The 278,438-nt window shown below is 34.3% G+C and overlaps 1 protein-coding gene across 3 annotated transcripts; it reads right to left on the reverse strand.

Annotated features, from left to right (window-relative positions):
- Positions 1-6,850: 6,850 nt before the first annotated feature.
- ADAM23 (ADAM metallopeptidase domain 23) lies at positions 6,851-220,873 on the reverse strand. Of its 3 annotated transcripts, none has more exons than XM_031958212.1 (26): positions 220,166-220,873; positions 218,705-218,928; positions 184,628-184,704; positions 125,911-125,974; positions 108,917-108,999; positions 108,151-108,214; positions 101,799-101,871; positions 95,892-95,968; positions 88,579-88,644; positions 77,043-77,111; positions 73,530-73,693; positions 64,499-64,583; positions 63,086-63,176; positions 60,811-60,859; positions 56,243-56,342; positions 52,750-52,821; positions 51,789-51,878; positions 50,659-50,739; positions 45,018-45,068; positions 43,849-43,912; positions 42,041-42,146; positions 40,108-40,227; positions 38,108-38,276; positions 33,666-33,777; positions 20,977-21,067; positions 6,851-7,645 (listed from the first exon to the last, which is right to left on the reverse strand). In XM_031958212.1, exons 1-26 carry the CDS (start codon positions 220,389-220,391, stop codon positions 7,597-7,599), a joined length of 2,517 nt encoding a protein of 838 aa, XP_031814072.1. In that variant the 5' UTR covers positions 220,392-220,873; the 3' UTR covers positions 6,851-7,596. The 3 variants fall into 3 exon arrangements, with proteins under 3 accessions (XP_031814072.1, XP_031814071.1, XP_031814073.1); XM_031958211.1 differs by lacking the exon at positions 20,977-21,067 and adding an exon at positions 16,358-16,448 and having other exon boundaries at positions 6,852-7,645; positions 220,166-220,871; XM_031958213.1 differs by lacking the exon at positions 20,977-21,067 and having other exon boundaries at positions 6,852-7,645; positions 220,166-220,872.
- Between the last annotated feature and the right edge of the window lie 57,565 nt (positions 220,874-278,438).

Consider the following 278,438-nt stretch of genomic DNA (forward strand, 5'->3'; position numbering starts at 1 on the left):
AAAGGTTTGCAGCCATTTCTGACATGACATAGGATTTTTTTCCCCTTCTTCTTTAACTTCTAGAGATATATCCAGTGGTTAAGATAAAGATCGAGACTTGTGGGTGAGATTTTAAAAACAGCAGGCAGATGTCATTTTGACTAGATAGGATACCCTGCTGCCTTCTACAAGGCATAGTAGTTAAAAAGGCAAACTCTCATTCTTTCTGGCGGGAAGCATTGAAATTATTCTGACCTCTTGTTTAATTGAACAACATACAAAATAGTGGTGATAGAGCTATTATGACTTCCCCTCCCATGCTCTCTAACTAGATCCAGGTTGTCATGAGCCTTTTGCCAAGAGAAATCTCCAAGTTTCCAGATCAAAATGTTTCATTTATTGTTGCTGACAATGTAGCAGAATGCAAACAGTGCTAGTTTTGTTATCGGAGAACCTCAATTTGATTCCCAGCTTTTTTCCTTTATTTTCTGTGTGACCTTGGACACATCATTTCATTTCATTTCATTGGGAGTCAACTTCTTCACCTAGAGAATGAAGAGGTTGGACTAGATCAAAGCTTCTTAAACTATGGGTTGCAAGCCCATACAGGGTCACATAACTGAATGTGAAGTCATGAAATTTTGATTTGTTATCAGTAAATGTTTGATTTGTATATCTATCTTATATGCCTCATATACCTGGGGTTGCATAAAATTTGTCAGGTGAAATGAGGAAAGTTTAAGAAGTGTGGGACTAGATGCCTCTTTTTCTTTCCTCTTGAGGCAACTGGGGTTAAGTGACTTGCCCAGGGTCACATAGCTAGGAAGTGCTAAGTGTCTGAGGTCGGATTTGAACTCAGGTCCTCCTGACTTCAGGGCTGGTGCTCTATCAACTGTACTAGCTGCCCTGGAGAACATGTTTTTATAAAATCATTTTAAAACTAGAAGTGACCTTAGAGATTATATAATCTACTCCTTCATTTTATCATAAAGAAAGCTGAAACCTGGGGAAGTCAAATGGGTTTCCCAAAGTCACACAGGTAGAGACAGAGGGCTGACAGAGTCACTGACTCTTCAGTTATTCAGTTTCAAGATGTTCTCTGCATCCCACTAGTTTGATTAAGGACTTACAATGGCCCAAATCTTCTAAATTTTATCAGTGTGATTGGAGAAGCTTCTCAATTTGATCAAGAACTTCCAAAATGCCCATCCCTAATCACTTTCCTTATATCTGTAAAGTTCTTTGCAAATATTAAAGCACAATGAAAATGTTCATTTTTATTATGATATATCTGGCTATTCTTCAACTTCATTGTCATACATTTCTACTTTGATCTAGCGCCTTACAAGGGCTATCTCTAGTCGTCCTCATCTATATCTTGGCACTGGCCCCAGATGGCTCTGGAGCTGAATGTAAGGCTGGTGACCTTGCACAGCCCTTTCTCATTTCAATCCAACTTACTTGCACGTCATGGTCCTCTTCAAGAATGAAGGACAAATTACAACAAGGATTTACACTTTCTTGAGCTATTCATAAAGGGGTTTTAAAGTAAAGTAAATTAAGTCTACTCATTAGGGACTTAGTTCTGGAGGGATTGTTCCTGATTCCTTCTCTTCCCAACATTTTCCAAAGTGTAATAAAGAGGAAAGTAGGATCTCTTTCCACAATCTGAAGCAGTAATAGAGACATTGCAGAGGCATGTGATAAAAGGGGTAAGTGTTCTCCCACAAGTGTTCACATAGGATCATTCAAAGACATTCTTTCTAAACATAAGACTCATGTATGGAATGGGAAAGGTTTGAATTCCCTTGGCAGGATGATCTCAAAATCTGGCCTCTATCATAGGAGAAAGATGCCCTGGGCAGCATCAGAATCAGCTTTAAGAGTTGTTTGGGCAATGGACTTTTTAGGAATAATATTTTCTGATGCCTTCTCTGTCTTTGATAAGGAGGAATACAATGGAGCACATAGTCAGACATGACTGAACAACCAAAAAAAATTTAAATCTAAATTTAGGTCATCCCTGGATATAGGCCACATTCCTAAAAGGAGATCTAATGATATAGAGATGAGCTAAAAATAATTTTGTAAAATTTTCCTATAAATTTTAATTTACTGAGGTTTTTAAAAATTTTCTTCAAGTCAAAGTCATTGTCTTAAAAATCATGACTGGTGATCAATTGTGATGGACTTGACCCTTTTCAACAATGAGGTGACTCAAGGCAATTCCAATAGACTTGTGATGGAAAATGGTATTTACATCCAGAGAAAGAACTATGAAGACTGAATATGGATCAAAGTATAGTATTTTCACTTTTTGTTGTTGCTGTTGTTGTTTGCTGTTGTTTTGTTTGTTGTTGTTGTTTCTTTCTCTTTTGATCTGATTTTTCTTCTACAACATGACAAAAATGGAAATATGTTTGAAGAATTGCATGTTTAATCTATATCAGGTTGCTTGCTGTCTTGGGGAGGAGGGAAGTAAGGGAAAGAGGGAGAAAAATTTAAAACACAAAGTTTTACAAAATCGAATACTGAAAACTATATTTCCATGTAAATAGTATTAAAAAATAAAAACATCACTAATCTCTAAATTTATAACTTTTACTGTACCTTTCTTCTTTACTTCACATGGCATAATTTACATTCAGGTTTTTTTTCATAAGCTACACTAGAGGTTAAGAAAAATATGTGAACTCTATTTGGACTAATAAGCTATTAACTGATTTGATCATAGTATTATAAAAAATACACATGGAAGGGACCCCAGATACTATCTTAACCACCTCATTTCACAGATCAGGAAATTAAGATCAAGGAGAAGTTAAGTATTTGTACAAGATCTCAGAGATAGCAAGCATTAAAGGGAGTGTAGGGGCAGATAGGTGGCTCAAGTTGATAGAATGCTAGGCCTGGAATCAGGAAGACTCAGTCTTCTTGAGTTCAAATCTGGCCTCAGACATTTCCTAGCTGTGCCCCCTTGGACAAGTCATTTCACCCTGTTTAACTCAATTTCCTCAATTGTAAAATGAGTTGGAGGAGAAAATGGCAAACCCCTGCAGTATTTTTGCCAAGAAAACCTCAAATGGGATCAGATGCAATAGAAAATGGTTGTATAACAACAAAAGGTAGGGTTTAAAACCAGTTCTTCTGATCCAAAGTCAATTCTTTTCCTCCTATACAAGTTTCTACTTTAGATATAGTTCAGAAGACATATGCTTGGAGCAAAAATATAAAATTTAGAATCTTTTTTTCCATCAGTTCACTATGAATCTTCCTAGTTAAAAAGATAAATTGTTTACTCGTTTTGAAATTAATGGTGTCGTAATCTCAAATCTAATATCACTGACCTTCCCATTTCCATATGTAATTTTAAAAAGTGTAGACTCCCTTGTCTCTTTATTGATTTTAAAGAAACCAAAGTCTTCTCATGCAAGGAAGCCCAAATCTCGATGAGGGAAGATATTCATCTTTAATCAAAACATTTATTTTATTTGGCACATCTGGATCCGATGCAGAAATTTCAACTAGTTTTTCATTAAAAGACTGTTTCTAGCACACAGTTGAGATTCTGAGCAAACATTTAATAAACAACAGAGGAGAATACAGAAAAGGGTAGCAAGAAAATGAGTAAAACATAAAGCGACAACATTCTATGTTCATGAAAGTTTTAATACTCAATAGACTAAAAGATGCAGAATAATGACTATTGAATCTCCATTCATCAGCAGCCAACAAGATATGAATGAATTATTAAGTTCAAATCAAAATGGATTTGAAATATCCAACTGTGCACTGAAAAAATAATCATAAATCATCTTTAAAGAAAGAGTCATGGAGAAAGCGAGATTGATTAGAAAATGTGATGGGATGCTTTTAAACAAAATAAATTCAAGTATTGTTTTGTAAAATTCCTCAGCTACTAGTCTTTGAATTTTGTTTGTGCAATACCCATCTTTGCATAGTAAAGAAAACTTGGTAAAACTCCAGAGTTCTATGTGGTTCTTGGTTCTTAACATGCACCTATATGTTCTGTTCATTTGTCTAGTAGGGTTAGCTCTAATTCAGTGGAATCATGCAGCATACCAGAATGAGCAACATCTTTAGCACACATCTTCTCATTCCAACGTCATTAATTAGTGCAGCAGCAAAAGTAGAGCAGATGAAATGGGAACTTGTCAGCACTTAACACTTATCCTTGTTGAATAATAATGAAATGTGATGGGCTTGTGTTACAGGTCCACATTAATAGAAGATACACCCCCACAACGTCGAGCAACAGAACGGCATGTACAAAGTCAAACAATATGCTCTGAAAGGGTGGAAATTCTACAGCCCAACACCAATGGAGAGGTGATTCTTATCATCGATTTTAATTTTTTTTTCTTTTCTGTTTTAACCATTTGGGCTGTTAGGTTACCTTTGTTACTAATGTAGACACAGCATAAAGCTTGTGTAGTTTACACATACGTGTGAGTAATTGAACATTGGAGCATTAGGTTCCTATCACCTACAAAACTGCCAGTGTAACAAAAAGTTACACGGACACTGGCCATATGTACATAATATTGGGGACCACTGTGGTCTGATTTAAATATAACATCGCACATACACAATGTTGTTTGAGAATTGCTCAAAAGTTGAAACGGGATAGACTGAATATGTTTATGAATAGCAAATGGTGTTTCTCTAGAGTCACCATATTACCTCTGGAACAGAAGCAAAATATGTATCAGTTACATAGCAAGAGCTTAGTATCTGCTAGTAGGTGGGTACCACCCAATAACAGAGAAGCACTAAGCAATGCAGCAGCAGCAAAAATTCCAAGTCCTCTGAGTTTTCCCCAACCTGAAAGAGCCCATTTCTACAATATATGGATAAAAACTTGTGTCTTATGAAGGCCAATAAATCCCTTTTTGTAGCCCTGTTATTACAACGAAAATCTATATCTTATTTCTAGAGAAAGACTGCACATGAATGTAGCACCTATTACTCATAAATAACAGTATCAAGATGTTATAATATGGTCTGTCTTAACATTTAAAAAATAAAGGTTGCTGCTAGATGAGCCAGTCGAACAGAATCTCCTTTTGGGCAAAGACTCTTTTTTTGTTTCCTCAGACATAGTTGGCTGTCTATTCATTAGATTGTGAGCTCCTGGAAGGCAGGCACCATTTTTAATCTTTTGTTGCATACCCAATGCCCAGGACACCATTGAAATTAAATAATGCTTATTTTCTGAACTTGACTCTATATCCCTAATACCTAGCCAAGAGTCTTGCACATAGTAGGTGCTAAATAAATGCTTGTTGCATTGGATGAGATACCACTATGATTAAATATACCCTGTAAAGTTATTTTTTTTCAAACTAAAAGTAATAGCAACAAAAAAAAGGTCTCACAAATGGCGTTTTCCAAAGCCAAAGGAAAACAGGTCACAATTATTGTCATTGCACTTATTTTCTTTCAAGAAAAAGACTTCAAGTAAAACTTAAAAACCAGTCCCATAGCAAAAGCAAGTTGTATGGCACATTTTTCCTCCAAAGGAGTGGATATTGTTGGTTCTTTTTGAACCTTTTTAAAAGATGGCTTTTACCTGTGACCCTCTCCTGCAGAGATCTTTGTTTAGTATATTTAGCTGTCTATCAAAACGCCCATTTAAAATGGTTCCTCCAGAAAAAAAATTTGTTCACAACTTAGCAGTGATAGTTAATACTTAAACTGAAGCTGTCCTGAGAAGGAATGGGACAGTCTGTGATGTTAAAGGAAACTCAGAGTGACTTGCATGCACAGATTATCTCTGAAATTCTGCCTAGAGGAAAGAGTATGGTGTGAATTGAGATACAGTAAAATCCTATTATAATTGCACAGTATTACATGGATGGGGTTTACTGCGAGTCAAGTTGTATTCCCCCAAACACAACCACATACAGTAAAAGCCTGATAGAATGATGTTAACAAAGGAGGCAAGTGTTGGTCTTGTTCTCCCAGTGATGGTTCTAGAAGAGATTCCACTATATAGCCAATGAGGGAGAGACAAAATGAACATGAATGGAAATTGACAAGAATATTTATATATGTATATATGTATGTATACTACTAAAAAGGAAAGCTTAACTTTCCACAAGTTTTGGGCATTTGTGATTATAATTTAAGGCTTCATTTAAGCTTGTTCTCCTTTCACATGAGAAAGAGGGAAAGAAAATTGTTAAAACCAAATATTAAAATCATGAACTTGGCACTTTTGTGATTAATTTGAGAAGGTGTCTACTTTCTTACATTATATATACACAAATTTTGCATGACATCAAAAGTTCTAGAGAGACTTGTAGTTATTACATACATTTGCATTTACATATTTAGTTTAATGTGGATATTTTGTTATTGTAGTTTTTTGGTTTTGAGCATACAAACTTTAAACCGCATCTGTTCTGTGCCCAAACTCCTTGCATCTGCAAGCTATCACCATCATTTTTTCAGCAAGCCCAACACCCACCATACAACATGCTACCAAAAAAAAAGGTGGGGAGCAAAAAAAAAACAAGAAATCAATTTACAGAGAGCCTTTACAAGGAATCTTTCAATAGAGACTAGTGAAAATGAGGTCAAAAACTTATTTCCATTATTTACATTTTTAAAAGAAACATACATCATCATCATTGTCCAGACAATAGCTCCCATATCCAAAGGGCCTTTGGTCCAGGTCAGAAAACAATGGTGATTCAACAAAAGGAGGAAGTTACAGAACTGAGAGAAACAGACAGGCAGAAACAGAGAGAGATAGAGAAAGATGAAGAAATAAGAAAAGAGGGAAGAGAGAGAGAGAGAGAGAGAGAGAGAGAGAGAGAGAGAGAGAGAGAGAGAGAAAGAGAGAGGAGAAGGGGAGAGAGGGAAGGAGACAGAGAGAGGGAGGGAGGGGGGATGGAGGGAAAGAAGAAGAAAGAGAAAGAAAGAAGAAGAGCACACAAGAGCACTGTTTATATAGTTAATGGAGGAGGTCCCTATATGAAATGAGCCCCAAATCAGCTTCTCTAAGTTCACATGTTCTCTTCACTTTATGAATTCAGTTGCAGGTTTTGCTGAGGATTGGCTTGTGAACTTGTTGTATATACGCCATGCAGTTTATACCCTTTCAAAATTAGTTCTTCATGCCGCTGGAGTTGTCATCAATATGAAAAGAAAACAAAAAGTCATGCCGCTCGTTTCAAGGATTCTGAGTGTCAGCAGGCTGAGAGGAAAAAATCATCTGCTGTTTGATTTTTGTGAAATGGTCCTTTTATTGCACTTGATTTGGTTTTGCCCCTTCTTCCTTCCATTTAGAAAAACAAAAACAAAAACAAAACAAAACCACAAACATATCTGAAAGGTTTTTTTCCCCTTCTAATGCCTGAATTGTCTTTTCCCCCTCCTTTGATGACAGGTGTAGGGAAGGGATCAGTATTTGAACTTATCTCCAAAACGGACAGTTTTCTTATCCCTTGTCCCTTCACCCCACCTTTAGTTTTCTGGTCATCACCCAGGGTTCTTCTTTATCGACTTAGCAGTTCCTGCATTTCGACTGCAAGGATTTCATACCCAGAATTCCAAAGTACAAGGGGGAGCTGATCCAGTGCAGTGGCTTCAGATGGGGCCTTGCTGACTTGGATCAAACCTTCTCTTTTTGACATTTCTTCCAGAGTGTGTCAAAAGAAGACGGAAGCAGGGAAAAAAAACACACAATATTAATCAGACCACAGTGGAATAACAGTAGTAATAATGACAATGATAATAACAGATGTTAGGTCCAGAGTAAAGTAATCAACTCACATTGAGGCAGAGAATCCAAAGTCACTTTGACTTGAGATAGAAAATAGTCAATATTCATAAATTTAAAGAATGCCAGCCAATATGAATTCTGGGTAGCCAAATCCTCCCCCTCAAGTTTCTCAGGCTAAATCAAAGGAAGTTTCCATGAAGTATTCTGTCATGCAGAACAACATAGTTAATATGGGAGCCCAATAACAGAAAGTCTCACAGAACTAGGCATCCCTATGAACATTTTGCTTATTTCAACAATGGGACATTTGAGGCTACAAGTGCTAGATGGAATGTAGAGGATCTTGTAGAAATATCCTTATTGTTACTTTACTCAAATGCCCATATGAATGACACAAGTGGTTTCTTGCCCAGTTCAGTCACTTCTGTGCCTCAGTGTTATGAGTGCTTACTATCCCATGGAACCAAATGCTTTAATTCTTTAATAAGGAAATAGAATGTATAGTAAGACTGTGCACTCAAAGGAGAATGGACACAGACTCAGGTTAGTCAAGCAAATGCAGAAGTTTAGCATGTTTCAGAGTTAGCAAGTAAAAAGCCTTGATTACAGTGTCCAATCTCCTAGAAAGTGATCCCTAAGCCAATAAAACAGCAAGACACTACAAGGCAACAACAAAAGGATGGGTGCAACCTCCCCATAATCTGGCTTTATGTGGGGCATCAAGCAAGGGGTTCATGCATTCAATCAGAATACTGGGTATGTATGTCACTCCCACCAACAAGTTATCATGCAACCAGAGACTATTTCTTCCTAGACACAGGATTTATTTTTCCTTACAGACAAAAAAAATTACTTTTTGTTTTTATCTAGTCCTACACTAATTAACATTTCTTGAACTGTTGGATTCCAAAAGAAACCGTACTTAAATTAAACCAGGAACACAGAGAGAATGCCAAAAGTCTAGACTCTAAGTTGTCTTTCAATACAATGGTCTGTCTGCATTAGGTGGTGGCAGCCACATGCCACCTGCAAAAGTGCAATTCTAAATTGCAGTTCTATCATGTTAGTATTTTAAGTAAAAATAAAGGTGATGGAATAACCAAAACCTATGATATAAACTGTCTATCCAAAAGCGAAAAAGTAACTCAAAACAGAGAAAAACAAAATATCAGTTGTCATTCAGAAAGAATATGAGAGAAAAAGAAATCATCTTACTGACAAATATTGCTAATCTTATATGTGTAAATGACTGCACTCAACTCAAATATCCTAAAAATTTCCCAATCTACTAAACATAAGAATCACAAATATGTCCAAGATCCTAAATACTATGAATTTCCCCAATTTATGCCTATAAGAATCATAGCTACCTTCAAGAGTATAGAGATATTCCTCTTCACTTTTAAAGGGAGAGAAGGTAAAAATTCATTCCTGGCTATACTAAAAAAAAGGTATGACTTCATCATATTTGGCAAATACCACTTAGTACCTTTGGGCCTGATCAAATAATAGAGTTGGACTAGATAGCTAAAGTCCTTTTCAATTCTGCATCCTGTGCTCCTATAACTGAATTGCATTAGAAAAAGTTCATTTTCTAAATCAGATGTTTGTTCCCATGGGAAAATGCATGAGGAATTTCAGGATTGCCTGGAGGAGGTCATTAGGCTAGCCTATAAAAGATTGTTTCGTTCACAATATACCTGATCTCGCAATGTATCAAAGGCAGCACAGAACAGTACCACATTCAACAATGTTTCTGTGGGAAAATATATGCATAATTCCAAATTGAAAAGAATTTAGAACTGGAAAGCTCTTGGAGTCCATCTGGTTTCAACCTCCATGTTTTGTAGATGAGGAGTAGACATGAAATGACTCGTCTAAACTCACACAGATAGTAAGTAGCAGATCTGAGATTTGAATTCTAGGTCTTGACTCTAACTGCATCAGTCTCTCCACTAAATCACACATGGGGACTTCTAGGTCAAGGTTACTTTGTAACTATATTTTCCTCATGATATTATTTGGTAAAGCTGAATGTGAGACTGTAAACACTGGAGGTTCCACTTAGTTTCTTTCACAATTCTCAGTATCATCCATCTGCTGTGACTGTTCCTTTGACTTCCAACAAGGATCTCTGCTCCTTACTAACCCTGGAATATTGGACATAAACTTTAGGGGTAGTGGATATGAACGATATCAGATATGCCTGTAACTCATTCATTGCCCAGGCTTCCTAAAATACCAGCCTAGGATGTGAGTTATAAAATTATCTTTCCCCATTTTTTCCACTAACTCCTATGAACAAAGGCAGCTGGCATGGTGGAGATGAATATTAGGTTTGGAACAAGAAGACCTGGGTTTGATTGTACCTCTCTGACCTTAAGTTTCCTTATCTATAAAAGGGGGAAAATAACACTTAAACTATCTTCCATACAGGACTTGAGTGGTCAAAACTATTTGTAAATCTTCAAGTACCACATTAATGTGAGCTATTATTTCTGTTTACACAAAATAAAACATATCCCTACACCCCCACCCATTGCCAATAACAGCCATTCCTAGAACTACAAAACAACAAGCATTGGGTCCTAATCTCAGGTACATATTAGTCTACATTTCTTGGTCAATGACCTATTTGGGAGATAAATATGATTCTTGACAAAAGCATCTATAAATGGGGAAGCAAAAAAAAAAAAAAAAAAACTTTAATGCTAAACTCAAAATTCTAGGAAACTATTCAGGTTCTTGCAGAAGAAATTTATTTAATATAAGCTTTTCAGTTAGTCCTACATCACTTTTGAAGATTTGCCGGCTACTAAGTCTCATAGGATATCAGATGGTCAATTGCATATTTCCCTGGGGATTTATGAATACTTATCCCTTTTCTCCTATAGTCAGAGAATTAGAGACAAAGAAGCAGACTGCTGGATATCCAATGCAGAATAACTTCTCTAAAGTTGTTAGTTTATACTAGAAAAGGATATCATGATTGGAGGCTGGGGTTTTTTCACAGTCCAGCTTCTCAAAAGTTTTTGTTTATGAGAGACACCATTCATCCCATCCTCCTTGTCCTATGCCTTCCATTCCAAGATTCTCTAAAAGTGAGTTGAAACCCCAGAAGAGGTCCTAGAATTGTTTCTATCCCCAAGAAATCCTGACTACCTCAGAGATTGGTCTGGATCAAAACCAGAACCAGCTCTCATCTTCTGACCTTTATTTCGAATGTAATGGCTTCCTGTGTCCAGTGTAGATCAAGGCCATCATTCCAAGTGTTTCCTAATGTATTGTTAAACCTCAACTGTGGAGATAACATTAAATCTTCCAGACCAGTGTCATTCTATAGGACTAGTGCCATGGTGATTAGAAAACCTTCCAATACTGCTAAATATCACCAGAGAAGCAGCAGTGGGAAGAAGTCTAACTCATTAGCTATCACTGGGATGTAGAAATGAAAATTAAAGAGGATGCAGGGACTGGTGATGATTTCCCTCATTCACTCAAAATAATGAAGGGTACCATCACCCAAGATTCAAAAGGAAAAATATATTTAATCTCCTGAGAAAATTCAATTAGCAATACGTTTTTACATATTTTTAACAGCTGATCTGTTTTCTGTTATTATCTAATACGGTATATAAAACACTTAATTAATTCCCTTAGTAGTATTCCATAGATACAAATTCTAAAATTCATGTTTTAGCTGAGTCCATAAACAATTTGCCTCTTAGTTCCATGAAATAAAACATGAGCCATAGAGAGCCCACACACATAGCCAGATTATACTGACAAGTTTCCTCACCTGGCCTGTACCACTGAATCATATACTATCAGGAAGCTAAAATCACAAATGTTCATGTAAGTACAATTACTCAAGTAAATTCAGGAATAGAAACAAAAAAGACCTTTGGCAATTGATTCTGAAAGTATAGGAATAACCTTTTGCCACCAAATGTGAATGGAGCATAAGACAGTTAAGAATGACATCCTGAATGATATGGATCCACCATTACAGTGTCCAGAAGAACATGATGAAATACCATGATTCACTTATGATTCTGGTTTTGCCAATGAGCTAGTTAACTATTGTATTCTTTCCTTCTCAACTCCCAACTAATTTTTCTATTCCTTTCTACAAGTACTACTAGTCTACCCACCAATCCATTTCCATCTGTTTATTTTATTCCTTAAAAAATAAATGAATGAGACTATAGCTAAGTCTCTTTAATCCATTTATCCTGTCTCCTCAGGGCTGAAGGGACCACAGTTTGCTCAATATCTATTTCCAAGAAGAGTAGGAAGGCTCAACTTAATATGTATTTTTTAAATATGTATTTTTCAAATTATTGGGTAATGTAACTCTACCTTAGTGTCATGATATAATTAATGATAAGGAGGAGATCATGATGTTGAACCACGGCATCTTAAACATTTTAATTTTACCCTCAATTCATTTAACTGTCTAACCTCCTCATGCTCTATCAAATGCTTCTTTTTCTTCTTGGGGTAACACTTATATTTGAGGTAAGTGTCTCAAGGTCCATAGACCAAAAACTAGGTCACTAAAGTCTGGGATTCTTTCTAAACTCTTGTTATTTTTTTTTTTAATGGGAATATAGAAGAGAGGAGGAGAAGAGGTAAGGTGAGCAAAGATGAAGGTAGTGATATGAGAGGATAGATCAGTCACCAGCAGGTATTATCTACAACTAATAATATCTTTTTCTTCTAAATTCCAAGAGCCTTTGGTGATTAAGGAATGTTGATATTCTGGGAAGCTGAAAAACTTTGGACTAAATCAGGCCTGTTATCCTCTAAAGTTTAGCTTTAAGTAAAAGTTACTGTAACTATGGTAAATCTGTCATACAACTCTGCCTCAGATGAAATGGGGAGAACTTCTTTCACCACCAAATCAAGCTGAATTTCTCTTTCTAAGACTTCTACCTTAAAACATGCAAGAGGACACCATAATGAAATGTACAACTTTCTAATCATAATGATTTTAGTATTTCTAGAATTCTTTCTTTCTCTGTCTCTGTCTCCTTGTCTCTCTCTCTCTCACACACACACATACACATACAAACACACACATACACACACACACATCACATACACCTTTCTTATTTGGGAGTAAAAGAGTTTAAGAAAACATTTTAAGAAATGGGATCAAAGGCAGACCTAAGGGCTCAGATAATATGCTTCTAGATTTAAACAATCATAAGGATTTAGATGGAAGGCCAATGCTTCTTTAACATTTCAATAATTTGAAACTTTACACCTTTTAGATTATATAATACGACATACAATTTTAAAAGAAAATAATTATTGTCTCTCCATACAACATATTTTCCATGAGTATGTACCCTAAAAACTCAATTCTTCAATTCATCATTGTTTCCCTGACACAAGTAAAGCTTTTATTTCATGTTCAGTTAGCATGTTTACCCCCAAAAATAGTTTGTTTGTTTTTTTAAAAAAAACTTCTATTCTCTATTCTTAAAGAAGACTCCCTCAATTTTGCACTGGATCCAATGCAAGGCTAAAAGTCTTTAATCCAATCAGAAAATTCACCACTTGAAAAGTTCTTTAGTTAACTTCATCACTGTTATCAAAAGCACACACACACACACACACACAAACACACACACACACGAAGATAGGCTATAATTGTGTTAATGTTTAAAATTCAAATCATCTTCATATTTAAAAATCATGTAGGATCTGGTTGTTCTCAAATTCTGCCAGTCAAACGTCATAGCAAGTTACACTATTAAGAATCCATATGGAAGCAACAATGGACAGCATAAAGCAGTGACTTTCCCAAATCCCCTAAAAGTCAAAGTCAAAGGGTTCCAGATATATTATCAAAACCTTTTCTTTTTAATTTGATATTGCACATAAATAGCTTTTTCATTTTTTGTTTGTCACTTGAAAAAGAGCCTTTCTGTCCTGTTTTTTTCTCTACATGAATATAAAAATACTCATACTCTTTCGATGAGCTGCTAGTTAATCCTAAACTCGCCTAGAAGTCCGACTGGTTAGTTGCTTAACATAGACAAGTCCGATTTTTTTTGGACTGCATACCTTCAGAGTGATCTCCAAATCAAGAGGTGCCCCATTTCTCTTTTTATAGAACATCTATCCCCTTCTTTCACCATCTTGAAGATTGTATGCATATCCCAGTTTTGGAAAAGCAAAGAGAATTTGGCCCTCAGTCTGAAAATGATGTGTTCTGGGCCTCATTGACTTAACACACAGGTGAAAAAGAAGGCTTTTCCATCATCCCCCAAAGAAACATGCACTTCAAGCTGTGAGCTAGGCCAGGCCAGTGTTCTGAGGTTCTGCTACAGAATAATGTTCTCATCTTGTATACTTTGAAATGGCAAACTCATTCAGGTGTTCATTAGGAAAACCTTGGAAGAAACCATAATTTCTGGTGAAGGTGAAGGCCTTGGACAAAGTATCATTAATAAATGGTGAATGATTTGAAGTGAACTGGATAGTAAAGGTAACTTATGAAATGTATATTTAAATGTGTATGTGTGTACAAGGCTACGGGCTTCAAGTTTTAAGATGATTGGACCTCAGATCTATCTTTTATAATGTCTTGAAAGGAAAAAAATCTAGGTATTAATCTATTTGTTTGACTTTAGAAATCTTTATGGAAAAAGATTTCAAGGGAATGCTATTGGTCCAAAGAATAAGAAAGTGTCAAGTTTACTAAAACTTACTAAAAAAGGTCTTTTATCTCACAGAGATCTTCATCTGAATTAGGAATGTACTTTATTAAATAGAATTTGACTCTTCTATCTAGATGTCAAATGAGAGATTTAAAGCTGGCAGGAGATTGATGTCAATTTTATGATAAATACACCTCAAATGTAAGTTCCATAATTTGTATCTTGTACATATCAAATCAGTTCTGAATTATGTTCTACCTTGTACCATGGCATTTTCCAGCTACCTATTTTGTTGAAAGGTTGTTTGCCTGGGTAAATATATGATGTATAAATATGTGTGGAAGAAACCATCTGAAAAATGAGTTTGTAAATTTAGGTTATAATAGTCAAGCACTTGGACTTTATCAAGAAAATCCCAGTATATATTCCCTAGCTTAGCAAAACTTCAGGGTGCAGAAAACCACTGAATCTTTTTTTCTGATATTTTTCTGATTCATCCTAAAGCGAGATATTTCATATGGTTTCTTATTTTGTGCCCCTTTCCTCTTATAATAACTACGTTCATTTTAATTAGATTAAAAAGGTCAAAGTTGGGTTGTGTACACAAAAGAAAGTTTAAAAAAATAAAGCAACTATGCAAATAATTTCATTTTGAAAAACCTATGCTTATAGATCCTGTGAACCAATAAGATATTTCTATAGAATTATTCTATGGAATGTGGAAGTAGAGGACCTTGTTAAAATTCCTATTTTAATGTTTGCTAGCTATGTAATCTTAGGCACTTTATTTCCTATCTCTGGATCTTCACTTGTAAAATGAAGGTGTTGGACTAGGTAACTTCTAATATCCCTTCTATCCCTAAAAATTATGAATTCACTTCAACTAAATGTTGATGTGGATTGTAAAAATCATAAGTTAGTTGGATAAACTTATCCCATTTTATAATGTTAATACATCTAGTGCAAGTAAACTTCTTTTTTACAGGAGAACTATTTGGCACATGAATATCTTAGCAATCCCTACTGATTGTATCCAAAAATAAAAACAAAAACATAATTCATAGGCCAGATCTCCACAATGCATAATAATAATGGTGGGAAAATGATTATTGGTAAGTGAATTGGAGATTTATGAAGAATCTGGATAACTCCAGGTTCAAATGATGGTTATGAAGAGAGGCAAATTCATGATTGAGATTTCAAAGTCCTTAATTATATGTTTTACCTATTCAAATCTACGCAATTTGCTAATTAATGTTCAATGTCCCCACAAAAAAAGAATTGTTTTCAAAGGCATGCAAAAATCAAATTAGTATCAGCACTTGGAAATTCTTAATTTCCCATAGAGAAGTTTAAAGTAATATTCCAGTGATTAAAAGAAATAAACTACCTTTAAATCTTATACATCTGAATGTTTGTTCTTCTTTAAAACGAAGTGACTTCACAACCAGAATTATATGTGAGATAAACATGGATGCTTATGTATATTATAAAATATGCACTATGATGTATATCTTTCTGGTTTGGTTTATTAAGTCCATGTTCCCTAAAATAGAAGCACATAATTTAACACTGGCCTCTTTTCAATTGCATGGCTTGTTTGAAAAGTTATAAAGTACCAGAGTACAAATGATCTTAAAATACTTGCATGTTTCTCAGTGCAGAGTGGAGATCTTTCTGGAAGACCTTCTATACTGTTTCCCCTCAATTAGTGAGTGTCATTTCCTTCTATGATCAGTTCAATTTGTACCCAGATGATATTTGATGTTTTGAAGGCATTCTTCCCTGTCACTACCCCTATTCCCAATCATCTTGAGAATAACAACATTTATTTTTAATATTTTTACTTTTAAAACCTAGAGATCTTGTAGCAGGAACTCAAAACTTGGTTATGTAAGCAGAGAAGAGAATTGCCATAGCCACTGAAGAGAAGACATGCTGCATTGCTTACTTAAAGCCCCATCCTGTCCCCCCAAGGACAATAGCTGCTACCAGGATGGCACCAGCGATGGAACCTATTATAAGATTGGTGGCACTAGGACCTGTGACAAAGGATTATGGGAAGAAATATGTAAGAACCAACCACTTAGTTTACATCAGGAAGGGAAAGGCAGTTACGTGATTTCAAAGATCTCAACATTTTAATACTTTTTTTTTTCTATTATCTGTAAGGTCAAGGGACTATAGTGCCTATTACTTGAATTCAGATTCTTTTCTTAACTAAAATTTTACCCATTTCACTGTATAATAATTAAATTTCATAAGATTTCTCTTTAGATAATTTTAAATAAGGGAAAGATAAGTGTTGACCACAATAAATGTCGTGTTTCCATCAATGACCCTTATTACATGCTGGCCTTGCTTTTGGCTCCCCAATTCTCCTTCCTTTCCCACAAAACCCCAAATACCAACATTGATAATATCATTAAGACATATGACATTAGGATCATTTCTCATACATATACACAAGTAGTGAAGATAAAGAAAGAAAAAGACTTGCTGACAGTGCCAACATATAGTAGGTGCTTAATAAATGCTTATTGACCTGACTCGGTACCTAGAATTACTTAAATTTTACTGTATCAATTGTAGGCAACCAGAATGGGGAGGTCTCAGGGAAAGGTTATGTGTGATCAATTTAAAATAAAGATCTGCAATTGAAACACACAATTCATCTCTCCAGAGAAATGTTTTCCACATCAAAGTATCTCTTGAGATTATCTTTAAGGAGAGAAAGATTAAAGTGGGGTGGGAAAGGGAAGACAGTGAGGGTGCAGAAAAATCATTCTTCCAAACAGGAAGAAAGCTCTTCACACTCAATTGATTGAGGATGCTTTCCAAATGCCCTGTTATTAACAAGATTGAGTCAGGGCACTGAGGGGCTTAAGAAGGAGATGCGTTGGAATATACATGAGATGAACTCTATAAAGTAGATCTGTCAGTCACAATGATTTGATAAGATAAATTAGATTGCATATTATATGGAAACTCTCTTTTGCTTACAAAACTCTTCTAGCTTGACATTTTTTTCACGTAAAACTACTTTTTTCTGGTTCAAGGAAAGGTTGAATCCAGGTCAAGATTACCCATCATATTCACTAATATGCAGAAATTCTGCTAAAGTTTCAGGGCAATGCTTCCCCACTATTATACATTTTTTAAATTTAAGCAGCATGATCCAGGTAGCCCTTGACAAGATCAAGTGTTTTCCTAGACTCCTAAAATCCTTTTAAGTTGGCAAACAGATACACGGGTATAAAACATCCTTCCCGCTCATATCAAAGTTCAACTGGGTACAAAAAATGGGCCTGATTTTAAATAGGTCCTATATTTGGAGGCATGAATGTCAGGATTAAACTAGCTAATCTATGTGTTTTAATGTGTTGAAGAATTATGTATTAGTGGACAAGACACTGAGGGTGAAGATATGCATCAATGGAAATAATAAATTGTCTGTTAGATTTAGTATTCTTAACTATACCTCCACACGTAGTGCCACAGTAGTGTGTGTATGTGTGTGTGTGTGTGTGTGTGTATATGTGTGTATATATATATATATATATATACATACTGTATGTATGTATCACATATATGTAACATGTATATTTTTTCCCTTGGGGGGAAAAGCACTGCATAACAATTCTTTATTTCACTATGAAATTTCCCTCACTTTGACAACAGAGTTGTTGTATTTTTGGAGTTCTTAAGCGGGAAAAGGAAACATGGATTTAGACTTGTCATTTCATCACCATAGGAACTTCTCAATGTGAAAACTTCCACTAATCAGCAGCTTAGTTATAATGTAGTATCCTAGAGCCATCTGAGGACTTATTCATTGTCACACAGATAGTATTTTTTAGAATCAGAAGACTTCCTGACCTCCAAAATAGCATCCTATTATCTCATAGTGCCTCTCTCAAAAACAAGTTAATGTAATATTTTTTTAAAAAGGAAAAACAAATATATCACACTGTACATAAAGCAGGTCCTATTTATTCTTAGCTGATTTTTGCTTTTCTAGGAAAAAAAAATCCTGATTTAAGAAGTTGAATGCCTATATATATATATATATATTTCCTACTATAGATAACCCTTGATTTTGTTATTTAGACCTAATGAGCTGAACCCAAAGAAAATTTTATTCCTGGGTACTTAGTCACTAAATATACATTGGATTATTAATTAAGACAAGTTTGTTCTAAACAGTTTTTTTTCCTTTATTTTTTTAAACTAAAAATCAGTCTACATAATAATGATGTTCTTAGTAGTTATGGAAGTAATGTGATTTTAACAAAAAACAATAGGAACCTTCAGACTCAAACAAGGTATCAAAACAGCACAAATTTTCTATTTTTAAAAAACACTTTCTAAACTTACCTGGAAAAATATGAATTAACTACAAACCAAGAAAACTTAAAAATGATGGGTAATATAGGCTGGGAAATTTTTCCCCCTCATAAATTAAGGCATTGTTTTCTTGCTTAGTTATAAGACTTACATGTCAGACTATTGAAATTTAACTTTTCAGTAATAATTTCTACATTTTAAATTGGTGAAAAAAAAAATACACCAGATGAATTTGGGTCTATTGCTGCTGAATCTTCCAATTTCAGTAGGAAATTCTCATAGAGAAGATTAGGAATTGAACACCAATATACAAATGAATGTCACCTCTTAATACTGATATCTAAGCATCAGAAAAAATTATTTATAGAAATATTTGAAAGGATGGCTCCTTGGTACATAAAAAATTTCTATGCAGAAAAATACTGATAATTTCCAAGTATTAGTTAAGCTTATAAGTATCACAAAAGTCTAAATATGCTTTTAAGGTGAATGAATTTAAAATAAATATAGATTATTTCAATAATTTTTTTAAACTTTCACTAAATATTTTACTAATATCTATACTTTGGATGCATTTTAACCAGATAAGGATGATGAAATATATATCAGTATCTATAATTACTTTCCAGATAGTTTTATCAAGTCCCACATGTAACCCCAGCCTGGCTAACGTTCTCCAGGTCTACAAACAGCTGAGCTATTTAGGTGATTTCTAGGGAAGTATAGGTATATATAATTTCTAATTTATTACTTCCCTGAAACAAAGTTGCTATCTACTAATACAGTGACCTCTTAGATTCATTATTTCAATTGCTTTAATGACTGAAATAATCATTATTTCATGATCCTTTCATGATCACAGAAAACAAATATTATATCCTTGTGCTCCGATAAGCCTGGAAGAAGATGGAGAGACAATAGTTGTTTATAAGATGATCACTGATTTAATCAAGCATTACTAGTTTCTGCTAAAGATAGAGTTAAGTTGTTTCTGAGGCACAATGAGGAGGAGTACTAAGTGTGAAGTCATCAGCTTGTGGAATAGACATTCAGCCTCATTGAGAGGTAGTTTTGCACTCTATTTGATACCAATACTGAGAGAGAGAGAGAGAGAGAGAGAGAGAGAGAGAGAGAGAGAGAGAGAGAGACTAAAATATTGATATTCTTCAGCCTACAATGTTGGTCATTCTCCCTAGAACAGCTCCATGCCCATCTAGCATCACATGGAGAGTTGACGCCTATTGTGTGAGGCTAAGTGATATACACTATAGGTGTCAAACATTTGTGCTTCAGGCTACATAAGGTCCACAACATTCCCAAATGCAGATGAATCAGATTAAAATATAATTTGAAAATATTCAACAAAATAAGTAAAACTATAATAAAATACAGATAATGTTAATATGTGGCTTTCTAAGTCAATGTGCATCCTGCAAGGATTCATATATATGGTTCTATTTGAGATTTGACACCATTGATGCACATAATCAACGCAAGAAAGAATCAGGAGTGAGATGAAGCAATCAGTTGCCCTCAAGAGAAGTAATTAATAAGGTAACTACTATTTGACTCTGTGTTTTGTAGACTTAACTAGAATAAGCCTAGAAACCTGCGAACATAGAACCAGTGCTAGAAATTCATATCTCTTTGATCCAATTATTTTACAAGAAGATGAAGAAAGTTATCATAGATTTCCCAGACATCTAACTTGGGTCAAGCTGAAATATGCTATGCATCACCCTAAGTCATTAAATAAAAGAAAATATTAATAGTCATTCTTTGGCTAAGTACTCTTTTCTGTATCCCATCAAAAGTGAAGATCGATTATAAAGGTGATCTCCCAGGATTTTAAAAAAAACTGAATCTAATATGAACATGGTTTACATGGATTTTTTGACAGCAAAAAGCTATCAGTCTTTCTAAATATGTACTTTTTATTTTTCTTACAATTTGAATAACAGGTGAGACATTTAGAAAATATAGATTGTGATACTGTCAAATCTTCACAAACTTACTCATTTATGCCCCACATTATCCCAGACAGGAGAGGGTCAACACTGCACAAGCAAACTCCATGACACAAAAACATTCAAATCACGCCACAAATACAACCACCACATGACATAAAGCCAGGACACAAGACACAGAAGGATCAGGGACCAACAGTTACCTCACACACTAGGCACCAAACATAAAAACTCTGAAACTCAGAAAGATGCTTACTCCATTCCCCACCCTGTGCCTCCAAAAATCACCCCCAGGGCCAGAATGGTCCCTGCCACTGCACCTATTAGCCTGCTTGTGGCCATGCTCCCTGTGCGGAGGGAAAAGGGAGATTCTCTTTAAGAAAGAAATGATGACAAGCTAACTTCGCTAAAGGAAAAAAAACTTATTAGGAAATATTGTTTTGCTTTAAATTTCAGTTATAAGGAAGTGATTCAGTTTTTCCTTTATCAATAATTAGATTATAAACAAAAAAAAAAAAAGAAATTTCTTAACTCCAACTGTTTCGCCAAAAAATAAACAAACAAATAAATGAATGAATTTTGGAAGGTGATAATTTTATTTACATCAAATCTCCAATTTTTCCTATTTTTCCCCAATATTATCTTTTCTTTGTGGATATCCCACCTGTGAGGATTTATAGGAGCACATGGACAAGAATATGTAAAGATGAGCTGTATACCACATCATTGCTAAAAAAAAAAAAAAATCTATGTTGATAAAACCATGAATCCATTGTATAAGTTGTTTTCTTAGTTCTGTTTACTCAATATCAATTTATAGAAGTTTTCCCTAGTTCATTCTAAATTTTACATTGTCTATGTTGGGTTTTAATTTATTTTGTTAAAATATTTCCCAATTACATTTTAATCTGGTTCTGGCAAACTACTGAGTGGCTAGGAATTTTGCACCTCTGATCTAAGCAACTCTCTAAGACTCCAAATTGCAAAGAAGGTGTCAGCCTGCCATGGTGAGATGCTTCCCCATCCAGGAATGTCCTGGATCAATAAGGTCCTCTCCCTATTAAACATATCTATTTCCTAAATCAACATTTTTCCCTCCTAACAAATTTTAACATTTGAGTAATAGCTTTGGAATGTTGAAAAAATACCAAAACATAGCAAATTTACATATTAAATAACCAATTACAAAAACAATGGTCAATTTTCAATGGGAAAAAAATCTTCTTAAAGTCATTTTCCCCTCAAATTTCATAATCACTTAAATATATATAAAGATGAAGGAAATTTTTTTTAGTTTTGCATTGACTTTTAAAATTAAACAAACACAAAATATGGTGTTGTGATACAGCATAGTTAACACCCTTGTTTTCAAGATCACTATCATGTCTAAATTTTTATTATATTCCATGGTATTTTGAATGTATATGATATGAGTGAGGAGTATGGTACAGGTTTATGTATGTATGTCTCTTGTGTCTCAATTATTAAGCTATATTCAAAACATCCTCAACTATATTCTGAGAAGTCAGATTAATTTTTTCAGGTCACTATTTCACAACTTAGTATGCTATGTTATGAAATTTCCAGAGTCCAGTTTCCATTGGATATAGTTTATGCTTCAGGAGAAAAACCTTTAAAAATTGAAACTTTTGGTGAGACTATGTGATATAGGAGAAAGATTCATGAATTTGGAGCAGGAGGAATTGAATTCAAACCCTTGCTACATTATTTTCTGGTCATTTCTCCTCTAGAGCCTCAGTTTCCTTAACTATAAAATGAAAAGTTTGGGAACGCAAAGTAGATGCCCATCAAATGAATAATGGTTGCATCAATTATGGTAGAAGAATGAAATGGACTGTTATTAACGCCTTAAGAAACAATGAAAATGAAAAATTTGGGATGAACTGGGAAAACTTCTATAAACTGATTCTGAGTAAACACAACCAAGAAAACAATTTATACAATGACTACAAAAGTGCAAAGGAAAACAATATTGCAAGACTTAAAAACTGTTACCGATTTTTAACAATTGTAACTTCAGAAGGTTGAAAGTAAAGCATGCTGCTCTCAATTTAGTAGGGAAGTGATGAATTATAGGTGTAGAAGAAGGGGTACTTTATAAAGGATGACTAATTTTTAAATGTATGCTTCTTTTTTTTATAAGGATGGCTTGGTGGGGAGCTGAGAAGTAAAAGTGTTTTTTTTTTAAAGCATCAATAAAATATTTCTTTAAAAACCCAAAATAAAATGTAGTTAAATTAGGTGACGTCTAAAGTTTTTTGCCGCCCTAATATTTCATGATTCTGTGGGCTAATGGCTCAGTTTTCAATAGAATCTGATTTATGAAGATACAGAGTGACTTTATGGAGATTACTCTTTATAAATGAGATTAGGTGAAGTGAGACAAAGAATGAAAGGCACTCTGAAAATCAGGATAACAAACTGTTAAAACTCTCAATTCCATGCTCATTAAAACTTTTTTATTTTTCATATTTACTTTTCAAAGTTTCTTGAATGGACCATTAAGCTTTCAAGAATGAGATAAGAGAATTGTAGAAGAGGATGGGAAGAATTAGAAATATGTTTTCTTAACTCTGATGAGCAATTGGCTAGTTCTTTTATCAGTCTAAATTTGGTTTATATGTTCAAAACTTCAATTGTGTGTAATATAACTGATGTGACAAGTGCAGATTGCAAATCCTTCCATGCCTTTGGAGATAATTTTCATGAGTTTCTTGAGTTGAAAAATTATCACATGATGGCTTTTGTAATAAGTCTCTCCATCTTTAGCCAGCCTGGACCTCAAGTCAAAAGATAAATGATCTACTATCATTTTGGTTCAGCTATGAAGCATCAAAATATTATTGAATAGAAAATTTTGATCTTAATGGAAATACTAAGGGAAAGTAAAAAGTCAACAGATGAAAGAGCTAAGCTTATGTTTTCAAATATGATAATGTAATGTAATTCAAAACTAATTAAAATGGAATCATATCTAACTTTTAAAATTGTAGCCACAAACCTCAGAAAGAATAAAGTAGGAATTCAGAATAGGCATCTAACTACTTTTCCTTCCTTTTAAAATCAAGATCTACTTAGTTTTATTAAAACACAAAACATGTTAAAAAGAAAACATGGCCATAATTGAAAAGATCACCAATTAAGTTAAAGCATTTTATGAAGAAAAAAATGAACCAGTCTTGTGTCTTCTACAAATTTTATGAATGAAAACAAATCCAATTGTAAGAACTGGGAGGAAAGTATGCAAAACTCAAGCCCAAGGCAAATTGCTTATTTTGAAATATGCAGGTAAGGCAGCATCGTGTTTTATAAATAATGGGTATACAAATTTTAATTTGTACAGGAACACCTGCAAGACTACAGAGACAAAAGGAGTAAGTAGGACAGCAGGCAGATTGCAGGAGGGCCTTAGAAGGTGTCTAGTACCTCTCTTAAGGGCTTGTTTTTAATTTTATCTTGCAGACATTTGCACTCCTCTGCCAGACTGTAAACTCTTTGAAGGCAAAGAAAATGGCTTATATTTATGTCTTCCCAACTAACACAGTGTTCCATCCACATTAAGCATTTAATAAAGGACTGAAGGATGAAATTATTGGAAAGGAATCAGAAGGCCAAAATATTTCTATGGATACCTTATTCTTATTTCATTTTTCTCAAAACCCAATAGTTCTTGGGAATAAAAAGAAATAGTCAATAATCTCTCTTAGCGCCGGAGAATGATCTCTATATCCTTACCTAAGATAAGGGTCCTTGACAATGAGACAGGATAAAAGCGCGCAAGGAAATCATATATTCCAAAAAGATTCTCCCCCAGCACTCCGCTTCCCTCTTATGAACCCCATCGGGGTAGAAGACTGAGAAGGACATAGGAACCTATCTGATCTGATTCTTTGTCATAGTGTTTGAGATACTTCAAGGGTTAGCTAAATGGCTTCAGAATATCTTTACTCTGTGAAAATGAATGACTCAGCCTCTCTTCCTCCTGACATGAACTAGATGAATGCAGGTGAATGGATCTTTCATCAGAGACCAGGCTAATCTTCAAAGATATACACAAAGTAGTTTCATGAGGCTCATTCTGGGGACCAAGAGGCCTGGATTTTGAAACTTATCCTAATTTATTTACTATGTGACTTTGGACATATCACTGAATGTGTACTGAACTTTTCTCCTTATTCCAACTCTGAATGTGGAAACCCACATTTTTTATCTTTCATTATCAAAATTTAGTTCTTCTGTTTCCTTTCAATTCCTCAAATGCACTTGGTAATTATTCTAAATTGGCTTTGGGAACTCAATTCAATTCCCATTTATTAAATGTCTGCCTTCTGCAGAAGACTGTGCTAGATACTGAGGAAGAGACAAAGTGGCGATAAAACAAATTTCTTCCTACAGACATAAACTTCCTCCACTCTGGAAGCTTAGTTTGCTGATGGATTCAGATTTCTTCATTGATAATTGTGATTTTCAATGATTCAGATTAAGTACTTTAGGGAGGAACAAAACCAAATGTTATGGGATGAGGATTGGCGGGGGATAGAGTTATTGGGGACTTGGGGAAGAAGGAGAAAGAGATCAAGAAAAGTTTCTCTGAAGATGTGACATTTTGGTTTTGTTTTAAAGAACAAAAAGGAGTTCCACTTCTAAAAAACAGATGAAAAGTGAAAGCAAAGGTACATACAGAGGCAGGAAGGTCCAAAATGTTTTAGGGAAGAGGGAAGAATCAATTTGACTAGAACATGTCATGTGTGGCAAGAAGTAACATGAAATAAGATTGAAAAGACAGTGTAGACCCTCTAGCCAGTCAAAGAAGCCTATACTTTACTCATTTAGCAATAAGGAGCCACTGAATATGTCTAAGCATTTGAAAGGTCATAACCAGATTCTGTTCATGAGCAAGACTGATATGCATGGGAGAAGAGAGAGGGAACAGGTAGGAAATTGTGAAAGGAAGATATCACAATGGTCCTGGTGGATAGTAAGGTGAAGAGTTTTAAAAAAAACTATTATGTTGAAAAATTATCCATTCATTGCTTTTAAAAATTAAAAAGCTTTAATAAAAATTAATGTTAAAAAATTTTAACTGAATGATTCTTCCAAATTCAAGCTTCTGTGATTTTATGATTTATGATTAATCTTGTATTTCAGCTTCCTCCTTTAATAAACCTTTTATTAGAGAAGTTTAAAAAAAACTAATCTGCATTCATTTATTATATGGGGAAAATTATAAGCTATGATATTTACTTTTTTAAAAAGGCATATGATAAATATGTTTTCCAGAATTTGTCTATGCTACAGTAAGTCACTGATTCTACAATTGTTGATTTCTTTGAATATCTTCTGAATTTTTTAAAAACAAAACTCTTACAATGGGAAGAACCTTAGGCATCTTCAAAGGATGCCCCCTTGCTACAAGGCCCTCCTCTTATTAGAGGCTATCAGAGGCATAAAGGTAAAACAGAACAATCAATTTCCAAATGAGAAAATTGGAGGAATCCCTTGTGATTTTTCCAAAGATCATACTGTTTATTAGTGGGATACTCTCCTCCCTCTTTCCATGTCTCCTTATTTTCAATTTTGACAATATACCACATGTGAAGGAGATGAAGAAGAAGAAGAAGAAGAAAGAAGAAGAAGAAGAAGAAGAAGAAGAAGAAGAAGAAGAAGAAGAAGAAGAAGAAGAAGAAGAAGAAGAAGAAGAAGAAGAAGAAAGGAGGGGAGGGAAGGAAAAGATGAGGAAGAAAGGGAGAGTAGAGAGAGTAAAAGGGGTGGGGAGGGTAAAGGAGGGAAGGAAGAGAAAAGGAGAGGGGAGGAGGAGGCTATGGAAGGGAAGGGGAGGACAGGGTAGAAGAGAGGAATGGAAGGAAAGGGAGGAGAGGGAAAAGAAGAGAAGAGGGGAAAGGAGGGGAAGGGAAGACATTTAAGTTCACAAGGCAATCAGCTGCATTTCAGATAGAGTACTGTGGATATATTCAAAAGTTGAAAAGATAACTTGTATTGTGGTGAAGATGAGAAAGAAACCACAAACAAATATTTTTTTATTAAGTTCATTCTGTATACTGCTAATGCATATTCATTATTTAGGAAATACTATTTCCAGAATTCTCATGTAACAAAATTCACTAAATGTTGGGTGTGGGACAGAATTATCTTGCTCTTGTCCAAAAAAAATTTACTTTTAAAAATAAAATGCAAAAGACTATCAGTAATGCTAAAACCGGGAATAAGCTAAGACTAGCATGCAATGCAAAAGATACCAGGAAGAGCCTTTTAAGTAATGTTTGGGGCAGCAGGAAGAAAAATGAGGAGGGGACAGGACAATTCTTTGGAACTGATGGAATCCTAATAAAGAGTAACTGAAAGAAGAGAGAACTATTCAAACTTTATTTTTCTTTAGTTTTCTCTAATGAATGATTTGCAGACTAGAAGGACAGAACAAAATGGTTAGTAGGAAAGAAAAATCCAAGATGAGCAAGGAAATGTAAAACATCCTTTAGTTGCCATCAAGGAGTTCATGCCATCAGCTTCCTTCAAACCATATCTCAGAGTATGGAATGAACCAACAGATATGATTGCTGAACTACTTTTATTGATCTCTAAGGGACTATGGAAAAATGGAAAGTACCACAGAAACAAGCATTCTGATTTTATTAAAGGGAAAAGAAGGCTAAAATGTCCTATGATGATAGAGAGGGAACAAGAAATAGTCTCAGAATCCATGTAAGCCAGCCCTTTCATTTAACAGATAAGAAAACTGAGGCCCAAGGAGATTTAATGACTTTCTAATGTCACCCAAGTAGAAAGTAGTAGAAGCAGAATTTGAATCCAGGTCCTCAGATTCTGAAAGCAATGTTCTTTCCACTGAACCTTAGTTCCTCTTCAGATTAAGATCTTGAAATAAATTATTGGCAAAATGTTAGAATGAAGTAATAAAGGCATATATAGCCAGGAATGTGCAAGTAAATGTTTAATAGCTGTCTCCAAAAACACATTTGTGGTATCAAAGGGCTTCAGCACACCCCTGGGTATAGTTCATAGGTACTTAAGAAATGATGTGCGATTACTATGAGCAGCATCAAGAATGACCACTCTACACTAACCTTTTGTGATACAGGATTCAGAAGACTACAGTAGACATCATGTACAAGGATTTCTAGAAGTCCCAGTTGACAAAGGCTTTCATTTATCTTTGATTAAAGAGATATAAATTGGACCATAAACCAGTAGTATGAATTCAAAAGTAGTTGAGTTTGGGGGGGCCAAAGGAGTAGTGATTAAAAGTTACTAATGGCATTCATTCTAGTTGTTGGGCTAGAACAGCAAACTGAATCTAATAAAACAAAAGTTACTCTGGATAAATGTAAAATTCTGTACATGGATTAAAAAAAGCAGCCACTATGATTGGATTAAAAAATTGCAACTATATTAAGTCAAAGATAGTGGAGCTGTGGCTAGACAGCTCAGCTTTGGCAAGAACCTTAGGGAGAGCAAACTCAGTGGTCATCAATAGTGTGAAGGGATTGCCTAAAGAGACCTTAAGCTACCTTGCTGGAAGAAGTGTTCAAAACGAAGATGACGGCTTTGATGCATTCTGCCCTAGTTAGACCATCTCTGAAGTATAGTTTTCAGTTTGGGAAATCACATTTCAGGAAGAGCATTAACAAGTCAAAACACATCTAGAGGAAGTTGACCAGGGCAATGAGGAGACTTGAAATCACATGACAATTAGTTAAAATGAATATGGACTGTTTTAACTTTGAGAGAGAGAGAGAGAGAGAGAGAGAGAGAAGACTAGAATAAAAGGTTGAGGGAATGTGTATGCATGTCAAGTTTGGGGAGAAGGAAGCAGCTGTGTTTAAAGTTTTTTAAACCTTTCCCAAAAAAACTTCTGAGATAGAACAAATATCTCTATCTGTCCCTGGAAGGCTGCTGTGTAGGAAAGAGGTTAAATTTGCTCTTCTTCAATCTAGAGAACAGAAACAGGAAGAATTGACTGAAATTGAAGAGATAAGATTTCAGTTTGCTACAAGGAAAAATTTTACTTTGCTTTGTCATTTTTTAGTTATGTTTAACTCTTTATGACCCCTTTTGAGGTTTTCTTGGAAGAGATACTGAAGTGGTTTGCCATTTCATTCTCTGGCTCATTTTATAGATGAGGAAACTGAGGGTTAAGTTAAGTGACTAGTAAGTGTCTGAGGACAGAGTTGAAATGAGGAAGAGAAATCCTTTCAACTCCCAGCCCAATACTCTTCCCATTGCACCACTTAGCTCTCTCATTATTTGTAATCAAAAAGAATCTGGATAACCACTTGCCAGAGATGTTGCAGAGGTCATTTCAATTGGACTAGATGGCTCTTGAGATTCCTTTCCAATTCTGTGATTTCATGATTTATATAGTTCATCATTTCAAACATATTATTTATTATAAGAAGAAGAAATATGTACTTTTCTTAACTCTAGTCTTAGTGTCTGATCATGAACATGCATCCTGGAACCTTAGTTTCTTTATCAGTAAAATAGAAACATTAATCCTTGCTCTATCTACCTCAGATGTTGTGAGAAATCTGATGTGTGTATGTTTGTGTGTGTTCTATTTTAAAGAATTGTATAGATTTGAGTTATCATTATTATTTGGGAAAGCATTATTAGAAGAATATAATGAGCCAAATCATTCTATGGTTAAAGTACTGTATCTGGCAAACACTCTGGAAGAAACACAAACAACCTCAGCTCATACAATCATAAATCTAGAGCTGAAAGAGACCTTAATGGTCATCTATTTCAACTCCCCTCATTTAACAGATGAGGAAACTGAGATATAGAGAGATTATGTGACTTGCCCATGGTTACACAGATGAGGGGTGGGGGCAGGATTTGAACCCCATTCTTCTTACTCCAAATACAATAACCTTCCGATGTTCCACAATAATTCTCATAATAATACCAAACCAATTTGGAAAGCAAAGTCAGAATTACAGAGAAAACAAGATAGTGTGTATTCCATTCTATAATAAGATAAAGATTTATAGTCAAAGTTTTTGCCTTAAGATGAAAATAAGATTTCTTCAGGTGCTACAATTGCTTTCATAAAGCATATGTAAAAGGTTTTTCCCCCTTATTGTTAGGGCACTAAATATAAAATGGCACTTAAATATTATATGTGTTAAATACAAATAAAACAAAAGGAATCTCATATAACAATTCTCCTATTAACCAGAAATATAAAAACCAAAATCACAAAGCATACATTATGTACCCTAATATATGAAGTGGCATCCCACAAAATTTTTTTTATTTTACAAGGATGTCAATTAAGCTTTCCAAAGCAATTGAAGAGCTATGACAAGCCCTGGGAAATTGTGTCATTGATTGGTACCAAACGGCATACTTTACTTTGACTGCTCAGGTAAATGAACCATTTATCTAATGTAGTAGCTGATGCTCATTCATATTAAGTCATAGCATCTTCTTTTTATTCAGCAACTTAAAGCTTCACTGGAATTGTTAATAATTTCAATATCAATGCAGTTAAAAGATTTATTCTGTTACCTTCAGAGGCAAAGGGAGAGCCAGTGGCATCTGTGAGCATCATTCTCTTCACAATGGGTCACTACTCCTAAAGCTTTCTTCGGAATTTAATTTAAATTCTAATTTAATCTTGGAGCTTCCTCCAAGAATGTAATTTAAATTATATAGGAACTGGCAATGGAAAGGAGTAAAGAGAGTATGTGGAGAAGAAAGTGCTGGGGGTGATCTTTCCCAGTCTATTACAGGTACCCAGGGAGTTCCTAAGAGAGAGGACAAAACACTGAGCCAGATGAAATAACTTCGCTCTATTCTCATCTATGACAATATTTCTATTCTGAGTTACCTCCAACTTTCTTAGAGGAACAATACATGAATAATCTTCCTCATCTTTTTAAATATAAGCATAAAAGTTCAAAATATTTTTTAAATCTCGACATATCAATGATTGATTGCTCTGTTAGAACAGTATTTTCATTAAATAGGTTCTGGAGGTCCATTTGGACTTCTTTTCAGGAAAAAAACTAGTGGAAAGTAAGCAGGGCATTGTTTCCCATTGGGGGGCAAGGAGAGAAGGGAGAAAAAAGACACACAGAAAGAAAGATAGAATAGGAACAAGAGAGACAGAGACAGAGCCAGAGAGAGAAAGACAAAGACAAAGGCACAGAGAAAAAGAGAAACAGAGACAGAGAGACAGAGACAGAGCGAGACAAAGGCAGAGGCAGAGAGAGAGAGAGAAAGAAACAGAGAGAGAGAGAGAGAGAGGGGAAGGAAGAAACAGACTGACAGAGAGTAAGAAAGACAAAGGCAGAGACAGAGAGAGAACTTGAAAGAAGTGTTATAATTCTCTAAAATCCTAATTTTATGATCATATTAAAATAAGAGAAGAATGGCAAAAGACAAGGGAAGCAGGGAGACCTGAGTTCAAACTCCACCTCAGACAAACAGTGGACATAGGTAAGTCTCTTTGATCTCTTTGGGTATTAGATAATTTTCCAAGACTAGAAGTTGCAGAGAAGACACTAATCTAATAATAATAATAACAAATATTAATAGCTAGTATTCATATAGTGTTTTAAGATTTGCTAAGAGTTTTATAAACATTCTTTCATTAGATTCTCACAATACCATGGGGAGTTAGGTGCTATTATTATCCCCATTTTACAAATGAAAGAATTAAGGCCATGAGAATTTAAGTGACTAGCTAGTGAAGGTCACACCACTAGTGAGGGGATCTGAGGCCATATTTGAACCCATCTCTTCCTGATTCCAAGTCCAATGATCTCTCCATGGAGTCTGTTGAGAGCACCTACTTTGGTCAAAAGAATTTCATCATCCAGGAATTCCCTAAACTGATGAAATCACAGCTCCCGACGCTTTCCCTCTTAATAAGGGAAATGTGCACTAAATATACCCATCCAAACTAACCCCTGAAAGCTATACACACTCTTCCCACCAGCTTCTCTTCCTTCCCTTGGCAATGCCAACACTTGTGGGCTATATTTATTTAGGACCATATTTTGACGTCTTGATAATATTACTGTTTACAAAATTAACACTTCTGGATCAAAAAAGAAGTCAGCTATGTGTTTTAGCAACAGATCTAAAAGCGTAAGTAAAAGGAGTAGCAGGTTTTTTGTGTGATTTTGTCCCACTTGCAGGAGACCATGAGATCCTAACAAATGCTTTTCCATAGTGTTTCATATCCTCTTTATGTAGTTGTGAGAGAGGGAAAATAGCAGGTAGTCAATTTGATGCTCAAGTCAATTAGAAGGGCTTTTAATAGATCATTCATTAACTGGGGGATGGGGGAGCACTAAGTCACTCTACTTTTTAGTTTACCTGGGCTGGGTCTCTTGCTTAAAACTAATCTTACAAAGTGTGTCAGGACTATGTACAACACAGCTGTGGTAGCATAAATGTGCACTGTCTGAATATATCTTAGAAGAAAAGGGTGCACAATTTAGAAGGATTTGGTTTGCAGTGCTCTCTGTCAGTGCAATTATAAAAATTACTTTCTTTAAAAATTCAAACAGTAGGAAAATAAAGTAGGTAATTTCCCAAATCCATAGAGCTAATTGAATTGTAGATTTAATTTAACTACTTACTGAAAATTGGCCAACCTCTCCATATGGTGTTCCAAACATAGTTATAATGTGAGAAAACCATTAATGAAAAAAAATCCAAGTAGGATTTATTTTAATCTTTAACATTTTGAAAACTTGAATATGAAAACTGAGATTTTTCGTTTGTCCCACCCCATTATTATTAGCAATGTTGTAAAGTTCCCATACACACAGTCTTGTTTTTATATGCAGTCATTAATTATTTGAAGAATGTTATGATTGTCATGAGCAAGAATCATAGTGTCACCCTAAATAACAATATTAATGCATTAAGAATGATTCTTCATTATTTAATAAACATGTCATCCCTTGGGTGTGTGTAGCAATTATTTAATGATTCCCGTACTCCTGCATTTGGCTAGATATTGAAAGAAACTTTTTGATGTTGAGTTTTCCTGGAAGAATGAGGATTGTACAATTTAATGTGTCCCCTATCTTTTCAGGATAATATTAGCATTTATCATGTTTAGACTTCAAATTCAGATTCTAAAATAAACTATCATCAAAAATGACTACATATATATGTGTAGATGTAAAAATACATCTTTATATATATACATACATATACACACACACATGTGTGCCTATATATGTACATGTGTAGATGTGCATGTATGACTTTAAATGTTATAATATCTCTCTAGATTTCAATTACTTTGTGAAATAAGGATAACAGAAAGGGAGGACAATAATGATTAAGCAATATAATGAAAAGATGGTGCCATGTAGGAATAAGAGTACCAGAGTGGAAATCAGAAGACCAGATCTTTAGACACCTCTTTACCACAACTAGTTTTGTGATACTGGGCAAGCCAATGAGACTCAGTTTCCTCATCTGTGAAGTGGAGATTTTTTTTAATAATTATACTAATTCCCAGGATTGCTGTGAAGACAGTACTTTGTAAACTATCTTATGATTTGTCCTTTAATTGGGAAATCTATGAAAAGTTGTAAATAATACATTCCCATGTTGATGAAAAAGAATGTGACTAAAGGAGAAAAAAAATAGTGAAAACCTAGAAAGGAGAAAAATTACTAAGCTCATTTTCCCTTAAATATGGCTTCTGGAATGATGAAACAAAGTATAGACAAAGACAGTTGTCAATACATGACATGTAGAACACTACAATTGTACTAATTATAGGACCTGGGTGAATTAAAAAAAAGAAAAACATTCTATATATCCTTCTAAAACTGTGATGTCACTCTAGTGGCGCCTTTTGGGAAAGGATTATCTAAATATATACAATAAAGAGGAACTCAAATCACAAACCCTTGGGTCCATCATCCTTTGAGGCTGGAGGTTTTTTGATAAGATCTCGGATGCTGCAGTCTGTCCCTGCCCAGGTGTTATTACAAATGCAGGTGACTTCATTACTACACACCTGTGAGAGAGAAAATATGAACAAAGAGTGTTTTCATTGTGATTTTCTGGTAGTCGTTTCTTTTATTGCTTCATTGTTCAGTTACTATGGAATAGCCATGGGAGAATTCTCTTGCAGGATGGTCTCCCCTCCATGAATTTTATAGTCTAAGGCTGACATTTAAATGTTACTAGTAATACAGAACAAGGAAACCTTCTTCCACCCTATTTCACTCCAAACATACACACACACACACACACACACACACACACACACACACACATACACACACACACACACACATACTCCCCAAGGTAGTGGGTACTCTTATTATGCTACTGATGCAATATAGGGGATATTAATCATTAATCATAAGATACTAGCTGTGTGATCCTAGGCATGTCTCTTAAGCCTGTTTTGCCTCAGTTTCCTCATCTGTAAAATGAGCTGGAGAAGAAAAACAAACTACTCCAGTACCCTTGCTAAGAAAATCTCAAATGGGGTCATGAAGATTTGGACACAGCTGAAAATAACTGAACAACAAAGTCTTTAAAGAATTGTTCTTGCTGTCACTAGTCTCGCATTTCCAACTGCTCAAAGGTTAAAAAACTACATTTTAAGCTCTTTTTTTACACTGCTTCTGTTGCTGTTACATAACTTTTAATCAAGTTGAAAAATAATTTCAAGCTTTTTCAAATTATTTAAAACTTCCTTAAAGTATTCCCTAAGATCTTGAACAATCATTACATGTAGCAAAAATAATGTCAACTACATGAACAAAAATATTTATAGCAGCTCTTTTCTCAGGGCAAAGAATTGGAACTTGATGGAATGTCCATCATTTGTTATATGCTTATGATGGAATACCATTGTTTTACAAGAAATGGTGAGCAGACTGCTTTCAAAAAATCCTGGAAAGTCCTCCATGAGCTCATGCAAAGTGAAATGTACTGTGTACAAAGTAATAGCAATGTCGTGGGATGTTCAGCTGTGAAGGACTTTGCTATTCCCGGGAATACAATGATCCAAGACTATTCTGAAGAAGTGATTGTGCTTGAATACAGAATGAAGCATGCTTTTTTTAACTTTATTTTTCTTGAGGTTTTTTTTGGGGGGGAGAAGCTATGATTTCTTTTGCAAAATGACTTTTATAGAAATGTTTTGCATAATTTCACATGTGCCTTCTCATTGGTGAGGGGGAAAGAAGGAAGGGAGGGGAAAGAATCTAGAACACAACATTTTTTAAAACAAATATAAAAAATGTAACTGGGAAAAATAAAATATTAAGATTAAAATAATGTGTCAAAAACAATTTTGTGGATTTTTTGTAGTTTGAAAAATGAAGATAACATTTCAATAAGTCTGTTATCACAGCATTGTGGAGAATCCTTCTGCTAGTACTGATCACAGTGTATGTATCCTCCTCATCCTGTCTAATGTGACTCTCGGCCCTCTAGAGGTGTATTCCCCACCTACAATGGGAAATTGCTGGTCACTGACAGAAAGCACACATTAGTAATTGTAGTGGATGCCATTCCACTAATTAAGGAGCAGGTAAGGGTAAGGGGGACTGTCATACAGGATTGAGAGTTGTTTTGTATTTTGATCTGTTTAATGGGTCACTATGGCCAGATACTCCATCCATACACGGGCTTCCTGATTCTCTGCTCTTAACTAGATTTTCCTTGGAGAACAGAAATGGATAAGTCACTTGTCATCTCTAAGTCTGTTTCCTTCCTATAAAATGACAATTTTTGTGCAACATCACAAATATGGAAATATGTTTAGAAGAATTGCACATGTTCAACCTATATAAGATTGCTTGCACAATGCACTGGTCTAGATAGGTAGATTTCCTAGTATTTGTTGACTGACTGGTAGTGAATATGTCACAGAGGTAAAAGATGCCTTCTGTGATCAGACTATTCAGTGTAGTTTGGCTGTTCTAATTTCTAAGTTTTTGACATTATACTTAAATGGGATGAAATTCAGAAGGAATAAAAAGGTCTCTGCAAGACTCTAAAGAACACTAATCATTGGTAGTAGGGATCAGTGTAATATTTCTTGAAGCCTTTATCACTCTTCATATGAATTGCATAGTAAGAAGGCTTACTAAAGAGGATATAAGCTTATTAACATAAATGGATTTCTTAATCTTAAAAGTTGTAACAAACTGATTAGGATTAATGCCAGGGGAGAGTAAATGGAAAAAAAGATATCATAAGCTACATCAAAATCTCTCTACCTTTCCTTTGTCCAAAGACTTAGACCAATAACATAAGCAAGAGGGAACATCCAATTCCTTGGAATTTGGAGCTCCTTTAATCCACCTGAGGTCTCCATTCAATATCCTTCACCCCAACATATTTACTTTGACATGATCTTTCTTTTTTCTCTTTGCCATCATTTTAGAGTCTTCAATTTTATCACATGGCTTTTGTTTTCCCTCCCTGAAGTCTGAATGCTTCACAAAACCTTCCTTTTCCCACATCAAACTAAGCAAGTGTTTACTTTTTCTTTTCTATATATGGCTTTGGTATAAGTGTCTGTGGATTTTCTAAGTACTTAGTCTTACATATAAAAGGTGACAGTTTAAATAATGTGAAAGAGCAATGAGCCCCCCCATGGAATTTAGAAGATCACTAAGTACTCGTGCAAATGTTATTATTTTCACTAACTTATGGGGAGAGGAAGTATTCTCATCTATAAAATAAGGGCATTGAATGAGTGACCTGTCAAGTCCCTTTCAACTTTAATTAGAAGTGGTAAAGTGGATTGAGTGCTAGGTCTAAAATCAGGAAGAACTGAGGTCAAATTCAGCCTCAGACACTTACCATCTGTCTTTTAGGGAAGTCATTTAACTTATGTTTTCCTTAGTTTGTTCAACCTTAAACAGGGATAATAACAGCACCCGTTTCCTAGGATTGTTGTGAGGATCAAATGAGATAATATCTGTAAAGCACTTAGCATAATGCTCCACACATAGTAAACTAAGGTGCTTAATAAAGTGCATGTTTCCTTCCTTCTTTTTGTTGATGGATTCTTACTCTTCAGCTTCTATTTCTTAAAGTACAAATACACAGGAAATGCCTATTTTAATACTAGCAATCTGTCTGGTACTTATTCTTAAAGCATCTTGAGTTTTTGTTGAATGAATACTGAAGGATGTGAGAGAAGTCACTTGACATGGTTTAAACTTTACTTTGAAAGAGCAAATAGCTTTAATTCAATTCAACAAATATTTCCCAAGAACTCACTTTGAGCAGAAGAGTGTGATGACTACACCAATATGGTGGGAAGTTCTTTTAGGGACCTTACTAACTTCCTCCCATCTCCTCATTTGCTCTGACTTTTTCCAATAGAAAATGAAAATTTTAGCAATATGACACATACTGTGGCAATGGAACTAGAGTTAGAATCATGAGACCTGAGGATCTCTTTCAAGTCAGTTATAATGTAATCATGGGCAAGTCACTTAACCTCTCAATCTTATCTGTAAAATGGAGGTGATAACAAATAAATAAATAAGAAATAACTCATAAACTACTAACATTTTTAGAACATTTAAGATTTACAGAACACGTTACACATATTTTATCATTTCATCCTCATGACAATCCTGTGAGATAAGTGATATTATGTTCACCCCCATTTTATAGACAAGGAAACTGAGGCTGAGACAAAGTGATTTGCTTAGTTAGGGTCACATAGTTATTAGATAGATGAAAAAGATTTTGAACTCTAATCTTACTAGTCTCTAAATGAAATACTTGTGGTACTAACCTGATTGTTGCTAAAAGAAAAGTGCTTTGCAAGCTTTAAAGCACTATGTAAATTCGAGTTGTGATGACTGAGCTTGCCAAAAGAAGAATGGGATGGGATTTGATGGGAATATATTTGACAGCAAATATTATTGTTAAGGCAGCTGGAGTGAGGTTCAAATACTAATGGTAACTTACAACTTGTGTGACCTTGGACAAGTTTTTTACTTGCTCAGTACCTAGTTTCTTCATATGTCCAATAAGGAGGTCAAATGTAGCCTTAAAGCGCCTTCCGCCTCTAATTCAAAATTCCTATGAGTCTACATCATAAAAGTAAATTAGCATGTATACATATGTATGGGTGCATGTGTACTAGTCAATCTTAGCCTATAAGCATCTGTTCTTTGTCAAACATTAATTTCTTGATATCAGTAAATAAATAGGTTAAACATAGTAGGCAACATAATTGCACAAAAAAATCACTAAATATGACATTTTAATATAGTAAAATTTTTCAATTATTAAATAAAAAAATACCTACAGTCAAAGAGGGTTTGGTTCAACCTCCTGTTACATCCTTACTTACTTACCCCATGATTTGAACAAACTTTGCCATTGGAATCAAGGGGGCAGCTGCTCATGTTTAAGGACTGAATCTGGAGGCACTTTCTATCAAGACACATCATGGATGGGCCACATGGAGTTCCGTCTTCCACATACCCTACATCAGTATCATCATCTAAAACAACATGGGCACCACTGGAGAAAGAAAACGTGTACAGCTGTTAGCTGTGTGACCCCGGACAAGTCACTTAATCCTATTTACCTCAGTTTCTTCATCTGTAAAATGAACTGAAGGAGTGACAAATACTAAGGTTTGCATCAAACCTAAAGGTTATAGACAAAAATGAGGAAGATGGAAGAACAATTCAATTCAAGCAAGCAAAGATTTATTAAATTCCTACTGTACAAAGTAGTTATGTAGCTAGTACATAACATTAAGTTATATACTTAAGTAAGTACTTAATAAATCTTGAGTATCTACTATGTACAGCTTAATGTCCTAGTCTCCAAGGTTATATCACTAAGATAAAAAGCAACAATTAGGTAGGACTTATAACATATATGTGCAAAAACTTTAACATATGTGATGTGTACAAAAGACATTAACCAGAGGAAAAAAAGAGAAATTGAAAGAGTATCAAGGATTGAAGAATTAGAAGTTGTGCTGAATGTTGAAGGATAAGAAGCAAATATATCCCTTTCCAAGCACTGGCTCACCCTGGACATGTGCAAAGAGATGGAATATATCAAGACAAGATTACAGAATAAGGAGAATTTAGCTGTGGCAAGAAGGATTGCCACTCTGTACTCTGAAACCAGAAGGAAAAAATAGTAGGGATATAGAATGGATTGAAGGAGTAGGGGAAGAGGATTGAAGAAGTTTATATCAGATGGCCTTCATCTCCAAAAAGTAATAAATTGAGTCATCTGTTTTTCAAAGGATGATAACTTGCCTCCATGACAGACATTCAAAAGAATATGTTAGAATTCCCAATGGCAAATTTTGAAGAGCTATTCAGACATGTTTTAAATAATGTAAATGTTATTATGGTTGCAGTGAGCATGTAGCCTCTGAAGATGACTATTAAGCAGTCTGTATGGCACATAGTAGGTACTTAATTGAGGCTTTTTGATTTAATGATTTAAAATAACATGCATTTGGGTTCATGAAGTCCAGTATAGTTGTTGCGTAATCTCATGATCCTTTGCTCAACTAAACTGGACTTTATACCTCTAACTCATAGATGATTAAATACATACACAAACAAAATAGTCATCACTAATAAATATTTTCCATAAGTAATTGTATTTATCCCATGTATATATCCCATGGCTGAAAGAACTTAAGAACAACAAAATCTCACATTGGTCTACTCACAGTTTAGAAAACAGTATGTGGCAAATTACTTTTGTCGAATTTTTAAACTCACCACTCAAATCATAACAAATTCTAATCAGAGGAATTTGGATCATGTGAGAAGAAAGTACCATGATGTTAAACATTTAATAGCATGATATCCTGAGCAAGCCTGACAACACAATAAATATTTGTAGCCTGAATGAATGCATGGTGATCTAGAAACAATTAGACACATTAATCTTTAATGGCTATCTAGGTGGCACAGTGGATAAAGCACCAAGCCTGAAGTTAAGAAGATTTTGAGTTCAAATAGAACTTCAGACACTTACTAGTTGTAAGACCCCAGACAAATCACTGAACTTTGTTTGTCTCAGTTTTTCACTTATGTAATAAGATAAAGAAATAAGTGGCAAACAACTCCAGTATCTTTACCAAGAAAACCCTAAATGGAGTCCAAAGAGTTGGGCATGATTAATCAACAAGAAAACAACAAATCTTTAAATATGTAATGTTAGGGATTTAAAAAAAAAGCAGTAACAAAATACGAATTGAACAAATTATTTCATGCTATCTTCCAATTTTTCTTGATATTTATTGTCTCTGATTTTGTCTCTTTTTACGTTTTACTTCCTGGATGATTGACATTCTCAAAATGTGATACATTACCTGCAGTCAATTACTCGACCTTGGTGATAAAAGGAAGTTGGAATGATTTCTCCCTGAAGTTGACCAATTCGTGGAACTCGAGTAAGATTGGTACAGAGCAAAAAGCCACAAAACACATCACTATAGGGATAAAAAAAAGGAAAAAATTACAATCATTCAAATCTCTAATATTTTTCTTTCTTTCTGAATAACAATTTCATTCATTCTTTTGACTCAGAAATGGCTTGAAAGAAATATGATGAAAAGTTGATAGTCCTAAGATCCATTAGTGTAACTGAGATGTACATTATCAAACTGCCAAGGATAGGAAGTCATTCTTAAGGTAGCTGCTCTAGTCAACTTTTTATATCCTACCTAGCTGTTTTCCTGGGGGTTTCTCCATCATGCCCCCAGGAACTTCATCATCCTGTAATATCACATCAGTACCTCATCAGCACCTTCTACTCTTGACGATCCTCCAGTTAGAGGCAGGAGAGAAGAGCTTCTCCCCAAACCTTCACTTTAAGAAAGGTGCTCCAGCCTCTCTCTTCATTTTCCATTTGGATGCACCATTTTGGACTGCTTTATCATCACTAGGTACTGTTTGGCACAATGCCTAACACAAAGTAAGTGCTTAATAAACATTTATTGACTGAACAAAAAGAATAAATGATCTATCTTTATACAGGTTATATTAGATGAAGAGATGGGATAATGACCTTGATAGGTAGAACAATATAAATTTCTTTACCATGAAACTTCAGGTAACTAAGTGGCTTAGTTCATAGAGTGCTAACCCTTTAGTTAGGAGGATCTGAGTTCAAACCTAACCTCAGACATATTCAGACATTTACTAGATGTATGAGCTTGGGCAAATCACTTAACCCTGTCTGCCTCAATTTCTTCATCTGCAAATTGAACTGAAGAAGAAAATGATAAATTATTCCAATATTTTTGCCAAGAAAACCCCAAATAGGTCATGAAGAACTGAACATCAGTAATCAACAAAATCCACTACAATATGAAACTTCTCTACACCAAAGAAAATTAATTACCTAAATATTAAGAATCAAGGTGGTGTAGCCTAACAGGAAGACTGAAGGTGTTAGAGTCAAGAAAATTATAAATGAATTCTGCCTCAAATGCTTAATAGTTGTGAGACTCCCGGTAAAATCATATTACAAAGAAAGTAATGTATAAATCTTAGGAAGTGCTATATAAATTTGAGTTTTTTAATTTAAAAATGAAAATTTATTTTATAATTTATTACCTGATCACCCAAATTTGCTAAGCAAACCCAGAAACTTGAATAAAATTCTCATTTTAAAATTCCCAACTTCCTTTAGTCTGGTAAAGGAAAATATACACAAATTTAAAAGAAAAAATTTTCTTTTCAATATTATCATTCAGTAGATTAATCTTAAACCCTAAAAACAGACAATGTTTTGTGCAAAGTAGGTATTTGAAATGTAGATTGCCTAACTTAAAATGGTTCCCCAAATATATACTGTTTCTATTTTGTATGCAAAACAATTTTTATATCATCCTATCCACAAATTATGTACTACTACAGCCCTATTAAGATTAAAAAGTTAAGACTATATTTACAAAGTTTTGTCTAAGTATTATGATTGCTAAATAAGCTGCCCCAGTGCAGACATTTCTCCGCTCGAAGCCATAACATTCATAGCATCATTATTGTTTTTGTAAATGTTAGGCTCTTGGCCATTTGGCATCAAAATACACTAAAATTACCAAGTTAAAAATATACACTGGAGAATATTTTTAAAATCATTGCACATTTGGAAAACTCATTAAAGCTAATCTTTGGTGCCCTCCAGCTTTACATTAAGAACTGATGAATGGCCTTGCTCATATGTGCGTTCACATGCACACACACACACACACACAAACACACACACACACATACTCCTGCTGAAGATTCAGCACTTACTGTTTGCTGCACTGAATCCATCGATCTCCATCTTTTCCACAGTTCCCTTTCTCAGTGCCTTCTGTGTTAAGTTTTTCGTAGCAGAATTTGTCAGACCCGGCAGCCTCTTTCAAAGGTAAGGGCAATAAAAAAAGGATGTTAGTTCCATTCATAATCCCAAATCTGGGCAAATTATTTCCTTCTCAAATGCAGGTAATAGATAACTATCACTAGCAGCAAAGTTAATAAATTCACCTACACAAAATTCATATAATTCTAGGGTTTATATTTTTAGGGTCATCAAGGATTTTTTGTTTTTCTTTTAATCTGTGCTTTGGTCCTTTGAATTTTATTTATTTATTTTGAAATCTATAATATTGGATAAAGAGCTGGATTTAAAATTTTCTGGACATTTACTAACTGCTCCTAGCCTCAGTTTACACATCTCTAAAATGGGTATAAAAATAGCTATTCCAAAGATAGGTGTGAAGACCTAATGATATAATGTATTTAAAGTGCTTTGCAAACCTTAATGTACTATACAAATACCAGTTATTATTGTTGTCTATTTTCCCTTTTTATATTCCTGTATTATCTAATTTCTTTAATGATAAGGATGATTTCATTTTTTCCTTCATTTCCCTGATATCCATGTTGGGAACTGGCACATAGGAGGAGTTTGAAAAGTGCTTGATAAATTAAAAAAATAACAAGGCATTTCACAAAGATATTTCATCAATGAATAATCCTGCAAAACTGATAACCCAAATGAATCTATTTATCCTAGGATCGTCTTCTTGGCTTTTGATTTTCTTTAGAACCTACAGTCCCAATCTACAGTGATAGAACCTGTTTAAGATGCCTGGTAATAAAAAAGTAGCAAAAAAGCAAGGGAGGATTTTCTTGCCATTTCTTTTTCTCCCTCTGTGAGTCTTTTAGTATTTTAACAGTTGAAGAGAACAATATTCTGCCTTCCAATTTGCCCCTTACAAACTAAAGAAAATTGAAAGAAGAATTCCTAGAAGAGTAAATGTGAATTAATAAAGAAAATTCTTTGGGAATATCCTTAAAAGAAGGAGAGAGGTAGGTGAGCTGTTTTGTACCTCTAATAGGTAAAACTTCCTTTATGACTGGTCTAACAAAAATATAATAAAGATTCCAATAAACAGGTCTAATCTTTGCTTAGGAATCTAGTGCCACCACTTTATAGTTGGTAATTAAGAGAAAGAAATGAAAAGTGAAATAATATACATATCTATAGAAATGTCCCTGAGCAAACTTTCAGAACTCCCAAAATCCATGGGACTCCAAGATCTTATACCCCCAATCCCAAATCCCAAGAGATGCTTTTGCCATAGTCGTAAACTACATTTTCTAATCAAGCACACAATTGGTCCCTGAAAGCTTGATTGGGAAAACTCCATATATAGTTATATAAATAAGTGCATATTCACATATATACATACATATATAGGCATGATCAGTACATAAAGTAAATCACAAAGACATTGGATCATCATGAATTTTACCACTGCAATTCAGTGTGATTTTGCTAAAATAGAAATCAATGTGCCTTTCAGAAAGGTAAGAAAATGAAAGAATCATCTCTCATTTTCTATTTACATGCATGAGACATTAATGCAAATTGATTTATTTTTTATGATTAACACACTATACATTTTCCACTTTCATATACATATTTTTGCTCATTTTTCTTACATCTTTTCAAGAAGCAAATGACATGTTGCCAAACAGTTAAAGAAGAATTTGTGGGAAAACACACATTTATTGTGTATTTATTATAGAAATTATAGGAAAATGAAACCTACTGCTTCCCCAGATGAACTGGCATTGATTATCCCTTGTCTTGCATTCCCCATTGTAGCAACGGCCCTATTAAAAAAAAAATCACGTCAGACAAAATATGTAAGTTGTGTCTCCCTTCAAAATATTGATTCCAAAATTACTTTGTTGTTGTTGTTAAACATCCCCCTTTTCCCCATTTCCAGCCCCAGCATGCATTCTACATTCCAACAAGTCATTAAGTCACTATCATCTTAAGAGAAAAACAGGGATATATATCCTTATCTTTGTGTGTGTGTTTAATGTGTATATAATCTATCTAGAAATTGAAAGAATCCACTGATCACCTCTTGAAAGAGATCCCAAACTGAAAACTCCCAGAAATATTATACCCAAATTCCAGACCTCCCAGATCAAGGAGGAAAAAAAAACAGCAAGCAGCCAAAAAAAAAAAAAAAAATGATGCTCTTTTATCGATCCTCATTCTTATTGACCTATAGACATATTTGACATTGCCCACACTGTCCTCGTGATAGTCTCTCGTCTCTAGATTTTTCTGAAACTGCTTTCTCCTGGTTTTTTTGTTACCTCACTGACTACTTCTCAGTCTTCTTTGCTTGCTCATCATCCATAGCATCTTCTCAACTGGAAATAATATTCCCAATGATCTTTATAGGGTTCTTATAGAGAGACTAGTGTCTAGTCTAGCTATTCTGTTTTTATTTTTATTCATTCATTCTTTCATTCATTTTGTCATTCTCTTTTAATACAAGAGGAAATAGGCTCAAGACTTAAGATTTCTTAATAATACATTCTGAAATACTGAGAAATTTTTTCTTTTCCAGAGATTAAAAAAATTATAAATTCTCTACTTACAGTGGGATAGAGAAGATATCTCAAGATTATTACTCTTCTAGTCCTTGCAGACTACTGCTTTGTGAACATATTTACTGAAATTACTTCAAAATATTCATACATCAATAACCCAATTTCTAGTCAGCTATTCTTTGTCCAATCTTAAAAGAATAATTTTCTACTACAATTAAAAGTAACAGTTAATATTTCTATATTCATTTTGATGGTTAATTGTTTGAGTTGTTTCCTACCTTCAAAAGACACAAGTAAAAAAATCATGCAAATGACATTGTGCATATTAGATGCAAAACTATATTAAAATTTATAAATCTTGGCATACCTGATTGGAATTGCAAGAATATCCATCTTGTTTATGAAGATTGGGTGGACACTGTAAAACACAACATTATTAGTAAATGTTGAGAAATTATTTAAATGGCAAATATTCTGTACATGAATTAAAGTATTTTACAGTGAATAAAATCCATCATAGATTTTAGAAAAATGGTTTTATGCATATTAAGCACAATATTGAAAAGTGAAGTAGACAAAAATGATGTTTTAACTAGAAATTAGAAAAATAATAGGTGTTATACATCAAACTTGTTTTTTAACTCATGTAAAATGGTTTTAAAATATGACAAATTAGGTTTGAAAAATATAAGTAGTTAGATACTGTTGTGTGGTAAGCAGTTTGAGGTTGGGCAATTATGATATTATTATTGTAGAAAGCTTCTAATAAGCAAATTCCTTCTATCGTTTGGGCTGTAACTATCCTGAAATGTAAAGTTTTTAAAAGTTGCTGATGAAATAGAGAGATTAAATTATTTGGCCAGGGTCACACAGGATGTATGCAGTAGAAGTGGGCCTTGAAACAAACTGTTCTGATTCAGAGAAGTCAAACTGCCTATCTGCTCACTATGATAAGAAATTAAATTTATTTAATTACAGCTTTAAAAGCATGATTGCTGAAAAATGACAGTTCAGAAAATAGGTCATATTATAATTCTAGAACACGTGTGAGCAGAGTTTATTTGAGAAAAATTGTAAAAAAAAAAAAAAAAAAAAAAAAAAGCCAATTTTGTATCCCACTCATGGGTCTAGTACTCTGTACCCTGTACACAGTAACTGGGTAGTAGCTCCATACCTATGTGTTGCTTTTTTTATAAAAAAAAAAAATTCCCTGCTTTCTACCTTCTATCAAAATGAGTGCTGTGCTATTATTGCCCTCATTTCCCTAAAGACTGAATCATTATTATAACAATTGTGCCTTAGGAGTTCAGTTATTGTCTTTAGCAGGACCATTTTATGAGGCATTTCTTTAAAAATATATTTCATTTTTTTCATCTGTTCACCCAGAATACTACTGAGTTGGGTGGGGCCGTGGAGACTTTTTTCTAAATTCTCATTTGCTTTACCATGTGCCCTAAAGCTGAGAATTTCCAAACTGAAGCCCTTCCATAGTCCTAAGAATCAATTAAAGAAAGCAAATATATGCATCTCTGCAATTAAATGAGCAAATGTGACAATTCATACTGACTTATCCAAATCATTTTCATTTCCCATATTTTAAGTAGAGTTATCAAACTGCAAAAATAATGCATATTGATCTTTCTGGCCATTTGTTTACAAAAATATTCAATTACTCATATGCCTTCTGGAATACTTCTCTTCCCTAATAAGTAATTTCCTTTAACAGATATTTACATTTGTGAATTCAGAGACAAGCCCTGGCTGACTGCTCCATGTCTATTAGAAATGGGGCAATTGTCAGTGAGTTTTTTTCACTGAAATCTATTCTTGGAATCCAGAATCAAGACTGCATTAATCAACCAAAATAAACTCTCCACTCATTCCAGAATTCAAGCAACCTGAATGAATGGAGAATGATAGAGTCAATTTGACAAGAGTAGAAAGTAGACCAACCCTGAAGCTTAGAAAAAATTTAAGATTTGCCCACAGCATATGTTTGGGAGCAGGTGGGTGGTACAGTGGATAAAGTGCTGGGTCTGCAGTCAGAAAGAGTCATCTTGCTGACTTCAAATAGCTGTGAGACCCTGGATCCTGGACAAGCCATTTAACCCTATTTGCCTCAGTTTGCTCATCTGTAAAAATAAGCTAGAGAAGGAAATGACAAGCAATTCCAGTATCTTTTCCAAAAAGGAAGAAAAAAGTCCAAATGAGGTCCCAAAGAGTGAGACATGACTAAACAATATGGCATATGTTGTCTCAGAAATCATGAACAAATTACAAACTTTCATTTCCCCCCAGGGAACACTCTAAGACAAATTGCAATTTTGCAGTGGAGGAAGGATAGTTTCCCATATGATAATATCAGGTAGATATCCTTTCTCCCCCAGGGGGGAAATAAAGAAACAACAAAAATTTCAGAAATATAGACAGGAGGGAAATGTGGGGGGAGGGCTGGGAAGAGAGGGAAATGTTTCAATCCAGAACAAACATATGTCCACAATTAATTTGCTAAATTTTAGTCCATTTCTGTGTGTTTAGAAAGCCAAGTGTGATTAATACATCATAGCAACAAATTCTCAAAGTCACCTGAGAGATAATTTATATTTAATTAATTGTCAGAGCATACTTATTAGTCATTAAATGGAGATTGTTAATCAATAGAATAATTTCATGAAGGCAACTAGATAATGCCTTCCTTGGAGCATTTTATGTTCTATGAGACAATCCCCTAAAAAAAATAAAAAAGGTTGTAATTAATTCAATAACGTTTACACATTCCTATTTTAAATGGGCTATGCTGCCTATTTAAGTAGCACATCTAAACATCTCCTCAAACAATATGCTTCAGAAAGTCTAACTGGAACTAACTGTAGGGGTAGCTCTGGACTAGGGGTCAAGAAGAACTGAGTTCAAATTCTGCCTCGTAATCACTCACAATGTCTCCCTGGGCAAATCAGATAGCTAACAAGCATTTTGTAACTGCCTAATATGTGCCAGACTGTGACAAATCTTGGAAAATCACTTTTTGTTTCTTGGCTTCAGTTGTCTTATCTATCCAAAAGAAGGATTAGACTTAATGGTACTTAAAATCCCTTCCGGTCCTAAATCTGTTAGAACTTGTCACACATATTTTTTGCATGAGTTGCCTTACTACTATTATGGTCTAAGTTTAAGTTTACTCCTCCTTTGGATGCTATGTGTATTTGTTGGAAGGAGTGAACCAGGTTTTTGGATGATTGCTTTGTATTAGTTCTTTTTACCATGTTATATGACAATAGCAGCAGCTGTCCTATGGGGACTCAATCTATCATTTTGTGCACAAGTTGATGAAGGCTACCATTATCATCATCATTTTTATTGTTTCTTATTTCTTCTTCATCTTTTTCTCCTTCTCCTCCTGCTCTTTTTTCTTCCTCCTCTTCCTCCTTCTCATTATCATCTTTTTTTCAAAAAGCTGGTACAATTTGCTTTTTGTCCTGTACAGTTTTCATTTTTGATGTCTTGAAATATAGCTCTGAAAAAACAGGCCTTTAAAAAAGTCCATTGTGTTTTAAATGGAGCTACTTGATTAAGCCTTTAAGCCCAAATCACTCTGGCTCTCACTGAATGGCCAAAGATAGTCCCAAGTAAAGTCTCAGTAACTCATTGTTTAGATTTTGAGGGCTTTGAATGAATGTAAAGAACAACTGTTTTTTGTTCCTCCAGAAACTATGAGAGTCTTCCCCTCTCGGGTTGATATCCTTATGACAATCAATTGAATGATTTTTTTGTCCTACCTCTTCGCCCTTTCTCACTGAAGGGGTGTTGCCTTAGACAAACTGTAACTGGGCAAAAACTTAATTTAGGAAGGAAAGGATAAGGTCCTCCACCACATCTTGGACTATTACTAGTCATCTTGATCTTTTTCTTGCCACTGTTCTTCAATGATTCTTGAGGAGAAAGTGGAGCTGAGGAAGGACTTTGCAAAGCTCTACTCTGCTCGTATTCAATTCACATACAAATCAAGATAAAGTCTTCATGATGTCATTGGTTCTCTACAAAGGACTAACTAAAACTCTATGATCACATCCACATAAGTTATTTCTCTTCATCACACATTTATTTTACTGAATCTTTCACAAGCTATGATGAGAAGAATTTCTATAAACTTCATGAATATGTCTAAATCAATCAAACTGGACAGACAGCATGGCTAATTTGCTGAATTGTCCATAGATACTTATTCTCTGACCCTTACTCCTATGATCAAGAATGATGTCTCGGTGACATAAGGTCACATGAACAATTTGCAATGGGTGCCTTAAAAAAGAAGGCTTTATTTTTATAACTTCTATATCACATATCTCTTGTTTAGTCCACTTAGGACACTCATGGATTGAGTGAGAAGGGACTTCAGGAGCCATCTATTATATCTCTTTCATTTCACAGATGAGGAACTGACCAAGATCTAACAGGGAACAAATAGCAAAGAAGAGATTCGAATCCAGGCTCTTTCATGCTAAATCAAGCAGCTTTCCACTGAATCACATTCCTTCCTGGTCACCTAATACATCATTAAGAAACCAACTTAAAGTTGCAGAGAAGTATTCAGCTTGGAATCACAGATTTAAAGCTAAACAGGACATAAGACATCAACTAATTAGTCTGGATATCTCATTTTAAAAATAAAACTAAAACCAATAAGATTGTGACTTGCTCAGGGTTGAGTAAATGCCCAAGTCTACTTTGAATTCAGAACTCCCTAACTCCAAGTCTGATGCTCTATCCACTATGCCATTTATAAATTTAGAATTGGAAAGGCCCTTAGATGTTATTTAATGTGGGTCCCTCATCTTACATTTCAAGAAACAGAGACCTAGAATGGTCACAATGATAGTAAAAGAAGGAATCAGTCCCTGGTTACAGATTTCAAAAACCAGTGTTTTTGTTTACTTGTTACACTTTTTTATTATGCCATACTAACTTTGCTTGCTCAATTGAGATTTGAAGAACCACTTTTGAATGAGGAAGCATTTATATAACAGGTTAATTCATATATCTTTGCCATTGAATGTGCATGTTAAAAGTATTTCTGAAAAAGATAATTTTAAGACATGAGTCATAAATTCCAAACAATTTAAGCATGTAGTTCCTATGGATTTTCAATAATAATTGTTACTTATATAATGCATTAAACTTACCAAAACATTATCTCAGGTACAACTCAGTGGGCTAAATACAGTTGACATTTTATTCTCCACTTTATAAATCAATAAACTGAGGCAGGGAAGTTAAATGACTTGCCCATAGTCACATTAGTGTCAGAAACAGGCTAAATCTAGGTCTTGATTCCAGCTCCAATAATCTATCCACTATGACATTTTTTTAAATGACATATAATACTCAATGTCTACAAAGTGACAACATATCAGAGGAACAATGCAAAGAATAAACCTACCAGCATACCTAAATGTACAAAATTGCAATGTCAAGTCACATTGAGAATAACCTGAATATGCCTATTTAAATTTCGTCAATGAATATATTTACTAGGGAACCTAATTTAACATCCCTGCATTTGACACTTGGTTCAATTGACCTGGTTCAAATCAAAATATTTCCACTTTCTATATGTGGGACCTGGAAATGTGGGAAAACTGGAAATGTTCTGCATATGGAAAATACTAAGAAAAGAGAGTCAGATTAATTAGCTAAAATCATACTCTCAATAAATTATATCCCAAATGAATGGGGAAATGAAGAATTAAATTATGACAGCACAATTAAGGGCCTTGTTCCTCAAGAGTATAATAGAAACTTTCTGTTACTAACTTTCCCTAGTTTTTATAAACAACAAAACTCATAATTTACTATTAAACTATATTATAATATGGTATTATATGTAAGGAAGAATAGACAAGAAAAGCAGAAACAAGTCCAGAGAAATATTCATTGCCGAATACTTTTTAAAGTAAATTCATAAGGTTATGCATCCAAACTGGGAAACAGATGATCACATTTCATTGTACCTGGCCAGAATCTCCAGTGCAAGTTTCAGTAATGTCACAGTCATTTACTCCTTCTCGACAGTTATACCCTCGTGGCTGAAACTAGAAATTGAGATTCATTAATTAAGCTTCAAAATCACTTATTTGGAAATTCCAATAGTCTTCTCATTTTTAAGTTGAAAATGTCCTTATTAACAGAACCTTTTAAGTCATGACTTCCACCAAACAACCAGCATGAGTCATGAGGTAGACATCAAATGGATATAAGCCAGCTGCCACCCACTTTGCTTGCCTATGAATCACCAGCAAAAAAGTAACATGTTCAGGTTTCAAAAACTAATTTGACATCATCATTCTAAATGAGCACCAACAGAGCATCTTATTCCATTGTTAAACAGTTCTAATTAGTAGTAAGTTCTTCCTTATGTTTTATCAAAAAGTAATTCCTTATAATTTATTTATATTATGTAGAATACACAAACATGCATGTATATGTATATATGTATATATACATATACATATATATTCCATCTTCATTAGGTTTATCTAATATTTTAATATAGTTCAATGAAGAAAGATATGTTTCCTCTTGTGGGTATACAAAATAAGATTTAATCTTGGGTTTATATCCATTTTTGCTTTATTACTATCTTGGCTTTAAAGAACATTTAATCCTTAATTCATCTGGGGCTATAGCCTGTTAGCACAGCCAAAGAAGGCAACTCAGCTGGAAAACAAAGGTATGAAGGGAACAGCAATATATATTAGCCATAGGAAGTACAAAACCTCCAGTCCATACTGGGGCAGCTTTCAGACAGCACTTTTAAACTAGTAGACTCATGCTGGAAAATTAATCTTCAAAATACTATGTTACCAGAGTCAAAAAGCTCTCAGAGAGACAAGAAAGGTAACAGGTAGGAGGATTTCTCTTTGTAAATATGGGGTTAGGTATTTCCAGGTATCTTTGACGCCTTCAATTATTTAAATTTTTTAAAATTCTTTTTAAGGCTGCTATATAATACAGTGACCACCAAAAATATCTATGATAAACTCTTGAACAAGTATTTATTTTTTTCTCACAGTTAAGTATTCTTTGGATTGCTTATCTACTTTAGAGGTTAAAAGGATGAATATGTGTTGAAGTAACTTACAAGGCAGGTTGTGCTGTTACAACAAGGTCCATCACTGCAGTGTGCTCCATTTGAAAGGGAGCATTTCTTGCAGCACACACCATAGCATTCCTAAGAGAAAATACTTCATATGAAGGATCAACTTAGATAAATGTTCTCTCTTTCCCTATCAATTTAGATAACTTTTCCCTTTAATATTTCAGTGATCCTCACCAAGAAAGAGGTTCCAAATAAGGAACCAAGAAAAGGTATCCAAGAAATGACAAACAAGTATTTGAAAAGAAAAGTTCTTTGGAAGCAAAAAATCTCAGAGAACTTTGAATCCCGAGTGCCTAGGCCAGTGCTAATAAATATCTGTTTGTTTGACTGAAAGAAAATGAACAACAATGCATAAATTGAGAACTAGACAGAACCTCATAGGCCATCTAATCCAGGGCATAGAATTGGAGTCAAGAGAACTCCAGAAGCAGAAGAAAGGTGGGAAAAAGAGAGAGTCAGAGGTGGGGGAGAGAGAGGGGAAAGAGGGAGGAGACAGAAGATAGAGGGATGAAACAGAGAGGAAAGGGAGAGGAGAGAGAGAGAGAGAGAGAGAGAGAGAGAGAGAGAGAGAGAGAGAGAAACTGAGACAGAGAGAGGCAGAGAGACAAAGAGAAATTGGGGGGAGAAAATTTAGGGGTGAGGGAAAAACAATATTCCATAATCTACATTCCTTTACATCATTACACTCCTTGGGCAAAGATGCCTAAGTAAACTTAAAAAGAAACAAGAAAATGGATCACAAAGAATCCATTCTATTTTTTTTTTCAAATAACTATTCACTCAACCATGGACTATAGCAAATAACTCTCTAAATTTTCTAAATATATTTGAGCGAGGTTAATCTTGGAAGGTATAATTTATGATGAGTAGTAGAACTTTCCCTTGCATTTGTTTTTTCAGTGTCTAGACTAGAAGGATATATTCAAAGGTCTCAAATGCTTACCACGTGGAAACCACAATCACATTCCTCTCCTGCTTCCACATAGCCATTTCCACATTCAGTGGCTTCGAACAACTAAAAGAGAATGGTGATAAAAGGAATTTAATATGTGATCACAAAAAATGAATATCAAAGAAAAGCAAACAAGTCAACAAAATCTGCTATTCAATTATCATATGACATTGCCCTAGGTGTCTTATGCTACTCCACTGGTGCTGAGTGTTGATAACATCATGGGGGAAATGTTCCAAGCAACATGACTTATTAGAGTAGGTCTGGCCCTAGAATTGTTCATAAAGAGATGATCTGTCAGAGGGAAAGAGAGAACAGATCACTCTTCTCTTCTAGCAGGAGCACTTAAAAACAGTACTAAAAGAAATCAGATGAGCCTCTGTTGGTTGACAATTCATGACAAAGAAAAAGAAAGATCAATGTGTTTCAGTCACTAGCATGTGCAGTAAGCATAATTAAATGAATCCAAACAAAGCTTGAAGAAGTCATGATAAAATACTCCCTTCCCTCTCCTAAAAAATATGCTAATTGAAATTACCTGAATTAAACATAAACAACTGAAATAGAAATGGATGAAATAGAACTCTAAGAACAGTGATCTCTCATTTATCTCTGCCAAAGGAAAGAAGCTATGATTTAGATGATCAAAATCCAGGAATAATTTAAAAAGCTAGAGGGGACTAATAAATAAATCTATTTTATATAAATCTAGATACAGGGCTGCACTAGCTAAATTAATGAATTCTTCCTAGGATTAGAGACTTAAAGTTCTAAAGGACCTCAGAGACCACCAAATCCAACTTCCTTGGTTTACAAAGCAGGAAACTAAGACCCAAAGAGGTTATATGACAGCTAATTAAGTGTCCAAGGAAGGATTTGAATTTAGGCCCAGTTCTCCTATGGCAGGGATTCTCATCGTATGCTAAAATAAATCCAACTAGATGATCTTGGAGAGCATAGAGCTCTCCAAGAGAGTGTTCCCTTCCAATAAGTTAACTCATTTCCACCCCTCTCACCATTTCCAGGAAGAGACAAATAGTGGTAGTACCAAAATACGGCTCTAGTTCGGAACCATAGTTGGTAACTACAGAAATCTATCTTAGTACTGCCATACTAGATTGGGATAATAGTTCCTCCTACCCTCCTTACCTTGTGATATCATAACAGCTGGGTGGAAGAAACCCCATCAGAGGAAAGTAGAGGGAAACTAACTACAGATGAATTATTCTGGGTTCAGTTCCTATGGCAACTTTCTCCAAGGTTAGATCAGGATGACTATATCAATCAACTAAGCATCATAGAAGTTCCCAGAACATTGATTATTTTGGTATTTCCAGCTAGACATATGTATGTTTGTTATATGCACCAGGTAGAAAAGAAAAGGGGACTTATCTTTAATGTAAATGAATATATATCATATAGTAATAAAACACCATTGCATTCTGTTCTACAGATTAAACAAATTACATGTTATATTTTCAAAGAGAACTACTTTATATTTATCATATTTAAAACTGGCCCACCAATCATTCTACAATTAAGGCATTAAATTATCTGATTTGTTTTCTTTTTTAATTCCAGACAACTTCAGAAATAAAATGGGAATTTAAAAACCATAACTTTTCTGAACTACAAATTTAGGGGATGGAAGAGCTCTGATGATTCTTAAGAGTTCTTCTTTCTAAATGATAGCTCTTTCCATTATTGAGAGAAGTGCAAAATTGGCAAATTATCCATTTATGTTATTTTATCCATTATGTACACTGGAATGAGAAAACATGGCTAGTTCATCTGTTATTCACTATTACTGATTTCACCCCATTCTAAACCATATAACTACTAGATTTCCATTCTAGATAGGTCTTTGCCAAGGTCTTCATCAAAGAAGACAGGCAACAGCTTTAATGATTCAAAATTATTTGAAAATTTCCCCCAATTTCATGGTGACTTTATGTTGATATCAAGAATCAAACTACCATCCTGGGTACAGTAAGGTTATTGAGTTACTGTGTGGGGATAAATTCAGCTCTCTACAGTAGTCACTTATTTTTTCAAATGATGAAATTATTTCATTGCTCAATCAATTTTAAGAAAATACTCTTGTGAATAACTATATCTCATATATGAGTTTCCGACATGGGACCATTTTAAAAGAAAATATGAGGTTTATGATGTAAGAACCAGCTCAGAGCTTGGACAAAACATCTGTGCACCTCAAGAAATATTTGGAAAAAATTTTCTTCTATGTGTTTTCTTCCAGAGACTTTAACCCTTTATTGCAGGAATTCTTAATCCCAGTGAGTCACTGGCTAAATTTCAGGGGGTTGGTAAACTTGAATGGAACAAAAAATTTTATATGTACATATATATGCATGTGTATATGTGTATAATATCTATATAACTAACCTCTAATTTAAAATTAGCATTTTCTTTCTGTATGAATGTGCTTAAATTTTTTTGTGAAGAAGTCTATATTTCTGCAGAATGCTGAAGATATCAATGATAAACAAATGCATTTAAGAACTAATGCTATAGAATGAAATATTATATCACAAAAAATACTTATGAACCATAAAAAGAATTTCCTATTAAAATTCTGCACAAGAGGCAGCTAGGTGGCATAGTGGATAAAGCACCAGCCCTGAAGTCAGGAGGACCTAAGTTCAAATATGGTCTCAGACACTTAATATTTCCTAGCTGTGTGATCCTGAACAAGTCATCTAATCCCAATTGCCTTGGGGAAAAAAAAAAATTCTGCACATTAGGGGTAGCTAGAAGGTGAAGTAGATAGACCCTGGAGTGAGGAGAACCTGAGTTCAAACATGACCCCAGACACTTACTAGCTGTGTGACCCTGGCCAAGTCATTTAACCTGATGACTTCTTCCTAAAATGCATATGTATAAAATGATATAGAAAATGGGATCTCTTTATGTCTCATTGTGTTTGTGACCTCTGTAGCTTCCTACTTTGCCTACCCTTCCTTGATCCCAGTTCTAACTTACAAATATTTCTGGATCCTTTGCCAAGAAGGGGCTGAATTTTCTAAATACCATACATTCAATGTCACTGAGCTGTCATGTCAATAAATCACATATTTTAGCAAAGAAATAATATAATATGGATGCATAACTAATTATAGCTAATAGATGTATGGCTAATAAAAATGATCTTCACATTTTTCTTTGGTCTATTAAACTATTTAACTATTCTAACCAACTGCCTAGTAAGGCAGGATAACCTTAAACCATTGAGAAAAATTCTTAACATACCTGAATTAGAAGCCTTTTGCACTTAGCACCAAAATGGAAAACAAAGGAATCAGAAACCCTAAGCTATTGTTATCATTATGGCATTCCACTGGTCTTCTATACAGAAAAGTCTCGTGAAAAGGAAAAATTATTCTATTGTGATTTGGAGATTGCCTTTCAACTGGTCTGTTGCTATTGTTCGATGGAAATAAGAGAAAGTCATGGAGAGACTGACCTTTGTTGGTCTGTTAAAAAGACAGAATCCTCCCCCTCTTTGTAAAAAGTCCTTATATTCCAAAATGCTGCATTTTGAGAACTTCCGAGAATGTGACACCCTAAAAGAATAAAGAATCAGGTAAATAATTCACCAAAAAAATGAAGAGACCAGAAACTCCAAGATAATTCAAAGATTCTCCTCTAATTAGATAAACTATACATGCAAAAACACTAGAAATTACTCTAAGATGAATGGAGAAAATGGAGAAATCCCAAGGATTCAATGGAAGGACTTGAGACATAAGCCATACTTAAGTTTTGTTTAAGAGATTTTCCTTAGTTCTACCATTAATTCAGGGAACAATGAAGCAGAGAAAAATCCTAGTGAATTGGGGGTGCCCACGATTCAGAGAAAAAGATTTATGTAGGAGGGGGGCATATTGGCTACAGGTCACATCCACTGTCTACTCAACAGTGAATCTAGGGCTTTCTAAGTAGCTGTCCAAAATGTGATCATTTTATTTTCTCAATTCTCTGCCTCAAGGGCAGACTGGATGATAAAAGCCAATATGCTCAGTGAAAAACAATATACTCAACGGAATACAGGAATTCGGCTCAGAGACAACATTCACATCCAGGTTTAATAGGAAGATGATGGATGACTAAAAGAGGGAGAGGAATGACAGAGTTTGAGAGAGTCAAGACCAAAATATTTTTAGACTGCTCTGCAACTTCTCTTTGATTCTCAGCTAAATTAACCATTTGACCACATATTCTCTTTAAATATATATATATATATGTGTGTGTGTGTGTGTGTGTGTGTGTGTGTGTGTGTATAAGAATATGAGTCACTCCTCAACTGATAAATGGTCAAAGAATATGAATAGGCAGTTTAAGGATAAAGAAACCAATGCTAAATATAATCATATAAAAATGTTCTAAATCATTCCTGATTAGAGAAATGCAAATTAAGATATTAAGATACATATCAGATTGGCTAAAATGATAGAAAGGGAAATGACAAAATTGGAGGGAATATGGAAAAATTGGGACACTAATACATTGTTGGTGAAACTGTTACTGTGAACTGTGATTAAGTCATTTTAGAGAGCAATCAGGAATTATGATTGAAGTTATTAAACTACTTGTCATTCTTCTAAGACTCTGTAGGTTGGATTATTTTAGTAAACAGATCTTATTTAGGAGTCTTTGCAAGTTCTGAGGCTTGAAGCTTTCAGTACATCATCTATAAATGGAAATAACTGGGGGACTTTGGCACCTGGAAAGGATTCCTCATTTATTTAGATCCTGATTTGGATATTTTCCATGAAAGCAGCAAACAATTCTAGCAAGCATATGACACCCAATTTTATCCTTCACTTTATATTAACAATCAGAGGATCATCAAACAAAGGTCCCTTTTAGCCTCTATTATTCATTCATGAAATTACTTGTTGTTTAGTTATACCAAGATATAGAAAGTTATTTGTAAATATAGACAAGTTAAAGTTGGATCATGAGTCTTAATGGCATGATCTGTATTCCTTTGGTATATCTGTAATAATAATAGAATTGGATTTGACAGGCATACATAAAATGGGATCTTGATGGGCTTTAATTGTATTTCTAAAGCAACAGCATATCATTACAATAAAATCATATTTTCTTTATTAAAGAAAAATCATTATTTAACTAAGTTTGGCAAATTTTGTTTTTTTAGAGTTTTTTTTAAAAAGAAAAGCAATATTTGATTTATATATGGGTTATATTTCTCAATTTTTCTTTAGAAGTTAGTTATTGAGAAATATATAGGTATTAATAATAAAATAAAATAAATAATACATAAAATATGTACTATAACATTATACTAATCATAATAATATATACTACATAAATAAAATAAATAATAAAATAGGTATCTATTTTATCATAGAAACAATGTCAGAAGAGGTTAAGTTCTCAAACTCATCCACAAAAAGCTTTTAAACCAATAATGCAATCATTTAGCAAGCATTTTTAAGCATTTACTATGAGCAAGGCACTGTTAGGTGCTGGAAAAAAAAGATAAAAATGAAACAGATAAATCTATTGAATGAAACAGATCTATTTTTTTCTATTTTATTTTTATGTATATAGATTAATACATATATTTGTATATACAAAGAGAGAGACAATACATCTTTAAGTTTAATTTGCATTCTTTTTCCCATCTTTTTTTAAGTTTAGAAAATTAACAAACTTGTAGATCAAACCCTGATCTGCAGATTTCCCAGGTACAAATACTCACATTGAAAATACAACAATTGGCTCTCATCAGCCAGTAAGAACTGGCTCCAGCATAACCCTGGACATATATGTGTGTGTATGTATATACGTGTGTGTGTGTGTGTGTGTGTGTGTAGACAGGAGGTGATGTGGGGTGGGGAAAGTTAGTAGCTGGTAGAAGAGAATTAAGAAAAGTTTAATGTATCAAGTCAACCTTTCGATAGATGTTTTAAGGAAACTAGCAATTCTAAGTAAGGAGGGATCACATTGTACACATGGAGAACAGTGGAGGCAAAAGTAATGAGGGGAAATGGAGTGTTTTGCATGAGGAACTGTAAAAAGACCAGTCTATCTAGACCACAAAGTGTATGGAGGTAGGTAAAAATGCTGGAAAGGTAGGATGGAACTAGATTGTGAAAGGCTTTAACCCAAAATAAACAGTATTTCTACTACTATATAAAATACTAGTGATATAACTTTACCCCTGATTTTATTGGAAAAGTCTCTTCTCTACATTATGTTGAGACTTGATTTTAGTTGACTACTACTTATCATGTTAAGTAATGGTACATTCATTCCTATATTTTCTAGTATTTTTATTTAAATACAGATGAGTAATTTATCTATCAACTAGGTGGTACAGTAGATAGAGCACCAAGTTTATAGCCAGGAAGATCTGAGTTTAAATCTGGCCTCAGATATTTACTAACTGTATGACCTGGACAAGTCATCTAAACTCTATTTATTTCAATTCTTCACACAGTGGAAAAGAAAACAATTCCAGTGGGAAAAAAAATTCTTTACCAAAAACTTCTCAAGAATAAAAGACCACTGGTTCACACAGAGTCAGAAATGACTAAATGACTAAAAACTACAACTAATCTATCAAAAACTTTTTTCTTCATCTATTGAAATAATATGATTTTTGTTGTTCTTGTTATTAATATGGTCTATTATGTGGATAGTTTTCCAATATTGAACCAACCCTACATTCCTGATATAAATTCAACCCAGTTCTCATGTGTTTGGATAACACACCATACATATACATTACATATATGCATACAGGTATTACATATTATATATAGATATGTATATCTATATATAATATTTAATCATAGAAGCAATAGGGAGACTAGAATGTACTGAGTAGGAAAATGACATGGTCAGCCTTAAACTTTAAGGAAATCAATTTGGCAGCTATGTAGACAGGAAATCAATTTGGACAGGGAAAGGATATGAAGCAGGAATAATACAGTTGAACAGAGTACTTGGCACATTGTAATTTCTTGAGAATTGCTTGTGGCTTATTGATTGATAGTACTTACAGAATATAATAGTGCATAATATTATATAAGGTCTATATAGAAATGCATTGTAATTTTCACCTTGGAGCTACATTTCCTGTTGCTCCTAGGTTTTCTTTATTCTCTTCCAAAGCAAATACATACCTCCTACAATAAAGGTTTCTCCCTTCTTCATATCTTCTAATGCCCACAGTAGTTGGAACTACTACTACTCAAAAAATTACTATGTGCCAGGTACTCTGTTCATCTGCATTAACTGTACAATACAACTGTATTGAGTAGTATAAGAGACACAGGCTCCTATGATAAACACTTCCACTAGGGAAAAATAAGGGAAATGGGTGTAAGTCCTGGCTGAGGAAAGAAGGCTTCTGGAATTGATGATCTCCTACAGATAGAGACCTGAGGGACAGCTTCCTCTGCATCATCACTAGCAGAAGATTCGAGGTGATCCAATTCCATATGGTAATAATGGAATCCAGGAGAGAAATCAGGGATTTATGATATGAAAGGAACTTAAGCTGAGTATTTTTAAGCAGATTGTCTCTATGTAGGAAAAAAGGAATCTTTCTTATTAAAAAAAAAACTTAATCCTTAATGATTGCAAAGGCTGAGCATCATTATAATTTTTATTACTCTACATGTAACTATTAAGCATCATTTAAAATAGGAGACAGTATTGATAGTCACTGAGAACTTAGCAAATAATAGAATCCATTTTAAGTATACAAAAATATTTTAACACTAAACTAACAGACAATTAATAGTCTCCTTTTTCCAGTCAATATGTAGAAAAGAATACCTACAATTCTGACCTTAAATGAACAATTAAAATAGAACCTTCAGAAGCCATTTTCAATTCTAGCCGATTGGATGATTATCTTAATTGTAGCAAAAACTCAATTTAGGTTAAAGTGACAACCAGCAACTCACTTTGTGTGGAGCATTTTAACCAGAAAGTGCACTGAGAATTCATTTACAATTAGGAAAACTTTAAGCAAAAGTGTTTATTTACCCTGTTTCCTCCATGATGCATCCACCCCAGGATTCGGTGCAGTCACATTCTTGTCAGATGAAAGAAAAATCACAAAAGAAAAACACAAAAGACAAGAGGCAAATCACATTTGCGTCATGAATTCTCACCCTTTGAAAAGGACTTTGTCCCTAGTTGCCTTCTAAGTAGGTTCAGAAGGCCATGTATCTCAGACCATATCCACCTTGCCCCCAGATTCAATATTTCTCTCTTATGAACATGGAAGGAGTTACTGAATTTTCTGACCTTCAGTCTCCATCTAGAAAATGAGGATAATAACAATACTTTCCCTCCAACATGCTTCACAGTATCATTGTGAGGCACAAAAGAGATATAATTAACAGAAGGACTTAGTTTGAAGCACTAGGTTGAATGGGAGCAGTGTTTTTCTTTTAAAGGCTTCATTCCAGGCAGATAAGAATTATGCTGAAATGTTGTGAAGATTTAGGTGATCAGATATAAAGAGGTTACTATACTGAAGGAAACTTGAAAAATATGGGGCTGGGTAGTTCCCTATCATACAAAAATCTGAAATAATTATAAACATGATTTGTAGACCATGGACTCACACATTTAATGGGTGGTCACAAAGAAAGTTGATCTTTTTCTCTCCCCATTACCGTTTTACATCTTTCTTTTCAATTTTTCCCCCTTCTGTTCTATAGGACAAGTAAAGACTGCTACAAGGTCAGAGATAACAGATAAAAACAATTTCCCTCTCACCAAAGATGAGCATGTCCTAGAAAACAGACTGCAAGATACTTCTATTAAAATATTTTCAAATACCACTATTTAAGGAAATTCAAAGTTCACAACCAAATTAAATTTCAGAGAAATCTCTAAGCATATAAGGCATCAATGAACAAAAAAGGAAAGTTATAAAATGAATTTTCTTTAAATCAAACCCAAAGTGCTGTCATTTATTACTCTAATCCAGCCATAAGCAAGTTGAGTCATTTCCTGAATCGATCTAAGTAACTGTTCAACTACAGGATCTTACAAAAACCAAGTATTTGGTGGCACATCTATCACTTCATGTTCTTTAGAAAGACAACTAAATAAATCAAAATGAATCCTAAGTATTCCCTCAATGTATGTAGCTGTGTCATTGTAGGAAAAATGGCTTAAATTCTCTGAATCTTAAGCTCCTCATCTGTATATAAAAAAAAAAAACAAAAAAAAACACTACCTTTGGTATCTACCAACTTCATAGGGTTGCTGTCACAATCATCACTGGGATAATGTACTTTGTAAATCTTAAAGCACTACATAAATGTCAGCTTTAATAATTATTATTTTCTTTAAGGCATTAGATATTTAACTGCAAGAGAGGTAATCTTAATTACTTTGGAGGTATTCATGCAAACCCTGGATAAAAAATAATTACTATAATTATTATTGTCATTACATGAAAATTTGTACATGTCTTGGGGAAAATAAACAGTAAGTCAAATGTAAATAAATAAAAAGAATTCACATGACTTAATGAAATCAGCATATTAAGTAGTACCACTTGCTTACAATGGCTGCATTGCCTCCTGAGGGGAGAGATGGAATCACAAAATCTCAGGGCTGAAAAGATCCAATCCCTACTTTAACAAGAATCCATTCTCCAATGTTGCTAACAAGTAGGCATCTTATATTTGCCTAAAGACTTCCAGTCTTCACAAGTCGGTTCATTATGTTTTTTACTAGTTCTAATCTTAATGTCTTGTCATAAGCATTGAACCCAAATCTTGTGTTTCTGACACTTCCACTCAGCACTCCAAGTCTCATTTTTTGAGATAACCCATACAAAGGCCAGGTCTTCTTCCACATGACAGCCCTTCAAATGCTTGAAAATTCAATGAATTGAAAAGTCACCGGAAACGTATTTCATTTCCTTTGTTCATGGAAAATTTGTAACCATTTTTATTTGGTTCTAACATGAGTGTAAATTGAAGAAAATGTTTGATCAACCCTACAGGGCATGAAAAAGATGACCAATATACTGAGAACCTAAAGATAAAAGAACACATCATCCTTAGGTATAAACATATATTTCTATGTTATATTTAGAAAATGTAATTAAGAAAAACAAATGTGTTGGGAGCTGAAATTGGAAACTGACCATTTTATGCCTATGCTATAATATTTCAGTTACATAATTATACATAATAGGAAGTAAAGGAATAATTTCCTGCCACACATTTGATGTAACCATTATCCAGGGAAATATATCGGGCACAAAAGTGAGAAAGATGGTCAATACACGTACTTGGCTTTCTGCTAGAAGGTTCCCACTGGATTCCAAGGTTTTGTGCCAGACTCTGGGATAATCCTTGTGCCACTGCCATTGGAAGACCATACTGTTTTCAGAGTTGAAAGTGTGTGGGAAACATTTGAGAGAGTGCACAAAGCTAGTTATTATTATTTCATAATTACCATATCATCACCTCAACGTGCTATGCTGTAGGTCACACCTTACATTGTTATTGAACTCCGTATGAACTTAAATTTTCCCCCTTGTATCATGGCCCTAGAACCAAATTGCTTCTCTAATTCACTGGTCATCTTTTTCCATCTTCCTATATGAAACTGTCAAGCACAGATATGTCAAGGCTATCTCATTCATATATTGAATCTATATCAACCCAACCTACAACCAAGTTAGTTATCAGATGATAAACATGCTGAGATAGGCTCCCAATCAAGAGGAGAGCTCATCGAATAACTTCTATTAATTCCACATCAACCCACCATGCTTTTGGTATCATTAAAGGGTAGAATTTGGGCTTTTAATTGTCAGTGGTGAGCTGGAGCCAGATGAAACCATCTCAAGAGAGCTGGTTGTTAAATTTTTCAGGGGAAGCATTTTACACCCTGACTATCAGCAAACACTTTAAATCGGGATTTGATTTATTCTTTTGTTGACCATCTAGACCTTAAGAAAACGATGGAGAAAATGTTTTAAAATGCAGATTAAACAAAAGTGTCTTGTGCATACAATTTTTTGAGAGCCAATTGTTAAACATTTACCAGCACTTCCCCTGATTATTAGTTCCTGTTTTCAGAAATTTTTACTGTGGAAAAAAAAAACTACTAGAAGTTAAAGCATTAAAACAGATAGCAAAAAGGAAGAGATGTTTGATTTGAAGAGAGAGAAGAAGAGAGAGACAGACAGACAAAAAGAGAGAGAAAGAGAAAGAGACAGAAAGAGAAAGAAACACAGAGAGACAGAAATAGAGAGAGAAAGATGAGGATAAATAGATGCTGTATTCAAAGACAGAAAGAAAAGTCACACCCACTGAATAAATTAAAATATAATGGATCAGTAGCAAACTATTATAATTTTGAGAAAAGACACATGGGGAGGATTGTTGTACATTATAAGCAAAATAATACTTTATCTTTGGAAATCCAAAAGAATCTAGTCCAGTCTTGGGCTTGATTCTGTCAAGCCCAAAGTGGAAATATATAAACTTTTATTTTGTGAAACCAGGAAACACATTGGGAGTGCTGAGGCTAATAAAGCCACAAGTCTACTTTCTTGATAATGCCACTTTCTTAGACAATATGTTAGCATATAATAACAAGTATGCAAAGTAGCACATGACTGTGAAGAGCAATATGGAGACTAAAGTTGAGAAGGAATTAGGTCACACATTTTAAAAACTTAACCAACTGTTACCTCATTTACTCCAACTCCCCTTGTCTTGGAACAAACACCTCCAAAGTAACTCAGACTACTTCTCTTAAAGTGAAATATCACACGCCTTAAGAAAAGAAAAAAATACTATTAGAACAAATGAAATCAATAAAGTAGCAGATAATCACTCTTAAACCAAGGGTAAAGCTAGTCCTTTTTCATATTTGACATTTACATGCAGAGAGATATGCATGGATTTAAAAAATGTAATTCAATCCATGGTATATATCTAGGTGATGTAGTAGCTTTGGAAACAAAAAACAAGAATTCAAATCTTTTGCTGGATGAACTTACACTTCTCAGATTTCAAACTTTCTCATTTGTAAATTAAGAATAAAACGACATCCTTATTTCACAGAATAGGTGAGAAATTTGGATGCTTTAATGTGTGTAAAATGACTTATCGCCATGAATTCTAAACCAAATATCAATTTATCATGATGCTCATTATAAAACATGTTGTAATTTAAAATAAGGAGTCATCCAAAACAAATACCATTGCATAATAATACATCCCATAAAAGCACCTTCACCGTGAACCTGAGTACAACCTGAGCATGTGTCCCACCTTCATCTAATCAGTTAACTATATCTTGCCAATCCTGCTTTTACAACATCTCTCATCTCACCTTCAGGTTTTTTCTCTGGTTGTCCTTCATACAAGGAATGTTCTCTCTTTCCTCACCTGATTTTCCTGACTTCCTTCAAACTCTAACTAAAATCCTACCTGCTACAAGAAGCCTTTCCCAATCCCTTTTAATTTGCATTAGTATCTACCCATTATTAATTTTTTGCCTATTTATCCAGTACCTAGCTTTCTTTTACATATTCATTTGCTTATCATATCCTCCATAAGACTGTCAGATTATTGAGGGTAAGGATTGCCTTTTGTCTTTCTTTGTATCCCCAGCACTTAGCATAGTGCTTGGTATACTGTTGGTGCTTAATGAGTGCTTACTGACTTTTACATCTGATCCTTCCCTCCTCACAGAACCACTATCCTACTTCAGACCCATATTACTTCTCACATATGAGATTGCAAGAGGTACCTAATAGATATCCCTGCATCAAGTCTCTTACTCCTCCAATTCAGCTGACTAACTGTTAATCTCCATTCAGCTGAAAAATGATATTACTAAGGCAGAGATCTGCCCACATCTCACCCCTGCTTAAGAGGTTTCATTGGCTACCTATTGCCAATATGATATACTATAAACTTCTCTGATTAGCATTTAGACTGCTTCATAGTCTGGCTTTAGCCTCCCTTTTCAGCCTCACTGAACATTACTTCTCTTCCTTTTCTCTACTATTCAGACAAACTGGACTTTTGATGGTTGTCTTCAATTTGTTCTGTATGTGACTTATTTGTACATATTTTTTGTTTGTAGTTTCCAACATTAGAGAGAGGAAAGAAGTCAGGGGAAAAAGGAAGGAGGAAGGAAGGAAGGAAGGAAGGAAGGAAGGAAGGAAGGAAGGAAGGAAGGAAGGAAGGAAGGAAGGAAGGAAGGAAGGAAGGAAGGAAGGAAGGGAGAAAGGAAGGAAGGAAGGAAAGAAAGAAGGAAGGAAGGAAAGGAGAAAAGGAAAAGAGAAAGGGAGAGAGGAAAAGAGAGAGAGGGATGGTGAAAAGGAAGGAGAAAAAGAGGAAGGAAGATAAGAGAAGGAAGGAGGAAGGAAGAGAGAGAGAAGAAAGGAAGTAAGAGAGGGAAGAAGGAGGGATGAGAGATAAGGAGGGAAAGAGAGAGGAAGAAATGGAAGAAGAACATGAAGAAGGGAGGGAAAGAAGGAAGAAGAGAGAAAGAGAGAGTAAAAGTAGGCAGGAGTGAAGAAGGAAGGGGAGGAGGGAAGAAGGAAGGGGAAGAGGGAGGGAAGGAGGAAAAGTGGCAGGAAAGAAAAGGAAAAAAAGAGGGAAGGAAAGAGAGAAAAAGAGGAAACATTTCTCCCCCAATAAAATATAAATTCCTTAAAAGTAGAATTTTTTTTCCTCTTTTGTTTTCCTGTCCCTGGTGCCTGGAACATAATAGACACTTTAAATTAAAGCTTTTGAGTGGATAAATACATATTATAACCACATACTGATGTACAAAAGGTCCTAGGTATCGGGTCAGATAAAAGGGTCATGTTCATTCTAAAAAAGGAAATATATTCTGCAGAGCCTCTAGAGTGTTGGGTTCTACTCCTCATGAATTATATGGTCATTTGGGAGGGAAAAAACTCATAACATCTCTAAAACTCAGTTTCCTTATCCACAAAAATCAAGATAAAATGTCTCACTTTGAAATGGCCATTGCCAGTCTTGACTCTGAGAAGAGCTATGAGAGAGCAGAGGTCATGGGACAATGAACATCACATCAGCCTTGGTTGATGTGCTTATCAGTTTTGCGGAATTGGTTTTCCTCCTCTCTTCTTCTTTGTTATAAAGGATTGTTATCTGAGAGGGGAAGCAGGATATATTAAGAAATATACATGTTTCACTTAACCTTTCAGGATTGTCATTGAAATACAGTGATATAGATGAAAGCATTCTGAAGAGTATATCAAGTGCTACAAAAAGTAATAATATAGCTTTAAAATAGGAGCTGATTAAAGTAAATGGTCTGTTGGGTAAGCACATTAATCTGCTGGGGGGAAAAGAACCATTTTACATGCAAAGTGTGGCCAAAATTTGTCTACTTCTATGAGATGTCTTGTCAGCACATGTGAAAAAGCTGCTGAAATCACTGGCTTTACTTGGAAACCATTACATTTCCATATTGGTTCCACCAGAAGATTTATTCCTTTATTTTTCTGCATAAATCTCCATATTTTAAAAATAGAACAATATAAATTATGTTTTATCTTTTTACAATGTAAGTACACATTCTCTATTGAAATCTATATGTCAGCATGTAAATTCAGCATCAGTTATTAGGATTTTAATTGTGGCAACAGTAATGATGGTCAGTTCTTGTTGCAATTATAACAAAATATGCAGGTTAGGTAAGTGATTGTGATTTAAAAAAAAAAGTTATGATACGGAAGACCATTATTTCTAGTTGTTTCTCCCTCCAAACCCAGCCTCCACACAGCAGCTAAAAGAATCTTCCTAAGCCCACGTTTGAATGTGAAACATCATCTCTGCACTTAAAAATCATCAGTGACCCAAGACCACCTTTAGGACAAAATATAAATCCCTCAGCTTGATATGATTGCCCTTCACAGCTTGAGCTTATAATAACTTTCCAGACTTTTTCCCATCACTCCCTTTCACATCTTCAATGCTTCATCCAAAAGGGTCTGGATCTGCTCATTGGTCTCTGTACTGCTCTAGTCTAGTTTCATTGTTTAGAATTTGTACTATTAACTCTTGTTATGGTGCACAGCACACAGCAGATACTTAACACAAATTTTTTAACTGGGATATCAAACACAGAGGATGAGAGAAAAGGAGTAAAGAAATTAGGGGTATTGTATCCTTTAATTTTTATTTTTGTGGCTTCTTGTTTCATTTAATTCTAAACAATGAAACTAGACTTGTCCATCTTGTTTGGTTTATATATTGGACCTAAGTTCATAAATAGTCGTTATTTTTCAGGAATTATTGTTTTTTATTCATAAATAATAATACAAATCCCTATTCTCATGCCTCACTATGGCATGGAAGTGTTCTTAGTTTCCTGAAAACTCTGCCAACTGAGGGAAAGTTCTCATCATTTTTACTAGGCTGGCAAGGTTCTAAATATGGGCCTAGTCATAGACAATGTCTGCTGTTTGGGATTTATTACCACAAGATTGGCCAATAAATAATTAATCCAGGGGATATATCTCCCAAACAAATAACTATTATTGTTCCCTTGATAACAACAATAATGATAGATGTATTAACAGTATTCATTTGTTTTTCTTTTGTTAATTTTTTTAATTGAATTTTAGGCTATGAAAGTAGATGGATTAGTTTGAATTTATTTTCTAGTCATTTTTCTACTTGACCTCAAGCCTACATGTTTTGAAGCAAGAAAAAATTTTAATGAAAGGAAATTGTCAATTAAATAATTTAAGTTCCTACAGAAAATTATACTGAGAAATTTTGTTTACCTTCCTTTCTTCCCACTCTCAACAAACTTAATTTTGATCTTAAACTGAATTGTCTTAGCTCCTTTAAACTGAGAGATATTTCCACTCTACATAATTTTAGTTATTTAAAAATAAAATCATTTTAGTGGAGTGGCATTACTCATAGTTAGCTGGCAAATGAGTTGTGAGTCATTCTGGATATTTCTAAGACCTGTTTTCTTCCATCAAAATAATTCAATATTTCTCCTCTAAACATGTCGCCTGCTTTAGAGATAAGGATTGTCATGTACAATGAGTTAAAACCTTAACATTTATCCATATTACTCCCATTACCATCAGTACTAGATAGTCAAAAAATGGCAAATGTAATGACCTTGAACAATCTCATTAGCTGATGAAGACTAGGCTCAAGTGAAATAGCTGATGCAGAAAATACTCAAAGAAAAAAAAAACTCTGAAAACAGTATTACTTTGATTTTTTACTTATTCTTCAACTATAGAACCTATTTTCTTTAGCCCTATTCCATTTCTATTACTTTGCTCATTTTCTTGAAAGAAAGACAATTTTGATAATTCAAAGACAATATGTATAAAATGAATAAAGTCATGGAAGAAGGCAAATCAATCTGTTGATTGGACTGCCTTAATAATAAAATTATATAAGCCTCAAAGAAATCAGCTTTCTAAAATCAGTATTTGGTTGGCTAACGTAGCAATGGTGTAGAGCTATGATGGAAATCAGGGCTTTCCAGTCATTATTTACATTCTTCCTTTGGGTGGGTAGACTACTCTTCCCCTTATATGCTTTTTTTCTGCCAAACAGTCCCTCAGCATTGGATGTGGTTGCTCTTTTTGAACTAAGTCTGGGGAAAAAAAAAAACGGCAGAGTCCCTGTTTTAGTTCTGATCCAACTAGTCAGGCTACCCCGACCACTGTTTCTTGCTCATTGCCTAAAGGGAACCAGAGTCTAATATTTTTTTCCCTCTTCTGAAAAGTTGGAAAAAATTAAAACAATAATTCTCTTTTTTTCAGTTCTAAGCCTCCAGCCAGAAATAGCATCTGGCCAAATACTGCAATCTCAATTTTACTCTCTCCTTCTCTTTCCCTCTAACTCTTCCTATCCCTCCCTCTCTTCTTCTCTCTCCTCCCCAGGTATTTCTCAATTAGTCCCTCTTCACTTCATTGAGCAATGATACACATGGATTAGCAATTCATCCCTTAGGAAGCCATTGGCCTTATAATTTCTCTGGAGAAAGTAGAAAATGAGGAGAGGAATGAAAAATCATGAAGTGGGTCTCAAGAGTCCTGACCAGTTTCAGCAATGCAGTGTCTGCCCTGTATTTCTTGTGCATGATTTGATCAGACCATTTCAGCCTCAGGAGTCTAGCACTGAGGAAGTTATAGATATGCAGCTCCCTTTCAGTTCAAGAACAAAGTCAAAGACAAAAATAAATTAGGCAAGAGGCAATGAAAATAATAAGAAATTATGTCACTTTTTTAAAAAAGTATTAATAATTGGTATTTCTTATCTCAACCTTTAAGTTCCATACAAATTTGAATAGGTTAAGAGGTTTTTTTAATGATGTTTCCAATAGAAACTTACGTTGGCATTCATCCATTTTTATAAATAACCACTTGGTACCATTATGCACAAAGTTGTAGGAACTACAGGATATGCAAGGATGAACAAAACATGATCTTGACCTCTAAAATTGTATAATAGAGAGTAGAGGAAAAGATACACACATGTACACATACACATATATGAATGTTTGAACATATATAGAAAATACCAAGCACAATATAGAGCTCTATATGAAAAAAGACAAAATACTACAGAATGTAGGAGAGGTCATATCTGATCTCTGAAGTCTAGCAGTATGGTACCATAGGAAGAATGATGGCTCTGAATTCAGAGGAACTGGATTCAAGTCTAGCCTGTAATGTTTACTACATGTTTGCCTCTTGGCAAGCCACTCAGCCTCCTTAGGACTCAGTTTCCTCAGCTATAAAAAAGATTTGGGCCAATTAGTCTCTAAAGACTTTTCAAATTTTTGATCTGTGATCCTATAGCTTCTAATTCAAAGTCCATCCTAAATTCTAGTTGAAAGCTTTTCAAGTACTTAATGGCAACAATTATGTCCCCTAGTCAGATCTTTTTCAACATCTTCCATACTTTCAACCTTTCCTCACATGGCTTGAATTTAACAAGTTTCACCATCTTGGTTGCTCTTCCCTGGATTCTCTCCAGATTATCAATATTCCTTCTAATATAAGAGAACATATGTGGTTGATGTGGCTGAAAGAGAGACATCATAGTGCAATGGGAAAATCACTTTCCTAGTCCTACACACTATGCTTTTATGAACCTATCCTAAGATTTGGTTTTTGACTTCCAATTTTACATTGTTGACTCATAATCAGTTTCAAATTTACTAAAAACACTAAAACAACCTACAATCTAGGTAAGCTTCCCCCTCAATCTTATTCTCACAAAATTAACTTCTTTTATTCCAAGTATAAGACTTTGCATACTTTCCCTATTAGATTTCTTCTTCTGAGAATCATTCTAGCATCCTAGCTTTTCTAGATTTTTTTCAAACCTAACTTCTATCAAATACATTAGCTGTTCTTCTACATCTCAGGCACCTTGGCACAAGATCTCAAACTTGAATTGTAAATCTGACTAAGACCTTTGCCCAGATTCTTTTTATATGTTTAAATTAGTGTTTCTCAAGTGGTATTCCAGAGAACTTGGTATTCCTTTTCTGTGAACAAAAATTCTGTGAAAATTTTCCCTGATAGCAATAAGGCTCATTTAAAAATGTGAAATGTGAAACTAGTCGCATTTAAAAAATACTTCTATAAGAAAAATTGAAGATATTCAATTAGCATTCATTTCCACTTGATTTTTAAATTTTCCTCCCTTTTCTTCATTTTAAAGGATGTCAACCTGCAGATGCCAAACTAGCATGGATGAGTTCTACTATTAGATATCAAGCTCTAAAGTGTTTCAAGGCTAAACTAGCTTGAGAAATGTTGGTCTAGACCATAAGAGAAAGTGTTAACGATGGATTAGTTTCTTTGCTTTGAGTATTTACTCCAATGAACTTCCTGATCATTGTCATTTTTCCCCCAAATTAGCTTTTATGGAATGTTTTTTATATTAGTCATGGTGTTTACAGTGACATTTTGGAGAGTCGGCTGCTCACTGCCCATACCTTCAAAGTAGATTCTTGATCCAAGAGGGCTGCTATATTTTCATAAATTGTGAAGGCATTTTCTCTCCAGGAATAGTAAATTGATTTATCCAGCTAGTTTGCATACCAATTTACGTTATGCTGATTGACTTTCTAATGAGAGTATGAAATGTACCAGTTTAACACACATAATGTTGTCTTAGCCTTCAACTTCCAATAAACTCAGATCAATTCAAATTTTCACAGAAAGATAATGTTTCGTTGCTTTTGTTCTTTTTATTTAGCCATACTTGGCTAGAAGCAAAAAACAAAGTCCTTAAGTACAGTATCTACGTGAGGTATTTATAATAAGATGCAGAATGACATAAGAAGATTCTAATCTTCAAATTTCTTTATGTATACAGTAGAAAAAAATTTAACCACTAAATGAATCAGTACTGCTTTTGATTCTGTAGCTTAAAATCTAAGCTATCAATAACCTGTGAAGTAGAAAAGAAAAAAAATGACTAAAACAAAGTAATATGGTTTGCCTAAGACTACATAGCAAATCACTGGAGGAACCACAAAGACCTAAGTCATGTGGAACCCAATTCAGTGTTCGATCTACTCAGCAGTTATATAGTTGAAAGTCACTATCCACATTCAAAGTTTATATTTATGAAAAGAAGATCTTACTAAAAGGTAGGCTAACTCTCCTGGATCCTTGAAGATGATAAATTGATGACACAAATGGCTAACCCTTAGTTCCAATTACTAGCAATAGTCTAAATATCAATTTTTGGAATTATAATACACTTATCTGATTTATTATGGTTCTTTTTACATATCATAATATAATTCCAAAGGAACTTCAACAAACTTTAAATGAACAAAATCAATATATAGTTAAACCCCTATCTAACCCTTATGATAATATGAAATCAATTTAATCATGAGTCAGATAACATACCTATATGTACACATTATACCACTAGTTACAGTCATCTTTTAAACACCTGCTTCTAGACCACTCACACAGACTACAGTATCATCCATTCATTCATTCAGTAGTTCTTTGAGTTCCCACTATATGCAAAGCACTACACTAAGTATTGAGGTATTTAAAAATGAATGATACATGGTCTCTGTTCTCAAATAACTAATTAATAGATTAGGTCATATATTAATGAGATATTATAATGTAATATAACAGGCACCACCCTATTGGTTCAAACTAAATCATAGGAATAGGTTTTGGAAAATCTGATTTTGAGCCCTAGATCTTACACTTACAAGGGGGAACCTTGAACAAGTCACTTCAATTGTGATTCTCCACAAGTTGGTTATGTACATGAAATAAGAAAATATGTTGAACTCTACAAGAAAAGATCAATTATTATTTTTATTATTAACAAGTTGGAAGAAGCACTCATTTCTGGTTTGGGGGAATAGAAGGGAACAAGTATTTATTAAGTACCTACTATGTGCTAGACATTATTATAAAAATAATTTGATCTTTACAACAACTCTAGGAGGTAGGTGCCATTATTACAGATGGGGAAACTGAGGAAGACTGAGCCCAGGGTCACAAAGTTAGCAAGAATCTGAGGCTGGATTTGAGTTCAGGACTTCCTGACTTCTGGCTCAGGGCTCTGTCCACTGTGCCACCTGAGAGTGAGAGTAAGAGTGCTTACTATAGGAAGTGGTTTCCTGTGTCCAAAGTAGAGTGAAACTGGTAAGGGAGACACCAGATGCCTATGGCAAAAGCATGAAATGGCACATACGAGATGAGGTGAACAGCATCCGCGTGCTGTTTTATTCGTTGACGGTATTTGGAGAATTCGTGGAGCATCTGGACGGGATCAGATCGAATGTCAATGTAGTCCTTCTCTGTCCATGTTTCCACAGCTACCAATACCACCCTGGTATTCAATTGTTCCTTGTAAATCTGGGAGTAAAGACAGGACAGGCACAGGAGTAGAACACTGGGTCAAACATGCACAATTAGCCAGTCAGAGTCAATGGAAAGACAAGACGGGTAAGGTGGGAAGGAAACATTGGGAAATCATTAGCTCAAAATATTGAGATACAATTCCCTATTTTACCATATTATGTCTTTTCTGGAAGAAAATTAATTTTTACATGACCCCATATTCATCATTTTAAGGTCTTTTGGTGGTATGTGACCATAGGTTCTGAAAGGTATTATAGCATAGCATAAACACTAGCAGATGGAAAAGCTTAGGGAATAGACCTGACAACTCACTGTAGATCTACTAGTTGTGGATTAGCCCAGCTAAGTTTAGAAAGGCTCAGCAAGAAAAATAGTGATTTGTTTGGCTACAAAAAGACTGCTGAGTGAGTCATGCAAAATTTGTGGTAGACATTAGTACCACAGATCTTGGAAGTATTCAAGTATAATTCAACATTACATTATTTACTTTCCCTATTATATAACTGGATCTGTGAATAGCAGAAACCATGCAGGAATTGACCATTGTACGTTCTAAGAAAGTTAATCCTTCAACTATTAATGAAAATAGAGAACTAGAAATGGGGGGAAGGGGAATTTACCATACCTTAATAATCAGCCTGAAGTGTCAATGATTCCTCTTAATATATTGCAACTATATTGCAACAATAATTATATTTTAAATTAGTATTATTTAGTTTCAAAATATTATTATATAATAACATAAGTAATTTTTAATGCAAACATTATTTTGTAAAATTAGAAAGTTTCTATTCCTTGGAATATTCCATTTGTAAATTCACTTGGAGAAATAAAAGGTCTAGAATCACAACAGAAATAATTTTAAAAGTAATATCAAAGAGGGAGTAACACTTCCAGACCTCAAATTATACGAAAAATTGGTAATCATCAAAAGTATTTGTTACTAGCAAAAAAAAAATTCAAATAGACAAATAGACTAGACTAGATAAAGAAGTATCAGAAAAAAATATACTCAATAACTTAATGTTTGGTAAATTTGAAAATATAAATTATTTGACAAAAAAACTGATATGGCAAGAATACTTTGGAAAATTGGAAAACAGTCTGGAAGAAGTTAGATCAGTATTTCATACCACTTATTATAATATGTTTTAAATGGTTATATGAATTCAATATTAAAAGTCATACCATAAGTAAATTAGAAGAAAATAAGATCAAATACCTTTTACAACTACAGTTAAAGGAAGAATTCTTAAATAAAGGAAGGCTTCTTAAACAAATGACAGCAGTGATCATAAAAGATCAAATAGGTAATGTTGATTATATGACATTCAAAAGCTTTTGCATAAAAAAATCAATGTAATTAGAAAAAAGAAGGAAAGCTCTAAACTGGGGGATATTTTATAGCAAATATCTTAGAAAAAGGTTTGATATACAACAGATATATAGTAGTATACGATATTATGGTCATGTAAGATCAAGAATCATTCTTCAGTAGCTAAGTGTTAAAAGGATATAAACAAATGATTCTCAAAATAATTGTATGATATTAAAAAACCATATGAAAGATTGCTCCAGGTCCCTAATAAGTATAATTCACAACAACTCTGAAGTCTTATCTCACACCCTACAAATTGAAAAAGATTACAAAAGATGGGAAAAGTCAGTGTTAGAGAGTCTGTGGAAAAACAGAAATTCTGGAAAGCAATTTAAAATAATGCTGAGGAGATGACTAAAATGTCTGTACCTTTTGTTGCAAAGGTCCCAGGTGCTAGATACATAACCCAAGGATATCAAAGATAGAAAGAAAATGCTAATATATACCAAAATATTTGTAGCAGCACTTTTGTTACAGCAAAGTAGAAACAAAATAAATATCCATCAACTGTGCAACAACTAAATTGTGACATATGAATGTAAGAATAGTTCCTTAATGTCTCCCCTGCCAAAAAAAATATGGATACAAAGAAGTACTGATGCAAAATGAAAAAGAATCACAAAAATGAAGGAGAATCACAATATACTCAATGACTAAAACAATATAAATAGAAAGAAACAATATGATTAGAGTGAAAAATTTCTAACCAAAAAAAAAGGGGGGGGAGGAGAGAGATAAGAAAATAAATCTCCTTCCTTTCTTAGCAGGAGTTGAGGAATTATGGGTATGAAATGGTGACTATATTGACAGACTTGATTAGTGTGTTAGTTAATTTTGCTCTATTGAATTGTTTTCCCTTTTTTTTATTTTCTGTTTCAGCAGTTGCTCTCTGAGTAGGAAAATAAAAGTGTTATAAAACCAAAAGAATACAATTTTTTAAAAGAGAAAAGTTTGGTTTTTCATTCCATACAATAAGCAAAGATAAGTTTGCAGAAACATTATTAAATATCCTTCCCCCCCGAAAAAGTATTTTTCCATCATAACTTCAACAATCAAAAAATGTTCATCCACTGTCTTACATAGTCAATTTCAACAATAAAAAAGTTAGTTTTTATCAGAAAAATTAATGGGGCAGCTAGGTGGCACATTGGATAGAATACTGGGCCTGGAGTCATGAAGACACATTCTCCTGAATTCCAGCCTTCAGACACTTACAACCTGTGTGATCCTGGGCAAGCCATTTAACTCTGTTTTTCTTATCTATAAAAATCAGCTAAAGAAGGAAATGGCAAACTACTCCAGTATCTTTACCAAAAAAAAAAAATTAAAAACGGAATAATGAAGAGTCAAAAAAAAGGAAAACTACAAAAAAATTTAAAATTAAATTAATTCACCAAGTCAGATGGCTTTTACCAAAACTCAGAGATTCAACTTCAACTTTACATCACATGTTTATACTCTTATACATAACTTAAAAATAGATTTTTTCAACTCTACTTTGTTTTCTATATATAAATTATTAGGGTTAGATACTCTGTCCTTTCATACTCAGAGTTAAATATGCTGCCATTTAATATGATTTATTAGAGTTTGATGCTCAAAGAGATTTGGGGATTGAAAAATCATTTTAAGATAAGGAAAAGGAAGATATCCCCTCTATTGTTAATAGTTATGTTTCTCTAATGCATTTCTTATGTTCTTAGGAAATTCTGCTTTTGGAATCTAATAATACCTGTAGGCTTTTTGAAATAATCTAGCTTGATTTAACCTAGCTATCAGGCAGGTTACTCCATAGACAATCAAATTGCTTCTTTACCTTCCAATTTTGAATATAATATATTGTGAAAAACCACTAAAGTGTGCTTATTATACCTAGTTCTCAGATAAAGCAATAGACAACAAAATTGTCATCAGGAATCCTTTCACTATCATAAGAATGGATTCAAGACAAACAGTGCTACTTACAGAATCCACAAGGTTGACCACAGACTTGGCAAAGTTGTTGGTATGTGCATGAGACCGGTATTTCTTATACTGAAATAAAAAATAAATACTAATTAAAATCTAAAGAGTTATTTAAATAATACTCTTCAATTTCCAAATTCTTTTTAATAAAATGGTCATCTATGTAAAACATTTTGCACACCTTAAAGATATAGATATATACACATAAATATATAATGTATATATGTGTGTATATGTTAGGTACCATCAACGTGTAGTACAAATCTCAAATTCCAACTGTCATTTGTGATGCTAGCAAACAGTTTGATGTTCTAGTTGTTGGAATATTCATTTTGTATTCTACTGTCACATGTCAATTTTTATATTATACTTCTCTTTGGACGAAGCCTATTTGAAAGTTAGAGTAAAAATGTTTAATTGAAGGCTCAATTTCTTTTTTTATTATTACTAAATACATATTGTTCTCTTGCTTTTACATCACCTAAACTTCCCTCTGTATATCAAATGGGTTTGTTCTTTTTACTTTCACCTAATGATTTTGACCACAGCAGCCTTCTGTTAAGTCTTACTGTACTTCTAAACCTTAAAACTGCAAAAAAAAAAAAAAAAAAAATTTGAGACATTTTGTATGTGTGTACATTGGAGAACATATAAATAATCTATATATTAGTATATAGATACATATTACATATAATTATAGGTTTATTATATGTTTTTAAAAACTGTTTCAAAGATATACTTAAAGGAAGAAAGGAAGGAATCAAGCAGATGCCTATTATGTGCCAGGCAATCTACAGATATTATCTCAGTTGATTGAAAAAATATGCTGAAATCAGTATTATTCCCTAAAGAAACTAAGGGGTGAAATGTCAATCACAACTTATTGAGAACTAAATAATAATGCTAAGAACAGGTAAATCCTAAAGATCTATCATTATTTTATAAATGGCTTTAACAAATATCTATAAAATGCAAGGCTCTTTTTATATATTCTTGATTACTAAGCTGTAAGAATTAGTATTAGCAAACTGCTCCTTCTCTACAGATGGGTTATGATTCTTCAAGTCTTTATACAAAAGAGGCAATGAGAATCCAAACTGCAAGTTTCCATTTATAAGACTGGTTTTACAATAAGTCAAATATTAGTTCTTAGAATCATTTTTTTTCAATGCTAAAAGGGTCCCTCAATCTTTAAAAGTTACTACATGTAGAACACTTAAAGAGATAAGATGTCTCAAAAAAATAAATGATCCCATCTTGTTACCTGAATACAAGATTAAACTTTTCTTCCAACTCTTTGGTCCAATCAGCAGCCTGAAAAGTTTTTGTTGCCAAAAACATATCTAGTCTTTTGGATATATAGTCCATATTCTTAAGATTTCTCTTAAAATCAAACCCTTTCCCTCTCCTTATATCTTGAATCCAATAGGAAAAAAAAATTGATAAAGTCATATTCTTTAAGAATTCCTAAGCTAAAATGTATTTTTCCACACCATTAGAGAAAGGAGGCAGGGAAAAGGAGACCAGTTATTAACTCTCACTCTCATGCATACAAAACTCAGATTATGATAAATCTGAGCATTCTCATAAACATGCATTACACATAGCTATATACCAAGGTATGAAGATTTATGGGGCTTGATTTATTTCTTCCATTTTGAATACAGACTAATAAAATCTGTCATCTTGGTCAACAAAATCAGAAATGATAGAAGTGCTTTCAAGCTTATAAACTTTAACTGGGAGGAAAGAATTACTTCCTGAAGATACACTTCTATGCCTTGATGAGATTCTTCCTGCAAAATACAAAACTCCAACCACCCTTCATTAATCCCCTCAAAAAATTTCTTTCAAGACAGCACAGAACATCACAAGGAATATGGCAAGTTTTCTATAATCCATTTCTAAATGTAATTTCTAATGGTAGATTTAGCTACAAATGGATTTTAATGATAAAGGCTCCTTAACACCGTATACCAAGATAAGATCAAAATGGGTCCATGATTTAGACATAAAGAACGAGATTATAAAAAAAATTGGAGGAACATAGGATAGTTTATCTCTCAGACCTGTGGAGGAGGAAGAAATTTGTGACCAAAGACGAACTAGAGACCATTCTTGATTACAAAATAGAAATTTTTGATTACATCAAATTAAAAAGTTTTTGTACAAACAAAACTAATGCAAACAAGATTAGAAGGGAAGCAACAGACTGGGAAAACATCTTCACAGTTAAAGGTTCTGATAAAGGCCTCATTTCCAAAATATATAGAGAACTGACTCTAATTTATAAGAAACCAAACCATTCTCCAATTGACAAATGGTCAAAGGATATGAACAGACAATTTTCAGATGACGAAATTGAAACTATCACCACTTATATGAAAGAGTGTTCCAAATCATTATTAATCAGAGAAATGCAAATTAAGACAACTCTGAGATTCCACTACACACCTGTCAGATTGGCTAAGATGACAGGAAAAAATAATGATGAATGTTGGAGGGGATGCGGGAAAACTGGGACACTGATACATTGTTGGTGGAGTTGTGAATGAATCCAACCATTCTGGAGAGCAATCTGGAACTATGCTCAAAAAGTTATCAAACTGTGCATACCCTTTGACCCAGCAGTGCTACTACTGGGCTTATACCCCAAAGAGATACTAAAGAAGGGAAAGGGACCTGTATGTGCCAAAATGTTTGTGGCAGCCCTGTTTGTAGTGGCTAGAAACTGGAAAATGAATGGATGCCCATCAATTGGAGAATGGTTGGGTAAATTGTGGTATACAAATGTTATGGAATATTATTGTTCTGTAAGAAATGACCAGCAGGATGAATACAGAGAGGCTTGGAGAGACTTACATGAACTGATGCTAAGTGAAATGAGCAGAACCAATAGATCATTATATATGTCAACAATGATACTGTATGAAGATGTATTCTGATGGAAGTGGATTTCTTTGACAAAGAAACCTAAATCAGTTTCAGTTGATCAATGATGGACAGAAGCAGCTACACCCAAAGAAAAAACACTGGGAAATGAATGTAAACTGTATTTTTGTTTTTCTTCCCGGGTTATTTTTACCTTCTGAATCCAATTCTCCCTGTGCAACAAGAAAACTGTTTGGTTCTGCACACATACATTGTATCTAGGATATACAACGATATATTCAACATATATAGGACTGCTTGCTATCTAGGGGAGAGGGTGGATGGAGGGAAGGGAAAAATCAGAACAGAAGTGAGTACAAGGGGTAATGTTGTAAAAAAAATTACCCTGGCATGGGTTCTGTCAATAAAAAGTTATTATAATAAAAAAATGATAAAGGCTCTGTTTTCATCTCTCAATAAATTTTGAAAGCCATTCAAAAATATGTTCAGAAATTCCTCACATCAATCAATCAATCAACAAGAAATTATTAAGTAGCTAGTTGTGCCAGGTACTGTGCCTGAGCATACAAAGACAATGAATCAGTCTTTGCTCTAAACGGGCTTGCATTCTATTAAGACAACATGTATACAGTCGAGAAGATACAAAACAGATAAATAAAAGGTGATTTTGTACAGAATACTGACAGCTGGTAGGATTAGAAAAGATGATATGTTCAGAAAAACAATAAAGTCGGAGAGAGCTCAGTTTATATCCTACCTCTGATACTGTGTAACAATGATTAAACACTTACTTGCTTTGAACCTCAGTTTTCTGTAAAATGGGAATAATAACAATACCTACAGTTCCTACTTCAGAGTCAGAGTGAACATCAAATAAAAAAATCAGGAAGATTTGAGTTCAAATTTCAAAAAATTGCCTGAGACATTTACCAGTTGTGTGACATTAGGCAAGACATTTAATCTCTCTCACCCTTATTTCTCTGATCTGCAAAATGGGAATAATAATACCACTTACCTCACAGGGATGTTGTTAGGATCAAATAAGATTATGTGACTAAAATGCTTTTTTAAACTGAAAACATGGTATAAATATTAGCTATTATTATCATCATCTGCTTTGAAAATAGTATTTGAGTATATATTCAGATATATAAAATACATTTGACAATAATTTTGGTGTATTTTTTCAAAGAATCATTTAACTTTTGAAAGCAAAAAATGACTACACTATATTGATAACATGACAGTAAAAATGATCATGATATAGAAAATTTTAAATGATATAGTAACCAGGGTGATTTAGCTAAAAATGGAGTGTTCCATTCTATTGGAAAAACTGAAATGATTAATAGAAAAGTAAGATTCTATATTGTGAGGTCTAAAAGTCAAGTAATTTAACTATTGTTAAAAGAGCTCAAATTCTAGGATTCCTTAAAAAATCGAATTTTTGTTACAGAAAGAATCTGCCCTCTACTGGTAGTTAAGAACTTTTTTCCTTTCTTTTTTCCCTTCTTTCTTTTTTCTTTCTTTCATCTTTCTCTTTTCTTCCTTGCTTCCTTCTTACTTGCTTTTTTCTCCTTTCTTTCATTTTTTCTCTTTCTTTTATTCTTTCCTTCCTTCTTTTTTTCTTCCCTCCCTCCTTCCCTTCTTTCCTTCCTTTCTACTTCCCTTCATTCCTTATTTCAGAAAGGAAACAAATAAAATGCACACTAAACAAGACCATTTATTTTGAAGTATAATCCTTTGACATTTTGATAGGCATGATTGTATGTGTATATATATGAGGTTTCTCTGATCAAGGATAATTAGTATGTATAAGTCAAAGAAGAAATAATTCACCTTTCTATCACATATTTACTTTCTACAATAAATGTAAATCATAAGCACTGGTTTCAAGAACAATTCTTGCTCTCTTCACAATCTCAAAACCTTTTCTTTTTTTCTCTTCCTTTCTTTTCTTTTCTTAATTTGGAATTTTTGTCACACATAGCACACCATCCCGTGTCCTGTACTTTAGTCCTGGCCAGTCCCCACACCTAGGGGCTTAGGCCTTTTAGTTCCCTGGCTTCCTGCAGGAGACATCCCATTTTCTCTAAGAAGTTAATACAACAAAACAGAAATACAAAATAAGTGTAGTTTTCAGATGGCTCTTGTTACAAGAATGCATGCAGCCTAAAAACTGGATCCCATTCCTTCTTATCTATTTATAGGACCTGACTCAATTAATTCTTTCCTATACAGGATCATAGACCTAGGCCTAAATGGGGCCTTAGAAGTCATCTAGTTCAACCCTATCGTTTTACAGATGAGGGTTTTACAGACCCAGAGAGGTAAAATGGTAAAGAAACATGAATGATAACAATTATCTTGATAAGATAAAGAATAAGGGTATAAGCCTTCATTTGTAGAACAATAGGAATTGAAACCAAGAACCCAAAACTCTTTGTGCTTCCTTTACACTGCTTCCAGTGGTACCACACTGCCTCTCACCTCTCCAATTCTATAAAAATTTCTAATCTACCATTGCTATGCCACAGTTCTCTTTTATTGTCCTGACTCATTTTCCTAATTATCCTGACTCAGTCCTGCCTCGGTTTCCCTGCTTCTGAGTTCTGCAAAACCTCCCCTCCCTCTTTACCAGAATACCTGAGAGAACATCAGAATGCCTCTCCCCATCCCAAGCTATTAGAATATCAGATACTGTCTTATCAAGATGCCTTTCCCCATGTCCGGAGTGCCTCCCTCTGATTATGTCATCCCCATCTCCAGTGGTTCACCCCACTGGGTCAGTCCCCTTCCCACTCTCAGTACCCTGACTCCGCCCCCTGCCTCAGTCTACCCTCTGCATCTGAGCCACTGTATATATGTCATTGAGAACTGTTTGTTTGCTGGATTCTTGGAGATGATAGTCTCATTCAGCCCTAGGACCAAATATGGATCCATTGGTCTCAGTATTACCTCTCCATTTAATAAATTATTAAATAGTCTCTAATCTCTGTCTTGCTCAGTTTCTCCGGCATTACACCACCTCCTCCTCTGTCTCCTCCCCTTCACAGTTTAGCTCCTTGGAAAAGCTCTCCATACCCAATGCTGCACAACCACTGCTTCCTCACTACCCATTCTTTCCTTAACCTCTTGAAATCAGTTTTCCACTCCTACTTTTCAAATGAAATTCAAAAACCACAAATGACATCCTAATCAAGAAATCCAATGGTTTTTTTGAATTCCTCATCTTAGATCTCCCTGATTTCCTTTCAGTTTTTGATGCTGTCTCAAAGTTTCTTTTAGATCTCTTTACTTCCTTTAACTCTAACATTTGTGCTTCCTGTTACAGGACAATATTTACTGAACATTTTACATTTATGATTTCAAATATTACCTCTCTTTTAGATACTTCCAAAGTCACCCTGACTCCTGGGGAAATGAAAAGCAGAAAAACATGCTCTCATGTTTCTTTCCAAAAACAGCCAATACTAACATCCTGAGCATACTTAAACTTTTTTTCTCATTCTCTTAAATAAGTGTCTTTTCTTGATAAATACATTCTATGTATATGTTTTAACACCAATACACTGCAGCTACAAAAAAGTAAACTATTTATTTTCATGAAACCAATGACAATAATATTCTGCCATAATATTGTAGCAATTGTTGGTTCTAGATATTACTTGTTAATATTATCAATGCTATATTGCTTTTTCTTGACACAAAAATGTGTTTTTATCTTTTGTTACAGTAGAGTTAAATAGAATGAAGAATTAATAAAGAATTAGATTTGTATTAAATATATTTACATATATATGTATGTATACACACACATATATATAGATATGTCCAATCATGAGACATTATTGAATTGCATGATAAATAAATTACCAATTATTTCCTGAGCAGTTTAGTCAGTTTATATTTAGTCGAGCACTCATTACTCGAGATATCTGGGCATTTTAGATTGCCTAGCAAAATTCTTTATATAAAATTCCTGCTAACATCTATCTCCCAAATTTTGTGCATGTATGAAAGTCTGAGAAACCAATAGAGCTTGCTTTTAATTTTGAGTACATTCCTAAAATTTGAGGTTTTAAAAAGAAAACATAAAGGAAAAATATCAAGCACCTCTGCTGGTATAACAGTGCTACATTTCCATTAAGACAGAATTGATTATGAATAGTAAAATGTTCCTAAATCTATTTTATAGGAGTCAATAAAGGCCCAACTTCATATTCCATCTCTGGTGCTATTTTGTGTTGCAAGTGTAAGAAATTCAGTTTCTTCATCATGAGAGGACTAACTAAGATGAAAATTAAGGTTTCTAAGATCCCTTCCATTTCTATATATATGGTCCTATGATGATTCCTTGAGGGAAAGGATATTTTTCCCCTTTCATTGTATTCCCAATGCTTAGCATGATGCTGCTATGCACAAAATAATGCTTTTTCGAAAAAGTTACCATCTATTTGTCTTTTTCATCCTCTTTAACAATTATAATCAATCTCTTATTCTATTGATATCAAATGACTGAAAAAAGCATGTATAATGAAATAATCTTACTCTTTTTAAAACTCATTGAAGGAGGATTTTATTACTCATATTTTCATTCACTAAATTATTTTTGAGCCTTTGAATAAAGCTTTTATTTGAAGTTGAGCAAATCTTGTTTGTCAAGCTACAAATAAGACACTTTCTGCAAATGGAAGTAAAAACTTATTAAGTCCACAGACTTTCCAAGTTGTCCATAGAGATTCCTCAGCAAAAATGATTCTCAAAGAGTCTGTTAGGAGGAGTTCTTAGACTGAGCTGTGTGAACTTGGTCAGAGACAGAGACAGAAACAGAGAGACAGTGAGATGTGTTTCATTATATTTGGATTCCTTTATAATCTCATGTATTTTGTTTTATGCCTTTAAAAACAAGAGGTCTGTAGGCTTCACCAGACTGACAAATGGATTCATGACACACAAAAAACTAACAAACTTGCTTTGAGCATTGTTAAAAATTCCGAAAGGTATAAATGTTTTTAAGAATAAAGAAAATGAAAGCAAATTTAAATTGAATCTTCTTGGAGTTTCTACCACAAATTTGCCAGTACTGTCTATAATTAAATAGATTGCAGGTATAACTTTGGGCTCTTTATTCACTTTAGAATGTTTCAACCAATTTCCTCTTAGACTAGGGATTCTAGGTATTTATTTTTAGCTAAAATGTTACATTAAAACCCTGGTGAACTACTTTCAAAGCCCAAATAGGTTTAGAATTAGTTTCTGTTGGCCAGGTACTAAGAAGCTTTCTTCAAAATTGGGCAATTTTTCTTCCTTAATTGAAACACAACAGGCAACTCTGATATTCATGAAGGCAAAATATCCACAATTGTGAGAAAATCAGTATTAGATTACTCTGCATTTAAAAAAAAGCAAGTTTAAATGCAAATATAGAAAAACCAGTTCCCTTTTTAGTGTGTAGGAGGTTTAAATTATGTATATGAGTAAAATGGTCATTTCTAACTTTAAGGGGGGGGGGGGAGTTTTCTTTCATAGCCTCTGATTACTTAAATATAATTTGCATTTAAAGCAGCATATTTGCCTTTGGTTTTTATTCTCGACTGAAACACCATCCTTTAGAAATATCTTCTGAAAAAAGTAAACTACTATTTGGCTTCAACTGGTGAAACACCAATGAAAGATGCTCTCAGCTATTTTGGGAGCTATTTAAGAGAATCTCAATCTCTACTAACATTCAATGATTCAATGAATGAAGGTTGATGCAAATATTAAAGATCCAACAAATTATCAGGTTCTATGAAGCCAAGAATTAATTACCCCACAAGCTTTGCTCCCTAATGTTTAAACTTCAAGACTACTCATGTCTACTGGTTACTTCATGGGACTGTAGAAAGAACTTTAGTTGTGAAGTCAGAAGATTTGGGTTGTATCCCACGTCTGATGCTTACTTTCTATGTGACCTTGGACAAGATCCTTAACTTCTGTAGCGTATCATTAACTTCATCTATAAAATGAAGGTTATACTAGATTGTCTCTGATGTCCCTTCCAGCTATAAACCTATGAGTTTCTGAGTTGAAGATGCAACCTCAGGGATATCTGAATATGTCATATGTATAGTAAATGTACATGTTGGATGTTTGTGTGTTTTCTATATGTCTTTAAAGAAAATGTTCATGTTGAATATAGAAAATATTCATACTGAACTAACATAGTCAATTTTGGCCCTCTAGCATCTAGAAGCTAGCCCATTTTAGAACAGAGATTGTAATTTTAGATCTAATGACCTATAAAAATTACAGTTGCTTATTGAATTATAGCAATCTTCTTAGACCTTTCTTTTTCTGTTTTAAGTCTTATTATCTAAAGAAATAGGCACACTGCCAACATTCATTTTCTGTCACAGTTTTACATCTCTCTCTCTCTCTCTCTCTCTCTCTCTCTCTCTAACTTTCTCTCTCTCAACACACTCTCTCTCTCTCTCTCTCTTTCTCTCTCTCTTTTCTCTCTCTCTTTCTCTCTCTCCCAAAATAAAAACAAAAAACCCAAGACATTTAAGTCAGCAAAAATATCAGTTTTATGCATCACTTTCAAAGATGGCCAGCAGATATAGATTTGATCAATAGATCTGCAAATAATTAAAATGACTCATAAAAATTTAATGATATAGGACTTCCAGATTTTGAGAGACTAAAATGATTCTTTACATAAACATCCAGAATAACTTCCAGAAAACTACAGTATATAAAAGACCTTTTAAAAGGGGGGAAAGGGGAAGAGAATGCTATATTTAAATCATTCAGAAAAAAATTATTTAATTCTTGTCTCCATATTCCAAGTCTTGGAAGTTAATAGGGCCAGTGATATTACATATGTTTTGAAATACTAAAGATATAGTTTAAATGATTTCAACAGAGCCACATTTGTGCAACAGAGCCACATTTGTGCAGCAGAGGAGAAAATATCTATAGTTATTTTTAATATATTGTCCTGTATCTAGGATATGTGGGCCAATACTGATAATTCATGTTTAAAAGATCATTTTGTGTTTTAGGTAAAAGGATTTGCCTTAAAAATGGACTTTTTCCTCTCCCTCAGCCAAAATGACATACTGTTACTTTGAAAAAAGCCAACTTTTCTCAATTTATTCTAAATTATACCTTCTTTTCTTTCAAACCTGCATTTTGGAAGGAATTCCACTTAAAACTAGAAAAATGCTCCACTACCCAAAGTAATTACAATAAGCTTTTAGAACAGAAAAAGAATCTAAGAAAAATATCATGAAATTTGCATCTTCAAAAAATTGGTAGCTCAGTTTTTACACCTCTGTGAGATTAGTGAAAGAATAATTCCACTAGTAGGCTGATTTAGATTCAAATTCAGAGATGCAAATCAACTCAGAATCACAAAAATCTCAGAACAAAAAGAGACTTCAGAGAAAGGAATTTCATCTAATCTAACATTTATCTTTTCTTGACCTAAATTTGGCTGTGCAACTTCCACCCATTCTCCTAATACTGTACTTTGAAATCAATCACTCTGCCATATTAAATCCTCTCAAATACTCAAAAGTAAATATGTTCTTCTTTACATTTCCTACATTCTCTTTTTTTCCAAATTAAACATCACCAGTTCCTTCAATGGATCCTTAGATGGTATTTTCTTAAACCCCAAATATCTTGGTCATCTTCCTTGGGATGTTATTCAACTTAAATATAACACATAAGAATTTACACAGCATCAGAAATGTGAATACCATTGAACTCTCAATTTTTTTACTCACAATCTTTAAAAATGATTAGGACATACATTATATGAGACACATATGTGTCTCAGATGAAATCATACGTACTTCAAAATTTCAGAAGATCCTTAAACTCACTTGTATTATTAATGACTTCAATGATACAGATCTCAACCTCTCCATAGCATAGTTGATGGTTTTATAAGTTGCTATGGTTAAAAATTAAAAAGTTATCATGCCAAAATTATCTCCAATAATCTATAATAATTTCTAGGGCCAGGCAGGGTTCTCAAATTTATTTTTATCATGGACCCTGCTATGGCAGTCTAAAGAAGCCTATGTACCTCTTCTCGACATAACATTTAGATGTATAAAATAAACAGGATTACAAAAGAAATAAATTATATTGAAATATAATTATCGAAATTTGTGTTTTTTAAAGCTAAGTTTACAGACTTTAGGGATTCAGAACCTCTGTTCTACAGGGTAGAGATGGAAGGAAGAGAGGTATATCAACCCAAGACTTGAATAAAAGCAAGAAATAAAGTCAAAAATAAAAGACAATCATTTAAAATAAACTGATGAGTATCAAAAGATTTCACTGAGTGAAACTGAAGAGCAATGAAATATTGCTCATTAAGAATAAAACTCATTCTTGATCATGATGGTACTATGCAGGAAAATGTGAAGTTGGATAGGTATTGTAAAAACTCCATTTCCAAATACCAGAAGGTATATTAAAAGTGAATAAATGGCTTTTGAAGTTCTTTAAAAAAAAAAAAAAAAAAAAGGAATAAAATATTTGAGAATCTTTCTTTTCAACAAGCAACACATAACAGCTGAAAAGTCAAAAAAATTATTTTTGCTAAATTAGGCACAAAGTGTAGCATCTTGCCACTGCTTACCATTTTATGATCATTGACAATCATAAGCTCCAAGTATTTCATTTCTTCAAACACTCCACGAGGTGCCTGTTAAGAATAAAAATGTAATCAGAAAGATAAGTGGATTAGAAAAATTGAGACAAAACTCTTCCAGCCTTGGCAGATTAGGGAACAGCTCTGAATCTTAGATTCTTTGTTTATATATTCCATCGAGAACCTGCATGTGACAAAAGGAAAAGAGGTCAAGAAGCAGAATGTACCATGTAATTTTGTTAAAACACTAAAAGTCCTAGTATAGCATATGAAATAAATCTAATAATATTATGAAGTTAATGTAGACAAAACAAGAAGTGGATTGTATTCTTCATCTGGTTATATCTTTCTTGAGAAAGGTGATGGACTAAATGCAGAATAAGATACATATTTTTGGACCTACCCAATATGGGAATGTATTGTGCTTGACTTTGCATATTTGTTACAATGGTGGGAGGCAGAGAAAACAAATTTTTGTTCCTTGAAAAAAGAAATAGACTAAACCTAGAAGAAAATAAGATTGATATGATAAATATTTCCTCTACTAAAATTTGATATTTTTCAAAATGACTATTTCATTAGGAGAAATATATATTAAATTAACATATGAGATGATAAGGAGAGAAACTGTGATTTCATTGGAATGGGGAATTCATTGGAATTGAGGAAATGTCATCTACCAGTACAGGTTGGCACCTTGTCTGCAACTTCTATTTTGAAAGAGTTGCTTAGGATACTGAGAGATTGAGTATTATACCAGAATCACACAGCCAGTATGCATCACACAAGGCTTGAATCCAGGTCTTCTTGGCTTTGAAGAAAGTCAGTTACTCATTCTAACATCATCTCTTCTGTTGTATAAGTTGTCTTCAATGCAGAGCAAAAGCTCATGATTCTTATGCCTCCAGTAAATTTGGTCTGGGGTAGGAGTGGGGAGGGGCAAAGTTAGGTAAGTACAGTTGTCCCTAGGTACAGCCAGGAAAGATAATGGTCTATGTTCCAGGGATTCCCATCTGTAGCCTTATGACACATTTGACAATATCTAATATTGTATGACCTGGGGGGATGTGGAGGAGGGAAAATGGTCATAGTATGCAGACATCACAGTGGTGGGACATTGGGGATTGTAGCCAGTCTGGGTAAGGGAGTGCTATTGGAGGACCACTAGGTATGAGGAAGATAGGGCTGCTGTGAGAGGAAGCATTTCCCCCTCCAGATTCAGTGTTATGCAACAGACCCTCCAGTCACCTAGATGTAGTTATGACTCGGCATTCATCTCCAGAATGTATTCCATTCTCACTTCCCCCTCTTAAAAGCCCCCATCTTCTTTAAAGGATTAACTCAGGTCCTATTACTTTTATAAAGCCTTTGCTGATTTCTCTCCTACCAGTGGCAAATGCTCCTTCCTTCCTGAAATTACTCTGTATGACTGAACATGTTGTGGTATGTGATTGATATAGAATATTATTTAAAAATGATGAACAAGGTGTTTTAAGAAAAACCTGAGAAGACTTACATGAACTGAAACAGAGTGAGATGAACAGAACCAGAGGTATATTGTACACATTGTACAACAATATTGCATGATGAACAACTGTGAATCACTTAGTTATTCTCAGTAATATAATGATCCAAGACAATCCCCAAAGACTCATAATGAAAAATACTATCTACCTCTGGGGAAAAAATTGATGTCATCTAAATATAGACCAAAGTTTATCAAGTTTCTTCTTCCTTCCTTCCTTCCTTCCTTCTTTCCTTTTTTCCTTCTTTCCTTTCCCTATTTCTTGTTTGTTTCTTTTTTTGCTTTGCTTGACTTTTTTTCTATGAAATGAATAATATGGAAATGTTTTACATAATTGCACATGTGTAACCTATATGAGATTTCTTACTATCAAGGGAAGAAGAGAGGTAAGGAGGGGCAAATTTTGGAATTTAAAACTTTTTTAAAAATCAATAAATGTTGAAAATTGTTTTTATGTATAATTGGGGGACAATAAAATCAGGAATTATTTTGTACATACTTGTTTGTGCTTGTTTTATTCTTCTCAGTAAAATTTAAGCACCATAAGGTTTTGTTTAGGTTTTGTCTTTGTATCCCCTTTAGTGAGCACAGTTTCCTGCAAATTGTAGACACTTAATAAAAGTTGCCTTCATTGAGTTGAATTGTCTTAGGTCTTATTAAATTCAACCAACAATAATGAGAAGGACTGGGGAGATCACAAAATTCTTAAATACAATAGAAATAAATTCCATTTAATGACAGTGACATCAGCTATAATGCCCCCTCAATTCTTGTGAAATCTTTTCCTTTAAGAATCAAGTAATGATGGAAAGTTTTCTTTTTCTACTCCATCGCCCTGACCAAAGATAAACCAAACTGCCTCAATATAACTTCTGAACAATAAACAATATAAGGCCTACTTTTTCACTTTGATCAGTATCATATGATTTTCTAAGAATATGCACAACTAAGCTTTTTTAGCCATAATTTATACTTTTATTTCTCTATAATATCTCAAGGAATCAATAATAATGGTTTTAGGGCCTCTAGATGTTTAGTAATCAATTGCAAAATGACTGATAGGGATGGCAGGCATGGAAGATCAATAGGCTATGTGAAATGAATTTTCATAAATACTGACTTTTGAAGCACATAATATATAGTGACATAATGGAATGATCATACTATCAAAACTTTAGGGCAGGCTCAGAAGAATAATTAGGAGTTAGTATGACTTAAGCCAGATGTATGTAGCAATCATTCAATGGCCTTGAATCATATCACAGTATGCTTGTGATATAGAACGGAATTACTGGTATAGAACAGAATTTCTCTAGCCTTCTTATCCTGATTAATTCTTATCCTATATATTTCCCTTTCCAGATTTCCTTCTTAGATGAACTTGCACCCATAGGCTGGCCCATTCGTGAAAGGGAACTCACTGCTCCCCACGGAATTCCATTCCATTCTAATATAGCTCTCATTCTTAGAAAGTTTTTCCTTTCATTAAACCCACTCCAGTGGAAATACTCTCCATTCCTATGTCATGGCTCCTTCCAGAACCTTTACTGAATGAGAGGTCAATCATGTCTCAACCCTCCCTAGGTTGCATTCTAAACTTTCTCTATTGTAAGCCAATACCTTTGTCTGATTCCCCCACCTCTTTTCAGTCTCCTTTTATATGTTGTTTTCCCTCATTAAACATAAACTCCTCGGAGGTGGGGACTATCTGGTTGTATTTGTATTCTCAGTCCTTAGCATAGAAACTGGTACACAATACTTAAGAAATGCTCATTGACTCCTCCATTCCTGAGTTATCTCTTTCAAGTCTTTCAAAGATTGATGAAAGTGCCTTCCCAATCAAACCTGCCAGATTTTTTAGTCTTCTAGGATTTATTTCATCATGGCCAGACAATAAATAGCAAATTTTCACAAATAATTCTGTAAAGCAGACATGTTAAGAATCTGAGAAATCCAAACTACAAGAAACCCAAAGGGGAATAAAGAGACTGTGTAGTCCATGGAATAAGGCAGCTAGTTACTCTGTTGCTACTTATAAAGTATCAACTCTCAAAATTAATCATTTTTGTTCTGTCCAAAGATTATTCTCTTTGATAAAGAAAAGAGAAGTGAAATAATAACTAAGTAATACTTTCTATCTTTTCTCTGTTGTCAATTATCAATGCCCATTGTACTCCAAGCTATGGTCCAATCCCTTCTCTGATCTTCTTTTCCCAAATATCACTAAAAATTGTGATATAAAGGAACATTTGGAGAATCTGATCACTGAAAGAGAATTCCTTTTCTATTTGAACTTTGCATACAACCACTTCCATTGCAATGATGGACACCCTAATTGAGCAACAAGCTCCTTATATAGTGCATCATTTGATATTGCTCCTCAGAAGATGGCTGCACAAAGCTTTATGTCTGGTCTCATCTGTCAAAGGACCTTATGTAATTTTAATATAGATGTGTGGGGCTTGAAGATTGCATTTTGTTCTCTTGATTAAATGCTATTAGCAAGTCAAACAATAAACACAAAGCCAATTACTTTATTTCAACATTAATGACCCCTATTATCTTCCTCCTGAATAGGAATCTATAGTTTATAAAGGACTTTTGCATTCATTATCACTTTCCTGATCTATAAAATAAAGGAGAAGTGGGAATACATTATCTCTAAATCTAGCATTTTGTTGTGTGATTTGATTCTAACATTAACCCTAAGAGATATGTATGGGAAATATTATCTCCATATCACACAAGAAAATTGGGGTTGAGGTTGAATTAAATTTCCAACACTAGTAACTAAAGTAAATAAATTCAGTTAAACAGTATCTAAAATTGGCAACTTTCACTGTAATTACTTGATAAGTTATCTAGTAAATTACCATGTAATCTATAAAATGGGGAATTAGTTCTTGGCAACATAGTATTCACTGTATAATTTACTAAATAGTCTCCTAATTATAGTTTTGGGTTACAGGACTACTAGAAGTAAGTTTCAGTTTTTTCAATAATTCACCAGTTCTGTGATCTCATTTATGTGTGCACCTAAATCTTCCTCCATCTGTGCAGAGTGCAACCCAGACATGTGAACAATGCATAAAGTATGGGTCTTAGAGGAAGGAAGACCTGAATGTGAATCCTGTCTCAGACACTATGTCTGTGGAATAGTTACCTAATCTCTTCAGTTTCTTCTGCTGTAAAGTATCATCTATTGCTGCTGCTATTTTCCTTCATCTCTCCTCTTCCTCTTTTTCCTTCTCTTCCTCCTTCTACTAGCACTATTATTACTCCTGTTACTACTGCTACCATCATATTTTTTCTGTTCATGTTCTTCCATATATCTCCAAATAGGGTCCATCCCCATGCACATTAAAAGCCTTTCTCTAGGTCTTTTTTTTTTTTTAATTTTTAATAGCTTTTCATTTACAAGTTATATGCATGGGTAATTTTACAGCATTGACAATTGCCAAATCTTTTGTTCCAATTTTTCCCCTCCTTCTCCCCACCCCTCCCCTAGATGGCAGGAAATACATGTTAACTATATTACAGTATAAATTAAATACAAAATAAGTATACATGTCCAAACCGTTATTTTGCTGTACAAAAAGAATCGGACTCTGAAATATTGAACAATTAGCCTGTGAAGGAAATCAAAAATGCAAGCAGTCAAAAATATAGAGATTGGGAATTCAATGTAATGCTTCTTAATCAACTCCCAGAGTTCTTTCTCTGGGTGTAGCTGCTTCAGTTCATTACTGCTCCACTGGAACTAATTTGGTTCATCTCATTGCTGAGGATGGCCATGTCCATCAGAATTGATCATCATAAAGTATCGTTGTTGAAGTATATAATGATCTCCTGGTCTCTAGGTTTTTTTATAGTATATGTGGACTTAAGGAATTCTTGACCTTCCTATTATTCTCTACCCCCTTTTCCAATTATATATAGTTTCCATGATATAATTCTTTTGCCACTTTTTGTACAGAGATTGTCACTGAAAAGACATTGAATTCTTCTTGGGCCTACCTAGGCCCAAGGGCCCTTGGGTCCTTAAGTCATTTAAATTTTTATTTAATTAAGTTAAATAGCAATAATCTGGTTAATATCTTTGCCTTTTTCTGTTTTCTGATTTCTTGCACAAAATGCTTATTTGAATAGAACAGTTCGAAGCTTTTGATATTGATGATAGTATCTGTTTCTCATCTATAAACTTTCTTTTGTTTTGATGTTTTGACCTATGTTCTAATTAACCAGTGCACAGATAACTGATTTCAACATAATTCTCACATCAGAAACCATTTATTTTCTATCTGCAAAGTTAACTTCATTTTTCATGATACTGTTCATTGCTCACCATGTCCAACAGCTTCCAACTCTTTTCTTGAAATAAAGTGTTAATTTTATAGGGACATAAGTTTTCTGAAAAAATGTATAAGACTTTGACCTCTTTCATTTATATTTTTCCATCCTCCCATTTACCCAATTTTATATTGAATATATTGACTTGGTTTGAAAAATATTCTCAAGAACTTTCTAGAATTTTCTCACATCTTCATTTTCTGCAATAGATGTTTATAAGCTGCAACTAGTTACCTTCACAGTGGTCTTTTTGTTTATGGGTACTACTAGAGAAGAAGACTGAAGGTCCCATGAAATTGGTCTTTGTTGCTTTTGAGCACAAAATAAAACCAATTCCATAATTCCTTTTTTAATCTCTGCCAGGAATATTTCTGAGCTATTTTTCCACTTACTTATAGCTTCCTTTTATTTTCTGCATTCATTTACCACAAAATATTACTATTGTTATAGTTCTAGTCTTCCAATAGTAGGACAAATGTTTTCGATCATTGGAAAGTTTTCTTGTTTAAAACTTATAGTTAATTAACATCCATGAATAATATAAAATGATGAGATTTTATCATCTTTGCCTCCTGTGCATCACTCAGCCAAAGTAACTATGGAAGTAAGGGGAAATTCCAATGAACTAAGGAGCATTTTTACTTTAATTTTTCCTTAGTGTCATAAGATGCTATGACTAAAGGATTCATCAATTAGTGGCCAACCTTAACTGATAAGGTGCATTTTTGTTCTTAGCTAAATTGGTTTTTTGAATAGCAAATTCAAATTTATTAATAAGATGATAGAAAAGGACTTTCCAGTGTAGTTTGAGTATATTAGTAGCATTGATAATATGTATCTGGAATGTGTATTGATTATTTATATAAATTTCAATTTACTACTACTATATTGTTAAATTTGGAAAAAATATGATTAAGCATTCAGAACTCGGTATGGTGGAGTTTTTTTTAGAAAGGGAAAAACCATAATTAGTATAATTTACCTATATCTTCAAATGTCATTATTTCTTATATGAATACTTAAAATAAAATGTGTATAAATTACATGGAAAATATGTATACACATATATATGTGGGTATTTATTTCTCCTCTATTTTTCAAGGAAAGATATTTATACTTTTATAGGAAAACTTTTTTGCAAATGCAAAATATAGCTACCATTTTTATAGAACAGCTAGGTTTTATATAAGATTCTGTCAACACTAATCAGCATGAATTATCAAAGGAGCAGAGAAAAAATGCTAAAATCTCTATGTAATACAGCTCAAAATCAATGTTATCTAATATATTTGAAAAATGAAGTTATTATGGTAGTGCAGAAAATCCACAAATTTATAGTATCAATGCACAAAGGAACTCTACCTCATAATAGCTACAACATTAAAATGCCAGAATGAAATAGTCAAGCTTTAACTCAAATACCCACAGCTCTCCTCTTTCGTCTCCTTTTCTTTAACCACTGTAATTCAGATAGAAAGGGCCACTGGTCATGCTCTTCCATGCCTGTAGAAAAATAAAAATAAATGCCAAAATATAAGTTTCAGTGGATTGATAAAGTACAGTTTAGCTATACTTCCACATCACAGGAGTTAGAGGTGTAACACCCCAATAATCTGGAAAATCTGCATAAAAAATTTTGGTTCTCCCTTCATAACAGAGAAGTAGACTGAATTTTTTTATTATTCTTTTTATAGAGTGTTTATGGTACCTTATTATAAAATTTGAGTTGATTATTATACAATACTACATATTTTATGCATTTCTGAGTTTCTAAACATGTTTTGTGTCATCTGCTAGCCACTGTATGTCACTGTGGCTACCATAAAACTCCCCAAAATTCCTTATTTGATTTCTTATGTCAACTGATGATCTACTGAAAACATGATGAAGTAAGTCACAATGTGGAAGGAAAAACTATATGACCTTTTAAACAAAATAAAGAATAATTTAAGTTTCTATGGTAGAGAGTGGGATGAGAAAATACAGTTCAGACCTGTAATTTTATGAGTACAGGAATTTCTTGTGAATGTTTATGTGTGTGTGTGTGTGTGTGTGTATGAGTATGGGTGTGGATAGAGGTGTATGTATATGTGTATTGTGTACATACACACATATATAAGATACAATCAAAATGGATAAAATACAACCTTAAAAGTTTTAGCAACTGAGGGCCCAAGGAAAGACCTCCTGGAGAAATAAGAATTTGAGATGAGGTTTAAAAGAAACCAGAGAAGCTAGGAATTAAAGTTGAGGAGGAAGAACATTTCAGCTGTTAGAGATAGCCACTATTAAGGCACGGAGAAGGAAGATTGAGTGTCATGTCTGAAGAACTTATTATAGTAGACAAATAGAGCTGGATCTTAACATGTGTGATAGTATAATATCTTAGAAAAAAATAAAGGAACCAGATTGTTGAGAACCTTAAATAATACCTGCAAAAGGTCTTTATATTTAATCTTAGAAGCAATAGGAACTCTGTTGGTGTTTATTGAGCAGGACAACCAAATAATCAAATACACACTCTAGGAAAATCCCTTTGGCATCAGTGAGGAAAACAGAATTGGAATAGAGATTCGAGAAGGGAAACAAATTAAAAGTCTGTTATAAAAACACAAGCAAGAAATGATATGGGTCTGGACCAGGGAAGTGTCTTTATAAATCCAGACAAGATGATGTACAGGAGAGATGAGGTGATGGGCTAGCTACATGGCGCAGTGTACCAGTCCTAGAGTCAGGAGGACCTGAGTTCAAATCTGGCCTCAGTCACTTAACACTTCCTAGCTGTGTGACTCCGGGCAAGTCACTTAACCCCAACTGCCTTGCAAAGAGCAAAACAACAAAAGAGAGATGGTGTGAAATTAGAAACAAAAAAAAAAATTGGAAAATTGATTGTCTGTATGGATGGAGTATGCAAGAGCAAGAAGTTGAGAATGACATCAAGACTTAAAGCTCAAATGATAGAAGTATCCTCAACAGCAAATGGGAAAAATCAGAAGAGAATTTGGGGCTTGAGGGAAAAGAGAGAAATGAAATGAATTTTGTTTTGAACATGTTGACCTTGAGATGCCTACCATACATTCACGGTGAGCTTAGTGACTCTGCAACATTCAATAGGTAGCTGTTGAGGCAGGACTGGAGTTCAAGAGACAATAAAGTAGTAGGATGGCGGTGCAGTAGATAGAGACTGGACCTGAAGTCAGGAGGACCTAAATTCAAATCCGACTCAGACATTTACTAGCTGTGTGACTCTAGGCAAAACATTTAATCTGGAGAGAGAGAGAGAGAGACAGAGAGAGAGAGAGAGAGAGAGAGAGAGAGAGAGAGAGAGAGAGAGAGAGAGAGAGAGAGAGAGAGAGAGAGAGAGAGAGAGAGAGAGACACAGAGACAGACAGAGACATACAGAGAGAGACAGAGATAGAGACACAGAGAGACAGAGACATACAGAGAGAGACACAGAGAAGGAGAGAGAAGAGGGAGGGAAAAGAAAAGGAGTGAAGGAGAGGGAGAAAGGGGAAGAAGGAAGGAGAGGAAGAAAGGAGAGAGAGGGAGGAAGGGAGGGAGATGAACTGATGGGATACGATGAGATCACCAAGTGAAATAATAAAGAGATAAGGGGGATCAGGACCAGGTCTTAGGGTACACCCAAAATTACTGGACATGATATTGATGACCCACCAAAAGAGTCAGAGAAGGGGTCAAACAGGAAGCAAGGGATAGCAGGGACCTGAAAATTTGAAAAAAGATACAAGATCACTATCTTGTGAGAATGAGAAGACATTCATTAATATCAGCTGGTGTAGAGAAGTAAATAAGGACAAAGACTTAAGAAAAAGCCACTGGGTTTAGCAAAGATTAAAAAGTGACTGGTAACTTGGAGAGCACAATTTCAGTTGAATGATGAGGTCAGAAGTTAATTAACAGAGGTTTAGAGGACAAAAAGTAGAATCACCAAATATATAAAAAGCTTTTTCAAGAAGTTTCTGAAAAGGGTAAGAGAGATATAGTATGGTAGCTAATGGGAACTAAATAGAAAATCAAATGTTTTTTTAAATGGGAAATAAGTATTTGTAGATAACAAGGAAAGACTCAGTAGATAGTCATCACAGCAATTATCTGTTGTCAGGGTTAGTTAGGTGGAGCTCCAACCTTGGAGTCAGAAAAATCTGAGTTCAAATCCAGCCTCAGATATTTACTAGTTGTGTGACCTTGGGCACATCACTTCACCCTATTTGCCTCAGTTCATCCATAAAATGAGCTGGAAATGAAAATGGAAAACCACTCCAGTATCTTTGTCCAAAAAAGTCCCAAATGGGGTCATGGAGAGTCAGATTTGAGTTGTTTCAGTGACAGTTCTGTTGTCAGATCACTTACTGATTAATAAAGGTAAAAATCAACTCCAAATTTAAAAAGAGAAAGATGTCAAATTAATGTATGAATTTACAACAGCTCCAATTCAATGAAAAGTTGTTAATTCTGAAAAATGGGAAATGGCTAAAGTAAAAATATTTACTTCTTATGACCATTTCTTAGAGAAACAATTTACAGAAAATAGTAATCACAGCAAAGATACCTAAGGATCCTTGAAATTGCTTCAAACTATAAATGCTTAATCTCCTTGCCAGCTTGAGATATAGCTAAGGATTTCAGAAAATCTGGCATAAAATTCATTGAAAGTCTTACCTAAATGAATGTTGAAAGCCATATGTAATTTGAAAAATAAAATGCTATTGAATAAAAAAATAAAAAATAAATTTTATTGAAGCTAGATAATTTCAAAACCAATTATAGTTGAAACTAGCACAGCAAATAGATGGACAACTGAACAGACATGCCAGAATTTCTCTACAGCAATCTATTATCATTGTTGAAAAATGAATCACCATATTTGGATTTTTCAAATCTTCAGGATCGGATGCAAAATTATCAATGATACTTAAGAAGATGAAGTGAGAAAGAATGGCTGATCTGAGAACATCAAATTGTACACACACACATCCATGTTGGAAGGCACACAGAGATCAGTTTTCAGAGTATCTCCAAAACATAAAGATTCCAAAATAGCTAACACAGTCATAGGTGAAACTTTTTCCAAAAAATAAAATAAAAAGGTTACCAAGAAATTATTAACAATTGCTAGCTTGATTTTTTATGGGAAAATGATCTGTTTATATACCTGAGGTACCTTCAGTGAAAATAAGAGAACAAATAGTTTTTTGCCTTTGATTTTCTTACAGCAGCTTAAATTTTCCCAGTAGCAGATACTGTGCAAAATATAGAATACAAAACCAAATTGCATAATGGTTATTGGTACTATATTCAGCAGAGCAAAATTCTCCCTTAAAAGCTTCTATTCATTCAGGTATCTCTTGTGCACATGAAAATCACATGAGGCACAGAGATAATTTGTTTAGTGACCCTCTTGTTATCAAACAACACATAAAATATCAACACAAATGATTATCGGTGGTTTTTGCCACTGCCATATATGTCCTACACAGTTGAAATGAATAAATATTCTCTGTAGAATGAATGGTTGCATCTATTTGTGGTTAACAATGAATTAATTTCATTAATCCCTAGAATACTATGCAGCAATCGAAGATCCTTTGACTATACATACATACATACACACATACCCTAAAAATCCACACACACACAAAAAAAGTGAATGTAGAATTCCCATAACCCAAATAACAGCATTCAGTTAGACCAGCTAAATGAGTGCATTCCCATATTTATCACAGACAGACAGTACAGAGGGAAAATAAGTAGACCCAGAGTTTATTGGGAAGTTAAGTAAGCAGGGTTGAATTGAAAGTGGAGAAGTAAATGCTTTCAATTACGCCAGGCTACAAATTACTCATTTGTGCTACAAAAGCACAAATATTTTCCAGTAACTGTGAAATATAACCACCATCATAATAATAGCTAACATTTATAAAGTACTTATTAAGTGCCAGGCACAAAGTGCTTTACAAATTTTACTGCATTTGGTTTTAACAACTACTCTAGGAGGTGGGAGTTATTATCATCCCCATTTTATAGACAAGGAAACTGAGGCAAACTGGAGTTAAGTGAATTAACAATACCTTTGTCAAAAACTTCTGCATGAAGCCTTTCATGCTTCCTCAGCTATTCCTTCTCTCCCTAATTACCTGGTATTTATTCTGAATATGGTTATATATGTACATATTGTCTCCCCCAATAAAATGAGCAACTGGGGCAGCTGAGTGATGCAGTGGATAGAGCACCAGTGCTGGAGTCAGGGAACCTCAGACACTTACTAGCTTTGTGATTCTGCAAGTCACTTAATCCTGATTGCCTAAAAAAAGAAAGAAAGAAAGAAAGAAAGAAAAAAGAAGAAGAAGAAGGAAGAAAAAGAAGAAGGAAGAAGAAGAAAGAAGAAAGAAGAAGAAAGAAGAAGGAAGAAGAAGAAAGAAAAAAGAATAAAAGAAAAAGAAGAAAGAAGAAAGAAGAAGAAGAAGAAGAAGAAGAAGAAGAAGAAGAAGAAGAAGAGGAAGAGGAAGAGGAAGAGGAAGAGGAAGAGGAAGAGGAAGAAGAAGAAGAAGAAGAAGAAGAAGAAGAAGAAGAAGAAGAAGAAGAAGAAGAAGAAGAAGAAGAAGAAGAAGAAGAAAAATGTAAACTTTTTGATGGTAGAGTTTGCTCTGTTCTGTGGCCTGGCACATTGGATGCATTTAACAAATGTCTGTTGATTGATTTAGGTTTGCTGATTGATTGATATAGTAGATGTACACTGTAACCTATCAACAATGAATACCTACAAGAGAGAATGATGAGATATGATGAGATAATATATAGACAAGAGAGCATTGCCTTGGTATCCAAAAATTTAATAAGAGCTAAGTGAAGGTCTCTAGCACAGTGAATAGATCCTTTTATAGGGGATTTCTGAAAGCACAAAGAAAAGATCTGTCCAGATTAAGAAGTCATGAAGGAGTTATGAGATAGAATGGTGGAAAGACTACCCACACTGATGAGATCATGTTTCCAAGAAACTGCTGAAGTAAAAAGAACTATAAAGGAGGAAAGATACTGAGAAAGGGTAACAAAGGGAGAGTTTGTTAAGGGCACTATGAAATAAAAAGGATAATGACGCTTCATAAAAAGGATAATGACGCTTCCTTCTGGCATAGTGAATTAGAAGGTTTATTGACAACTAAAGGCACTGTGGAAACAGGAGACAGAAAGGGACAGACATGGCCAATATCCTGCTGAGAAACAGACAGAGAGACAGAGAGAGAGAGACAGACTCAGAGACAGAGACAGAGACAGAGACAGAGACACAGTTGGAACGTACTCAATTGGAACTTACTCAAATTCTTCAGCTGCTTTGAAGTATGTCCCCCTAGTGTTCTCTGAATTATATGTGGTCGACCTGTGCTTTTCTGGAAAAAAAAACACACACACACACACATACAGAGTATTATTTTGACAGTTAAAAAGATGCAAATAAACTTTTGTGAAATATTAAATCTTTTCCTACACTCTTTCCACAAGGGGAAATTTCTGTTCTTTAAAACATACAAAATGAGCAGATTAATCTTCTTTGAACTTTTTTTAATCAGATGAAGGCATCATTTGACTAGATGTTCTCAAAAATGAATTTTCTTAACATATCATATATATACTATTACACTTCTCATTAGAAACATTCTCCTCCTCAAGATGACTTAACATTTAAAATATATTAAATTACATTGTGAACCCTGATATTCCAAAATCAAATTTAACAATAAACATAATAATGAGAACAGAGATATTTCTATAAAATAAATTCACAAAACAATCCAAAAACAATAGAGTAAGCAGCTCAAAACTTTAAATGTTAGCACAAAAAAACAATATTAAATTGACCTCCCAAAATGGCATAATGAAAAGGAAATTAGACATGTAAATAGGGTAAAATTGAATCCCAGCATTTTAAACTCATTAGTTACATAACACAGGCCAATTCACTTAACTTCTCCAAGATATATGTATATATACATATATATATATATATATGCTTAAATTGTATAATCATTTGTAACTAATTCCATTTATATTATGGAATTGTTATATAATTATACGTGTAGTATATTATTATGTAAAATATATACATGCTATTACTTAGTTGTTTTCAGTCATGTCTAACTCTTCATAACTCCACTGGAAGTTTTCCTGACAGATACTGAAGCAGTTTGCCATTTCCTTTTTCAGCTCATTTTACAAACTGAGGCCAACAGGATTAAGTGACTTGTCCAGGATCACATAGCTATTGAGTGTCTGAGACCAAATTTGAACTCAGAAAGAGGAAACTTCCTGACTCCAGGCCCAGCATCCTATTGAGCTATCTAGCTGCCCTATAATAGGTAATTAAGATTCAATAACATGGTTTCATATCAGGTAGAATAATAATTAAACTAACATGAATATATTGTTTTTAAAAGAGCTTCATAAATGTGGATTATTCTTTCTCCATTCTGACTTGTTGGAAGAAGTAAAATAATTTCTAAAAAATAATTTTAAAAGTAGACAGTGCATATTAAATTTAAAATTACATTAAATTAAAAGAGTTTATACAAATAAAACAAATATAGCCAAAATTAGAAAAAAAGAAAACTGGGGGGAAATTTTGTATATGGTTTCTCAGATAAAGATTTCATATTGCAACTATACAAAGAACTTTGTCAAATCTATAGGAACATGAGTCATTCCCCAATTGATAAATGGTCAAAGGATATGAACCAGAAATTTTCCAATGAAGAAAGCAAAAGAATTTACAGTCATAGGAAAAAAATGCTCTATATCATTTTTGATTAGAGAAATGCAAATTAAAACATATTATTTTACACCTATCAGATTGACTAAAATTATTGAAGAAGAAAGTGAAAAATGTTGGAGGGAATGAAGAAAAACTGGTATACTAATTCATTGTTTGTGGAATTTTGAATTGCTCTGACTATTTTGGAGAGCAATCTGGAATTATGCCCAAAGAGTTATTAAACTAAACTTTGATCCAACAATACCCACTACTAGATCTATTTCCAAAAGTGATTAGTGAAAAAGGAAAAGAACCTATATGTTCTAAAATGGAGATAGAAGTTCTCTTTGTAGTGGCAAAGAACTGGAAATTGCAGGAATTGTCCATCAATTAGGGAATGGCTAGACAAGTTGTGATATATGATTGGAATGGAATACTACTGTGCTATAAAAAACATAATCTCAATGATTTTTAGAAAAACACGGAAAGACTTGCACAAAATAATGAGAAGCAAAACAAGCAGAACCAAGAAGACAATGTATACAGCAACAACAATATTGTTTTTAAAATAACTGAGTGAATAAATTATTTTTACTATTATAAATACCAAATTAACTAGAAAGGACATATGAAGAAAAATGGTATCTGCATCCAGAGAAATAACTGATAAATAGATGTATGTATAGAATAATTGTACATATATGATATATATATATACCTATTTGTGTCTAATGGTGGCCATCTCTGGGAGGGGGGGGGGAAGAGGGTAGGGAAGAAAAAAAGAAAAAAAGAAAAAAGAAATTTACATGATAACTTTGTTGTATATTTAAAAGGAACAGCAAGTTATACATAGCAGTTTCATGTGCAATCATCTTTTTATTATGCTGTTATAGAATTTTTTTTATTTCACAAGTTGAAAATAAAACAAAGTTTGAAAAAAGGAGGCAGTGCAATGGAAGGAAAAGAAGGGACCAAAATGAGAATGGACAAGGACTGATTTTTGTCCTGGAATAATCAGGCTATTTCAGTAACTTGTACATAATAAATTCTATATTATGATAACAATTTCCATTTAGGCTTAACACTGAGGGTGATATGAAGATGACAAGGTTCTATTTCATAAGGAAAAATAAAATCGATAAAACCTAACATTCTTTTTAAAATTGATCTATTCTTCATTGATCTCCTGGTAGTTAAGAAAGGGAACAGATGAAAATTAGCTTGTAAAATTTGTTTTTAAATATTCACTTATATTTGGACTACTACTGTCTCAAAATAGGATTTTATTTCAATTCTAATTCCACCATACACGCGCGCATACACATTACCATTATCAAGATAATAAAGAATGGAATAGTAGCAGATAGAGGGGTTGTTTCTTAAGTCAGAAGAACTGAAATAGAATGAGGACCTGAGTTCAAATTTGACTTCAGATACTTAACACTTACTAGTTGGGTAAGCCTGGACAAATCATTCAACGCCAATTACCTTGCAATTCCCTATGCCTGTTATATATAAATAAAAACTAAGCAAAAAAATAAATTTTAAAATCCTATAGGGGCCTTATGATACAAGACTATTTAAGCCATCTCTATGATCAAAACATTAATTTTTATCAAAAATTATTTGGTGTATTACAAAGATGTACAAAAATTTAAGTGACAATCTTTGTCCAAAAGAAAAGACCTATAATAACCTCTCCTCATCCTCAGTGATTCCATTAATCTTTTTGTGGGAGGCATTTATATTCTACTCAGTAACCAGATGATTGGGGTAAATATCCAGTTTGGATATTTGGATATTATTTGGAATTTCTTGGAATTTGGAATTATTTCAGAATTGATTATGGGTCTCTTTTTACATGTAGTTCTGAACAAATTGAAATAATCACTTCCCCTACTCCAAGCTAAAGACTTGATAAATGAATTTAAATCCATTGTTTAAAGGTGGGAAATCTTGAATCCTTATCATAAAATACAGGGAGAACACTCAGATGAGAAACTAAATACTAGTTTAGATGATAGGATATCCTTAGAATACATCTAGTCAAACTGTCTATAAAATTATAAATCCCTGTGTTATCTTCCCTTTCCCCAATAAACCCAAAGTTGCCATCTGTAATTTAAATCTTACATTTGACACTTAATATCTGTGTGAGCCATGATTAAGAAATTTAATCTTTCTGGTTCTCAGTTTACTTATCTGTGAAATGAGGATAAAAATACCTTAATTTAGGTAAAAAAAAAAAAAAAAGAACAATATACATAACCCTAGTGAAAATCAAATGAGACAATGTACATATAGCACTCCAAAATTCAAAATACTACATATTAATAATAATGGCTAATTTTTATGAAGGGATATTGGATAAGTGATATTGAGTGATTGATTTCTTCACAGATGGCTACACAAAATGGCTTTAAAAGCAATTTAGGGAATTACATTGGACATTGGGAAAATTCTTTTGGCTAAAGCATTATTACAGGAACCTATGAAACCTTCCTTTTTAACGATTTTTGAGAATGGAAAATTTTTTTCTATAATGTTTTCAATTCAGTACTGTATAATAATAATAACAATGAGAAGGCCTTTTAAAGTTTTTTTCTATCCATTCAATGGCCTGAAATGTAGCAGAAGCATGGGGTTGGATATAAAAAGACTGACCTTGAAGTCCCAGCTCTGACACATACTAGCTTTATAATCTAAAAAAAGTCATTTTGCCTCTCTGAACCTTAGTCTTTCATCTATAAAGAGCAGATAAAAATGTTTGCCCCACCTACCTCCCAGGGTTCTTATGAGAATTAAATGGATGTTTTATAAACCTTAAAGTGTCATACAAGTATAATATAGGATGTGTTTGCTATGAATGACCAGCATTTCTAAATGAACTATCATGACTGTCATCCCAGTGTTTATGGAGATTTTCCCATAGGGGAAACAAATTCCCAGGTGTACAAGAAGGTTCATACAAAACAAATCACTCAGAAGCTTCTAACATAAAGTATTACCACAGTCTTTTCTTAAAAATACTATAAGCAATGCATTTGCAAAGATTAGCCATATATTCTTTCAGGCTTTGAGTTACAATATTTGCTTTAAGGAAGCATTATGTTTGAAAGAAATATTCAAATATCATTGTATGCTTGCATCTTTTGAAAAAAATTAACAGAAGTAATATGCTTTTTAAAGGCAGTCTATGCAGGAAAATTTGTGAATATGGTTTTCAAAATGGTACCCATATCCAAGTCTCTCTTTTAGAGATATCTCCATCTGGGGTTTTTCCCAATGTGAGGATGGCCCTGGTTCTCAACTACACAGCCACTATTCACTACTTTTTCCACTTGAAATGTTAAGGACAATCTGGGGGGGGGGGAGAGAGGGGAGGGGTGAAGAGGGAGGAAGAGGTACACCTACTATTTATCCCTATAGCCCCTGAATCCCAACTAGAATATTTACACATTTCACAAAATCAGTTACAGTGACCCCACTGATTCAAACATACAGCTTTCACTTAATAATAAAGTGAAACCAGAATAATTATAATATTTACTCAGTAATAGTTAAAAACAGAAATAATCATAACAGTTACCAAATAAGATCAAGAATAGTAAATAGTAAGCAAAATCAGGAATATTCAAAATCTCACAACCCACCCATAAATGTAAGTTATATTTTTTCTACCAATTCATACAGATTAAAGGTGGACACATCTGGCAAGAAGGAAGATGAGCAAGGTAACCCATATTCCTGGAGCAATTCACAATTCTAGACTGCATATTATGACATTCTTTGTGCCTTCAGGAGCAATCTGCACCACAAAAAGCTGATTCTCTGCTAATTGATCCTCTTTTGGTTCTCCTCTCCAGGTATGTAAAGCTACCCCAATCTACCCCCTAGCAGATGAAACAATCACCAGCTCACAGGGCACTGAAAAAAATATGGTTTTTAAAAAATTAAGCCAAAATATTTCAGCATTGCACCTGTTCAGCGATTCAATTCCCCTAAGTCTAAGTACTATGAAACTCCTTCAAATTGATTCTTTAGGCAATACAGACCAATTCTGACTAGCCAACTCTTCACTCAATAGAATTCTGCTTTTGACTTCAAGCAAAGAAAATTTCTTATTCAATAAGCCCAGCTATCAGTAAAAAAAAAAAAAAAACAGAGTTAATCTTTCTCTTTTCTTTTCCTCTCTCAAGCCAAAGAGAGCAGTAGAAAGTAATCAGGTAGCCCTCAGAAACTACCCCAAAGCTTCATATGTTCATACAGTTCTACACAACAGCAAAATTTGGCTCTTCTCTGGTGAACAGCTCAGAAAGTGAAAACATGTTACAAGATTTAAAAACAAACAAAAAACTTTTAAAAATCTCTTCTGTCAAACTAATGGGTCTTATTCATTCTGTCTGGTAAAGAGATGAATGATAAACATAAGACTGCAAGTAGCATGAAACTATAGCTTTCCATTTGGAAGGAACCTTAGTGGTCCATCTTTCTTATTTTAAGTATGAGGAAACTGAGGTCCAGGAAGATCAAGTGATTTGTGCATTATCACCCAGAGAATCAGTGGCAAGGTTGGAATTTGAATTCTATATCTCTGATCTCAAACCTAACAAACTTTTCGGTTTGAGCACAAGGATTCTTACATTAATTTCCTCCATTATCCTAACCCAAACTGAATTTTCAAAACAGAATTCTGGAGAATGAGACAGATTTGGAGACTCGAAGATTATCTAAATGCATCTCTCCTCTTTGGTGATGAGAAAACAGAAACCAAGAGAGAGAAAGGGGAATTAAATTCCTTGGTGGAAATTTTGGGACTAGAGTTAAATGTCTCTTCATCATCTTAACATTCCTCTTTGCTATTTAAAGATACATATTTAAGTGCAACACTCTAAGCAGGTTCTAAAGAAAACAGACTTACTGTGTTGTGGATTAACTCCAGTGGTTCTATCATATACATAAAAGTGTTATCTTCAAACATGCCGCTATAATGCAAGAAACAGAAAAGGAAAGGTTTGACAAATACTAACACAAAAAAACAATAAGAAATCTTCAACAAAATCAATCCCACAGCATCCATTTCTGCCAGAAAAATGAGGTACCAGTGGGAAATTACATCTATGCAGAAAATCTACATAAATTATTTTACATTGTGGTATCTCAAATTTAATCAACAAATAATGACTAAAAGCTTACAATGCCCAACAACACTCTGCTGATCACTGTAGGGACCCAAGATCCCTATTCTCCAGAAGTTTACAAAGAACTTAAGGTATAATTTTTTTTAATTCAAAGTATTAGAAGATTGTTCTCAAAGAGGGTCATTCAGGAGATTTAACAATTTGCACTTTATATGTTGTGAAGATGTATTGTAGGTTAATTTCTTATATAAATCCAAAATAAGTGACATTTGGGAAATTTGGCAGTGTCTTCAGGGGTGGGAATACTTTTGAGTCTAAAGAATAAACACCTAAAAACCAAATGGAAACATTTTTATTTATTATGATCCTGAGTTTTCATTAAACAATCAAAAACTAGGTTTAATTTCAGCCCACCCAAGAGTCCTTCTAAAGGCTGAAAAGGGACTTTTCCATCATGATAATCTCTGAAGTTACATTACAATTTGGAAAATGCTGACTAACTTCCTTCTAAAATGATGCCAGTGTCAAAGGAAGATTTGTGCTTACTGCAGTCCATTGCATGTTGACAATGCAGCTTTGGAGTCCTTGATGCCTCTGATATTTCCATGATAGTAGCAGTGTTCTCCACCCTAGGAAAAGCAGAAATCTTACAGTTATCAATAAAACTTCATGTATCAGGCTTCAGTCTGAATTTGTAATGGATGGAAAAAAAAAAAAAACTAGGTCAGTCATCTCAAATCCTCCTAATTGAAAAGAAAGTGGAAGCATGGACATAGGCAATCAAAATATACTTGTAACTCTCAGATATTATATGTGTAGTAATACTTCATTTGCCTCCTAAGTACACCATAGACAAATGCTAAATAAAACAGATTTATTGTGCTATGGATTAACTCCAGCGATTTTGTCACATGCTTAAAAGTTATCTGATATCAGGAAAGATGTCTCATGTTATTAAATGCTGTCGTTTCATGAGCCAGAACTTAATTTGCTGAAAATATTTATGCATTACATGTTTCATACATTGTTTTTTAAATCATCAATCAAAAAAATTCACCTACTGGACATATCCAAAAATATACTCTTCAATTTGTATTCTGATTCTCATCAGTGCCCTGCCTATTAGTAGGTAGCATTTTTCATCACGAATGCTTGTTTATTCTGTAGATCAGAGTTATTAAGTTTTTCAAATTTGTTTGTCTTCACAATATAATTGTTATGTAAATTGTTCTCCCAATTTGGCTCACACTACCTCCTGTATCAGTTCATACAAGTCTTCTCAGGTTCCTCTGAAATCATCCCCTTCATCACCTTACAATAAAATGTATCCCAACACTTTCTTATACCATAACTTGTTTATCTGTTCCTCAGTTGATAGGCATAATCTCAGTTTCCAATTCTTTGTTACCACAAAATAATCTACCCTAAGTAGTTTTGTATACAATAGATCCTTGACAGTCCAAGGTCATCTTAGTCTTTTTGGCTGCCATATTTGATTGCTGATATATATTTATTTTGTAGTCCACAAAACCTCTCAAATCCTTTTCAGAACAAAATGCCATCTAGTCATGCTTCCTGCATTCACCCGACCTTTCCAGTATAATTCAATAATATAGTAATTAAGGGATTTTCTGGATTTTAGTATGAAGGTTCTTTTTTCTACTTTTGAACTGAGTTTCAGCTTTTCCATTTAGGATTAGTAAGAAAATGCCATCCTGCAGTTATCGGATATAAATGTTTCTTCCATGAATCAAAGCATGGGGCAATCTGAATGGCATTATTTATTAGCTCCTTTTAGAATTTAATGGAAGACAAAAATGTCACATATCCCAGGAAAACTCCCTTGACACAATTTTGAGGGATCCTGGATATCAAATGAGACTTGAAGGTAGCCAGCAAATCCTTTATACACATTATCATTCCCCAGGTTACCCTAAATCATGCAGTTACATTAAGTACATTAAGCAATCCAGCATATTCCAACTTGATACTAGAAGAATTATTGAGTTTTATGTCTATTTTTAAATCTAGTTACAAAAAAAAAAATGTAGTACCAGAAGAGTGCTTGCTGGCAATTTTTCAGACCTATGTCTAGTTTTAAAAATACCATGAGCAAATGCCTTCTTGCTGTATTTCTTAGATATCAAATAAAGTCTGAGACAGAAAAAGAAATCACTTTAGGTTGTAAGAGCAAGAACAGTAGACATATAAAAGCAGGAGATAGCCAAATGTTAAAAGGTAAATATTGATACAAAAACATTACATACATATATAGATATAGATATACATGGTATATATAGATAGAATGATCACTTTTCTTCATCACAATTCAAAATTAGCATTTTGTGAATTTGAATTGTCAACAAAAAAAAGAAATTTCTCCAATTCTCTCACCAGAGTTCTCCCAGAAAAAGCAATATTTAAACAACAAATCATGTGCAAAAAAGGTTACCTGTTCACTACACAGAGTCAGTATCCCAGTATCCCCTTTTACACTATCTAATTGAAACAACTGGGTAAAGTCACTATCAAACTCCTCATTGAGAAATCCTATAGCTTTTTTTCTCTCCTCTCAGTTCTCTGAAGCAATTAACATTGTTGACTATCCCTCCCCCTCAGTAATTCTTTCCTTCGCTAACTTCCACAACACTGCATTCCCCTGGTACTTTTTCTACATTTCTAACTATTCTTATTGGTTTCCTTTTCTGTTTGTTCCTCCCATTTCTTGGTTGAGATATATCCCACAATCCTATCTTTGAGTTTCTTCTGTTTACTCTACACTTGCTTCTTTGATTATTTTATCCACGATTCTAGCTTCTATTTCCATCTCTACATAGATGACTTCCAAAGCTAGATCTGCAGCTCATCTTCTACTTAGAAAGTAAGTCCTTTATTTCCCTCTACCTACTAGATATCTCCACCTATATATATCCAAGCCTCCTCACCTTCTCAGATCTTCTCAAAAGACTTCTCAGTTCAAATCACCATCATAACTCTATTTCCATCATTGTACCAGTCCTTTAGACACATAACCTTGAAATCATTATCATTTTATTAATAAAGCCCTACATACCAATTTTAAATGAACTGTAGCTCCATGAAGTTTAGATCTGAAAGAATATGACGAAAATAGACATCAAACAATCTTCATATCTAGAATGTCCAGGGTTCAGGTCTTGCCTCAGCAAATCATTTAATTTCTCTGTGACTCAGACAATTCTCTAAGACATATGCTAATTGCTAAACAAGTATCTTCCTACATAGATTGATGGAATTTTCTCCCCAGTTCACAAGTCTAATCCAAAAGTAATTTTTAAAATAAAGTTTTATGTTAGTAGGCACTTATTAAATATTTACTGAATGTTGAATAAATGACATTCCAATAACTCAGTCTTGTAAACTGACAGATTATGCCTGATTGTTTTTTTTAATATTAGATTCTTTTTAATTTTTTAAGAATTTTTAGAAATTTTTAATATTAGATGATTGACAAAGCAATACTTTTTTAAATTATGTATTGGGAATATTATCTGCCTAAACTTGAACCTTGCAGAGATTAAGTGAAAGTGTCTTAAAAGTGAGGAACTTGAGACCCTCAGTCTCACCATTGAACCTCATTAAATTCAATGAGAAAAAAATGTTCTTGAAGTAGTTTAATTGATAATGTGTTAGGACAGTTTGGCTGTACCAGTGCTATATAAATTCTTAATGTCTCATCTAAAATGTACTATTCAGCTCAAAATAGCTTTGCTAAGAGCCAGTGTCATCTGCCTCCTAGATTTCATAATGACATCATTTTTTAACCCTTGGTTTCTTTTCATAACCTGAGATGTATTCAAAGATGTATTCAGCACTTTATGGCTGGCACATCCCTATATGTACTTTCTCTTTAGATCTTCACAACTACCCTGTGAAGTGGGTGCTATTAATATCCCCATTTTACAGATGAGGAAACTGAAACAGACAGGGGTTAAGTGGCTTGCCCAAATTAACACAGCTAGCAAGACCCACATCTTTCTGACTTCAAGTCTAGCACTCTTAATCCTGCAACACTTACTTCCTTCAAATATTGATTTGAACCTGTGACTTCAGAATTGAAGAACTAAAAAAAATGTACCTGATATATTAGGTCAATCTATAAAGACAATGAAAATTCTACCTTTAATAAGAAGCCTTCCTTAACCCTCTTCATTCCAGTATTTTCCTCTCTGTTAATTATGTCCTGTTTTTCCTATATATAGCTTCTTTTGTATATATTTGTTTGCATGTTGATCCTTTGTAAGCCCTTTGGAGGCAGAGATTTTTGCTTCTTTTATGTAACCCTAGAGCTTAGCACAGCACATGGTACATAGTAAGTGCTTAATAGATATTGATTGATTGATTGATGAATCAATTGAACTAGGTTTAATCTGGATAGGTCATTATTAAATGCTTTTCTAATATTTATAGCAGTTTATTAATTTAGTCTGTGAGGAAAACAAGCTTTTTTCAACAGAGGGTAAGTGGCCCAAAGGGGGAAATTTTAATCAAGAGCCACATGCAAGAAAAACCCAATTTAATTGAGTTTTGTATGAAAAAACTTTCCATTCAGCCACTTTTTAAATTAATAATCAAGAACATAAAATATTAAGTTATAAAAAAGAATAAACTTTAAACTCATAGTTATTAAGGGGCAGTGAAAAAACACAAAGAAAAGAGAGATGAGCAAGATAAGAAAAAGATTAAAACTTGCTACCAAAAAAAAATCAGAAGACAAAGGAGGGAGAGAATGCCAATCCAGACCTTGCTCATACCCCTACCTACACATTAAATAAAGCTTCTCATTTATGTAGTGTAACACTTTAGGCCAAGAAAGGTTAAGTAACTTTATTGATCACACAATAATAAAAATGATCAAAGCTGAGATTTGAATCCAGGCCACCTAACTCCAAATCTAGTATTTTCACATTTCAGTCATATCCGACTCTTCACGACCCCATTTGGAGTTTTCTTGGCAAAGATATTAGAATCATTTGCAATCTCCTTTTCCAGTTCACTTTTTTTTTTCACATGAGAAAAATGAACAGAGTTAATTGACTCGTCCAAGGTCATATCACTAGGAAGTGACTGAGGTCGGAAGATGAGGCTTCCTGACTCAAGGTCTGCCACTCTACCCACTGCAGCATACATATCAGCAAACCTAGTTTGCCTTGATGGTCTAACATCAACTATTATTGTCATTCTACCAGCTCCCTCTCCCTCCACTCACAAAAACGTCCTGAAGAAAATTCTAACAATTGTCCCTATTTCTCTTAAGAGTTTTCTGAGGGCAGTGCTGAGAAGAGAATATCTAAAACATCTTTTCTTTCTTTTTTGCTGAGGCAATTGGGGTTAAGTGACATGCCCAAGGTTACATAGCTAGGACATGTTAAGTGTCTGAATTCAGATTTGAACTCAGGTCCACCTGACTTCAGGGCTGGTGTCCTATCCACTGTACCACCTAGCTGCCCATAGAACATCTTGATTTGGCTAAGAGATCCTCTTCTCAGAAATGAATTTCTGCTTAAAGCAGATACCCAGATTGGGCTCTATAGGGTGAGAAGAGAAAGCTTCATCTAAACCTGAATGTGGAAAACTGGTATGTAAGGACTGACACTTAGAAGAGGAGTCTTCAAACTGAATTGGAGAATAATAAGGACCCAGAGAGGACTATTAAATAAACTTTAAACGAGTCAAGCTAATGTAATAACCTGGGATCACCCTATAATTTTCTCAACATGAATACTTCAGTAAAGACTAGCTATGTCCTTGAAATGACATTTTTCTCAGCTACAATGGACAGAATAAGCAAAAGGATAATGGGAGAAGGGGCAGGAACTCAAGTGTAAAATATCATACTATCTAAGATTCCAAACTATAGAATTCCCACCTTTTCTAATCCCCAGAAGATGACTTCCTCATATTAACAAAGGCAAATAATTCCTTTTTACCTAAAAGCTACCTTTGAAATATACTGTTTTGTCATAATTGGCATCTTTTTCACTTTCCACCATGCACACACTTAAAATAGAAACGATTCTTAATTTGTTGCCCTTACTTATGAGGGAGGAGATGGCTGGCAGATACTTAATTTTAGAAAACCTCCCACAGACCAGATGAACATAAGCCAAAGACTATACAACCTATAAGGTACAACATTCCCTTCTCTGGTTTGAAATATTTATGTTTTACATATTTTTGAATAAGACATCTGTCTTCTGATGGTATTACATTTCTTACAAGCTTGTTCCTATAATAACAATAATAATAATCTCATTATCTAAGATTTTAAAAATTTCCAAAGTTCTATGAACAGTATAGTAGTATTAACAATTAATGTATATGTAACACATTAAAAAGGCACTTTACATATATTAACTCATTTAATATTCACAACACCTGGGTAGAAGCATACCAATGCTATTGATGAAGCTAAAAATTGGCCCAGCTATGCTGGAAAGCATTTTGGAACTATGCCTCCCCAAAATCATTAAACTGTTCATATTCATACCCTTAAACTCAGTGATAATATTATTAGGTTTAAACATCAAAAAGATCCAAAAAGAAGAAGAAAAGGATCCATATGTACAAAAATATTTATAGCAAATTTTTGCTATAATAAAAAACTAGAAACAAAAAGAACATTGATTAAAGAATTCCATATGAATATCATCAAAAGAGAAAAATTCAGAAAAAACTTGAAAATATTGTATAATGTGATACAGAAAAAGTAAACATAACCAAGAAAATAATTTATATAATAACTACAACATTGAAAAGGAAAAAAAATTAGAAAGATTTAAGAAAATTAGATAATATGGTGGCTAGAATTCTAGACCTTAATTCAGGAAGACCCTAATTCAAACATTGTCTCAAACATTTACTGTCTAAGCGTATCACATAACCTCCACCTACCTCAATCTTTCCATTTTAAAATGGATGTAATAGCTGCTGCCTCACATGGTGGTTGTGAGGATTAGATAGCACATAAAACAATTTGTAAACCTTGAAGAGCTATGCAAATTCTAGTGATTACTATTTCATTAGTAAGAATTAATTACTCTTATCAATACAATAAGCAGACATCAATCCAAAAGATTGATGATAAGTCATGTTTCCTATATCATGATAGAGAAATGATGAATTAGAGGGGCAGGATGAGATACAACCAATGTATGGTTTGGTTTTGTTTGATTATATTTATTTGTCACAATGAAAAGCATTTTTTTGTTTTTGCTTGAGGAAAGATTTTTAGTGATGTCAAAAAAAAGTATCTACATAAGTGGGACAGTATTAGAGCTACTTTGTTGAATTGCTTTTTTAAAAAACATGTTCATAATTAAGATTAATGGCTTCATGAATAATTCTCTTTTTCTGTACTTTATATGAAAATTCTCATTTTTGTTCATGTCTATAAAGATTGTGATAAAGAGAAATAAAACAAAAAATATTTTTGAAACCAATTCTATACGGTAGGTATAATTTATGTTCCCCCTTTTACAGAAAAAACTAAGGTTCCAAAGGAGCAAATGAATTCATGTCTGACATGGGATCTGAATCCAAGTTTTCTAATTCCATATCTAACACACATTTCCTGTCCTTTGATCTTAATACTTCAAAACAAATATATGAGTAGTGTTCCAATTATTATTCTCATTTTATATTGAGGAATCTGTTTACAGACATCTTCCTACTTTTTCTATCATTTTGGCACTTGGCTCACAGGTTTTCTCTCCAACCACAACTTGCTGTCCTACTCATGGAGGACATCAATATTCATGTTGATGCCCCTACAAAATCCTGACCACATAATTCTCTAATCCACCAATGACTTTCCCTTTCACCACACTTCAGCCACTTGATAATACAGTCAAACTTGCGGCTTTACTATCTCTAAGAACTTCACGATCTGTAAGAAATCTACAGCTGTAGAAACTACAGCTAAGTAGAACAGTGGATAGAGAGAGCTCTGGGCCTGAAGTCACAAAAATCTAAATTCAAATTTGACCTCAAATACTTACACGCTATGTGAATCTGGACATTTCATTTCCCTCTGCCTTGATTTCCACATCTGCAAAGTGAAGATAATAATAGCACCTCCCACCAAGGACTGCTATGGGGATAAAATGCAATTAATATTTCAAACCTAAAAGTGATAATGCAAGTGATGTTATTATTATGAGTCTAGTTATTATTATCTAAGATCTTTAAATTTTCATTCTATGACAATGTCCTAACCTTCCACCTCTTACTCTCTCATTTACCCTAAATTTCTTATTTATCCTTAACAGGATTTCTAGTTCTTTGGCTCCTCCTTTTTCTCCCAACCTGTCTCCCTCCTATAACTTCATTTGTCTCTATTTTCAGTCTTGATTCTATGGCCTGCCACTTTAATGATTCTCTAGCTTCCAATTTAGAATCCTTCACTCCTTTAACCTTTCACAGTTCCTAACCTGCAATTCTTCATTCCTGGATAACCTCCACTGTCCAATTTTTCTGTTCCTACATCTAGGCTTTTAGGAATCACTGGAAAAACACAAAGTCAAGCTGATTTCACCCCCTAAAAATTTATGGTACATTAACTTAATTGGTAACTCACTGCTGCTACTTTAAACCTATTTTCTACATTTCATTCTCTGATTAAATAATGTTTGTTTAATTGGAATTTTATTGGATAATATAAAATAAAATATTTTTCATAATATATAAAATTTTCAGTCTTACTCTCTCTGACTGAACTAAGAACAAGGAAAAGAGAAAACTAAATTGATTGAATATTTTCTAATTACTGAATCTGAAAAATAAAAATCAAGACTATTTTCAATAATATCCTCTTGTTAGCTTATTTATATTATCTTTACAATAAGTTATATGCCAATATCAAGTTATAATATTGGTAGACTCCTCCATAATATCTAGAAATAGCCATCAGAATTAATTGGGTACTTACTATCTGTTATGTTAGATATGTGCTGTTTAAGAATCTTATAGGGTTGGGGAGATAGGATCAATCTATATAAGATAGTTAGTGAGCAATGCAAAACTATAAATAGCTTAATATATGACTGCCACAAATGAAATAGAAATTCAAAGATGAGAAAAATCACTAAGAGTAGATGGGAATGGTTTTGAGGAAGATGAACTTTTAATTGGGCCTTATAGAATAACCAAGACTTTCTAGGATAGAGAGTTTTGTAAGTGGGTGGGGGATAACATGAGAAAATCACAAGTGTTGGTACCATTTAGCTTCTGACTTAGTAGCTACAACAACTCAAGAAATAAATAAAAATTAAAAACAGCCTTTAATTTTATACAGATTCTACTAGTAGCACAGTGACAGTGGAAGAACAGTAAAAAAGGAAGCACAGAGTTCTATGAATCAAAGAATCATTAGACCATAATACCAATTTAATTTCTGATATTTACTGTGTAAAAAGCAATCCCTGCCCAATGAGTTAATATACTAGTAGAGAAAATGAGCAACATCTACAGAAAAAATTAAATTGATTCAGAATTTTTAAGTTTATGAAATGGGATGATACTTCTTTGGTTCTCCTTGGCAATATATATAATAGAATTAGTGGAACTGATAAGAAAGTGCATCATTTCTTGAGTTATTAAGTCACTGCAACCTACAGTAGCCACAATGAGCAAAAATAAAATGCCTATGAAGATGTCAGTAGCTGACACAGCCACATCTTCTGCAGCTGGTAAAACTGTCAAGTGCTTCACAAAATTTCTCAAGATGCTCCAAATGAAAGTGACATACCCTTTGATACTCATGACTTTGATACAAAGTTAGACACAGAAGACAATGATAAAAACTAGATTGGAAAATGAGGATTGTGATCAAAAAATGAAATAAACCAATCCCTTATAAAACTGAACTTTAGAAATACACTATTGAGACTGAGGAGTCACAGTGTGCCAAAAATTAGTTTGAACAGCTTCAAATTCTTCTAGGTATTCAATGACTACAGGAAATAAAGCATTTTTTAAGTGTTTGCTATGCAGTCACTGTGCCAAGAGCTGAGAAGACAAATACAAGCAAAAAGAATGATAGTTCCTGCCCTCAAAGTGCTTACATTGTAATGGGGTGATACAGATAAGGGAATTAGAATTTGGCAGAGTTATGAACTGAGCCAAATTTAAAGTTAACGTGGTATGGGAATTTCCTCAAAGGGAGATTCCAAAAATTTATCATTCAGGCAAGGCAAGTTGGGCAGAGACATTAACTGTGTGAGGACACTGGGGTAATCTTGAAGAAGTGAACTGGGTAAATGCAAGGGGAAAACAATGGCAGAAGACATTGGACCACATAAAAAGACATTTCCTATGGATGAGAGGACTGAGTTATTTCAACAAAATTTCATGAGAGGTCTTAGGACCATCAGATAACCTGATGGTAGGAAGCATTGTTCCAGGATTTAATTCTTATGTTCTATATAATTAGTAAGCCTTTAGGGATATTATAACAAAAAAGGGTAAGATAAGTCTTTTCCTAGAGAGTTCTTAATAGCATCATCCAAATATGTGACTTAAACTGAAGGCACTGATCAAAGTGTACAAGATGGCAGTACAGCATAAGATGACACTGTATTCAAAGAATAGGGCCATATTTATGACAGAATATAGCAGTGGTTCTCAAACTTTTGTTCTTAGTATCTTCATGTTGTTAAAAAAAACTATATCGAGGATCTGTTCAAAGAGTTTTTGTTCACATGGGTTATATTTATAATTATTTACTATATTAGAAATAAAAAATAATTTTAAATTTGTAGACCCTCTGAAAGGGTTTCAGAGACCCCAACAATTCTTTGGACTACACTTTGAGGACTACTGGAATATAGCTTTATTCCCACTCTAGGACAGGAGAGTCAGTAGGAACACGGACTCTCACAGCTGAAGGAACCTTAGAGAGCACCTAGTCCAACCCATCTCTGAACAAGCATGAATTTCTACAATTTCCAAATTCTTTTGAACCATTTTGTCTGCTAGCAAAACAAGGAGATATATACTAACCTAAGACCTTTAAGGTTTCATAAATAATGTCCTACATAAAATCTAAATGGAAGACATTCTTTTACCAGTCCTTCAGATATTCCTATTTGTGATTGACATTAGATCAACTGCATCAAATCTGGCAGAATTGCAAGAACTCCTCAATAAAACCCATGCTCACTGGAAAAATAAAGTTGATTAAAGAGGCATAGTGTAGAAATTAGAAGGCACAGAGGGGATAAAGAGGTGCCCTTATTGTCAGGAGGCTTGGTTTCAGGTTCTATTTTGAACAGATAGTGGCTATGTGACCATAAGTAAGCACCTTCTCAGCACTCTAGGCAATCTCTATGACTAGAAATTATAGCACAGTTAACTATCTATATTGATGGCAAGAGTTTATTCTCTATATGGATGGGAAGTATAACCATAATTATGGTCCTCCTAAAAAGTATCAATATACAAAAATATAGAGATTTGTAAAATAATTGCCTAACTACATAAGAAATTCTTGACCCTCATATAATGTTATGTATCCACACTGTATCTCCCCAGGGAAGTTTCTTCCATATTTATTTAATTTAATGATCTGTTATTTGATTACTTGTTTTGCAATCTACCCTACTCTGTATTTACATTATTGATAGAAATCCTTTGAAATCATTAAAAAAAACCAACTTTTCATTGGAATTTTCCAAAGTATAGCATGGTGCTTGGTACATAGTAGGCACTTAATGTTTATTTACATGAATTGAATTTGTAAAACTAGACAAACATCTGAGAGTGAGTTGGACCCGTCCTGACAGGGGGTCAGAGGCCAGGTAAAGACTGGCTATAGACATGCTAGTAAAAACTAGACTAATTTTCTTTAAAATACAATAATTTTGTTTGAAGAGAATTCCCACAAAATCAGAAACACATTCACAATGTAAACTATATTTTAAAAACAAATTTCAAAGACAAATATTAAATAATTTTGGATTGTCAATATCTTTGAATCTATTTTGTGTGAATAATCAGGAAATGAACTAAGTACCTGTAATCCCTTCTGCAGAGGGAACAAGAAGAGTGTTGAGATTGTTGGATCACTTGGAATTCAGAAGTTCTGAATTTCAGTATGATGAAGGCCAAATAGATATTCTCAATGTCTGGAAGCACTATGAAGGCCCCAGAAGCAAAGGGCTATCAGATTGCCTGAAGAATAGCAAACTTCTGCTTTCTAGAAAAACAAAGATTAAACTTCCCATGCCAACCTCTAGCTAGGAGACAGAGGGAAGTCCCATCTAAAAGAAAAATCTGACTGCATATTTCAAATATTTCATAACTTTGAAGGAAATATACATCCAAAGTATAAAGGATTGCTTAACTTCTTCATAATTTCATGGTAGCACACATCTGGTATAGTGCCACTTCAGCATTTGTTACAACAGCATTTCAGGCAATATTTATTTATTTGTTTTAATCATTGTTATGGGAGGAGGGAGGGAGAGACAGAGATAGAGAGAAAGAGACAGAGAAGGAAAGAGAACAAGACAACGAGGAAAAAGAGGAAGAAAAGAAGGAAGAAAAACAACAACAAGAAGAAGAACAAGAACAAAAAGAAGAACAACAACAATGAGGAGGAAGAGGAGAAAAAAAGAGAGAAAGGAGAGACAGAGACAGACAGAGATAAAGACAGAGAGAGACCACTCATACAAAGATCCCAACCATGTAAGAGGTAAGGATGATAATCTTTATGAGTGTTTAGCTCAAATGTCAGAAACAGGAATAAAGCATTAAATGAAAAACTCAGCTTGAACCAAACAGGCTACTAAAGATGGCTTGTTGCCAATCAGAAAATCCTTTGTTTCAATGAGTAGCCACCTTCCAAAGTTTTCTTGATGATAAATTTTCCTTTTTGTGGACTCAGATGACTGCTAGAGTCCAACTAGCTCCTGTGTTCTCAAATCAATTGACTCAGAAATTCTCCACGAAATTTGGATCCAGTTACTGCAGCATACCAAGGTGGCCAGACCATTTGCTGAGTCTATAGAGTTTCTGTGCAATCCTTTCTACTCAAGACTCATGATTCAGCAACCGCAGTGCTCACTGCTGCTGGCACAGTAGAGGGAAAGAGACTCTGGTTTGGAGAATTGCCACGGACTGCTATCTTGCCTGGTTTAGCATTTCTGCTCACGTTCCATCGTGTTAACTTTTAAGAAGGCTAAACAAAACCCAAGACTTCCAAGGCAACTTCTTTTTTACCTCCCAATGAGAAAAAGGAAAAACTACAATGTAATACATGAGTATCTGTCACTTATACATTAAGTTTAAATTCCAACCACCCATGGCAAATTTCAAAAATCTGTTCCTAACTATAAAGTAAAGGATCTTCATTGGACATTCGGGTATTCAGTGGAAGGCAGGAATTACTTGTACATTATTTAGAACATACAAATTGATGAAATCTCAAGTCAGTGAATTAGGGAATTCACAATGTATAAAATTCCTCTGTTGATCCAGATTATGCAATTTATAGCTGTGTCCATGGTCACACAGTTAGGGTACATCAAAGGCAACACTTGAACCCGGTCTCCCTGACTCCAAGGGATATAAGACATTATTCACTTGTTATGCTCAGATGCTTTTCCTCAATCAGTACATTGGAAAGACAATTGTAGAATATAATGAAATCTTACTAATGAGGACTCAATTTATTTCTAAAGTTTTCATCATTCAGCCTGATTTAGCTAAAATTTACTTCAAATCACCTTCAAAGTGTTTAATCAAATTAGGGATTAATTAATACTTCCAGTGCTTGGTTAATCCATTTAGACAATGCATAAAAGACATCCTCTCTCTAATCTCTATACCTTTGCCCATGCTGTCTCTCATACTTGAAATACATCTCAACATCACCTCAGCCTCTCAGAATCCCTAGCTGCCTCCAGAATTCTACTCAAATACTAACTACACAAGATTTTTCTTAATCTTCTAGGTTCTCAGTGCTCTTCTGGCATCCCTAAAAATTACTTGTATTTATTTGTGTGTTAATTACTAATATATGCTTTTATATATACTTATACATATATATAACTTAATTGGATTTCCAATAGATTTCCTCCCAAATCATGAAAAGGATTTTGTTTGTTCTTTGTATATATTTGATTTTCTTTTTCTGTTTGAATGATGTTCTCTGAGTTGAATGTAAACAACTTAAAGACAGGGACAGTTTATTTCTGTTTGTGTATCCCTAGTACCTGGTACATTTAATTGCATTGAACACACTATTTTAAGAACTTCTGTACATGACTGGGACAAAAATTGATTTTAGTCATTGCAAATTCTTACCTAATTAATTAGGCTTAAACAAGATTTCTACTTGGAAGTCATTACCAATTAATTTAAGTTACCTGATGAGAAGAAAACCATAGACCTTTACAAAACAACAACAATAACACTGCAATGCAGTCTTTTCATTGATTCAGACTAGTTTTCTCTAAATTCCATCAAATTACCGAGATATTACGGTACAAAGGCTGGAAGAGAGATCTTAATGGTCCTCAGCTAGAAAAGCCCTTAAGGGGAAGATGTGATCTAACTTTGTGCCTTTCTGCAGCTGAATGCCTGACCTGTGTCACATAAATGAGGAAAGTGTTAGGAGCACTAGATTAGTGGTTATCATTTCTTACTTCTTCCTGATCTCTTCTCTTTCTCCTCCTTTCCTTAACCTCTATTTTCCCACTTCCTTGTTTCCTTTTGTTCCCCTCCATAAGTGGTTTTTCCATGGGCACAGTTTAGCCCTGCCAGAAGAACTGATAAAGGTCAAATGACAGTTTATTCTCTCACTTCTTTGGTGACCCATTTCTGAGAATCAGATTGTGATTTATATGTAAATGAAGCTTCTCCAACTTTTAATCATTTTCTCCCTCCTGGTCACTCCTCCTAGACCTTAATATTGACTCAATTTTAGTGTGACCTTCTGTCCCTCTAACTCTCCTGGTTCTCAGATTCCATCATCTCTATTTAGTCCTCAATCCTTTCCTTTCATAGTTAATGTCATCCAGTCCAGGTTCCTATAGCCTTTTGTCCTAGGGCTAGTTATGAGCCCTGCCATTCCTTACCCCTCAGTCACCTCTGGGTGAAGTGAACTGTGAAAGCTGTCTCACAAGTCCGGGATAGTGTTCTAAAGAGTGAGTGAGGGTCGGCTGTGCCCCAGGGTCAGATTTCTTTCTCTAGAAACTCCAGAAAGGAGTAAGACCTTTTTTTGTGAGACTAAATTGGGTTGGAAGTTTTCCTCATTTACAACTTAGAATGTGAGTCATTTGTCCTAATTAATCAGGGCAAAGATCCAGTCTATAGGAGGTGTTACCCCAAACCCTTATTTTATTCTTGTCTGTTAACTGAGCCTTGCCTCTTCTTGTCTTAACTGCTTATTGGGAGGAAGATGCTCTTTCTCATGAGATTGTAATAAAATTCCTTTCTGTTTTTACCTTGAGAAATCTCTTTGATTTATTTAAGCCAGTATTCTTTGTCCCACACACCCCCAACATAGAATCATTGAATCTCAAAGTTGGATAGAATTTCAAAGATCATCTAGTATAATGCATTTCTGATTTCCTCCTCTCCTCAAAAATTTTTTTTCCTAAAACATCACCAGCAAATCCCTTCAGTTGAAGATCCTTAGTGAAGGGCCATTCCCCACCAACTCAGGCAGTCTCCTTCTCTTATAGAAAGATCCTTAGTATTGCATTCTCCATAATTACTCCTAGGTAATAATCAGGCTGAAGGAAGTCTTGAAATTTACAAATTCAAATCCTCTAAATCTTAACTGGATTTTCACTAATACATGATAATCCTTTTCATCCTCCCTGATTGACTCTCACTCATCAAAAAAGTTATCCCAAATCCCAAATTCTCCTCAAGCTCCCAAAGACATTCCCAATCACCTTTTTCTAAGCAGATAATCTTATCTTCTACATGACTGAGAGATTCAAAAAATTTTCCAAAACTTCCTTATCCATCCTCCTTCACACCTCTAACCTCCTCTACATCTTCACCGATTGTCTCTTCTGCTCCATCTTTAGAGGAAGAGAAAGCCCTCATTCTTCTTTCTTTTTGTATTCCTGATTCAGTTCCTGGAATAGTATAGTAAAGAGAGTACTAAGTTGGAAGTCAGGTAGACCTCAATTAAAATCTGATCTCAGATACTTCCTAGCTGTGTGGCCTGGGCAAATCACTTAAGTAACCTCTGTCTGCAAATCAGGATAATAACAGCACCTATCTCCTAGAGTTGTGAGACTCAAATGAAACATATGTAAAGAATTAAGCACAGTATTAGTACATAGTTGGAACTTGATAAATTCCTGTTTTTTTCCTTCCTTCCTAACATCTCCTCCAGGATCATCCCCACTGATCATTACTTCTCTCTCTCTCTCATCTCTTTCCAATTACTTGCTCCTTCCTTACTGTCTAAAAGCATACTCTATTCTCCTTTTCTTAAAAATTCTTTCTTAAACTCTACTATGTCCAATCTCTGTCTCTGTCTCTCTCTCTCTCCCACTATTTCCCCCCTCTATCCTTTCTTTTCTTTCTTATTTACTGCAAAATTACTAGCTAGTCACCTAAAATCATGTCTCTACTTCTTCACCATTCTTCTCACTTCATTCCAATCTGACTTCTGGTCCCACTATTTCAGAGAAACTTAGTTACTAAATCCATTGGACTTTTCTTATTTGTTATTTGTTCTTATTTTCTTTTTGTTATCCTCTTTGAGTTGTTCCTATGGTTTTTGACAATGATGACCACCCGGGGCATCTCTGCAATGCTGACTCTCCCTTCTCCCTTACATCAAGTTCCATTTATTCTACTTCTATAGAAATAGCCTCATGGCCACTATTTTATTTCAGGCCCTTGTCACCTCTCACCTAAACTACTGTCAGCCTCATCGAACACCTATTACTAACTGTCATTCTAGCTACAAGACCAGAGGCAAATCAATTATCCTATCCTTCCCTGATGTCCTCACTTTAAATAAGGCAAGAGTACTAAAAGGGTCATGGGATGCCTAACAGCTCTATAATTTCAAATCTGTTACAACTGCTCAGTGTTTCTGAATTGAATCTTTGTGGCTTACCTTTTTAGTTTCTCAAATCATCCATTTATCCTAAACTCACTAATATAATATATTTTAGAATAAGGCACATTTATATTGCCTAAATTCACTAATACAACATATTTTAGAATAAGGCACATTCATATTACCTTTTACTATTAGCTCAATTAAGAAAAAGAATAAAGAACTCACATCCCTAGTAGTTTCAGTCACACTATCTATGGAGACTGTTTATAATTCTCATAGTTTATCATTTATAATAGTTTATAATTCTCATAATTAATTAGAAAAGGCAGCAGGTGTTTTACATGGATAAAAGAAGAACCCTTTTGCCTGGTAGAGACACTAAAACAATGAACCATTTATTGAGTTTTTGCCAAAGTAGACTTTTCGTCCAAAAATAGCTCACCTTGATTTATTTTAACCATACCTTAGAGTACTGTGGTTTTCCATCTTCATAATGAATCTCTACATAATTAGAGGATAGCAAGCCACTGCAAAGGAAAGAAAAGAAGAGCCATTAATGCACCAATGATAATGGCACAAAATTCAATTCATGGAAATGAGGAATGTTGAGATGACGCTGATCACTGAACTCTATAAATTCAAAACTTTAAATCTGGTCTCAGACACTAGATATGTGACACTGATCAAGTCACTTAACCTATTTGTCTCAGTTTCCTCATCTGTAAAATGAGCTGAACAAGGAAATGACAAACCACTTCAGTATCATTGCCAAGGAAATTCCAAGTGAAGTCATAATGAGATGGACATGACTAAAACTACTAAGTAACAATATTTACACTTCAGAGATCAGGAAACTACAAATTAAGGTTTTGTTGTTTTATTGTTTATCTAGACTGAAGAAAGTATTAATTATGCAGATTAAACTCATGAATCATTCTATACATTTTTCCCCAAGAAATTATTATTAATTATTTACTAGTAGAGCAGATAAGTGCACAGTAAATAGAGTCAGGAGGACCTGAATTCAAATCTGGTCTCAGACATTTGACATTTACTAGCTGTGTGATCCTAGACAAGTCATTTAACTCTAACTACTCACATATATAGGTAATATATCGTTTTATATATATATATATATACATATATATATACAAATACACACACACACACACACATATACATAAATACACACACACACACACACACACATATACTAGAATGCCCTTAAGTTCTTCCATAAGAGAGGTAGAGGACATGCATCAGACCTATCAATTATAATTAAAGTACTACCTGAAAACAGAAAAAGAAAAGCACATTTAGGCTGGGCCAAAGACTCAAGAAGTAAATCATTTCCTTTTCCTATTATTTTTGAGAAATTGTGATATTTTGTGACAATTAGCTACTGTCTTAGGAAAGTAATTCAGGTAAAGGGAAGAATCTGAATTCCTCCCTTATTCAGTCTCATAATATATGGCAGAGATGTGAGACTGAGCAGATCATAGGTCAGGAGGACACTATTACACACCAGGAACTCTGTGTCACACCAAAATACATTCACCAGTGTTCTTCCTTTATTCTGGATCTGTGATGTCACCACTGTGAGATCCTCTTTAAAAAATTGCTTAGGACCCAGAATCATGCAGCAAAGTATGCATCCTATGGTACAATTTGACCCCAGACTTTCCTGACTTTAAGGCTGGCATAGATAGATAGATGGATGAAGGATGATGGATGGAAGGATAAATAGATAGATGGATGATGGATGGAAAGATAGATGATGGATGGAATGATAAATAGATAGATGGATACATTGATGGATAGAAGGATTGATAGATGGATAGAAGGATAAATAGATGGATAGATAGATGATGGATGGAAGGATAGATAGATAGGTAGATAGGTAAGTAGGTAGACAGACAGATAGACAGATAAATATCCAATATGCCAAGTTGACTCTCACTAGAACATAGCAAGTGCTCAATAAACTCTTTTTAATTTGAAATGAATTACCACAAAATATAGTTTTTCATAATTACCCAGGATCTCAAATTATTTTATTCATTGTATAACTATTATATATATAGTTATATAGTTATACAGTTATAGTTATAGTTAGAAAGTCACTATAGTCTTAATCTCAACTGGTTTTGAAATAGAAACTATTAGACATCAGAAAGGTGATCTAGGACCATTCTGGGGAAGTGTAGCAGAAAGGCAGATTTCAGATAAGGAAGTTCTTTCTAACAATTAGAGCTGTCTAAAAATATAATAGGCTGTTTTATGAGACAGTGAATTACTAGAGGTAATTACTAAAGGTGTTCAAGCAGATACTAATCACTTGTCATTGATATCACAGAGAGGATTCATGTATTAGACTGGGGATGGGCCTAAGGGATCTCAAAAGTCCTTTCATTTCTGATATTTTGGGTGAATAAATATCATCTTCCATTTCATTTGTAATCATCTTACTTGACCTTTCCCTTCACCCCAATCCAACCAGAAAAGTAGTTTCCTTTTTTATCAGATTCGATAATACCCTTGTTCTCATGAACTTTCATATTCTACTTTACATTATTTTTGTATCCATTTTAATCTCATTACCCCCTACTAGAAATGTAAAATCCTTGAGAGTAAGGCCTGTGTTTCATTTTGTCTATATATCCTGTAAACTGCCTAAAACAATGCTTTGAGCACAATGAGAACTTAAATAAAAATTTACTGAAATCCAATAAATGGGAGAAAAGGTCAGGGAATAAGTGCTACTTTTTTCATGAGCTAAATTAAACCATGTGGTTATCTTAGACTTGTCAATGTATTAAGTTCTATAATTAGGACAGAGAATTTTCCAAGATGTTACCTAAGTGCCTCACCAAAAGCAAAACAAACAAAAACCTCCAACACTTAAAAGTCACATTTACGATCAGCATCGTTTTTGAGAAAAAGACAGAAATTTTCTAATTTCATCCTACAGGACTTTTTAAAATCGGTTATTGAGCTTCCCTCTTCCCTCCAAAGAAAATCACCACCTGGTTAATATTTTGATAAGCCTTCAAATGACAAACAGAGCTCATCACCAGTTGCATACCTTTCTAGCCCATCATGGACTTGTCAGATGTTGCCTGACATACATTTCAAGAAAGAGTAAGCCATGGTAAGGTATTGGAATGTGATTTACATAAATCATAAGACTTAGAATCAGAGGAACTTTAAAAATCAACTAATTCAATTCTTTTATTTACAAATAAGGAAACACATATTAGGAGATTAAGGGACAAGATCATCAAGCTACTGAATGTCTGAGGCAGGAAGTAAATTCTTTTGCTCTTAAATGGTCATTTATCATTTTGGATTCTGTATTCATGCTTATTAATAACTTTTCAATTCTTCTCCAGTACATGGGTTAGATCCATCCTTTGGGATATGAACATTCCAAGAGAGGATTTTTTTTGTTCCAATTGTAACAAATTTAAAGTCTTTGGAGAATGTTATGCATTGGTTCTAAAATGGTTTTATATAAAAAGTTATTTTCAGCTTGTAGAGTATCTTTCCTTAAATGTGAACAATGAAGAAATGTAGAAAGATTTTCAAGCCAACTCAAAAGTCAATTTTTCAAGCCAAAAAGACATTAATAAAAAACCAAGGAAAAGATTTATTGCTTCCCCCTCTTCTATTATCTTCAGCTAGGAAAGACAAAGTGGCTCATTCACTAGAATATAAGCATGCAAAATTGTAGCTATTATCATTCTGCAAGTCTACCAGGTCATTTTCTAGACTCCTCTGAGATAGAGACATTCACTTCTTTATCGCATATGCATTAAACAACAAGAATGGTTTTTAATGCAGCAGAATCTTCAGAAAAATAAAATTTATCCCCTCATTTACCAACCCAAGCTCATTTTTTTAAATTAATAAGTACCATGCTTCAAGTGGTAAGAAGGTGATCCAGGGAGTTCCATTAGCTATGCAATGGAGCAAAAAAAAAAAAAAATTAAGAGATTTTGCTAAATCAGAAAAGTTTTAAGTATGACACAAAGAATGGATTATATGCTTACTGTATACAGACTGATGCATTCAAAAAGATCAGTGACTAATAATAATATCTAGTATTTTAATGTTTACAAGAGCCTTTCCACATATTATTTCATTTTAGTATCACAAGAAGCCAGTAAGGTTATCTCCATTTTACAGATAAGAAAACTGAAGGTGAAAGAGTTTGATGTAGTCAGTAAGTATCTGAAACAAGATTGAAACTCAGATCTTCCTGACTTCAAGTCCAACATTCTATCCACTGGGTCTGTCAACCAAATGAGATGCTACTTGCCACCACATAGTGACCATTATTTTTGTCCACAGAACTTCAAGCTGCAAATAAATTCTGAGCCTACCACTTGACTGAAACTGCTCTTGCCATGATTACCAATGCACGGTTATCTCCTAAATCTGATTATTTTTTCTAAGTTTTTGACATTGTTGTTAATCCTCTTCTAGACTATCTCCAAGACTTCTATGACTGTCTTTATTTAGGTCTCCAAATGGGTTTAAGGTATGGTTGATGCTGCCAACCTAATTCCACAAAGTAAGGACATAGACAACTGCATAAAATAAATTCCATGTAGAGATCTTCTTCCACAAAGGTGGGAGCCCTGGAAAAAAGTATTATGCTAGATATATTATACATCTTTTGGATTTCTTACACATAACATCTATGCTTCTGCCACATAAAAATTAGATTATATAACCATATACCAGTAAAATATACAAATGATGCAAATTCTATTATCTGAAATTTCTTTACAATGCATATTTTTTAAATAAAATAACAAAACACAAACTTTGACACAATGAAACATGCCTGTAAATTGAGTAAATCTACATTTTATTTATGTTTATGACATCCTTGTTCTTCCTCCCCATTTCTTGGTGATCTCATACTGCTGTTATGAGTTCATCATTTCTATGCAGATACCTTCCAAGTCTATATATTCAGCATTAATTTCCTTCTTGTGGTCCAGCAGTGCATCACTAACTTCTTGTTGGAAACCTCCATCTGTGATACCCATAAGAATTTCAAATTCAACAGAACTCAATATTTTGCCCTTCCCAAATCAATTTCAGTATCAAGCTTCCCTATTTCCATAGAGAAACCCCCATATTTAAATCATGCAGGTTCAAAATCTCTAATTTGTCAGTTATCATTATTCCTTTCCTCCTCCTCCTCTTCCTTCTCCTTCTTCTTCCCCCCTCTCAAGTTGACTACAAACCTCAAAAAGGCAGCTGCCAGGTTGTATCTCTTAGACACTAGCGTCTACTATGATGTTTTGTACATAATGAAATCTATACTTGTATCAAATGTCATTGATCCTGCAACGACTTTAACCTATGCTGGTCTGGTCAAGTTATGATAACTATTTCTAATGTTTCCAATATAAAAAGGAAAGAAAATAGAAACTGGTAAGATATAGTTGTCTTCTACAGTCTATAAAGATTCAGACTTAATTTTTGTTTTGCAAAACTGTATGATTCAAAGGGGAAGAAAACATGTTTTCACCCTTGAACTCATGTTCCAACAGCAACTTTCAAGAAACTCAGTTCTCTTTCTCTTCCCATTTCCCAGCACAGTTACTAGTCATCAAACATGAATGTGAAGAACTGAAGAACAGACATTCTTGGGGAAAAAAGAGGCTCAGTATATGTACAGTTTCTAAAAATGGAATTTATTCCTTTAAAGGATAGCAGCTTTATTTCTTTTATCCATTTTGGAGAGAACATATTTTTTTCTCAAATATATCCACATTTTGGAAAATGTATCTCAAAAAAACTGTATAAAGTCTTAGCATAAGTTTAATTTTTAATAAGACTTGAGTGACATCCTTTTAAAAAACATAAATTTACTAATTAAAAAACATAATTTAACTAATCCCTGACACTAACCCTGATAACTGACCCCTGATTATTATATACACATACACATATATCTAACATATATATGTATATAGATAGATAGACAGATAGATAGATACAATAGTATACTATTATTCTCTATCTATAATATTCATTATAGGATCTCCCAGCACAGTTCTTTCAGTTCTCCAGTTTTTTCTCTCTCCTGTTGACTGCTGTACTTTTCATTGTTGTCCTGGGGAATGCCCTTCCTGTAAGAACTTTGTATTAAGTAAGAATAAACTGCCACTGAGTGAAGATCTGAGGAGCTCTTCTGTAAATAAAGGACATGATCCTTACTATTTTTGCCTTCTGATAGGCACTTGGGGAGAGGAAGTCTTTAATTCTGTGCAGTATTTCAAGGTTCAAGATTATGTTTCAGAAGATTTTGCTGCAGTCTGACCTCTGAAAGGGGAAAATTATTCTATGTAGGTTTAAAGAGCAGATCCAAATAAATTCTCAATATCCTATGCATAAGACAAAAAATAATAATAAAGCAAAGATGGGATAAATTGGTTGAGATTATGGACCTAAGAGACAACCAATCAGAAAACAGATTTATCAACATTTCTATTCCAGTCGACAGTATGATTGCATAACAAATACATTATTTTACCACAACATTCTTCATTAATGCCAGCAGCTTTTGCCCACAAAGTACAATAGACTATAGATAGAATATCATTATCCTTTACGCACTGCTGTATATGATGTAGGAAATTACTTCCAACTCAGCAAAGTGAGATATACTAAAGCAATTAAGAGCATAATTATGCAGTAATTTCAAGTTGATATGGCACAGTGGAACACAACTCAGCTACATAGCAAGTACAGAAAATATGATTCACTCTTTTGCATGGTGGCAATTTTTAATAGAATTTTTTAAAGTGCTAGTGGAATTCATCAGTGGTTACATACACACACACACACACACACACACACACACACACACGAAGCAGGGGTAGGTAGTGATGGATACATACACTCCAGGATGATCAATTTTCTCCAGATAAAGCAGATAATCTAAAGAGATCTATGTAATAGCTATTATGTGAGGCAGAAATTAGGTTTTTTATGCCTTTGGCAGTCTGGAAGCCTAATGCCACTGTGGTTTGTTGCCAACATTCATAATTGGGGAAAAAATGCTAAATTTCTGTTAAGAGTTAGTGAAAATAAAAATATTATTTTTTCCATTCAAATTCACCATGTCTCTGAAATCCATCCCCAGGCTCCTTGGATCCCAGAGAAAGAAATCTGACTTTAAAGGTTACTCTGGATCATACTGCTAAAAGGATTTTGAAGTTCCTCATTTGGAAATTTTCGCCAGTGAGGGTCACATGTTTTAATGATAACTCCTAGTATTATTAAGAAGGTGAATTAAAAGAGCTTTATTTCCTTCCAAGGAACTATAATACTGTTTCCTCAAAGAAAGTATTTCACATAACCTAGTGCATTTTGTACAAAAGTCTTTGAATACAGCTTTTAAATGGATTATTCCTCATAACACTGATGCTCAAAAAATGGGTTATGTAGTCAAAAGATATTCAAAATCAGGTCATGCCCTGAGCAGGCTTAATTATAATTTTAAATTATTCAACTGGTTTCTTCTTTTTTTAACTTTGAATATATAGTTTTGGTATGGATTTCTCTAATCACAAGGAATCCTCTTATTCACTCAGATAACATCTTTCCCAAACAATTGAGTATAACTAGAATGATTGGTGAAGCTAGATTTATAGATGGTCTTCCAATAAAGCAAAGGACTTTACACTACCATACTACATAAGTCAATTATTGAGTGCAAATTGTAGCTTTTCTAAAGCAGTTTCTTGGGTCATCAGAGGAATTTTCAGAAAAGATTGATATCCTACATATATTTGGGTCCCAAGAAAATGAAATTATCCTTCACTTTTGCAGTAAAAGGAATATGAAACAAATTGTGGCATATGATTTTGATGGAATACTATTGTGCTATAAAAAATGATGAGTAAGATGCTCTCAGAAAAAAAGAACTGGAAAAACTTACATGAATTGATACAAAACCAAAAGAACATGGTACCCAGTAATACCAATATTGTACAATGATCAACTGTGAAGATAACTATTCTCGGCAACACTAAGATATAAGACAATTCAGAAGGGTTTATTATGAACAATACTATTCACCTCCAGGGAAAGAACTAATAGAGTCTGAATACAGATAAAAACATACTTTTTTTTAAAGTTAATTATTTTTCTTATTTTTTTTTATCTTTCACACCATGACTAATAAGAAAATATATTTTACATAATTTCACATGTATGATATATATAAATTTGGAACACAAAATTTCTCAAAATGAAAATTAAAACTCTTTGTACATTTAATTGGGGAAAAAACTATTTGAAAATATAAAAAAATGATCAAACAACCACAAAAAAAAGGAATTTGACCAGAAAAGACTCCTATGGTGGCAGTTAATATTAAGACATAAATTCAGAATAAAAGTATAATGCAAAAAATAGTTACCAAAAAAAAAGGCCTTAAAGAAAAAAGCTAATTGGACCCAACTCTAACAAGAATTCTAAGAAGAGTTAAAGAAAGACATAAACATGGTAGAAAAAAATTGGGAAAAGAAATGAGAGAAACACAAGAAAACTATTAAAGGAGAATTACTATCTTGGTAAAAGAGGCACAAAATAATACTGAATAAAATAACACCTTAAAAAAACAGAATTGGACTTATGGTAAAAGAGACACAAAAGATCACTAAAGAAAAGAAGTACTTAAAAAGCAAAATAAGCCAAATGGAAAAGAAGTACAAAAATTCCCTGAAAAAAAAAAACTTCTTTAAAAATAGATTTGGTCAAGTGGAAAAAGAGGTACAAAATTTTACTGAAGAAAATAATTCATTAAAAATTATAATTAAACAAGTGGAAGCTAATGATTTCATGAGACATCAAGAAAAAATAAAAACAAAATCAAATGAATAAAAAAAGAAGGAAAATATGAAATTTTATCAAAAAATGACCAGAAAAACAGATCAAAAAGATATAATTTAAGAATTACTGGCCTACCTGAAAGCTATGATCAAAAAAAAAAAAAAAAAAAAAAGAACCTAGATATATTTTAAGAAATTATTATTGAAAGGTACCCTGATATTTTAGATTCAGATGGTAAAATAAAAATTGAAATAATCTACTTATCACTTGCCAAAAGAGATCCCAAAATAAAAACTCCCAGGAATATACTATCTGAATTCCAGAGCCCCCAGTTTAAAGAGAAAATACTTCAAGCAGCCATAAAGAAACAATTTAAATATTGTGGAGCCACAGTACACCTCACATCAGACTTAGTGGCTTCCACATTAAAGGAACAGAGGGCTTAAAATTCTGGAGAACAAAGAAGCTAGAATTATAACCAAGAATCAGCTGCCCAGAAAAATTTAGTGTAATCCTTCAGTAGGGAAATGGATATTTAATGAAATAGAGGACTTTCAATAATCCCTGATGAAAAGACCCAAGGCTAAACAGAAAATGTGAGATTCAAACGGAAGACTCAAGAGAAGCATAAAAAAGTAAACATGAAAGATTATCATAAGGGATCCAATAAAGTTAAACTGTTTAACACTCCCGTGTAGGAATATAATATATGTAACTCCTAAGAACTTTATTTTAATTTAAAGGTCAGTTAAAGGGAATTTACATAAAAAACCTGGGTATGAATTGATTATATGGAATGATCTTCCCCAAAAAATGAAACGGGGATAAAAAGAGATTCACTAAGAGAAGAAGGAAAGGAAAAGTAGAATGGAAAATTTTTTGTATATAGAAATGTAACTCACCCAATAAAGAAATAGGAGGGGAGCAGGATAAGAGAAATGGGAAGGACAGTAATAAAGAGAAGAATAGATTAAGGAAGACAATGGCCATGGCAAAATATTTTTTTTGAGGAGGGACAAGATAAAAAGGGAATAAGAAAAGGAAACTAAAGATAATGAGATGGAGGGAAATATACAGTTAGTTATCTTAACTGTGACTGTGAATGGGTTGAGCTCACCTAGAAAATGGAAGCAGATAGCACAATAGATTAGAAGCCAGAATCCTATAATGTGTTGTTTAAAAGAGACAAAATAAAGGACTGGAACACAATCTCCTATGCTTCTATTGAAGTGAAATGGGCAGGGATAGCAATCATGACAAAATAAAAGCAAAAATAGACCTAATTAAAAGAAATAGTCCAGGAAACCATATTTTGCTAACACACACACACACACACACACACACACACACACAATGAAATAATGTTTAAAAATGTATATGTTTCTCTGAGAAAAACCGTATTTCTCAATTCTATATTTAGTATAGAATTGAGTCAAATTTATAAAAATTAGAGCCATTCTCTAACTGATAAATGGTCAAAGGATAAGCAGACATTTTTCAGAAGACAAAATTAAAGCTATCTATAAGTCATATGAAAAAATGTTATAAATTACTAGTGATTCAAGGAATATTCATTAAAAAAAAAACTCTGAGGTACCACCTCACATTTATCAGCAATGAAAATGCTAGAAGGAATTAGGAGAAAATAGGTTTACTAATGAACTGTTGGCAAAGTGGGGAAACTGCCCCAACCATTGCAGAAAACAATTTGGAAATATGCTGAAAGATTTATAAAACTGTTCATACTCCTTTGACCTAGGAATAACACTACTAGATCTGTATTTCAAAGAGATCAAAGTAAAAGGACCTATAGGTACAAATCTATAGCAATTCTTTCAGTGATGGCAAAAAATTTTAAATTGGGGGACATAGTATATGGTTGTGATAGAGTACTATTATTCTATAAGAAAATGATGAGGAGTTAGTTTTCAGAAAAATCATGAAAGAATTTATATGAACTGATGCAAAGTAAAGTGAAAAGATTTGGGAAATCATTAAAGCAACAGCGATGTTGTAATGATGATCAACTGTAAAAGATTTGCCTACTTTGATCAATACAAGGATCCAAGAAAATTCCAAAGTACTCATGATGAAAAAATGTTTTTCACCTCCAGAGAGACAACTGATAAAGTTTAAGTGCATATTGGAGTTAATTTTTCATTTTATTTTTCTAGGGTTTTTTTTTAATACTGTTAATATGGAAATATGTTTTGCACAGCTTCACATGCATAATTACCTTCTCAGTGGTTGGGAAAGTGGAATGAAAAGAAGGGAGAAAATTTGGAACTCTAAATTTTAAAAGAAAAAATGCTTTTAAAAACATAATAATTTTTAAATTAAAAAAAAACCAACACTATGTCAATCAAAGAGGAAGAAAATGTTTTCACCCTTGAACTCATGTTCCAGCAGCAAACTTCTAAGAAACTCAGTTCTCTCTTTCTCTTCTTATTCCTAAATACTAGCATTTACTAGTCCAACATGAATGTGAAGATATGAAGAACAGACATTCTTGGGAAACAAAGAAGCCCAGTGTATATATAGTTTCTAAAAATGGAATTTACTCTCTTAAAGCGCCATAGCTTCATTTCTCTTACCCATTCTAGAGGGAATTTTTTTTTCTTAAATATATCCACATTTTAGAAAAATGCATTCCCCCCAAATAAAGGTTATCCCAAAAGTCTTGGCACAGGCTTAAGTTTTAGTAAGACTAGGATCTATTTGGTCTAGAGAAAAGCTTCTTAATTTGTGGGTAAGGATCATATGGGGTCATGTAACAGAATGTGGGGGGACTGTGAAAAATTTGTAACAATAAAAGGTAGCAAACATTCTGCCAAGATTTCATTCTTTATGTAAAAGTAAATAAGCACCTATATCTCATTAGTATGAAAATTTGCTTTTATCTTTAAATGGTAAAATTATTATATACCAAAGAATTGTTTTAAATAAATTTGTGATTTATTATCAATAAAAAAAATTAGAGTTGGGTGATACCCTATAAAAACCATAATGTAACTAATCCTTGGTACTTAGGGTTATCCATTATTATTCATATATATATCCACTATTATTCTATTATTTTATATCCATTATTATATCTCCCAGCACTGTTTTTTCAGTGCTACAGTTTCTTCTCTTTAAGGTGATTGCTGTTCTTTTCATTGTTGTCCTGGTGAATGACTTCCCTAGCCTTCTATGGTTGCCAAATCTGATAACCAAGCCTTTATTTTGTGCAGCATCTCAAGGTTAAAGGTTTCAGAAGATTTTGCCAAAGTCTGACCTCTGGAAAGAGAGGACTGTTCTATCTGAGTTTAAAAAGTAGTCCCAAATCAACTCTCAGTACCCTATGTATAAATATGGGAGGTGGATTGGCAGAGATTATGGACCAAGGAACCACTAATCAGAAAACTGATTTATCAACATTTCTATTCCAGTTGACATTGAGATTACATAACAAACATCATTTTATCACAATACTCTTCATTAATACCGATATTTTTTGCACATAAAGTACAATATACCATAGACAGAATATCCTTTCCTACATGTACTTCAATTTGCACTCAGAGCTTTTCAGTCTAGGGAGCACCTTCCCTTGCAGATCAGTACCTTCACTTGTCTTAGAGAGTTGCTTGGGGCCCTGAGAAATAATTGTGACTAAATCAAGATAACTAAAGAGCATGTGTAGGAGGTGGAACTAGAATTCAGATTCTGTAACTCTGAAGCTAGTTGTTTTATTCATTATGTCATGCTCCTTAAGCAGCAAAATAAAATATAATAATGATTTCAATTAGATTTATTACTTTTTAGCCTTTCTAGTAAAAAATTTAATAGAAGAAGAAATTTTAAGTTTTGGCAAAAATTATATATCTAACAAGAACAATAATTGAAGTTATAAAGATTTGCAAAGCACATTATGCTTATTTGATCCTCAAAAGACTCTTGTGACATGGGCACTACTATTTCAATTCAGCTGTTTTACAGTCATATCTAATTCTTCATGACTCCATTTGGAATTTTCTTGACGAAGGTAGTGGAGTGGTTTGCGATTTTCTTCTCCAGCTCATTTTACAGATGAAGAAACTGAGGCAAATAAAGTTAAGTGACTTGCTCAGAGTCACACAGCTAGTAAGTGTCAGAGGCTGGATATGAACTCAGGAAGAGGAGTTTTTCTGACTCGGGCCTTTTACTCTAACATTCATTTTGCTATATGAAAGTAAGTGGAAGATCACTGGATGATTGATAAGAGATATATTTCTATTTTACTATTTTGGGGTCTACAAAAGTTGCTTGGAGAATTCATGTGAAAAGAATGTTTATAAATAAGATATGCACATTGAAGATTGATCTGAGTTGAGGAAGTAAAACTTTCTCATTCAATGATGATGACGATGATGGTGATAGTGCTGGAGTTGTATTTTATAGTTTTTTATGAATTACAAAGCACTTATTTAATCTTTAAAAGAACCTTGGGAGATATTAATAATATAATCTCCACTTTACAGAGATTGGCTGAGCTACCTAGGATAGGTAAATCATATAGCTTATACATATCTAAGGTCAGATTTGAAATCATATTTTTCTGACTCAATGTTCAGTGTTCTATACACTGTCCCACCTGCTGCTTCTGTTGCTATATGAGGAAGAGTACTCTGAGACTGTCAAAAAGACAGATTAAACTGGAGAGAAAACCTCTCTTTAGAGGGAAAAAAAAAGTCCTTCACAGTTTTGGCTCATGGTCAAATGAGGGAATTACTGATTTTTTTTTAAAGCTTTTGAAGTCATTTTAGGCAACTAAATGTGATCACCAAATTGGGAAAATATTTAGGTTTGATCAGTTGGAAATAAAAACAGCAAAGACGTGCCTTTGATGGGCTGGGGGAGGAAATTGTATAAATTCTTTAAGCAGGTAAATTTTAGATTCTTGTTGAGGGGGACAAACAATAACATTGGACTAAGCAGTCAGATCTAGCTTCAAGTCTGAGCTTAATCTTGAAATAATTATATTACTTTGACCAATTCACATAACCTTTTTGGACCTCAGTTTCTTCATCTGTCAAATAAGAGGGTTGCCATTATTGATCACTAAAATCCTCTGTAATTCTAAAAGCTTTTGATCCTGTTTACAATTCATGGTAATCCCTCAAATGTGGGAGGACAGAATGGTATAGCATGTGAACCCCTTGAAATGGATTGTAGATTATGACTATCAGTGTGCCATTTTTCAAATGAAACACTTTGTTCTTCTAAGGGTTTAGAGAGTGTTGAATGAGTTGGAAAGGTTCAATTTGGGTCCTAATTTTTCCACTTAGCTGTCATATGACTTGGAGCAAATCACTTAATCTTTGGCAACTTATTTTCCCCATATGTAGAACAAGAGTGAAACCACCATTACTGTCTCTCTGAATATAAACTTCATTCATTCATATTCATATGAAACTCCTTTGAAAATTGTAAAGTAATATGCAAACATAAAGTTCATTATTATTATTAGTCACGTTCTTTTCTCAAATAATTAGCCATCAATACAGTCTTAACTAGGTAAATTTAATGCCCATTGCTGAAAGAACAGCTCCTTGTATACTCCCTATACAGAACCATTCTAAGGTTTTATTAATTAATTTTTATAGACCTGTACAATTCAACCAAAAAAAGGCCCTTTAACTCTAACATTCATTTTGCAATATGAAAGTAATTTGGAAAATCACTGGATGATTGACAAAAGATATATTTCTATTTTACTATTTTAGGAGTCAGTTCTATGAGGAAATTTTTTTCTTTCTGCATTATATGAAGATATAATAAAAAATATTCTGAAAGCAGGTATTGCAGATGATAAAAATCAACCCATTTAAGTAGTCCCTTGGCAACTGAACATCATCATTACAAGTATGCAACAGCATATTTTAAACCTGGTTAGAAACAGAAGTAAACCACTCACATTGAAATATCCTCTTTCCATTTAATGCATGTGAGTAAATTGAGGGACACTGTGGAAAATATAGGCTTAAACTGCATGCATTAATATAATAACCATAAGCAAATTAAGTGATACTCAAAGTCCCTTTAAAAAACATGGATGAGAGAGTGAACAGTTGAGTAATTTAATCTATTTCCATCTAATTATAGTCAGGAAATTCCTCACAACCCTGAAAGAGACTAGATTTTCATCTTTAATAGCTACTGAAATCACTGTGTCTCATTTACACAATCAACTATTTGTACTTGATTTTCCAAATATATACTCTGAAATGTGAAAATTTTTGATAGGCACTTGGGTTTTTCATCTTGACTGGGCAGTCATAAAATCAGCGCCTGGGGAGAACTGCAGAGCAACAAATCTTTCCCTGTAAATGAGGTTTTCAAAACCATTTTTAAAAAGGCTTCTTTACCAACTGGGCAATTTTCCTCAAATTGTTTTAAAACTCTAAATCTAGTGGTCCAATATCATATACATGCATTGCTAAAATGCCCCCAAGCATTAGAATCAAAAAATCAGATTCTTGCAAATAGTCAGAAGGAAACTAAATCCCAGAGAAACTGTGACACAGAAAAAGAGAATATAGTCTTTTTATTCTATTCAAAGCCTTTCAGAGGAGCTATTTTTAGATGAATCTTAAAAACAGACAATTTTTTGACCCTGAAATATGTTCTAACAAAAACTGTAAATGATCTGCAATGGCAAGTTCACTGAATATCAACTTAAGTGTCAACACTAGAAGAGGAAGCAAGGCACATGAGCAACTGGGCAAAATGAGAGCAGGTGGGGGTTATAAAAACTGGACATTGTAGGGCAAAAGAAAAGCATTGTGGTGGAAGGTTGTACCAGACACCCAAAATTTGGAGATTAGGAATCTGGGTCTAGATAAATATTCAAGAATTCATAGATTGGTAGAATTTAGAATTGGAAGGAACCATATAAATTATAGTGGCAGAGGTCAGATTCTTAAGTTAAATCCAAGACTTTAATAAAGAGAGTGGATCATAATTTACTCCAAACAGAGCCTGTGTCATGTACCTTTGGATCCCTAAGGCCTTGCTCTTGTTGGATGCCTTGTAAGTGTTTGTTGATAATGATAATCATGGAAACAACATGTTTGTTTGCATTTTGTTTTCTTTCTTAGGTTTTTTTTCCTTCTTGATCCATTTTTTCTTTGCAGCAAGATAACTGTATAAATATGTATATATATATATTAGATTTAACATATATTTTAATATATTTGACATGTATTGGACTACCTGTCATCTAGGGGAGGGAGGAGGGGGAAGGAGGAGAAAATTTGGAACAGAAAGTTTTGCAAGGATCAATGTTGAAAAATTACCCATGCATATGTTTTATAAATAAAAAGCTTTAATAAAATAAAATTTTAAGGGGGGGGAAGTAACATAACAACACAATAGACGCAAAAAATATATATTTTTTAAAAGGCAGCAATGGAAGAAAATAAGATCAGCAATTATGCACTGAGTATAGGAGGCAGACATGAGTTGAAAACAGCAATAAACCTCTCATACAAGACAACTTTCTGCCAGTTAGGGTAAAAGCCAGTCTTAGAACATGATCAGCGTAGGGATCACAAAAGGAAAGAGAAAGGTCAGTAGGGCCTGCCTACAGAGTAAGTAATGGCACCGATGGTGAAACCTAATTTTGACAAGATCCTCCTTATACTTCTTTTCCTTTTGTTAGATGGCTTCATAAATTCATGATGTTATTTCTTGTGTGCCTTTTTTTTTCAAATGGGATCATCCTTAATGAATCTCAAAATATAGAACTAGCATCCATGCAAGGCTCTATCTTTACTTCTTGCCTTGATTCAAACTGACGTTGATACTCATGGGCCTAAGTCCATCACTGCTTGGTAATAATTCTTTTTTTCTCAACCTAATTTTCTGTTGCCAGGGATTCATCATGTTGATGTCAGACTTAGTGTGGACACTGATGGGTTTAACCTACAGCAACTCAGTACTCCTGAATAGAAGCAAACTACCAGCTTCAAATTTCACCTCATGTGTACCATCCCTATCCAGATCCTTCTTGGATTTACATATATTTATGTCACATTTTTCCCTAGCATAGTTCAATTTCCTTAAAGACAATGTCTTATTTTAGTATCTCCAGTACTTAAATGGTGCTTTACACATGGAAGATTACTTATTAAATATTGGTTAATTTGAATTGAAGTTCCAAGAGATAAACCTATTTTCAACTACTTCCACAAAGGTTGCAAAATTGTTTTCTGGATTTCCTTCCAGCACATTAAGGTGACTGTCTGCCTTATGGGAATCATTGATCTTCTAAGGAAAAAATATTTTATTCATCCTAACTATTGAAGTGATGGGGCTATTTTTGCTAACCTCTTAGAAGTAGATAATAGTGAAATCTTGCTTTTGAATCCTTTTAGATTTTATTAACCTCAGTACTTGAGTTCTATGGATTCAATTTCCAAATTCACCCACAAGATTGTCAAGATGAAAAGTCAACATTTCTAATTCCAGATCTTGAGGCTAGGCCAATCAACAATTATTATGTGTAAATCACTATTCTAGGCATGGTGGGATTTACAGAAAAATATGAAACTTTCTTTGTGCTCAATTCATGTACAGACTGTTTAAAGAGATGAATCAGAGACATAATGAAAAAAAACTACAAGAATTTCTGGGTCTGATGGTGTTCCCACAACCTCTCAAAGTTTTCTAAAACAGAAATTATGTGCCAAAGATAAAGCAACTTCAACTATTTATATGAGCCAGGACATTCAGAATCCCACTCCCCCAAAAAAGCTTAAGAAAATTCAGGGACTGATTCTCACTGACTCTGAACTTACTTAGCACTACTCCTCCACTTCCCTTGCTACCAGCATGGAGAATGCACTAATAGACCTACGGACACAACACGGGCACCCCTTTCTCTACTCTTTTCTTCTAATCCTGTAGTGACTCCAGCTCTAGACTCAGAAAGTTTGCTTGGGTCTCAACAAACAGCTTGGCCACGGAGTTAACTGCCAAGAGTTGCAACCTGTCCAGCACTGCAAGTTTTTGACCTGTCCGTGACAGCAATCTCTGAACTGCCAATGCTAGGACTGAGAGCTAAGGAACAGAAGGAGTGGGTATGTTACCAGGTCAGGACACTGTGCATGAGTTGTGAGGCTCTCTACCAAGCCTGGCAAAAATAATATACATCCAACTAAAGCTATTACTGACCACCCAAAAATTAGTTGGGGCAGAAACTTACACTGGTGAACTCACTTAAGTTCAAGAATTGCCCAGTGTGGAAAGAAACTGAAATGCTTTGATATTCAGCTGCAAGGAAATCACAGAAGGGAGGGAGTCAAGAAGTGAATGATAAGGAAAATAAATGGGGAAAGGGGAAAACAAACGGTACCAAAGTTTTCAGGATGAAAAAATTTCAAAGATCTTGAATATAAACAGATAAATCAAGAGGAAAAAGAGCAACTGAAGGAATATAACCTTCATATCTTGTAAATGAATTCAGGTATCTATGATTAAATATCGCAGAATGGAGGGAAATGATACTTGATGAGATAGAAGATCTTTAGGAATTACAGGAGAACATGGAATTATCATAGCACACTGCTCCTGAGTGGTTTAACAGGAAAATGATAATTATGAAAGCAGAATATATGTCTTACACAGGAAAAAATTAATAAGCAGAAAAGAAAACTTGAATCTGCAATGGAAAGTTTCACTAGAAAGACAAAAGAGAAAAAAAAAGATCAGGGACACAAATATACAGAAGTAAAGGATAACATAGAATAAGAGAATCAAAAATCAAAAAAACTAAAAGAAAATATGCTCTCTATGCAAGCAAAACGGATGGCTTTTGAAGACAGAATGTACTGAGATAGCCTAAGGATCATAAGTCTCCAGAATAACACAAGGCCAAAAAAAATTCTTAATATCAAACAAAAGAAATAAGAACAGAACTCCCAAGAATTTCTGAAACTAGAAAATGAAATCCCAAATTGAAGAATTGTCTCCAGACCAAAAGCAAAACAATAACCCCCCCCCAAAAAAAAAAGCAAGCCTGCAAACTCCAAAACACTTAAGTGGTTAAATTTAAGAATTCAATTCAGAAATACCAAGCCAAAATGAGACTTTAAAATACAAAGGAAAGAACATTTTAATAACACAAGACTATTCCATATCTACTAGAAAAGGAGGAAGAACTGGAATAATGTCTTTTTGAAGAGCATTTAAGTTGAGCTCAAATGCAGCACTGGATGGTTTCTCCTGCAAATCTGAATTTAACCAGACAACAAAAGATCTGGGCTCAATAATAAAGAAGTGTTTGAAATATTTTTAGAAAGAAAACCAGAGCTGAATTTGTTATTTACTTCTTCAACATCCCAAACAACAGAATTTCAGGAGGAATAAATAAATACAAAGAGTATCAGCAACAGAGTGACAACAGGAATTTGAGAGTTCTCTCTAAAAGTATACAAGGAGAGGGGGGTAAAGGCAAACCTTTGACAGAAGTAACAATAAAGAGGCAGAGAAGATATTATGGATAGAATCTGGCAATAATTCCTATATGTGAATGCTTCTTTCGGGGGACTTTAAAACACAGGAGAGCACAAGAAAAGGGAAGAAGGATGCAGAGGGATAGAGTGAGTGATCAATGTTCCTGAGTCAAAGCAAGAATTAACAATGAAGAGAAGGTAATATCTGTGATCTCAGAAAGAAAAAAATCTACACCAAAAAATATAGTGGCCAAATGCCAGAACCCTCAAACAAAGGAAAAAATACTCCAAGCGGCTAGAAAAACCCAATTCAAATATAAAGGAGCCACAATAAGGATCACCCAAGATCTAGCAGCATCCACATTAAAAGATCGAAGGGCCTGGAATATGATATTCCGAAAGGCTAAAGAACTAGGTATGCAACCAAAAATAACTTACCCAGCCAGAATGAGCATCTTTTTCCAGGGAAGAAGATGGTCATTCAACGAAATAAGTGAATTTCACCTATTTTTGATGAAAAAACCAGAACTTAACAAGAAGTTTGATCTGCAAATATAGAACTCAAGAAAAACCTAAAAAGGTAAAAAGAAATCTTGGGAACTATATTTCTGTTGTAAAGATGTATTAAAAAATACATGTATACCTTGTTCTAGAAATTAGAGGTGGAAAGGACATTGTATCAGAAAAAGGGTAAAGTGGGGGTACTATATCTCACAAAGAGGCAAAGGAAACCTATTATATCTGAGAGAAAGAATGGAGGAGGATGAATATAGTGGGTATTTTACTGCCATAAGAATTGACTTTAAGAGAAAATTTTAGACATATTCAATATACGGTGAAACTTCTCCCATCTCATTGAAAAGTGAGAAGGGAAAAGTGAAAAGGGAAGGAATAAGCTAAGCAGAAGGGAATACAGAAACTGAGAGGGAAAGGAGTAAGATAGGGGGAGGAACTCTAAGGTGGGGAGGAGGGATACTAAAAAGGGAGGGCTGTGAGAAGCAAGGGGTGCTCACAAGTTTAATACTGGGAAGGGGGTAAGGGGGAAAAAAGGGAGAAAAGCATAAATAGGGGTTAACAAGATGGCAAGTAATACAGAATGGGTAATTTTAACCATAAATGTGAATGGGGTAAACTCCCCCATAAAGAGGAAGCGATTAGCAGAATGGATTAAAAGCCAGAATCCTACAATATGTTGTTTACAGGAAACACACCTGAAGCAGGGAGATACATGCAGAATAAAGGTAAAAGGATGGAGCAAAATGTACTATGCTTCAGGTGAAGTCAAAAAAAGCAGGGGTAGCCATCCTGATCTCAAATCAAGCAAAAACAAAAATTGATCTAATTAAAAGAGATAAGGAAGGGCACTATATCTTGCTAAAGGGCAGCATAAACAATGAAGCAATATCAATATTAAACATATATGCAACAAGTGGTATAGCATCTAAATTCTTAAAAGAGAAATTAAGAGAACTGCAAGAAGAAATAGATAGCAAAACTATAATAGTGGGAGATCTCAACTTTGCACTCTCAGAATTAGATAAATCAAATCACAAAATAAATAAGAAGGAAGTCAAAGAGGTAAATAGAATACTAGAAAAGTTAGATATGATAGACCTCTGGAGAAAATGAAATGGAGACAGAAAGGAATACACTTTCTTTTCAGCAGTTCATGGAACCTATACAAAAATAGACCATATATTAGGACATAAAACCTCAAACTCAAATGCAGTAAGGCAGAAATAGTGAATGCATCCTTTTCAGACCACGATGCAATAAAAATTACACTCAACAAAAAGCCAGGGGAAAGTAGACCAAAAAATAATTGGAAACTAAATAATCTCATACTAAAGAATGATTGGGTGAAACAGCAAATCATAGACATAATTAATAACTTCACCCAAGAAAATGACAATAATGAGACATCATATCAAAATGTGGGATGCAGCCAAAGCGGTAATAAGGGGAAATTTCATATCTCTAGAGGCTTACTTGCATAAAGTAGAGAAAGAGAAGGTCAACGAATTGGGCTTACAACTAAAAATGCTAGAAAAGGAACAAATTAAAAACCCCCAGTCAAACACTAAACTTGAAATTCTAAAAATAAAAGGAGAGATCAATAAAATTGAAAGTAAAAAAACTTTTGAATTAATTAATAAAACTAAGAGTTGGTTCTATGAAAAAAAACCAACAAAATAGATAAACCCTTAGTAAATCTGATTTAAAAAAGGAAAGAGGAAAATCAAATTGTTAGTCTTAAAAATGAAAAGGGAGAACTCGCCACTAATGAAGAGGAAATTAGAGCAATAATTAGGAATTACTTTGCCCAACTTTATGGCAATAAATTCAACAACTTAAATGAAATGGAAGAATATCTTAAAAAATATAGCTTGCCCAGATTAACAGAGGAAGAAGTAAATATCCTAAACAGTCCCATCTTAGAAAAAAGAATAGAACAAGCTATTAACCAACTCCCTAAAAAAAATCCCCAGGACCAGATGGATTTACATGTGAATTCTACCAAACATTTAAAGAACAATTAACCCCAATGCTATATAAACTATTTGAAAAATAGGGACTGAAGGAGTCCTACCAAATTCCTTTTACGACAGACATGGTATGATACCTAAACCAGGTAGGCTGAAAACAGAGAAAGAAAATATAGACCAATCTCTAATGAATATCGATGCTAAAATCTTAAATAAAATATTAGCAAAAGATTACAGAAAATCATCCACAGGATAATACACTATGATCAAGTAAGGATTTATACCAGGAAATGCAGAGCTGGTTCAATATTAGGAAAACTATTAGCATAATTGACTATATCAATAAGCAAAATAACAAAAACATTATGATCATCTCAATAGATGCAGAAAAAGCATTTGATAAAATCCAACATCCATTCCTAATAAAAACACTTGAGAGTATAGGAATAAATGGACTTTTTCTTAAAATAGTCAGGAGCATATTTTAAAACCATCAGTAAGCATCATATGCAATGGGGAAAAACTGGAATCTTTCCAGTAAGATCTGGAGGTGAGCAAGGCTTGCCCACTGTCACCATTATTATTCAATATTGTATTAGAAACACTAGCCTCTGCAATAAGAGTTGAGAAAGAGATTAAAGGAATCAGAATAGGCAGTGAGGAAACCAAACTATCACTCTTTGCAGATGATATGATGGTATACTTAGACAACCTCAGAGATTCTCCTAAAAAGCTATTAGAAATAATCTATAACTTTAGCAAAGTTGCAGGTTATAAAATAAATCCCCATAAATCCTCAGCATTTTTATACATCACCAACAAAATCCAACAGCAAGAGATACAAAGAGAAATTCCATTCAGAATAACTGTTGACAGCATAAAATATTTGGGAATCTATCTACCAAAGGAAAGTCAGGAATTATATGAGCTAAATTACAAAAAACTTTCTACACAAATAAAGTCAGACTTAAACAATTGGAAAAATATCAAGTGCTCCTGGATAGGTCGAGCAAATATAATAAAGATGACAATACTCCCTAAACTAATCTATTTATTTAGTGCTATACCAATCAGACTTCCAAGAAAATATTTTAATGATCTAGAAAAAATAACAACAAAATTCATATGGAATAATAAAGGTCAAGAATCTCAAAAGAATTAATGAAAAAAATCAAATGAAGGTGGCCTAGCTGTACCTGATCTAAAACTATATTATAAAGCAGCAGTCACCAAAACCATTTGGTATTGGCTAAGAAATAGATTAGTTGATCACTGGAACAGGTTAGGTTCACAAGACAGAATAGTCAACTATAGCAATTTAGTGTTTGACAAACCCAAAGATCCTCACTTTGGGATAAGAATTCATTATTTGACAAAAACTCGTAGTATAATTGGAAATTAGTATGGCAGAAATTAGGCATGGACCACACTTAACACAGTATACCAAGAGAAGATTAAAATGGGTCCATGATTTAGACATAAAGAACGAGATTATAAACAAATTGGAGGAACATAGGATAGTTCATCTCTCAGACTTGTGGAGGAGGAAGAAATTTGTGACTAAAGACGAACTAGAGACCATTACAGATCACAAAATAGAAAATTTTGATTACATCAAATTAAAAAGCTTCTGTACAAACAAAACTAATGTAAACAAGATTAGAAGGAAGCAACAAACTGGGAAAACATCTTCACAGTTAAGGTTCCTGATAAAGGCCCTCATTTCAAATATATAGAGAGCTGACTCTAATTTATATGAAACCAAGCCATTCTCCAATTGATAAATGGTCAAAGGATATGAACAGACAATTTTCAGATGATGAAATTGAAATCATTACCACTCATATGAAAGAGTGTTCCAAATCATTATTAATCAGAGAAATGCAAATTAAGACAACTCTGAGATACCACTACACACCTGTCAGATTGGCTAAGATGACAGGAAAAAATAATGATGAGTGTTGGAGGGGATGCGGGAAAACTGGGACACTGATACATTGTTGGTGGAGCTGTGAACGAATCCAACCATTCTGGAGAGCAATCTGGAATTATGCCCAAAAAGTTATCAAACTGTGCATACCTTTTGATCCAGCAGTGTTTCTACTGGGCTTATACCCCAAGGAGATACTAAAGAAGGGAAAGGGACCAGTATGTGCCAAAATGTTTGTGGCAGCCCTGTTTGTAGTGGCTAGAAGCTGGAAACTGAGTGGATGCCCATCAATTGGAGAATGGTTGGGTAAATTGTGGTATATGAATGTTATGGAATATTATTGTTCTGTAAGAAACGACCAGCAAGATGAATACAGAGAAGCTTGGAGAGAATTACATGAACTGATGCTAAGTGAAATGAGCAGAACCAAGAGATCATTATATACGTCAACAACGATACTGTATGAAGATGTAATCTGATGGAAGTGGATTTCTTTGACAAAGAGACCTAATTCAGTTTGAATTGATCAATGGTGGACAGAAGCAGCTACACCCAAAGCAAAAAAAACACTGGGAAATGAATGTAAACTGTTTGCATTTTTGTTTTTCTTCCCAGGTTATTTCTACCTTCTGAATCCAATTCTCCCTGTGCAACAAGAAAACTGTTTGGATCTGCACACATACATTGTATCTAGGATACACTAGGACATATTCAACATATATAGGACTGCTTGCCATCTAGGGGAGGGGGTGGAGGGAAAAATTGGAACAGAAATGAGTGCAAGGGATAATGTTGTAAAAAAATTACCCTGGCATGGATTCTGTCAATAAAAAGTTACTATAATAAAAAAAAGAAAGAAAGAAATATGCTGTTTTCACTTTTGAAAAAAAATTTCTTATGGTTTTTCCCTTTTGGTCTGATTTTTCTTGCACAACATGAAAAAATAAGGAAATATGTTTATAAGAATTGTAGATGTATAACCTATATCAAATTGTTTGCTGTTTTGGGAAAAGGGGAGGTAAGAGAAGTAGGAAGAAAATGAGATGTTGAACACTATCTTTACATGTAATTGGAAAAATAAAAAACTATTGAGAAAACAAAACAAAAACAAAAAAAAAAGAAGAAAAAATCTAGAGGGGAACAGATAAAAATGAGGAAGAGGGTTCCACTAATGAAGACATATATAAGTGAAGATGAGAACCTTACCCTAGATGAAGCCTGGGGAAACTGATGTCAAAATATAAATCACCCAAACTATCAAACTATAAAGCCAGCATTATACATAAGACAAGATGATAAAACAAAAGAAGAGGATTAAAGAATAAAGATAAGTAAAGAAGAGATAAAACTATACCTGTTTGCTGATGATATGACAGTTTATTTGGAAAATCCTGGGGAATCAGGAAAGATACTGAAACAATTAATAGCTTCAACATAAAATATCTGAGGATCAACCTCCCAAAGCACAAGACTTATATGAGTCCAATTACAAATCATTGCTTAAAGAAATAAAGATCAACCTAAATAGCTGAAGGAATATTTTCACATGTCACAATCACAATTTAGTGATTGTGGGTAGCCTGTGTAAATATAATAAAAAGGATAATACTATCAAAATTAATTTATACTTTCAATGTTATAGCAATCAAATTACCAAGGAAATATTTTACAGAGCTTGATAAAATTATTAAAAAAATTCATTTGAAAAATTAAATATCTAGAATAATGAAATAATGAAACAAATAAGGGCAAACTGGGAAAAGCACTTCAAAGGAAGTGTCAGTCATCAAAAACATTTGGTACTGGTTTTTAAAAAGAAATTTATCAGTGGAACAGAATAGACTAGGAAGCTTCAAAAACAATAAAACTCATTAACCCAATATTTGATAAAATGGAAAATATAAGTTACTTAGGGGAAAACTCCCTTTTAGGTGAAAGCTGCTAGGAAAAAAAACCTGGTAAACTGGTAGCAATTAGGTTTAGACCCAAACCTTATAGAGGTAGCCAGCTGACACAATGGATACAGAACTAGCCCTGGAGTCTGGAAGACGAGTTCAAATATAGCCTCAGATATTTACTAGCTGTGTGATCCTAGTCAAGTCAGTTAACCCCATTTGCCTCAGTTTCTTAATTTATAAAATAACCTGGAGAAGGAAATGGCAAATCACTCCAGTATCTTTGTCAAGAAAATCCCAAATGCGGTCATGGAGATTTGGACTGACTGAAATGACTCAACAAAAACAATATATTACATCATGCTTACAGCATAACTGTATGTGCAATTTTAGTATTAAACGTCATGCTCTTTAGAAATTAGAAGAGAGATCATATACCACTCACAGTTATGGGAAAGAGATATATTCTTACCCAAGCAAGAGATCAAAAGATAAAAGAGATAACTTTGATTACTGAACTGAAAACTTCTGTCTGCATAGACAACACATGCATTTAAGAAGGGAAGTGGTCAAATGTGGAAAAAAATCTTTGTATCAAATTTCTCTAATAGGAGTTTGGTGGGAAAGATCTAAGGGAACTAATGCAAAATGAAAAAAGCACAAACAAGAAAAAAACACAACACTATAATACTGTAAATGGAAAGAATAATGACCCACATACAAAAATCCAAAATAAATGTAACAAAATTATAAATATCAAGCAGAACTCAAATACAGACATATGAGAAGACAACTCTACTTACCGCTTTAAAGATGCTAAATATTGCACATATTTTCAGATTTTTTTCAATATATCAATCAGTTATACTGACTTTTTTTCTCCTTCTCTGAAAACAAACATTGTCATAGAAGATGACTCTCTAGGTAAGGAGTGAGAGAGATGAATAGAAAACTACGAGTGCTATAAGAAACAGATAATATTAATAAAAAACGTATTTAAAAAATAACTGAAAGATGGGGAAGTATAAGATTAGGAGTTGTATTCACTATTAGAGGGCTGTGTACTTCACTTGATTATACTAAAAGAAATGTTAAACCTTCTACTGTATAAACTTAGAAAACAAACAAAATTCATTAAGTAAGAAACTTAATTAAAACCCGGCAGAATCTCCTAACATTTTATGGTATTATAAGTTTAAAACAGATTTGTGAGGTTTAGAATGCACTGGAAAATTTAGAAAGTTAAGGAGTCCTAAGTTAGAGTTGAAAAAGAATTAACATCTACTCTGGTCTGTGGATTTACTTTTTTTCCTTGAAATTAAAAAAAAAAACTTAGAAGCAGTGTATGGATTTTCTTTTTAATGTGGAGAATTTAAAGAAGTTGGATTGAGGTGGGGAGAGTTAGTCCCTATTTAGAGACTAAGGAATTTCAAAAATAATTTGCTAGTTAAGGATTGCAAAAATGATTGGGAATGGGGGAAGGAAACAAAGCCTCATTATGTCATTACTTCACTCATCCTGTCTGAATTTGGATTGCAATTTAGTGTGGGTGTTAATTATAAGCCAGTTCAATGATGTCCTCTATTTTCATGTGTTCTGGTTTTAGACTATCTAAGCCTTTTGAAAGGACTATTAAGTGCGATTATATGCCTTGAGTTGTTTAAATTACATGTATGAAAGAGTGTACTTTAATTATTGAATGTCCTACTGACTATGCAATTGAAATATAGGTTTTTGTAGACCATTGGTATGTGTCCCTTTTCAAAACTGCTGGATGCTGTAAAGGGTATTTTATTGAATATTATATTTGGCAGGGAAATGTAATCCCTCTATATAATACAGTAAATTTTGTGGGGCATTAAATTTAGGAAAAATATATTTATAGGGAGTTTGTTTTTTTTTTTTTTGCCTTAATTCAGATGTTGCTTCAGCATATTGTGAACATGTATCAGTGTTTTTCTTCCTTCCCTTTCATTTTTTGCAAGGAATATTGCCTTCATTGAGAAAAAAATCATTAAATATTTGAGGGAACAAGAAACTATAGAGGGAGGAAATAAAAATCCTAGCAAATGACTTCTACTTATGTATCAAAACAGTAAGGAGTGATACCACCTATTCCCTCTCCAAAAAATGTCATCCATTAAGAATTAGTATATTATAGTTAGGTCTACCTAGATAGATTAATAGTATGAGTTGGAAATAAAATATTCCTTTGTGTAGTCATTAAGTTTTTTGTTGTTATTGTTATTGTTGATGAAATCAGGTCACCAACTATTTGCAATGGAAGTGTTCAATGAGATTAAATTAACATCTTGAAATTGCCTCTCATTTCATCCCTCTATATAAAAATCATCTTTCATCTGCCTTAGTTTCACAAAGAATTCATAATGTTAAAATAAACATGTTATCTTTTTTACTTCTTCATACTTTCTTAAGAGTTTTGGATTTGAATCCAGTTCAATGGCAATGTCATACAAGCTCTCCATGCCTCAACTTCCTCATCTGTAAAATGAGTGAGTTAGACTTCTATGATATCTTTCAGCTCCAAATTTATCATTCTATGATTCTCCTAGTTTAGGAGATGAAAATTTCCTAAGGAAGAATAATTATTGCTACTGGATTATTAGCATCTTGGGAGAGAACAGGGCCTATTGTCTCATTTGTCCCTTTATCTCTTTCAGGTCCTAGCAAAAAGTACTTGCCTAAATATATGAAGAGAGATACTATCTGCATCCAGACAAAGAACTGATAGAATATCTATGGAATGATTTTGCATATATTTTCTAGAATAGTATTTATTATATTATTATTCATTTCATTTATGATATAGAATATCTTACATATTTGTGTCTAATGGACACATCTCTAGGGCAGGGGAGGGAGAAAAAGGAAAGGGGAAAAGGGAAAAAGAAAAAAGAAATTTACATGATAACTTTATTACATTTTTTAAAGGGATAAGAAGTACATAATACTTTTACTGTATCGTATGCAATCATCTTTTTTATTATACTATGTAATGGAAATGCTTATTTTATTCCACATGTTAAAAATAAAATGAATAAAACTAAATAAATAAATGGCTTGTTAAATAAATGAATGAATCAGAACCATCACTATTTATTTTGTTCTTTTCCTTGAATTCCAAAACTTTACTTTTTTCCTTAATCCTTTGGTGCCCTCTCAAAACTTTTTTCCCCACTCTCTAAGTTTCACTCTTTTAATAGACTAGGGCTCCTACACAAGCACAAGAGTCTAAAAATGGCCTAATCAGTCTACTATTTATAGAGAGGGAGAGAGTTGCCTTTTGTTCTGTCTGTGCTCTTTACCTCCCACATGCTCATTAGATTTTTTTTTCCCTCTGGTTTAAGTAGTGATGGTGGTCCCATGACACTGGATTTTTTTCCCTCTGGATCCATTTCTGTCTTTTCTCTAGGTCTGGTACCTGACCTTACTACTTCTGTAGAATTTTTAGTGCTGTGCAAAAAAGCATCAAGTAACAAAAAGAATTGTATTGCTAAGGAATAGTGAAAAGATGTCCTGAGCATGAAATTATGGAAGGTTTTGGAAAACACCAGATACTCAATTGGAAGAGTGAGGAGTTAGAATCCTTAACACTCTGCAAAGTGCCTGACACAAAATAGATACTTAATGCAAATACCTTTTCTTTCTTGATTATCTCCAGTTTATTCTCTGTTATATCTTGTTTTCACAAAGTTGTTTTTCATGCTGTCTCTCCTATTAGACTTTGAATTCCCTGATAACAGAAATTGTCTTTGTCCCTTTCTTTGTATTCACATAACCTAGCACAGTAAGTGATTCATGGCAGGCATTAAATAAATGCTTACTGACCAGCTGACTAAGAAATGTTTATTGATTGTTGATTGATGAGATGTCAAAGAAGGAAAAGGATTTGAGGATTAAAAGTAGGCTAAATACAAAAGAGTTATTCTCTTAAATGACTGTGCTTATTTTTTTGAGCTTTTAACAAGGGGGGTATTTTATATTTTATTCATGATCCTGTAGGGTGAGACTATGCTTTATTCCACTTTGCATTCCCCATACTAATATTACACATTTGTGTGTACTTTGTATATTTTCTAAATCTGAGGAACTCCTAATATGAAAATTTCCTTCATTAATACAGATTAGTAAGTAATTTGTAATTTATAAACCTGAAGATGTTGCCTGGGAGCACTGAAAGATTAAGCTGTCTATGGTAACAACATTAGTATCCATAGAGAAGTATTGAGTTCAGATCTTTCTGAGCTTTTTTATTAAAGCTGGCCTTGCATGTAGTAGGTGCTTAATATTTATGGAAGAGAATACCGAAGAACAGAATAAACTTCTCATATTAGATTGGTAGATAGATAATAGATGATAGGTAGATAAAGATACAGAGACATACAAATAGAGACAGACATTAAGAAAGAGAGAAAGGGGTGGGGTTAGGGTTAGGTTTAGGATTAGCGCAAAAGAGAAATGGACAGATGAATAAATGGATGGGGGATGAAGGGATGGCTAGATAGATGGAAGAATAGGTAGATAGATGGATAAATGTATGGATAGACAGGTGGATGAGATAGAAAAAAAAAGATAGATACAGGTGGATGGATAGATAGATGAATAGAACACTGATTATTTACTATGTGTCAAGTACTGTGCTAAATTTTGGGGATACTCATATAATAGTAGAGCAAAACAGTCCTTGCCTCAAGGAGCTTATATTCTAATGGGGAGGGCAAAAACATTAGACATCTGGAGGGCAGTAACAGCATCTGGTATGACATACAGAAAGCTGGGAAATCCTGTGGAAGCTGGAATCAAGGTTAGCCTCTCAAGGCCCACTGTGATTACAGGGAAGTCTGTGAAGAGTATGGACAAGACAGAGACAAGGTAGAGAGAGACCATTATAAGTCTCTTTCTGGGAGGCTTTCTGGGAATTAGACTTTGAATAGGAATGCTTGGGTGCGGAGGCTCAATCAAGAAGAGAAAGACTGAGTCCCCTTGGAGCCAGGTTTCCTGGATTGACAGGAACCAATCACATCCTAGTCTGAACCACCTGGTCAATTCACCACTGTAATCCTAGTATCCATCTGACTGCCTCAGTGAACCTACTCAGTAGCTGATTCCACTGCACAGGCTCCCCCCAAACCCACCTCTAAGCGACTGTCCTGAGAAACTGGTTTTTTTCAGACCTAGACCTGCTTTAAAGGCAGGTAGCTACTGTATAGCAGGAGAGTGTGTAGGGATTGTAGCATCCCAGAAAGAACTTCTGATTACACTAAATTACATTTTTAAAAACCCTTTATACCAGACCCAACAAGTGGTCATCTAGCCTCACAGCTACATTCTACTTTGTGAGACCTCTCATCATTAAATTGTTTTCCCCATGTGTCAAGCCTCCATCTGCCTCTGTGGTTTCTGGTTGAACACCTTTCCTGATACCTCTCTGAATGCTTTAAGACAGCTACTAAGGTTTGTATAGAAGCTTATACAAATACCAGACTCTGGAGCCAGCATGGGTTCTGGGATTTCTCTTCCTCTTCTTCCAAACATATCCAAAGCAGCCAGCCCTCTTACCACTGGCGAAAGTGGTAGCAAATGATAGTTCCAGGTCTGTGGTACTGTAGGGTAAGGAGAAGACAGGTGCCCTATCTTCCCAAGTGGGAATTTAAGTAGGGATTTAAGGACCATTGCCAGGAGACTTTGACAATCCTTCCTAGGCTACAGAGTGTGAGTGTATGTGAGTATATATGTGTGTGTGTGTGTGTGTGTTGTTGTTGTTGTTGTTGTTGTTGTTGTTGTTGTTGTTGTTACACAGGGGACAGATGTGTTAGTTAAGATTTGAAAATTGAGGGATGTCCCGCAATTGCAGAATGGCTACACCAGTTGTGATATGCTGGTAATAGAATATTATTGTACTAAATGGCAAGTAAGAAGACTTCAGAAAAATCTGAAAAGGCTTACATAAGTCTTATAAAAGACTCAGACTTACAGAGTGAAATGAGCAGAACCAGGAAAACATTGTATACTGCAAAAGCAATTTTGTATGATGAACAACCATGAATGACTTAGCTCTACTCAGCAATACAATAATCCAAGACAATCCCAAAAGACACATGATGAACATGCTATCCACCTCTGAGAAATAACTTATGCCATTTAAATACTGACCAAAGCATACAATTTTACACTTTCTTTTTTGTTTCAATTTTCTTGCACAAAATGACCAATATGGAAATATTTTACAAGACGGTACACATAATAAACCATATCAGAATGCTTAACATCTCAAAGAAGAAGGGGAGAATGAGAGAGAGAAAATTTGGAACTCAAAACTTTTTAAAAAAAGGACATTAAATATTAAAAATTGGTTTTTTACATATAATTAGGGGGAAAGGAAAAATATTATTTTTTAAAAGTGATTTTCAATCCCAGTTCTTTCTAGTTGAAAGCCCAGCACTTAATTTTCTACACCATGATTTTTCTCAGAATCTTTTGCTTCAAAGGAGACATGAGAATATTTATGTTTTAATTATATGTATGTGTATATAAATGTTGATTTACAAAATCTTGAAAAGAGATTTCAATTTAAGTATGATACTGACCAATTGCTTTCTTCTCCTCCCCCTTTTTTTAAGTAAATAAAATTATTTGCTTTCTTTTAAAAAGTAAGTATGCTACGCTCACTGAAAACTTTCTATTTTTAGATGGAGGGGACCTTTTTGTTTGCAGCCTGAACAAAGATGGGCAACTGGAACTTGATCACATTGAAGTCGGTATTTTACCCCCTGCAGCCTATTGACTGGTTATCTTGCCCTATAAGATAGTATGATTTTGCTCACAGATAACTTTTATTGGTCTCTTTCTCTGATGAAGAAATTTGAGGAAAGGTCAAATGATATTTCTATCTTTAATTATATGATTCTTTGCTTTGAAATGTCTCTTTTTAGAAGCAAAAAATGTTTGCTCTTCTTAGACTAGGTTTAAAAGCAAAAGAGACAGATTGGGGGTGGAGTGAAGGTGGATGGCTAAAGGACTTGTGGAGGTCTTTTTCTGCCTAAGAATTCTGTGATGGTCAGTGGGGGCAAATGTCTGTGTTGTTCTCAGGGTCTGTGTTAATAGGGCTTAAATACTAGGCAGGCGTGAGGCTGGGTAGAATGGGTAGAGTAGGTGGCGGAGTAAGTAAATATTTGGCCAAGTTCAATCAGTAATGTTGAATTGATGTTGAAGGCTGACAAAATCTGTAAGCCAGTTTTGAGAAGCCGTAGGTAATAGTTCATCTGGAAACTAAATAAGGTCAGGCCAGTACAGTAAACTCAAGCAGTACTTAGTGGGTTCTAAAGGACTGGTAAAGGTTTTAGAGAAACCCAAGGAAACTTGTATGAACTGAAGTACAAATTGTTAACCAAAGTAAGCAGAACTAGGAGAACAATTTATATAAGAACACCATCACTGTAAAGATAAACAACATAGAAATTCTTGAGAACCAAACAAAATTCCAAAGGACTAATAATTAAGCATGCTATCCAGAGAGAGTGATAGACTCAGGATGCAGAGTAAGACATATTGTTGGACATGGCCAATTCAAGAATCTGTTTTGCTCTATTATGAACATTAGTTATGAAAGTTTAGGTTTTTTTCCTTCTTTTAATTGGGAACGAGGGAAGGTAGGAAGGACAGGAAATTTTCTGAAGATTTTTTAAGTTAACGGTAGAAAATAACACTTAGGAACTGTATCATACACCATCTTTTGAGAACAAATTGGTAAATAAAATGAAGGCTTTAATAGCAAAAGAGGGTTTGATAGCAAGGAGGTTAAAAAAAAATCTATGGCAGAAATAGGCAGTTCACTAGAGAGATAAAACAAACTTTAAAAAAGGTCCAAAAGAAGATCTAGAACTGCATCCTGCAGCAGAATTGATCATTCCTATATATGTAACATAAGGGTTATTTTTCCTGAGTTATACAGAGAAATACCATTTGTTCATAAGATGAGCACTAGGTCCCTTGGGTTATATAGAGAATCCTCACTGGTAAGCAGACACCAAATAAAATATTTCATTACACAGAGCAAAGATAAACTTAACATGGGAACTTCTCCAGTACAGTGATAGAACAAATTCTTTATATAAGTTTTATGTAAAGATATGGACAAGAATACAGAATTAGGAGACACACAGATAGGCTGCTATCTATTCTGGTGAAGGAAATACTCAAACCAAAAGATTATGGACTTATCAAAGTATTTTATGTAATATAAGTATCTGCTAGAAAATATCACTGATTATGGGAAATAGTTTCCATAAAAATACTAATAAATTTGTTCCCTCTCTTGGTAAGTCCTTCTAGTTCAATCTAAAGATGTTCTTGGATTAAAGCTTAATTGGATTCACCTCAAGCATTCTGCCGTCTTATTTTCCCTTCCATTTTTTTTTAACTATTTTATATCATACTCCAAAATGTTTTTTCAATGAGCTCACCTATTCTTAGCCGGATTATGCCTGATAAATACACATATAGTTACATAGAATTTTCTTTTCTTGGGTTAATTGGGAAAAGTTCCTAAATTAATAACTCTCTTACTATGAAATATATAAAAATAATCCCAGGGTAGGAGTGGGCTACTCACCATCAGTCTGGCAGAGCTGGAAAGCTTCTAGAAATATTTTGTGACATGTCAAGACAAATAGGACCTCAGATATCACAGGCAGACACATAAACTCAATGTATTTTTGTGTAAATCCCATGTAAATGTGAATTTTATGGCTTTCCCTTGAATTTTAAAAAAATTATCGTATTTGATAAGGCAATGTCTTAGTTTTTTAAACTCTACACTGTAGTGATTGGTTAAACTTTTCAAAGAAATGGCAGAGTCAACATCTTTATTTTTATCCATTTCCTATTACTGGATTGACAGTTTATTTACATAAACCGATTACACTTTTACTTTTCATCTTAATCCTTTCTTGTAATTTGTAACTTTCTTTAAAGTATCATTTTTAATTTTTTGCCATGTACCTGACTACATACAAACAGCTAATAAGCATATTCTTTTTTAATTTGAAGGGAAAAAAATCCTGACTAATGCAATATAAGCTATCAACAAAACAGTAGGTAAGTTAAAAAGATGGCCCCAATACTAGTAACCATTTTAGTATGAAATAGTTATATAAAGAAATGATCATATGTTAGATTTCCAGGTATATCCCTTTTGCTAAACATGTCAAAGAATTTTATAAAGAAAGTATAAAAACAGTGCATGATTCAAAAATAATGCATACTTCTAAGAGTCAATTTAGCTAATATGTGAACTTTTGAGCCAGGAAGTTTCCAGATCTGCTTCTGATATATATCAATTGTGTGATTATGATAAAAATCACTTAATCTCAATTCCTTACTCCTCTCAGACAACAGATTATATATAAATTGTTTTGGATATCACTGACTGATTTACTTCTTCTTTGGAAATCTCTTAAATTCCCCAAAAGTAGCTGCAATAGATTGCTCCATCTATGTTGGTTAATGTTAAAAAAAAAAAAAAAAGTTATTTCCTATACATCCAACAACTAGTGACAGAAATAAACTGCTTTAAGTTTTCACACTTTCTACCAATAATTCATAGAGTAGATTGTGGGGAGAAAAAAGCAACTGGGAACTGATTATAGGTAAGCAATTGTTTGTAAAAAGCACTTGTCTCCTAAATATTCCTAAAAATAAGAGAAACTAATATGTATTCTTAACAAACATTTATATAAAACGCCTTGACATATAGGAAACAATGACACATTAAAATTGACCTGGGGGAGAAAGGGAGACCACAGGGAACATAGCGAGGGTGTGTGGGCATTATGATTTCCATCAATAAGTAACCTTTCAGACCAGGTATTGAGGGAGGGCTTTCCTAAGAAGATATTTCCTTTCTTTTTGCCTTTTTTCACCTCTGATCTACTTTATTCTCTTTTTTCTCTTATTTCCAAAATAATTTATTTATTGACATATACCATTAGAATTCAACCACTTGCATCTTTGTCTTTCTATTTACCGTCTTGCACGCTTAAAATGACATTTCTTGGTAAGTGATCTGTCACTAGAATTTTAAAATAGCAGATGTGTGCTTTATTATCCTGTGGATTAGGTCCTGGAGAGTGAATAATCTTACATCAGGCCCTTTGGGGATTATACTAATGGCTTTTGTTCATATTATGCAATATTCTACAACATAGTTCATTGGAAGGGTGGAGTAATCTAAGAACCACCATAATTGTTAAAGTGAGTACAATTCCCACAGGACCAAAATGACACCAATGATAAAGCATCATTCTATAATGTCTAAGCTAATTTTTTAAATTTCTCATAAAATAAGGGATAATTAATTTTCCTCCACAGAGAAGGAAAATCAAGAGGAAAAATTATTTGGCACAAACTATAAAATTATTTCACACACACACACACACACACACACACACACATACACACAATAGGGTTTACAGAAATTTGCATTTATTGAATTTTAAAACTTTGTCTTTACAAAAGAAGCCATCATTCCAGACCCAGATGAAAGTCTTTCAGTCAGAAGAGATTTTTCCTCTAAATTCTTACAGTATTATTTTGTTTCTACATCTAGGGATTTGTGATATCATATTATAATTACTTGCACCCATTTTCTCTTTTCTATTAGATTGTAAGCTCTTTGAAAGCAAGGACAGTGTGTGTGTGTGTGTGTGTGTGTGTGTGTGTGTGTGTGTGTGTTTTATCTTTGAATCACTTTCTACTCACCTTCAGAGCAAGACCTTGCCTAGAATAGGTATTTAATGAGTGGTGAACTGAATTTCTACAAGGATGTAACAAATTTTAACCAATATATTCAGTGTTGTTTCTCAATGTTTCACTTTTCTATTTTTCTCCAAAGTCAAAAGAACATATTGATTCTTTTACTATGTATCTGTCAGAATTAACAACATGTTATGCTTCCAAAAGAAAATGCTGAAAAAGAAGAAGGAAAAAAAGTCCCTGGAGATAAGGATAAAAGCTTTTTGATTGACATAATTGCGTACTTATAATATATATTAAAGAAAACAATCCAGCTCTGTTTCTTATGCAAGAAATGATTTTTTATTTGTAATCATCTTAAGGTTCTTTGTTTTGAGCAAAAACCATATTTGTTGCATTGTAAATTGTAAAGCATCTAGATTTATACTGAAAACGTATATGCTTTGGTATTTCAATGATTCCATTAACTGCTCATTGGTGTGGGTGTGACCTTGCTCTATAACACCTTTTCATAAAGTTCCTCTTGTTCACCCCAACTCTAAATTTGTGATCCAATATATTTTATGTAAATCCCTCATGAGTATCCCTTTGATTCTTTTAATATTTCATAGGTAAAAGTGAAGTACATTGTCTATTTCTATCTATTTCTTAATCATTATGTTCACTTTACGACTAAACCAATTCTTTTTCCTTTTCCATAATCTTTGGTGATGTCTCATATCATTTCTTCCATGCACATAAATACATATGTATTATATTTTGATTCTAATCCAGTGCCCTCAGCCATGATTCTGGGAAATAACTCCTAAGAAGATACAACCTGGCAACTGCTTCTGCAGGTGCTACATAACACAGTTCCTGAAGACCCTAAAAGGAGAGTTCTTGCCACCAGAGTTAGAGTTGTCAAACAGTTCAAATCAGAAATTGATATAACTGTATCAGTTGGAACAACATAAAAGAAGATGCACTAATATCTGTTCTGCCTCTGTACCTTTAAATGCCATGGGACTTTCCTATCTGACTGGCAGTTAAAAACCATCCATATACGTTTTCTTCCCTCTTTAGAATATAAGCTACTTGAAAGAAGAGTTTTGCTTTTCTATTTGTATCTCCATCACTTAGGACAGTACTTTGAAAATAGTGATTAATAAATTCTCATTCATTCATATTTAGATTTACTAAAAAATGGCAGAGGAGTCAAATAGATTTAAGCAGAAGATTTAAAAGTACAAATACAAAATGAAAGTATTTGTCATCAGAGTTTTTCAGATCGCCATCTTTTTTCTTTAACTACAACACCATTACTCACTATTCTAATCCAAAAGAAGTATGTTCTTTGGGATGACAATCCTATCAGGTCTGGGCTACCACCAACCATCAAAAGTAACCCTAAAAGTATGCTATTCTTATCTAAAAAAGAATGCTAAGAAATATATCAAGATTCCTGAATGCATTTATACTGTCAGAAATCCAAAATGTATATAATGCTTCAACTTCTTTTTTAGAAACAGACTAAAATAATGTTTAAAACATGCTGTTTTAAATGCATTAATAGAAAATAAGAAAATGCTTCTCTTTTAAATATATTTTGTTTAACCTATCTACAAAATATACTGAAACAGCAAATTCTGGCAGAGTGAAACTTGAGAATGCGTTCACCTTGTAGAAAGGTCTTCAAGTCTTCAAAATGTTATTCTTTTAAACTACTAAAATCTCCTACTGTCTAATAGTGCTGAACAGTGGCAGCAGTCCTATAAATAACTCCTTATATACTTAAAATATTGTGTTTTTCATGTATATTAGAGAAATTGTTTTTTTCCCCTCAACTTCTCAGAAAGGAATCCACAACTTTATTTTGCACATATGCACAGGAATAGAATTTTAGCTAGTTTCTCATAGGTAATACCAATTCCAAGAACCAGGTTCTAAAGATATCCATTAACATGACAAGGGGATATAATTTTGTTTTTTAAGGTAGTTCTAAGAGTCATAAATGAAAAAAATGACTATCATGGACAGAGCACTGGGTCTGGGAATAAAAGACAGGATCAAACAACATCTCTTCTATTGACTATTTCAGTAATATGGGCAAAGCAGTTAACCTATCCAGGCCTCTGTTTCCTCATCTATAAAACAAAGGTATTAACAAAATTATTTTTAAGGAACTACATTATTTTTTAAGATCCTTTCCATCTCTAGATGCAATGAATTGTATTGTAAAATGAGTTAATAATTATCAAAGTAAGGTCAATCTAGATCCTTTGACAAAGGAGTGTCTCACAAGATAAGATGATCTAGAAAACCTCCCAGGAAATACTTAAATGTAAAACATACAGCTTTTCATTATTCTGAAGTAGGGTGGTTGTTTATCTTATTTAGTAGTTTCTGTCCCTCCAATTTATTTTCCGATCTTCAAAATAGAGATTTAAAAGTTACACTTAGTTGCTAAGAGCTCTCTCTACTAGTCTATCTGTTCATCTCTGTCTTTCTCTGTCTCTTTCTTTCTCTCTCTGTATATATAAACATACATATATAACAAGTTATTATTTACATAATATTGTTGTTTATACTATATTGTACAATATTGTTACATTTATGAAATAATGTATTATTTATATACTATTACTGTATTATATTAAATTGTATTGTAATAATATATAATTTCTCAATCCTCTGCTTTAAAGAAAATAGAGACATGCTCATTAGGAATCCTAGAAGAAGGAACTTTGGCTATAAACTTAGCTATACCCCTGATCCCTTCATATTATATGGGCAAAAGCTGTGAAGAAATAGAATCTTTGCCATCTGTGACTATGTTAAAAGAAGTCTAGTATCCAGAAAGAGTAAAGTGATCATTCTTCTCTCCTCTGTCCAGTCACACTGCGTCTGGAATACTGTGGTTAGAAAGAGTAGGGGAGAGCAAATTTTAAGGACACTGAAAATTTCTTATCTGGACTCCTGAAATAGCCTTCAAATCATTGTCTTCCTGCTTCTAGTCTGTCCTTACTCCAATCAATCTTCCACACTGCTGCCAAATTGATATTGCAAAAACACAATTTTGACAGAGGCACTTTGCAACACAAATGTTTTCAGTAGTTCCCTAACATTGTTAGGATTTGTTTTAAGTCTTCAGCCTGCCATCTAAACTTCTCCACAAGGTTTGCCCCATCTCATTATAACTTCATAAACTATGTGTTTTAGCATATCTGACCAACTAGTTATTCCCCAGGCTTTCTTGTCTATTTTCCACCTCCATATTTTTGCATAGGTCTAGAATATACTCCTTCTTTTCCACTGCCTCTGAGAATCCATAGCTTCCTTTGGGTCACCTCCTACGGGAGCATTTATCAAATTTCCCATCCCCATATTTGTTGGTGCTCTTTCCCTCTTGAAAATTACTTCACATATATTTGGTATTTTGTATTTGAGGCAGCCAGGTGATTCACTGGGGAGAGTCCTAGCCCTGGAGTGAAAAAGACCTTTGTTCAAAGCTCAGACACTTACTAGTTCGAGAAAGTCACTTAACCTGTGTTTGCCTTAATCTACTGGAGAAGAAAATGGCAAGCTTCTCCAGTCTCCTTGCCAAGAAAAGCCAATGAACAGTATTATCCACAGAGGTCACAAAGAGTTAACAACCACCATTTCTTTAATTTACTTCTCTGTATACATGTGATAGCCCTCCAGTAAAATATACACTCCTTAAAGGCAAGGATGACTTTCCTTCATGTCCAATAGGATACTTTGTACATATCAAGCATTTTAAAATGTTCATTAATTGAAGTGAATTGAAAGGCAACATGGATCAATCCAAGGAAATAGGAATGTTTAATCTGAAAAGGGAACAGTTGGCTATCTTTAGGTATTGGGAGGGCTCTCATGTGGAAGAGGTTTTAGATTTATTCTGCTTGACCTCTAAGAGCAGAAATAGGAACAATGAGTAAAAGTTAATAGAGGGAAAAATTTAAGCTCAGTGAAAAATGTTTATATAGTAGTACTATCTGAAGTGGAAATAGAGTTTTTCTTGGGCAGCTAGGTAATGCAGTATAGATAGTACTGGGACTGCAGTTAGAAAGATTCATTTTCTTGAGTTCAAATCTGGCCTCAGATACTTATCAGCTGTGTGATTCTGGGCAAATTATTCCCCTCAGTTTTCTCGTCCATAAAATAAAGTAAAGAATGAAATAGCAAACCCTTTCTGTATTTTTAATAAGAAAACCCCAAATGGGATCACAAAGAGTCAATCATAACTGAACACACCTCACTTGATGTCTTTAAGCAAAGGCTAAATCATCTTTGGGAATGTGGTAGAAGTTATTCATGTTTCAATTTCATTGAGAAAAGATGACTTCAGACATTCCTTCCAATCATTATGAATCCATCTTTTAAAAATGAGGTGCTATAGCTCAGTCTTTGAGCAAATAATTAGACCTTCAGCCAAAAAGGTATGATAACAGAATGTCCAGCCATGGTTGGGTGAGCAGTATAACTGAGCACTCTCTCTTCTCATTTCTGCTACTTTAACACCCATCATCTCAAATATTGCAGAATGCCTCTTTCAAAACAAGGTAGGCACAACTCCGTATACCAAAGCAATGATTTATCGATTTATTTTTTACCTTGGGTGAAATATGAAAAATGAAATATGCAAGAATGTTACTCACAGAAAGTGCCCACCACATATGTTTCTGTACTAAGGAGCATTGCTGGTGCAGGATATGGGAGTTTCTGCCTGACTTCATTGTCAATCTGTTCCATCCCAGAAATCACAGAACTTGAGAGCTGAAGGGGACCAACCACAAGAAGCTCTCTAGTCCAACCCATATGCAAAAGGAATCTCATATACACCACATGCTACACATCCAAAAAGCATTGATTCATCCTCTGTTTTGAGATCTCTGAGAGGTGAACCACCACCTCTCTAGGCAGCTCATACTACTTTGGGACAGATCTAATTGTAAGGAATTTTTGCTGACCTGATGTCTGAATTTGCCTTTTTGCAACTTCCATCCACTGGTCTTGGTTGATCCCTCTGGGGTCAAATGGAACAAGTCTGCTCCCTCCCCCATATAGACTGGAAATAACTATCATGACCTTGGTCCATTTGTTTCCTAGAATATCTCTGTTTCCTCATCTGTTTAATGAGGGAAATCGTCTAGAAGATAGATACCTTAATTCCTGTGGTATCTCTCACAGTCTACAATTCTATAACCTGCAAGAGTCACACTCAAAGAGGGGAATAAACCTTATAGTGTTCCAGCACATTATATCATCCATTAATTATGCAGTGAGAATTCTCACTAATGTAAAATGTTGGGGTTTGGAGTACCTTTTATTTTAATTAGATTTTTGTCTTTTTTTTTAAACTGTCACATATTATCACTTTGCTTTTCACAAGCATTTTCTCAGAACAAATGCCATTCCCATTGTGGACCCAGAGATGAAGTCAGAATAAGATAAGTATCTTTTATATACCATGAAAAAAGAACCAAAACAATAGTTTCTAAGCAATACACATACACACACACACACACACACACACACACTCACACACACACCAAAAGTTTGATTTTAGCATAAATGTTACCGTTATGTCAAAATTTTTAAATTTTGCTTTCACAGTGGTAGTTTGCAATAAATTTCCATCAAATAGCAAGGCAAGTCAGTTACACTCAGAAATTCAATATATTTTCTATTTTAAACATTTTATATTCTCCTCCAAAACCATTTGGCATCAGCTCCAGGTCAATCTGACCTCATCACAAAATAGGAAGATATAACAAGAAAGTTTCAGCATTTTTCTCCTCTACTTCTGAAAAAAAAAAAAAAAGTACAGGCAAATTTATGTCTCCAGATACAGATAAATTGACCCCTGAGTCCAAGAAGATACAAAGCAGATTTTTTTAAATGAAAAAAGCTATAAATTCACTGGACCATATATTTACAGATTGAAGGGACCCAAGAGAAGATTTAGTCCAGTTCTCATTTTCAGAAATGAGACAGAATCTCAAAGAAGTTAAATAACTTAACTAAAACCACACAGATAATGAGTACATAAGTCTTCATTGCAATTATAATTCAGTTTCCAGTCTAGTGAGAAAAAAAAAAAGCACATGATTGTCCACTTCCAAGTGTCACAGTTTGCACCCTTTAAATGCATAAAATGGACTCTGAATTTATGAATGACATCTAAAATTATCTTGAAATACAAAATAAATAAATTTAAAATGTCTTTTAAAAGAAAGAATAGATACTCACACTTATGATGCCATGGTGATTTGTCAATCTCTTCCATGAAATGCAGCCCCCAATATTACCATAGTAGAGGATAAAAGGAATTATTTCCCTTTTTATTATGGACACTATATGACTCTTAATGCTTACTAAGCTTGCATTAGCTTGGCCACTGAATCACACTGTTGACTCAAATTAAATTTGTAATACCCCAAAATGCCCTTCATTATTCAGATGAATTGCCATCTAGCCATATTTCCCATCCTATACACAGAAAATTGATTCCTTGAACCCAAATATAGGAGTTCACCTTGATCACAATTAAATTGTATTGATGAGCAAGGTTTTTCATACTCTAATTTGCCTTCCCCCACCTGCCACTGCCTCATTGGCTATATGGATTTCCAGCAATTAAACAACACCTCTCTGATCCAGGAAGTTGTTAACACAAGGATTTCCTGTTCTTACTACTTACTTCCCCATGTTAACGTCCTTTATTTTTTCTAAGACACAGCTCAAGGGTCTTCACCATCATCACAAAGCCATTCCTGATTCCTTCCCAATTACAGGGACCCATCCTCTGTAACTACCTTGTATTTAACAACCTTATATTTATTTTGTAATGGGGTAGGGACAAGACTGATGATTTCTCTGGTTTAAGGAACTCACTCATTCTACCAATTTAGTTCATTTTCTCTGCAACTTATAACCTTAGCGAGTTATCCAGATTAGGAGACTGAGAGTTCATGAACACACAAGATCAAGAAACTAGTATGCAACAGAAGCAAGATCTATCTCATGCTGACTTTATGTGTTGACATATATGATATAGGTATATATCTATAAAATCAATTCTGCTATATCATGAAATATGTTTTCCCAAAAAGCATTGCATTGCACATGATGCAAATTCTCATAATAAAAATCACAGAGCTCATGGGTGAAATGGGATTAGCAGCAGAGCACTAAAGAATTTCACCAGTGACACATAAAAAAGAAAGATGGGAACCTATTAAAAATAGTAGCGCCATTTTGTGCATACTAAATGGTTAAGAAATAGTAGCTGTCTTGCTTTCATCTTCTTTTTATCCATTTGCCCTGGCTTAGGAGGCTGGCTCTTGCATGATAACCCAGCCTCACGAGCTATTGTCAGCAATATTGGCTTTTCCTTCTTTCACTGTCCCCAACTACATACCCACACACATTGGTCCTAGATCAATCAGAACACTATCACTTCCAGACTATCCTCTTACTTTCTTTATTAGGTAATATTTCCTTCAATCAAAACTTTCTACCTCATCCAAATTATGGTGGCCAAACCTGTGGCTAAGTTATTCTCTCCCTCCTCAAGGAATTCAGCACTGGAATCACCAGTTGCCTCTCCCTCTCAACTCTTGTTCCTAGTAGGAGTCTTTAATATTCACATAGCTAATTTACTAATTTCCCAATCCCTCAAATTCCTTTAAATTCAATAACCTATTGCTTATTCAGCTACAAATAGAGATGATCACATAGTAGATCTCTCACCATTATCCACAAAAGTTCTACTTCCCCAATTAGAAACTCTAAACATTCTGATATCTGATCATAAGCTCCTACCATTCCACTTCTCCCTAGGTCTCATGTTTCCTAAAACTAATTGTCCTTAACCAAGATCTCCAATCCCTCCTTCTTCTCAGTACCTTCTTAGGATATTAGCCCTGCTCTGATTTTACTTTTGTTCTTCTCCAACTACAACCCAATAATTAGCTACTGCAACTTTATATTAACCTCTTACTCTCAAATCTTTTACTCTCTATCTTGTCTCTGCCAAGTCTCAGCCTTGTATACTCCCAACATCCACCTCTTTCTCTATTGAACAGCTGTTGGACATAGCCAGAAAAAAGTCTCATGATATGCTGATTCAGAATACTACAAATCCAAGTTATAGAAACTCAACTGGGCTCTCAATGCAGCAAGAAAATCCTTTTATTCCTCCCTAATTGATTGCTTATATTACTTCCCACAAAACCTATTTGAAACTTTATCTTGCCTCCTTAAATCTACCATATTTTCCCCTCCCCCCTCAGTTGCAGATTTTGCCTTACTTTATTGAGACAAATGAGATCATTTGATATCAGCTACCTCTTCTCTCATTTCTCAAAAATCTTTTACACCATCTCCCACTCTCTACTTATCCCCCTTAGTCTCCAATAAAAAAGATAGCCCTTCTCCATTCCAAGGTCAATCCCTCTAGCTCATGCATTTGATCCATTCCTTCAAGTCTTCTTCAGCAAATTGCTTCCTCAATATCTCTCTCCTCTGCCTCTTTCCTGCTACTTCCCCTTTTCCCACCTCTTTTCAATCCATCTTCTACCTCTTTTTTAGCCATTGGTTCATTAAAAAAAAAAATCACTAGGTTCTATCATACCCTCAAGCTATCATCTTATATTTCTATCTTTCTCATCCAAATGCCTCCAAAAAAAAAAAAAGCTATTTATACCCTTTCCTTTTACTTTACTTCTTTTACTCTCATTCACTCACTCCTCAACCCCTTCCAAAATGGCTTCTGTCCTACTCTGAAACAGCTCCAAAAATACCAATGATCTTTTAATTGTCAGATCTGATAGGTCTTTTTTCAATCTTCATCCTCTTCTATCTATACAGAATTCTTTCTTCTCCCTGGATTTTCCTTATATTACTCCTTCCTGGTTCTCCTACTTGTAGGAACACTTTTCGGTCTCTTTTGATGACTGGTCATCCATATTACATCCCTTCATTATGAGTGTTCCCCAGGGTAAACTCCTATAGGTTTAACGATTATCTCTAAGCAGATAATTTCCAGCCCCAGTCTGTCCCCTGAACTTTAGTTCCATATCATCAATTGCCTATTGAACATTTGACTGCATATTCAGTTTGACGCAGCTAGATGGCACAGAGGACTTGGAGTCAAAAGATTTCATTTCAAACCCAGCCTCAGATATTCACTAGCCTTGACCTTGGGTAAATATTTAATCTCTATCTGCCTCAGTTTACTCATCAGTAAAACTGGTATAATAGTTCCTATCTTACAGGATTTCTGTGAAAACCAAATAAGATTACAAATGTAAAGTGCTTTGCAAACTTTAAAGTATCACATAAATGCTAGCTATTGTTATTATTATTGTATCTCCAGAGATATCTCAAAGTCCCTAAATCCAAAACTGAACTAATTATCCTTCCTCTCCCCAACATATTCCTTTTCCCTGTTCCTGTCAAAGGTGACTACAATTGCACTGGCCCTGGAGTTGGAGGAACCTGAATTCAAATCTGTGGTCTCAGACATCTGACACTAAGTGTGTGATCCTGGGCAGTCACTTAATCTTGATTACCTTGTAAAAAAAATTTTTTTTAAGGTACAACTCTTTTGACATTATTCTTGACCTCTCTCTCTCTCTCTGCTACCCCACATATACAGTCATTTACCATACCTTAGCATTTCTACCTTTACACCATCTTTCATATTCCATACCATTTTTCTACTTCCACAGTTGCTACCTTAGTTCAGGCCTCTCAATTGTCCTTCTTGCCTCAAGTTTCTTGCTGGTCTAGTCCCTCTCACTATTACAAAAATAATTTCCTTAAGTACAAATATGACCATGTAGCTCCCTTATTCAATAAACTCCAATGGCTGCCCATTACCTCTAGGATAAAATATAAATTCATCTGTTTAGTTTTAAAGGCAAACAAAATCTGGCCCCATCCTATCTTTCCAGCCTCTATGGAGGCTCTTTCCACCTCCCACTACAAACCAAATGATCTTTCTCCCAAAATAACCTTTGCACTGGCAATACTATATGCTTTGCATGGATTCAACCTTCCCTTCACCTTACAAAGTCCTTCTCTTTCTTAAAATCTCTGCTGAGACTGGATTCTTTGAGATGATAGTCTCGTCCAGCCCTGGGACCAAGATGGCATTTGGTCCCAGTTAAAAAAAAAAAATCTCTGCTTAGTATCATTTTATGCATGAAAACTTTCCTGATTTCCCCCAGTGTTAATTTACCCCCTCCTACATAATGTACTCACTTTGTATATATTTGTACTTATTTACCTTATATTTATGTTGTTTATGTTTCAGTGATTACCTATCTTCCCCCATTAGACTAAGTTCCTCATGAGAAGGAACTGTTTACCTTTTTTTCTATGCAGTAGATACTTAATAAATCCTTTCTGATTAATTGAGATAGATATTGATAGCTGTAGTGACTATTGGTCTTGAGGCTTACTGTTTGTTGAACGGGGTCATCACAGTCATGAGTTGTAATCTTAATAGGTCCTTGTATTGCTTCAGGATCATATTTGTGCTTTGCTAGGACTCCAAGTGTGCGCCAGAATCAGAGAAGGAAGTAACAAAGAAAAGCATGGTTATATCCAGCCTCGACCTATCTTTCTTAACCATACAAACTGTGCCTACTTAGGGGTTGGGAATACAAGGGGAATGGAGCCATAGTCAAACAATACTAAGAAACAACAAAGAGAACAGCATTCTGCACTGCAGAGAAGGCTGAAAAAATCAAAATGCTTAGGAACTGTTTTGGAAAAAGGACTTCAAGAGGAAAACAATCTCAGCAGTGAGGCATCCCTGCCAAGAGTAGGAAGTTCTGATTGCTGCTGAGTCCAGATGATACGGACAATACATAATTAATTTATATTATATTGGATATGGCCTTATGGCAATGGTTTTTAAAAAGGCGAGTTTCATCATTTTTCCTATTAATCAATTAATCAAGAAATATTTATTAAGCATCTATTACTATGGACTTACTGCCAAGGTTACAAAGACAAAACTGAAACATTATATGACCTCAAGGAACCTACTTTCAGTCAGTCAATAAGTCAGAGAAGATATTCATATAAATAAATAAATATAGAATACATTCAAAATAAATATAAGGTAATTTAAAGAATAAGGCTCTCCCAACTAAGGGAAGTAAAAATGGCTTGAGATTCTAGGAAGAAGAAATGAGAGGAAGTAAATTTTTTACAGTAGGCAACCAGTACAGAAGCACAAAAATAAGATTTGGAGTACCATAGGAAATAGAAGATGGAATGTCCTATGGGAGAAGAGCAAGGATAGTTTGGCTAGACTATGAAATGGGTTAAGAACTGCATGATAGCATTAGAATGGTATGAAGGGACCAATTTGGATTTTAAAAACCTGAATTTATATAGAGGTCATTGGAAGTCACTGGATTTTATTGACTAAGAGAGAAAAAAATCAGACTTGAGTTTTAGGAAAATCTTAAGATTTACTGTTTTCACAGAAATCTATTCTCATCCCTTCCCTAAGGGTTAAACACCTCCTGAAGCTGATTACTGTAAAAGAAATTGTACAAACTTGATACTATCCTTGAAAATTGTGGTAGGATATTGAATAAATAAGGTATATAAAACTATACTTCACTGACAATAAAGAGCTTAAATGTGGAATTTATCAAGCAAGTAATAATTGAATTGGGATGGCCCTCTTCAACAAATAGGATTAAGAAAAATCCCACTGGAACATAATATATTTTCTTTTTATAGTAAAACAATTGATTAAAATTTTGTTTCTCTTTTTTTTTTAAACCAACAACCATGAATTACATTATTAACTACCAACCAATACTTCAAAGATTCATAATTTCATCAGCATGGGTTCTCCTTTTACCAAAGCAAATACAGCCACTACTACATCTTAACAGATAGTCTTCACAATTTTCTGTGACTCAGAATATATTATCTGGTGGCCAATATTCTAGCAGGGTAGGTCTTTGAATGGCAGATATGTGATCCATTAGCAGACAGGTCTAGAGTTGAAGCTTTTACAAAGACTTACCAGACTTTACACCATCAGCAGAGCCTTCAAAAATTCAGGGTCCCCTCCACATTATGATAGGGCATCAGAATAGCATTTTAATAGAAGGCTGCCAACAAATCCCCACTTTAATAGAATACATCAAGGGCAGTTTCTGATTCTAAAAGCTCATAAAGTATTCTTGCCTTCTTTTCACAGTTTGAAATTGGATTATACTGTATTTTTTCTAATGGAATTATTCTGAAGCTCCTCTTTTCTTCCTCAGAAGCTTCTAGTTACAGAACAAAATAAAAGACCAAAAGCTCATACATGCTGATGAAGATTGAAGTCAAAATTTTGTATCCAGTAAAGCATGAAATGTGAAGGCTGTTATTCCTTTACAACCTACTACTATTGCCAGATTCTTAATATCCTAGGAATTCTAAAGTCTTAAGAAATGCCATAAAACTGAGTTTGTCCCACTTCTGCACCATGGTTCGTGCTATTTCCTCTTCCTATGATTTTCTCCTCTTTCCTCTTTTAACAAAGTTCATCCTATCTTTTACTGCCTCTTCCATGAAGCCTTCCCTAATTATGCCAGTCAAGTGACTGGATCCCTGTCTAATAGCATTTACCATAAGAAATTCTCCACATTTCATGCTTTGTTTTATCATCATTGTGAACACACTTGATTTCCCCTAACAGACCATAAATTCCTAGTGGACAGGAACCCCATTTTAAATATCTTGGTGTCCTCCATAACACCAAACAAAGCCTTATACATAGCAGGCATTCAAAAAGCACTGGATGATTGTGCAGGATTAAATTAACTGTGCTAATTAGCATGAAAGCTGGGCTTCTTATCCTGACTAAAACTACACTAATTATATTTTCTTCTTTAAAAGCATTTCATTAATTATTTTGAATAAACAAATTTCTATGTGCATACATTAATTCATGTCGGCATTTTACAGACACATTCATCTTAAATCAAACCCTTTAGATGCTCAGATAATCATAACATCTATTTTCACAAATCTAAGATTAGCACAGGGGATGCTTTCTCCATACTCTCCCTGATTCTCAACCTTCTCATTATTTCTTCTTATTATTGCTTAATTCTTGTGGGGCTATCAGATCCAAAGTTTGTACAAAAACTCTCCTGTTCCTTTACATTGCCTCTCCTTTTCTCTCTCTATTTCCTCAAATGGGTCCCACACCTATCAGTAATATTCCCATCATCAAAAGGAAAAAAAGATTCTATGCATTGACAGCATGGAAGACAGATGAACAACAAAATCAGAGAATTTGAGAGTGGGAAGAAATTTTAACAGCTATCCAGTCCAACCTAAACAACCTAAACTGGGTTAATACTTGACCCCTAGCCAAGTACATGTGAGAATATCTAAATATCAACACTGTTTTCCCCATTATTACACTGGGGAAGTAGCACAGTGAATAGAACCCTCAACCCAAAATTAGGAAGAGTGGCTTTCAAATATAGCCTCAGATTGTCGAGACTTAAATGAACTGATGCAGAGCGAAATGAGCAGAACCAGGAAATCCCCATATATCTCAACAACGATACTGTATGAGGATGTATTCTGATGGAAGTGGATTTCTTCAACAAAGACAAGATCTAACTTAGTTTCAATTGATCAAGGATGGACAGAAGCAGCTACACCCAAAGAAAGAACACTACGAAATGAATGTAAACTGCTTGCATTTTTGTTCTTCCCAGGTTATTTATACCTTCTAAATCCAATTCTCCCTGAGCAACAAGAGAACTGTTCGGTTCTGAACACATATATTGTATCCAAGATCTACTGTAATCTATTTAACATGTATAGGACTGATTGCCATCTTTGGGGAGAGGGTGGAGGGAGGGAGGGGAAAAATCAGAACAGAAGTGAGTGCAAGGGATAATGTTGTAAAAAATTACCCTGGCATAGGTTCTGTCAATAAAAAGTTATTTAATTAAAAAAAAAAACAAATATAGCCTCAGTATATTGTAGTCAGTGTTGTGTAAAAGCTAGTTATTATTATTTTTATAATTGTCATCATTATTAGATCCTATTGGGATTTAAGATAAATGTGTCAAATAAATTTAGCTTGAGGATACTTTACTAGATTTACTGAGCAAATCAAATCACTTAACCTCTGTTTCTTCATCTATAAAGTGGAAATAATAGAAACACCTACCTCCCAACATTGTTGTGAAGATAAAATGAGATAATAATTGTAAAACACTTAACACAGTGCTTGGCACAAAGCAAAAAGTACATAAATGTTAGTTGTTGTTATTATTATTATCATGATTGTAAGATCCCACTGAGCTTTGACACAAATATGTCGAAATAAAATATATCCCCAGGAAGCTTTAAACAGAAGTTTCCTCGGCCAGTTTTATGACTTCAGGTCCAGCTTTCTATCCACAGGAGCATCTTGTTGCCTCTCTTGTTTGTCCTTTGTTCTGGAAGACAACCATGATATCAGGGAGGCCATGCCATGACATGCCAGTGAGCAGATTTGAATAAGGAAGGACCATGCAAAGTCACCAGCTTTACTTTCTCCTCCAGAGCCATCTAAGTCTGTTTAGGACATATTGCAACTGTCTTCTAAATCTACTTTCCTTTCAATACAACCATTTCCATGAATAAATGTCTCTGACACACATTATATTTGATTTCTCCAGCACCATACAGGTTGAAAAGAGGGATATTAGGGAAGATGGAATAAAGAAACCTCCTAATACTTTTAGGCTAAAATTAAAGTAACCTACTCTTTACTCTTCAAGATCACAATTAGCTCTTCTACATATCATGGTTCATTTAAACTGCATGACTAAACCAATTGTGCTTTACTCAGAAATATACTAAAAATATTCAAATCTAAATATTTAAACAGCTTATTAAATATTATAACTTTAGTGACAAAGCAAATTATAAGACATAAACTATAAATTTCATAACAATAAAATCTAAGATTTGGGGGTGTTTTTTGTTGTTACAATCCTGTCTGAATACACCTTTAGAGTCCAGGTCTCTCATCTGGAATCAGCTTTCCCATAAAAACATCCTTAAGGATTAGAATTATGGTATCACCTCACTGAAGAGGGATTTACAGTAGAAGAGTCTTGGAGATGCTTTTCTTTGTGAACATTATAAAAGTGCTTCCTAAGTCTGTATTATAAATAAAAGCAGGTAATGAATTTCTGCATTAAACTATCAAAGGTGTGAAAAATCAAACATGGAAAAATCAAACATCTGAATATTCAATGAATTACCACTCTTTCAGAAAGGATGATAACATTTTTTTAGTTGGTTTAATTGGTATCTCATAATCTAAGTTGTAGGGCAATAAAGAAAGCAGGAAACCACAAGAATGAGCTTCCATCACAAAAATGTTAAGTTGTCTTAAGATATTACTTCCACTCATGACAGGCCATCAGTATATATCTCACTTCCAAGGGAAAAAATTTAAAAACCCTTAAGCTCCTCCTATACTCATTTATATTGCAAGGTGCTTCTAACTAAGCAAACTAACAAAACCAGCTCATGGAATTATTGATGCAGAGGATGTCATAGAATTATGTGGCAGAAGATACTATGCTGGTCTTGGTGAGAGGGAGACCTGAGTCTCCCTATTGACTCAGACATTTACTAGTCGGATCATTTAGCCTTTCTTTGTCTTGGTTTTCTCATCTGTAAAAAGGGGGCATTAATAGTTCCATTAACATTAATAATTATTAATAGCATCAATAATAATACCTTTAAGGGTTATGATTTGAGTCAAAGGAGATAACATACTCACCATGCTTTGCAAACTTTCAAGCACTGGATAAATGCCAGTGGTAATAATACTAATAATAATTCACACTCCTAGAACACTTTTAGGCTTACACTGAACTTTCTTCCATGTAAGGCATAATGCCATAGAAGAAAGAACACTAGATTTTGTATCACAGGATCTACATTGAAATCCTGTCTGTGTGATCTTGGGCAAGCAACTGAATTTTTCTGGGTCTCAAGTTTCTTCCTCTGTAAAATAAACTTAGACTAAATGAACTTTGAAATCCTTTACAACTCTAGACCTATGATTTTATGATCTTTCCACAGTAATAAGTAGTGCAAGTAATATATCTTCATTTTATAGAGAAAAAAACTGAGACTCAGAGAGGTTATATGATTTGTTGTGACTCAGAGCTAATAAAAAAGCTTGGATTCAAACCCAAATTTTTAATGAGTCTAAAACCAAAGACTTTCCCCCAAAATATACCACAGTGATATTAAGTCTGTTATGAATTAAATAATTGGTGCCAATGTCAATAACACTTGGTTATGTATGGTCACTGTGATAATTATCCAGCCAGGGTGTTTAATTACATAGCCTTATATTTGAATTTACCACCAGATGGCACCTTACTTAAACAAGAGCCTAGTCCTCATCAATTACTTTTTCAATAGCTACTTTGTTCAGTATCCATGGGACTACTAAAAAGTATTAATCCTGAAAATATCAGAGCTGATCTCCCCACTTCTTGAAGGCTGGGAATAATACTTTCTCATTTAGCTTGGAAACAGATTTGGTTAACCCCTAACTGGCTGGGTTCCAAATTAATCTAGGACAAGAATTCTTAACCTTATTTATGGTATGGACTCCTAGTAAAGACTATGGACCCCTTTCTTAAAATAATGTTTTTAAGTGGATCAAATAAAAAATATAGGATTACAAAGGAAATCAATTATTAAAATATAGTTATTAATTTTTAAGTTCTAGTTACCACATTAAGCACCCTTGATCTAAAAATCTGAATAGAATATTGTTCAAAAATATTAAAATGTGAAATCTACCTTCTATAGCTGCCAAAGGTCTTACACAATGAAATATTTCACTCATCAATGACTCTTCAATGAATTCATAGATTCAATGATTTAGCATGCTGTGATCACCTAATTTTTTTCCCCTGAGCTAAGTGACTTGCCCAGGGTCACATGGCCAGGAAGTGTTAAGTGTCTAAAGTCAAATTTGAACTAGGGTCTTCCTAACTTCAGGGCTGGTGCTCTATCCACTGCGCCACCTATTATGATCTTATAATTTAATATACTACACAGAATAACAGAAACTAATGCTCAAATTTGTGGATGTAGACAGTCACCATCAACCATCTTCCTCCTAAACCTCCTCTTGCCTCTCACCAAAATTTTGGCTGCAGAGAGAGGAAATTTTGCCTGCACTTTGCTGTAATTCGTGAAAAGGAACTTCTGTCACTATCCATAGCACTGCAATTCATATAGATGAAAGAAGTAAAGGGATTTCTTTTTACTCACCAACCAACCAGGATTCAAAATACATTAGACCAGATTAGACTAGACAAAGCATTTATTAAGTACTTACTATATGTCAAGGACATAGCTTCTTAAAAGCTGGCAGTTAGTTCTCCACTATTCTGGATTTCTTTTTCTTTATAGTTCTTAGTCAAGATTATTGCTCATGGTGCCATAGGTTCTTTCTCTGCCTTTTGCACCTTCTCAGAGAAAGGTCTTCATCATCAAGCAAGGGGGAAAAGGGGAGGAAAGGCTCAGTAAGAAAGGTTGCAAAGGCTGACAGAATCCTTTTATCTTAAGTGACTTCTTCCCCATCCTCCACTCCAAAAGGGACAGATTCACTGTGACTCTAGATGAGGAGGGAGGGATAATCCTTCTCTCTCACTATGTTCAGCAGAAATCAATAGGCCAATCTTTTAGGAATCAGATTCTTTGACCCAGAGGAAAGTAATTCAAGAGATAAAGAAGAGATATGGGGCTACACTAGAATAAAAAGTGGAGACTTTGTGATATTATTAACATTAACACTAAAAGAGACTAGCTCTTAGACTTCTGGGGGATGCTTGGGAAATGGATATCTACAAATTTTTTAAATGACCATAGCTCAATATGTTAAAGCACAAGGCACTACCATCCTTAGGAAATATATAATATCCTCATTTTGTTCCATCATTTCAGTCATGTGCAATTCTCCATGACCCCATTTTGGGGTTTTCTTGGCAAAGATACTGCAGTGGCTTGCCATTTCCTTCTCCAGTTCATTTCGCAGATGAGAAAATGGAGGCTCCTAGTCACACAGTGTATCATATATATAAACATATATATAAATTCATATACATATAAATTTAAACTTTATGACTCTCATTAAAGAGGGAAGGATTATTTCCCCCATTATACCAGATACCAACTAGATGTTTCTTTATATTATACCTAATCCTCATTATTAAAATTGTCTTCAAAATCCATATTGTGTGATCACTTCATAAGGGATACTACTGAGTATGCTGGAGCCAACTCATACCCACTCACAAGAGCTGATGGTTTAACTTTCTGTGTAGGCATTTACACCTCAGAAGTTGATAAACAAACACTACAAATTGTGGCTTCATTTATTGTTCCAGTAGTTATCTAGACAATAAAATGGTAGAAAATGTTAATCATACAGATTTTAACTTAAAAATGTGTCATGAAAACTTTTTTTTATAAAGATGACTTTTAAACAGTTAAAAGCGCACTACTGTGTCATAAATAAGGTTCTTTTAATACTTAAGCAATTGGATTTTGTATACTGATATCCAAGACATTCCTGCCTAACAGTGAAATCATCTTCATCGTGATTAATAAGATAGCAAAGTTCCAGTATCAGTCTCAGACACTCTGCTTGTCTCGTGGCTTTCAAAGCTCTACAAGTCCCAATTATCCCACGTGACTCATTTTCAATATCTCCTTTGTGTTCACAAAGTCAGGGGCATGTTTAGATCATTTAAAATAGAAACCATAAATTGGATGCTCCTAATTCTGTTTCAATCTAGAATAATGCTGGAAATGAAGGATAATAAAGTAAGGGAGAAACTGAACTTAGAATTAGGTAGAGCTGGCTTCAAATTCAGTCTCTGAAACTAGTTGCTTGATCATAGGTGGAGCAGGTAATTTGTCTGGGACTCGGTTTCCTCATCTGGAAAATAAGAATAACAACACCTGCCATACCTATTCCATAAGGCCAACAGGAGTTTCAGATGAATTCAAGTATGTGAAGTACTAATTAAAATCAATAGGATCACACATTTATTAAAGCAAAGTTAGCAAACTAACTAAAAGGTCTTAAAGGCCATTTAGTCCAATCCTCTCATTTTGCAAATGAGGAAGCTGAAGGTCTGAGAGTCCAGACAACATTTTCAGGGTCTCTCAGTTACTAAAATATCATAAGCAGGTCTTGAATTCAGTTCTTCCTGACTCAGAGTAGTAATTATTATCATTGTTGATACTGCCTGAAGCAAAAAATATAAGAACACTGCACCTAAACAAACAAAAATAAATCAGAGGTTGCTACTCAGCATAGCCCAAGCCTTGGAAAAATAACATATCTCTTGGCAAAAATGCACTTCTGACACAGCATCCAGAAAATCACTTCAACTGGTGCTTAGCAGACCTCCCAAAAAGGAAACCAGCAACACCTTCAACCTGGGGGAGGGGCAGAGAAGCAGAATTCTGCTGATTCATTCTGCCTAAAACCTGCAGAAACCCTTGAGTAAGTATCACACCAGCTGAGTTGGCACTTTTTTTTCTGCTGGGCTCACAGAATTTGGCAGACCTGAAATTTAATAGATGCTCTTTAGACCCCTATTCTTTTTCTCAGAGCAGCTGATCTCATCTGTCCGGTGCATCTGACGGTGCATCCTTTTTTTTACAAGGATGCAGTCCTGGTCAACCATAATGAGAACCCCAATCATTGGGGTGAGGGGAGGAAAGGGGTAATTGGGATAACTAAAAAAAAAAACTTTAAAAATTCAACCTACTTCCACATATAGCCATATTCTTCCATTCTAAATTAACACTCTACTGAAATCTTTATACAAAATGCATAAAGGTTCCAGTTTTAGCAAATAGAGGAAAAATTTCATTTGGGTGCCATCTTGTTAAGATTAGTCCCAAATTGTGAGAGAGCAAATTGTGGCACAAAGTCTTTGCAAAACAGTTCAACGCAAATTTTTGCTTCTTTTAGTATATAATTTATTTTAGCCTCAATTAGGATAACAAAGGTGACTTGATGAAAAGCCTAAATTGAGGTCAGCTTTCATGTGGATTAGGTCATCTATCACTCTAGCACAAATATTTATCCATTTAGAAAATTCAAATATTCCATAATTTTGTTAGAATTTTTTACTATATTGTACTTAACTATTATTTCACTTTTTGCCAACATCTCACACATAAAGAAATTTGTATAATACATAGCCTCTTTTCAGAAATGTTCATCTTCAAATAAGAGAAACTTTTAAAATCCAATTTCTAACCTACTTATTTACAATAAAGCAAAAAAGAGGAGGCCACCTTCAAAAGAGTTCTTTTAGGTAACCTAGTCAGAATAGCTCTGTCATTCTGGAATATTATTCTTAATCACATTCATTTAGCAGGCAAGAAATTTTAAAATATAAATGCTATAGTAGAATTAATTTTTTTAAGTATTTTCTTACCTTTGCAAACTAACTAAAAAATTTTCAAACTTTTTAAATTGTCTTTTGGGGGGAGTCAATAGAATAATACTTTTGATAAGCTGATTTTTTTTTCTGTTAGCTACTTGAGGTAAGACAGAAGAAAAAGCAAGAATAATACAACTAAAGAATTCAAGAAATTATAGTTTGCTAAATTTGAAAAAGGCTTTAGAAACAATCTAGTCCATACTTCCTCATTTTCCAGAGAAAACAGACCCAGAGAAAACATATGACTTCCTAGTTATATCAAGGCTAGTTTCTAGTAAAGCTAGGACTAAAACCTAGATGTCCTGAGTCTAAGGCCAATATTCTTCAATGCTACCATATTAGGTTCCTATACTCAATTAAATAGGCTATAGCAACCTAAGATTGATAATTCAATCTGGTTTGAGGGAAATTTTTTATATATATTTCAGAAAATCTAATCAGTTTTAATCAAACTCTTAAGTGTACAGGTAAATTAAAGAGAATTCTTAAGATCCTACTCAACAACAAAATGAGCTTGCCCTAATGAAAGACTCAAAGTCTTAAAAGCTGTAAGGGATAATCAGTCAATGAAGGGCAAGAAACTTAACAGTGAAGGTGAATATAAGAAACTCTAAGTTTATGAATCCACATGCTCTAGCACAATTACTAAGACTGTCTCTTCCATGATCTTATAGCCCTTTGGCTAACATAAGGAAATAAAGGGATTTGTTGTTGTTCAGCTAGTTTTCAATCATGTCTAACTCTTTGTGATCATATTTGAGGTTTTCTTGGCAAAGATAGTGGAATGGATTTGTAATTTTTCTCCAGCTCATTTAAAGATGAGGAAACCAACCAAAATGATGGAGTCAATTTGTTCAGATTCACACAGATACTTAGTAGCTTAAAAGCTACTAAGTATCAGAGGCCGGATTAGAACTCAGGAAGATAAGTATTCTTGCCTCCAGGTCTGGTACTCCATGTAAGCACTTTAGCACCACCTAGCTACCCTGCTACCCTCAAAGTAATGGGTAGTGCTTGCACAGCTATGGAGAAGTCCTTTTGACACTGAATTCCCTCCTCCAATGCAGGTTGGAACTTCTCTGCAACTAATGCTACCTAGAGTTCTGAGTAATAGGTTGCATTGATGAGTCATTGCAGTGCAGTGCAGATCTCCATTTGGGGCTTTCTTGACAAACATACTGGAGGAGTTTGCCATTTTTGCTATTTCCTTCTCCAGCTCCTTTTACAGATGAGGAAACTGAGGCAGACAGGCTTAAATTATTTGCACAGGATCACAGAGCTAGCCAGTAACTAAGGCTGGATTTGAACTCAGGAAGATAATTCTTTTTAATTCCAAGGCCAGTGCTCTATCCACACTGAATCACCTACCTGCTCTTAAGTAACTTAGCCAGGGTCAAATTGCCAATATGTTTTAGAGGCAGAATTGAATTCAGATTTCTCAGGATGTGTTATTAGTACTCTATCCACTGAATCACAATTTCTCTTAATCAAAGAAAGTAGCTCAAAAATACCACATTATTTTTCCTCACTATTTTCTTTTCTACTTTCTATCTCTCTAAAAAAAAAATCCATCATGAATAAGATATTTAGAAGGTCTGGACTTTAGTTCAGATTTCATTATATTACTCAGAGTAAGTCATTGATGTGGCCTGAGATAAGCTTGAATCCCTATTCCTAAAGAGCTAGATCTTCTCTCCCCACCCCCACCCCCCATCTTTAGCACTGATTCTTTTAACCAAGCACTGAGGGAATTCATAGTTTAGCAAAGTCTCAGGCCAATGACTTGCAAAACAGCCTGATTTCATTCCCTCTCCATCCTAACAACTACTTGCTTCCATCTGTCCTGCATTGAATCCTACACAGTTTTTGGATATAGCAGTGTGGAGAAGAGACTCCGTTCAATTTACCAACTTTTTGTTGTTTTGGTTTTTTTGTAGGCAATCAGGATTAAGTGACTTCCCAGGGTCACACAGCTAGTAAATACCTGGGTTCATTTTTGAACTCAGGTCCTCCTGACTCCAGGACTGTGTGCCCTAACCATTATGCCATTTATACCCCATATATGTTTTATTGAAAACAAGTTAACCAGCAAGATGGGAAATATTATTTGCTTCAAATTAGGAGCAATTTTAAATAACTGAACAGGAAAGTTATAAAGGTTTGGCTACACTTGTTCCTTAACAGATTGAGAATTAAATACTTACTTATTCAGTGTGAGGTCAAGAATGAATCTGGAGCCAAAAGCTTCAATCTGAAAGCTTGCCTGGGCCAGATGCACAGCCTATAGATACAAAAAGAGAGAAAGATGTTTAGCTCATCTGCCCATCCCTTCCAGACTGACTGATTTCCAATCAAGGTCTATATTTCCCACTAACATATTAGTTTCTCTCTTTAAAAAAATACGCCAAGTAACCTTCTGTATGGTTTCTGTGGAAATACATGCATATTTTTTACAGCAAGAAACTGGGGCAGTCTGATAAAATGAATCCATTAGGATAACAAGTGGTAGCATATTCTCCAACTTCCAAAACTGAGCATGATGAATTACACAAAAGGTCTTGCTAGGTAAGGCCTGATTTTAACTATCCTGCTCATTATACTAACCATTTTTTTCCCTACACACATAAGTGAAAAATTATGGCACACCTTGGTCTCCATCAGAAGCTCAAGTTTAGAAATACAGTATCAGCAGATTTGACAGACCTGGGATATCACAGCATTAGAATTGCAAAAAATAGTCAGAACTTAGCCTTTTTTAATGTGGTTAGATTTAATGTACACTTTTTAGACTGGAATGTGTTTTTTTGAAACATTAAAAAAAAATTCCACCATTACTCTCTAACATGAACCACAACAATGATCCCAAAGGAAATGTGAATCCTATTTTACTTCTTGGTGAAAAAAAATCTCTCAAAGAAAAAAAAAATCTGTATAAATTTAAATAACAAAAAAGAGCATATTCAGCAAGGTGTTATCCAAGACAAAATTTTCCTTTGTCACCACATCACACAAAAAGGACAAGGATAATGTAACACCTACATTCAGCCCCCTGTTGAGTCATGAACATTGCCTCCCCCATGTTCCATTCCCAAAAGCAGAAGTAGACATGGCAATCATTTGTAGAGCGGAACACATCAAACCAACACTAACACACCCAACCCTTTCCCACCTCTGCATTTTTTTTTACTCATGTCCTTTCCCCTACCTGGATTACCATACCCTTTTCTCACCTGCAATCTTTTCCATCTCATTTCCACTTATCAGAATCCTATCCAGCCTTTCTTTCTAATCCAATTTAAAGGTCATCTCTTTCTTGAAGCCTTCCCCTGCTCATGGCATCTACCAGAATAATCAATCATCTTCCTCAGAATTTCTATCCCACTTTGCGTCTCTTTTTTTGTCTTATATTTTCATTTGCTCTTTTACCTGCTTCATTTTCCCAACTAGATTATAAAGGATTCATTCCTTATTCAGTGTTGTATTCCACAGTTTTCTGCTTTAAAAGTACTCAATAAATGATTGTCAGGTGTCCTCTTCATTTACTGAGATGGCCTTATTTCTCAGCAGGAAAGTGCAATTGCATACTGTCAGTGTGTATGGTAGGGTGGAGGGAAACACTAAATCTGAAGTCTAGGTTTAAATTTTGATTCTGCTACCTATTACCTGTGTGCTCCTGGACAAGGACTAATCACTCTTGGTTTCAGTTGTCTCATTGGTAAAATATTTTTTACCACTTTTTTATATTTTGTATTTAAATATGATTATTTTTAATTTCATATTTAAATATATTTAATTAAATATTATAAATAAAAATTTATATTTGAAAATATTTTTAAATACCTTCTATGTGCCAGGCAAGGGACAATGGGTAGAGCACTAGGCTTGGAATCAGGAAAACTCATTTCCCCAAGTTCAAATCTGGCTTCAGACACTTACTAACTGTGTGACCCAAGCAATTCACTTAAGCCTGTTTGCCCAAAATGAGCTGGAGAGGGATATGACAAACAACTCCAGTATTTTTGACAAAAAAGAAAAAAAAAAAAACAAGAAAACAAAAGTGGTCATGAAGTGTTGGACGCAACTCAACAACAACAAAAGGATGTGCCAGGCAGTATGTTAAGTGCTTTACTGATATCATTTGATCCTCCAACAACACTGGGATTCAAATCTTACTGTTATCCTCATTTTTACAGTTGAGGAAAATGAGACAGTCTAATAAATGTCTAAGGCTATAAGTGAACTCAGATCTTCCTGATTCCAGATCCAGCAATTTATCTAATACTCCCAGGGGTCCTCAAACTTTTTAAATAGGGGGCCAGTTCACTGTCCCTATAGTCCCTATAGGACTATAGTAAAAACAAAAATTTTGTTTTGTGGGCCTTTAAATAAAGAAACTTCATAGCGCTGGATGAGGGGGATAATTGTCCACAGCTGCCGCATCTGGCCCATGGCCGTAGTTTGAGGACCCCTGCGACAAAGTTAGAATAGATCAACAGTTCTTAAAAGTTTGATAATCTATGAGGGCCCATGGACCCCTTCTCAAAATAATGTTTTAAAATAGATAAAATAAAATAATGAGATTACAAAGAAAACATGATACTGGAATACAGTTATAAAATTTTTAAAAAATAATTCCATGTTCTCCATATAATAGATGATCTATTATTATTTAGTCATTCAGTCGTGTCCAAATCTTCATGACCTCATGGACCATATTATACATGAGGTTTTCTTGGCAAAAAATATTAAAATGGTTTGCCATTTCCTTCTCCAGTGGATTAAGGAAACACTGGTTAAATAACTTGCCAAGAGTCACAAGTGTCTGAGGCCAGATAAATCCAAGTCTTCCTGACTCCAGACCCAGTGTAATCTCCTGAAACACCTAGTAGCCTTGATAATCTCTAGAGTTCCTTAAAGTCTTTAATCCTATGAACTGATGGATAAAGGTAAAATTTTTTGTTTGACATTCATTGCTTCTAACTTTCAAACTAGCTTCCTAGCCTTATTTCTTCACTCCCTTCCTTTACACTTCATGCTCCAACCAAATGGAATATTGTTTGTACCACTTAGAGACTCCACCTTCTGCTATTGTGCCTTTGTTAAGACAATTTCCTATCCTATACCTTTCATCCTACAGAATTCTTATTTATCCTCAACACACCTAGATTTCCAATTTCATCCACTATTACTTTTTTAAAAAACATTGTGAAGCACTATTGGAAGAAATTATCACAGAACAAAAAGCTAAATACCAATGAAGATTGGTTCATGCAGATTAAGATGGATATACTTTGAATAGGAGGGTGCAAGGTAAAGTCACTAATGTTAGTGAGATGGCTATTTTTAAAGGCAGAAAAACAATCAATATCTTGATCACTAATATCTACACTTGTTACACAGAAATTCATAAAAGAAGATGAATTTGATTAACTATAGGAAAATAGATGTCCCCAGATCTGTTTCTTAAAAAATTAATTCACCTTAAGTATTCAGAAAAGTTTTCTCCAAGATGTCTGTGAAAATCTTCTTAAAGACGCCCTTTAGGGAGAGAAAAGGACCCACATGTGCAAAAATGTTTGTAGCAGTTATTTTTGTGGTAATAAAGAATTGGAAAATGAGTAGATGCCCATCAATTGAGGAATAGCTGAATAAACTGTGGTATGTGAAGGTAATGGAATATTATTGTTCTATAAAAAATTATGAACAATCTGATATTAAAAAGTCTTGGAAAGATTTATACAAACTGATGCTGAGCAAAACAAACAGAACCAGGAATACATTGAACACAGTAACAGCAAGAATGTGTGATAGTCAACTATGAAAGACTTGGTTCTTCTCAGGGATTCAGTGATCCAAAGAAATTCCAATAGACTTTGGCCAGAAAATGCCATCTGCATCCAAAAAAAGAACTATGGAGACTGAATGTTAAATCAACACACGCCATTTTCATTTTTTTCTGGGGTTTTTTTCCTCTCTTATAGTTTTTCCCTTTTGTTCTGATTTTTCTCTCCCAACATGATTCATAAAGAAATATATATTAAAATAATTTAAAGTATTAACATACATATTAAAAATATTTAAATAAAATTAAAATAATTTAAAAATAAGTCCTTTAGAGTTCCTTTATTCTAAAAAAAGATATTCTTCCTCTTCTAGGTCACTGCAGCAAAGGATGCAGTGGGAATTATGAAGAAGGGAAGGGAGAGGATATCCTATGATATTGTAATTTATTCAATAAAATATTTAGTGATGCACTATTATGCTGCTCCATTTAATTGATTTGTGTAAACTTTTTAGGCAAAAGGCTATTTCAGGTCCCAGTCTTCCCAGGATCTTTCAATCCCAGGCCAATGTCAGTATATCTTAAGTACAGTCTCTCCTTAAGAAACTAAGAAACAAAGGCATGGATGTAGATAGTCTAAGGTTCTCACAGACTATGCAAGAGGACAGCAAGTTCTGGCAAGTCCTAATAACCTGGAAAGGCTTCAAATACAAAGCCAATGATGAACTATGTGAATGTGAACTGAATGATGGATAGTCTAGAAGAGAGCCTTAAAACCAAAAGATTAGTCACCAGATAATCAATTTAAATATCTATGAAGTGCTTAGGAAAGTGTCTGAAACATAGTAGGCACTCCATAAAGCTTGTTCCCCTTCCACCTACTCCTATCTCACTCCTATCAGGTGATGAATTTGTTTGACTTCATAAATACTACCTATTAAGGCATGATAGGGTTGCAATTTGCTTCTTGTGTAAGGGGTATATGAATAATGAAACAATGACTCTTTTGAAGTGTAGAAGAAACAAGCATACTTTGAAAAATTTGACATTATATGGATGGAGCATTTACTGAGTTATGATGTTTGTGATCATTTATATTAAAAGTTGAGTATTAAGCCCTTAAATCAGAATTGTCAGAACATTGTTCCTACACAGAAATTAGATTTATATTCCTTTTTATCGTAAGTTTAAGAAGTGCCTGTGATATCAGTATCATCTTACAAGAGACTAAAGAAATTTGTCCAACATCATATATTAAGTTAATAGGCAGAAGTCCAATAACACTTCATGAACTGCACATGAAATCCTTATTCATCTACTGTTCTTACAGGATTCACAAAACAGGATTCACAAACCAACCAAATGATTAATGACAGTTTTTATAGAGATGTTTACCATTCTCTTTGCGAGGATGCAAAATTTTATAGCTTAGGATGGGCACAAAAATGAGTACTGCCCAATACCCTCCTAAAGTACTGAAAACAGATTTATGATTGAGCTATATAGTAACTCTCTTCCTAACCCAAACAATATATAATGAGGTTTTATGTGATTTAGAAACTGTAAAAACAAGATCATATTTTATATACAAAGCTGCTTCACTGAAGATCCAGATATATAATCTTTTTTTTTTTAAAGAAAGACATATAGATGCCTTAATGACTCAACTTCTTTTGACTTAAATTGAGTTTTATCATCAAGACTCATTAAATGATCCCAAGTGTATAGATACTTGGGAGATTTTATTAAAGAACTTGATTGGTCATACCCATGTATTATTGGAACTTTCATTCTAAAACAAAGAACATAAAAATGGACAAAATATTTAAAAATATAGTACAAAAACATAGAACTAAATTTCCAGAGACATGAGGAATGATGCTTGTGCATATAGAAATAGCATTAAACTCACCAAATTCGCAGGATGGACCAGTTTTTGGAGTTAAGGACTTCATAGAAGAGACAATCAATGATTTTAATTAATGAAACAGAATGTTTGACTTATATGATGCATGTGAACATAAACAGTTGAGGGCATGTGGGAAAGAAAAGATACTCTTCTATTTTTTCAATTATTTTAGAAGTAACAAATCTGAATAGCTAGAAAACATTAGTGGACTCTCAGATAGGGTTATGGACAATTTGAGTATCATTAAATATGCTAGGGTTATGTTATTTTTTCACTACTATCTTCTTAAAGAGTTTATAATTTCACCAGGGAGACCAAAAAACATATATCTTCAAATAGAATAACTTACAAAGCAATGTATCAAGTGCAACATAATACAGTACAATTGACTGGATAGATACTGAAACGATATCATGGAGGAAGATATTGGTGGTATACATCATGAATGGCTTCCTGAAGCAGGAAAGTTTGGAACTAAATTTTTAAAGACATGAGGAAGAAAAAGAATAACTGTATTTTGTGATTGACTTGGGGAGCTAAGATTAAGAAAATGAAATCTTAGCATGAGTCCTTTCTTTACAACTATTCATTTAAATGTCTTTAGATTTGTTGCAAAAATGATTTCAATCTCAAATTAACCATTTCTTTTAAATTTAGGGCATGCTTAGAAATTTGATAGCTGTAAATCTTATATGAAGATAGTTTCTTCAAATTAAGATAATTTGCTGAATATTTTTGCAGGAGGATTTTATTGGGAAGGCTCGAGAATGTACTCTATGCAACAACTGTTAATGGAATACCTACAAAGCACTGTAAGAGATACAGAGAAGAATAAAATATAGTTTCTGCCTTCAAAGAGCTTACACTTAGATTAGGAAACCATGGAAGAAATATATGAAAAATTAAACAGGACAAAGGTTAAATACAAAAAAGATAATAATAAAAGAGATATCATAAGATAACATAAATATGATTACTTGCCAAATGGTTAGTACAGGCATTAAGTGCCATCCATGAATACCAAGGAACAGGAATTACTGCTAGAAAGATCTGGGAAGGTCTTACTGAGGAGGAAGCACTTGAGCTTAGCTTTGAAGAATTCAGGTAGTAGAGAACAGAAGGTAAGTGATCTAATGTTTTACTCTGCTATTCAAAGGAACACACCTATGAATAAAATGTAAAATGTCTTATGTTCCCAAAGCATATTAGTGTTCAACCATGCTTTAAGTTTTAAGTAACTTCATGAAAGTTTATAATAAAAACAAACATGTCAGGGTTTGGAAAAAAAATTTTCCTAAACATTTTGCTGAAACATGATTTTTAAAAATTCATCATTTCATAGGAAGGTATTTTAGTTTATCTAGTGTGTCAAATGACATAATTTTGGTAAAAACATTGGAAAAATGTAAGTTCTCTACTTGTAAAATGCAGATAATACTAGCATCTAACTTAAAGGATTGTTGTGAGGATCAAATAAGATGATGTATATAAAAAATTTTGCAAACCTTAAAGTATTATAGAAATATTAGCTATTATTTAATGCTAAAATAATTTTTATTGTTAAATAAAATGTTAATATTTAGATATTGCAGGTATTGATTATTATTACAAATATTAATATTCTATAGATGAAAACATTATGGCATAAAAAGATTAAATGATTTCCCCAAAGTCACATAAATAAGCAAGTAAACCAATGATTTAAACTCAGGCCTTTTAACTCTAAGTCCCATGCTCACCTTACAGTCCTGTACTAAAATTTACCTAGAATTTATCTCCTAAGCAAAAAGAAGAAACCTTGTACATGGAAAATATCTTGTACTCAGATCCAAGACAGACCCAAAACAAGTATACTTTTCTTTACAGAATATAAACTAAATAACTTCTTTCAGTCTTAGACCAGTCCAAGAAAAAGCATGATTTTGAGTCTGATCTCTAAAAACCTAACATAATCAGTTCTCAATGTTCCACTCTAAGTGTGAAAAACAGCATCATAGGTAAAAGAAATCCACAAATCATCCCCAAATGTTATTTGGGCGATTACTTTATACCTTCACCAGAGCTTTATAAAAGCTATTTGCCAAATAATCAAATGTAATTGATTTAAGTTTCATGGTCTGTTCTTTCTCAGTTGCAAAAGCCATTCAGACATAGAAGGGTCAAAATATGGGTAGAATTCAAGTTTTTTGATGTCAGAAATTGTTTCTTGTTTTGTTTTTATCACCAGTGCTTAGGAAAGTACTTTAATAAATGCTTCTTTAAATGCTAGATAGATAGAATGAAAAACATAAGGCACTAATAGTCCAAGTAGATAATATCTCTCATGGATGACTTACATGTACTTTGATATTTCTTTAAAGAATTGTAGCATAATTACCAAAAAAATGGAAATGAAGAAATTCGTCAGATATGGGAGACACAAGGGGGAACAGATTCCTTATAAACTCTGAGATCTCATGCTTCAGTTTTCCCATTCAAGCTACTTAAATCCAAGAGAATTCAACTCACAGAGCCTTTTTTGGACCTTTATACTAGATGATTATGTATGCTGACATGGTATGATTAATATATGAGGGGTTATTAAATTGATAACACTGAACTAAGAGATGTTAATTAATTTAAAAGTAAGATTTCATTGGTGCTGTTGTTTAGACATGAATAGCACAGAGGCTGTATCACTCACTGCTGTATTATTTAGCTTTCATATTTTTTAAAATGATGACTCAAAATACAGCTATGACAACGGTTACCATGGAAGCCATTACTCTCCTCCACCTCCGTAAGGAGTAACATCTAATTTCATGCATGAATATAGTACCTGTAGCATGAATCATTTTGTTCCTTTCTCTTGCCAGTTCCCAGATCACCAAAAGTAGTGTGGCACATTGGAAAAGAGGGTTAGTTTTGAAGTAAAAAGATCAAGATTCAAATCCCAGCTCATCCAATTATTATCTATGTGGCCAGGGGAAGTAACAGATCTCATTGGCATTCATTTTCTTATTCTTTAATATGAAGGAGTTGGACTCTTGAACCCCAAGGTCTCCTCTAGTTCTTAATTTATTAATATACACTCTACTCTTTATTTCTTCACTTATAAATCATAAAAGGATATCCTACTCTAATTTGACTTTATGGCCCTATACACTTATCTCCTATTGAACAAATGGAATAAAGTTATGAGTAAAGGATAAATATGCAAGGGACAGAGAGCTCTACCTTTAATGTCCTTCCCTATAAAGAGTATTATTGTTATATTTTTCTTTTTTAGCTTCACTAGAACACCAAATGAAAAAAGATAAGATTGACTACCTTACTTTAGAAGGAATTAGCTATCATTCTGGTTTTTTCCTTAAAATGCCAACCACAGTGTTCCAACTTAATAACCCACCAAGCATTAGCCAACTTAAAGCATAATGGATTTGTAATATAGAGATCTGGATTTGAGCACAGTATCTACCACTTCCTAGCTCTGGGATCTTGTAAAAATCACCTTACTAGGCAAAATCTACTTCCTCACATGAAAAGATAAAGATTGTACTATCTCCCCCACAGAGTTGTTATAAGATCTAATACAGTAAAGTATAAAAGAATACTTTGTAAATAGAAAGAAGCTCCCAGATCTCAGACGTAATGTTTTTGTTACGTGTGTAAACAGAGTCCAAATTTAGTCATGGGCTGCTCTTCTTAAGCATACAGATGGAAAACCAGCATGTCACTGTTAGTAATTATCCAATGAGGGAATGCAGTAGCTGATATTCGCCCACCAGGTGACATTCTACTCAAGCCTCCAGCCAGTAGTTTATTCTGACCTTCTCTGGTCATTCTCAACCATTCTCCTCCAGTTATCTCATAAAGCTCTTGCCATTTGCCATATAAGATATTCAGGTGTGGAAGGAAATTCTGGCATCATTTCCTCACTCAGCTTATGGAAGGAAATAAGGAGATGTATATGTATGAATCATGGATGGTAGCAGAGGAGGATGAAAATGAGGGGTAAGCCTTAAAGAAGGGAGAGAAATCATTGGAAATCCATCTCTTCTCAACTGAGTATTCAGACTGGATCCACAAAGAATAGCTGCTTCACCTTTTGGATTCCTTTTTAATCACAGCTCCTACCTTAGACCCTGCTACAGGATCTCTAGTAGTCTTAACTGTAGAATATTAGGGTGAAAAAGTAGCATTGATAGTGGCTACTATATTCATAGTGCCAGTAACTGCAGCCAGCCTTAGTCATTCTGGTCTACCTCATGGAAGCCCAAGAGCCCTAATTCATTAGTAGGAGGAGAAAGAATCGGCAGTCAATTATGGAAGCTCTTATACAAATCTAATGCCCTTCTATCCAATTACTCATGTTCCTGATCATCATGAATATAACCTGTCTAAGAGGCAAGTAGGTGGTAGAGTGAATAGAGCCCTGGATCTGGAATCAGGAAAGCCTAAGTTCAAATCTGGTTTCAGATACTTATTATTTATGTGACCCTGAACATATCACTTAACTTCTGCCTCAATCTGTCTATCTGTAAAATGGATATAATAATAGCATATACCTCACAGAGTGTGATAAGGATTAAATGAGATAATATTTGTAAAGTGCATAGCACAGTACTTGGCACATAGTAGACACTTAATAAATTCTTGTTTCCTTCCTTCCTTCCAAGATGAGGTGAGAGCAGATAAGAGAGGAGAGAGGAAAGACAATCAATCTCATGTGTGTTTTGAGATCATTAAAAGTCTCTCTCTCTCTTTCTCTCTCTCTCATTCTTTCTCTCAAGCTTCTAGGAACACAATTCAAGCATTATAAGTATTACCACTATTTAGATTTTCAAAAATATAGTGCAGAAAATCCTACCATATTGTAGTTTTTATGATGACCATATCTCACTAAGCAAACATAAACTACACCCCTCATACAAAGATTCCTTTAAGGTTATTAAATCTTAGTTTTTATATCCAGCAAGAATTTAATATTAAATGGTCACACAAAAATATATTGTAATTTCCAAAAAAAAATATTTAAACCAATAATATCATATTAGTGTGTGTATGTGTGTGCAAGAGAGACAGATAAGTATAGACAGATAAAGAGAAAGAGAAAGAAGTCCAAAGGCAAAGAGAGAGGAAGAGGAGGGGAGAGAGGGAGAGAGACAAAGAGACAGACAGACAAAAGAGAGGGGAAGAAAAAGATCAATAAAAAAATTCAAAACTACATTCAGATAGTATTTTAAGAGGTATAAATAGTTACTATTATCAATTATGCATTAGTAAAAATGCTACTAACACAACAATAATAGAGCCCTTGATATGATCAAATCAACCTGTATTTATTAAATGCATACTACATTCCAAGCACTCAATGTAAAAACATAAAAGTAATACAGTCCTTCCACTCATCACTCAATCAATCAACAACTATTCTTTAAGCACCCACTCTGGCACTGGGGATACAAAGACCAAAAGTCTCTCTCTCCAAGAAGCTTAGATTCTAGGGGGAAGGCAGCTTGTATATATTTAAATATACACAAAATAAATATAAGTATAATTTGGAGAAAGAATGTACTAGGAGCTAGGAGAGATGTACATATTGAATGAGCACTTGAGCTGAATTTTGGAGGAATCTAGGGGTTTTGAAAGGTAGGAGTAAGAACCCAAGGAATTCCAAGCATGGGGGAACAGCCATTAAAAAGCCAGATAAATGGAAGCTGGAGTATTATGAGTGAGAAACAGTTAAAAGACTAGCTTGGATACACCATTATGTGTGTGAAGGGGAATCATATAATAATTCTAGAAAGGTAGGCTGAGACTGGATTGTGAAAGTTCTCATATGCTAAACAGAGATTTATATTTTATTTTAGCAATAAGGAGCTACTAGAGTTTACAGAGAAAGAGAGTGATGTGGTAAAAACTTTGCTTTAAGAAAATTAATAGTGCAAAAAATGATTTAGAGATAAGAGGCCTGAGACAGGAATTATTAGGAGGAAATTGCAAGAGTCCAGGAGAAAAATGATGAGTTAGTACCTCATGTAAGAATGTAAGAATGTAAGAAATGTGAAAATAGAATTGAGAAGATTTAGCAAATTATTGGAAATGTCAGGTGAGTGTGAATGAAGTATAAAGGATGATATGAAGATAGAGAATCTGGGACTCTGAAAAGATGGTGGTCTCTTAGCAGAAACAGAGACGTCTGGAAGACAGGTAGGCTTACAGAAAAAGATAACGTATTCTGTTTTGGACATGTTGAGTTTGAGATTTCTCTGCAACAACCAATTTGTGATAAGATAATGGGATTCAGGACAGTGACTAGGATTGGAAATATAGATCTTGGAGGGCTCCACACAGAAGTTATAATTCAGCTAATGGGAAGTGATGAGACCATCCAAGTGAAAGAGTATGGAAAGAGAAGACATCAAAACCATCTTGTCACACATGGATGATTAAGGGTCAGAATATGGTTGAGGATCCAGCAAAGGAGGCTGAGGAATGGTCAGACACAAGAAAGAACACATTCAGAAGGAGAGATGCACCACTTACTGTAAAGATGTCAACCTCAAGCTTTTTGAGAAAAAGCATCAAATTTGGCAATTAAGGGATCATCAATAGCTTTGACAAGAGCATCATCTGAATGATGAGGTTTTTCTTAAGAGATTGGCAGTGAAAGAAGAGAGATAATGAATGACAGCTTTGTTGGGTCAAGTAAAACCTTTTTAAGGTTGGGAAATACTAGTTTGTAAGATCAAAAAAGAACCCAGTAGATGAGGAAAGGTTGAAAAATCAGAGAAAGAAAATGGTCAATCAAAGGGAAGTGCTCCTGAAGGAGAACTGAGGCTCTATTCATATTAATAATGTTATCCCCAACAATTCAACACAGTTTACCTTTAATTCTATGAGAGTTAATTTCCATATTCTGGAATTTAAACTCTAACTATTGCTTCCAAATATAAATGTTATACACAAAATACTCTCCTCAGAAAGAGAAAAAAATGTTTGAAAAGTGCAAGGCTATTACTTTGCTAAATATATCCCCAGTTTTGAAATCTTAGTACAGGAAATAGAAATTAGAGGAAATCTCATAACCTACAAAATGATGCAGATTTCCCAAAGTCTCTAAACAATTTAGTAAGTGAATTCTCTACTGCTAGATTTATTGACAGGAAGACTAAAAGATTTGTAGAAAATCTTAGCAAACCTATGTCATTGTCCTCCCAGCCAAGAAAGTTTGTCAAGGAAAAAAGAAGCTCTGGGGTGAATCTTTCAAAAACTTTCATTTTTCTACTTCACTGAAACTAAATTTACCCTAGTAAAGCAGAGTGGAAAAAATGGGCAATTTTCCATAATACTGAATACTTCCTCTGTCTGTCTGTCTGTCTCTGTCTCTATCTCTGTCTGTGTGTGTGTGTGTGTGTGTATGTCTGTGTCTATGTGTGTCTCTCTCTCTTTTTGTCTCTCTCCTTCCAGGAAGAGCATCTTTTGCTTACAATAGGAAGATTAATTTCTTACTTCTTCACTTACCTCTACAATAGACCTGGCCTAAAAGTATTCTATTTGATTTCTAAAATTTCTATAACCTTGTTTACCTTTAGTATATAATTCTAAAATAAAATACTATTGTGGACATTTTTCTTAGAAAATAAAAGTACAAAAGCGTTTTTCTTAGAACAACTACCCCCTTTTAAAACTGGAATGGGTTTCTTCTCCAATATTTCCAGTTGCCAATGACCTCATCTGCCCTCAGCTCAAACCTAGCACATTGTCCAACAAGATATTTATCTATTCTAGTTGTGTGTGTGTGTGTATGTTAACACTGAAATGAATTTCTCAGTCAGAAATTATCTCTGTATAGTTACACATAATCATATTATACAAAAATTATCTTTGTATAATAATATAAAGAAAGTAAAGGTCCAGGGAATTGGATCTAGACATACAGATCTGACAGGGATGGCTGGGGGCTGGACCTCACTTTGTCTCATCTTTGATAAGAGACTGGTTTTCTCTGGGCTTCCGTTAGCTGGAAACTCCAGTCTAGTTTTCCTCTCAAGTATCAGGGCATTACCAAGACAGGTTTTGCCTGGTTCTGTTTTGCTTGGGCTTAAACTCAATCCCCACTGCAGCACCAAAGCCATCCAGTTGATCAATAATTTTCAAGGGGAACCCAACTAATCATGTTGTGGATGACCAAGGTTAAGTGCCAACATACAGATACATTAACATCACATGTCAAGGTGAATGTCAAATATTTATTAAATAGCTCATGATAATATATTTTAAATTTTTATTTTATTTTTTAATTTTGGGAATAAAACAAGCTTTTTATAAAACAATATAATAAAAAGATAACAAAAAGATTTTTTATACATGAAAATATGTCTATTATGTACAACATTCTGTTGCTTTTAAATATATAATAAATTACTAGCTATGTATACACACACACAAATAAATATATACTAACATTATCATATCAACTTTTTTCTTTTATTTTCTTTTCTTCCCTCCTCTCACCCTATATTGATAGCATAGTTAAAAGTGACTCAAATGCTGAAGTCATAGCTTGTGACAAAGCTGTACTTCAAGCTGATAGCATTTGGTTATCAAACCTACATAATTGAGTTGTTTACATACTTAAAAGTCTGGGGTATGCATGATCATTACAAAATAAAAATGAAGATACTTATGACCAAAAACAAACTAAGACATACTACAAAAATATAAGGAGCTGAGTCCAAAATTGAACAGCAAGAAGAAAATAGGTACAAAGGATTTTGGGAAACTTCAGTTCTTTTGATAATCCCAGCACTCTCTCTGAAATAACAGCCCAGGCTTTTAATCCTTCCAGTTATATAAAGATGTCGTTTTGATGCAAGTCATGATATACCTAGGACCCAAAGAAGTGAGGTTAAGGATTATACAAAGAGAGGCACATGGTGGTAGGGCTACAAGAAATAATTATATTGAAATGATGCAAAGGATATCATTCAAAAAAAAAATAATGACAGAAAAAGAAGTAACAGTCACATAGTGAGAATGAGGGTTAAAAGGTGAATAGCCCATATGCTGCATTGATAGCATGACAACATCCAAAGAACACAAGGATGAAAGGATGACCCTCAGCACATTGGTTGGATACCTCCCCCACCATTAGAGAACTTACAGGAGAACTTGGACAAAATACATGTGGGATTGGCAGATATGGATAAGTCACAATCTGCATCCTTAGGAGGAGTAATCTCATCAATAAAATAATAGATCCATTGCAGTTTGTGCAAGGCACAGGTCTTGAAAATGTTTTTACCACTTTCTATAACTTCTATAATAAATATATTATTAAAAAATCTTTCAAAGAAGCACTGGCTTTAGTACTTCATTATCCATTTTATTTAAGTTTCATTGTCAAAAGTCATATTGTAAAGTTTGCTTCAGTAAAAACCATATGAATGAATGAAAAAGCCTCAAATATTTAACTATGTGCCAGACATTGTGCTAAGTTGTAAGGATGTCCTCAAGGAACTTTTAATCTTAAAAGGAAAAACAACATATATGGAGGAGTGATGGCCAAGGAGGGTTTTTTTCAGCCTCAAAAGTCACAGTGATGATGAGTGAAGTTACATTGATTAACATGATTTTTCCAGAAATGTTAATGTTCATTTGATTATACCAAAGCTAAAGGTGGTAGCTAAGTGTGAATTGGGTAAAGTTATAGAGAACACTCTCCCCTTGGAGCTCAATATCACATGAATTCTGGGTAAAAAAGTTTTTAGGTAAAAGAGGACTTTTATTCTGTTCTCTGTCAGGAGTAGGTGCTTAATCAATGTTGATTGAATGGAATCATTTACATTCCTCTCTTTATTTCATTTCAAGTAAGTCCCATATTACTCAGAGATTATACCCAAAGGAAAGCCTAATGTATAAATCTTCAGCATGTCACTCAGAGCCATGTAAAAGTAACAAAAGACCAAGGAAAACATTTTAGTGGGGTATTATGAGTTTAAGTGAGAAACCAAATCTAACAGATGAATGAAATGTCACATTCTGTATTTTGCTGGCTTGTAGCTATAGAAATCTAGATGCACTGGAATATTAGAAGTCTCATCAAGGTTGGTCTCCCTATAATATATTTGTACAAAATTCAACTCTTATTTTTAAAATTTCTCTACCTGGCTGTCAACAATTCTACTGAAACAAAAGATCAGGAAATACTGATCCAAACTGACAAGGAAGATCCTGTCCTTTGAAAGTTAAACATGATCATGCCTATGATGAGTAAAATATTTTTTAAAAAAATCAATCCACTGTTTTAACAAAAATTCCCCAAATAACAACCATATATTTAATTTATTCCAAGAAGCTTAAATGTGATTTCAAAAGTGATGGAAGAAGAAATAGTACAGTTGTATGTTTAGTCCAGAAATTTGACAGTCTGAAGAGGGAGGTCTTAATGCTGGGTTTTCTTTCAAAGTGACAGTTTCTTGTTATCCTTTGAAATGTCAGGTGGTACATCTTGAGAAAATAATCATGGATACACTTTAAATAACAAAAAAAAGGAAGATAAAAATCTAAATATATTCGTTATTTAGAAGCTAACCTGTTTGTCCACAAATAATCCAAATTCAGATGTCTATGTTCATGTGCAAAACAATCTGAGGAAACAGGTATTTGCATAATCAGGAAACAGTTATGAATGGGCTATAGTTACTTGAATAAACACAGCAGCCCACAGTAACTAGCAAGATAATTAGCCAAAAATTTGTTGGCTCTTTACTTGGACTCAATTTATAACAGAAGTGGTATTGTTCTTAGTGTGAATGCATTATGGTGCCCAAGTGTAATATCACAAACAAAAAATTTGGAGAAGGAAGCATGCAATATTTTCCTTGACAAAATTCACTTGTAGCCTACCCTCTCTACTCATCAGCAGTCAGCAGTCAGGGCTGCAATGGAGCATGGTATAATGTAAAGAGCATGGAACTTTCACTCAAAAGACATTAGATAATATGTACTGAATGAAAACAATAACAATTATTATAATGATGATAACAGAACAATAGCTAGCATTTACAAAGAACTTTGAAAATATTATCTCATTTTATGTCCTCTCCTACCCTGAACAACCACTAGAGATAGGTACTATACCTACTTTTCAGATGGGGAAATTAAAGTATACAGAAGTTAGTAATTTGGTGCAACAGATAAGTGTCAAGGCAGAATTTGAACTCAGATCTTTCTGACAATCAATAAAAAAACCCATTTGGGAGATGTGGCATCTTATTCAAGGAACAGCAGATCTATGGATCAAATAGTACAATGAGATGATCTGTCAGGATGGGAGGATAAGACATTAAGAAGATTCATTAGTAAAGGGCAGGTTATGAAGGGCTTTGAATGCTAAATACAGTGAGGTAAGAGCAAAAATAATTAAGAGGACTAGAATAGATCTTTTAAAAACCAGAAGGTACTTTAAAAGCCTCCCAAGCTTTTCCTTAAAATAAATGTCCAGGGGCAGCTAGGTGGCACAGTGGATAGAGCACCAGCCCTCAAGCTAGGAGGACCTGAGTTCAAAACTGACCTCAGATGCCTAATTAGCTGTGTGACTCTGGGCAAGTCATTTAACCCCAATTGCCTCAGCAAAATAATAATAATAATAATAATAATAATAAATTCCCATTGTTTTTAATAATAATAATAATGAAATGATGATAATGATGATGGTGATGATGATGTTAAGTTCCAAGTCATAAAATACTACAGTCTCTAAAAATTTTAAGTCATTCAAAGGTCAATAGATAGATATGTCCTATGAGTAAACTATAAGCTGTGTATTTACTAGTGAAAAATTTCTTAGGAAAAGTTACACAAAGGACATTAATAGAGAGACAAATTATCAGAGAAATTGTACTGGTCATATACCAAGAATAAGAGGCACCCAGTAAACATCCAATAGTATGTTTAGATTATCAAAAGATTTAGAGAAGTGCTACCAGAATATTCATCAATCTCCTATGGAGGATTTAATGAAAGAGTATAGAGAGAGTTTCTCAAATATGAGGAGCTCTGAGAAGTTTACAATCTGTACCACTGAAAGGGGTTACATATATATGAAAACTTCACAGATGATCTTCAAAAATGTTTTAATGTAATTGCATCTTCCATTTATTATTAGAAACATTTATACACACATATATACACATGAAATCTGAATTGTGATGACTGAACAGTTAATCTTCAGCTTATTCACTATCTATTTGTGGAGTGAGTTTCTTTCCCAAATGTAACATCACAAATGAACAGAGGACAAATAAGTCAAACAAGCTGATTAATTTTTAATCTACCAAAATTCTGCTTCTAAAAGATGAAATCTAGACTCTGGAGAAATAAAAAATTGGGAAGATTTGAAATTTGGATATGTATGTGGAATTATTTTCAAATTAATATAGAATCATAATGTCAAATGCTTCATTAAGTTTTTGAAGGATTAATACCTTGTTCCAAGTAACACTTATTTTAAAAGAAAAGGGATAATGATCATTGTTTGTTTCTATAAAAGTGCTTTGCCACATCATCCTGAGATGTTACAAATTTAGTCTTTAGTGTTTAATGTCATTATCATTACCATAGCATAGCATAGCATTAACTCCATTGGAGAAAATAAATTATTCTCAAACAATTCAAAATTACATCCAACCATTAAGTTTTAGAATTTCAATACTGAAATATATTCAACACTTATATTTCTCTCAATGAAGATTACGAAACATGATACTCAGTGTAATAGTCCCCAATCAACAAGTAAATTAGGCAAATGATTTGTTGGAAGTTTATTTGACCATTATTTATGAGAGAGCAGAATTGTCCTTTTTTTTAGTCACATTAATTTGAAAGGCTCAAGATATGAAGTTAAGGATTTGACCTCATAAGTTGATTAATGTTCTACAGAAACTTCAACTCAAGTAATTCATCTTATTTTGATTTTAAGCAAACAAGAAATTAATTCTATAACCTGAGTAGTTCTATTTGTTTGACACCTACAAAGAGTGGTCACAATTCAATCTATTAATGAATAAAAAGATCTCTTGATCTTGGTGCCTGAAAAGAGTTTTTCAGAATAGAAAGAATTAATAGTTTTCTGCTCTCTTTCCTTGGCAATTTTTTGTTCCACCAACACCAAAACTCTGACTAAGATGAATTTTGGGCTCAATATTGCATTGCTCTATGAAAATGACTCCTTTCATTATTCTACCATATGAAGTTTCTTGCATTTAGTATTGAATAAATGTTTATTAAATTAAATCCTATTTCCTGTCTCCTTACATTACTTTATGGTTTTAGACCAATAGTTTGTATCTATTCTGGGTTTGCTTTCTTCCCAAATTCTTCTCCCTCTACTGATGGATAAAAGTGAAACCTCAAAGTGTTAGATCTCAGATGGAACCAGTGAGTTGCTAATCTTTATGTCACTTTTCATCCTTGCAAACTGAGGAGCCTTGTATGGAAAAGGCAACCATGAAGGGATAGGGACCCATTATTGCTTAAAGGGCAGCTATCTTCCTGCTAGGCAACATATAAATGGGTCACACTGCATCAACAATTACCTCAGGTGCACCTGCTGCAATGCATAGGTCCTCTAGATGACATCAAATGATTGATTACATATGGAATTAAACTGGGTGTACTGCAACCATGTCAGCACCATGGTCAGCACTCTAGCTAGCAGAGCAGTTGCTGACAAGCTCAGAAATGGCATGTGTCAGGAAAGGAGACTCAAATCAAGGAAAAATATATAAGAAATCAATCCTGTCTTCAGCTTTTTGTGCTTAATTTACTTTAACTTCAATTTCATTAGCCAATATTGCTGCAGCTAAGGGAGTAGTATCTCTTGCTCCCCTTATCCTAACACCATTTCTATTCAAATTTCTCTTTTTTTTTTCCTTACTGTTACCAGACCACACTTTGGCCTACAAAGAACTATCTCAGAATTTTCCTAAGGAGGTTTTTAAAAAAAACAAAATTATTAAATCAATGAAGCAAATTTATAAAAAATTCTAGTTAAGCAAGAAAAACCAATATATTAATTATGTCTTAAAATGTATGTCTCATTTTGTACTTATTGTCCACCATATGCTAAAAAGAAGAAATTATATTTCTCTATCAACTCTCTAAACTTGAGATCCCATATACTATTTCTTTCAATAGGCCAAAAGCAGAACTAAACTCTGTTCCAATTAGAGTAAGACTTATCGAAGTCTGTTAGCAAGTGTAGTTGGAGATAGCTCCAAGAAGCACTCTTCCCAAGGAATGAAATGCTGTGGGTTCTGTTTGCTCCCTTTCCCCTAGAAACACAATTTTGGTGTTCCCTCTCTAGATTCTCTTTAAAATGCAAAAACCCTGGAAGGATACATATCTGTGCCTCTTCCCAACATTAATTATCCTGAAATACCTTATCAAGAAGTCATATATAAAAAGGGACAAAGAATAGGAAAAAAAGAGAGAGAAAAAATTAGGGATAAGGAAAAGACACTTGATGAGGGAGAAAAAAAGCCAGAGTCAAACTTACCTTTTCTTTGAAATTTTTTTCCATTATGGATTGTGTCGCTCAAAATCTTTTCCTGAGTCACTTTTGATAAGCATAACACAAACTACAAACTACTGGTTTATATATTGGTTTTCTCGCCCAATTGAATAAGTCCACATTTTTAAGGATGGATAGAATAATTACCTCTCATGATTTGGAAACCTGCCCAGAACAATATGTCCTATTCTACTTTCTCCTTATTTCAAATTCCATATCACCAACTGCCCATTAGACATATATATATATGGGATCTCAAGTTTAGAGAGTTGATAGAGAAATATATATATATATCAAACTAAATAAGTCCATAGTAGAACTCAATAATCTTTTCCTCCGAATTTATTCATTTCCTGAAATTTCCTATTTCTGGTGAAAGGATTCCCATTCTCCCAACCACTCAGGTTTCCAATCTTGAAATCATCTATAACTTTCCATTCTCTTTATTACAAATCAGTTGTTAAGTCTATCTCTACAACATGACTCCCATCAATCTCATCTTTCTCAACTCCCATTTAGACTATTACAATAGCTTTCTAACTTTCTACCTTAAATCCCTCTCTGCTTTAGTCTATCGTAGATACAGCTGTCAAAGTGATATTCCTAAAGGCTAGATCTTACCGTTCACTAACTCAATTAACTCCATTAGAGACCTCTTACTTCCAGGTTCTAAGATCAAACAGAAACATTTTAAATTTGTCATTTAAATGACAAAAACACCTTACCAATCTTATTACTCATTACACTGCATTATACACTCTATCAACAAGACAAACTGGCATTCTTGATAGTCCTCATTGAAAATGTTGCATCTCCCTTTTTCATACCTTTGTTTTATCTCTTATGCTTGAAACTCACTCCCCTTCTTATCACTCCCTATTAAAATTCCTTATTTCCTTTCAGCTTAAGCACCACTTGCTCTATGAAGGGAAGTGGAAAACAAACATTATAAGGCATAGAACCATTAGAGATAGATTACAATATCAATAATAAATGGAATTATAGGATAGGAGAATCAATATGTAACTTAAAATGGGTGGAAGCAATAGAAAGAAAGAAATCAATAATAAAGGAAAAGGTTGTAATAGAAAGAAGATTTAAAAAGATAAAGGAAATTTGCACAAATATAACTAAAGAACAGCTGAAAGAATAATATAAAATATGAACAGCAAAAGAATGCCTCCAACAACTTCACCAAGTGTTATAGTAGGAAAACTGGACTTGGAACTAAAATAAGGGAGCTTGTGTCCTGACTTAGATATGGGAAAATCTCTTGATTCTATTCTATTCTATTCAGCAATATAAAAACTAAGGGGGTTTGAATTCATGATCTCTAAAATCTCTTCAGTTACAAATTTTGTGAAGAAATTGATGCAAATTTAATATAAGAATAAAAGTAGAGAAATAGCTTGCATTGAAGAGATCAACTTTGGTGATCTTTCTGGTCTTGTTGAAACCAAAATAATGATGTTAATATTATCAATTCACATTTACTAAGTAAATATTTTATAATTTATAAACTATTTTCCCTAAAATAACCTGTGAGATAGTTAAGTAATGTTATTTAAAAGGGGTAGTGGACTATAGTCACATACATTTTTATGTGCAAGAAAAATCAAAGGTGATACCCTTCATTTAAAAATTACCCCCCAAATAATGATAATACAATAATAATAGCCAAAGTTTTCTCAAAAAGGTGGAAAATTTTATATTCCTATGTGAGGCTGAGTAAACTCCTATTTTAAAAAGTCAGGAAACCTTGGTTCTAGTAAATTAATCAACCCATTATTTAACATTTATTAAGTGCCTACTATTTGCCAGGATTGGAATTAAGCACTAAGAATACAAACACAATTAAAAAAAAAAAAAAGATTCCTCTTCCCTCAGAGAGCTTCCATTCTAATGGTACAAAGAAGAGGGGTTGAAAAGGGAGTAGAAAACTAAGGAGTGAAAGAAATGCACTCAGCTGAGCCATGAGAAAATCCAAAAAGTCAGAAGCAGAGGTCAGAGAGGAATGAAGACTTTGAATATTTTCCTTAAAATGAAAGTTCTGGAAAGAACCAACTAATCAGAGGATGTAATCATAAAGATTCCTCTGCCTGTTTGGTGGGTTTAAAGGCTATCCTTGGACTACATTAGTAAAGTATAAGACAAAGTTCTGAGGAAGAAAAGAGGGGAAGCAGGAGCTAGCTTTAAGAAGAGAGGGAATATTTAAAAAGACTGTGAGAATTGGAAGGAATAATCAATTAGGGGATGGTAAAAAAAAAAAAAATTAGTCTTGCTACAGTAAGAACCCAGTCGATAATGGAAAACAAATCTGTAATGGACCCAATCAAGACAGTTAAATGACTTTCTCTAGCTTTGTCCAGTAGCATGTGAGAAGACTAGAAAGGCAGATGGTGGAGCTAATACAGGACTGAGGCTGGCAAAGCTTAAATATTAATAGAACATAGAGTCAAGAGATTCTAATGACCAGTGAAGAGTTGAACTGATTGTTTGTAAGACTAAAATTAGGAAGAGAGGAAAGTCTGAGCAGTGGCCTAAAAAGTTCTGAGAGGTAAAAGAATGAAGAAAACATTTAAGATGAATAAGGTATAGGGATAAATGGAATTATAAGAGATAATTATTACAAAAGGAATTTCGGTGTTTTACTCCTGGAAGTAGAACACATATGGGTGGTGATAAGATCACTACGTATAGTTGAAGTGCAGATAAGAGGTAAGTGGTGGGCACTGGGAAGATTGAGGAACTAGGAAGTTAGAGTGTTTAAGGGAACATTAAAATAGATAATGAAGTCCCCGAGTACAGGGGTCACATTTGGTGAGGAGAAGGAGTCAGACATTAAACTCCTTAAGAAAGGAAGGAGCATGACCTGGGGGTCAGCAGACAACAGTGACCAAGATATCAGATTATGAGCTCCTTGGAAAGCACTTAGCATGATGCTTGGCACATAGTAAGTGTTTAATGAATACTTATTAACTGACTGATAAAGGAAAAGAATAGCAATAGAGGTCAAAAAATGTTCTAATTTTTCTTCCAGAACCATTGTATTTGAGAATATAAAATAAGGTGAAGCCAGTTCTTGAGAGTATGATAAGGGATGAGAAGTCAGGTGTCTAAGAGTACTAAAAGCTGAAAGAATTTATCAGGAAAAGAAGAGGTCTAAAATGAAATGGAAACAAAAATAATTTTTAAGGATTCCTATAATTCATTATGTTTTCTTTAAATGAACACTTTCTGGAATCTTACAACTGTACACTATAAAAACAAAGGTACTTATAATAAAAAAAAAAGGAAAAATGACAGTATGTGAAACATAATTTTATAAATCAGAATTAAAATCCAGATACAAAATATTAATTGTCCAGTAAAGGAGTATGTATTTAATGGAACAGATACTTTCAATTATTTATCAGAACATGAGGTTTAGAAAAAAGAAATGAAATTTAAAATAATCTAGTCCAATTCTCTCATTTTACAGACGAGGGCTTATCTAAAAACCTGAGGTTATCAGGCCAAAATCACCTATACAGTCACCATCCCAGATTAGTCCAGGTGTAGCTCCCTGTCCACTCAAATCTTTCTTTCCAATTTATGGCAATTTCTATATTCATAGGTAAGAATTCCTGGGTGGATTACTTTACCTCTTTCCTGGCTCCTTCCTTTGATATGAACTATTCCTGCTTTACTGAGCAGGGGAATGAAAGTTGCAAAATCCAAAACAAGGTCTATATTGGGTCCAAAACCATTGCAGCCCATATAACTAGAGCCTCTAGCTTGCTCACAGTTGGTTAGGATCCAAGGTCTTTTCCCGCTTTCCCTGCCTGTATTACAATTTCTGTCAAAAATTTGACCCATTCTTTTGTACTATCAATCAACTAGTCTGTCAATTCCCCCTGCTAAATTCTGAGGTCCTATGTGTCCCATTAACCAATTCCTAAAATGATCTTTTAATCCCCTTCTAAAAATCTCCATCAGCACTGCTTCCTCCCAGCTTAAAATAGCTTGAAGCTGAGGAAACTCATTAATATATTCAATTAATGGCCAAGTAGACTGCCTTAATCCCAGAATTAACATTGAAGTGTCCCTTCCTTCTCTTCATATATACAAAAAAAATCACCGGAACTCAGCCTTGAAATGCTTATAGTTCCCCAGACTTTCACTCCATTAACGGTACAGGACAATTAAGCACAGTCCACCCTAGTTTTCTCAATGATAAAATCTCTTACTCTTGATCAGTTACAAAGATGCTGGCCTAAATCATTTAAACCAATTCACACTGCCCAAATAAGGCCAATAGTTCTTCCCTCTGTTGCCCAAAAATGACCATGAAAGGTATAAAGAGCTGTCATTGAAGAGAGTCACTAACAAAGGAGGGGAGGGTGGGATTGTCAAAATGCCCCAAAGGGCTACTCTTGCTGGGTTATCACATAAACAAGAAGCATCTACTGCTCCTTTCAGTGTCCCTTTGAACTGTTTTCCACCTGAACTAACCTTTCTTAGGTACCCATTAAGGCATATACCATTAGGGCTGATGCATCAACCCCATTGAGACAAATAAATATCTCTTGGATGCGGGAATTTTCTCTGATTGCACCCCATGCTGGAAATGCTCTCTCTCACTCCTCATCTCTGATTCCTGGCTTTCCTAGTTCCTGTCAATCTCCAACTAAAACCCCATCTTTTACAGGAAGCCAATTTCTTTTAAATCTTAAGTCTCTCTGTTAATTATCTTCTATTTGTCTTATCTATGGCTTGTTTGTACATAATACTTATGATTACATATGTTACATATGATATTTATGCAAAATACACATGATTACAAAGGAAGCCAATTATATTGGAACACAGTTATTAAAGTGTTTTTAAATACCAAGTTCAGCGATTCCAGGTTAAGAAGTTCTGCTCTAATTTCACATATACTGCTAAGATCATATGAATTTATTATTAAAACTTTGATATAGAAAATCCTCAAAGTAAATATTCAGTACAGAGTATAGTAAAGTATAGAAAAGAGATGTTAAAAGAGTATGTCCCTAACTGGAATAAAACTTATTTGAAAATGCTTAACAAAATAAATAAAAATACAATATAGATAACATTAATTTGTGGTTTTCAAAGCCATCATGCTGATCTCAGTTGAGTTTGACACTTCTGTTCTAGATTGCTACATTTGGCATCAGAGGCCTTGGGTTCAAATCTCAGCTCTATTACTTCTAAAATAATTTGAAGCTAGCACTTAACCTCCCTAAGTATCCTTTTTTTTTTTTTTATCTGTAAAGCAAAGAGATTAGACTAAATAATCTCTCAAACTTCTAGCTCAAAATCTTGTGATTCAAGATTTAACTATTGAAAGACACAAATACAGTAGAGCTAAAGTCTGATTAAATTGTGAAGATTTAAGGGGCAAATCCAATATTCACATTCCTATTAATACTAATAATTTATATGAATTTAAATATTCTCTCCTTAGTATTTTTCTTAAGTATATGAGAATATTTTTTTAATTTCTAAATTTTGTCTTCTCTAGAAAACACAGGCTTAATCAACAGTCCTCATATTGATCTTTATAATCTAGGTATGATACATTATTATGATAACAAATGGTTATTTTTCAGAAGATAACTGAAAAAACAGAACTCTAAGCTATTAATCTATCATAAAGAAACCAACAACATTTACTCTTTACTAAGGCATTATTCATTTAAATAAACTTGAATATAAAGCTCCTTGTTATACCTCAAATTTGGGGATAGTCTCATAGTCAAATCATAATGCCCTCTCAATCTATGAGTATAGTAACATGCAATTTTTTTATCATGATATAGAGAACTTTCATCTCACCTTGCCACATAATAAAAGAATAAGACAATTTCTAACTTCTCAGAGAGCTGAATAAAGTATGACAACTAGATCTGCCTATTTTACAAGTGTAAATGGAAATTTTGAAGTTCTGGATGTTTCCAACAGAAAATCTGAATAAACATGGCAATTGACTTAAACATAAGGAAGGGCTACCATGTAGAGTGCAATGTATAATGATCTTTCAGAGGGTTAGGCAGGTTCCCATTATCAGTGTAAATGAAAATCTTGTGGAACTAAGACCCCATGATTACACTCATTCTTCCAACAAAGGTGAAAAATAGTTTTGTTGGCACAAACTCAGTTCTTGAAAGGAGATGCTGCAGAATCCTTTAAAATAATGTCTTCAAAACTGAACTTTATTCAACTAAGGAAAAAAATTCTATTAAGAGATAAGGCAAGGTTCTTGTCATATACCATAAAACTATTTTTTACCACTACCCTTATAGCCTAGGAAGGCATGAATAGAACCATCCATACAAAATGACCCATTGGCACTGAAAGAATTCTTTTAGATAATTTAGCCTGAGAGAAAACTAAAAAAGGACTTAATGACTAAATATATGAAGGAGCTTTGTCCAAAAGTCGATGATCAGTTATTTTTTAGAGTGAGTCATACTCTCTCATTCTTTCAGTACTTATGCCAAGCTAAGGGAGTCTCTGTCCCTTTTCACTGGAGATTTTTAGTAATGTAGGGGAAAGGAACATATCAAAGGAGGAATTTATGTAAATACTGCATAAGGTGAGCTGAAGAGAGAAGAGATAGAAAGCAGGGACATCAGTTGGAGGACTACTGTAGTAATTCAGACAAGAAGATGATAAGGGTCTTAAATAAATAAAAGCAGTAGACATGAAGAAGAAGGAATGAATACCCATTTTGAAGAAATGATATAACATGATCACTAAGGAGTTATAGCGAATGAAAGAGAGAAAGAGACTAAATAATAACTCCAAAATTTTAAGCCTGAGTAGCTAGGGAAATGGTGATGTCATTAATGGAAACAGAGAAATAGGAAAATAAATCTTCCCTTCTCTATGCCTAACTTGCCCATCACTGAGAAATATCATTATGCTACTGACCTACTGAGAAAAAATCCCCAGGGTCATCTTTGATGAATCACTTGTCCTTTACCTTAATACATCTGGCCTATTATTTTCAGAGAATAGATGACAACAACAAGTGCTGAGCTGGTATGGAGCAGTCACAAGCAGAATAAATGAACAGAAGACACTCTAGTCATGAACTAATTCAACCTTTCCAGAAAACAATTTGGAACTATGTCCTAAAGGGTATAAAACCATATCCTTTGATCCAGCAATAGCACTACTAGGTCTGCATACCAAAAAAGTCTTTTGTAAAAAGGGAAAAGACCCATATATACAAAAATATTTATAGCACCTCTTTTTGTGGTGGCAAAAAACTGGAAATTGAGGAGATATTCATCAATAGATGAACAAGTTATGGTATATGACTATGATGGAATATCATTGTACTTTAAGAAATAATGAGTAGAATGTTTTCAGAAAACTTGTAAAGACTTACATGAACTGAAACAAAGTGAAATGAGAACCAGAAGAACAGTGCACATAGTAACAGCAAAACTGTACAATAATCAATTATGAATAACTTAATTATTCTTGACAATACAATAATTTATGACAATTTGGAAGTACTTATGATTTTTAAAAATGCTATCCACTTTCAGAGAAAGAACTGAGGAAAAAGTCTGAATGCATACCAGAGGACACTACTTTTTCACCTTTTTCTTGGGGTTTTTTGTCTGTGTTTTCTTTCACAACATAACTAACATGGAAATATATTTTGCATAACTACACATGCACAATCTAATTCTAATTGTTTCCCATCTCAATGAGAAAGGAAGAAATTTGGAACTCAAATACAATTTTTAAAAATAAAATATTTGGGGGAAAAGACATTCTCCAAAGACAAGACCCATGGCTTTCAATAGTAAAACAAGCTAATGTAATGCCAAAGAAACTGAGCAAGACAGAGATTAAAAACCAATTCAATAATTTATTAAATCGAGAGAAATACTGGGACCAATGGATCCATGTTGATCCCAGGGCTAAAGGAGACTATCATCTCAAAGAGCCTAGCCCCAAGTATCGAGGTAGTGAGCTTTTTATGGAATAACAAGAACAATGACATAATGGAGGTACTAGGTGGGGTATAACTTAATAGAGGGAGGTTACTGATATTCTAATGACATCTAAAATGGATAAACCTTTACCTTGTCAAACATTAAGGAATGTCTATAAAATCTTTATCTTAAACATTAAGAGGGAACGGTTATAACCTAACGCAGAATAACGAAACAGAACAATTGGAGAAACTGGGGTCACCCCATTAAAAGGGAACTTTGACATAACACTAATGGACCAACAGAAACAATAGTGCCACTCAACGGAAGGAACTTTCAGTAATAAATACGACAGCCATTTCAAAACAAAAGCTTTCCTTTTAGAAGTGTAATCCAATAAAATGATTGTTGGATTCAAAGTCAAAGGCCTTAGGTGTGATTCCGGCTTCTGCTATTTCCTAATCATGTTACTCTGGACGTGTCATATATTATTTATTGTCTTCAACTTCTTCATCTCTAAAATAAGAATGCTTGATTAGATGATCCCTAAGGTTCTCTTCTCTTGAAATCCATGATCCTATGCAGCACAGCCAGGATCACTGGGCTCTTCAAAGTACATAGTTATAGCTTTAAATACAAACCTAGTCTTTCCATGAATGTAATGTGAAAAAGACTGTCATTCACAAGCCAGCCTTTTCAACTATGCCTACACACAGATGGCAGAAACGGAAAACTAAAAACTAATCAAAACTGAGAACAGAGAACATCTCTGTATGAGGCAAGTCACTTTTCTCTTAGCGCTCTCAATTTCATTATCTGTAAAATCAAGGTTAGATTAGATAATTTCTAAGGTGCATCCATTTTATGATTTCATTACTTAACCTTTCAATGCACCAGTTTACTTAAACTCTATAAGATTATAAATAGCAGAAGAGATTCAAAACCATATAGGCAAAGAGGATATTTCTCTCTAGGAATTCCCTAAATTATTAAAATCACAGGTCCAGACCAAAAAAAAATAAATAAATATTAAAAATAAAACCTAAATTAAGTCCTTCCTTTTATTAAAGGAAGCAGATTTTGGTTCAACACAAGAAAAAAATTCCCTAACAGTTCAAGCTGTCTAAAAATAGAATAAGCAGTTTTGTGAGGCAGTACTGGATGGGAATATTCAATCAAAACCTAGATGACCAGTCAGGAATATTATAGAAGAGGAAATTCACATATTAAATCCCTTCTAAGCCCTTGCAGGCCTTCTTCAAGGAGAGGTCAATTTCACTTAGATTCAGTTCAGTACTCTGGACCACTCTATGCTAGGCACTGGACTAAATACTAAGGATACAAAGAAGTTTGATTTCTTGTTTTGTTTTAATGTCACGGTCTCTGCCCTCAGGAAGCTTATATTCAACCTAGGCGTGGATATGACATGATTATAAATAAGTATAATACAAAAGAAAATGTGATGGGAACAAAGGAGAAATGGAGACAAAGTACACTAAGAAAATTCAAGGAGAGAGAGAACATTTTCAGCTGCAGAGAGGGAAAGGAAAACCAGGGCAAGCTTGCCCAAGTGGGATGGCAGCCTGATGCTTAGAAAGGTTAAATAACAGAATCACAAAACAGAAATACATGATGGGGAGGCAGAGTTGAGGAAATGAAGGCCTCCAAAGGGCTAATACAGGATATAAATTAGAAGAGATATCGCTAGTTGCCTGAAGGAACTCTCTTCTGATGTAGATCTGCTCCTTCTCTACAGCTGTTAGTATGCAGTTTGTTTTACTAATTAACCTAATACCACTTAAAGTTATCTTAAGCAGAGAACAGAATCCTAAGAGATTATTATGACACAAAACAGATGCACTTCAAGAAAGAAATAAAGAAGTTTACTTAACTTCTCAAGTCTTATTCTCCTCTTCTCTTCTCTATCCCACTGCAATCCCACATATGAAATGTCACTCTACATTATGAGATGATTTAAAGGACAACTAATAATTTTATAATATACCTAACAATAATACATTAAATGCTAACAATGTCTTTAGTGTGTGGCAATAACCTTCAGTTTGGATATTAAAGTCCCCATAGAATAGCAAGTTAAACACTAAAAACAGAAAAACTAAATTTTGCCATTAGAAATCACAGTATTTTTATCCTATTGATGATTGTATAGGGAAGAAAAGGGGCTTGGGAAAGGAGAAGACACCCTAAAGCACCAGAATGTGAAATTCATTGTGAATAGATCAGTAGCATTCAGGCAAGTTTCAAAAAAAAGCATACTGCTGAGATCTAAAATGGCAATTAAGAAAAATCTAAGGTTATCTGAAAAAATGAAATGCATGCTGTTTAATCTGGATAGTCAACTCAATAATCAGTAAGGACTGATTTTAAGTACTTTCTACATGTCAGGCACTGCACTAGGCACTAGAGTATTTTTTTTAAAATGAAACTATTTTTGTCCTCAAAGGGAATAGTCTATTTTTAATGTCTCATAGACCTATATCATTTTTATGCAATCATGATCTATCAAGAATCTCCATGAGATTCTCTAAGAGTTGCATAAAAAGTTTTGTCTTATTACCTACATCTGGGAGCCCCTCTCCTAACCATCATATAATATGACTATGGACCAGTTGTACAGTGAGTCACTATTTCAGTGGCATTCTTTAGCAGGTACTTGAGGGAAACAAAATGGAAGAAAAATAGGGGAAAATGGTAAGTCTTCAAATCAAGATTAAGTTCTATACTTTTTTTTCTTTCTTTTTTCTTTCTGAAGACTTCTACTTAACAGCCCTATTAATAAATATACTTCTCATTTTCATTAAAGAGGCCAATCTTTTTCATTCAGCATAAGACAGATCCTTCTTTCCTCATTTAAATAGAGAAAGAGAATGAAAAAAAAAATCTAAAAGTAAAAGATAGTCTTTTTTCTAGTAAGTTAATATAGGGGATACTCTTCAGGTTTGAGAGGAGGGGGGTAATTATACAGTATCTGATAGTGTGATTTCCCATTTTTAAAAAAATTTCATTTGCTCAATAATTAGCAGAATTGATCTAATAAAATAAGATCAACTCTTGATGGTATCAATGTTCCTCACCACTATCAGTAGATGAAAAGTGAAAGAAGTCTATAAACACAACTTGCTACTACAAAGGTTTAAACTTAATGTAGGTCAAATCATATTCCTGTAATGAAGGCCATTTCATGGAGAATGCTCAATATTGCCTTTCCTTGAAACTATATGGGAATCTGAGGGACTGCTTCCATCTATGACTGGTTTTCCAATGGTTCATGTTCTAATGACGCCCCTTCATTGACCAATGAGCCAAAAGAACTGATGACTCAGTGGAAATTTAAAAGAGAGTGACCCACTCTAAGTTATTTCCTCCTCCTCCCAGCTACAAATAATTGCTTCTAGCCCTTTCTTGAAAGCAAGGGGGAGAAAAGGTTTCCATAACTTCCACTATCCCTTGCAAAGTCTGGGAACACATCTGGTCTAGCCTGGGTGTGGGCTACATTGTTGTGTGTGTATATGTGCTCTTTCCTGATCTTGTGCAAATGAGTTTTTATTCAGAGAAGGATGTATCCAGTTGACAGTAACCTTATGAATTTGCGAGGTTCAAAGATTCTGAGTACCACAGGGTCAGAGCTGACTAGTGATAAGGGGATATATCTCCAGCAACTACTGTAATACTCTTGGAGAAGATAACTATTACCAAGAGGATTGACCTAGGCTTAGATTATTTTATCAGAAATCATGGAAATGGAAGCTGTTTGGACAGATGAAATGTAGTAGACAAGATGAAATGTAGCAGTTTTGCAAACTGCTTCATGTTCTGCTGAGGTTCAGATATCAGCCTCTAAGGGGAGTATATTAATAGTTATATGTTAAATTACTTAATCCCATTTTATGTCAATATGCAATAGGAGTCTTTTTGTGTCTATTACTGTTTATTTTGTGTGTAGGAAATAAATAACTATCCCATATTTGATTTAAATTGTACATAAAGTACATTTTTAATTCCCTCCTCCCTCCACAATTTAAGTAGGACTCTATATATCAATCAAAACCTAAGCTTTAAAAAATTTGTCGTTGGATCACTGAAGAGTTAGATGATCGAAATGAGTAGTAAAAGGGAACCTAACACCATTCTCATGAGTTCAGATTCCTCTAGATCTGAATACATCTGAGTACATGGCTCAAAAACAGAACTTCTTTGGGAGAGGGTAAGTGGAATATCCCAGTACCCAGCCCCTGTGGGGTCTAGAAACAGTTCTTAAATGTTACATAACACACACACACACACACACACACACACACACACACACACACACGTACAAGTAAACCTTGATATAAAGTAGATGCTACTCTCACCCTGAGGTACCAAATCATAAAAGTATTCACCTAAACTCATTATGAGACTAATGCTCAACTCAAGAGAACTCCCAGATATTTCCCTGAGCTTTGAAAACTGTCCGTTTATCACAGAGAATCTCACCAATTAAAAATAACTTAAAATAGGACTAGTGAAGTTTTTTCAAAGAAAAACTGAGATGTGTATTTCTTAAAGACTTCTTCCTATCAGTAAGAGAAATGGATAACTATAATTTGAAAAGTAAAACAAATAACATGGATCAAATTGAAAAATTAATTCAGGAGGCTGCCTGGGACAGTATGTGATAATACATCTAGCTACTAACTAAAATGAATACAAAGTACTTATATAAAGGAAAAAGTTCTGTAAATATAATCATACCAAGTTAACTCCTCTAAAGTTAGTTAATAAGCATTGAAAAATAAGCATGTTTGAGAGCAGGGATATAAAAAAGCCAGAGTTTTTTTTTTTTTTTTCACTCATGTCTTTAAAACTCCAAAAAGAGATCATAAATTCATTTTTTCATTTCCCTATCTCTTAAATAGGAATATAAAGACTGTAATCATTTACCTATATTTCAGGTTATATATAAGAAAAAAATAATGTGAATCACAGAGAAAAAGTTGGTTAAGCGCTAGAAGAACACTATTACTCTTAACTGGACAGGAATATAGTCATACACGTGATCTTTAATTTTAAAAAATCTCCATTTCCTGACCCAATAAAGAGACATGGATTTCCTTTGTATATATAAATATATGTGTATGTGATTGTGTATACTTTCAATTACTTAATCATTCAAGAAATAGCATCTATCATATGCTGTATAACTAGAGAAGATACAAAAATATATAAAAATTCCCCACCCTCAAGCAGTTTACTTCCAAAATATATTTTATTTAATGGAAAGTATTTTGGCAAGTATAAGATTTCTTCTTGCTGTCTGAATGCCAAATGGTGCTATAGTTCTATGAATGGTTCACAGAGACTTTTTTTTTAAATCAGTAGCATTTTCTAAACTAAATGCAACAAATCCTCAGTCAATGCAGAAAAAAGTGTTAAACTGAATAGGCTAGGAGTTTACTGAATGTAAATTAATGGATTCCATTCATTATCATCTCCCACCAAAACAATTTTATTAGTAATAATTTGCTTCTTGATGATCAATTAGTAGAGAAATAAATATTTAAAAAAAATTTTCAGCTGTTTGAGGATTAACATTTAATTTTTAAATAAGAAGCAATAGAAAAGATACCAGTTTCTTCATTCATAAACATGAATGTTTATTCATGTATTTGTGTATATTTATAGGCATATTTGTGGACTAAAATCGGTTTATATTAATAAAGCATACTTAAAGCACACATTCCTTTCCACACAATTCAGTCATCAAACCCAATTCTAAGACATCAGTTTCTTGAAGGATGGGTCATGTTTCAGATGTTAACTCTAAAAAAGCTCTGAGAACACTACAATTTTCATTTTTATTCACAAGAATATGAACAGTACTACCTGATATTTCCCACATTAATTCCTTCCATTTCTTCCCCTCTGAGATGAATTCTTTCCAATTTAAAAAAAAATGGTACAATAAATTAGGTGAAGTCAAATTTCTGAAGAAAACTTCATTCTAGAGAAATGTTCTTTGTGGCTGCTATTAGTGGTTTGCTTTTGCACGTGGAATCCCCTTACCTTGTTATGTTTTTGCTGGTGTCTTGCCTTGGTATCCAGGACATGGTAAGGACTCTCAGAATCTTGATTGATATAATATACCAGTCTTGAAGGCAGGGTGATTTCTTTCTGCACTGCACTACTGTAACTGTTATTATTGCGCCTGCTGCTATTCTGTTGAAATGCATTCTCTTCATCTGCCAGAACCCCAGTAGTTTCCTTTGCAGTTTCATTCCAGTATGAAGCTGAGGAGGGGAAGGAAAGCACACAAGCATACACCAACAATAAATACAAGGTCATTAAATTGCATCCTGCTTTGTAAAAGTCAATCATAGTTTTCTCTTTATCAAAGACAATAAACCAAAGTTAGTGAATGCAATTGGTTTGTATAATGTAGTTAATAGAACATTTAGTAATATCACTCAATAAAGAATTATTGGCTTTTATCTGCATTTCATATGTGTATAATTTAAATGCTGCCAAACCTTTTTACCTATGGTGGGGGAGGGGGAGGAAGAGAAGCAAAATAAGAAAGATGAGCTTGGTGGAGAATAATAATTTTTTATCCATTAAAGACATGCATCAGTTCTCTGACTCTCACCCCCACCCCCAACCACCCACCTAAGTTACACACAAACTCAACGGTAACTCTAAATATTCTGCATATTGTCTGAAAGCTGACTTCTACTAAAAGAAGTTGAATATTGAATTCATGTGTAGAGAATGTTATTGATTCCCTTTACAGAATGAATAATTTGTCATTCTTTTAACTTTGAGACTGCAGAAAACCATCTTTGGAGGGACAAAGATGTGGGCTGCCTTTTGATTTTTTTTTTTCCTACAAAAATCTGGTTTCCTCTTTCAACTATTTTTCAGCTATCATTTTGTGAAACAAAGTTACATTAATATTTATTATAATAACATTTCTAGAAAATAAAACAAGCACAATTAGCCTTAGTCCCAAAGTATCCACCCAAACTCCAACTATAAATAAAATCTGTTGGAAGTGGAGAAAAAAAACCTCTTTTTTACTAGCATTATTATTTGCGATGCATTCACATTTATGCTTCAAAAGGCAAGAAGTTACTTGTTTTCTCACTGATCTTTTTTTTTTAATCCACCAGTTTCCCTTCTCCAATTTGCAAATATTTTTCTGAAAGGAAACGAGTCACTGAAATCTGTCAACGGTATCAAGGGTAACAACAAAGTGCAAAAAGAGAGAGAGAGAGAGAAAGAGAGAGAGAGAGAGAGAGAGAGAGAGAGAGAGAGAGAGAGAGAGAGAGAGAGAGAGAGAATTGAAAAGGGTTTTTAAAAGTAAATGGGACTAGAATGAATTTTGAGAATGAGAGGATAAGGAAGCGAACAGAGAAGGGATGGATGCTGCGCTAAGTGTCCTGAATGCACCTATCCGCATGCCCTTCTGTTTTCTCTGCAGGGCTACGCTGAGATGGCAACGCGAAGGGCACTCAGTGCCATACCCACCGCTGGCTGCAGCAGCCCCCCAGGGCTGGGACCAGAAGGAACCGGAGAGCAGCTGCAGGAGAAGGAGAAGGCGGAGGCGGCAGAGGGTGTGCAGCAGCAAGGGAGGCGACTGCCAGCAAGAAGGGAAAGAAGTCGCGGTAGTGCCGAAGGAAGAAGAGGAGGCGGCGGCGAACAAGCTGCAGCCTGGGGAGGGCTGCCGCAGGGCGCTGATGCCAGGCGGCTTCATGGCTCATAGCTCCAGGGCGCCGCTCTGCTGTCAGCCGGGAGCTCCGGGCTCGAGCACGGGCTACGGGGCGCCTCTGCACCCACAGGGCGGGGAGGCTGCGAGTGGATCACACGGGCTCTTCCCGCATGGTGCCCCCCGGGGGCAAGTCGCCGTTGCTGTGGCCGCTGGGGTTGAGAAGGGGCACCAGACGGGCTCGGGACTTGGTGCACTCCGGCTGGGCGGCGCCCACACCTCTCTTCTCCCCTGTGCCCCTCACGAGGGGCTGATTCTCCTGAGGAGGGGTAGCAGAGCTCCCCGCCTCTGCGCGCACCTGCAGGAGCTTCAGCAGCAGCTTCCCGGCGCCGCACCGCGGATGCTGCTCCTTGGACCAGTGATGGGGTCTGCAGCCACTGCCTTCGCTGCTCTTGTTGCTTTTGATGCTGATGCTGATGCTGGTGCTGCCGCCGCCGCCGCCGCCGCCGCTGCGGCTGGTGCTGAGGGAGCGCGCCCGCGCGCGCCAACGGGCCCTCCCAGGTAGGGGCGCGCGCGTCCTGGGGGTGGGGGGTGGGAGAGAGAGCCTGGGAGCGCGCGCGCGCGCCCCTCCCCGGTCCTCCTCTTAGCGCGGCAGAGTGAGCTCCCGTGCCGTCAGAGCGCCCTGGCTGGGGGCCCCCTCACTGGTGCTGATGCTGCTGTTGCCTGGCATAGGTCTTACTGCGCATGCTTCCTGCGGGGCGGGGGAGGTGGGGTAGAAACACAGCAGAGTGATGCAGCATCCCAGTGCCAGCCTCAGAAGTGGATGGTGGCAAACACACATACACACACAATAGGCGGGGGAACATGAACGTTTTAGAGAGCAAAAGAAAGAGAAGAAGAAGAAACAGACCGGGTTAAAAACGCAAGAAAGTGTTAGCGCCCTACCCTAGTGTGTAAAGGATAACCTTTTGAAGATCAATCATTTCCACAAAAACATGGGAATAACCCCAACCCATCCACTCCTTTAATTCCCCTCATCACCACCTCGGGAGACTTAGAGCTAAACATTTTCCTTTTGACTACCTCCGTTTTCTATTCCCCAATCTCTCTCCCCTCCTCGTGCTCTCCTTCCTTGCAGCTGGAAATGTAAAAATAGTGCTTCTCTTCAGCTGCCCAACCGCGGCGGGCGTGATGGGGGGGCTGGGGGAAAGAGGGCGGAGAAAATGTGGGGAAATCACGTTTGCCCATTGCAGGCAGGAGTGAGTGAGTGGTGCCAAGGCGGCAGCGCTGCGTGCCGCCGTTCTGTCCTAATGCGCAGGAATCCCGGGAGTTGAGAAGAGAAGCTCGGGAAGTCCGTCCTGGCCTGGCTTGCCTCAGCCTTGTCCCTCGGATCCCCCACCCCAACCAAGGGCGCGCGCTGCGTGCTGAACCTCTGGCCCTTCACTGTCTGCTGGCTCAAAAGTTTAGAAACTGAGATCGGAGGCCACCTCTAGGGAGGAGCGATCTCTAAAAGAAAAAAACAAAACACCCAAGAGTGTCCTGGGGAGAACTCCAAAGATTAAAAATAGGAGTGTGACAGCTACTTGAGGAAATCGTGCCGCTCAGAGGTACGTTCAAAAGCGGTTCCTTTTCCTGATTGTGGACTACAGCTGCTTCTCGACAGCACTCAGGGGAGCATCTGTTCAGAGGTGCCCACGCTCCAAAATCGGAGATGGAGTTTATGGGGCTTAAGGAGAAAGGAAGGATATTCTCGAAGTAATAGGAAGTGTAAAATAATGCTAGGCTCCCCGTTTGTATGGTTGACAACATCTGGCCGCTTCAAAATAAGGCTAATGTATTTTCCTTCCTCAAATCTCAGGGCATTGCGCAGATGTTATTTCTCTCTTCACCACATCCCCCAGAGTGGGAGAAGACTTTACTAGTTCTGCTTTGCAGAGGAGGCAGCTTGACCAACAATCACAACAAGCAATGATTGAGCAGTTAACGTTACAGGGTTGGGCGGCCAAAATCAAGAAAGGGAAATAGTCCTTGAGGTCAAGGAACTTATTAGGGAAACACAACATATAAACAGACAAGGATATAACAAACTAATTTGTTAGAAGAAATTTGAAGAAAGAAAGCACTAAGGGAACAGGAAAAGTTGCAGATAGGATATGGTACCTAAGTCTTACCGTCAATCAAGCAAGCAACAAGTATTTATTAAGCACCTACTATGTGCTTGAAGGATACTAAAGGTTGTATGAGCTGGCACAGAGCAAAAGAAAAAACACCATCTATAGCTTAGCTTCCCTAGAAAGTGCTATCCTGTTTTATCTGTTTTTCTGAGAGGCACCAAATGCAAAGGCCTTTGCTATTACTGTTTCCTACACCTAGAATGTCCTCCCTCCCTCGCATCCTTTTTCATTTATTGAATTCCTACCCATATTTTAAAGCCCAAAGCAAATTTCACTTCCTCCTTGAATCATTCCTTCTCTAATTCGCTGTTACCATTACAAATAGCATTGACTTTACCAATATGACTTTATGATGTAGTGAAAAAAACAGTATATTTAGAATTGGAAAACATATTTAAAATCCATGCTTAGTTATAATGCTTATGATCAAGTCATTTAATCTATGTGGGCCTCAGTTTTCTTCTCTGTAAAATGAAAGGATTCAACTACATCATGCATTGGGTACTTTACAATTAAGAATTATTTAAACATATTATAATGTCTATATAATTACATATATGTTTTAAATTTATTGATGTGGAATGCACTTCCATAACTTTATCTGAAAGCGTATATCACATTCCACATTTGTAGCATTGTCACCTTCTCTTTTTTAAATTAACAAATCTGTTTTTTCTCTTTCCTATCCCACCCAACTGAAAAAAAAATGAAAAATCAATTCTTTATAATAAATGTCCATAGGCTAGTAAAACGTATATCCTCAATAGCTATATGCAAACATATATACATATCCATTTATGTATATATGTATCATTCTGTACTCAATCTATCACCTCTCTGTCATGGATGGCACACTGCATTAATGGTCAGTCCTCTGGAATCATGAATGGTCATCATATTGATTATAGCTCTTACATATTTCAAACTATTTGGATCTTATAGTGTTATGGCATAAATTGTTCTAGATCTGCTATTTTATTATTTAGTTTATTAAAGTCTTCAAATTGTTCACTTTTATAAAACTGTTATAGTATAATTTGTTTTGGTTTTGCCTTAACTTCATTCTGCTTTAGGTCATATGACTTTTTACATCTTTTAAAAATTATCCATGTAGAGGGAAGCTAGGTGACAGCTAGGTGGCACAGTGGATTCAGCCCTGGCCCTGAAGCCAGGAGAACCTGAGTTCAAATTTGGCCTCAGACACTTAACACTTCCTAGCTGTGTGACCCTGGGCAAATCAGTTAACCCCAGTTGCCTCAGAAAAAAAAAAAAATCTATATATGGATTTCTTTTAATATAATAGTATTCCATCATATTCATATATCATAATTTGTTTAGTTATTCCTCAGGTATTAGACATTTCCTTAGTTTTCAGTTTTTGCCAAAACAAAATAATAGCTGCTGATAAATATTTTTTGCACATAAAGCACATCTTTGTTTTTCTTTTATCTCTTTTAGGTGTAGATCTAGAAGTAATCTAATTAAGTCAAAGGTTATATACCATATAATAACTTCTATGTATAATTGCAAATTGCCTTCCAAAATGGTTGTTGTATTTATTGTACCTTTACAGGTCCACCAATAGTGCATCAATGTATCTTTTCTCATAGCCCCTCCAACATTCTTCATTTTTCTTCTTTAATCCTCTTTGCCAGTCCCATAGGTATGAAGTGGAATTTCAAAATTTCTTGATTTGCATCTCTAATTACTAATGTTATATAGTATTTTATATGGCTATAAATAGCCTGGGTATCTTCCATTCAGATCTGTCCATTCATATTCTGAGACTATTTATCAATTGAGGAATGGCTCCTATTCTTACAAATTAGAATCATTTCCTTATATTTCTTGGAAATTAGACCTTTATTAGAGAAACCCGAAGCAAAGTTTTTTTAAACAAAATTGTTTTCCTTTTAATCTTAACCTTATTGAATTTGTGCAAAAACTTTTCAATTTTATGTAACCATTATTATTCATTTTTCCTTCTGGGATCCTCTCCCTTATTTTTTTGCACAAACAAATTTCTTTCATATTATCTAATTTTCTCCGAAGTTTTTCTCAACTAGCGAGTCCTTATCCCAGGAACCAGGTGTATTTGTGTTTATTAAATACTTTTTTATTGTTCATTTGTTTTTTGATGTGTTCAACTCTTCCTGACCCCATTTGGGGTTTTTACTGGAGTGGTTTGCTATTTTCTTCTCCAGCTCATTTTTCAAATAAGGAGGAATACACAGCCAGTTAGTTTGCGAAGCCATTTTTAACTCCTGAAGATGAACCTTCCAAGGCAGGTGCTCTGTGCACTATGGCGCCACCTAGCCGTCTCGGACTTACCTCAGGAAAGGTCAAAGAAATCTGTCAGAAAATGTTGACTGCCTATTTAAAGGGTAGAGAGAACTATTATAGTTGGGGAGGAAGGAAAAAATGTGAATAGTGGAAATTAGTCAGCTTCTGATTTGAGGAAATGTATAGTCTCACCGAGGAATTACCTCTATTCCGCTATACCACCAAAGAGCACTAGATTTGGAATCAGGAAGATCTGACCACATTATGCTTTAGATACTTACTTAGTTGTATAACTCTGATAAATTCACTCTTTTCTGCCTTGTTTTTTTTTTCATTTATAAAACGGGAATAATAATAACACCTGCCTCTCAGGATTCCTGTGAAGATCAAATGAGATAATATTTGTAAAGTATTTCTCAAAATTTAAAATGGTATATGAGCAATTGCTATTATTGATTCTAATTAAAATAGCATAACTATTTTGAGATACCTATAATATTTAAAGAAGTATATTTGAAAAGTCAAACTTCCTATGCCCTACTCAGTATCACTGAATCACTCAGTGACAAAGCTGGAGCCCTAAACCCAGATCTTCTACTATCTATTCCAATGATCTTTCCCTAAACTGCTCCTCACTGCTTTGACACAAGCTAAACAAAAACTCTGAGCCAGGAGAAAGAAATAAAGGAATGAAATTCAACAAGAAGGAAACTTTGGCTAGAATAAAACCTTCATGGGCCCTCTATTACCTTATTGCAAGGGTAAAAACAGATAGGTGAAGTAGAAGTTAACTAATGGAGAGCTGTGACAGTCATGATCAAACATTTGTGTCTGGTCCTGAGGATACCTGGGAACTTTTGGAGGCCTGTGTCTAGTCAAAAAAGAGTAACTAGCCTGTGAGTCTATAATGTTGGGAGAAAGAATGGCAATGCAATTTTGACTGTGGAGACAATAGAAAGAATATAGTGCTATGGAGGAGGATATTGACTTTGCACAATGGAATAACCAATTGGCTAACAAAAAGGGTCTGAAAGGAGAGGAGTCCTGTCTTTACCATTTTCTATTTAATAGAAGAAGAATAGGTAGGAGAAAAAAAGTTTAAGGGAAAGATCTGGAACTGGAGTAGAACAAAATGGGAGGAAGAAAAAAGAATTTTAAAATCATCTTATATACACATGATATGGAAACTAAAGACTAGTTGGAGTTTTTTGAGAGAATAGATGTAAAGAATATGAGACCCCTGGGGCAACTAGGTGGCAAAGTGGTGTCTAGCACCAGCCCTGAAGTCAGGAGCATTGAGTTCAAATTTGGCCTCAGAGACTTAATGCTTCCTAGCTGTGTGACCCTGGGCTAGTCACTTAACCCCAATTGCCTCAGGGGGAAAAAAAATATGAGCTCCAAAGAAAGCCTGGAGTTTGGTAAATAATAAGAAAGTAGGAAGAAGGAGAGTCAGCAAAGGTCACATGAAAGAGAGATTGCAGAGAGAGAGACAGGGAGAAAGGGAGGGAAAGGAAGGAGAAAAAAGAAGGGAGGGAGGGGAGAAGGAGAAAAAGAAGTAAGGAGGGAGAGAGGATTTTACCAAAAATCTAAGTTTAAAGAGGTTGTCTAACATCAGAACCACAGATTTAAAGATGGAAGAGATTTTCAGATATCTTCAAATCTATTCTCTTCATTTTATAGATGAAGGAATTGATTTGCCCAGGGTCACACAGTTAATAAGTATTTGTATGTGTGGCAGGATTTGAACTAAGGACTTCCTTATTCCTAGTCTAATGCCCTATTCATCACACCACTACTGAATATAAGTCTAAAGTGAGTGAAAATGAGATAAAGTAAAAGTATGAGTAAGGTCCAGAGATAATTGTTGCGAACCACGAAAATATAGCTAAATGAAATAAATAGTTCCTATTTGGGGGCAGGTTTTTCATTCTGTTCTTTTGATGGGAGTCACCAATAGAAAAAATGGAACAAATGATGATGAAACATTCCTGGGATGCTGGGATCAAAGTAAAACCCTGACAATTATGGATGTTACTTGCTGGTATCTTCTGAGCCATACCTGAGATGATTTAGGTTATCATTTTTTATCACCACATCATCATTCTCTTCCTGTAAGCTAAGATGACCAGAGAAGAAAAGGAAGCACAAACCCCAGTGCATATACTCTTAAATTCCAATATTAGTTTATCATTGACTGGTAGTCAAGTTGGTGCCTCCTATTATTTGTTCAACAAATACTTTAAAAGACCCCTTATATGTATATCCAGTTATGTTTCGTAGGGAAAAAAAAAACATTTCCTAAAAGGAAATATGTTGCACCCCTAAGAGAAATAAAGATGCTGAGATGCCAAACTTTCCCTTCTTTAAATCCTACTTGTTCTCATTTTGTTTTTCTAAAATGTATTTTTTAGTTTAAATAGATACCTGAGAGATGATATGGCCATAACAGGCCAGACACTAGAGTAACACAAACTGACAGCATTTCATCGAGCCTGTCTCTATCTGTGATCTAGCCATGCCTTTGAAACTTCATCCTAAGTTATGGAATTCAGCCAGGGAATACAGACTTGGAACACCTTAACATGCTCAGCAGAACAGCAGCTGCTGTCATATGCAATATGCACGATATATGGAAAAAGATGTATCTACAAATCTAAACTGGTTAAGTACACCAAAGCCTCGTCTGAAGGTTAAGCCTACTATGTGGCTGTTTCCAAGTGTCTTGGTTCATTAGCTCTTATTTAGGTTTGTAATACAGAAAGTAGCCATTGAACTTGCCTTTCATTTACAATAGTATTTATTAATAGTATTTATTAAAGTATTTTATAGTATTTATTAAATAGTATTTTATTTATTTATTATTTAGTATTTATTAAAGACTCAAATAGTAGTTTATTAGTATAGTATTTATACTATAGTATAGTATTTATTAAAGACTCAAAAAGATATACCTGTATATGGATATATATGTGCACTTACATGCACACACACACACACTCACATACATCTCACCTAGAAGCTGATATCATTCATGTAGCTCTGGAAAACCCTAAATACAAACATACCATAGATGGGACAAATCTAAACTCTGACACATAACATTTACTAGTTTTGTAATCCTGGGCAAGTCCACTTAAATCCAACTGCCTTACTGAGAGAGATGGGACATCTCTCATATGATCTGCAATTAGAATTCCCATTTGACCAATTCATTTATTACTTGGAGAGCAGTCAGCTTCTGATTAGTTGAGGCCTGAGGTAAGTCATCAATCAAGCCCATGACCATTAGTTGAATGACTTTACCAGGGCCTTGTAAGGAAATTTTATAATCCTCCAAAAAATAGTGAAAGTACCCATTTGGTCCTTTCAAATATTGTACTTTACCTATATATTTATCCAATTTATCTATGATTATAGGATATCCTCATTCATTCAAGAAGTCATTCAGCTGAGGGAACTCTTGGTGATAAGCCTCAGTCAATTAAGCAGGGTAAGAGAAATGTCAGGGATAATGCTTGTATGGGATTTTCTCATAGGAGAAATTGAATATTTGAATGTTACAAGCAAAGCAAAATAATACATATAGTAAGTCTGTTCAATACATTTCAAATCTATTTGATTTATATACCCCATAAACCAAAAAAGAAGTGACTTCCACAAATATTAAAAAAGGTGTTTTGTTTTTTGTTTTAAATCAAAATCTAGAGTGACCATACTCAAGTCTATGGATTTACTAATCAATTCATGCTATGAGACAAAGGCAAGAAGGGGTCTTGGATCTCTCTTGGCAGAAGGGTTCTTAAATTTCTTAAGAGGCAAATAGTTAGGCTATAACTAGAGCTTCTCTTGATAATATACAAATGTTTGTACTTCTTAGAATGATTAGATTCAGAAATTATCTAAGTCAAAGGTTAGAAACATAAATCACATCACTTCTGTGTATGAGTCAGTGATGGCCTACAATCTTATTAATACTCAAAGTAGATATTTTGACAGTTTAATGTTGAACTTATAAAAAAGTTTCACTAAAGTTTCAAAACATTGTATCATTTGAAATAAAATGTTGCAAGCTTTTTGTTTGGAAGCCAGGGCCACATCAATTGTACAACAATGTAAGTTTGATTTAAAATATAGATATAGGTATTTAATCTTAAGTGAAAAGTCAAAGGAAGAATTTAATTTTAGTTAATTGCTATTTCAAACCCTCCTAGAAGAACACCAGTTATACTTTACTACTACAGTTGATTATTATATACCTTGACAAATTCTATCAAATTCAGCTCTAACACCTAAATTTGGTACTTTGCATTCTTTGACTCCTTAACTGTTAGTTCTCAAATCTGGAGGACCTGAGTTCAAATCTAAACTCTGACACTTACTAGCTTTGTAACCCTGGGCAAGTCCACTTAAACCCAATTGTCTTGAAAAAAAAAAAAAAAAAAAGGAAAAGTGAGTTCAAGTTTTGAGAGCACATGGGGCAACAGAGTCATTCACAACTTTTCTCTCCTCCCACAGTCTTCTTGAAGTTTTCCCTCAAATTGAGTTTCTTCTGTATAACTGTTGTAGATACCACTGTCAATCATTGATATTTGCTATTCTAAGGTCATTTCACAATGGGAATTCCAAGTCTTCTAACCTCTTTCAAAAAACAAGACGTTCCTCTGGACAGCAAAGGGGCAGACATTCTATTCCTCTCCTGCAAGTTGATTCTCTTTCAGGGATTTAATTAAATGTCATCCACCACCAGACTAGTGACCTCCATTAGAATTTGGGACTCAAGATATCTTGTTATTTTATTCAAATCCTGAGTTCTAGGTTTTATTTACACACACACACACACACACACACACATATGTATATATTATATGCTTCCATATAATATCATCTCATCCTATTGGCAAGAAGACATATACTTACAGTATAATGTCATCTCATCCTATTGGCAAGAAGCATTTTTCATCCATACTAAGGACAATTCTCACCAAGTCTATGCCTTTGATTAATTGAATCGAAGTGTCAAGGAATTGTTTATACAGAACACTTAGCTTGATTCATTCATTCATTTTATGAGAAATCTGGACCTTCTCTGTTCAATTGGAGTACAGATATATCATCATCCTTATAGGTAAATCAAAATGTATTCAAATTAAATTCTTGAAAATTTTACAACATTGTTTTTGTTATCTGAAAATGCCATCTAATATCACATTACCAGGATCAGGAGTCATTGATTTAGAATAACATAGATTACCAATAGCTTTAAATCTAGTCTAAGCTTTACAATATATATACCTTGATCTTAATTCTCTCATAGACTAATTAATATGCAATGTTAGATAGTCAGAGCAGTACCAATCAAAAAGGGATAAACCAGCACATGGTGATGATGCATATAGAGTTGAACTTATGTGCCCTGAAAGTATAGTAGAATGATACTTAATAGGAATGATGCACACAGAATTGAACTTATGTCTTCTGAAAATATAATAAAATGATGTTCAATAGGCACTTGACAAAAAGTAATTATGAAACACCTACTGGGTTGGAACATAGAACAATAGGAATTTCATCAGAAGAAAAAATATTCTCCCATTTAATTCAAACTGTGTTACATGTGTCTTAATTACACCATCCTAATTGCAAGATAGCATTAGATAAAGGAAAAAATATATTTTGATGGCAGTCAAGTTTTGTCTAAAAAGTAAGCGGTTCCATAATAAGAAAGTTCATATAAATCAACTCTATACAGGATTCTCTTATCCACTAAAGTCTACTATCATTCAGTATTTCACTTTGAACAGGAATGAATAAAATTAGTTTGATATGAGGCCTGTAGATGATCTAATTAATAGGAGTAATAGTTCTCCCATACTATCTGACAAATTCATAAATTATCTTTGGAGAAAAAAACCTCAAGACTTGCAAAAATTCTTTTTAGTCTAAAGTTTAACCTAATTTCATTCTTTGTCCTTTAGGTTGAAGGAACCTTAGAGACCATCAAGCTTAATACGTAAAGATGCTGAGGTCAAAAAAAAATAAAATGACCTGCCTTGCCTAGGTCTCAACAGCTAATAATAGCAGCTAACATTTATATAGTGTTTATTACTGTGCCAAGTGTTTTACAATTGTCTGATTTCATCCTAACAACAGCACCGAGAGGTAGGCATTATTATTGTGCCTGTTTTCCTGATGAGGAATTTGAGGCAAACAAAGATTGGGTGACTTGCCCAGAGTCATATAGCTATTAAATATTATAAGGCTGGATTTGAACTCTAAACCTTTTTGATCCCAGGACCAAATCTCTAATCACCATCAAGCTGCCTAATAGAATGAAAATTCAAACCTAGTTCCTTTGACTCTAGAATCATTTTTCCATCTACGACTTTGTTCAGAGTCACAATCTTAATTTCTCTTTTAGCATAATCTCATGAGATAATTCCCAACCCTGGTAAGAGAAAGAGAAGAATTCTGCAAAGTCTAGTAGCCCTTTCACAAACTTCCTCTGTTTCTCTCTGTCACATCTCTACATGGGTAGATTTGATACAATTTCTATACAAATCTGTGCCCTTCCTGCAGTCAAAAATTGTATTAGAGTTACATGGACTTTATAATTTGGGCCATGAGGAGATTTTTAAAAATGGAACTAGATAGAAGATAATACCTAACGAGAGATAATGAGATATGTAAATCTACTTAGAAATGAGAGGTAATTTTTGTTTAAAAAATCAATCTTGTAAACACTGTTATGCAATTCACATAACCCTGGTCTGCAATCTAAAGGCTTGCAACATTTCATTTCAAATGACACTTCCAATGTTTTGAAACCTTGGTGAAATTTTGTCATGTTCAACATTAAACTTTTCCACTTTTTGTTTACTTTAAAAGTACTAAGAAGATGTTGTTAACAATCATTGATCCATGCACAGAACTGTTTATGTTCTTAACCTTTGAAATGCATGATTTCTGAATCTAATTATTCTAAAAGAATGCAAATATTTGTATATTTCCAAGATAAGCTTTAATTATAGCTTAAATGTTTGTTTTGATTTTAGCTGGGATGTGAAGAAAGTTTGGGAAGCCAGAAGATAGAGAAAATGAGGAAGAGAGTTCCAGATATAGGAAACACCACAGAAAAATCCCAAGATGAGGAGAAAGAGCATCTTCTTCAAGAATTAGCAAAAAAGCCCATGTCGTTAGACCATTTAGGTGACAATTTAGGTAGAAGACTTGGAATGGCAGAGTTGGTGGTGGGGGATTTTATAAAGGACTTTGGATGTTAAAAAAAAAAAAAAAGTTTTTATATTTTTCTTTTTATATTTAATTTAATGTCTATTTTATAATTAGAAAATCTGCCATTTAAAAAATATATTAAAAAGGAAGTAAGAAAAATAAACTAGAAATCATTTGGCACAATGAATACCAATTAATGAGCCATTCCTGAAATGAGAAACATCCTTTTAATTTCCAGATTATTGCCACAGCAAAAAAAAAAAAAAAAAAAAAAAAAAAAACCTGCTATAAAAATTTGTGTACTTATAGGACCTTTTTTCTTCTCTGTACTTCTTTTGGAAAGACACCTTTTAGCGGTGTTGTTGAATCAAAGCACATGTGATATTTTAATAACTTTTTATATGTTTCAAAATTATTTTCTAAAAAGGTATGGGCGGTTCACACTCATGAACAGTACATCAGTGCCTGTTTTCCCATAGTTCCTCGAATAATTGTCATTTACTTTTAAACTTTTTTTTAAATTTCTTTTTCTTTCTTTTTCTTTTTTTTTTTTCCAGAGGCAATTGGAGTTACACAGCCAGGAAGTGTTAAGTGTCTGAGGTCAAATTTGAACCCAGGTCCTCCTGACTTCAGGGCTGGCTTTTTCTAAAATTTCTTAATTTTTTATTTTTTTCTCCAATTACATGTCAAGAAAATTTTTAGCATTCAATTTTACAAGATTTTGAGTTTCAAATTTTTCTCCCTCCCTCCCCTGCTCTCTTCCAAAGATGGGAGGCAGTTTAATAAAGTTTCTTTGTACTATTATGTAAAATATATTTTCATATTAATCAGGAATTTTGTATTTTAATCAAGCGGTGATAAGGAGTTATTGAAGCTTATTGAATATGGCAGCAGAGGGGAGAAAGGGAAAGGAAGTGTGACATAGTCAGACCTGCTTTAAGAAGCCACTTGAGTGGAGGACAGAGTGCAATGAGGAGAAATTTGTGGCAAGGAGTTATAAATGTAAAATTGACAGACAACATATTAGTGTGAGAGAAGGATATGAGGGAATGAAAAGTCAAGGATAATACCACATTATTGATTATAATTAACAAATACCCATTAGCTTCACTTAGAAAGAGGTAATTTTATAATAAGTTTCATACATTATCTGCCTGGATGTCTAAATTCACAATGATTATATTGTTAAGCTAGCATTAAAAAGGCTTTCACTTATTCTATTTTCAGTGGTCATTTATCTCTATTTTAGAGGACTTTTAATGTAGTATACATTGCAAATAGCTATTTTTACTCTTTTAAATTATGGAGCTTATAGTTTTATCTTTGATTTTATAACAAATTACTTTTCATCTTTATATTTTCTTTGATGTCAGTTCTTGGTCAGGAATATATTCTAGCAGACACCTCACTCTGGAAAAGTCTTCCACCCCTGTAGTCCCTTGCTCCAAATGATTAGTTTCTTCTCCAACTTCCATTTTAAAGAAAGATTCAGGTCAGCCATGTTTACCCCCTTAATTTCTCTGAAGCCCTCATCCCTAAATCTATGAACTTCTTTCTCTATCATGCCCACATAGAGGCACTTTTCCCCTTTCCTCTCTCCTTTTTACCTTTATTTTATGTTAGGCTCCTGAGGATAGGGACTGTCTTTTCATTTCAGTTTATATTTCAATCACTTAACAGAGAGTCTGGCACATCAAAAGCATTTAATAAATGTTTGTTAACTTTACTTGAACTTAAACCCATGACAAAACAAAACAAAATAGATGATGAGAATTTAATATCACACATACCTCAAGGGCCTACCGCTGAGGATTCACTGCAGCAAAGGATTCAATGAAAGTAAGTTTCTAAATTTAGATGCTGGTTAGAGATGCTTTTTGTGGAAGTGAAAAGGATATTTAACACTCTATCAGTAATTGTAGTAAGGTATAACTGGTATTCCAAGTACTGCTTAAAAAAGAAATTTATGAAAAAAAAATTTCATTTTCCATTTGGATTTCATTATTACTGTGGGAAATTATATATGAACATTGCTTCAACAGAACATCACTTTATTATACAATTTCCCAAATATAGCAAAAAAAATCATTGTCAGAAGATTTAAAAATTTAGAGTCAGATAAATTAATGGATCACAGATCTAGATCTATAATAAGTCATTAAGGTCAGTTAGCAGGTTTGAGAAATATGCCTCTAACTTTTAAAATTATCACAAATACATCCATGCTCTTTCAAAACAAGTCGGCTTGTGGCTACTAATACTAAACTTAAACCATTTTTCCTGAGCTGAAAACAGATAGGATCTACCATGTACTGAGGCTAAAATTTCCTAAATTAGGGATCTAATAACAATAAGACCAAAAGATACCTTGCTTCCGAGGGCCAAGAGATTGGCTCTACACAATTACCAAAGATACAGGGGGCTGAGCAGCGGGGCCAGAAGCAAAGGCAGAGAGGATGGTACCAGAATCAGTCAAAAATAGTAAATGTGAAATGTACAAGAGATGCATGGTGAGAGGTAGGGGAGATATACCCACCCACATGTTTAACTCCAGAATAATAGAGGAGTGTCTGGATTTCCAGAAGAGTTCACACAATTTCTTTGTGGGGAGCATGGATATATTTATCCTTCTGTAAATTAGTAGCAGCTGGACAACTCTCCACCACACACTAAGTGTTACTCTAAGGAAATGCCCTGAGTCCTTATGACAAGTCCTATGTTCTCATGTCATAGTATTTTAGAATTGAAAACTGAAAGATCCCTTAGAAAGCTAGTCTAATCCATTTATTTTGCAGATTAAGAAAAGGAGTCATTAAGCAGTTAAGGGATTTACCCAAGGTCACTAAAATATTAAGAAACAAAATCAAAATTCGAACCCAGATCCCCTTACCTCAAATCTAATGGGATTTTTTTGTTAGATTTTTTTACCTTTCTTATGCCTCAAATACTGCATTAAATATGGTATATAGAGACTTGAAAGTATTTTCATTTCACACATATTTTCATTGCAGTAACATTTGTTTTGGATTTTTCCCCCCTGAGGCAATTGGGGTTAAATGACTTGCCCAGGGTCACACAGTGAGGAAGTATTAAGTGTCTGATGTCAGATTTGAACTCAAGTCTTCTTGACTTCTGGGCTGGTGCTTTATCCACTGCACCACCTAGCCGCCTCAACTTTTGGACTTATTGAACTCCTTTAAACTAGTTGCTGAGGTCTTCTATTTGATCCCAGCAATGAGAAAAGGAGCAAAAAGGAGGAAGGTACAAAGAAGCAAATCTGAGCTTGACATCAAAAAAAAAAATTTCATAATTAGTACAGTCATGGCATAGTAGATTGATGAAGCTAAGAACACTGGAGCTCAAATCTTGCTTCAGATACTTAGCTTTGTAACCCAATACCTTAACCTCTTTGTGCCTCAGGTTCGTACAAAGGCGATAATAATAGCATCTGCATCATTAAGGATGTTATAAGAAGTAAATGACATAATATACATATACATAAAAGTTTTGCAAACATTAAACATATGTTTATATATTGCATATAATATCTGTAATATATTATATTAAATATTATATGTGCTTATATATAAATGTTAGCTATTATGATTAAAAGTGGAATGAATAATTCTGCCTTGAGAAGTGGTAGTTCCTGATATAGAATTCATCAAGCAAATCCTGAAACCCAGTTTCTAAGTATGTTATAGCAGGAATTTTTCCTAGGATGAAACTTGAACTAGATGATATCTAAACTCAAAAATTCAAATCTAATCCTATTCAACTCTAAGATGAAGCACAAATAAGAAAGTATAAATGAAATCCTTATTCAAAACAAATATTCTTCCTTAGGAATAACATTTATAGTGCATATTTTCTCCCTTATGCTATAGTTTTTTTTCTAAATTGTTTTAAAGAAGATGGTTCCAAAGTTTTAATCTCTCTCCTTAAAAATAGTCAAAAAGAAGGCTTTAAGAAATAGAATGACTTGGCACTTACAAACCTTCATCTAAAGATCACCTGTTATTCAGCCATTGAAGTTTGTACCTAGACTCATCTCTGATGAAGACTAATCTTTTTTTAGGGGATGGGGTTGCTATTGATTTATACTGCCTAACTTTACATCAATCCCAAAGAAATAGAGTAATAGATATGGCTATTATAGTAATAGCTATGGCTATATATAGAAGAGGAGAATGAAAAAATAATCATGACAGAATTATAAAGACAGAGCTCACATCATTTATTGCTACAAAAAAAGGCATGCTAAAGTTATCAAGAACCCCAGTTCCTGTTAACAGAATGCTTAGAACATTATTCAAGAACTTTATACTATCCTTACAGTTGGTTGTAAAGTGTATATTTGAAGGCCCATCATAGTTTAGAACAGCTGTACAATGCTGCTGATTAGGTATTTCACATTTTACTTCTGTCCTAGGCATTATCCAAACAGACAGACTTGATTTTCTTGCAAGTGGCTTCTCTCTCTCTGATGCAGATACTTCCCCCTGCTGTCAGATACTCTCATTGCTACTTAGCTCCAGGGGCTGATGGAACTACAAGAGAATCTCCAGATCTCTCAGGCTTATAAGGGTGTCAGTACATATCCCTCTCAGGATATTCATTCACCTAGGAAAGATAGAAAACAAACACAAAAAGTCAAAAACCACCAAAAGCCCCTGAAATAAGTTTATGCCTCATATAGGAAGCAACAGAATCATCATGATACCATGGCAAAATTCAGTTTTTCTCTTTCCTTTGCTGGAATCATTTATTGCCACCCAACAATCACCGTCAAGAGGAACACCAATTGAAAACTGTTTTCTCTTTTTAAAAATCTCCTGTGTCTTAAGTTGTTCTTTTTTTCCCCAGCTCAGCAGCCAATAATGAGATTCTTAATGATAGGTCATAACATGAATGGAGACCAGCCCTCCCAAGTTTCCTTGCAGCAACCAGGAGCAGACTATCTGGCATGCTCCAAAAAATAACCCTTCTAGCCAATTTGTTCATGTTACAAACATAAAGAAAGATCATGAATTTAAGCAATCTAAATTTACCACAAGTTAATGTTCCAAAAGTCCATGAGTATCTGGTTAGAAATTTGGGATTTACATATATAAATATATATACAGAGAAAGAAAAAGAGCATCATATTGTTATAGTACATGTATTATGTTGTTAAATTTTATTACACCATGTCATATCACATTATTTAACATTATGTTATATTATACTATGCCATACCATGTCACATTATTCCAAGCTATGCTATACTATACTAATATTTATAATTTTTTAATGATAAAAGGTGGTTCAATTTTAACCAGGCTTACTAGGAATTTATCACCACAGCCCTATCTCCAAAACTCCTTTTTATTCCATAACTATCACCATGACCTTTAGCACATTGGCCCAATCCATCAGGAATTTCTGTAAAGTTTCTACTTCTATAGAAATAGAAGACAGCTCCAGAAAAGGGATGGGGGGGGGAGCTCTTGGAACATCTCAGAGAGGAAAAAGGAGTTCTCTTTTCAAAGGAGCAAGACCTCCAACTACTTTTAGGGGCAAGTATCATGGGAAGCAGAAGAGGGTAGGGACTCTTTCGGCACCTTTACTTGGTTGGGGTGGGCTAGGAAGGGTGTTAGGTGACTATGCCTCCCAGGAAACTCTGAAGATGTTAGCTACCCCAGAGAAGAGTACCAGTAACATCAGCTTCCAACACATTCTTGCTCATCTTATGTCAAATGTTTGTAGACAGGAGACTGATAATTGCTTTTTATTTATCATTCCCCTATTTTTTTCCTATATGATTGCAATCAGTATATGTAAACACTCACTCTGTATAGACTACTGTTATAGAATCATCAGGTTATGGATAGAGTACCAGAGCTGAAGACAGTAAAATTCATCTTCCCAAGTTTAAATCTGGCTTCAGACATTTTTACTAGCCATATGATCCTTATTCACTTAACCTTGTTTGCCTCAGTTTCCTCATCTACAGAATGAGCTGGAGAAGAAAATGGAAATTACATTATTCTAGTCCCTTAACTAAAAGAGGTAATAGAGTCAAACATAACTAAAATGACTGAACAACAACAATGAATCATTGATTTAGAGGGAGAAGTGATCCCAAAGTTCCTACAGTCCAAATTTTATAATTTTATGATTGAAGAAATGAAGGATTAACAAGATTTAATGACTTTTTTCCAAATAACAAACATAGTAAATGGAAAATCTGGAATTTTTTGAACCAAGGTCCCCTGAATCTATTTTCAGCACCCTTTCTACTTGCCACACTAATATCCATTGCCACTGAAAAGAAGTTACCAAAAAAACACTAAAGACCAGAGTCTTCAGATATTGTGGCCTTTGAGAAGCATTTATGACCTCTATTCATAGTTAAAGTCTGTCACCTAAGCTGGGGGCCTTATAAATACAAAGAGTTCCAAAAGTCGTCATTCAGTTTCAAGTTTTAATGATTAAAAAGCATAAACTTCAATAGCTTAAAACTAGATGAAAACTTTTGGCACACCCTTTATTTTAAGAAAAATCTTTGGTGAAAACATCAATGGGATGGAAATAATCTCATGACACCTTTAGAAAAGATCCCCCTCAGCTTTATTAAATTTGTTTTCCTGATCTGATTTGAGAATTAGTAGTACTTTGATAGTTATTTTACTGATACTTTAAAATCACAGGATTTAGATATTATAGCTTAGATATCATCTTATCGAACCTCCCCAATTATTGTTGTCTTCCTCTAACTGTGCACCTTCAACTAAGTCACTTTTTAAACTATTGACTTTTCTACAAGTAAGGACACACTCTGCTTTAATAAATATAATGACACTAATATACTTGGCATTCTTTTGATATTTTTCATCTTCAAAATGCTTTCTCAACAGTCATCAGTTAAGCAATAACAGATGTCATTTATTTGGGAAAGTGGAAAGTAAAAGGACACAGTTTCAGTATATACACTGGGAGAATATCTTTTCACTGATTATTGTTGGCATAAATCCCATTGACACTTCCTTCCTCAAAATGAATTTAGGCCATGCTATTGGAGCATTTTCTCTTACTTCAAAAAATTAAAAATTAAGAAAATTTAATTGCTGAACTAACATCATTTTATTTTCTTTTGAAAAGTGTTGGTATTGAATATTGATAGTCTTTTCCTTTCTCTGGCTATTTATGAAGGAGAAGAGTAAACATTAAAGGAATCTGGCAAACAAAATTATTCAAACTCATTTCTCAAATCCTTTGTGACTTCAGAAAAAGTCAGCAGGGTATCTATCAATCACTTTTTCCCCTTGGAAGTTAACTATGTGGGTAATTCAAAGAAAGAAATTCCATTTAACTGGTTCAAAGCTCATAATGAAAAATAATAATATTTTCATCTGGCCATAAACTAATATATTTAATGAAGCATTGAATGTCTCAGAAGAGGTGATTTACTAAAAGTAGTGTCTTTGTAATTAAAGAGAATTCTCACAAGAAACACAAGAGTGTCATTTCTGAAATAGATCAGAAGGACCTTAGGATCCAGTCTTAATATTTTGTTTCTTCTAACCTTAAATCTCTGCCTGCCAAGTGAGGAATAAAGGTGGATGATGGAATAAAAGATCCTAAACAAATCTAGTTCCCTCTACTAATGCCTCAAAAATGGTAAGAAATGTGCCAGATGGAAGAAAGAATGAACCTCTCAGGAGAATATAGTGAAAAGGTAATCTCCTTGAAAAAAAAAATTTAATTAGAATAAGAATGAACTATTGGTTACTGTGTTCTACTTGCCCTCACCTGCAATTAAAACTTGGGAATTCCAGCTGATATTAAGGATTCTAAGAATTAAATTTTCCATCCTTAGGGTTTAGGATTCCATGCTATGGACTGGCAGAAAGCCAGAAGTTCTATCCTGAAACAAAGGCTTTGTCTGGTTGCTTTCAACTTCCTATTTATCATATGTCAGTGACTCTAAAAGTAACAGAAAAAAAGAGCTTAGATATAGTAGTAAAGGGGATGACTTTTCTGCCATTTCTACCAGTTAGCCCTCAAAAACTATTCAGCCTTCTAATCTTCCGAGGGTAATTATTCAAACAACTTTGCACTACTCTGATTCACTAAGTTGAAATACAATTTAGGATAAATCAAAACATCATCTCATGATGTCATTGGGCTTCTCAGAAAACAAAGGACGTACAACAACAAATGTTCTGAACTTAAGACTCCATAGAAGGAAAATTAAGTAGAGAGACTAAGGAAATGAATAAGTATATGAAAATTGCTTTTTAAAAAATTGTTTAATACTTTAGGCAAAGAGACTCGGAATAAAAAATTCATACATACATACAGACAGGCAGACATAATATCTGAGCCTCTCAAAGACTATGAAAAAACAACTAAAACAAAAACAAGGAGGCAGCTAAATGGCGCAGTAAATAGAGCACCAGCCCTGAAGTCAGGAGGACCTGAATTCAAATATGGTCTCAGATATTTGATACTTCCTATATTTGTAATCCTAGGCAAGTCGCTTAACCCCAATTGCCTCAGCAAAAAAATAATAAAAATAAAAACAACGTTCAGAGAGATGACTAAAAAATTACTGAGTTCAAAAAAAAATAAACTATGACTATATAGATGTAAATGGGAAGAACAATAACTAAAAAATAATAAAAGATAAATGTTGCAAAATTACACAGAACAAGCTTTCTTCCAAAAAAGAGAAAATGAGACACCATTCCTATGCTCATTTTCAGCAGTGAGGTATCAAAAAGTGAGTATATAACAATTGAATTTTTCAATGTACCCCTTGGTTCTCCTTATTTTTTCTTCCTTTCTTATTTCATTTCTTTTTTAAAAATAAAGGCATGCCTTAATTGTAATGAGGAAAGGGAAGAGTACAGGGAGAAACTATCAGTGGCACAAGGACTTAATATAATATAAAGACTTGATATTATTAACTTAATGATTGACCTCACAGAAAAGCAGGATATAATGAAAGATTGAATCATATATATTTGAGCAATAATGAGAAAATTAGGAATTAAAAGGCAAAAAGATAGAATCTCAGGATTAACATGAAAAAAGAAGCCCTAAATTTAACATTCTCCTTTACTAATATGACTGCCAAACTCCTGAGCCCCAAGTCAAAGAAAAAATATTGCAAACAGCCAAGAAGAGACAGACCATATATTGAGGAATCACAATTAAAATCAGATAGGACTACAAACTAATACTTAAAAAGAAAATATTGGAATATAATATATGAGAAAGGAAAAAATCCTACATCCAAGAACTGGGTTCACAGTGACAGACAAAGGACTCTGTTGCTCAGTTTGAATGGATGTTCTTAGAGAATGATATTTCTGCTGTTTGGACAGTTACATTGGACTTGGTGGGATTTCATCTTCATGGACAAAGTATCACATCATTTGGGTGCTATTGGGCTCCTTCTGCCTGAGTATAATAGCATTTTTTTTTAGCTGAAGGGCCACTGTATTCTTTCATAAAAGATAGAAATCCTTAATCTAGAATCCTCTCTTTTTTGACTTTTTCAGGGCCTCAGCACTGAGGTTGCTACCTTCCAGGTAGGAGGTAGGAGAAACATGTTGTTGTTCAGCCATTTAAAACTCTTCATGACCCGACTTGGGTTCAAAGTAAAGCTTCTGTTCAGCGATTCTTCCTGGTTCAGAGCTTGGGTTTCTTCAGTTACTTGTTGTTGTTCTGTCATGTCCAGCTCTTTGTGACTCTATTTGGGGTTTTCTTGGTAAAGATATTAGAATCATTTGCCATTTCCTTCTTCAGCTCATTTTACAGAAACCGAGGCAAACAGGGTTAAAATGTCCAGGGACACATAGCTTCTAAGTGTCTGAGGCTAGATTTCAACTCAGGAAGATGTGTCTTCCTGACTTCAAGCCTATTGGACAACTTAGCTGCCATATCTCACTTATCATGACTAGCCATTTACATTTCTTAGATTCTCCTTGGAGTTTTCTGAAAATAGAGGAATAACTGTCATTTTCATATGTAACTGAATATTCAAAGACTTGGATTTCTTCCAAGGTGTAGCCCCCCATCTTTACATTTCATAGTCTCTATCTCTGCCCCATGGACCTTGAAATATATCAAGAAAACATGCTTAATCACTCTTTTTAGGTGAAAACAGCTCCTTCATTGATAAGAGTTAGATAATGCTGAATTTGCCATTGAAAAAGGACAAGGAAGTCCTTTCTGAAATAAGTGTGGGTGCCAAAATTTCTGACTTCCAGTGAAAGAAAATAATACTTTAGCATCTTTAGTCCTTTTCAAAATGCAGCTGTGTACAGTGAGATGATTGATGCCATTTGCAATGATCTTGTGATGAAGAGAGCCATCTACAATCAGAGAGAGAACTGTGGGAACTGGGTATGGATCACAACATAACAATTCATTTTTTTTTTGTTGTTTTTTGCTTGCATTTTGTTTTCTTGCTCATTTTCTTTCCTTTTTGATTTGATTTTTCTTGAGCAGCAAAGAATTGTATAAATATGTTTACACAAATTGAATTTAACATATATTTTAACATGTATAACATACATTAGATTGCTTGCCATCTAGGAGAGGAGATGGGAGGAAAAAGGGGAAAATCTGAAACACAAGGCTATGCAAGGGTCAATGTTGGAAAAATTATCTGTGCATATGCTTTGAAAATAAAAGCTTTAACAATAATAATAATATAAAAGTTTTAATAATAATAATAATAAAAGAGCTAGAGCACAGATCTTGATTCAGAGCCTTGCATATGCATTACAATAGCCAAATGACACTTAGACTTGTGTCATATCCACACATTAAAAAAAAAATGCAGCTGTGTAATCAAATTTGCCCTCTACAATCACATTTCTTCTTACATGTGGACTGTATAGAAGCAGCTAGTCATAAACAAAATCATGAAGAGGGCAAATTCTATTTTTATTGTTCTCCTTCCATTTTAGGTATTACCCTAGTATCCCAGGTGCACACTGTAAGTCAGGGGTTCTTAATAATGTTGTGTTAAGCTAATAACTTATTGATTTAATATTATAACATTAGATCAACATTTTGCCCATGGATCCCTTCTCAGAATAATGTATTTCAATTCAAAATTAAATACATAAAATTACAAAAAAAATCAATGATATAAAACTACAATTCACACCAAAAAATAGATTTTTAAACCAATAAATTCATAGAGCCTAAGCTAAGAATCCCTGCCATATATGTTCTTTGTCCAAGACCTATTATGTTCTTCCTGGATTTGGAAGACCCTCATTGTAGTACGCTATTAATCTTACCAATTCTTTTTAGTACCTCTAAACTATTCCACTCTGGATTTAGTGCAACTTCTACATTCTTTTTATTCTCTCAGGGCCAGGTTTTCTGAACCTTCTAGAGTTACTGTGAAATAATATGACTATGCTAAAAAATAAATAATATGACTATGCTAAAGTACTTAGGAAAAAAAGATTTGAAAAAATATTTCTAGATCTGTTCCAAAGAGATCACAAAAAAGGGAGAAGAAATCCACATGTACCAAAATGTTTATATCACCTGTCTTTGTGGTGACAAAGAATTGGAAACTGAATATATGTGCATCAATTGGGAAACAGATGAACAAATTGAGGTATATGAATGTAATGGAATATTATTGTTCTATAAGAAATGATGAGCAGGCTGATTTCAGAAAAACCTGGGAAGACTTACATGAACTGATGCTGAATGAAATAAGCAGAATCAGGAGAACGTTTTAAACAGTAATAACATCATTGTGCAATGATCAACTTTGCTAGATCTTGCCATTCTCAAGAATACCACGATCTAAGACAATTCCAAAAGATTCTTGGTGGAAACTGCTATCCACATCCAGAGAACAAATCATGAAGTCTGAATGCAAATTGAACAATGTTATTTTCACTTTTTTTGTTTTTTTCTTTCTTGTGGTCTTGCCCTTTTGTTCTGATTCTGCTTACATAACATAACTAATGTGGAATTATATTTACTATTATTGTACATGTATAACAATATCAGATTGCTTGCTGTTTTGAGAAGATGAGAGGGAAGAAAGGAAGGCAAAAATGCAAATCAAAATCATCTAAAAGTAAGCATTGAAAACTGTATTTACATGTAATTGGAAAAAAATAAAATACTATTGAATGTGAAATTAATAATATTCTTAGAGTCCTTCCTCCCTTCCCAGTTCAATCTATACATTTTCTGGAGACAATGCCAATGCATCTGGCTTTTTCTAACACAAAGGAATAATTCTTCATGGTAGGACCTTCTAGTGAGAAAGTCAAAGGAGGCAATGTCATGATCCACTGATGGGAAGGATATTTGGATCATTCAGATATAGGGGAGGGTATTAAGTGCCCCAAGAGTTTAAGTATTAGGACTGTTTGGAATAGTTATGGTTGCTAATTTATTATCTAAAATATGACTATAAGTGACTTGTTTGGGGAAGAAACTACAATGAGTCTGTCTGGGACATTTTCAGAATTAATCAATCTAAGATGTTCTTTAAAAATGGTTGGTAAGTTGACCCCATACTCAAAGCTCCATGGAATGTTGAAAGAGATCTTAGAGACAGTCTAATAATGAAATATCTTAATCTATGGTTTATAAACTTGTCATTTTTTTATTTGATAATTATATTTCAATGTAATTTGTTTCCTATGTAATTCTAGGCATTTCATTTTACATATTTAATAATATTATTCTGAGAAGAGGTCCCTAGATTTCACCAAACTGCCAGGGCAGAATTTTATTGATGAAGAAAGTAAGCTCCAGAGAACTGAAATGATTTCCTCCAAATAAAACAACTAATTAGTGACAGAGCTGGTAGTAGAACCCAGGTGGCCACCCAGCATGAGGCTGTAAGCATAAAACTGAAATTCTAATTACAGAATGTCTGTTGGAAGACAACTAAGAAACCCCCACATCCAAACTGCATGTGAACAAGAATGACTGTATGATATCCCCAACAAGTGGTCATCCAGCATTTACTCAGAAGATTTCTAGCAACAAAAATCCATCACCAAGCATCCAATTCCACTTTTCCATAGCTTTAGTTGTTAGAACATTTTTCTGTTGTCATTATTGTCCAATCATTTTTCAGTTGTGTCCAAGTCTCTGGGGAGTTTTCTTGGCCATTTCCCTTTCCAGCTTATTTTACAAATAAGGAAACTGAGGCACACAGGGTTAATGACTTTCCCAGAGTCCCACAGTTATTAAGTGTCTAAGACCATTTGAAGTGAGGAAGATGAATCTTCCTACTCCAGATCTGGCACTTGGGCAATTTCATTGCAGCCTTGATTCTGAAAACACAACATGTGCACTTTGCGTTGCACATGCTGTCATACCATACAATGCCAACAAATGCTGCCAGAAACATCTTGGCTCAGATTCAGAACTATTGTATATTATGGAATTGCAGTGTTTCTCCTGTTTTCTTCCCTTTGAGAAACATTATAGCTTAATTATGGAAAATATGGAATATTAATATTTTTTACTGTCATTCCTTAGCATGTAAGTATCAAATGAGTATATCTTTAAATTGGATTGTGTTAGAATATTTGGTTTTTTAATTGCTGTTATCTCCTTCTTTTACTGAGACATAAGTGCTTGATTGCAGCAAATAAGGACAAAAATCTTTTAATTATATTTTTCCACAATCACCACTGTATATACATGTGAACGTCAATTTAAAAAATGAACACAAAGGTTTTATTTGAAAGTTTTTATTTGAGAAATTATTAGCAATATTTATTTATATTTTAAGGCAAGAATATTTTTCAGTTTTTGGATAAGTAATTAAATTTAGATAGAAAAGGTAAAAATACTGATGGCAATGTGGCGGGGTCTTCACTACCATGTTGTAGTACACCTAAATTGACAAAAAAAGAAAATATTTCAAATTATTTTTGTAATGTGGATTTACTTCTAATGATGATGGTGGCATGGAAAAATATCTCTGCTTAATTTATAATAAAATTTTGCCATGAAATCAGCCAAATTGAACCATCTTAATACCAAGCATGCAATAAACTAAAGGAATATTTTAAATGATTTTTTAAATTTTCAAATAATAAAAAACAATGTTTTGAGAAATCTGTTACTGTCAATGAAAAGTATTTACTTGTATCTTTTGAAAATTCTTATTTAATTGTAAAACTAAAAAGCCCTATGTGAAGGAAGATCTTATGTAATCTGCTGCTATTAAAATGTTAGAAAGAGTTCATAGGAAAAAGTTTGGAGATGAAATTCATAAAATTCCTTTATCAAATAATACTACTTCCAAGAGAACTTCTGAAATAAGTAATGACCAATTCCAGGAGCTTATTACTAGGCTTACAGGCAGTCCAAGATTTGCAATTCAGTTAGATATTTCTTATATTTTGAACATGACACAGTTGTTATTTTATATAAGATGTTTATGAAGGAAGAATACATGAAAAATTATTGTTTGGGCACCCTTTGGAAGAGGGAAAGCAGTATATCTTTAAATTGGTGGATTTTTCACAAATGAAGGAAAAATTGCATTGGAGTTTGTACAGATGGTGCTGGAGCAATGATGAGTGAGAATGTTGGATTTGTAGCAAAAATTAAAGCTGGTGGCAATGAACATATCACTTTTACTCACTGCATGATCCATTGGGAGGCACTTGTGGCCCAAAAAAAAAAAAAAATCACCAGAGTTAGATCAGTTTTTCATAATGACTTATGGCTCTCAAAACTGTGTTATTTGTTGGATATTTTAGGAAAACTCAATGATTTAGGCATGTCACTTCAAGGGGGAAATTTTTTAACATTTATATTAAAAGATAAAATTGAAAGTTTTACTTTAAAAAAAAGTTAACATATAAAAAGAATAAGATGGAAAATGGTTCTTTGGAAATGTTTACAGATACAAATCATTTTATAATTACCTTCCTAAAGGTTTAATTGTAAGACTTATATTTGATAATCTGAAGTGCCTGGAGACACAGTTTAAGAATAACTTCCCTTCAAATTTTGATTATAAAAAACTAAATTAGGTTCATAAACCTCTCAATTGAAATTAAAAACATCAATCATCTGCTACTAAAAGTTTAAGAAGAATTTGCCAAGTTATCAAGAGACACAGGCTTAAAATTTGAATTTCCTAAAAAAAATGTTAAAAGAATTTTGGCTTGGGATTAGGACAGAATTTCCAACAATTTCTGAAATAGCTCTATACATGTTTCTGCTATTTTGTACTATATATTTATGCAAAATTGAATTCTCATTACTGACAATTATAAAATCAAAATAATCTATCAACTCTGAAAAAGCATTGAAGATGCTCTACATCCTGAGGTATCAAATTTCACCAAGATTTAATAATATATATAAAAATAAATAAGCACATCCATCTCATTAGTATGCAAACTTACTCTCATCTTTAACAAGGGTCAAAATTATATGTATAACAAAGAATTATTTAAAAAATTTTTTATGATTGTTATAAGTAAATATTTTATTTCTATACTGATCTTATATACTATAAATCTGGAATTGCATAAAAACTTGTATGGACAAAAAAAAAAGGGGGGGTCATGAGTAGAAAAGTTTATGAAGCTCTACATTAGGGAATGTTAGCATTAGAAAGTGAAATAGAGAAATTAGAAGGAAGAACAGGTTTTTAAAATGCAAATACACTTGAGATTGAGAATACTTTCATTTTGGCAATAATTTATACCTCAATATAGATGAAAACTCTGAGAGTTCTTTTATTCAAGAAACTGGAGAATAAATACAGATCTTTGTTTAAGTCCTGGGTTTACTAATTATTGCTTTCACAACTTGGGGAAAGAAACAAAGAAAGAAGGAAACAAACAAAGAAACGAAAGAAACGAAAATGTAAAAAGAAATTAGGAGGGAGGGAGGGAGAGAAGGAAGGAAAGAAGGAAGAAAGGAAGGAAGAAAAGAAGGAAGGAAGGAAGGAAGGAAAGGAAGGAAAGAAGGAAGGAAGAAAGGAAGAAAGGAAGGAAGGAAGGAAGGAAGGAAGGAAGGAAGGAAGGAAGGAAGGAAGGAAGGAAGGAAGGGAGGAAGAAAGGAAGGAAGGAAGGAAGGAAAGAAGGAAGGGACAAAGGGTGCTGGACAAAGAAAGGAATGAAGGAAAGAAAAAACAAAGGAAAGATTGAAGGAACGAAGGAAGGAAGAGAAAAGGAAAGAAATGGAAAATAGACTCTCTCAGTGTTCACCATTTTAGTAATGTCTTTTTCATCTTGGCCTTGTAGACTCCTGAACTTCCATTTTGAACACATCATCTCTATTAAATATACACCTACTTTGAGAATTTTTACAAGTGTAATGGACTAATTCTTACTTTCATGGCTACATTATTACTTTTCCAATATTTAATCTTCATGGCATTCCTTGATTACTGGAATGAAAAGTAAATCTATTCTCTGACTTTCACCATAGTGCAGTTTTCAAAAGTCAAAACAATCACTTGGATTCATACATAAACCCAAGCAAAAATTTATTGTCAACCCTCCACAAATAAAAATTTGCTAGCTTCAAACACAAAAAGACTCTTTTTCTTTCTTTCTTTGGATTTATAGCATTAGTTTATTTCTAAGGCATAAAACTTCAAATTGAAAAATTAACAATTGGTTCTCAGACTAATTAGAACTGTTTTCATTCCAACCCTTATTATAAACCATTTTTTAAAAAAGCAACTATTATATGAATAAATATAAATCTACATTCAAAATGTCCCAGAGTTGAGCTTCATTATTCTATTTTAAGAATATTCATATACGATGATCAATTCTGATGGACCTGTCCATCTTCAACAATGAGATGAACCAAATCAGTTCAAATAGAGCAGTAATGAATTGAACCAGCTACATTCAGCAAAAGAACTCTGGGAGATGACTACGAACCACTACATAGAATTCCCAATCCCTGTATTTTTATCCGCCTGCATTTTTGATTTCCTTCACAGGCTAAGTGTACAATATTTCAAAGTCCAATTCTTTTTGTACAGCAAAATAACTGTTTGGACATGTATACATATATTGTATTTAATTTATACATACTTTAACATATTTAACATGTATTGGTCAACCTGCCATCTGAGACAAGGGGTGGGGGGAAGGAGGGGAAAAATTGGAACAAAAGGTTTTGCAATGGTCAATGCTGAAAAATTACCCATGCATATAATTTGTAAATAAAAAACTATAATAAAAAATAATATTCATTACTATACTGGTATCCTCCTGATTAAAAAAAAAAGTCTGAAAGGCTTCCAGTATTGTTGGATGAACCTTTTTATGGTGAATTTCTGAGAAGACTTGAAAAAGAATCACAGAGGATATATAGATTTGCATGGATTATAATCTTCCATCATTGGAGGGAATTTTCAAATTAATGAATTCGCTGATTCATTTAAGAATATTTGTATATGGAATATATTTTAATAATTAGCAAACAGCATATTAGAAACACTTCTATTGATCTGAAAGTAGTTTAAAGTTTCAAATTCTCTAACTTGTTCAGTAATAGATATATCTAGACTAGTATAGTCTCCAGATAGCCCTTGATTTCCTTCACATTTATATCATACAATTTATGTATTTTTCCTGTATTACAATTTATACTCTGAAACATGAATAAATTATATTCTGAAGCATGAATTGGAGAGCCTCTCCAATTTTATCTTAACTTGTCATACTGAAGATATTATTTCTATTCATTTAGCTCTTTAATTCTTTTTTAAATCTTGCTACTCTACTTTTTTTCTCACTATTTTTCCCAATTACATATATAGTTTTCAAGAATAATTTTTGTAAGATTTTAGAATTTCAATTTTTTTTCTCCCTCCTTCCCTCAATTCCATCCTTCTCAAGATAGCAAGCAATATGATATAGGTAATACATGTACAATCATTTTAAACATATTTCTATATTAGTCATGTCATGAAAGAGAAATCAAAAGGTAAAAACCATGAAAAAAGAATTTTAAAAAAGTGAAAATAATATGCTTCAATCCAGATTCAGTTTCCACAATTCTTTCTCTAGATGCAGATGGTATTTTCCATCCCAAGTCTACTGGAATTGTCTTGGATCACTGTACTGCTAAGAATAGCTAAGTCTATCCTAGTACACATACCAAAAGAAAAAAAAACAAAAAACCTTTACCTAAAGACTTTAGGGCAGTTATGTGGCATAGTGCATAGAGTGCTGAGGATTCATCTTTCTGAATTCAAATCTGGTCTCAGACACTTTTTGCTCACCCTTTTTAAAAAATAGTATTTTTTTCAGTTACATGTAAAGGCGAATGTTAGCATTCCTTTAGTTCTAAATTTCCTCCCTCCCTCCCTTAACACTTCTCTCCCTAAGACAGTAAGTAATTTGATATGCCCTCCAGTTTTAAAGAGGACCCTGATATGGTGAGATGATGTGTTGACTTGTTTATGAACTGGGTTTAAATGAGACAGAGTTTCACAAAATTCTTAGTCTCACTCTCTCTTCCAGAATCATCAAAGTCTAGAGGCAACCCAAAGATCAGCACAACTGGCAATGACTCAAGATGCAGTGGACGACTTCTTCAATGGCTGACCAAATTGTAAACACTCCGCAACACCTGCTTCAGCCCTCTTCATGGCCACTGCAATAAATTATTCTCATCCACCCATTCCCCTGAGGGTAGTCTTAACATGCTTGGGGTAACCACTTCCCTCAGCTCGATGGGTCCGAGGGCCAGTGGTCACCCTTTGTCCAGTTTAGCCCAGAGACAGACTGCAGGGAAAGTTTTCCTGGGGTATGGCTGCTGTGCATGCTACAGCTCCTTGGAGCCAGAGGTCTGAGCTGGGTGAAGGTACTCAGAAACGCTGAGCACCTCTGGTGTGAAAGCTCGCAAGCCCTTTTCTGGGCTGCTCATCAGCTTCTGATACTTACTAGCTGTGTGATGCTGGGCAAGTCACTTCACCATTTTTGCCTCCATTTCTTCATCCATAAAATAAGCTGGAGAAGGAAATGGCAAAACATTCCAGTATCTTTGCCAAGAAAACCCCAAATGAGGTCACAAAGAGTGAACTCAATTGAAATGACTGGATAACAAAAAAAGACTCAGGATACCTCTTCTCTCCACTGTCCTAGAACATCCTTCCAAAAAATGAACAATCTTGGTATTTGGCAGCTGCTCTCAGGGCTGCAGCAGCAATTTTCCTTTTCTTTAGGAAATAGTTCTGTCTTCTAAAAGAGTGAAATAAATTAGATGTATCCTTTTAGAAAGGAGGAAGTTGAGAAAAGGGAAAAATAAGTCTTTTGACTTTGATACAAAACATTTTGTGAGGTAGAAGTGAGAATGGTATCAAAAACTGATGGGAATTTTAGATATACCATCTATTAAAGCCCAGCCCAGCCTGGATGTCCTGGGGCTAAACATGACCTTACCCTCCATTTAAACCACTCCCCTCAGAACAGTAAATAAACGTCCCTTTTCACTTATACTTCTCTGAAGACACTCAAATTACAGCCAATGTTCAAATGCCCTCTTTATGGCATTTGAAATGAATGCCTGAAATCTGACCCAAATTCTCTTGAAAAGGCCTTTATCCTTACTCCAGGACAGCAGCAAATGTTTTCAAAGTGGGTATTGACTTTTTAGGTAATATTTTAACATTAAAGAACTCCATGACACAAACAATTGTCATCTGTAAACACTGGTAGAAGAAAGAACATCTATATTCAGTTTGGTTTCTCCCATATAAGGCTTGTCCATTCTTGACAGAAAAACACACAGTATGTCTTCTGAAATGTTAACTCTTGTCACAAGAGGAATTTTTACTAATAACAGTATTTTTAGGGAAGCACTAGAGCCTTCTATTTTCTCTGGGGGCATGTACATATTCTTGTAAAACATACAGAATATTTTCTAAGAAAATTCAAAAATTTCATTTCTTTGATCTTTAGTCTCAAGTTAAATTTAATGATTTATCTCATATATAAATCTCACAATTACCTTGGTTACCCAAATGTCCTACTTTCATGCTTATGAATATGAAAGAACTAAATTCCAATACTCAGTTGATCCAGAAGCAAAGACATTCCACTACTACCTACATCACACCCTGAAATATCCAGAAAGCACTGGCCTCCTTGCTGTTCCCTAAAAAAGACACTCCACCTCCTGAGACCAGAAAACTGCTGCTGGCACTGAAGCAGCTTCACCTATTCACCTACTTCCAATGTGAGCAGAATTTTGCTGTACCAAATCAAATCAGTTTTGAAAGTCAACAAACAATAAGCACAGTAGAATCTTATATTCCCTATATCTTTTAGTCAATTGTATGACTATAAAGATTGGATTTCCTATAAAATATTGTTAGTGCAAGCCTGCCTGTTTCCTTCTCATACCTTTATCAAGTGTACTTTGGATACAGGTGTAGATCATTCACATAAAATTTTTATAGAAATGGGAAAATAGGTATATAGGTTGGTAGATACTGTTCTTCTCTCACTTACCTTTTTTTTTTTTTTTTTTTTTGGAAATAATACTAGGGTACGAGATTTTTTCCCAAGCCACCCATTCTTTCAGATACCTTAAGAGCCTTAACTCTCAAAATTGTGTGGTCTCCATGTATCTTTGGTGTTGCCCAGCTGCTCTTCCCATATTTTGTGTTCTTCATTGAATTTCTGCATTCTGGTGTGGCAACACAAAGATTGTCTTATTTAGAGATCAAATAGAACAGTTTCATTTTTATTGATGGTGAAAAGTATCTATGGGTCTTTCCCATTTTTCATCTTTCTACTTTCATCTTTTAATATCCTAAGGATGACTTTGCTTAGTTAAGTCCTTTATCAAGCTCCATACAAGTTTGCTTTTTTTTCTTTTACTGCTGCTTCCTGTTATATATGAGTCTGTTTATAATTATCCACTATCATCCACTATAAGATCCATGAATCTATTCTCTAAAGGGATATTGCCCTAGTCTGACATCTTTCCACCTACCAAAATCAAATGTTTGTTGGTTAAGGTACTTCTAGGATCTTTTAGTCATTTTCATGGTGGGAAATGTTAGGTGAGATCACGTCTATTATTTCAGCCATTTTTCATTTTTGAAGATGGACAGTTTGAATAAATCAAGTACAATTATATGCAATCCATATAGTCTCATTTTTTATTCCTTCTACTTTACTAACAATTTTTATCTTTGTTCTAACAATTCAATTGTATGTCTGAATAAAAATAGCTAATCAGAAATTATTCCCACATCAGCAGCTCAAAGAAGTAGATGCTTAATAAATGTCTATTGGATTGGATTGGATTGAAGTATCTAAAATACTGTTATGTGGAAGAATGATTAATTTTGTTCTATTTGACCCCAGAGAGCAAAGCAATTGTGATAATAATTTTCATTCCCCTACTCAATTTAATCAGTATTTACTCATTTCATTGTGATTTATTGGTATCAGTAATTGTCTATAAGTGATAATTAAAATAGAATTAGGTTTAATTGTTAAGACAGAAATTATGTAGGTTGGAATTAACCAATCCATTATGTATTCATGATTATATAGCTTTTAAATGATTTATAAAATAGATTTACTATATAGATTTATGGTTTATTATTTATTTTAGCTTATATTAATCTGTAGTAAGACTAGAAATAGAAGACTGCTATACTATTTGCCCTGCCCCTCCCCCCCATGAATATGTTCTGAGACTTTCTGTGTTCCAAAAAAACCACAATTTCCCCATTTTTAATGTTCTTTTGTACCTGATGTTCGTAACATACTTGTGGAAAGTCCCAGAATCCTATTACCTAAACAAAGGTGTTTTGGAGGATATCTCCTTTGACAGAATACTGGAATTCCTTCCTTTGGTCACATATGGAAGTTTCTTTCTTTAGTCAAACAGAAGAGTTTTATTTCCTTCCCTTGACCAAACATGTAGACTTACTTCTTTTGGAATTGACCAACTGAAAAATTATACCATCTCATTTTATTTTTAGTTCTCTCTCATTCTCTAAATAAATTTGCTCAATTCTTGAAGTAGAAGGGGTCCTTGAGTGCTGAGGATAGACTTAGATCCAATTTCTTAGGGACCACTGGTTTTCCTAATAAACTGAAACTGTTTGGAGTCCTACTTCCTGCTTCTTCCTGTTAAATATGATTTCATATTATCATCCACTGAAAGATGTATGAGTTTATTCTCTAAAGGGCAATATCCCTTGTATGTCCTCTTTCCACCTGTAAGAATCAAATATTTGCTGGTTAAGATAAAGTGTCCTTTTGTCGTGGGTTGGAATTTTGGGGCACTCAAGGAGAAACAGGTGGAAGTTACAAAAAAGGAAAATTTAGGCTTGGTTGAGTGAAAAACCTTATACCAATCATAACTATCAAAAAATGGAATGGGCTGCCTTGGAGGATAATAAGTTTCCCATCACTGGAATCCTCTACGATGAGGCTGTATGGCCATGTTGGGTATTTATAATGTGGAATTATAATATGAGTCATAGTAGATAGCCACTAAGGTTTTTCTAATTCCAAGTCTGGGATTCCATAAAAAATGATTTTAGCAATTCAAATATCATAGAAGAAGGTTATTGAGCTGACTTTAAATAAAAGACATACATGGACACTGGCATCACCTTAAGTAACACACATAATAATAGTATTTTTAAACAGCCAGCTAGAGTTCATGTTGACATGGATAACAAAAAACACTAGCTGAGCTCAATGTGAAAGGAAAACAAAGGGAGATTAAGTCATAATTCCCAAGAATCTAGAAATATCCTACAAAGGCAATAGTTAATTTAAATCCTGGAGATAGAGTTAAAACCAATAGAATTATTGTTACAATTTGATTTCTTTCCCCCAAATGACATACCCATATTACTACTACTCTTTAGGTGACTTTGTCATTTTTCCATTCCCCTGCAGGAACTCTTTCTCGCTTTCTCACATAAGATCACTGTCCTTTTGCTGATTTCTCCCCTAATTCTTAGACTTCTGAAACATTCGAAGTCACGACATCAACAACGGTGATGAGAACAAAGATGTTTTTATTTCAAAGCGATGCCTCCTAATTTTTATCTCTTCAGCTATTCCTCAGCAGTCATTAAAAGAAATTCTTCTTGAAATATATGAATCTCTTAATCCATCACTGAAACTATATTTGGAGTTGAAAAAGAAATTACAATTGAAAGGTGATAGAGTAACAGGTTGCTGAGCGAAAAATGTTTCATGCTTATACATAGAAACTGATTATCTACTTGTATCTACTTGGACAGTTCTCATATTTCTCAACAGTACTGATAGTGACCAGGAACAACATCATTATGCACTTTCTTTTACTATTTTGTAATGTCAACAAGATTGAGACTTTGTATATTTGAGAGACTTGTGTCATTCTTAACTCTGTGTCTGGAATGCCTGGTGATTACAGCTGTTTAATTGGAATGAGGCTGGCTAATGAAGGTCCTCATTAGGAAAGCCTGAGAGGATGCCCAGTGGGTTCTGCCTACTGCCAGCTTAGAAGGATGCTTGGGGATCTTGCTTCCTGAGTAGCAGAATGGATGGTCCTGCTGTTTCAAAGAATAACAAGAATATCATTTTTGTTTGCCTTATTACAATGGCAAAAGCTTTTTCATTGGCTGATGAGCTGGAACAAAATATGCATACAAAATGTACTAGTCAGTCAAATTAACCTTTTTTTTTTCCTGGAAGTGACTAAGAAAAGAATCTTCTGGGTAATTCGAAAACTCTGGCCCTTATCTCTACCCAGACACACAAGCACACTGATTTGTTTCTATGTGGAGTCTCATTCTTTAATACTGTCAATGAAGTATTGGTGATGTAACATGATTTTGTGGTCTCCTGACCATGGGGGGCTTCTGTTCTAACAATAAATTAGAAAATCCTAAATCTTCTAGTTTTTGAATCTCCCTCAAGGACTTCCCACACTCCCAAACTAAGAACAACAATGTGTCTGTTGAGGAGATCACTCCTCAATTCATTGCTGACTGGATGAAACTCCTAAAACAATAGTAATAATCAGGTCATTGAGAACCAAATTCCTTCCTACCTATGAGCCATAGAATTAGCATATTTACAGTAGAAGCTGGATAAAGTCTCTTCTTGCTTCTGTTTTGCTACAGAATTTGCAACCCACTTTTGTAATGGTGTTACAATTACTTTCAATAAACTTTGCCCCTTGACCAGGAGATAGGTTCAAGCCTGCAAATTCTTTTGAGATACCTTACAACACTGATCTGAGACCCCAAACTTTTGGGGTCTCCCCTTCCCAACCTCAACATTTGGTGGCCCATACAGGGAAAGTCTGGCCTCTTCTGGCTTGATACCCTCCTTGTCAAGCCTAAACCTCCCATTTTTTTTCTCCCACAATCTTACAATGGGACACCCCAAGCCACTGGGAGAAGGCTTGTCTGGGTTGTCATGAGCTCATACTCCACAAGTTTTCCTTGACTGGGAATGCCCAGACTGGGAAATTCTTACAATTTCTGGCAAATTTCTTAGGGAACCTTTGCCACCCCTTCACTTTCTCTGGGATGACAGAGAACACAGAAGTACTCTAGGATAGTTTTTGGCAAACTTTTATCAGAGTAATGAGGATTGAAGAAAAACTTAAGAACTGTTTTGAAACTTCATCTCTGCCAGCCAATTTGGTGGCCTGTTATTTAAACACTCCCTTATTGGGGCATGATTAAATGGTAAAGTTGAGAACCCAATTTTCCCTTCTCAGACCTCCAGTTGAACTATTTTGTGCTTCTCTCAAAGCCCTCCCATATTCCCTCTGAAATTTGGGAAGAAGCAGATTTCTCTGTCTGGGACCATTGTGCCTAATGCCTGCAACCACCCTCACTCAGATCCCAGGGGACAGAATGGTTTTCCAGTGTAGATTTTAAAGATGCTTTCTTTTGCATACCATTGCATACAATTTCTTTTTGTCCTTGATGGGGCAAATCCAGGGGACCATAACCCTCCACCAATGCAGATGGCCAGTATGGGTTAGATGGTATCTTGATCTGCAGCCCCACCCAAGCTCTTCTCTGCCTGCAGCCATATAAACCCTTAACTTCCAATCCTCCCAACCCCATACAAGGCTATGAAGCTTTGTTTAAAGGCCCACAGTCTTATCAGTTTGTTAAATCCCTGAAAGCTAAACTAATCTTTTGCTCAGCCTTAGCCCTACCTAATGAAAGGTGGGGCAAAACTCAGACCCACTTACTTTTCAAAGTAACTTGGTGTCTTTGGGGTGACCCTCCCACGTTAGAGTTAGCTGAGGAAGCCTCTAAGCTCACCTATTAAATATGCAAGGGAAACAGGCTTGCAGATTCAGCTGCCTATGCAGCTGCCCATTTAGCCCTGCTCATAGCACCTTTACTTTCCTAGTTCTAAAGAAAGGAGAAATATCCTTTCTCCTTTAATACTGTCAAATGGAATTTGACACCCTCAAACCAGCTTCTAATCCCAGCCCAGCTCTTTGCCAAGCGACTATGGCCCTGTCTTCACTCTTCAAATAACTCAAAAGGTGGCCGAGGCACTTAAAATTAGCCTTGCTTTCTTTCTTATTTATGAGAGCTTTGCTCTTAGTATTTTCTCTCCAGCTATCTCAGTGTCACTCTGTGGACCCCCACCAGTAGGGATTATTATTATTAGGCAGGTCAGGGAACTCTGTGGGCAGCTGGGACATTCAGGATTGTTGGGTGTGCCCTCAGCCTCCTCAAGGCAGCCTACATATGCGACCTGATGCATTATTTACAAAGGTCCCTTGGTGAAAAATGTCACCATCCCCATCCTGGATGCCACCCCTTTTGTACTAGCTACCATCTAGGGGAATAACTTTAACCTGACTATCCTTTGTCTTCTTGCCAGAAAGATAATAATTGTAAGATACATTCCAGAATTATTCTGGCAAACTCACTCATAATGCTTCTACACCACCGTCCTTGAAGCTTCTTCATAACCTCCTGATAACTAACACTCCGAATCCCAAAGCCAGTTAGTGGGAACTTCTCCATGGCCTACACCAAGTTACTCACTTGAAGAAAAAAGCTCTCCAATCCCTTGTAAATCCTGTTTTCACTGGCCACAAGCTAGGAAAAACAATTAAAGAGATCTGTCAAATATGTCCAGTTTGTGAAAGGGCTGCTAAATCCCCCATCCTAAAGCCTTTCTGCATGAGGTGTACATACTTAGGGAAGAACTGGAAGATGGATTTTACACATATGCCCCCTCTCAGGGACTTCAAACTACTTTTTGATTTTTGTTGTCCCCTTTATTAATTGGGTAAAAGCCTTCCCTTGTAGGCTAAAAAGACTCAGAGGTTTTTGCTAAAGGAGATCAAACCCATTTAAGATTAATTATTATCTCCACTCTGCCTGTCATTCTCTCTACCCAATGCTTAACACCCTTTAAACATTATGGTTCTTGCACCCCAGGCTATCTGAGTGCTCCTTCCACTGTCTATAAGGGCACAGCTTCAGACACTGTCCCTATCCCTTCAAGGAGACAAAAGCAGGTATTTGGGGGAAAACATTCCTTGGTATTTATCATAGGAAAAGCTGTCTGGATGAGAGGCATTCATGATAGCCTCATCTTGCTCCCCTTTACCCCCAGCCTTCCTCTGAGTGGGGTTCCTGGCTATTGTCCCTACTAACTTCATTTTTAATTTAATTCTTTCTGCTTGTATTTGGCCCCAGCATTTTTAACCTACTTTGGAAATTTGTTTCCTCCAGACTCCAAGCTATGAACTTCCAACTGTTCATTCACCCTGAATACCATTGGCTAATGGATTCTGAATCTCAGCACCCCACTGAATGCTGCTGCTGTCATCTTGCCTCCCCTCCTCAGTGTGGACCGCACTGGGCAGGGACAGCTCTTCGCTCCTTATCAGCATGAAGCCGCTCAAGAAAATGAGATCTCCATCCCTTTGTCCCAAATGAATTTGGGGATAACTGCTTGAGTGGGGAAATGATATAATTTTGTGGTTCCCCGACCTTGGGGGCCTTCTGTTCCAACAATAAATCAGGAAATCCTAAATCTTCTCATTTTTGAATCTGCCTCAAGGACTTCCCACACTCCAGATCTAAGAACAACAATGTGTCTGATTTTGAATAAGATCACTTCTCAATTCATTGTTAACTGTCTGATAGCTTCTGGCCTCAGGATAATCCCACAGAGGAAACTCCTGAGATAATACTAATAATCTGGTCAGTGAGAACCAAATTTCTTCCTACCTATGAACCATAGAATTAGCACATCTACAGTAGAAGCTGGATAAATGTCTCTCCTTGCTTCTGTTTCACTGCAGAATTCCCTTAGTATTCCAGCCTGCTTTTGTAATGGCATTACAATTACTTTTAATAAACTTTGTCCCTTGACTAGGAAAGTGGTTCAAGCCTGCAAATTCTTTTGAGACATCTTGCAACACCAATCTGGGACCCCAAACTTTTGAAGCCCCCCCTTCCCAACCTCAACATTGACAGTTGCATGATGGAGCTAACTCATGAGCTTCTGTGTGAACATTTTCTGTGTGAACATTTCCACCTTGAAAATCACAAATACTACAAATCTGATGGAGCTAATTCATGAGCTTTCATGAGCTGATTATAATATTTTCTGTGTGAACATTTCTACCTTGAAAATCACAAATACTATAAATCAGGCCTTGATTTATTTTGTTAATTGTCTAGACTTAAGAAAGTAATGGATAGGGGCATCTTGTGGTGTAGTGGATAGAGCACCAGCCCTGAAGTCAGGAGGACCTGAGTTAAAATCTGGCCTCAGACACTTTAACATTTCCTAGCTATGTGACCCTGGGCAAGTCACTTAACCCCAATTGCCTCAGCAAAAAAAAAAAAATGATGGATAAAATTTTAATAATCAAGATTAAATTTATGTGTTATGTATACATTCTCCCCCTCCCTCCAGATTCAATTGTTAAATATTTACCAGCCCACCAATTCACATATAGTTCTATGGAATCAAGTGAAAGAACCATATAATAAAGTTTTCTTGTTCATCCAGAAACCCCAGATAATCAAACCTATTTTATTTCCTTTTTGGGAGGGATGAATTTTTTTCAAGGCTTATTTGATCCTGTTCTTGTCAAACTGATCCTGTTTGTCCTATTGTTCGTTGAGTTTGAAATTCCATTTGAATTGCTTTTGCAATGTTAGGGACCCACAGGGAAATTTGGGGTTCTCAGTGATGTAGAGGATTTTGGTGTATCCATTATGGAAAAAGACATCTAGTGATTTCATCTTGAACTTATGTCTTTTTTTCTTTTCTTTATTTTTTTATTAAAGCTTTTTATTTTCAAAACATATGCACGGATTTTTCAACACTAACCCTTGTATAGCCTTGTGCTGAACTTATGTGTTTAAGAGATCTCTATAGTTAAAAAATAGAGCCCTATGTTGTTATAGAGATATAAATTTGTTTGAACCATTAAGTGAATTACCTATGGTATAAGATGCTTAACAAATTTTTGGTATGCCTTATGTAAAAAAAAAAAAAAAGACAACTAGAAATTTTGTCCAGACCCCAATTGAATGGCCTTTTTTGAACTCAGGGAATCTTGGAAGATTTTTCATCCAAGAAAATTTAATGCTTTATCCTGAGCATGGGAGAATGAATTATAGAGTCCAGATTCCCTAAATCTCTTTAAGGAGAAGGTTCACATAGCCTAGGAAGTTTGGAATTTATTCCTAGGACAGGAAACTGGATTTTCTTTACTTTTTCTTTTCTTTTTTGCCCTAGAGTAGAGAGGCAATTAAGTACTAAGCAAGCAGTAAGCTTTTTATAAACTTAAAGTGTTCCTTTTTGTGTGTGGAACAATGACTAAAGACTATTTCTTCTGTGGTGCTGATTCTGTGGAAGCAAATGAAGGGACAATGCTTATCCTTGCTTGGGACCCCAGAAGCCTGGATTGGGGAATATGAACAATGTGTTTCTAATAAACTCCAGACAGTCTTTAGGAGGGCAGTTTTAAAAATTGGGTGGAGCATAATCGAGAACTGGATAATATAAGCCCAGTTTAGGACACAGCCTGAGGAGGCTCTGGTTTCAACTCATATGGATGCTTGGGCAACTACATTCAAGAAAAATGGAGGCTATTAAATGAATGAGGTAATGAGATGGACTTTGGGAATGCAAGAGAGGAGCTAGATCTGTACAATGAAATGTTTTAGGAATAGTTACTAGTAAATTCTTTGGTTACATAGCAGAGCATATGCTTTTTAAAATTTAATATAATAATCCAGTTATCTTAAAATTATTAACAGATAAAATCTTATTGAATTTATATTTGTGTATGCTTTTCCTCAGGGACAGGAGAGGAGGTCATGGAGGAGAATATTTGTTGAAATGAGATAATAATGATTTAACAATCAAGTTTTAACAAATGATTAAGATTTGGTTTTCTCACCAGGACCTTCTCTTTCTACAGACCTAATCTGACGTTTGAAAATAATTTCCAACCACTTTGATTCCTCTCTTTCCTGAATTTTTGGGGAATTTATCATTTGAATTGTACAATCTAGAATTTAAATATATAGATGTGTCTCCTATCTGTTGCTCTTATTTCATCACTGAATCTGCCAAAAGTCAGCACTTAGCCTAAAGCACTTAATAAATGTCTGTTGACTAATTGACTGACTGAATCCTGGCAAAGAAACAGACTATTTTGCTTAAGTATTTAATAGGGATTAGCAAGCATATGGATTTGGAGGGAATTTTTCTAGCTCAGTAAAAATGTGTAAATGCCTAAAAATGACTTTTTGAATTGAAGATATAATTCTTAGTCCTATAAAACCTTCATCTTTAACATCTACTCTAAAGACAAGGTAACAAAATTTAAAGAGAATGATTAGGTTACCAATTGTTCTATGTGCTATTTCCAATTGGCCCTGCTTTGAAAAGACTAGTAAAGAGCCAAAGAAAAGAAATCTGAGCAATGGCCTGCTGCTCTGGGCTACAGGCAATAGGAAGGGCTCCCAAAAGATAGTGAAGATGTAACCTGTCACCAAAATCCTCTAGGATTATTTGGTCGAGGCTTAAAACCACCCCAAAATATCAATTTTCAGCTCATATGTCCACCCCAAATCTCCTGTGCAGTTGGTTCATACTGTGGCTTGTATCTCCATCTTCACACATGTGGGTAAAGGGATCCCCAGACTCTACACCAAACACTTAAGATAACAGTGCATATTAGATATAGATCTGTGAATTGGACTCCTCTCATAAGGAATCAAATTTGAAATTTTAGCAGGTGATATTCCCATGAGTTCATTTTCATTCCTTTTGGGTATATACAAGAAATCAGTCTTACATGGAGGATTGTATTGGAGTAAAAAGATGTTTAAGGCAAAGAGAACAAATAGTTAATCCAGTAATCAAGGCAAGTTATATTGAGGATCTGTACCAAGGTAATAGTGAATAAAAAGAAGAGGATCTATGTAAAAGGTGTTGAAGACATTGAAATAACAAGATTTCACAAATGATTGGATAAATACAATAAGAGCAATTGATGACAAACCTAATGGATTAGAAGATGCCTTCAACAATAGTAGGAAAAGTCAGAAAGAAGATTAAGCCAGGGTAGAGAGTAGCAGATAAGTTGTTTTGGACATGGTGAGGTTAATTGATTTCAATCCTGTCTACTTTGGTTGGTAAAATGTCCAGTATTTCAAAATATTAAAGGATACAGGCATGGAAAGAGTGGATTGTAGTGAATGTGCTGATTCAAAAGATATTGGTCTCAGCAGAGTCTACTTTGACTGATTAGGATCTCTCGCTTTCTAGAAATCAACATAAAAAATATGAAATATATATGTCATAATTTAGATGGATAAACATCATGCAACATGTCTCTGAAATGTGTGACCTCTCTGTCCCCATATTGGAATTGAACTATATTTAGAGTAAAAGCACTTTTATGTACATATGTACATAAAATGGAGCCATGTAGCATTCTATGTTAAATGCAATAAAAGAAGAGTTAAACATTTTTCATGGGGATTAAACATAATCACACTTCAAAAAGAGGTAGCAATGAAATCTAAACATATTCATGAAAATTTGATATGGTTAGTTTAACATGTGTTACACAGTGAGAAAGAAACTAAACTCACCAGAGGTATTTAATTTTGACGTATCCTGGACCCCTTTGGCATTTTAGCTAAGTGTCAGTCCAGTGAAGGCTATACAACCCTATTCAAAATAATGTATTTTATTATGTATATTTTTTAAATGTATATTATGTACAAGAGATTGTAAAGGAAATCAATTATACTAAAATTCAATCCATTTAAAAAATTACATAGACTCAAGGTAGCTTAAACAAAGTGGCCACAGGGGCAATTGTTGCCCAGATATGGGTTCAATTCTACATTTAACCCTAATGTCAGAAACCCCTCATTGTACCAAGAGAACAGTTATGCTTTACACTTTGGGGACTTTTCATTTCCCTGGCCCAGTGCCCCAACCCTGGTTACCTGAGAATAAAATATATCCTTGAAAGTACATTCTTCTTATAAGCACACAAGATTGGGGCAGTTGATGTGGTGGATAGAGCACCAGCTCTGAAGGCTTAGGAGGATCTGAGTTCAAATTTGACCTTGGACACAACACTTTCTGGTTATGTGATCCTGGGCAACTCACTTAGCTCCAATTGCCTCAGGGGAATAAAATTTATATATAATTATGTATATTTATTTTTCATAAAAGAACTTACAGTGTTAACAAATAAGTTAATAAAACAGATAGGCCTCCCAACCATTTATTGTAGAGGGGACTTCTGTCCCCATATGGATTGGATTAAATAGTTCCTAAAGTCCCCTCTAATTTTCTGATTCTCTGGTGGAATTAAGAGGGAGGAGAAGGCTATTAACTTTTTACTCATTCATTTCACTTGGATGAAAATCTATGACTCAGTAGAATTCAAATTCAAAAAAATTTATTAAGCACTTGCTATATATATGACATTGTGCTAATAACTTGGGATAAAAAAGCAAAAATGAAAGTCCCTTCAATAAACATGTCAATAAATATCAGCTAATTTGAGGAGAAAGAGAAAACTAAGAACAATCCAGAGGTGGAAGACCAGAAAAAGCTTTGCAAGAAATATGGTACCTGGAGTTGAGAATTAAAGGTACAAATTTTGAGAGATAAGGAGAAGGAAATATATTTAAGTTATGTAGAATATTCTACGTGAGGTCACTGAAGTGGGGGAAATATGTATTTTATTGTGAAGAGTAGCTAGTGGTTTTCTTTTTTTCTTATTTTTATCCATTTTTTTCAGTTAGCTAAAATCCTTTTTTCCTTTTTTCCCTTTCCATAGAAAAATAAAATAAAATTCCTGTTACAAATTTGAAGTCAAGCAAAACAAATTTCCACATTATTTTTTGAAATGTCATTCTGGGATTTGAATTCATTAGGATAAGTCTTGACTTGAGGCCTGACACTATATCCAACTGTACCACCTAGCTGCCCCATGTACTGGGGAAAAAGCTTACAATTTGTAAAGAATATGGTAAACATTCACTCAGTATTCAAGTCATATTAGCATTAAAAGATGGTAAGAAGTCTTATAAATGCAATGAATGTAGGAAACAATTTAGTTGGAAATGATCCCTTATTGGACGTTGGAGGATTAATGTTGGAGAAAAGCTTTAAAATTGTAATGGATGATATTGTGTTAGACAATATTCTATTCTTCAACAACCAAAAGTTCATAAATCCATATATGGGATACGTAGGAATAATGTAAAAAGATCCCTTTACGTATAATACAAATCTTATTCCAAATAATTTTTATTGGCCATAATGTGTTTGTATAAAATATTTTTATCACTTACAGCACTTAACACTTACTAGTTGTGTGACCCTGGGCAAGTCCTTAATTACTTCACAAAAATAAATTTTTAAATGTTATTCTGCCCTCTGAGTCTTTTAGTTCTTTTATTAAATTAATAGCATATTACCAGTACTTTGCAATTCTGGTTGGTAATTATATTCATCAGAATTCCTATATCTTTCAATCATTTCTATTGACCATATTGTTGCCATTATTTCATTTTTCCCAGCTCTGTTCTATTTTACATCAATTCATACAAATCTTCTCAAATTTCTTTTAAACCATCCTCTTCATCATTTCTTACTTCATCACATTTATATACTATAATTTGTTCAGCCATTCCTCAAATGTTAATTTCCCCTCATTTTCTAATTCTTAGTTGCTGTGAAGGCAGCTATAAATATTCTTGTATTCTCATTTAGATTTTGGTTTGTTTAGAAATACTTTCCTTAATTTGCTTTCTATCTAATTGCCTCATTTCCCTTCTCCCCTAATGTAATTCTCTACTTAACTCTTTGTATTTGTATTCTTTTCTTGTTTAACCTGTTCAAATAAGAGTGAGATTCAAATATCACTCACTCCATAGTCCTTCCTTTGTTTATATACATTGCATGATGGACTCCAAATGCTTGAGATAATTTCCTATAACCTTCCTCACTTTGCCCCAGCTTATTTTTCTTCCCCTCTACATTTCTTAAGATCATCAAGACAATACCTGGTCTTCTAATTAAACTACTGTGACCTTTGATGATGATACTGTTCAAACAAAACACATGCATCATCTCCCCATATTATAAAGTAAGCAGTTATTCTTCTTTAGTCCTTTGACCTTTTTGATGTTTCTCTTGATTCCCATGTTTGCCCTCAAAGTTTCTATGATGTTCTGGTCTTTTCATAACAAATGCTCTATTATGTTCAAGATCCATTTTGTCTCCTCTTAAAATTATATTCAGTTTTGCTAAGTAAGTTAATCTTGGCCATAAGCCTAAATCCTTTGGTTTTTGGAATATTGTATTCCGAGCTCTCTGATTCTTTTATGGTAGTGCCTGCTAAGTAGTGTATTATTGACTGTGATTTTTGTTCTTTTTTTTTTTCTGACTGTTGTATTTTTGCCTTAGATCTGGAAGCCCTGGATTTTTGCTATAATGTTCTAGGAAGTTCTCGTTTTAGGATTTCTTTCAGTTTCCACTGTCTTTCACTTCTAAAAGATCACATCAGTTTTAAGATTTTTAAAAATTATGTCTAGACTTCTATAATGGCTTGTAATCCAGTGACTCAAATTTTTTCTCAATCTATTTTTTCAGATCAATTGTTTTTGCTTTGGGATACCTTATATGTTCATTTTTTCAGTCTTTTATCTTTATTTAAATATTTCCTAATGTCTCATGGAATCAATGGCTTATATTTGGTCCATTCTAAATTTCAGAGTTTGGCTGAGAGTTTTACATCTTATATAAGGCTGTAAATTCACATTCCAATTCTTCTTCCATGGTCAACTTCCAACTTTTTGCTCTAATATTCTCATTTCATTTTTTAAAACATTTTTAAAACTTCTAAAAACATTTAAAAACTTCATTTCTCCTGGGAATAATAGTTGGATTTGTGGCCAAGCTATATTTCCCTCTGAGGATTTTTCTAGTAGATATTTATTCTCTTCTTTTAAGTTTGAGCATCCCTATCACCATAAGTTTTCTATGATAGGTTTGTTTGTTTTTTTTTAACTCATTCTTCCAGTCCCCTTCTTAATTTCAGTCTTTTTGTTAGGACCAAGCTCTGTGCACTTTTGGAGAAATGTCTGGAATGCTATTGCCATAATCTCAGGAATTAAATAAATTTGGGACCTGTCAAGTCCTCAGGATTCAAGTTCAATGTTCCCAAAGTAGTCTGATTCACAGTAAAGTCTGATCACTGCCATTTCGGTTTGAATTCTGCAAATTCCTAATGTGTCTTCAGGTTTGAGCAATTGGTCTATGGACTTGACGTTTGGAATTTCAGTTGGCGGCTGCTGCTGGATTCAGCTTCTGTTAGCCAGCTAGAAAGGTCTGCTAGTTCAAAACGAAAGAACTGTAGGCTCCCCTTTGATCTATAATTTTTGTCCTTTTTATTTCACTTCAGGATTCAGATGACTGCTTTTTAGGCTGGAGTTGAAATCTGGCTATTCTAGGGTTGATCTATATAACTAATGTTTACTTCTGAACTTGCTCACTGCTAGGTACACAGTAAGGTCCATGATTGCTCTTTACTGTAGAATGTCACCCATGAGTGCAAATTCTCACCAGTCAATCCCCTGTAATTTAAAATTGAGTAGTGAATAACAGATCTGCCCAGTGGAACCTATTCCTACATCTTGCATGAGGTCATTGTGTCCCAGAATGCATTGTTGACCTCTTTTCTCTGGTGTATAGCCTTTCCCAAGCTGAATTGTTTCATGCAAGTGATCTCATGGCCAGACACATCTCTAGGTGTCACAGATTTTTTCTTTCAACTAATGTTGACCTGGTCTAGAAAAATGGCCCACAGTGATTCCTACCCTCCCAACTGCCCCAGGAATTTTCTGATGATCATTCAGAATAGTAGGTTTTCTGGATCAGTTTTGAGAGGGGAGCTTGCTGCTACCTTGGCTTTTATCTCCTCTTGAATTGCCATTTGAACAACTGAAAGACTTTGAAGGGACTAATCAAAGAATAAGTGAATAGTTTTAGGAAGATGATACTCCAAAGATATTATTAAATGTGAAGTGACTATTTTTCTGTTTGATGAAGCAAACTGTTGACTAATGCATAAACTTTAAACATTTTTCTAAGTCTTGCCTATCAATTTTTATTTACGTAAACTAGAAATTAGGGCAGCTAGGTGGTGTAGTGGATAGAACACCAACCCTGACGTCAGGAGGATCTGAATTCAAATCAGACCTCAGACACTTAAAATTTCCTAGCTGTGACCTTGGGCAAGTCAGTTAACCCTAACTGCCTCAGCAAAAAAATCTAAAAATTATAACCAGAATTACTTGTGTTGAGGGATGTGGGGACTAGGGACATGAAGAGACTATCAGTTTGGACATTTCTGTCTTTAACTTAATTAGAATTTTAATTAATGTTTCTGAAAAAAGTGTTCATAAAAGACAGTAAACATTTTTTTTCTTCAATAATATATTGGAATATTCATTTCCTGTCAGTTTTGCAAATACACACTTACCATTAGCATTTCTGTCTAGTGAGTAAATAAGGAATATTTATCTCTATGGGGCCACAGATTTTGAGTTGGAACATTTTTTAGGCGGCCATTCCCCCTCTGAAATGTTATTAGAGGTGGTAGTGGAACAACTCTGGGACTGGTAGGTAGTATTTCCAGACACTGGTCTCAGGGAAGCAATTTACAACATTGGGTATAGTTGTACAAATCAAAGCAGGTAACATTTTACCATAATGTATCAGGTATAGGAAAACACATTCCATATGTACAAAAGCAAGCTTTTATATCAAATATATTCATAGTCAGAAAATCATGCTCAGAATGTTGTAAACAATTCCTTGTGGAAGAAAAATGAAGAGTTTCTAGTCAAAACATCTCATCTGATGGTTGTTGTGTTCAGAAAGAGGTTCTAATAGTGAAATGAAAAAATTCTTTCAATTCATTGACAATACAGTGGGATAATACTGGGAATGTTGCTATGGAAACTTTTTGCAATTGGTCTGTTAATAAAAACCGTGCCTTATTCACAATAAATTGTGCAATATTATGAACAAATGACTATTTTTGAAAAATTAACTCACTGGTTAAATGTTTTAGTGTGATCTTTAATTTTTTTTTCAGGCTGCAAATTTTTCTTAGTTAAAAATGTTTGGGAGAAAAAAAAAGAAACAACCTCAGTAATTAGCAAATTCTACCAACTCTGTCATTTCCTATTATTCAACAGCTGACACAATGACTAAATTTCATATTTTGTCACCAAATTAAATTGTTTATAAATATTCCAATTATAACCTTATATTCTTGCAGTTCCTTAGCTTTCAGATTTGTTGATACTCTTCAATGATTACCTGCTGTCGAGTCAGATATATTATTTTCATACACACTTGAAATGAGCTTAAAATGGAAACATGTTAAATAAAAACTTTAGTTTTCCTGAGTTTATATAATCCAAAAGTTTATTGTTCTAGTGTCTTAAGAGTATTCCCTAGTTCAGAAGAAAAGCCTGCTTGAAAAGAATGACGAGGTTGAAGATATTCCATATGTCCAAATCCACTAAAACCCTAGCTTACTATCCTTTTACTTTTAAGTCAGCCAGAAAACTCAAGTAGTTCAAAACAAGGACATTTAATAAATCAATTAAAAAGTAGCAATAAAACATTTTCCCTTGTGGAAATGGGCATATTCTCCATTAAGTACATATATCATTAGTGGGGAAAGTGAATGAATGTGGGAAACATACATGTTGAATATATAGAGCCCGAGAGTACATATAGATGAATGTGTATGCAAGTTTTGGGGCAACTCACACCTCTAATATAGCAGAGCTGCCTTTGATCTTCTGGATCATGCTGCTCTCACTGGGCTGCTCTTGTGGTCTCCACTAGACATTCTTCTGCTGGATTCATTTCATCTCCACCAGACAATGCTCCCTTGAACAATTTGTCTCTGCCAGATGCACTGTCTTCATTAGCTATAACCATACACAACTCCACCGAGCACGTGGCCAGCTACAGAGCCTCTCTGAACTTCCAGATCCTGATTATCAGTGGGAGTTCTTAATAATACTATCTCTTTATGAGAATAAGCTCCATCAATTTTTTGAAAAATTCTCTTAAAAAACCAACAGCCCTTCATTCAGTTGTGGCCCACCAATGTCTTCCCTAAGAAAAATGCTTTTTAGCTTTCTGCTTAGGGAGTTTTTAAAATTCATTTCAGTCTTGGCCAAGGCTTTTTTACCTGCAATTGAATTGTCTTTCACCCCAACTGCCAAGCTCTTTAAAATTCAGAGAAGACTCACTGTAGGTAAAAAATTAAGTCCACCAGTCCAGGTCTCTTTTTAAATAAAACTTTTATCATCTATACATTGGTTGTCAGACTTCACTCAGGGTGAGAATTTCTGCTGCCAGAATTGATTTCATTTGAGATTATTATCCTTCCAAATTAATTTCTGAGTTCTGTCATGGAAAACTCCAAAGAACTGTGTTGATCCAATTCACTTTTACAATTCACATGAAGTAAAAATATGACAAAAATAGGTTTGCTTTTACAATACACATTAAAAACATGACAAAAATCTCAGCAAAGGGGATTTTCATGTCTCATCACATTCCTAGCTCTAAATAAATATGGCAGCAGACATAAAAGATTTTGACCTTTGCTTATACTGATAAACAAGCCTTGTATAATCAATCCTTAAAATAAATATAACAAATAAAACAAAATCAAAATGGCACTAATAGCCTCTGAAAATTATTTTTAAATTTAAATTGATATAAAATTGTGTGGACTTTCCCAAGGTTAACAGTGTGGAGGGGAGGAAATTTTGTACTTTGCAAAGTATAACAACTTCCCCATCTAAATTGAGTCCTCCAAACTTCCTTACTTCTGTTGAAGGTGACACCATCTTTTCCAGATTTGAAATGCCAGATCCTTGACTCTTCTTATTCACTGCTTCCAAATCTAATCAAGTACTTTCCTTAAGTTTATCTTAACCATATTTCTTGCATTTATTTCCTTTTTCATGCATGTAATCACCACCTTGGATCACAAGCCCAGATCATTTTTTCCTTTAATTATTCCAAGTCTCCTACTTGATTTGTATACTTACCATTTTTCCTTCTCTGATCTATCCTCTAGGTAGATAACCAAAATAATTTTCCCAAGTCTTGAATCTAACCATGCTGTTTCCTGCTCATTTCTTCTGTGACTACCTACTGCCTCTAGTATATATTGCAAATAAAGTAAACCTGGCATTTAAAGCCTCTAACTTTGGTTTCAAAGTATTCTTCCAGTCTTATAGGATTAAACTTCATGTAGTACATTCCATTTCCCCTGTGTGTTCCTTTACAAGTTACAGCCCAAACCTGGAATGAACCATTTCCTTATAACCAATTATTTGTGAAGCAACTATTATGTGTCAGGCAGTATGTTAAGTACTTTAGTTATTATTCTCATTTGAACCTTACAACAAACTTGAGAGGTAGGTGTTGTCCCCACTTACTACTTTAAAAAAGTGAGATTAAGAGACTTGTCCAAGAGTCTAGTCTACAGAGTCTGAGACCGGATATCCCATTATTCTTTAATCCAGGTCCAAGGCTCTATTTAACTGCACATTCCTTTCAAGGCTCAGTTGTTACATCCTCCAAGTCTTCTTGGATTCCCTCATATTAGCATTTTCCCTGTTCTCATTTTGATTTAAATCATAGTTTTATCCTAGAAAGGACTTCAGAGATTATGGTCAAATCCTATTTAAAAATGAGAAACTTGAGGCCAAAGGAATGTAAGCATGTTGCTTAAAATTACATGAGTAATAGGTGACAAAGCCAAGATTTTAATTCTGGTCTTCTGAGTACGGATGCAGAATTCTATCCAGTACAATGTTCTCATCTAATCCCTACAGCAAAATGTAAGTCTTTGAAAATAGGCAATGTTCCATTTTAGTTTTGTGCCTACCATGATGTTTTAAATTAAAGGTAATTAAATTTTATTTCTGATAAAACATTTCCAAGAACACTTAGCTGCTGTAATTCTTCAAGTTTAAATAACAGAATAACTTTTGTTTTTAAGAAGCCATTTTCACTGGATGTATTCAGCCTAAAACTATACTAAAAACATGAATTGGCTAATCTACTAATAATTCTATTAGTTTCCCAGGCCTATTTCAATCAGATTGCCTAGGTTATCATGTAATACAACTAGCACCAACGCACTAACTTTTCTTCACCAAATTCTCAGGATGGTGTAGGATATACAAGGATTGAATACATTGTTTTGTTTTCCTTGTCCACTTGCCTGATACTCATTAGAAGATACTATATATATTTACCTACAGTATATATATTTATGGCATATATATTTATAAGTAAAAAACAATGGAACAAAGTATTTCCTTTCTTCAGGAATGAACTTCATTTGTTTTATTTCACTACATTTTGCATAATGTGTAAACTATTAGACCTAACTGAAAGTATTCATTTCAGGCCAATAAATTTTCCTCCAACAATAGTGTTGAAATTCCAAGGTCTTTTCTGTAACTGTCTCCTGAGAGTGCTTCCCTTCCATAGAAATAAGCAGCTCTGAAGCTTATACTTGTATATATATCACAGAAAGAAGTATACTATACAACTAAGGTGTAGCTATTTAAGAAGCATAATTTCATTGATGTACAGAAAGCAGCATACTTAAACAAATGTTGCTTGATCTGCTTCTGATTGGCTGTTTATTCATTACATATAGCTATTTTGTATGTACAGTAGGATTTAAGTTCCTTGAGACCATATTATTTTCCCCTTTATATCCATCATCCATGTCTCTTGCACATAGCTGGGTGTTTAATAAAGACTGACTCTACTGCTACTAGTTATAATCTGCCCAAGCCTTTTCATATTGTCTCTTTTATTCAAGTATTTTGAACGTACTAAAAGGTATATTTTGGATGCCTTACTTTGTAGATGCTAATAGAACATTTGGCTATCCATGTTATACTTTATTTGTTCCTACCTAATCATTTTCTTTCCTAGTCAGACAAATCCTTAATGTCATTTTTAAACATTAGATATACTTAAGTCAAGGTAACATACTGCTGACAACTTAAAAGTATAACATGGATAGCCAAATAAGTTAATATTGGAAGTCTCCTCTTCCTGCAAAAAAGAGATGAAAGTACATTATCCCAACTCTTCTCTAGGATCAAGATTGGTTCTAATTAGTGTTGAAGTTTCTTTTGACCCCTGAATGTTCAGTGTTTGCAATCATCATGTACAACATTTTCTTGGTTCTACTTACTTTACTCTGCCATCAGCACGTAAATCATCCCCATCATATTCTAATTTCATCATCTTCATTATTTTTTTATGGCATGGTACAATTCTGTTACATTCATGTACCAAAATGTGTTTAGCATTTCCTCAAGAGATGCTTTGCTAACACCAAAAGAGTTATGAATATTTTGATAACTTTAATCTTCAAACTTCAACCTATTTAAGGATATTAAGTAATTACTTTGAAATAAGTTTAGAAAATATTGAGGTCCTATAATTTTCAGGGATTCAATGAACTTTCACTTTTATCTAAAAAAAAAGGACATTTGTAAAGTGCAACATTATTAGGGAATCTTATATTTAAATTTCACAAAGCACACCTTCCATCGCAATGGCAAACATTTAAAATCCCCTCTCCATGTTTTATGCTTCACTTGATATTGATACTCAACAGATTACAGAACAAAATTACTTTCACTTAAACATCTCTCCCGGAATCAAGTATAATCTCAACATGTTCATGGACTAACATATTGTTTGAGGACAGTTCTTAACATCATTCTAACAAATATTATTCTAATAAATGCTTTTATGTAATCAACAATAGATATAACAGCATCATATATTTTTTGCCTCTTAAGTGTGTAACTGTGTTAGATATGGTCTGCTGTATACAATCACCTGTGTCCACTTCTCATATTTTATCAAGCAAACTCTTGATTAGAGTGAATTCTTTTAAAAGATGTTACAGAAATAAGAAAACGCACAACTCAGTAGTTACTAATATTTTCTTGGATGCTGTTTTCTGAGAGTTTGTATTTTGGAATCTTTCATTTTTTGGAAATCTCTAAAAATAAATTCACCAAGTGTCTTTAAATTTTATTACTGCCAGTGTGAATTTCTTCCATATTTATTTGGTCAGACTGAATCATACTTCTGACTTCATCTTCTAAAGTATTACTACCAACTCCTAACATAGTACAGCAAGATCAGAAGTAATGGAATCCATTATCATTGTTGATGAAAACATATCACCACAGAAATGCCAACTACAATCTCACTTTATACTTGTTTGTTGTCCTGATTTCCTCTGCATATTCTTCCAAGACAATGTCTTCGATCTCAAGTCAAGCTCTTTTCATGTTTATTTTCCCCTGTGATTTTCATACTACAAATCATGTGATTTGTGGCTACTACTTGTAATCTTACACTAATTTCCAATCTTAATGTTTTACAAATGAGCATGTGACCTTTACTTGTCATATTTCTAAGTATAGAAAAGAAATCCCTTATCTCCGAGCTAAGGCAATTTATATATTCTCAGCATCATTGGGCAAACTCTTTTATAAAATCAGTTACATTTTCACTAAAATTTTTTTCAGTTAAAGTAAATATTTTGAATTTTATCTACTTCCCATTTTGGGATGAGTCAAAAGTTTGTCAAAATGTTAAGAGTTGTAATACTACATCTCCTCCCTCCTCCCTTTTTTTTTTTCTAATTTGATACTGGTTTTTTACCTTTCTAATCACTCAAAGATGTGTCTATACATACAGAGCTGATTCTTTAATAACTCTCAGTGATAAGACGTTTCCTGCCTGCACTTAATACAATGTATGACACATAATAGGTACTTAATAAATGCTAGTTGATTATGAAAACAAACTCCATTTTGTGTGACATTGTTTGGCATTTGTTATATCTAGCATTTTCCAACTCTCTTCTTGAAGTATTCATGATATACAGAAATGAATAACCTACAATCCTTTGGCTTCTTTCATGTCTTGATCCCATGTTACATTTTTTACCATATTTCTTATTTTCCTCCCTTGTGCCAACTTTTGTATTGAAGTCACCAAGTATCAATGTATGTCTTAATATGAAAAAATGTTATCAAGATTTAATGTCTTTACTTCTTCATCCCCTACAATAGACACTGGCACAAAACTATATTTTTGGTGCTTTTCTCTTTTCTAATGTTCTCCATAAGAACAGCAAGGTGAGATCGCCAAGTTTTCCATGAAATGATGTTTCTTTTTGCATCTGAGCACAACTCCTTTATTTTTCAAGAAGATACTGAGCACTATCCTTCCATTTATCTGTAACTTGTATCTTCTGGTTTCATTTGTAGAGAGACTGTCAATATGGATTATGGTTAAGTAGTAACATTCAGTGTCCACTGGAAAAGAATTATACATTTAGAATAAAATCAGTTAATATTAGTAGATAGTCTAAAAACTATGATATACTTAGCCACTCTGCTACCATCATTGAAGAAGGTAGCAGGTAACTGCATAAATATCCCCAAGTACAATCTACATTTTAGACATAAATTTTTAGTTTTGTTTCATGGTAATAAAAAGGTTTGAATCTCCCTTGCTCTATAGGTTCTAGAAATCCTACCCAGTCTGGTGCAAATATGACCTACTGGTAGTTTCCTCTACATAAATCTATAAGTTTTTGTTCAATGCTTACATACTTTTTTCAGCTCAGTCTACTTCAAAAACTGTTGCCTTTATATCACTTCACTGTTTGAGAGCAATTTGGTTTCATTTTACCCACTGGATCAAATTCAAATGCCTTTATCTAGTACTTTAGGCCCTTTAGCAAGTGTTAACTTCTATGTCTTTAACTTGCTTTCTCACCACTTCCCAACATGGAAGGAAGTTGACCAACATGTCTGCTGTACCCACAAAACACTAGTTTTTAAGTTTACCCAGGACTCACTCTGGTGCTAGAAACAGAACTGGTTTATGTGATCTAAAGGATAAGTGGGTGCACTCTGCTTTAAGTGCACATGGAAATCCTTCCATATCAAAAGATGGTATTCATGAATTGATGTGGCTAAAAGTTATCACTTGGTAGCCTAACTGGTAAGCCTCTTGAAACTTAATTGTTACTCAGGTAACAGACACAATCCATTATTAAGCCCCTATTTCAAGTCAACAAGCTTCGTAAGGCCTGCCAGTTTGTGTTTACACAAAATGAATGAGTAAATGCATATGAAGCACAGGGCTTCCCAAATGAACTTTTAGTATTTTCCAGAAGAGCACTATTTGGGGGCAGGCTTATCTTATGATTATTTCATAGAGATTTTGACTACTGATTTAGCAAAATGTAGAATAACATAGTTGCTAGTGATCCTTGCCAAAAGCCAGAGCTGACCTTCCTTCATGAGCAGTAAGAACATATGTCTCATCCCTTGCTCACTCAGGAATGTTATTTGAATGCAACTTCTCTTGGGAATCTACAGTCCCGAAGTCTTTGTACTGAAACAATGAAATGACTATAATCTTGCATATTACCAGGCAATCAGAGGCCTCCATTCTCAAGGATCCTGTGCCAATACCACCCAGCAGCAGAGTCTGCAGGTCTCCCTGTCCTAGAACCTTCTCTGCATAAATCGACCTTCCACTACCACCAAGCACCAAAGCAGATTAAGCTCTCTAGGAATACCCAGGATCTCATCTCCTATTCTTCCTTACCCAATTAGGGTCTAAAATTATAAGAAAAGTAACTAATCCCACTTCTTTTAGGGATCTTGTTCTAGAATTTCCTGAGGCTGCATTTACTTTACCCTGTATCACCACAAAAATAGTGGACAATCCTTCCTTTTTACCCAATGACCTGTGATAGGTTTTGGAAGTCACTAATTTTCTCTGCTTCACTAAATCATGTAACCCAAGCAAAATGCCTCAGCTTTGTATAACCATAAAGGAGCTAAACACCAGGCTCCCTCCAGGACCCAATACCAACACTTAAATCTAGATGTAGGGACTCAGGCACCAGAAGCCAAGTAAATGTTCCACATGAAGCATATCTTCCAACATTTTATAAAAGGCAAAGGTCCTAGAATTTAAACATGAGTTCAATCAGGACCCCGGGGGCCTGTTCACTAAGTTCTTACTTGCCAGATCTCCTTTAAATCCTGGCATCTGAGAGTAACAAAATTAATACCATTCTCCTTATTACAGAATTGTTAAAACCAGGGGAGAATACATTGAGAGGTAGAAAGAATATCAGAGGTCATCTATTACCTCATTTGAAGAAATTAGTGAGTTAAAATGATTTTTCCAAGGTCAAATAAGTACTAGGTGACAGAACCAAATCTGAAACACATCATTATAGAGCACTGTTTCCTTTCAGCATATGAGTAAAGTTGAATGGTGAGTCTTAGTCCAATAACTGCTGAACTACTCTGTAGTTCTTTTAACATTCTCTAGGCACCTAAACTCCCAGCTGCCTAGATAAAACCTATCTTCTGCTATTACCTCAAGTTTTACCCCCACCCACCTCCCTTCTACCCTGGTCAAGTCTCCATCCTGCGTGTCCATCAGAATTCCGGTATTATCCTTGACTTTCCTTTACCTTAAGGGACATACCTCCTAATTGCTAACACTTTCCCACCATCACTTAGCAACCTTCCTTTTTTTTTTTTTTTTGGGAGGGGGGCTATTCATTTCATGTATCTATATTAATATATCCATGTCCTAGTTGTAGTTATCTATTATACTCCAAGTATTATTTCTCCTTCTCAAAGAGCTGGTATTTGCAAAAATGCATGAACCCAAGAATTCTAAATTAAAATTCAGCATTTTTCCTCTTTGGCATTCTCATCTACTATCTCCATACCTTTACACAAGCAGCCATTCCTCACTATGACTGAAAAATATTTCCTCTTTTAAGTTGGCTTCCTAGAATCCTTATCTTCTTTCAAAGCTTAGCTCAGATACCATTTCCTAGTGCCCTTCCCAAGGTAGAATTGTTATGTTTAGTAGTTGTATGTGGTGTATTCCGAATATAAGATCTTTGAGAATAAGGATTATTTTTCATTTTGTCTTTTGATCTAAAATGGTACTTTTGCAAACAGCCATGTTTAAGTTTTAATAAATATTTCTAGGTTTCAAACAAACAAGTAAATTTGGAAAAGCCCATAAAGTTCATCTAATTTAACACTCCCACAAATTGAGGAATGCTTTCTTTTACCTTTGATAATGATCTAGTCTCTACCTGAATACTTGCACTCCCTCAAAAACTTTTTGCTTTTTTAGTATTCTTGGATGTTTAACATAAATAATTCAATAGAGAAATGACTAAAAACAAACAAGCAAAGAGTCCCAAAATGTTAACTAAATAATAATTTAAGCAATTAAGTAACATCTCTGTAAAATCAGACTCATGTTTCTTATACATAAGGCTCATTTTAACAGCATGTACAAAAATGACTCTCAACAATAACTAAATGCCTACAATATGCCAGGCAGTGGAGAATAAACATACAAAAGTAAAATAATCCTAGCTCTCAAGGAGCTTATATTCTTTTTGAGGAGACACATGTTTAAATATAAGTAAATGTAGTATTTTGGCTGATTGCCATGATTAATGGCATAATAATGGGAATAATTAATGGTGTAATCAAGAAAATTATCTTGAGCCCTGAAAATAGCTCAAAAACACAGAGGTAAGGGGGAGAGCACTTGAGGCACAGAGGAAGACTTGTGCTGTTATGAAAGTGAGAGATATACTGTAGATGAATAGCATTAGGCTATTCTGATGGAAGGATAGGGGTTCCTGAGAGAGAATAATCTATAAT

This window comes from Sarcophilus harrisii, chromosome 3 (assembly GCF_902635505.1).
Source record: "Sarcophilus harrisii chromosome 3, mSarHar1.11, whole genome shotgun sequence".
Taxonomy (NCBI): Eukaryota; Metazoa; Chordata; class Mammalia; order Dasyuromorphia; family Dasyuridae; genus Sarcophilus; species Sarcophilus harrisii.

Excerpts from the sequence above, each read along its gene's own strand:
- ADAM23 (XM_031958212.1), bottom strand. The coding sequence starts at position 220,391 with ATGAAGCCGCCTGGCATCAGCGCCCTGCGGCAGCCCTCCCCAGGCTGC. Across the intron at positions 77,112-88,578 it reads TTGTCAATGATCATAAAATG|TATAAGAAATACCGGTCTCA; the intron begins GTAAGCAGTGGC and ends TTTTTATTTCAG. Across the intron at positions 64,584-73,529 it reads GATGCTGTTCACCTCATCTC|GCGTGTGATATTTCACTTTA; the intron begins GTATGTGCCATT and ends TCTTTTCTTAAG.